The 269,752-nt window shown below is 43.8% G+C and overlaps 2 long non-coding RNA genes across 2 annotated transcripts; one reads left to right on the top strand and one right to left on the bottom strand.

Moving 5' to 3' along the window:
* Positions 1-31,963: 31,963 nt before the first annotated feature.
* LOC110361785 (uncharacterized) lies at positions 31,964-268,186 on the bottom strand. The gene is made up of 14 exons (XR_002418583.2): positions 268,042-268,186; positions 259,009-259,212; positions 254,869-254,960; positions 129,369-129,468; positions 112,504-112,577; positions 108,643-108,738; positions 107,887-108,045; positions 101,293-101,397; positions 93,265-93,388; positions 82,994-91,974; positions 55,796-55,850; positions 52,179-52,295; positions 36,061-51,146; positions 31,964-33,419 (listed from the first exon to the last, which is right to left on the bottom strand). It is a non-coding gene; the product is annotated as an uncharacterized LOC110361785 (long non-coding RNA).
* Positions 127,441-137,530, top strand: LOC135580239 (uncharacterized). The gene is made up of 2 exons (XR_010474645.1): positions 127,441-127,791; positions 134,999-137,530. It is a non-coding gene; the product is annotated as an uncharacterized LOC135580239 (long non-coding RNA).
* Positions 268,187-269,752: the final 1,566 nt, after the last annotated feature.

The raw sequence follows: 269,752 nt of genomic DNA, 5'->3' as shown, positions 1-269,752 counted from the left end.
TACCTGTAAACTGAGAGACTGGAATTGCTGCTGTGGCCGGGGCAGACAGCTCCAGCGCAGGCAGGAGGCTGCCGAGGGGCCGAGCCCTGTCTGCAGAGCGGGTCAGGACGCAAGCGGGATCCCACTCACACCTCGTGCTCCCCCAGCACAGCCCCAGCCTTGTACAATGGCACCCAGGACTCTCATGTCCCCAGGGTTCCCAGCCCTCACCAGTGCCCAGCTCACGGCTGGATGCACTCCACCCACACAGTGACATTTAGCAACGTCTGCTTGGAACCTTCTCAGTCCCTTCTGGACCATGTTTCCATGCAAACACAAGACCCATTGAGCCCGGGTTGCATCCGCAGGCAATCAGGAGTCAATGGGATCATTCACGTTCTGAAAACCACACGCACACTCGAGTTGTTCCTTCGGCAGCGCTGCTGTTGTGTGTCCAGCCCCAACCATCTCAGCATTTGCACGTACTCCACCTCCCATGAGGTCCACAAGACTGCTGTAAACATCAATAATGGCAACATTAAGGCCCCATTTCAAGTTCAAGATTGCAAATGGTATTTCTATTTACTATTGAGCACCTATTTATTCATCAAATGCATTAGAAAATCCATTAAAGAGGAAATTAAGGACCTGGGCCATCATTCGAACCCGGTGTTTCAGATACAGACATTGAATATAGCTCAGCCGTTGCATCTCATCCTGTCCTATGACTCAGTGGAGGTGGGAAGCGGCGATGAGACAGCCCCATCCACCCTGCAGGCCGGTGAGCGGCCGGCAGCAAAGGCGGCAGAGGGGCTGCGCACAGCGGCCGTGCAGGCAGGACAGGAGCGGGGGCTGCGGCCGCTCTGCTGGAAGCCGGGGGCGGCTGCAAAGGGACAGCGTGCTCTGCTGTGGCATGTGTATACACGCATATGTATATAATATGTATATTTAGAACTGCATATCTGCCTCGTTGCTATGTCTGCCCTGCGGGTACAGCAGGGACAGCGAGCTCCCCCCGGCTCTGCAGGGAGTCACAACTCGGGGCCAAGCTGACAACTTGGCTGAAAGCAGCACTTTGATGCTTAAGCCCCAGGTCTGGCTACAGCAGCTTTTCCTCCATCTTCAACAGCAGCTATGAGCCGGCGTGTCCCCAGCTCCTTCATGTTTGTCCCAGCTCCACAGCAAGGGCAGGTTTTTTGATGGGACTTCCCATCCCAAATCTCCCTCAAACAACGGACAGCAGCTGGGCTGCCCCATCTTACAATTTGCAGTGAGGTCTGTAGATTGTTTGAGTGCCAGTGTTGTTGTATATATATAAATCTATATGAGAACTGTGCCTTTGTGCTGCTCCATTTCATTAAACAAGCTGAACGATTCAGTAGCTGTTTATATGCCTCCAGGCATTTGGGTCATCTTTGATTTTTACTCGTCTTAGAGTTCATGCTTGCAATGAATGGCTTTTCTCCTTGGCAGGACAACAAGATAAAGTAAACCATAAAATGTTTCCTAGCGTAATGGCTCCCAGTAGCGAGGGCCAGGGTAGGGCTGGGGCTCCCCTGGCATCACACCTCCCTTCGCCCAGCATCCCCATCCAGGGACCCCTGCACCACCCCAGCGTCCAGACCCCAAATCTCCACCTTTTATTCGGTGTGACAGCAGAAGCCAGGCCAGAATTTCATCTCTCCAACACTGCTGCATCCTTCATTTCCTTTCCAGAAAAAATAACACAGCAAAGTCCTTCTCCTCCATGTGTACACAGCGGCAGTGGCGCTTGCTGCCTCCACACCCCAGCAAGGGAGATTTTGCAGCTTTTAAATGAACTGAAAAGATCTCAAGCCGGAGCTGGGTTCAGCAGCTAAGAGCTTGTCAAACATCGAGTCCCCATCGCTTTCAACAAGGTCTGTGGTAGTTTTGCAAGCGACTAACATAGAACTGCAAAAGATTTAAAGCTTTTTAATAAACGCTGTGTTCCCCCTTCACCGCACACAGACACACACAAACTGCATTATTCTAATTCCCTGCTAAGCTTTCTAACTCCTTCTTACATCATACAATATAATCAGCTATTCGGCCCTGAGTCAGTATTTCCATGAAGGAGAGTCAGTGTAAAAAGCTTTCAAGGCACTGGGATTGTTCTTGCTCCTGTAATGCTTTAAAAATGCTGTTTCTTGGGACCAAAGATTATTCAGTGAAAATGCAGCATTTCTGGATGCCTTTCAGCTCTCGCATCAGAAACGCTGGTGTTGAGAATAAAATTGTTCCCATATTTGAGCTTGGTACCAAAACATTAAGCTTTTGTTTGTGAAGTTTATGAAAACAAATGACCATAGACTTGAATATATTAATCACGGAAAAATGGAAACAGCTCGATAGGACTGCCCAGCACCCTTTGCACTTTATATAAACCACCATAGGTCGCTGTTTACCAGTGGCCATCCCAGATGAAAGCAGTTCACATGTGTATTCGAAGCTCAAAGCAGGATTTGTGCATGGCCACACACTGGCCAGCGCTGGCTCTGTGTGCAGACAGGGCAGTTGTTGCTGTCTATAGTACCCAGAAACACGCCCAGGTACCATATACCTACGCTGTATACGGAAGAAATCACCATATATACAAGCTATCTGGCTGAGAGCTGCTGGGTGGGGACAGAGGTGACATACTGTCCACGTTGTTTGACTGCTGATAAATGTATTTGTCACCCCTGCTTGTTGCACATTATCGCTCACCACTGTCCTGGGTTTATTTTGCTTTCCGAGGGGAAGAGCGGTGCAAAAGCCATCAGACCAGTGACAAGGAAAGCAGCACATGGGTGTTTTGGCATATTTATGTACATTCTTAGCCATCCTCTTCCTTTTTCTGTTTTTAGAAGCCATAATGAAGCAAGAGCGCAATTTTTGCATTGGTTACAAAGACTACACAACACCAGTTGTAACCGGTGACAGGTTTAAATGTCATCTGAGAAAAGCAATGGCGAGAAAGGCTGTGGTTTGAATTTTAATGGGGAGCAGGACCTGGTCAGTTATTGCTGGTTTGGGGCGCAGTTAGGGAAGGGCCAGAAGGTCTCTCTGCTCTGAAATGATGCACATAGCCAAAGGGAACAAGGTTTTTGGGAAAAATGGTGAGAAACTCCCCTTGGGGAAGTTTCCCAATCAGAACTTTCAGCTTTAAATTGAAAGTTTTTGCCCTAAAATCTTCCAAGTTTCAACTTTTCTGTATAAACTCTACTTTTTATTAATAAGTCCAGTAGAAATGACTGCTAATTATTTCCCTTTCTTCTTGGAGTAGGGGTGAGCCATGTGTCATCTCTAAAAACCCAAATACTGGCCCCCTAGTTTACATCAAAACAACCCACCTCTAAACTTTTTTGCTTGTTACTAGTAAACCATAAGTTTTATCTGCCTCTTACCATCTCAGTTCTGTGGGGGAAGTTGAAGAGTTTTCTAAGAACTTCTTAAACTGCCAGTGAAAACAAACATTAGAGATAAACTATGGTATCTGAAAATCAGAAAATAGCTTCTCTCCAGCTGTCTTATCAAGCAACAGCACAGAGCTGTGAAGTGCACTTACTGTGCAGTGACTGAAGAAAATAATTGGGGAAAACACTGGGCAGCACAAAGGTGTGTTTTAGGCAGCCACCAATGTGCAGAGTCTCCACCCGAGAAAGAAGAAACATAACATCCCTCAGATATATCAGAATTTCTCCAGATTACCAGAATCTAAAATTGGAAGAGACTGAAAAGTTTGTTTTGTTTTTCTTATTAGAAATGCCTGCTGGGGCGCACAGGAGAGCACCTGGCTGCTGCCAGTGGAGGAGCAGGGACTGCCCATGCTCCCCCCACCCCAGCAGGTCAGAGCAACCTGTCTTTTCCCTCAGCATTTCCACACTTATATCCATGTAAGAGAAAATCCAATTAGAGGCTGAGTCCTCCATCCAACACCACTGGCTTTGCGAGCAAGCCATGATGCTCGTCCGCCCTCCAGCTCCCTGCATCCAGGGCGCTTGCCCACAGGGCTACAATGGTTTCCAGCCACCATGGCCCTCTCCAGCTGGCAGCGGTCTTCTCAACCTCAGCTTGGCTGCTGGCCCGCTGCTTCCCTGGCCCTCAGCACCAATGTTCACAGCTCTCTTACCCTCCTCTTGCACTTCTCCCAAAGTCAGCCTTTCTGAGTCACTCCGCTCCACCTGTGCAGGTAAGCGCTGCACCCCCAAACTTACCCTATTCCCTAGACATTCACTGACACCACAGAGCACGTTGCTCAGATGTGACAGTACACAACCATCCTGGGTTTGGCATCCGCCTTCCAGCCCACGTGGCTGGAGACCAGTCCCATCCCATGTGTTCTTTTGCTTTTCGTGGCTGCACCTCATCACTGTGGCCATCTCCAACCAAAACCTGCTAAAAAAACCAAAAAGCTACACCCACGGGGAATCTGCCCCTCCGGGGAACACCTGGGTGACCACAGTACACAGCACAGGCTGCGCAATTTAAGAGCTGCTCTCTGCAGCAGACGTACGCACCGACACTGTAGTATTTCTGTAATGAAGCAGCAGAGTCCTCTGAATATCAACCTCAACAATTTTTGGGGGCAATGAGTTCTGAAGGGGAAATTTCTCGGGCTGCCTGACCCAGTCTATTTCGTGAGCCCAGCAGAGCCGGTGCAGCCGCGCGCGTGCTCCAGGAGGGCTGGCGAGGCTCAGCTCCGCCGCACGGCTTCGGTTCTCATCCGAGGATGAGAACAGCCCCTCACCAGGAGCACAGAGAGTCGGGCTGAGCCTGATGGTGAGAAGAAACGACCTGTGTGCACCTCCCGTGTTTCATCCCAAAACACAAGGATTTAGAACTGAAATTTCCAGTTCAACAGCTTTGACTAGCAGATGTCAACCCTACTAACAGTAACAATGCTGATTTTTTTTTGTTGTGGGTTGGTTTGTTTTTAAACCAGGCCTGCTTTTTTGCCTCTCAGTGTTTTCTTGATAGTTTTTCCCATAAGCTACTGAAAACAAGCTTGGGAAGGATAAATATTTGACGTGAGGGATAAACCCCAATTCAGCACTAACCAGGCACATGTTATGTGGGGAGACAAAGAAACTGAGGGATATCATGGACCTATAAAAGCTGTTTCGCAGCCCGGTAATCCAGGTAAACACAAAAGGCTTCCAGATTTATATTACACTGAACCTAGAGCCAGCGAATACACCGTGGAATGATAAATATAGAGAGCAATATAGAAAAATAAATCACTGTATTAAGTGAAACAAATATATCCTGGAAAAATGCTGTGTTTTTAAACTGGGCCACAGTGACTTGGGCTTTTCAGTGCCTGTTGGATCATACTCATGTCCAGGCATTTGTTTTCTGTATCTTAGTCATGTTGAGAAGCGCAGGCAGAAGAAAGAAAAAGCAATTATCTTGTTCTGAATAGAATGGCGTGTTTAAAAAAATAATAATATAAAAAAAAAGGCATGCTAGGCCAAATAAAAGCCAAAGCAAAATGAAGGGAAAAGCAGATTAAATCTGACACAACTTTCTCAGGCTTTCAGAGAGCATTTTGTCCTGCTCTGCAGACGTCCCTCCCTTAACACCTCCTTTCTCCAGTTTCCTGAGTCCACACAAAGCGAGAAGTTAGAGGTAAGCATCTGTTTCTGCTTGCTAACATTTCTTTTTTTCCTTAGGAGGCTCTTACTGCCGACAAGGGCACTGCACATATTTCACTCTGAAAGATCAAGCGAGCAGTTTCCTGCTCCTAAAAGCCACCCATGCCAGCACATAATGCTGTTTAAGCACGGCTCTCTGTCATTGCCAGCATGAATGAAAAGCCAAGGCAGCCCTGGGACACAGCGAGCAAGTTCTCTTATAAATCAGGACAGTGAGCTGACCTCCGGCCCCGACATAGCCAAGTCACCATTTTTGGCCTGTTCGTCATCACTTGGTCCCCTGGGCATCATCCCCATGAGCCACATTGCAGAGAAGGGGTGGAGGATGAAGGAATTCCCCCAGGCAGCGTCCTTGCCCCACGTGCATCAACACAGCATCTTGCCAGCCCGGCTGCATCCCCTTGCCCGGTGGCTCTGGTGATGCCCCCTCCAAGCTGCTCCCCAGGCCCCACATTGCCTGGTTATGCAACGGCAAGTAACATCTTATTTATTTTCAGAGGAGCAGAAAAGACAAGGCACAATTTTATGCTTTTCAAATGCTGTCAAGTCATACTCTTTCCACCCATATTTTTAATCTCCGGCAGCAGAGCACAGCAATAAGTACCCAGGTCCCTGCCACCTCTCCTTGCCCGTGTGGACCCTGCACCTCCACCCCAGCACCCTCCTTCCACAGCTCCAGCTGACCCGGCGCAACCCTCGCCCTCCAAAACACTGGGAGGGATGAGATCATCCCGAGCAGCTTAAGACAAACATCCTGACAGCTCTTGCTAACATTTTCCACAGGTTTCTCCTGCTCCATTAGCTCTTGCTAGACCGTATCGCAAAGCGGTCGCCGTAATTAATGTCTTGTGTACTTTTGCACACAAGAGTTCTTATAATCCCTCTGCTCTTTTCTAAACAGAGTCAAAGTTACCAGCCCAAGGCAGGCAATGTGCTCAGTAAATCCAGAGTCTTGGCAATAATTTATAACGTGTTCTTTTGACAAACTTTTCTCTGTTCCTCCCACTTATATATATTTCTTAAAAACAAAAAAAATGTGGCCATCTACCTTGTAAGGGGTGAGGCGTAAACAGGAGAGCATACACCTAAGTCACAACTCAGCTAAAATCCTTCACCTCAAAAATTTGCCCACAAGGTTTGGGGACCAAGAAAAGCAGACCTGAATTTTCATGCCGGGATCTCACCTTTAGCTAGAGCCATGATGAGAGAGAAGTGGTAGATGTGTAAAGAGAGGGGCTTCTCTACACAGACACGCCTGAAAAGGGAAAGAGAAAAACGCAAGGTGTAAATGAGCCTTTCCTAGCAGGAGAAGCTCCTTGCTGTGAGGTCTGATGGAAAGGAAAGTCTCACAAGAGGAGCAGTGGAAACCCTTTCACACCAGCACAGAGGAGAAGGCCTTCGCTATGGCTTGGCCAGGGGGGCTTCTCCTCCAGCTTTGACCTCTGGAGAGCTAAAGTCAAAGCTTCACTTCATTCAGAGTCATGGGGAGTTTCCCAGCCAAGCCCAACAGATCCATGGTTTCACGTGCCATCACAGAAGGGTTCAGGCTGGAAGAGATGCCTGGCACCCTCCAGTCCAGCCCATTCACAGCCTTGTTCTGCCAAAGGACACACAGGTTGCCCTGCAGACACAGCTCCCCAAAACATCCCTCTGGAGCCTGCAGCCCAAGGGGCTGAGCCTGTCCTACCTGGGACAAGGAGGGAGGCTTGTTCTGCTCAAACCCAGTATGCAAACTATTAAAGTCAGCTTAACAGCATGCCCACCATCTCAGCCAGCACTACTGAGAGATCTCCAGGTCCATCCTGGTCTCTGTTGTGCTCAAAGGCAGACGCAGAATCATGCATTTCCTCCATCTGTACCCCAAAACAAGCAGCACTACATTCCCAGGGAGACAACCTCTGTTCTGCAACACAGCACGCTATGGCACCTCCTTTTCATAAACAGAACTTTCGCTTTGATACTTTCAGAGGTCCCCAAGACACCTCCTTCCAAAGGGGATCACCAACAATGGTGCCACCAGACCCTTCCACTCCCACAAGCAAGGACCAGCACCTCTACCTGCCCCACAGCAGCATCTGACCACAGCCCCAGCATCTGCACATGCTTCTGTTCCTGGTGGCAATGAAACAGTCATCGTGGTGGGATGTTAATGGCCACATAAATTGTAACCACAGAGTCGGTACTACTGGCACCGCAGTTCAGACAGGCATCGCTGGTATTTACAGAGGTGTACAGTAGTGGTTTTAAGCAGCATTTGGGTTTAGAAGCCATTACATTATTTTGAAATATGCACACGGTTGGTGCATGCTTAAAGCTCTGCTACAGTGTGGCATAAACTCAGTATTAATTTTGGCTCTGTAGAGGAAATTGAAAGTGGTGCTCTTGAAATCATTATGCTGAGTGAAATTCAGCAACGGAGAAAAAGACATCCTGGAGGGAAATAAGCAAAAATTTACCTCTGTCAATCAAAAGACCCTGTTGGACCAGCTCAGCCCAGGCCCAGGGATGCAGAGGATGTCAGGGGCAGCAGGGTGGGATGCAGGGGGCTCTGGCAGAGGGTCCCCAACCAAAGTGCCATGGTCCCCCACAGCCCCACACTGCAGCCGCACCTTCCTTAGTACAGATGGCAACACTGGATGGGCCTGTTTATACATACATATATAAATATATATAAAGAAACCCACTTTAGCTGCCATGGCCCAGCCTCTCTGGAGAGAGCTCTGCCTACCCTGAATGACCGTCCCTGGTCTGTAGGCACGAAGAATTCAAAGTCTATTTGAATGAGCATCAGAAATAAGTGAGGTTTATTGAACTGAGATAAATGCCTGGATCTCATCCGTGTAGAACGGAAATACTCAGAACTCATCCAAGGCTTGACTCAGACCTGCCCTTTAAACCTCATATCCTGACATTGCAACCTACCTATATTAAAAAAAAATAAAAATAATAATCTAGAATCTCTACTGGGGTTTCAGCAAGTAGCAAAACTGAGCGCAGAGAATGAAAAACCCCAAAACCTTTGAATAGCTCCATGGGAACAACTGATGGTGTCTACTCTCCTCCTTTTTCTCTGGCTTATGAGAGCAAAACCGCGCAGCTGGAGCAGAAGCGAGGATCCATCTCTACCTGGATCCCACTGGGACCCCATGTCACAGGCATTAGCCAGGCACTGACAGCAGAAACAGCTGTTCCCTCTCCCCAAAGCCTGTGAGGAGCTGCAGGGATGGCTCCCCCGCAGCAGCAGCCCCAACCCCCCAGCCCATCCCCACAGCTGTGGGGTGATGCCATCCAGGACAGGGGCTCCCAACACCACAGAGAGGGTCTGCCTTGGAAGTCCCCACCAGCTTTTGGAGGAAAGCAGCAAGCAATCAGTGGATTTTCTTGTTCTCTACAAGGATTTGCAGGAACAGAGGTCTTGGTATGGCTCAGATTAGTTTTCATCTGTATAAAATTGTGCTGGCAACACAGCTGCCCTTTATTTAATGCAGATTGCCTGTACTCCCCACTCCCAGTCTGAGCGGAGCAAGCATTACCTCAACGACTAGATATAATTTCTCAGCTCCCTGACTTCAATAAAAATTCTAACACCTGCAAACTTTTTAAACAAATCATGCATATTACAGCAGAAAACCCCCCACACGTTCTCCTGAACTAGCAGCCATGTGTCTTGAAACCCAGTCCTACAGAAGACATCTGGTCCACGCTGGGGTGGTTATTACAAGGCTCTCCCGCGGCGCCAGCAGCAGAGAGCGCACGGACCTGCTCCACAAAGGCCACTCTGTCACCAGGACTCGCTCTGCCATACCCAGGTCCCTGGGAATCTCACGGATTGCTTTCAAGAGTGTCTTAGAGAAAAAAAAAATAGTTAAAAAATTACATTTCTGTTTGTAAACATAAAATGAAACAAGGGAAGGCAAAGGATGAAGTCTCTTCCGTGGGTGCTGATATCGAGGTGGTGTTGGAGACTGGAGCACACCTTTATGGCATATCTGTGCACAGGACAGCAGAAAAAATGTTGGGGCTGCAAAGATCATGGGGCAGGAGAGAGGGAAAGGTCTCCAGCTTACATTCCTGAGTACAATCCTCTGACAAGCTGTTTTCCCTCCCCACCCCAGCAATAAAAACAGTTTATACTTGAGCTCTTGAGTAGTTTCTAACCGGGAGCCAAGTGCTGGGTGGGTTGAAAGCAGCATGTTTTCACCAGATCCAGAATTGCTTAATTCAGGTGTGTGCACAGATTTCCTAGAGCAGGTTCCAAGAAAAGGTTCATTCATCTATAAAAAACCATGTGTGTGTATGTGTATATATATATATATATATATATATATATATCCAAAAAACACCCTTGTTTTCTTTTCTTCCAGACCTTCAGAGCACAATTCCCTTCCCAACCATCACGTGAAAGAATGAGAAAAGACGCTGCAAACCTCCAGCTCTCTCCAAAGCCCTGCGCAGCAGAAAGGCCCACGTGCAAACCTCATGAGCAACCTTTGTTCTGGTGACATTTCCAGCCCAGTCACTAGGTCAAAGAGAGCACCGACAAGTTTAATTAAACATCCAGACTGTCTGGTGTTGCTTTATTATCACCTGAACCTTCCCACTGCTTCTCAAGTGAGACCTGAGGCACATAATCGTGACAGCAAATTAACAAGTTTATCTTGGTTGATTGACCCAGACTTTGGAGCCACAGGAAAAAGAACAAGGGCTTGAAGTTCAGCAGAGCTCAGTGCCAAGTATCACCCCTCACTGACACTCCAGAGCTCAGCAGGAGCCGTTTGACTTTTCTTACCCAACGTCCTGTCACCAGCAGCTTGTGCAAATGCTGCAATTAGTATCATAGACAAACTAGATCCCTTAGTAGATGGAAAAGGGAACTCAATCTGTTTTACAAATGGAAATGAAGTAGCAGCCTCAATTACAGGATTTTTAAAAACATGCAATTTAGCAAAATGTTGATTTCCTTTTCGTTTACTTCGTTCTTTGTCTTTTAGATACTTCAGCTCAAGTAGCAAGCAGTATATTAACCGACCAGATTTTGGCAATGTATTTAATAATCAAGCTCAAATAAGTGCTCTTAGGAAATAATTTTATTTACAGTTCAGCTGGGGAAGAATACTAAAGCTTGAGTATTTCGGTAAAATTATTATCCTGCAGTAATATATTTTGAAGGCATTTTGGCTGTAGATGACTAGTACTAGTGAGTCAGAGCTCAGCATTTGACCTTTCAGAAAACTCATCATTTCTTCGGTCTGTCGAGCAGGATTTGCCCTCCAGCTTCACCCAGCCAGGGTGGGCAGACACCACCGGTGACAGTTCTGGTCCTTTGCTGACCCCTCCTGTCCCCTGGGCCCCAGCAGGAAGGATTTGGGGTTCCTGGCAAGCAGCAGAATTGCTCCTAATCCACTGCCCTCCCCCCTCCATACTGTTGCTTTACGTGTGGATATGTTTTATCATTCTGCAGCAAGACTGGAGTTTGAGAACACTGCATGAAGATACTTTAGCATGTACATGCCTGTATAATACCTTCTTTTCTTAATTGGTCCAGCCCACGTTACTGCTTAAATAGTTGAAGGTGCTCAGCATAAAACATATTTTGCCGTGCTTTCCCCATGGCACCTTTCCCACTCCAAACTGTTTGGAATCGGAACAGAGACTAAGCATTAACTAATTAAATTTCTCAAAACAAAGGTTAATTAGTGTGTTTATTTTGGATTATGTATAAGTTGAATTATTAAACACTATATGGTAGCATAAAACAAAAAAGGAAAAAAAAAAAAAGCATGATGAAAGGAGGAAACATTCCTGAGCCCAAGGAACAGCTTCTCTAGCTGCTGTGCAGCTACATTAACCATTTGTTCACAACTTCAGCAGTGTTTCTCCAGCAACCACCGTCTGGGGATGTTTGAACACTAAGAGCAACAACCCTCCCAATGCACAAGGAATGTCCAATAGCCCCAAACTGCTTCTATAGCAGATTCATGTCATTGTAGGGCAATGGGTAGGGCAGCTATAGAGATGTCCATTTTCTCCATCCAACCCTGCCTCTTTCCTTTATGGTCCTGAGGTGGAAAGTTTGCAACACACAGCCTATGTTCTGAATACTTGAGTTATACAATTATCTATAGAGCAAGCTAATGAGTCCAAGAGCCAGACCACACTAAAAGAAACAAGCTGACAAAGATTCACCCAAATTGTAGTTTTCACCCATACGTTGACCATATAACAGCAGCACCAAACCACATGGGATATGTGGATAAACCTCTTGCAACACTTAAGCGATAGGAAGATACACTCTCATACCAGTCATGTTGTAATTACCGGACAACATGCAAATGTACAGATCTGCTCTGAAAGGAGGGCACACAGGACACCATTTTAAAAGAACGAAGGGCTCTCAAAAGCTTTCCTTCTTTCTCAAGGTTATTGTGTAGAGCAATACTTTGTCTAGACTTAGCCTACAGCAATGGGAACAGTGTCAGATTTATCTACTTCAAGCATTTCCAGCATGCCTATCATGGTGGCATTTGCAATCCATTTTATCTGAAGAGTTTTACAAGTAGCTGTCAGGAGATTCTTCCTCCATTACCCAAATAAGTCTTTGTATTTCAGCTTTCAATCCATTTTCTATGCTAACTGAAGTCCCGAATCAGTTACAAAACACATATCCTCTTTTGAAGCATCCTCCATTCCTTCAGTGAACAATAACCAACTCAATAGCCCAAACAGCCAAAGAAAAGAAAACGCAACTCACAGCTACTCCTCAGACAAGGGATTATCCCCGAGTTGTGTTCATCCAGAATCCAACCAACACCTGTAGAAGTTTCTCTCTTGCTGCCCCACGTAAGCATAACAAACTTCAATATAATGTCAGAAGCCGCTGTCAGACGAGCCCTGCTGGCACTTGCAAGGGGGCTGAAAAGGACAATGCCCTGAAAATGGGTATCAGAAGGAAAAAATGGGTCAGTTCCTGCTTTATTACCTTGTGATTGTTGCAGCACCATCAGGAGGAGTAATCAGAGCTGCACCTGACACCTTCAGAGGAGGCAGAAGTAGCATCAGCTGCTTGTTCTCACCCTGATGTCCTGTTCCCATCCCTGAGGTCAGGATTCCTCCTGTCATTAATCCTGCCTAGATTGCCAATTATTTGCCATGACAGTTTTTTTGATTCATTACCTGATCAGGGGACAAAAATGGATAAATTCATTTTAAAGCTATTGTTTATAAAGGAATGCAAGTGAAACTGGACGTCTGATTTTTTTTTCCTCTACTTAATATTTCTTCAAATGCATTTTGTTATGGAAATATGCTTTCTGAAGATCTAGGAAGGCAAACCTAATTAAAGTTATTTTATTGAGGGACCTTGCACCAACACTTGCTTTAAAAAAGCAAGTTGTTAAAGCCTAAACTCCTTTTTTTAAAACTCAAATATTTTTATCCTGCTGTAGAAAATACATCTTTGAATGATGAGTATCTCAGCAATCTGTTTTTATTCCCCTTTTCTCCTTTCCTGATGGTCTTATGTTTCACATTCATACCCTTTGGGAAAATTGTCTGGGAAACTTTTCTGATGATACTTTGAAGGTCATCTACAGTAAATGTGATACCAAGTGAACCCAGATCTCAGGCTTTGCAAATGTTCATTATGTAAATTACAGGAGATGTGAAGATGGAAATGAGGCATACAGATGCTTTTCTGCACGAAAAAGCAGAGGGGAATCTTCAGATTTCCCTTCACGACAGAGGTGGTGGGTGTCTAGAGGCACTTTCCTCCCTGCTGTATTTCCAGCATGAAAAAGTCTCAGATTTTCCATGCGTGTTATTTCAGAAATGACTCCGTGGTCCTCAGGGTAGGTCAAGGATTAGGGACAGATCTTCAAATTCATCATACATGTGGGGAGAACTGAGGGCCAGATACAGCTGCAGCCTGGATGGGAGGAGTTGCGGAGGGCGTCTGTGCCGGGTGATTGCCCATCGTCATGTCATTCTGAGCATGGAGCTTCCCAGGGAACCCTCCTTCCCCTCCTCCCCGTGGGTGCCTGCCCAGCATCCTTATTTCTGGGATAATTGCTGTGGATTGCCGTTAGCCAAGGCGAGTCCCGAGGAGGAATGTATCTGCGCTGTGAATTGCCGTGCAGAGACGAGCAAGTGGAGGAGACGGAGATTCAGCACTTGATTTCACGCATCCCTGGGCATATTACTTACGGACCAGATTTTGCAAGATGTTTGTGATCAAAGGATGAAGAAAGCTAACCAGCTTTGTTTTCAGATCTATTCCTGGGCATGTATTTCCTGCACATTTAAATGGCAAATGAGTACCTTTGTGCTTTTTTTTTTTTAAACATTACTAAATGCCTTTGGGTATCTGGTTTCATTATGATGAGCCCACAGACATTTAAATGGAAGACCTTAAATGGCACTTTGTTTCAGCTTCCCACCCGAAAAGAAAGGAGTGTGAATCTGTGTTTCTTTGGTTTCTGCCAGGTCTTGCTCAGGTTTGAAGCACAGTTCTACTCTAAGCCATGAACACCATTAAGAGATTCTCTAGGCCTGATTTCAAGAAGCAGTGAGTACTCAGCAGCTCGTGGGACCTACTGGTGTTCAGCAGCATGGAAACTCAGCTGCAGTGTCTCAAGCTCAGTTCCTCAAAACTGAAGGAATCAAAAACTCGAGACTGCTTTTGGTATTTTTGGCTTAAAAACTCATTAGGGAAGCTGGATTGCAGACATACTGATGATGGGGTGGAAGGACAATGCCAAGTCAGGTGCTTTCCCGTCAGGTGACAGGCGCTGTTCAGAGCAGATCAAACGGATGGGCAGGGCTGAGCCTTCACCCACCAACCTCACTACAGATCTGCTCTGACCTGCAGAAAGAAAAAAAGAAAGAAAAAAGGAGAAGAGCATTAAGACAACACTTGAAGGGAAATTCCAACTTCCTGACCTTGGAACAACCTCACCCTTCATGTTAACAGAGCAACAAACTGAGGAAAAACAACGCATTTCCTCAAAACAAAACAAAAAAAGACAAAGATTTGTTGAGTCATCCAACAATGTTCGCATCAAGACATTTGTTAGCAACCGTGCTAAAAAAATATAACATGTTCTGGTCTGGCTCTTCCTTTAACAGAGAGATTGATTTGCATTCACACATGGAAATATGGTTTGCAACAAGGTTTTCTCCTTTCATTGTTTCCATCATGTGTCTTGGCTAGTAAATCTGTTCTCCTGAAAACAACATACAGCAGACAAACCCAGGGCAGCTCATTCCACCCCTGGCACAGGTTTTCTTTGAGAGGTGGGTGGGTTTTTTCTTTGGTTCTGTGGTTTGTTTGTTTTTCTCTGAAAGGCCATTTTGAGAAGCAGGAAGGCTTTGTCCTTGCCCCACAGAGCTCCTGCACTGGCTGCCCCAAGGAGGAACTTGTCCTCCGCCAGCCCCTGGGTTTCACAACGCGGGTAGGAAACATCTTGCAGTGGCCTTGATTTATGCAGCAATGTTCGCTAATCTCTTTTATGTAATCACCGATAGCTGTTTCTAAATGCTACGTCTCCAAAATGGAAGGAATGAATTAAAAGAGACAGATGCGGTCTGGCTGCCTCCTTGTTCTGATTACAGCCGCAGAAATAACCTGGTTAATTTGTGCCGATTTATGCTGGGGTTCAAATACATCAGGCACGCACCCAGACGAGTACACAGAGGTTATTTGCTGTTCAGCCCAGTTTCACAGTCTGATCCTGCTCACACCAAAGCCACTGGAATTGCTCCAGGTTTATTCTGCTGAAATGCGACCAAAGTCCGGTCAAAAGCCAGACTAAGGCTGGGTTTTCGTTTACCCTTCGTTTATCCCTTGCTTGGCACCAGTGCAGCTGAGGGCAACACCTTCCCCATCCAGAGCTAGTTCCCTTGGGTCAGCTAGAATGACAGAGGGAAGGCAAAATCTCCGATGGACTTTCACAGCATCTCCAGGTCTGTGCTTCTCCACAGAGCGCAAGTCAAGAGGCCAAGCAATGCCCTTGGCTGACGTGGTTACACGTCGTCCCAGTCCACATGCATAAGGGCACCCGATGAGTGACGTTCCCAGCACATCCGGACGCCTTTGATGCACAGACCAGTCAATCAAACGTACATTTTCGGGTAGACAGGATGTCAACAAGCCTCAAAGCCCTGCTCCTGAGAGAGACAAAGATATAGAGTCTGCTCAGCCATCACACTTTCCCTGCTTAGAAATAAAGATGCATCATGTGAGGGACAGACCCGATGCCTGAAGAAAGACCTCCTCTTTACTTTTTTCCCCATGGAAAAATATTGCTGAATAGGGCTGCATTTAGGTTCCCTCGCTCCATGAAAGGCTCCCCCGCCGTGACTGACTGCAGGGGTAGCTGGGGCAGTCCCACGGGCCTTCCACAATATTTTCCCATTTTGTGTAAACTGAGCACTGGCTCTGTAAAAAGGGAAAGATTTACACTTGGCAAACATTTCCAAGGAGCCAATATTTCCCTGTTACTTAGTCGTGGCTTGTGAATACAAACCTCACACAGCTGGTACCTCCGCTAATGATCCCATTACAATATGTATTGAGCTGATACTCTGCGATATCTCATTGAGGTATTCATCCATGTCGGGAAGGATTTGTCCATAAAAACATCTCCTTTCATACCACCATAGGATGCTGCGCTCATTCCTGCTTCCTCTGTCATCTGATGCTGCCTAATCCCACTCAGAGACATCAATCACAGGGGGAAAATAAGACAATTAACTGGCAATTAATTAAATTATAAACTGTAAGGAAGAGCAGAATATTTGTAAACCTTAATAGCCTTATTAACATGCACATTTCAAGCTGGTTGCACAATCTTATGGCTATGGATGTCTTTGTACATACACGGGATCACATGGACTTCAATCATGGGATGACTGTGGCTCACCTCAAAGGGCTGCACAGCGGCTGAAGGATCCTGCCCGGCCGGCCTGGAGCCATGATGGTACAACTGCTTTACACCTGCCCTCCTGCGGAAAGCTGGAGTAAGGGACCACCGGAGCACGTGCCATGATGCAGCTCCTGCAGCACCCGTGCTGTGCCCTGGCCAGGAGGGCCTGGGGATGGCGACTCTCTACAGACAAGTGTTTTCTGCCCAAAACAGGGATCTTGGGGCTCTACTTAGCCCCTGGGTAGGTCCAGGCTACGAGTATGTTGTCTTGCAACAGCTCGGGGACTGAGCACAGGACTGTGGTGACAACCACTGAGCCCAGGGCTCTCTCTGGGATGGACCAGGCACTGACCATCACACATGGTGAGCCTCGGCTCCTTCCCCTGCTCCCTGCTCAGCTAGGTGCTCTGCTGGCTTTTCTATCACAAGCACATGTGTGCTTTGGGCTGGGGCTGAACTCTGAAAACACACTGGTGACGGTAAAAACTATTATTATCACATATATTGCATATGCAGTGTGGTTTTGGTTAAATTGATTTCCTGTAGGACTAAAGGAAAGTAACTGGAAAGAAAATGACTACTCAGGTAATGCACCCTCCACAAAATTGCAGTGGCTGCTACAAGGCAACAGCAGAGACTCCATCACTGAGGAACTGGGTTCAAAAGCTTAACACACCCAGTAATGGTGCCTGACCTCTCTTTAAAAGTCAGGAGCAAGGAGGAAAAAACTCAAACCAACTAAGCCACGAGTGGGAGCATGAAGCCATAGCCAGCCTCAACTGAGGTACCAGGACCTACAGCACTGCAATGGTCACATTGCCACAGGATCACTGCATGGTCCCCAGGTGTCCTATGAATGATCTTCACACAAAAACCTCAAAGTATTCTCTCTCTTTATCATACTATTTCTATAATATTTTTGTCTTGGAAAGGTGACTGAATCAGTCTGTCTAATATACGTCAAACCCTTGACTTTTTCTTAGTATATTTGTTCCAAAAGAAGTACCCCGTGAAGTGGGAAAGTGACCTAGTAAAGCAGGGAAATTACAGTGTAGAAGATGGATTGAGCTGTAAATCAGGTTTGCCTCCAAGAGCAGATACAGCCTAGCGAGGCTTTGCCATCCACTCTCTCTCAAAATCAGCTGCATCCCAGATCTCAGCTATGTTAACTCTGGTTCCAGGCCAGTGTTATTTCTGTAACACGTGAACTGGGATGACACGCACCCAGCCAGTTAGTTTATTTGTGGAGCATGGAGACCGCTGACCGATAGCCAAGCGCTAATAAAAGCCGCGTTCTCCCTGCTGTGCCGTTCTGCACCACGTACTGGGGCAGGCTGGACCTCTGTGCTCATGGTGCTTGCTGTGGTCATCAACCAGCAGCACCTTAAGATTTTCATTCTTAACTTTGATGGAGCTGCATTGCCACATTGTTTTCTCTCCCAGATCAGCTCTGTATTTAGCCAGGGATTCTGCCCTTGGTGTATTTTTTTCCTGCAAGGTTGGTAGCTAATGCTGCTCTGCTGTCGGCACGGCTGCCTCGCCTGTCAGCGTGCAGGCTGTTCTTGGGATGCATCAGGCAGTCAGATGTGATAGAAGCTGAGAGGTTTCTTTCACAGCTAGGAAGGGAGAGGAAGGAGCCAAACACTTCCATACCCAGCACAGGAGCTCCGGTCCCCAGGGAAGGCTGGAATCTGATGCTGACTGGCGCTGGGAACACCCACACTCAGCTAACCTGACTGCAGCATTCGCTGCAGGATAATTGGCTCTGAGGAGGCATTACAGCAGGAAAAAAAAAAATCAAACAAGATGGGACAACAGACATTTTAAAAATAACCCAGGGTGAAGCTCCAAGAAACTGCGATGACCAGGGGCCAGACCCAGATTCTCTAACCTCAGCTCACATGTAGGGTAGCTCTGACCTCGGCCGACGCGCCGAGGCTGGCGCCGAGGCCAGTGAGATCAGAATCTGGCCCAAATCACTTGGCCTCCTGCTGCACCCCCGTGTTGTAACCATCCATGATGTTGACACATTCAACTTGCCACTCATTTGTGGGACTAATTACACATTCGCATTTGTCTGCACCCGCTCAGCTCCTAGCAACTGCAGTCACAGTCCTAATTAAAATAATAGACTGAGATTGGTAACATTACTGATTTAACAGGAAATTAGAAGAGTTACATTCGCAGAGCTTAGGTAATTGACACCAACAGCGCTTTTCTTGTACCGTGCATTCTGTGATTGATTTCGTTCCCCAGTCAGACCTAAAAGCTGCTTGGGAGCACATCCCACCATCAGATTACAGCACAGAGGAATTAAATGACTATTACACCACTGGCTGCTCTAGAGCTGGCAGCTGTGGGCTCGGGCATGGCTTTGAGCTTCCAAACCAAACATCAGGCCTAGAATTATAAGCCTAATGTACAATAAAACATGTTAGGCAAAACATGTTCAGTTCCCCTGTTAAGAGCATCCCTGCGAGGTGTGATCTGACCGCTCCTGCGTGGGAAGAGGGCTGCAGTCAGGACAGGCAGAGCTTGTGCCTCTTTGGCTGCCGCAAATACCAACTCCCTTAAAGCAGGGCATGGCCTAAAGGTTCCCGTAGGCCGATGGAAAGGCTGTGCACACCACTGACTGTGCAATGCACAGGGACACTCCAGTCACACAGTGGTGCAGCTGAGAGCAGACACTGATGGGGTTGCTCAAGGTGTGTAAGAAAATTTCGTCATCATGTTGCAGAGAGAAGGCTCTGCTGTGCTAAACCCATCCTGCAGCTCACTCCACCCGAGGAAGTTCTGTGTGTGGATAATATTGCAAGGCAGAAATATTTCCCTTCTTACAGAAGGCGAATCAGACCTCTGGAGATGACCCTGCTCATTTTCACGGTGGCACAAGTCAGAATGGGTCCACATTAGATCCTGACAGATCAATCAGTCTCTGTTGAGGAAGATTCTGACTTCACAGTCTTCATATATGTTATTCATGAAACAGATTCTGGCATTTTCAACAAAACAGGCTGTTTTGACTAGCTGTTTCTAAAATGAGGTGGACTGGTTCGGTGCCAGCAGCTGCAACTGGGGCCGATTTCTTGCTGCCACCCCTCTCCCCAGCTCTTGGGGCCACAAGGGTAGACGGGTTTCTAACCTGACCTCCTGAATGTCACATCTCCAATTCCCTCCAGCTACAGTGTTATAGTGTCCAGTAAATTGTTCCACTGAGCAGTCAGTTCCTTCCAGAAAGTCACGTACAACCCCATCTGAAGGCACCAAAGTGGAGAACCCATCACAGTCCTTGGCAGCTTCATTCAGCTGACGGCCGCTTCCAAAAAACATTCTGGTCAACTTACAGCCTTCTCTGCTATTTGAAGATGCTCATTACAGCATCTACAAACAGCTCTTCCTGAAGATCACCAACCTAAAAAAAGAGAAGAGTGAGAATGGAGAGTGTGGGGTGCTTGTAGGGTTTTACACAATCCCACCCCTGCAAGGAGCTGTGATGTCTTATTAGATACACACCCACAACAGGGCAACCTGCAACACATTTTGGGTGACTGGAAACCATTCACTGTGTTCAAACAGTGACCTTCTTGTGTAATGTCACACGCAACACTAATAACTTTTATATACCCAAGAAATATTTATATCTGTACATCTATAGATTGAGACACTACCTTCGGAAGCACACATAACTGCTGTCTGCTCCTGAAGAAAGGCATCACCTGTAAATTATTGTGAAAACTGTGTATGAAATGCCAGAATTGCACCGAGGTGCAAGAATATTAGTGACTTAATAGTCATATGCTCTTGCAGGCTCCTTTCTGCTTGTGGACTCAGAAAAGAGCAGGGAAGACAAAATGCACATGGCCTGGACTTTCTTGTCTGATATTAATCCCAGCACAACAGGGCTATAAAATGTTTTCATGATCATATATGTCTTCTACAGAGAGCTTCATGGAATAATGCTGCCAAGAGAGCTGCAACGTAGGAAATACCTATCCATGGTTTATAAATCCTATCCATCTCGGCATGTCAGGGCGTATTACCAGGGCCCTGGAGAGGTAGTGCAAATGCTACTCTTGCAGCTTGCATAGATAATTGTTTATAAAAGCCTTCCTTTCCTTCTGCTGTGCCTGTGAATGATTATATCCAGAAGGCATTTGTTGTGTCCATCTTGTTTGGCTCCAGCAGCTCCCAGAGGCATCGCACACAGGATGTGCCGGTGGAGCCCCTGCCTTCCCGTTGGGCATGGACAAGAGGATTCGGCTCCGCTGCAGATATTTCTCCCTGCGCTTTATCCTGTGAGAACCAGCTTCCAGGTGGTAAATGACAGTCTGGGCTTTAATCACTCTGCGTGTGCACTGAAATGAATACTGGGGCATTTGCTTTGGAAGTGTTTCCGTATCCCACAATTTAACCCTCCCTGCTATTAGGAGCTATTTGATCGCATAAATATTGCCCAAATGCTCAGCATGGATGCCTGCTGCTTGCAATGATAGCATCGAGCTAGCCTAAAAATTAAGTGCCATCATCTTCTCTCTGTGTCCCTCGTTGAACTGCACTGCCACCTGTCACACCCACCAACAGGGCAAATTGCTCTCAGGGCAGGCGACTCCAGCACCGCGAGGGCAGGCACCCCAGTGCAGCTCCGAGTGATTTCAACGGCCTGGGAAATTCATACCCTATGGGTCTGGGTTGGGGGAGAAGCCTCAGCTCCATACACCGAGATCCACCCTGACAAAGCCACAGCTCCTGCCACCAACCATGGCTTGCTGGGCAGGGAAAAATCCCTGTGCTAATGACCAAGCACTACAAGCAGAGACAGCTTCTTGCTTAATCCTTCGCTTTGATCCAAGCTGAGCAGGGAAACGTGCCCTGCACCCCGCACATGCTTTCCATGCCTCCGTCCCAATGAGAAACACAACTACTCATCTCAAGGAGCTTCCAGACCAGCTACAAGTCCAGAGGCAACACATGGGAAGAGGCAGACGGGAAAACGTGACGAGGTGAGGCTGCGGGGTAGGACACAGAGCACCCCAGCAGCCTCCCCGCTGCAATAAATTGTAACTTCATGGCAAAGCCAAGTGGGAAACACATGAGAAAGCTTAAAATGGCTTGTCTGAACACTGAAGAAGTAGGTGATAGATTCTGTTTGATCCTGAGGCAATACAGGCACAGCGCAGCTGGCCAGGACAGTGAGAACGAGACATGTATGTGTGCGTGTGCTGACGGAGCAGATGAAGCAGTGGAGGTGCACAAGAGTGACCTGGCCAAAGGGACGGGCTGAGGAAGGTGACCAGCGCAGCTGTGTTCTGGATGGAGCAGAGCAGGAACGGGGCAGGCTCAGACCTGCCAGGGCAAGAGGAAAAGGACACTGCAGTAACCAAGCTGCTGGGAAGACACCAAATGCTCGGGCAGGAGCTGGACAGGAATATAGAATCATAGAGTCATTTCTGTTGGAAGAGACCCTTAAGATCATTGCGTCAAACCATAACCTAACTCTAGCACTAAACCACGTCCCAAAGAACCTTGTCTACATGTCTTCTACACACCTCCAGCAATGGCGACTCCACCACTGCCTTGGGCAGCCTGTTCCAATGCTTTACAGCCCTTTCCATGGAGAAATGTTTCCTAATATTCAAACTAAACCTCCCCGGCACAACTTGAGGCCATTTCCTCTTGTCCTATCACTTGTTGCTTCGGAGATCAACACCCTCCATGCTACAACCTCCTTTCCGGCAGTTGTAGACAACAGTAAGGTGTCCCCTCAGCTCCTGTTCTCCAGGCTGAACCCCCAGTCCCTCACCCGCTGCCATCACCCTTGTGCTCCAGCCCTTCACCAGGCTCGGCCAGGGCCGCGCAGCCGCCATCCGGCACGGTCACACACAACCGGCGGTCTGCGAGAACACCAGGGCATTCACAGTTCGCCGATCACCGCCACGCCGGCCGAAGGTCCCACGTTGTTACCAGCAGCGGCAACAACCGGGCCGGCTCGGGATCCCGACCCCTCTGCCTTCTCCTCAGCGCTTCGCCAAGGGCCGCTGCCACCGCGGGACGGGGTGAACCCGCTTCCCGCCCGCCTGCAGCGTTTCCCGTCCCGTGTTTCCAGCGGAGGTCGGGACTGCCCACGGCCAGCAGCACGGCCCCGCAGCCCCGGGCGTCTGGGGCGGCCCCGACTCGGAGCACAGTGCAGCCGCCGCCGCCGCCATTTCGCGGCGCCTCCCGCCCGCGTCCGGGCCCTCCCCGCCCCTCCCCCGCCGCAGCCTGCGCGCCCATTTCCGCCTGGCCGGGCGCCGCGCGGCGCGGGCTCCCCGCCCCCTCCCCGGTGCTCAGTCATTCAGACCGGCAGAGTCAATAACACGCTGACATCACCAGCGGCGCGCGGGCACGGCGCGGGGCGGCCGGCGGGAGGGGGAGGGGAGGCGCGAGGCGGGGGGCGGGGCAGCGCCCCCACTGCGGGCTGAGGGGAGAGTGCGGGGGCGGGAAAATGGCTGAGGGGAGAGTGCGGGGGACACGGCTGAGGGAGACCCGGGAGGGGAGAGCCTGGGGGGAGTCGGCTGCGGGGAGACCACTGAGAGGAAATGGCCGAGGGGAGACCCCTGAGAGGAAGCGGCTGAGGAGGGGCCACTGAGGGGAAATGGCGGGGGGAGTCCTCTGAGGGGAGACCCGAGGGGAAACCGCTGGGGAGGGGTGGCTGAGGGGCAGTGGCTGCGGGGGGCAGCTGGGGCCGTCCCTGGGTGTCCCTCACCTCTTGTGCGGCCTCGGGTGTTCTCTGCCCTCTGTCAAAACCTCCTTCCACGCCACGTGAACACCACCCCAGCACCACCGGCCTTCCCACGGAACAAGCCCAGGGCAGGAGGCCACGGGGGCCGGTGGTGGTGCCATGTCACCCGCAGCCCTTGGCACAGGGATCCTGAGCCTGCCGCAGCCCCAGCAGTGCAAATACACCCGTGACATATGGTCTCCAGCTAAGGGGAAGGGCTCCGGGGCCAACATCTCTACAATATAAATAATTTTACCAAAATATACAGAGTCCATATTGCATATTCTGGTGTCTGCTCTGCCCAAGCCTGAAGGGGGAGGGGAGTGCAATATAAAGGCAACATCAGGCCTTCCCGTTCCTATACCAGTGATAGAGAATATTATAAATTTAATAGATCTTCTTCATAATTCATAGCTTGCTTGTGGAAAAAAAAATCATAATAGCTTGGTGTGATATGTCAGGCATCTATAATTCATGGCGCTGAGATCACACAACCACCATACAGCAGGAGTTTGCTCCGCAGAGTGAGATGTTTGTAATTAATCTGTGAAAAGAGAAACAAAGGCAATAAACTAGGAAGGACGACAAATGAGGGACAGATCCTGCCACCCACACTGACGTGGAATAGTGCTCGGCCAGCAAGCTTGAATAATCCTTAGCTAAAAATCAATAAAATTGGCCAAGAAGTGGGGTAAATAGTAAATTCATCACTGACTGGTTCATTACAACACACAGATGCAGATTGAACTGCCCTTTTGGGCAACAAGGTGCCGAAAGCAGCAGGACGGGCTATGCTTAAGCTAAGCCTAGATCAAAGCACGAGGAGACGAGACCACTTGAGCCAGGTCTTGCGGCCGTGGTGCGAGGGAGTTTCAAGGCTGTGCAGTGGGGACCAGGGGTCCCTCCACCCTCCCTGTGCCAGGAGGTGCCGGTTTAGGGAAGGTTGAGAAGCTTGTGATCTGCATGGAGTGTTTGCGTCAGCCTCATTGACCTCAGCAGGACTGGGGCATGTGCCGAAGTGCTTTACTGAACAGGGAAGTTTCCTTGAATCAGAGCCTGAGTGAGGATTTGAACAATTTGTGCTGCTAACGAGGAGTGGCTGCAGTGGTGGAATGAGCCAAAGTCGCTTCCTAATTGGAAACAGGGAGCTGGAGATCTCCAGAACCCCCTTCCTCTCGCTATTGTCTATTTTCATCCCGGTGAAGCTAAAGCTGGTAACTGTGATGTGTCAGCTTAAAAACTCCCTGTGGTTTCTCACAATAGACCAACCGTCTACGCCGGTTTTCAAACGGTACAGGGAAATCTTGTAAGATTGCATGGCCAACCAAGAAGTGGGGGGAGAAATTAATTTCTTTTAAAGTGGATGCTACAAGGAAAACGAAAAAAGAAATCCTCGTCCTTCTGGGAGTTTGTCTAACATATGGTTTCAAACGAAAAAAAAATGGTGACCGGCCCATCAGACAAACCTGTGTGTCACAATTAAAGAAATCGTTTTAATCCGAGATAAGGCACAGGGTAAAGGGGCGTCACGGTGAGCAGGAGGGACTCCAGAAGGAAGCGCAGGCCTCTCTCGCAGGGAGCTGTGATAGTGCCAGTGTGCGGATGCTGGTGGCCAGAGGCGTTCACGGTTTTGTTTACTCATTTGTGACTCCCTCAAGAAATAATTGGTTTGGTTTTGTTTCTTGTTTGTTTGTTTGGCTGTTTGCATTCTTTGGATTCAATTTCTCCTGCAATATGTCCTTGATTTGCGTTGTGAGGATCCATGTTTATTTATGCATTTAATTTGTTCTTTTTTTTTTTTTTTTTTTTTAATTTTAATTACTCCTAGGCTGCTGGCCCTGCAGAAGGACAATGGACACATGGTGACGAGGTGAATCAGCCCCAATCTCCACTGCCCGTACAGCTCCCATCCTAACCCAAATGCCTGCACAACCTTGATTGCTGCTGCTCTTGTGCAGCTGAGGCACAAGGGGACTTGTAGGGTGGTGCCGTTAGGCTCAGTGTAGTGTTAACAGCAAAATCCATGGAATTCCCCTCTGTATTGTCTCCATATCATCCTTGGTCACACCCAAGCTGAGTTTAGGCTCTGTGAGGCTCGAGTCTCGGTGGTGCCCTTTGGTGACATGGGCCCATGGGAGCCACTGGCAGCACACATGTGGAGCCAAGGTTGGTGGGAAAGTTGCACAGGAGGGCACTTTTCCTGCTGTCTAGCTCCTCAGGGAAACTAAGGAGAAACTGGGAATTTATGAGGTTCTCCAGCTTTGGCTCAGCCCGCTTGATCACTTTCTGCTGTGCAAGTCCCTGCAGAATCCCAGTGTTTTTCAGCATCTGGGAAATAGCTTAAGGGAGCACTTGAGCATCTGCTGCCTCACACTGAAGTTGTGGGCACTCAGGAAAAGTACCCCGCCACCCACAGATTTGGTACCCTGATGAGCTGCTCCAGTTATCATGTAGCAGAACACACTGGAATTAGTGATGTTTGACCTTAACTGGCTCTAACATAGCCATCCAAAAAGTGCGTGTGCTAATCTGCCCCAAAGGAGCACTGTGAGGCCAGATTCATTGTTGTGGGTGTGATGCTGAGAACTCTTGGCACAAAAGACATTGTGCAAGTGCAAAATATTTTTGTCTACATTTTATTGGTTTTGCTCAGGAGCCTCCTGTGGCTGAAAGGAGCAACCTTGTTACCTGACCCTTTATAACAATGGGACTGGGGCAGCGTTAAGCTTCACTCTGCTGTTATTTCTCCTGCAGTGTTTGCCTGATAGTATTGTCAGGGAAATGATACAGAAATCCCTGTTATAAAAGGAAGGGTGGACAAATGGCTAGAAGAAGAGGATGGCGTAATGATTGTCTTTTCCGTCTACAGCCCAGCAAACACCACACAAGCTTGGATTGAATTACCCCAAAACATCAGACGTGAGCTTGGCCGGGATTTGATAACTGGGATCCACAGTGCCTTTCAGCCTTAGTGGAAAGATTGATTTTGCAGCATTGGCTCTTAAACCGTGGAGAAAAGCTCAAAGGTTGGGCGGCCTGGCACCCTGCAGCCATGGTTCTCCTTCCGTCCCGTCTGCTCCTCATGATATGTCCCTTCAGGCCATGTCCCATCATTGGGGGTGCTGCCTTACAGTGGCTTTGGCATGGCCATGTGTCTCAGGGGTTTGGTGGGAATGCTGGGGGCTACAGAAGAGATTGCCCTTGGCCACATCCAGGTGAGGGGAGAGACAACAGTTTCCAAAAAGATTTTTTGAGTTTCCACAAGTCTCCTTTAAAAAAAACAAAAAAAAAGGAAATAGGCAGTGAAAGCCAATCTGAGTGTATAAATAACCAGTACATGGCAGGGTGTTCGCCCTTCCCACACTGCGGATTACCTTACGCCTCGCATTGCTCGCTGCAGCGGGACGTGGGGAGCTGCCCGCAGAGCAGCACCGTGCCCGATAACCAGAACAGCCCACAGCATTGCGAGCTGGTGAGCCTGCTCCGAAACGTAAACAAGGCAGGGGCTTCTCCTCACCGCTCCGAACACGGTCACCCTGTGTCCCTGGGGAGCTGGAACAACCCACCCCGTAAGATTATCCAGGCCAAATCAAAGAAAAGCAGGGGTGTTGGAGGGGAGTTACAGAAACATAAACAAAAATGGTCCAAGCTTGCTCATTTTCTCAGGAATCAGGCATCTATAAAGCTCAGGGATCCTGTCCCTCACGCAGCAGTCAGGGCAGCGCAGCACAGGCCGTGGCAGGGGGCTTTGAGCCCCACCTTGGCCTTCTATGGGGTCATGGGCTGCAGAGCTCACATCACCCCTCATTCCTCAGCTCCTCTGGTACACGTCTGCTCAGCGGTGGTTTTAACTCCGAGCTCAAAACCTCCCCAGGTGTCTGCCATCCCCATGGGATGGTGAATTAAGAGAGAGCCAGGAAATCGCCAAAATCAATAGTAGTGATAAGGACACCTTCCATCCAATGGTCTCAAAGTGTTTAGCAAAAATAAAGCGGCTAATACTCCCTCCTATCACCACCAGTATTATACATTGCATAGTGGGTGAGCAAGACCTGAGATGGGGGACTTCATCTGTGTGGTGACACAGTGACAGACAGTAAACAGCACAGCAACTGAAGCCTGAGCAGCATCTGCTTATAATCACGTATCATTTTGAGTTGGCCTCTGAATTCGAATCAGTTGCCAGGCTTCTTTAAATAGAAATAGAATGAAGGCAGGCACTCGTTTTTTTTTTTACCTGTCCCTTTCCTGCTCTGGACTCATATCCAAACTTCTCAGTTCAACCTTGTCTTTATGGTGTGTTGAAATCAAAACCTTCATGCGAACATCCTGAAGCGCTGGGGATTTTCAGCTCAGATCTGAACTTGAAGCTGTTCTCCCAGGCTTTGCAGTGCTTGCTATTTTTAGCTGCACGTCAAAAAGTTGAAACAGCACATGGTAAGATGTTATGACTCTTAAAATTACTGTAAAAGTGTTCCAGGGAATGGTACCAATTCATCAAAAGTAAGTTTGTTGCATGAGATTACTCCATGACCTTTGGTGTTGTATTGAATTTGTGGGTCACTGGCTATGAACGTTGCTGCAATTTCTTTAGCAATAACCCAGTGATTACGGAAAGGGAAGTAGCTATTAATAAGGTAAAAGGCACACCTAAGCGAGGATGTTTACTCATGTAGACTGAGAGGGGGAGGGCTAGACACCCTTCAAGATGTTTTTTGTAGCTCTTTTTTTTATGATACTAAAGATAAGGACCTTATTCTCCCTTCCCCCAAGAGCTGTCAGAGTATCGCATTTGGGAAACAGTGCTCTGGCATCTGAAGTGAAGGGTGCGCAGACAGACAGCAAGTGAAAAGAAGCTCCTTCATTGTTTGTGAAGCTGAAACAATCTGCTTACAACTCACACAGAGGCTGCAGGACGACCTCTTTTTAACACTCAGACATGTCAGGTCTGCTCTGTGTTCCCAAGGCCCTCCCAGGAGGGTCCTGTAAGAAGTCATAGATGGTTTCATGGCCCATGGTGGCAGTGGCTACGGGAAGCTGAGGATGAGGGACCTCTCCCTGCCTGGCATGTTGTTTCCCCTGCCAGCTATTGCCCCACACAGAGACATCTGTAACCCACTACCTGCTTGACTACAATTGCTGGAACTTTTTATCAGTCAGTTCAGCCTCATGGTTTGACGCTGGGATACCCCAGGTTAGATACCTTATGCTGTTGATATGAACAAGAAATACCGTGCACAGCAGGTATGGGGAGATTCCTGGAAAGAAGACAAAAGAGGAAATTGCCCTATGATGGATAGATGGGGAGAGGAATATAAGGCCAGAAGCATCTTCTGCAGCACCAAACAGAACCGCACATCTCTGCAGTACGATTTTCATCCTCCCAAACCTATGGACAGTGAGTAAAAGTAACCAGCCACATCCAGCATAAATTGAGGTGGACTACACTTTGCTATGCTTCATTTCGGCAGGAAAGTCTTCTGCTCTGTATTTGGTCCCCCTGTGAAAAGCTGCTGTATTTAACAAGACCAGAATTCTGCAGAATAGACTGTTCTGAGAAGCAGTGCAACAAGACAGGGACAAGATTCAGATGTCAGGGAGGAAAGCAGAGGGGCTTTACAGCCCAGCCACACCGCTGGTGGGAAGGGAAGAGCCACGGCTCTTCCTAACAGAGGAGGAGCTCAGACATTCGCTGGTGTGGTTGCCGCAAAACCCTACCGGTCTCAGGCTGGTTTGGAAAATGTAGTGCTCCATATACTCCATTATCAGCAGGGTGGGCTGATTTGTAGTCTCACATACAGTTATAGCTTAATAATAACAATAAAGAAGGTTCTCAGGCATTCCAACTCACTACAGCCCATCACCTTCTTGCCTCTGCTAAATCTGCTTCTGATTTACAGTCACATAAGCAAAATGAAAATCAGTCGCCTCAGTTTCCAGATGGTCTGGAGCTAATGAAAGGGAAAAAGAAGAGGATAATTTCCAAAAATGGCCTGGGTTTATTTCCGCCTGCTTTCAGAAGCGTCCATTTCGGAGCTCCTGTGATTAGGCTACCTATGAGTACAACTGTCCCCACTGCTTTCTTGATAAATACTGAACTCCTGACATCCTGCCTGGCAAATTTTGTGGAGTTTCATTGATGTAAAGCTCCTCAGTTTATTTTGTGCTGTGTAATCATTCAGGTTTCTGGGACTATTCCTTGCAGGAGCACCCTTCTGCTCTCACTCTCATCTCTCTCACAAGGTACTGTTTAGTTTCTTCAGTCTTCCACTCATCAGCACTTTCTTTCCAAGATGTTGAACCTCAGCCATATTCTTCACATATTTAGTTCACAGGAGAGTTCAATCCTCACGGACTGCTAACAGCCACACAGCTAATTAGCTATCCTCAGCTATATTTTTTACCCAGTTTGGATGCCTGCTCCTGAGAAACCCACAGGGTTTGAGAGCCCGTAGTCCTGAGCATTAAAGCAAACGCTGCATCTGCTTCTCCCACCCATGTACCTTGCAGGGCTTCATTCACCTGCTGGGACTGATGTGGGGAAAGCAATTAAACATTTATAGCTCTGTAATCTCCTGGCATGTGTGTGGGGCAGCCTCCTTTGTCTGACCTATACAGAGCATGACTTGGCTGCATTTTCCCTGTCCCCTTGGCATGGTCCCCAGCCTACAGACCAGCAAAGCTGTGTCTCATACCATTAAAACAAACCCCTCGAAGGCTTAGAGCAGGAGGCAGAGTCCTGCGCACACCGAGGCTCAGGCTCTCACTCTTGTCCCCGGGGTGGCTGAAGTGCACACAGGTATCATCACAGGAGACATCCCAGGCCACCACGACAGCTGCTTGTGCCCACTGGAGCTTGTGGCACTGGCATTTTTCTTGCTTTTCCTAATCAGGTTTTAATCAGTACTCAGCTGAGGCTGAGGGCATCCCTACAGCACTAAAGCGAGCGATGTGAACAGACGTTAGGTGACTTAGGGCCCTTGGCAGCCTAAAGTCAGCTCCATACCCTTCATCTTGCTGTGGGACCACAGCTTCAGATAGTCGCCAGCATCAGTTGTCCCCTGGTGTTTGGTGCCACTCCAGGCAGCCTCGGCCTTGGAGCTCCCATGAAGCCCACCCTGGGGGGATCGAGAGGCTCTCAAACCCCATAGAGGTTACGTTGGGTGGACTGCAGGGCTCTTGTGGCCCGCCTTTGGGTCACTGTTCCACCTCATGTTGTCTGTACTCTCCCCTTCTGGCATTAGCCGGGTGAGCCCTTGGCCCTCAACCAGCAACACGGCTGGAGCAGGAGTTCTAGATGCGCCAGTAAACATTTTGAAGTCTGAAAATAAATCCATCCATCTCTGTAAGAAATGCTGCCCCCAAGAGAAATTTCTGATCATAGGCAAGGCTAAGTGCATAGGCACCAGCAAATTCACCACCAGCATTGATTATTTCATTATAAATTGCTCACTTGCTTTTTTACACTTGCTTCTGAACAGAAATGAAACACCAGCTACTGAAAATAACAACAGCTAACACACAACCGAAAACCTGACTTGCATATCGAAACACTGGATTTTCCACAGGGGCTTTCCCGCTGTTTAAGCTCCTTTAAACTTTAAAGTATGAGCTCCATTAAGATTATAAAAATGTACTGCCTTAGCTGCTGGATTTTTCACTGTGCTGAAAGGCAGACAACTGCTCAGAAGCTGATTGAGAAGAGCAATCTCAGTATTAACAGCTACTGCACCGACGTTGTTGGTTGATGGCAGAGATGAGGATGTAGATGGAGGAATTGGGGACTTTCCAAATTGTAAAATGAGGAAAAGAAACCGATCTGCCCTACCAGGGCTGGAGCTACGTGAATCAGATGCTTCAGGATACCCAGCAATGTCCCCTTCGGTGACACTGAAGTCACAGATGTCATCCTCTTTGTTTTGGAGTAGTTGTTTAGCAGATAATCCTGTGAAGGATCATTTCCCGAGAGACTTTTGCACAAAGCACATGGCCCCCAACCTACACAGCAATAGCTGGTGTTCAGGCACCACTACAGATTATTTTCCTTCCTGGGGCTGAAAGGAGACTGGGGAAAGGCAGGTGAATGCTGAGTGAGAAATGTGAGTGGAGAACGAAGAGTGGAGCAGAGAAGACACATTGGTCCTTGACCCCAGGAGTTGAGGTGGCCTCAGCAGCACTGCTCCTCTTGTGTCTCTTGCCTGATGGCTTCAGCAGTGGCTGGAGGCCAGGAGAAGACTTCCAGAGCCATGGTGCAAGGCCCAGGAGCAGTCGGAGCAGGAGACAGGCCTGGTCCTGGAAGAGCTGTAGAGCTCTGTGGTTTACCGTGAGGGAGGTGTGACCTTTACCCTCCTGGAGTAGAAAGAAAGCTATTTAGTATATTTGACATTTTCTTAGTGCAGGACTAGTTGGTTTCTTGGGGTCTTCTCTGGTCTTGGAAGGAAATTTCTCCAGGACACCATAATCTGGCCCATTAGCGTTTTTCATTTTCCTGCATCCTGACCTGAAGGTAACAGGAAGAGAAAAATTGTGTAGTACTGACTGACTACCAGCAATCTTTGCACTGAAGCCGAGCCAGGAGACTCTAGTGGTACAGAAAAGAGGCTCCCACCGAGGCAGGACACTTTTCTGTTTGCTGTCCTGTGGCCTCTTCGCCATGTGATGAGCCGTGTGTAATTGCTGACAGCACATCTGGTACGGGGCTGGATTTATTCTCTGGATTCATTCTCTGTTTATGGGGGTGATTCATCTTCAGAAACACCGACTACTGGATGCCATTAGAGGAATATTGCCCTCGACGGCACGCTCCACGGTTCATTCTAACCTTTGGTTTTCTGGGTGACATCAAATGATGGGAGTGTTTTTCATGTTCACATGTATTTGTACAGGCAAGTACAAGAATGGGCATGCGAAAAAAACCCAAACAAACATGTCTCATTTGGTAGAGAGGCAGAAAACAACTCCACAACAAAAGAAAGTAGGAGATAAAAGGTAAATATTTCCTTTCTCCCTAAGGCACAGTCAAGAAAAGCCATCATCATTTTGCCCAGACGCTAGTATAACCTCATGTTTCCTGCAAAACATATTTCCTGAGATCAGTTTGCACGTATCAGGTTTTGCCCGTGAATACTCATGAGACACAAATCAGTCCTTTTAATCCATGATTAGTAAGTCACCCCACACTCAGCAGTTGCATCATGATTTGGTGTTATTGTTGAATGGATGCTGTGCTATTTAATTGTTTTTTGCTTAGTGATCTGTTTGCTCTGTTAATATTTAATTCTCTTTTTCCATGCCTCCTTCTACCCCCAAAAGGCCTAAAGAATAGGAAAACATCTTTCATTTTCTCAGGCTTCATGTGCTAGTGTAAGAAAATACCTATTCATAATCTACTGTAGATGATAATGATGATATACAGTCATAATGCTGGAATTCTTAAGTGGTTGCCACGGCTGCTTTATAGCTGAGAAACAAAACCAAACCAAACCAAAACCCCAACAACAACAACAACAACAGACCTGATTTGAAATAAAGCAGGTTAGTATGCTTTATTTGCCTTTTCCAATGGTTTGGATAATGAACAAATTGTCATCTTTACATATCCTCTGCCAGATTCTGAGCTGAGTGCTGCACATGAGCCTGAATGACAGTAAACAAAGCACTGCCTGGTGCTTTGCGTGCTTTGCAGAGGTGAATTCACGAGAACAAATTAGACCTTTGATTGATCCTTTAAACAAAAATAAAGGAAAACAGTAACATTAATTTATACGAGCTCTAGCTGCATTGCATTTTTTATAGTGATCAATATTCTGGGCATTGTAAACAGCAGCTTTACATAATAAATAGCTGCATTATGTAATGCTAGTTAAATTTAGAAATGATTATTTTATTACCTTAGTGCACATAAAATAGAGAGTGATAGAGCCAGGGCTGTCTGTGGATGCAGGGAGCAGCTGGGCCTGGCTGTGCACAGCCAAAATCGCCCCCCCAGCCTGGTGCAGCAGCTCGGCTCTGGCTGGATGCTCTGGGTCCCCGTCACGCATTTCGGTGGGGGTGGCGGGGGCAGGCCCCGAGCCGAAACACGGCGTGCTCAGGAGCAAAACATCTCTGCACAATAAAGATGGAAGATTTATTATGAAGGAATGAAATGTGCTACTTTTGTTCTCCCTGGTGTCCCCATAAAGCTTTTGTCTGACAGGCTGGTTGGGGCTCTGGGTAGCTCCAGTCTCTTCTCTGTAGCTACCGGCTGCTTTGAGACCAGTTGTGTGCAGACTATAGATCAATTATCTCCCTGCTAGGGATAAACAGTGTTTTCCTTTTTCCTCTTCAGCAGTGTTTGCTGTTATCCTGGAGCGTAGGAGCCCTTTCCTTCTCAGCCACACACACACACACACACACACACACACACACACATTTGGGTTACAGGAGGGAGAGGATGGAAGAATTCACATTTGTTGCATTAATCTTAATAGCCTGATCCTCTTGTAGCCTGCTGCTGCTAACGTAGAGTTCGGTGTGCTGCCCATTTACAACAGGCTGGAAGGGCAAATACTTTTGTTATAAATAATTGCGAGACATCTCAATCCAATAAATGCACTGAAATGAGAGCGTCTGAAAATGTGAGTTTGGAAAAATACAGCTGAAGAAGGAAAGTCCCGTTGTGAAATCTGTAGCTAAGCAGAAACGCTGTTGTTTGGGTGTTTCATAACGCACAGGGAACTCCAGTGTGGGAAATGAAGGGACTTTAATTAGGACATCAGAGCTGAGATGTTTCTTCTGCTCGCTGGGGCCGGCACCCATTTGTGGGGTCTGAAGCGCTCTCAGGGCTGTAGCTGGAGCCAAACTGCTGATGGAGTTAAGTGCTCTCTGTTGCCTGCTCTCTGTGTTGCAATTATAGGGCTCTGAATTAAAAGTTAATCTAAAGCGTCATCAAACTTGAGTAAAATCCAGGTCTAGATCATAATTTTACAAGGAGAGCCTGTTGGTTCTTAATGGACTGAAACAAAGTCCTGATTCAGAAGAGCATCCAGCTTTTTCAAAATGTGGGTTTGGACCGATATCAGGAATATCTCTAATAATTACATGTATTTGATTTTTCTCAACTACTATTCACAGCTTTAGTATGAAGAAGAATCCTGCCTAGCATCTGTTGTGCCTGGAAATTTTCAGACCATTGAGCAGCACGTAACCACTTCAGAGAAATCATTAAAAATTATTTTGCTGAGCCGGTGTGAGAGACAAAGACTTAAAGCTATATCCCTTTTGAAAGTAAACTTCGCAAAAGCAGTGAATTTTCTCAAAGGCTGACTGCTCTTGATTTACAAGGATGTTCCCAGTCCTGATTTCAATTAAAGAGAAATCCTCAGGCATTTCTGCTGTCCGGCATTGTTCTTTATTCCACATTGTTATATATTGAGTAATAAACAAAACAAACAAAGACAGTACTCTGCAATGAACTATAGACGTCCTGTGCAATCTTGGGGAAATCAATAGGTCAGAGTCTGGCCTTGGATTGCCTCTATCAGTTGTCAATAATTCCCTCAGCTTTAGGAGAGTTTACATCTATGTAAGTAAAAAATGAATGTAGAGATACAAATATGTCTGTATATTCCCCACCCCCACCCCCCCCCAAAAAAAGAGAGAGAGAAAATACTGTAGATTCCACTCCTTTATACAAAAGGAGAAATAAATAAATAGGTAGCTGGCACTGTAAATTCTGATTTATTTGCCAGGCCTCCCAAAATCATGACAGTACATTCTAAAGAAAGCATGTTAAGCCAAGCTTTGAGCTTATTTTCTTTGCTTTCTGCTTGTTGCATCTCTAGCTCCTGGTTCTCTCGTCGGGTTCTGCAATTCACAAGGACCAAGACCTTGTTTGTACATTGGTGGCTGTGTCTCCCATAACAGCACGACAGTGAGCACTGGGTCTTTAAATAGTAGTGGTGATGATGATGATAATAAAAAAGCCATTGTTGACAATTTGGTGTTCTTCGCAAGTGCTGAATTACTGATTTCTTTCACTGTCTGGGTGCTGAGCTGTTTGGATGTGGATGCAGCTTTCCAGGTTGCACACCTGGGCTTTCCATCTTGCTCACACAAGAATAGATCACATGGAGTTTCTGCTTGAAGGAGAATATGTGGATTTTTTTTTTTTTCATCTATTAATTAAAGCAAAGGAAAAGGAAGGTAAGACGGGGGCCTTTGTCTCCCTGTGAGGTCAAAGGGGCAAAACCCACATGCCGTCTCCTGCCTTGGGAGAGGAAGGAGGCAGAGAGTGGTGGTAAAACATCTCAGCAATGGCTGTGATTTCCACACAGCCGCACAGCAACTCTGTGACAGAGCAAGGAGTCGAATGAGCTCAGGGTTACAGGGCTGTGTCCCCACCCTGGCCATGTGCCATCCTCCCTGCCCCAGCACAAACAGCAGCTTCTGGCAGGGCTGGCTGCCTCTGAGCCTTGTACCTCTGGCTTAACGCTTTCCTGGAGCGATAAAATATTCAGATTGGAGACATTTTAATGTCTCCCTCAATTCCTGTTGTAACTGAGTCTTGTTTTTAAATAGATCAGATTTTCATCCCCATGTAAGACAGCATAAATCAGGAGTTAATCTAGGCAAAGTGACCTGGCTCTTCTGAAGCCCATGGAAACGCAGTCATAGGAGATCACAGTCAGGCCCTGGGCTCACACAAAACACTCACCACACTGGGAGAACAAAACTGTTCCCCAGAGCAATAAATATCATAACCTACCTTTTGACGAGGGCTCTTCAGATCTGCCATCCTCTGTTACAGCCTGGCTGGAGCTTCCCCAGTGTGCATGATGCTCCATGTGCCCTTTAATCCTCCCCACACGCTTCTTCCTAAGTCTTCATTTGTATGCACACACTTAGTAATCACTCATTCTGGCCATAAAACCTACAGGATTTTAAATTGAACTGAAGTCCCAAATGCTTTAAAAGAATTTATGTTGCATAATTGTACTGGTGTGCCTGAAAACAAACAATGATGTATGGCTAAAATATTCTCTCAGGGAGATGACTCAGATCCTTCCTTGTGGCTTAGACCTTGCTTGGCTGCTGATGGTGTAACTTGTAATCTCCCCTCTCAATGCAGGGCAAGGGAAGGCAAACAAAAGAGTAATGCATGGAACATAAGATGGGAAAACACAAGTTATCTGGAGCTTTTAGAGACACTCAACCCTTTCATTTGTTCTGAAACGAGGCAACATTGGAGATCACGGACAAGAAAACCAAGCCCCATCAGTACTGGACACCAGCCCCTCTGCAGGTGGAGGATTGTGGCTGGTTTTGTGCTGCTGGCATAGCAGCTGTGCCGAGGGGTCCCCCCACATGGACAACCTGCGGAGAGCACAGGGCACAGCCCCACGAGTGGGGCACGTGGATCTGGGGTTGGTGGGTTTCCCACCCCAGGGTACCCTGCAATGCTGAGACTTCCCAAAGTGCCACTACTTCTGCTTGGCTCCATGCATGGGCAGGCTTGAGTGTTTCGTAGTCCAAGAAGGTTGCAGGCAAGTCCCTTGTGTCTGGATGTCTCACTGCCAAGGGCTGTGCAGAAGATCCTGGCAGCTACACTGCTTCGTCTGTACCATAGAAATGTTTTTGCCACCGAGTCAGCGATTTGTGTGGTTTTCGCTGTCAATGTTCTCACTTTAAACATCTTCCCCTACTTAGTTTTCTGTAATCATGCTTTATGTCCCAAGGACATAATCTGACTATTGGTAATTAAGTTAATTTTTCAACCAAGGCTCCAAAAGGTAAATGAAAGCTTTACTTTACAGATGTGACGTTCAACCACTGCTTAAATGTCCTTCAGCAATGATGGCCACCGAGCAGGAGCCCTAAATGGGTGTGGGAAAGACCAAAGAGACCTCACTTCATGTGTTTCTAAAGATCTACGTTTCCCTGGTGCATACCTAAAGCAGTTTGCAGAGGTGGCTTTGCAGGTTTGGGGATTTTGCCATTTTTCTGCTTTATGTAGACTTGGGGATTTCTGTTCTGAGCACACACTAAAACAGTGGCTGCCGCTGTGCCTGAGCACGTGTTTTCAGGAGGTTGGCCTCACGTGGATCTGTCCATTTCTTTCTGTCATTACCAGCTGATCAGAGAACATCTGAGGGTCTGCAGCTCCTAGTTAGCGCTGGAACTGCAGTGCATGCTCTGGTGTAATTTGATGCATTCGGAGCTATGGGGCCCTGCAAGCGCCCTCCACCCTTCCTTTTTCTAAAACAAAAATATCAGGTATGAAGTTACCGTTACAGAGTGTACTAAAGCAGCATGTCTGCCTTCCATTCCAAGCAAAGCAAAGCAGAGCAGTATAATACTATCAGTGTGCAATGAAAGAATATTAAAAATAGTAAAAAAAACAAACCAAACCAAACCAAACCAAACCAAAACAAAACAAACAGGTTAACTTTGTGGCAAAGAATAAAATAGGAAACTTTTCTGTGTTTTTCTGCAGGCACTGCCAGGCATCGTCAGGGAACATATCAATTCATAGCAGCTGTGGGTAGTTATTTCTGTCTCAGACTTCAATAGTTTAATTGGAGAGGCATGGTAAAAGTTAACAGATCTGTGTCCAGCAAGGTTAATTCTGAGGTTAACAGATTATAATGCAAAGAAAATCAGCTGGTGTTTTCTCTCCCTCTCTATGAATAGCGTAATTGCATTATTGCTACCGGAAGGGTAGTCGGCGCTTCTCAATCTGTGGTCTCCCACTGTGGAGGGAGTAACCTGTAAAAAATTGGTTTCCTTTACAAACATACCCTTCTGCCTTTCTCATTCAATGCCTGTGTAACCATAATGTTGAAGAGGTAGCTGCTAATATCACGACTGCTCGTGATCACGCTTTGCAAGAGTCATTCTTTTATGTAAGTCCAATGAGTAATTTTTGGTGCTGTTTAATTTTTTTTAAAGATGTTAAAACCCAAAAAGAGTTGCTAAAATGATTTCAAACAGCGTTTCTGCAAAAACGCTTGTGATTTGTGCTTCCACCTTGTCACATCTCTGGTTCTGAAATAATTTGCATGGCTCTTCCACCCTGTAGCATTAGTGGTGATGGCAGTAGTAGGGCACTGTGCTTTTTCCAGAGGATTTCCAGTCTAAACAGACCCTGCAGCCTAAAGGAGGAGGAAAGAAAAACGTGCCATGAGGAGACTTGCAAACAGCCCCAGGGGAAGGTGGTGGCAGAGAGGAATCTCTTGATTCCTGGCACAGTGCTCTGACCGGCCTGGGGGACTGTAGCCACTTTGTGTTGCCTAATTTTGACATATGTCATGAGAAATTGTTTTGTTTCTTGACTGTACAAGTGTTGACAACAGTGATTTAGAAGTTAAATTAAAAACTTTCCAGCTCAGCTTTAGACAGACTGATCTAGAGTAGGGCTAATGATACATTTTCATAATTTGCTTTGAGAAACTCTGGTGAAGATACCTGAATAAGTGCTAAGTACTATTAATAGAGCTGATAGGATAAGACTGAAACTCTTTGCCAGTGAAATACCTACTTCCATCAAAATGCTTTCAAAATAATGCATGTTCCCCAAAAGGGTAACCAGCTGTCGCTGGTTAATCAACATCTTCCCCAGAGCAGAAGGAGAACGAGGATCCGACTCCTGACTCAGAGCCACATACCCAGACCTAACCTCGTCCAAGGGGAATGTTGCCCTTTCCTCAGGGCTGGTAAGTCCAAAGGCATTAAAATAGCAGGGGTTTAGGGTTCCTGGCCTTAAAATGGACCTTCAGAAATAGTTTCCTCAGATATTACCTCGAGTGCTTTCTATGTGTATTCTTGCCAACAAGCTCTTGTTAGAATAATTGTGGAAAATAAACTCTGGAGAGCCATGAGCAGAGCCAAACAGATTAATTTAAGACAAGCAAATATTTGTGGGAAAGTTTGTGTGTGTTTGTGTTATCCACCCAGCACCATCATACAACGTTTTCCATCCGTACATATTTTTGCCAAGGTACGTTTTGATCAGAGAGATAGATCAGTTACCATCTATTCATTTCCATGTGTTTCAGCTGTGAGGCACCAGTAGAAATTTTGGTATTTCCTGCACAAAGAATTTGGTTTTGGCTCTGAACATCATTTGAAGAGTTAACATTTCTGAAGCCATGACCTCAAAACCACAAATAGAAAGAAAAATAACGTAAGATAGATGAGCACAAAGTTCTGGAAGCCCTAAAGAGTGAAAAACAGATTTCAGTATGTTTTGTAACCATCCTTTTGAGTTAGGGAAAAAGGATATTTTAATAAAACTGCACCCTAGAGCCCACAGAGGTTTGCTCGATAAATCACAAACATGCAAATGAATGTGGGATGGAGGCTGGGTCCATAGCCCTGCAGCTCTGAAAACACCGTCTGAGCAAGAAAGCTGCCGTTGGCCTCTAGCTCAGCCTCCTGGACAGGTCATTGGACTCGACCAGCACTCATTCCCATGAGCATTCAGTAAACTCTGAAGCCCAGAGGTATTTTTCTCATTGAAAATCACCTGAAGGAAAAGGAAATTTCTGCCGAATTAACATATTTGTCTTGTGGAAAAGAAACAGCTGCAGGACTCTGACCCTGGCTCTAGGTTGACATCCCTGCCCCACCGGCCCCTCTTGCAGCACCTCCTGGGCTGCTCTCGCTGAATCAGAGCTGTGCTCCAGCCACTGCTCATGGAACATGTTCACTTTCTTTTTCTTCCCCTATTCTGGGTGAAAATTGATCTAAAGATATGGAATGTAGCTACTGGCTGGTTATGCCAGTTTGCAGCTCTCTCTTCTGCATTGAAACATGGCTTTTTTCAGGACCTAAAGATTTCATTTTCTGTGAATGAAGCCACCAAAAGATTCAAAGACCCTCATCTCCTACGTGTAGTTTGTGTCCTGCATATTTGTCTTTTACCTGTGGGCATGGACTGGTAGATTTATCATATTCTTCTGCCACAGAAGCTCAATCCACTTTACAGGGGGCAGATCTTATCAGATCCATTGATTTACAGCAGGTGACACTGCTGTGAATTTCCACAGCATGGGCACAAAAGAATTACACATTTTTTGTGCAGCATTCAACAAATACATCACATACAGGAGCCCAAGCAAGCCTCCCTTGACTCCCCTGGGTTTTATTTCATGTAGGTCCCTCTGTTTTGTAGTGAAGACATTAGGAAAATCATTCAAATGCTGAAAATACTCCCACAGCTCTTTGCAAACCCCACATGAGGTGAGCACAACAGGCAAATCCTTCCCTGGGCTGTGGGAAGATTTGGGGAGAGCTTCATTTCGGGGGTGAACTGTGGAGCCCAATGGTCCCAGTGACCCCAGTGTCAATGGGGACACAAAGGCTTACCAGAAATCCATCTTGAAGAGACCAAAATGTCACAGCCAGTATTATCCCTTCCACACATGCAACACCCTGCTGAAGGGGAAATATTCATCCCTCCTCCTCCTCCTGTCTTTCCATCCATCACTTTTCAGGCCATTTTCTCTATCCTGGCTGTTCTCCTCCTGCTCAAGAGGTTTCATTCCAGGCTGACATCCCTTTGGCATTTCCCACAAATACACTGTGGCAAGAGGCTGTTATTTGGCTGTACCCAAATAAAAGGACAGAAAAAACCCAAAATAGATCAGTAATTCCACATGTGGAAAATGCCACACAAACTATTCCAAGTTTTTTCAAGTCAGAAAAGAGAAAGGCGGGAGTTGGACTCGATGATCCTTGTGGGTCCCTTCCAACTTGGGACATTCTATGATTCTACAAAAAATCATGCAACCATGAAAATCAGGCCTGATTTTTAGAGGCTTCAGTTAAGATATCCCGGCGTGGGAAACCTGTAAACCTTTGTGAAGAGCTTTGAGTTATTAATTTGATGCTTCTTGCTACTCATCAAGGGTGCTTCCTAACTCACTGGTAGGGTGATCACTGTACTGGGTGGTGATGCTTTGTTGTAAGAAGCTATTTTAATAGTCAGGTATGTGTATGCACTGAAATTACCTTGCCACAGATCTGAACCTTATGAGTGGAAACGGGATCATGAAATGCTGTATCAGACTGGAAGGAGTGGAGTGTCGTGGAGGTTTGTGCTAAATTCAGTTTCAAGGTAACACCTTCGTTAATGGGGAACAATGCTGCATGAATGATCTCTGCAGATGTTCCCGAATTACGAGGTGTGATGAGCAATGCAACTACTTGGCAAATAAGGCTTTAAAAATTTGCTTAAGGAAAAAAAAAGAAATGAGAACCCCCCCGCCTCCTTGCCTGCAAGCGTACAGTGCTTTGCATTAGCAATGCTGTGCACTTTGCTCAGGGAGGATGGGGCTTGCGGTATCCGGTTGCAATCGGGTGAAAGCAAGGGGAGATACAAAAATAGCTCTGCAACCCACACTCCCACCCACGGAAAAGCACAAGTCACCCAGGAGCAGTTGCTGGCTGTACTGGAGGCTGCTGGAGCAGTGTTTGCTGCAGCTGCAACCTGCCAGCGTATGCCATTCCTCAGTTCCCATCCCAGAGCACTGGCAGGTTGCAGCTGTGCTTGGGGACAATTAATGTTCAAGCCTTCATGCAACAGAAGATTTGCTTTAGTCCAGGTGCAGCTGAAGCTACATTTGCTCTGGCAGCTTGTGAACTGGCCACCATTGCCCATTCTGTAGCCATCTCCTCAAGTAAGCACAGTGGATGGGATCTTTTTCCCTGTGTACTCCCAGCTTCAGCTTGGCCACATCAGCCTTGAGCAAAGAAATACGAGATTAACCACCTGCTTTTCCTGGGCCATGTGCTGCCCTTCTTCCCCCATGGTTTCTCATGGGGTTTCCGAGCAGGAGAGGTCTTTCCCAGAGACTGTCACCCCACTCCTGAGCCAAGTTTTGGGTGCATTGTCTGTCACCTCCATCACATCAGACCCTTAGGGGAAGTTTGTTAGAAAAGATGATGCTGAGACCAACCCAGCAGCAGCCATTTGCATTCCTCCATCCTGCTTACAAAACCTCAGCAAAGGCTGAAATCAGTTTGTAATATAAGGTGAGCTGCATCTCCAAAACCCCATACTTGAATCCCCAAAGGTGACACCATGCTGGCTTCAGTGTCTTGTTCAGAAATCAAATGGGGAAGCAACTCCCCTCTTCCACAAGCAGCAGGCAGAGCTGGATGCAGTTAGGAAAGGGATAGTGCCACATACACCTGACACCTGGGACCAAATTCAGTGGTCTGGCAGGATGTGCCAGGACCTGTTTGTCTTTGGGAGTGAGTCGCGTGTCCTTGGAAGTCACCCAGTTTTGTGGCTTCTCACTGTTGATGCTCAGCACCTCTGAGGATGTTGTCCCAGGGCTGTCATTCCCCCAGTGCCACAGTCCCACCATCATGCTCTTCTCCATGCTGTGGTCCTGCTTACCAAAAGGAAAAGACGTTGCTCCGATTACCCAGGCTCTGTTACTCCTTGTGTAAGCACTATGGATATTTTTGACTGTCCTTTTCGATTTCAGCTAAAGTCGGTGCCACAGGCAGCTCTCTTAGTAGATTGCTTTTGTGATTTATGCAGGTCCAGAAGAGTCCAAGGATCATTTATCTTCAAACCAGGAGAGAGATGAAAGAGTCATGGTAGTAAAATTTCCCACAGAGCTAGATCTGAGCATCAAAGAGGGGAAAATGTCATTGTTTTACTGAGACAAGATGACGTGACGCAGATTTTAATGCTGGGGGATTTTTTTAACTGAATAATTTGCCTCAAAAAAAAAAGAAGAAGTTTTGGGAAATGAAAAGAGGGCAAACAAGCTTGGTGGGTGCTGCTGGGAAGTTGTCTCTGGGGAGGGACAGAAAAAGCCAGGTAGAAGCAAAACCCGAGGGGCACGTGTTCCTCCCAGGATGGGGGGCAGGACCAGGTGGGATTGGGCTGCAGCCGGTGGGTGTCTCTGATGGGAGAGGGCAGGGGGTGCCCATGCAGCCACGACGCCCAAGAGCAGATGAGGCTGCGAAAGGTGCCAGCAGCCCTGTCCCACCACGCCTGTGCAAAGAGACATGGGGGTCTGCCCAGAATCGCGTGGTGTGATGGGTAATACCGTGGGTGCATGGGTCCCCACAGCAGCATGAGCGTGAGTAGCCTAGGGAAATAAAAGAAAGTTTCTAATCTCAGCGAGTCCAACCGCAGATGTGGGAAACACCACCTGGCCGCACTCCTCCTGCGCTGCCATGGCTTGGCATCTCCTCAGCCAGCTCCTGGCCGGGGATTTGATGGAGCATCACCCAAGGGCAGCAGCGGGTCCTGCGGGGCCGCGGAGCATCCCCAGCCCTCGCCCTGCCTCGGGGCTTGACACCAAAGCACTAACCTTGGGAAACTTGGTCATGTCAGAAGGCTGGAAGGAAACCGAAGGAAGGAGAGGGCTGGGAAAGGGTCCGTTTACATTTGCAGCAGATGCTATCTAGAGGAGAAAAATACTTTTATTTCCCCTGTGGACTGCCAGTTGATTTTCTTGCGGCAGGCACTAATGGAAAATAATAAAACCCATTTTAGTCAGGCTGTATCCAGAACACTTATAGGTCAAGCCAGTACTCAAAACAGACTGTTATGGAACATAACACATTAGTTTGTCACCAGCGCCTATGGTGGCCAGGGGATTCTTACAATTTGAAATTGAATTTTATAGGTCAAAGCCTTTCATGGGTCTTGAAAAACAGTGCATCTCTGTAAAGTTAGCATGTATGTGGAGGCAATTACTGAGTGTAAAGATATGCAAGGCTTGTGTTTTTTAACAGTGAAAAAAACCAAAGGGGACCCGAGATGGGAACTGTGATACAGCTGTAAATCCCAGAATATAACCATTAATTGTTATGGACTCAAATATTTCAGTTTTGTCTTCCTGCTGTTAAATCAAACTCAGAACATGCACAGGAGGCATCTTTCACTGAAAATTATGTTCTCTCAGTTTATAATTTAAAAATCACTGATGACTGTAAAGGAAGCTTGGTCATAGGAGCCCAAGTTTCTTAGAAATGAGTCAGAAGTAGATCATTTGTTTAGGAGAGATTAACTTATTTCAACATTCAGATAACCTCAAACATCTTCTATGTGGTTTTATATTTCACAGAATAAATAAAGCAGGGACATGAGGTGGTGCTTGAATTGCCACACGTGCACACACACACACTGGTGTCTGGTTTATTCTCCATCCCCTACCCTTGCACAGCCCCATCCCACTGACTCAGGAGGGCTGTGTAAGGGCACCCAGCATTCACACTTTGCCCAAAATAGAGCAAAGGGCCACCAAAACTGCAGCTTTGAGCTGGAGGTTGAGGACAGTTCACATCTCCTCATACCACCCCTATCCCCAGCAGCCCCAGGGATGAGGGTCTCCTGTGCCACGCTGTGCCCCAAAGCCTGGCATCCTCCGTGGCTGCCTCGCACCAATGGCTCTATTAGGATCCCAAATCCATGTACCAGGCATCCTGGGCAGCTGTCCCCGTGGGGCTGGTGGGACCGCTGGGGTGATTGATGTCCTGGGTGGGAGAAGCCGCCTCATCATTTGACGCATTTACATGACACCATCTTTTCTGCCACAGCCAGATTCCCACTGACTCATGTACTGCTTTGATTGTGAGCATAATTAATACCAGCAAAACGCTCAGATCCAGGCTGCAAACCTCCCCTCTCAGCTGAGCAGACCCTGACACAAGTGGCCGGGGGAGTGAGACTGTTTGCTCGCTCAGGGCAGACATGGTGCAGGTATCCTCCATCTGTCTCAAACACAGAGGAGCCAAGTATCATTATCCCCATCTTCCACCTAAGACATAGAAAGTGAGGCTTTGGCACCGTGCACAGGATCTCCCTACAGGTCTTGTACATGAGAACTGCATTTTATTAGTCCTTATGTGAACTGCGCTTTGCTTTGCTGTTAACTCCCTGTTGTATTTTCTCCTTTGCCTCGCTAAGAGCATCTTCCAGAAACAGGGGGCAAAGCCACAGCCCCTTGCCATGGGCCTGAACAAGACCAACCCTGCCACTTTCTTGCTGAGTCAGCAAGCGTTCCAATCAGCTACACACAAATAATCACTGTGCTTTTCTTTCCTTCCTTTATTTATTTTTAACCCAAAGCTGAGTGTGCATCTCAGGAGTGAAGTGTCTTGTGTTGCTGGTAACTGATGGTAGGTAGGAAGTCCATACGGCCACTCTTTCCCAGTAATATCCACTGAAGTCTGGAATCACTATAATTTCTGCAGATTTTTCCTGTAATTCAGCTTTGGTAAAACCCTTTCTCAGGGAGGAATTAATAGCATGCTGTGGCTGTGCTAAATATTGATTGACTTTTTGTCTTTATATGGAAAGCTGCACAGGCTGTTGGACAAGAATCCGAGAACAACAAATATTAAATCTGCTAATATTTAGATAATGACAAAGATCTCCAGTTCCTCACCCTGCTAATGTAAATGCCTCTTTTGTGCTGTGTGAGGTACTTTGATGGGCAGTAAGTGCCTCTGCAGAGGGGGTGGCAGCTGGAGCCCCTCCACAAAGGTGGAAGCAGAAGCGATGTAGAAAGAGGTCCCAGGACAGAGCAGCATCAGAGCTAGAAATAGCACTTGTACCTCCTAGTTGCCATTACGCAATGCTGCACAGTACCTGAAAAACCCATCACATTTCTTTTTCCCAATTATTTTATTACCCTAAAGCCTCCAAAACCTTCCTTGTCCATGGAGAGGAAAGATTATCAAGTAAAATTCAGTGATGTAACACTTGGAGGAAGAAAAAAAAGAGAGCAATTTAAAGAGTATATGGATATAGGAAATAATGAAGTTCATGTCTGTAGGCTGCTTTTGCTGACTCTGGCAAATGCACATCATTTCAGGGACCCGTGGTTTCTGAAGGGTCCACGGAGCGCCCTGCAGCACCACAGGATCACATTCTGCAGCTCTACCCGCAAGCAGCATTTTGGTCATCCCATTTTCAGATATCAAAAAAATCACATGGGCTATTCAGACCTGGGTCCTCAGACGGTGGAGGTGGTTTTGCTTTTCGCATTAAATCAAGCACCGAGCGCCACGTTTTGGGTGAGCTTGCTGTCGTGTCCAGCTGATCCACCCTGCTGAGCAGCAGCAAGCAAACTGCACGAGCTGCTGTCAGCATGAAGGGCTCGAGGGAAGGACCCGAACAATAAGATCCATCTGACTGCTCCTCACATTGGGCCATAGAACACTACTGAAGGAAAAAGTCCTCTGGGAGATGCAAAGGGTTGTTGTGCATTGGGGAAGAGAGATGAGCTAATGCAGGGAGGAGGGTGACTTTTATGCAGAACGGTGAACCCCCCTCCTGTAAAATGCAGTGTCTCTATGTACCAGCCCAACAACTCACAGCACATTCCAATGGGAACCACCTTCTGCACACGTTGGGTGCAACTCTCCACCTAGTTGGCAATTTCACCTGACTCCCATGGAAGTTAAACATATGCAAGTGCTTCAGGATCAGACATGTTGACTTTTCCTCTGCTGCTTCAAACCTGTTGCACAACAACATGTCTTCAGTGCGGAGCACAGACCTCCACTTTCTGCACAGCTCCTGGCCCCCGCTGGGTGTTCCTGCCTTGGCGCCGGCAACCCCATAAGGTGATTTAAATGTTAAGATGGCTGAACTGCCCCAGGGAATTGCCTCTTTCTCTCTTCCCTGACAGTTTAGGGAGTGACCGGGAGCAGCGGCAGGGTTTGAGTGCTGAAGGTGGGGTGTCAGGGTCCCGCTGGGATGGGCTGCCCGCACAGGACAGTGTGCAGAGCAGGCTGGCACACAGCACGCAGCTCCCACTCCTTTTCCCAGCTCAGGTATTTTGCACGTCTGATCCCGTTCATCATGAACTTTTTTTTTTTTAAGGACTCTGCTGTTGCTGACTCCACAAAGGTCTCTGCAACATAATGAAAGAACTTTTCTAATGACTCGGAGATTTCTAAATTAAATGTAAAATGTTTATTGCAGAGATGCACAGCCATACATTATGCATTACTGTTCCAATACAATAACATAATTCTGGTAGAAATTATCCATGTGAGCTGCAATCAGTTTTAGCTACTACTCTTTGCATGCTTGACAATCTGGTCATTCGGCTGTGGAAAAGTGCTTTTACTTGATTACTTACACTGTTGATAATTGCGGTGGCTTTTGGCAGCACCAGCACGTTATTTCACTCCCTGAAATTGCAACGCTATTTGCGGAGGGAGCGGGCGTAGCTGCCACCGCTCTGCCAAGCCCCTGTGGCTTCACCCGACACCGAGGAATGCGCAGACTGCAGCACAACCCTTGAAAACTCCTTTTAACGGTGTGGGCTTTCATGGGCTGCCACCAGCCTGCCCTGCACATCCACACAACCAGCATCATCCTCCTTCTAGCTCCCAATCACCCCTTGCAATGGCCACCCCATTTAGCAGGGAGCAATCACTGTTTTGCTGATGTGCCCCCAAATCCCATGCTCCCTTTGCTGGCTGAGCTTTAACACTTGCCTGTGTCCTGTGCGTTTTGCTTTGTCTGCAAAGTGAATGTGCCAGGACAGCGATGTGGCAGTGAAGGTGTGTGCTGAGCAGGACTAAAATAGTGAGTGTTCTTCATTTTCTGTGATAAAAAAAAATCCCAAAAAGGGAGAGATGCTGAAATAATAAGCTTGTAGTAGGGATGTGAAGAATCGGAGACATATTTTCCCTCTGCTTAGATTTGGGCGGTTATTATGCTACTATCTTTCTTCCTGGCTTTCGTTAGCCTATTTCAGTAGCAGAGAAGGACGCCTAAATTAACTGTGAGCCTAAAGGTTGAGTAACCCCATGTGCTCACAGGTTCCCACAGGCTCTGCCAAGCCAAGCGGGTCCCCTCCCTGGGCAGGACAGTGGTGCTGCTCCATCACACTCCCCACAGGAGAGCTCACTCCCACCACCACAAGCACAGGGAAACTCCAGATGGGGACTGGCAGCCTGGAGGCACCAGGTGGAGCATCAGCCTGACCAAAAGGCTTGTTTCTGCCCCTGAAAAGCTTACAGACCTCCCTGGCTATAGCCCACAGAGGAGGAAGGTCCCCAAACTGACCCCTGATGCCACCCTGCTCTCAGAGTCCCTCTGACATTAACCTGAGGTATCAACCGCATTAGTGAGAGGGGATGGTTTCTGCTGGCATTTGGCCACCACTGACTTTAGTGTAAAGTTGTGTAAAACAGAGCAAGGGCTGACGCTTGAAGCTACCGGATCTCATCTGCGTTGGGCTGATTTATTTTGTGTGGGAGCAGCAGTAGCAGTTTACACCTCCTAGTGCAGATTACAAGATAAATCTGGCCTTCAATAAGACCCACTGGTGACTGACAGTGACAGAGCTTTTAAATCACCACAGCTGCCTGGATATAGCCATGGGCCAGATTTGGCCCTGCAGGTCAGGTCTCTTTTTGGCTGGTGTAAATCAGCACAGGATTGAGATGTGGTGTCAGGTTCTAGCACTGCTCTTATTTTTATTTAAGTGTCTGTATGGTAATTCCAGCTCAGAGGCACACCTGAGGGTTGCAGCCCTTCTCTGCTTGAACTGCCAGCTTTTGCCACAGAGGATCTATTAAAGATTTCACCCTGAAAGGTATTAAGTAATGACTAAAAGTCTCCTCCTGGGTGCTACACGGATGCTCCTTTTGAGCCTCACCTCACACTGCCGAGGTCCATATGCGTAAAGATGAATATCGTCCTCAACACTAATTTCTATTATTAATATACTCCAAAGAGTTTTCCACTGATTGTGATGCTATGGACAAATTGTCAGCTGGTAGAAGCTGGCCTGGGCTCCCTGAAATTGCCAACTCTGATTGCTCCTGGAGATAATCTGGTCTTGCTTTGATAAACTCTCCAGCATTAAGGTAGTGAGAACTTCCAAAGATGAGATGAAGGTCCTCACCTTGCTCTGGCAGACACCGATCTCTTCTGACATATGTCCCACTGCCATCAGCAGGGTTGGCATTGCTGCCAGATGTGTGCTGCCCTAACAGCCACGGACTGTCCTTGTGCTCTCCTTGGTGGGGCTGGTTTCACCTCATGAATGTGCATCCAGAGCAGGACCAAGCCTGCAGAGTGGGCAGGGTCGCTCGCCTGCTCCATCCGTGGAGCTGATCCTCGGCCAAGCATTGCTTTTTGACATTGTGGGAACATAAGCGTGTGTGTATCCCCTATCAGCATCATACCCAGACCATAAGGTCATTTGTAGACAGGTTTTATCTAGACAAATTACACTGTAAATGGAATAACCTCACCAAAGTACAGTATGTCATGAAAACAACCTCATTTTGAAATTAACAGTATTTTGCTTTTCTTAGCTTTTTGCGTGGTCCAGGACATACCAGACTGTGTGGCAATGGTCCATGATCTGGTCTAGGGGAGGGAAAAGGAAAACACCAGCACATTCCCCTGCCTCTTGCAGCCGCTGCTCGTTGTGCTGAGAGCCTAATGCAGGCAGCCCCAGCTGTGTTCCCTCAGCTCACATCTCCATTTCTGCATGTTTCACACAGTCAGTTGGTTGCTGTAATTTTCAGTTGGACACAGTGATGGGTCAGTAAGAGTTATCCAGGTACGTGTTTGCTGTATTGCTCAGAAGAATGTACGCTTGGTTGTAGTGTGAACGTCCATCGTGGATGCAGTCATCACAGACGGTCAGTGATGTCATCACCACTAAAATGGATCCATAGTAAATTTGAAGACTATTGTATTTTCTATAAAAGTCCAGCAGTCCTGGAGACAACTGACAATCAGGGGCCAGAACATTCCAGTACCTCTGTGATGGGCATGGCACAAAACCCAAGGCAATTAGACAGCAAAGCAGATACTGTTTTGCAGCTTCTTTATGTCTTCATGAAATTAAAAGTTAAGCCAAAAAGTGCTATTGTTCCTCCTTCGTTCTGAGGAGTTCACTTTGCAGTACTTTAGATAAACATCCATTGAAAGCAGAGTTTTCCGCAGTTACAAATTATCTCTGTGGCATTCATTACCATCTTGATTAGACCCCTGAGGGCAGAGCATCAGCTGGTGCAACAGGACATCATGCCGCTGGTGAGCCTTATGACAATTAGCGCTATTTGCAAATTTATCTCTTCAACTAACTTAGTAGCTAGATAGCACTGAAGATATTTTGTGGTATCTACTGTCTCAGGTATGGCAAAGAGATGACTAATTTGCCTCTGAGTGGTAAATAATTGCAGAAATTAGTATTATTCATTTTTATTGCTGTTGGACCAGATTCTGACTGCTACTATAGCTGTCTCATGTAGGTGTTGTGAGTATAACAACATCTCCCTGTGATAAGCAATTCAGACCCCTCACTATCCAGCCTGTCACATCCCAGCTCCATAGGCACCCAGTGGGAGAAATGGTGCTGACACGTGCTCGTCCCCTACTGCAGATGGTCAGAAGCCGGCTGGAGATGCCACAGATACCAGAGAAAGGCAAACACAAGACGTGGAGCAATTTAAGAGAAAAGAAAAAGGCCAGGGGATGGGAAAGAAATCACCGTTTCTGGGATTGTTGATAATTTGTGACTGGCTTGGCACGGGGCTTTCATTCCTGACTGCAGAGGGGAGTTGCCAAACCTGGGAGTAGCTCTGGATTTCAGAGTCTCATGATTTCATCTCCTTGGCTGCTGGCATGAAACCGTGGTGCTCCAGGACCCTTATTTATTTTTATGATTCAGGCAGAAAGTTCTCAGTCAAAAATCACAAAATCGTTATAGCTCAAACAACGTGTTCAGTGATTCAAGACCATTTCTCACCCACATTAGTGCTTCCTGTGCTGTTCCACTGACTCCACCATGGATCTCTGCAGAGTTTCTCCGGCTTCAGAATCACCTTCTGGCACTGCTCCTGGTGAATGAAAATAGGAAGTTGAGTTGCTTCACCAATAATCTAGTTAAGCCCAGACTGAGCTTTTTTGGGGTGGTTTAGCCCCTCCATCAGCCCTGACCTGAGAGCCCACTTCCCCCTCAGACCTGTGCTCAGGTGGGCAACCAGAAAGACTGCAGTGCAAGTAGGGGACAGGGTTGCCTTTTCCCGATATCCTGCTGATTTGGAGAATGTTTCGGAGCTACCTCAGTGGATCCAGCTGCCTGACAGGAGATACTTCTGACCTACTTGACTGTATTGAGGAGTAGTACGAAGGAGAGTGTTACATTGCTGCATAAAAGGAGCCGTGCATCTGATTGACCTAATTCTGGTCTTTCTTGCACTCTTTTAACTCCACGGGCTTCAGCAAAGGACTGCTGCTTTACACCAGTAGAAGCTGACCCGGTTTCTGTGGCCTACTCTCTCTGTGCATTGGGCCATGGTGACATTGCTGTCACCCGCTGCCCTGTTTTCCCTCAGTTCAGGTTTCTGAAGGAGCACAGGATGGCTGGAGCATGTCAGGTACAAACATGGATGCAGCCATGTTGGGGTGTGGGGCAGCAGAAACTGGGTGGCCCCCATGGCCAGGCAGACACTTTGCAGATGGGTTGCTCTAAACCAAATTTTCCTTAGAAGTTCGGAGAGCCAAATCACAGTGAGAATCCCCACTGCGGGTCATCAGGGCTGTGGGTTAACACGAGGATGAGCTTGGCTGGGTGGATGGGGGATGCCTAGCCCCAGCCCACTGTGGCTTAATCACCTCCTGGCACCCTGGACCACCCCCCTGCCTGCTGGTCCTGCACGGGGATGCCGTATCTCCATGATGGTGAAGAACCTAGAGACATGAAACTCCTCATACACAGCAATTGCCATCCCCTCCCTCCTCCTGCATGGCAGCTTTGAAACCCTATGAGAGCTGCATCAGAGGATCCTCACTGTTGAAGCTTGTTAATTAACGTGCTATGGTTAACTGTGTCAAAAGCTTTCTTCAGATCAAGTAAAACGGCTCCTCACCTTTCCCTTTGATGGAAGGCAGTGGAGATGTCGCTGGTGGGTGCTGGCAGTGGGATGGTCTTTAACAAGCCAGAGTGGGCATCGCTTTCGGCAGCGGTTGGTCATCAGCTGCCCCTTCTGTAATTGCATATAAACCACGAGAGGTGAACCAGTACTGCTCTGCTGTTGCTAATATTATTGGACATCCTCTGATAAATGGGCGGGAGGGATCCAGCTAGAGCAGCTGTTAATTCTTTGGGACCATTTCCTGTTATTAATATTTTCAGGGAACAGTGGCACAAGGTGCCCGGTGAGCATCAGCAAGCAGCAGCAAAATCAGGAGTGTCTCCCTGCCTCTGCTTTTATCTAAAACCTGCCTAGTCAGATGAGTTAATTCGGGTTGGGCTTGTTAGATGGATTTGAGTGAAAACACCTGTAAAAAACATTGGAAAGAGAAACATGCTTTAATTTAGAATGTTAATAGTTTGAAACAATCAGAGGTAATCACAATAAAGCAGAAAGGAAAACAAAATCCTTGAAATAAGGTATTCTAGCTAACTGGAAAAAATATATGAGGAGCACTGAAAGCCCTTAGTTTTTCACTTCTCCATGTCAGCCCTGACTCTCCCCTTCCAGCATCTCCAGGCTCTCAGTAAACAGAAATTTTTTACCCAGTCTCAGCGTTAAACTCCTCATGCTAGTTTGACCTCGGCTGGGATGGTGACAGAGCTGGTGATGGCTGAGAAAGGACCCAGGATCTGACATTTCATGATTGAAGGGAGGTTTAGGTGACTCAAGGTCATCGAGGGCTGACCAAGATGAGCTCTCAGGGATGAGGTTTCTGGCTTAGGCAGCCTCATCTTACAGCTTTTGGTGTTGGTCTCAGCTTACAAAGCTGGTGAGCTTCACTGTCTCTATGTGGGGGGTTGGACCTCCAGCTGGAGATGCGACTACTCACCAGCTAACTCAGTGGAGATACCAAGAGCAGAATTTGGTGCCAGTCCAGTGTGCTACTGTCTGGCCGTACAACATTTCTGGGTGTCTGTGCAGGTATCATATGTGCTTGGGGACAGTCCTGCTTCCAGAACACAAATGTCCCATTTTAGAAGTTTAAGCATGGGAGAAATCTGTTCCCCCACTGCTTCAACCCCAGCCTGAAATCATCCCCATTTGCCTGTTGCAGAAGCACAGTAAAATGCAAAATGGTTGTCAGCGCTATCCAGTGCTGTTAATATTGAAGTAAAAGGTAAAATTTGGGTAAAACATGCCGTGAATGAGAAATGCCTTTGCTTTCTGAGCCCCACACCACAAGGAGGAGACCAAGCTGTCTGGTGTGGGAGGAGCAGGTGCTGCACCACTTGCAATACCAACTTGTATTGTATTTCCTGGCCACGTCTGTTTATTCTGTTTGACAGTTTTAAGTGCTTTATCTAATACAGCAATGCAATAACAACCTTGGGATCTCAAAACACCATTGTCCCCCAGAGAAACCCTGAGGAGTGCAGAAAACTGCACTCATGCTGCTCCCCTGAGGGAACTACGGTAAAATGAAGATTTAACATCAGCTCTGAATCACCGGGTTTCCACACAGACTTTGTCATTGGGAGTGAAAATAAACAAAGGGAATTTCTGCCCTCCACACCTCACTCAAATAAAACAGGAGCTAGGGCTGGGCATGCACCGAGATGCAATTGCAGGGGTTTATTATTATACTGCTGGCAACAACCTCCTCAGCCCTAGAGTCTGAAAATGCCTTAAAATATCTGCTCGGAGTTTCTGGAGCAGCTCTGCACCCTTTTTTGGGGTTGAGTGAATTTTATGGCTATAATCAGATGCCTCCATTTCTCATTTCTGCTCTTTCTCCCCAAAATGTCTGACAAGTTCAGCTGCTAAAAGCAATCTGTAAAAACCAGGGTCTGAGCTGTCAGGTCACCCAAGTGCTACCTCATCTCCTGCCTCCTCACTAATGAGAGATGGGGTTGTGCTGGCAGACGCTGCCTGGCCAGGGAAGAGAGGGAAAGGAGGGCCGAAGTGATAAACTCCTCAATTTAAAGTGGCATTTTCTGTGTTACCCGCTGCTCTGGCTCTGCCAGCCTTTGCAGAGTTAAAAGAGACACTGCGAAGGGGCGGGGGGGTGGGGAGAATCCTCCCCTCTGTCTGATTTTCAGATGTCTGGTCTGTACCATTTATTTTTGTTACTAATGTGACATGGTTTAATGTTCTGTCGATTTAATTAAGCTGCCAGAGTGATGCAGACAGAGCTTGAGCTGAATCCTCAGGTGAAAAATGATCTGCCTGTCCCAGAGGCTTTCCCAGCCATGAGCCCGCAGTGATGGACATGGTGCCAGGTCAGGAAGAATGGGGCAAGTGCAGGATGTGGCTCTTTCCCATCCCAGCATCACTCTTATTCACTCTCCCCTCACTCAGGAGAAGCACAGTGAGCAGAGTGGTCTGGGCGCTACCTCGACCTCCTGGCTCTTGGCTCATGAAGCTGGGGATGAAAATTTGCTGCATTATTGAGATGAAGTATTTGAGTTGACCCAGAGTGGTTGTGCTCTCTCGTGTGTAATTTCTCAGTGAATCTTGCAGGAATTCCCCAGGAAATTAGGGAATGAAAAGCTTCCTTCAATTGGGGGTGTGGAATTGTTTCTACAAAGGCAGAATTTTAATATTACTTTGAAAAAGCAGCACCCGGATTCTTGCAGCGCAGATGATGGCTGTTTCAGGAGGTCACGTTTTATGTAAGCACAGTGGGTTTAAACCAAAGGATGCTGTGCATGGGAGAGGTCAAAAACCCAATCCCCACAGGGCATCTCCGACCCCCTGCATGCTGCCAGCACAGCGGGGCTGGGGTGCCCAGGTCCTCGGGCACGTCCAGCGAGGGCTGTATCTGTATCGCCACTGATTAAGAAAAAACTGGTCTCCAAGGAGGCCAGACAGGCCTTTTTCATAAGCATCAAATCAACACACTGGAAACTCCTGCAGGACTGACGCTAAGGGAAAACATATAACCATCGCACAAGTAATTTTACTAATTGAATTAAAAAACCCAAACACTTTGCACAAAAAATGACAGATGATCTACAAATAAATAACCTCTCAATATAAACACAGCAAGAAAAACTCATTAAGTGCCTTTTAAAAGCATTGGATTTGACTTAGCAGATCTTTTTCAGATGTTCCTCTTAAGCAAACCTAAACATCAAATAATAATTGTGTAAAGGCAAGTACTATAATAATAATAATAAGGCTGAAAATGCATTATGCATATTTTCCTTTGATAAAGGTTCTCTGTGCTTTTATGAAATGTTCATTAGCAGTAATTTCCCCTATATCTGAAGAAGAGAAACCAGCACTTTAACATCTGAACACTTCAGCACGCATGGCAGAGAGCAGAGCCAACAGGGCACTATTTCTGATAGACTGATGTTATAAAACTATCCTTCACGCTCCCAGAAAAATCCTCTCTGTTATTTATTTGATATTAAAACCAGCTCAAAAAAAAAGAGTTCCCTTTTAATAACAGATTCCGCTAATGTTCTGCTTGCTTGTAATTTATATTAATAACGACTGCTCTAATCTTTTAATGTATTTCGACAGTTTCAGCAGGTTTATGGGTTAAGATTGCTATTATTTACCTCAGTGACTGCTTTTATGGAATAACTGCAGCTTTCTGTGCAGGTACATCAAGTGCTGAAATGAAAGAAAATAAAATATAACACCAGTTCTCAACGATCACATAAGAAGCAAAAAACTAAAGAGGGCAAAAAGGACAGGATCTGTACTTAAGACTTTAGTACTAGCAGCTTCTTGATTTAGACTGACTGGGGTGGTGCTTTTTAATGTTATTTTTAGTGGGTCTGGACAAAACACAGAGGAGGTCACGCCAGGGAGCAATCCAGCATTGGTGTCCCAAGGCAGGACCCTTCTCTCCTCTCTCCCCACATCATGATTTTGAAGATACTCTGGACTTTTTGGCTCTTATGCCACTGAATACAATTGTGTCTCATGGCTGGGGCCAGACAAAGCCTTCTCAGAGACTGGAAAACAGTACAACATTTTTTTTCTCCTATGGGACATTAATAAAATGCAAACAACTGTTATAAAGGTGTTGCAGTCGTGGATGGAGCTGTGAGTACCAGCCCTGGATCTAAACTGCTCCAGCACTGGAGCTCCAGAAAAAGTCAAGGATCCCATCCAACATCCCATGAAGTCAAGGGGCTCCTCATAGCTTCAAAGCCAGGAAATACATTCTTAAAAGCTGAAATCAGTTTTATAAACACTTAGACCTAAATCTGGAAACCTCTAAAAATGTAGGTTTTTTTTTCTTGTATGATAATTGGAAACATGTGCACCCAGCTCCCACTGCATTTTGGAAGCATCTGTCCTAAGACGAACAAGCCCGGCCGCTCGCCGGGCTGGAAACTCCCCAAATCTCCACAAACATGCAAAAGTGAAACCTAAGAGTCAGCAGGGCTAACATTGAGGGTTTCAGGAGAATCAGGCCTCTGGGTTATGACGCTAAAGATGAAAATTTCAAAATCTTTTAGATACCAAAGGATTTGGCAATGGGACTATCACAGCAGTTAATGGCACATGAAGAAATGATCAGTGGACTGTGATCTCTCCTTTCCCTGTTTGAATATTGTCTGTGGGCAAAACACGATAGCTTTAATTATCCTCTGTCAGAGAAGAATGCCATTTTTTCTTTCAATAAAAAAGTCTGCAATGATTTCTGAGATTATTTCACGTATGTGAGATGAGTCATGGAGGATCCGATACGTCACATAACACTTGTCCTTCCTGAACAGCAGAGTGGACGAGCACTGCAGAATACAGGCCACAGGAAAACACATTTGTACTTTTAAGTGTTACTGAGATTTTAAATTCAAAACCTTATATTGGGAAAATGTGGAATAAGCCAGGCAATTTTCCTCCCAAACAATGACCTTCATTTTTAAGCCAACTTCAAAGCTAGTTGAAATTATTCAAAGTGTCAATTCAGAGGAAAAAAAAAACCCAGTGCTTCCTTTGCTCCTACCAGAAATATTTGTCTTGGTACACCAAAATGCAGAAGTACAAATGGAAATCAAACACACAGAGAATTCATTGAAAAAACAAACAGTGTACTTACCCAAGAGAGTTGCAATCATTTCCTGTGCTGTCCTTGCAAAATTAAGAAATACTCAGAGCTAACCCTTCTGATGGATTGCTACAGACAGTACAAAGGAAATTTAACAGTAACTTGGAAGTTTTTTCTAGGTTTATGATGTTATTCCTCAGACACTTAAAAAAAAAAATGTTCGTCTTTTACAGAAGCACTAAGACAAAGATGGGATGCAAATAATTTTGTATTCAGATGACTGTCATTGTTTCCCCTCACACAGCTGTAAGGTTTGTGCCTTTGGCATCTATTACTCTTGATAACCAGACATTTCTGATGCTGTTTTTCAGCACTGAGCATACAGTCCTCAAAATTAGTCATTGCAGAAAAATCCATGTAGCAACAGGGATGGTAAAATAAAATCGTGATGAGCATGGATGAAAAATCTAACAGCCTGAATTCAGGTCAAGTGCAGCACTGATTATTTTGAAAAGTCCTATATTTATAGATCCTTGGTAGTGCCATCAACTCGTTTTGTATCAGACTGTCAAATTAGGATTTTCTCTTAGGTGAAACCATGGTCCTGAAGAAAAGCACAGGTCTGTGGCACACGTACGTGCAATGGGTCTGTGCATGCTTGCTGTAACTCAAGTGGCCATTTGCAAAATTGGCTTTTCCTGCCCCATTCAGCAAAACCTGGCTGCTGGTCACACTGCTGCCTGCACCGAGCCCTGCAGGACGAGTTGCTGTGATGTGATAAGAAAAACCAGAAGAACCTGGGGTGCGAGGCCAAAATGAGCCAGATCTCCCCAAAGCTTTATTTTGCCATGGGGTACATCCTCCTTGGGCTGCCCATGTGCTCTGGCCAGCCTTGGGATCATTGACACAAATTCATGGGTTTCTATCACTTCCCCTATCGGAAAGGTTTCACAACAGGTTGAAGTTCAGAGTGAGGAGATGTTCCCTGGTGCACAGCCATGCTGGCTTGTACTTTGCCCAACAGCAGCCACCTCTGTCCAAACACCTGCCCTGCTTCTCCCTTAGGCATTTCGCTCTTAAATGAAATAATAGGACCCTTGGCCCCTGTGCCCAAGCACTTCATAATTTTTCACGCTCTTGCCTAATTCTGTCTCATTTTTAGGCACCTCAGAGCTCATGAGCTGCCCAGAAACAAGGTTGGTATTTTCAAAGATGCCTGTGGGAATTGGATGCCTCCCTTCCTATTTATTTTTTTTTTTTTTTTTTTCAGCTGACTTTAAAATCTCCAGGACAACTCTGAAAGCCCAAGCCTGCAGATGTGGGGGACAGGGACACTGGTGCAGAGAGCACCCAGCCCACATGAGGAAAGGGGATGCTGTCAGTCCCAGCTCAGCTCAGCCCTCAGGGTGTTTGTGCTGGAGCACATGGGAAATGCTCCCGCAGGGCTGCACTCAGATCCCTGCGCTCTTGGGGTGAAAGCCAGAGAAAAGAGATCATCACCACACTACATCACATGCCACGGTCACATCATCCCTTCCATTATCACACTGCGTGCATGACACTTTTTGAAGTATTTGCTGGTACTAAGGACAGGCAGAAAATACACACACAAAAACCTTAAGAATTAACTTTTCTTAAAAAGATAGTGACAAATCCCATTTCTCCACACAAATCTGTGCAGAGCAAGAATTCTCCCCTGTGTAATTTCTGACTTCAATAGGCAAGGGCTGGTCGCGAGCTGTAATTAGAGCTGGCTGGGGAACAATGGGTTTGTTTCACGGCAACTTCTGAGGTTTCAAAATCTGTTTATGTTCTGTGGAGGAAACGAAATCAAAACATTTCTCATGTGAGATGGGACTGTGTCAAAACGTCCACTTTTCTGAGCAGAGAGATCCTTATTTCTCTGCGGGTCTTCCCCTGCCCTCTCCACCGCACCGGGGGCACAGGGTGTGTGTGCAGCCGGGAACAATTACTGGGTGGATATGCCTGGGTGCAAATGCATCAGTGCTCAAAGCAACCCATGTGTTTTGATAAAAATAGTTGAAGTTGAAAACACTGTGACTGCTCTTGCCTGAAACGTTCAGCTTGTTTGGGATCACATTGACCTGGTAACACATCACACCAGCATCCTGGTAGGGCAAAGGCCAACCTGAATGGACACACATGTCTTCTGCTCAGTACATCTGTCTAGAAAGACCTTAAAAATCTGATTTTTTTTCCTAAGGTCTAGGAAACACTTTAAAAATATCTACTGTGCAGAGATATTAAAGGCCTGATGGCATACTTGGCAGGAGCGGATGTCTGCCCAGGAATCGCTGGCATTTCCCCTCCTGCCCCACGTGTTGGCTGATTGTCTGCGCCTCCGCTGCTCCCTGTCCCAAAACGGCCCCACGCAGCTGCGTGTTCAGTGCGTAGCTCATAAAGTTCTTCATGATCCTTCCTGTGAAAGCTGCTAATCAATTATAGCTGGATAGTTTAGTCCTAACATCATCATGCTGAAGAAGTGTTCTTTGACACTGAAAGAAGGACTTGAGCTGGCAGATATTGGTAGTCTTTGACCTTGGAACAGTTTGAGAAATAGCACCTCTCTATCAATATGGATACAAAGAGACTTATCAAACCCCCCACAGATCAAAGGACTGGGGTTTTCCTGCTAGGGTCAGATCAACTTAAAAGCCTTTGAGATAACCATTATATTGACATAAGAGTTCACCAATGGGAATGGCCAGCCTTACCCAGCTGGACATCAACAACTCTTGAGCCCAAAATTTTCACTCTGACCTCAGCACGAACCATTGCCTTCAGTGAAGAACAAAACTGTTTCAAATCAGGTCCCACTTTAATGTACCAGCCCCTCACTTGTGCTACTGATTGATGAAGACGGCTGCAATGAGGCCGACTTCTGAGATCTCCCAGGTCCCATGAGCTGCAATAAGACAAATGCAGCAGAAAATGCAGGCAGAGAACAACTTTCCTGGCGTTGACATCTAAAACATGGGCCCTTACATTACTGCAGAGCCAGGAGAAGTGAAGATGGTGTTTGGGGATGAGACAATATTTCTGCAGTGTAATATGTGCCCCAAAAGCTCAACTTTTCTCTAAATAATGCAGCCACTTGCTTTGCAGTGGGGCAGCCAGGAAGTTTACAATAAAGAACAGAAACTGTTCTCCTCTGCCTGATTTACCATCATCACATGTTTAACCCCTTTGACATCTGAAGGAAACCCAAGGGCTGCCTTTCCCATGTGAGAACCCCATGTGAGGGTTCATTAGTATATTCCAAAATATACCAGATATAGGGAAATCAAGGTGCAGTGAGATTAAACTGCTGCTTCCATCTCTGCGGATGGCAACTGCTGCAGAGCAAGGGCTCACCCTACTCCAGAGCCCCAACTGCAGCTTCCTTCTGCACTGGGGCTGATTTAACTCAAGGAGAAGAAAAAATACCTGGCTGGTTAGATAACAGTTTGCCCATCCATGGCCCTGGTCTCCGGACCCGCATGTAGACAGTGCCAGGCCACCACAGGAGGCAACACGAGGCTCTGGGTGGCTTGGTGGCCCAGGGAGCAGGGTTGGTGGTGCCCTTGCTAAATGACGCATCCCCTCCAAAGGCCTTCCTCCAGGCAATATTTTCAAGGGGAAATATGCTAAGGTGGTGTTGAAAACGCTGCCTCCTGATTTTCCCACCCCAGCCTCACCGAGTCAGGAAAGAGCCCTGGCTGATGTCCTGGGAACCAGCCTTTTTGCTAGAGAAATCCCTGTGCTTCACAGTTGTTCAGAACCCCCTTCATCAGTGATCAAGGACCAACCCCACAAGTGGAGCCTAAAGTCTTTTTAAATAAGAAATCTTGAGTTCCTGAGCAAATTGTATCCTCTGACTCTTCAGGAAATAGGATACACAGAGCAACACCGACACGCAAAGTTCAGTGATATTAATAATATTCAAGTGCTGCTGTGAACCACATGCCATTGCAGCCTGCAAACCCGTGTGTCCTCAGAGAGCCAGAGAAAACCCTCACTGGCTGCTGGGGTGCTTCCATAAAGTAAAATCATTCCTTCCACACTTAAAATAGCACAATCTAGATAAGGAAAAGGCGAACTTTTCCAAAAAGTAATTTGTCTTATCACAGTCATTGCTTTCTCCAGGGATATACAAAAATTCCTTTTGACCACAATTAACAATTTTTATTACTAAAGGTCTTTTCTTTAACACATTTTGTACCCGAAAAGTCCGTTTAATTAATTTTCACAGAGTGGTGAGTCTGACACCAAAGCCAAGGAGGAGAATGAGGAAGAAAGGTGTAAAAGGTGTCAGTCCAGCAAAGGATGGAGCAGTTTAGGCAGGATAAGCTGCTGGGGCTGGTCCCTGCAAGGGTGGGAATGTGAGGGACAGCTGAGGGCACGATTCTCTCTGGCCACGTCACTCACTTTCAGAGCCAACAGGACCAGCACCCCCAAGGACTGTCTGAAAAACACACCTGTAAGCTCATGAAGGACGTGTGCTCCTTCTTCCCAACATGCCTCAAAATGTGGGGAAGGCAGGAGCTGCCATCAGCATGCTGCTGCATCTCAGCACAGAAAGTCTGCTCCTCTGTCCCCCTCTTGTCCCTTCTTCTCAGCAGAGTTGGTGGCTCCCAGCTCTGCCGCCTTGCTCACATCCCCAGCAGTCCCATTGACATCAGTGACACTTCTGCAGCAAAAATGCAATTCAAGATCACAAAGGAGCAAAAAACCCCATCTCTAAAGTGTCCATACTGACCATTACTGCAGGGCTAACACCAGTGGGTTAACACAACAAATAAAAAGGAACGTAGTAACTTTAACAAGGGCTTCCTAATAGCCTGAGTGCATTCCTCAGTACGCTCCAGACTTAAAAAGCCTTTGAATAGCTGTCTGCTGGTTATATCACCAACAGAAAATAGCTTCGAGGGAGGGAGATAGGTTTCTTTTGCATGCAGACACATGCGTGTCTGTGTGGCCCCGGGTTTGTCGTGCCCCAACTCTGGCTCAGCTGTCAGCCCGGCCAGCGCTGGGAGCAGCAGCTATTCCTGGGCACTTCCTGAGGCACTTGCCAAACCAGAGAGACAAGTCACAGCTCTGTGGGGTGGCAAAACAAGGAGGATGATCTGAATGACTTTGAGCCACGAGTTAGAGGAGATAGAGGAAAATGAAAGACTGAGAACAGAAAAACTTCTTCCCCTAAAATGTATGCAGTTGATGCTAGAGCCTGAAAATTTACCTAAGTTATTCACTTCTTTATTTTCCAGATAGCATATTTCAACTTTGCTACCCCTTAAAAAAGCATTACCTTAAGTAAATCCAGTCCCATAGTCTTCACTTGGGCATGAGCAGGCCATTCTCTTTGAACAGCCTGATGCTTATGGACAACTCTACCACCACAGAGAGAGGGGTCCCAGCTCTGCTTCTCCACAAGCCAGAATAAACCAGTGTGTGTAAAACTAGGGACCACCGCCCCATAACAACTATGCACTGTCAATGTGCTCCTTCCAGAGACAGGCTGAGGAACAAGATCCAGCGAGTCATGAAGGACTTGTGTTTTATGAAAGAAGATTCAAAGCGTTAGCAACATGCGATGGACACGCAGCAACCGCAGGGCAACAGCTTCTGTTGGAACCGTGGGTAAGTTGACCAGAAATGTTGTGCTCATTTCATCTGGTAGCATTTGGTCCATTTATTTTAATTGCAAATAAATGCAATGCAGAAAGAATGGGTTGCAGTTATTGTTGGAACTGGTAAAACATTTTATGCTAAGAGAGGATTGGTCTTCAGCCATCCAAGTAAAACCCACTGCCTAAGCAATAAGCTTAAAAGACAAACAAATTGCTGATTATGGGCTATTCCAGTTCCATACCACTCAGGACAAAGACAGGGTTGAATACATCAAAAAATTTGCAGCCTAACTTATTAGAAAAAATGAGCCTTGTACAGGATTTGAGCTGTTTTAAATCACTCAGAGCAAAGAGGAAAGACCAGAGCAGCCAGAGCAATATCAGTGGGAGTGTTATCGACTCAGATCTGCAAACACTGGTGCAGGCAACACATATGTGAAGGACACAGCATTAATGTAACTGCCTTGTGGTAGCCCAAAGAAATAACCCAGATAATGCTGTGTGCCAAACAGCCCACCACAGGCTGGAAAAGGGAGTGTTTCCCCATGTATATTCTGATTTCTGACCCAGCATGGGCTGGGAGGCAACTGCTTGCCACCTTTCTGTGTGCTGAGCAGCTGAACCAGATTTTACAAACTCAAGCTGGTTTGGGGAATGTGGTGCCTCGTTGGCATGCAGCTATTCAAGCTGGTGCCTATTATGTCACTCATATTAAAATGCTATGAAAACAGGCATTGTGCACTGAGAGGCTGAGCAAGTCTTGTTATACAGTAATTATGCAATCAGGATATAATCTAATTTCAGTGGCTGGGGTGTGGAAGGGAAGTTTTGGTTCCTGAATGCTCATAGGGGTCTCTGCAATGAAATATGCATATAGACATATTTACAACCAGTGGCAATAAAAATTCCAAGCAATGCTAACTATATTGAGCTTCTGCAATGTCAAGAGCAACTTACAAAAGCCCTGCACAGCTGGGTAGACTCAAAAAGACTCTTCTACTCAATAGTCAGACTTTCTGCAATTGAAATGCTCTGCAATTAACAACCCCTTCTGGAACAGGGCAGGAAAGAGCTTTAAAAACCCATGAAGGGTTATGTGGTTTTTTATTTTTTTCTAATTTTTTTTTTTTTTTTTTTAGATTTTTGCAGCTCTTCCTCTGAATTTTAGAGGAAGCCAGAGCTTTTCAAAGCATTTATAAAACAAACAAGCAAAACCATACCCCTTCTCCACCCTCCCGGCAAGAGGAACACCCCAGATGAGCAAATTGTCCTTTACCAAGATGCTTCCCCTGGGGTGAAAGTCCAAAGGCAGAGCAAGAAGTGGAATTTGAGTTCCTTGCCACCCCATTTTTTCACATCCCTGGTGCTCAGCATGATTTGAACTCAACTATTTGCTGTGGCTGGGTACAAATTTTGCTGCAGGGAGAATTTTATGGTTCAAGCCTGCTGAGAAACTGTTTCTAAAGAAAGTTCAAGCAGGATGGGTGTGTTCCTTTGAAAAGTTTAACTTTCCTTGTATCCACAATTTTTACAAAACAGTGTTTGTGAAAAAGATCCCTTAGCCTTCCTTTCTGTGGACACCCAGTCCTGTGGCTCTATGGGGCAGAAACTTACAGAGTCATAGAGGAGTCCAGGATTTCTTCTCTCTGATGGGCCACATTCTTTGCCGGTATAAATAGACTGAACTCTGCTCAGTGGGGCCATGGCCATTTATGCCAGTAGAAGACTTGGCCTGCAGTCACAGCCTGTTTCTTTTTTTAAAATCACAAGAGACACGACCCGAACCACACGGAGCCAGGTTCAGACCCCAGCTACCATCACTTTCTAGGCACACAGGGCTATTTTGGTCAGCTGTTCCGCTCACTGCTTCAGCCTGTGCCCAGGGGACAATGAGGGGCAATGGGCACAGACTGAAGCACAGGAGGTTCCATCTGAATATTATGAGAAACTTCTTTACTTAGAGGGTGGCAGAGCCCCAGAACAGGCTGCCCAGAGAGGTTGTGGAGCCTCCTCTGGAGACATTCAAAACCTGCCTGGACACATTCCTGTGCAACCTGCTCTGGTGAACCTGCTTTAGCAGGTGGGTTGGACTTGGTCTCCAGAGGTCCCTTCCAACCCCAACCATTCTGTGATTCTGAGGTGATGCAAAGAAACCCCAGGTTTGGAGAGCCTACAGACATCCCCATTTTCTGTTGGCTCTCAGAAAGGCTGTCAGATGTTGCAGCTTGGATCAGCCTAGCTAATCCTGGAAGAGATTAGAAGTAGATTTGGACAGGGTCTATACATAGGGCTGTGGGCATGTGTCCAAGCTTGGCTTTACACATCACAGACATTCACAGAAACTCCCTAGGAAAGACTTTATCAGCCACTTCTCCTGCTGCTTTTTGCAGCTCTCCATCCCTTTATCAGCCACCCCATGGCCACTCTCCTCTTCTTGCATTTGCAGAAATTGCTGCCTGCTGCCTTTTCTCCTCCTCTCCCCAAAATGCAGATCTTCTCTGGTCTCTTGGCAGAAGGGCCCTGGGGACTGAAAAACAAGGAGCTGTGACATGTCCCCTCCACACAGGCTGTGGCCAGGGGATCCAGGCTGCACCCCTCCTCATGCAGAGCTCCCACAGAGGTGGCTGAATTTCAATGGGGGAACTTTGAAGGGCTGAACACCTGTGTGGGGTGAGAACAGTGGTCATGGGTTTGGGCTGGCATCAGAGAGCCCATGGAGGCTGAGCAGGTGTTCTCTGACTCAGAAAAGTGCTTTTAAGGCTAACAGATTTACAGGTCCGTTTTGTTACAGAGCATTTTTAAATGGCAACTCTTGACCCTAAAAATAACACAACCAACACACCAAGAATTCGATAAATCACTAAAGTGCTGCATCCACAAGCACAGCCATGTCTAACCCTTCAGCTTCTGCATTTCTGGGTACATGAAAGCTCAAGGCTGCCATTGCCAACCAGCTCAATGCTGCAAACCATGGTCACCTGCAGCCAGTCCTCACCCCTTTGAACCAGCACTACAAACATTTGGTTCCTGGCTCCCACCTGCAGAAAAATTGCTTTTGCTGCTGCCCAGCAAAGGTGTGTGGAGAAACTCACCCTGGCCTCCTGCACACTCCCCAGCCTATTTTTAGGTTGGTTTTCTGGTAAAATAAAACTCCAAAAATCATGCTGGCTGCGTGGATGTATTTCTGGCTGCCTGTCCATCCCCCACAAGTGATTTGTGCTTTCCCTGGCCACATTCAGTGACACTGGCAGGATGGAGGCAGATTCCTCTTCATCCCTCCTCCCTCAGCTCAGGGCAGAACTCTCTGGGGGTTCCTTCCCGTATAGAACATGCAGCCTAACAAGGGAAGAGATTTCCACTCTCATTCTCCTCCTTTTTTCTTGTTCAACATTTTTACTTCCTACAAAATTGTTTATACCCTCTGGTCAAGCGATTAAATTAAGAGATCAACAATACATGAAGGAGTGGGATCAATTCACAGAGAAGTGGTTAAAAATGGTTTATTACATTTTTTATCCTTTTGCCTAGAAATCATTTGCCAAATTATTAAAAGAAAAAAAAAATCAAGTGAATGGGATGACCAGCAACAAAAAGTTGCCTTTTACTTCACAAATTGATGTGATGACAGTACTATTTTGAATAAAGCAATAAAAAATAGATTAGCTAAGACTCCCTTTGAAGTCAGATTCTGATCTCAGTTTTACCAATAGCTCACTAATTTACTGTAGCAATTTAAGCCATCAAATCACCAAATAAGCAGACAGGGCTCCCAAGGTGGCTCATCTGACAAGAAATTATATATGTGCACCCAGCACCTGCTTGCCAAAATACAAACCTCCAAATTTTTCTTGGCTTACACCACCAAATCAAGACTCAAAGAATATTGGCCATCAACATGCAGGCAGTGTTACAGTATTTCTTGCACCTTACATACATATCCACTTTCATCTCCTCTCACACCAGCAGAAGTCCAGAGGGCAAGTAAGAATAAACCCATTTGCAAAAAAACCCTTCCAAATAGAGAGAAGTTGCCAGGTTTTATCAAGTAATAATTTCCAGGTGCAGTGAGCTGTCAAAGCACAAGATGTGCTGAACCAGTCTGGGAATAACATTGCTGAAATCACCAAAAAAGACTGCAAATCCCAGTGAAAGAAACCCCTAGAGCTGCAGGAGGGACATCAGGCTTGATACCTTTTCCTGATTTTCTCTTGCTCTTTTTTAGCCTTATTTGAGCTGCTCATGACTGGCAAGAGCATTGTCTTCTGCTTCAATCTATCTGGATTCAGGATACACAAGCCAGAGGAAGATTCAAACCCTGTCAATTATCAGCAGACAGGAGATGATAATGCACTTGAAACAGGTCCAACATTTAAAAACCCATGCTATAAAAAGGCAAAATATTGTTCAGTCACAGAAAGCAACACTGCAATACCTATTAGAGCTGGGTCACCATGTTTTTACTGAGAGCTGTGTCTTCTGCTTTTGCTCCATCATCTGCTATTCACATGACTCCACTTAGCAACTGTATCTGATTAGGCTTGTTTGTGTGTCAGGTGCTATTATTTTTTATTTGAATTAGTGCCTTTTTTTTTTCCCCTATTTCCCAAAATACAGCTGAATTATCTCCTTTCAACCAGAGCTTGGATGCTTGGTTATTCCCCTTTTGCATGGTAAAAGCGAGCATCCTTGCTGTTGATGCTTTACAGCCAGGATGGGAGAAAAACTCATTTTCATGCAAATCCCCACTGTCTATCAGACATCATAGTTGTCAAGCAGGTCATTAGAGGCCTACTGTGTAAAATGAAGATTACTAATTAGAGCTGAAGAAATAATTTGCAACAAATAATTTATCCAATGAATTTAGATTTTTTCTCCTTGTGGAGTCTCTGTGAGCAGGTTGTTACTTTGCTAGAGTTGGCCATTATTTGAAGTGGTTTTAACTCATTATGCTCATTGTGATTTATTCTGATTTTTCAGTATTGCTTTTCTGAGCTAGACGGTTAGCTGCCATTGATCACATGATATGGGCTTTATCTCCTGGCTCAGGTGTCAAAGTATGGCTGAAATTAATAAACAGCAGTATAGGCTTAAAAAGTACGTTCCCCGAACACTAATTTGTGTTTCTGCAAACATCACAATAAAAGTAGTCTGGGAATTTTCTATTAAAATACATTTATCTAGCAAAAATATAACTGCAAAATCTGAAATTTTACCCATGTTGTATTACGCAAGTCTTGTGAATGAGTATCACACAAAACAGAAAAAATAAGGAGTTTATCCTGCAGGAAAAAGGGGAACAAATGCATCTGGCTGCTAACATCCCCAAAGGCCCTGTAGGACCCTATACACATCCATTAAATACAGAAGTAACCAAAACCAAAACCTTACGTGTCATGATTCATAGTCATAGGAAACAGGATTTAGCAAAATCTGATCAATTCACTAGGACAGAAAATGTCAAAGCATGGATTTTGGATAATTTTGATTGACCATTTCTCATCATGACACGTTCTGTTACTTTGACTCAAATGTTCATCTGATTCAGCTTGAAAAGAGAAACTGAAATTTTCTATCGATTTTCACCCTCTTGCAAAAGTCAATTTCTACAGACATTAATTCCAGTACGATGCACTCTATGAACATTCAAAGAAAGGTGAAACACGAAGAAAGGAGTGAAACTCACCCAATGAATTAATTCCAGCATGCAAGCAAATATTCACAGGAAACCATTTGTAATATTCAGCATCTTTATGAATAACGTGGGGCAAAGTCACACCTATGACTGGCACTACAAAACCCTGGATTGTGAAAGAGCAGCTTCATTTTCAGCCCTGCTAATGTAGAATATGGAGAGCAGTCTTTGGGGCACAGGGGGGGAGGGTGTGGTGTGTTAAGAGAGTTTCAATGAATTAAAAAAAAAAAAAAAAAGACAATTTGTACCAGACTCATCAATCCCATCTGCTTCATATCTGGAGCACTCAGTGTTCCCTGCGCTGAATCACTCGCCTTTGTGTTTGCAGGGGGGAGCGGCAGCATCGCAGCTGAGGAGGGATAGGAGATGGAGAGATACTCAGCAGGAAAGGGGGAGGGGAATTAAAAAAATCAGCAAACACTCAAAGCTTGCTTGTCTAGTCTAAACAGCTCCCAGGGCAAAGCAGACAAGGTTGATAAAGCTGCTGAGAGGGGACAGCTGGCTGGGGAGGAGCCGTGAAGGTTTTTTGCTTCATGGCTCCTCTATGGACCTTCTACCCTTACACCACAAACCTCAGGGAAGTCAGGGAAACCAGGACTTTTCTCCCCAAAATGAGAGGTTTTGGAGCATGACTGCTGGGGATCGAATACTGGAGCCTTCCACGGCTCCCTTGCCTACAGTCTTGGCTAAGAACAGCCAAATCTTTCTTTGCTGTCACCAAAACCAAAGATGACTTCATGAAAACCACAGGAGTCATATGGAAGGGGAGATGGTCTGGGCTAAAAGGAGGTCTGAGGTTGAGCAGCATTTATGTTGATGAAATAGCACTGGTAACAAGGGGACATAGTGGCCCCGGGGAGGGAGAAGCAAGCAGCACTAAGGGATGTGGGCTGCAGTCCCAGCTCAGCACCAGTGCTGTGTGTAACCCTGGATGAATCTCATTTCCATCTGTAAATGAGGAATAATTGCTCTTCAAGATGTGCTTTGAGTTCCCTTGATAAAGCATTTTATATAAGTCTTAATATTTTGGTACACAGATAAAAAGCATACATAGAAAGGAGCCCAGATCAACTCCCAAACCACAGAAAATATTATCCTAGGCATGCCAGCCCACCTCTGTCACCCTCACGTGCAAAACCAGAACAATCCAAGCAATATTTAGTTCACATCAGCCCAGCTGGACCCACAACATCTGGGTGGGTTTGGAGCGAGGCAAAAAGGCATTGGCCATATTTGCAGTGGAGGCCAACCTCTCTAACCACCTCCCTGTGGGAACTGAGCCTTTCACAGAGCTGCATCGCCGCTGGGGAGACAAAAGCAGTGCGGCTGCAAATGCAGCACTTCTGTGTTTAAATACATTTTCCCCCAGAGTGAGCATAGGTTTAAAAAAAAAAAAGAACACCAAAAGAAACACTGAAGAGAAAAACGACCTTATTCAAAGCTGGCTGAACTCAATGGGAAGACTCCCCCTGAATTTCAATAAGCTTCAGCAGGCCCATGGGGCCAGATTAACATAAGAGCTGGGAGGAAGATTTCCAGGTGCTCCCCACACCCAGGGCCAGGTTTTCCAAGAAGACTCGGCACCGACATGTTTTGCCTTTCAGCTCCGTAATGTGTTTACAGCCAGGCAGGCTGGCAATGGCAAGGAGAGTTTCTGCACTGTGTAGGAAACCTTGGTCGCCCGAGATATACATTTCTAAAGGTGATTATCTAACTCTCCACTCACGGCAGAAGAGATGTCGTACATCCCAGATGTGCCTGGCTGGCTGAGACACACATCCACGCTGCCAGAACAGGCACTGGCGCAGGGTTCCCCTCACCAGCCAGGCTTGTGATGTCTTCCTGTGGTCTCCCTGCCATGGTTCGAGAGCCTGGATCACACCACAACCACCAGCTGGGGATGGGAAGAGCAGCAGCTCTGGGACAGACATGCCCTCATTTGCAGAATGCAAGTGACTGGATGTGTATCAGCCCATAAAGCTGCAGCCTCTGCTTGGAGTGGGCAATTCAGCTCTTGTGCTGGGGAAAAATTACTCCCTGACCCCTGTATCCTCTCTGCAGAGTCTGGAGCAGGAGGAGGGAGCTGGTGGTGCAACCCTGAGCTGCAAAGATTTCCCGTCTCAGTAGCTTCAGTACAATATTCCCGTTTTTGTGTGAGATCCCATGAACACTAAAAAGCGAGCAGGAGTTGCTCTTAACACTGCAGTTACCCTTGTTATTACAGTGGATGGGGTTTCATCATCACATCTGGTTTCAGTCAGTAAAAAAAAAAAAAAAAAAAACAGGAGTGAACCCCATCAAAATCTCATAAAACCATTTCTGGGTCTATCAGCAGACAGGGAACATGGCTGGGAAGGCAGTGACATTTACAGGAGGTTCTATACAGCTAGGAGGTATTTAACCCTTTCTCCATGCAAGTTATTAAAAAAAAAAAGTGTATTTATGAGGGCTGAGAGAGCATAAAAACAAATCAGCCCTGACTGTGCTAATTACCAAAAGCACAATAACTCAGTTAAGGTCTCTGAAGGAAGAGGCTTCATCCTTAGCTCCCAGAGACATGCCTGTGTGTCTGCAATAGCTCTTGTTATTGTAATGGGAACCCAAATTTGAATCGCAATCCGGTTCTCCATGCTGCTTTGGATTGAATATAGCTGGTACCTCGCGGCAGCTGCTGCCATGGGAATCTCGCTCATGAGAGCAGGATCCGTCTAAAACTCCGAATCTAACACCTACCCAGGAGTCGGCCTGACCACGCAAGCCCTCGCACTGTCTATTTAAAGACCTAAATGCTGCCTTTGCAACCTCTCTCTGTGCTTTCATCCTTCAGCTGAAATTTTTAATGAATCCCTAGAATTAGTCTGTCCAAATAATTTATTTATATGTTTATTCTGATGACCTAGTAAGACTGCAGGTCGCTGCAAAGGTGCCAGTGTAACACAAGGCACAGCCAACCTAGACCCTGGTGCTGAGTCTTAAATACCTAAAGACATTCTTCCCAGCATTATTTCTGTATTTTTCTTTTTTAAATGCTGAACTGTATATTTTAGAATACACAGCTGTCTTTGTTCAGAATAAACCAAAAATAGCAGATTTTCCTCTGCTTAGCTGGGTGTTAAATTATTTACATTTCAAAACCCATAAGTAGAAACAATGACTGCATTTCCAGAGCCTGCTCCTGCTGTCAAATATCCTTTTCTCTTCTGCAACCTAATTTAGACTTCCTTTTTAGAGTTGCAGTTTATCTCCATTTTCAATTATATTAGAGGAACCGAGATTTCAGACCATTATCTCATCACTTCCATGAATAGCAACATGAGATGTTCTCTGCAAAGGCAAAGATAACCCTTGTGGTGCCCACGCAGGCAGTGGCCCATGGCTGAGGATGTTCAGGCATGGGGGAGGGGGACAAGGAGGATTTGGTCCCCACAATCCATTTGGGTTGAAAGAAGATGCTTCACTTCACCCACGCAACTCATGCGAGGATGTCCTTGTCCCCACCAAGGGCAGTGGCGGGGGATCCCTCTGGGGAGATGCGGTGGCAGAGGGTACTGCCCACAGTATCTTGTCCTCTCTGTGCACCCTTTTGGGGGCCAGTAAGGCAGGTGGCGCACCTTGGGGTGCTTGCGCTGTGAGGACACTGAGCCTGGCTGGGAGGACACAGCCACTAATGCAAACCCTGCAAAAACCACACTGCTATGGAGGGCACTGGAAATCCAAGGAGAACCTCAAAGGCATAACAGGATGCTGCATCCTGAAATGTTTCTTGTGGTCAGGGCTGTGGCGTTAAACCCAATGCCTGGAGACCAGCCCAGGTCAACAAAGCTGCTTTGATAGAGATGCAAGTTGGGACCTGAACAAGAAAAAGTCTCAAATATCACATAGTTTCACCGGGCTGCTTCTCGTACCCAGTTAAATCTCTGTGTGCATTACTGGCAACACAGGCACTGTCTATCCAAAAGGCAGTGGGAGTAAAGCAGCAACATGAATACACTGGCCAAGGAACGTAGACTTTAGTTTTCTATCTGCATCAGTTCACCCAAACTCATTATATTTGTTACTCCTATAGCAGACCAGCGTCCTTGTGGTGTGTACTCTTCTTGAACGCTTATAAAATGAATGTCCTGCATCTAACTGGAGCCTCAGCATTGCCAGCCCCAGTGATTTTATTACCAGTCTTCTGATATTTGTAATTTTTCATAAAGCTGTGGCTTTTGGATACAAGTAATTAAGTGAGACTCTCAGCTTTCACTACAAAATGAAAGGAAGTTTCTAGTCCATGTGTTTTAGAAAAGCTGGAAAATATGCCTAAAGGCACAGACTCCAAAAGGCAAATTAAAAGAACCAATATGTCTTATTTCTTTCTAAAACAATTGTCATTTAGGGATGGCAATGGGGGGCTTGGTTCATGATTTATAAATTCTGAGCTTGGCAGGTCTCCATTCTCTATTATGGCTCCATTCAGAGGGATCTTGGGGCTGTTTGAGAGCTGCTCAGTGGTTTTCACCCGATTCTACACAGCACTTTTAAACACTGCCTATCCCGCCCTCCCTTTCCCCCCCCAAATATCTGTGTAAGACATTCTACAGTAGGCACAATTTAAAACCAATACACACTATCTTATAACCTGGTTAGGTGTTTTCCAACAAAACTAATTCTATGATTCTAGGAAATCCCATGTACTCAGATTCAAAGTGAAGACACTGCCAGCCCACCGACATGATGAATGACACATTTAACCAGGGTGGGTGGCATTGAAGGTTTGAAAAAAAAAAAAAAAAAAGGGGGGGGTTTTGCTTGTATTTTGGAGATCATGAAGCTGAGACTGGCCCTTTTTAAATCTGGCTGGTATTCGCATTAACCTTGCTGTGCTACTGCTCCCTACCAGACCACAAAAAGCACCCTGTGCCCCACCACAGCTTCCCCCCAGGGGGGCTGTCCCAGGGGCTTGGCTGATCCAAGACCACCTAAAATCTGTGCGAACACTGACCCCAGCACGCTCCAGCTCCGGCTGCAGCTCTCTCCTTCGAGACATTACAGACGATGAGATGTGAATAGGCATTAACAGCTTTATTGCCCCATAATACCAAATGTACAATAAGTATCCTAATAAAAAAGTTGCTCCTCAGGAAGGCAGTGCCTTGTCAGTCTTACTGCTGTAGCCATTATACATGTGCTGCACGGGTTTGTGTTAAGAAACACCCAAGCTGCCTTTCCCACTTTATGAGCTAAAGACTGTGAAATGCTATCACATCATGCCAGCCCTGTTATAGGAGCACTAATAAGTGTCAGTAAATATTTGTGAACTACAAACACCTGTATCAGGAAGGCTGGGGGTGAGATTTGGATACCAAGTGAGCAAATTCAAGATGCTTTCTTTGCAGGGTGCAGGCTCTGGTTAGGGAGGCAGCCCCAGCTCAGCCTTCCTCCAAAACTGCAGCTGAGTTATCTTTGGAGAGGGACCCATGTGGCTTTTGGCTGAGGCACTCCAGTGTTCCCACCCTCACTGGCTGAAATAAAGCATTTCAGGTGGGCACACTCATCACCTCATGCCAAGGCATCTTATTTAAAGTCATCGAGCAGATGTCATAGCTTCAATGTCAAGGGTTGTGACAAGTCTCTGCATGGGTTGACCCACGTTGGTCCTGGTTTCTGGCACCAATCCTTCATGATGACCCATTTTCTGGGACCATGAACAAAGATCCTGCAGGGTTTGGCCCTGAATTGTGAGTTTGCGAGCAAACCCCTATGTGTGGGGATTGCTCAGCAGGAGCATCCCAACTGCATCTCCCTAGCAACAAGGCAGGACTTATTCCCTTCCCTTTCACCTAGCATTTAATTTCGTTATTTTTTTTTTAGTGAAAACCTGACAGACATGGCTGCAAGCAAAACAAAACCCCTCCGACGCTCATCTGCCAGTAAGCATCTGCCAACCAAGAGCCAGATTTTGCTCCTTAGGAGGTATAAGTGAGAGCTGAGGCATGGCTAGGATGTAACTGGTGAAAACAAGAGGACGCTGCTGCATGGTCGAACCAGGCACTGCTGGGGAAGGCAATGTAAACAGCTCCACCTTAAACTGCACAGAGCACCTTAAGCTTTCTTCTGGCCTCCTGCCACCGAAACTGCTCCAGGCTGAGCTTTAATCAGAAGAAAGCCTGTGCTTTGCACAGTGGGGGAAGGGGCAGCCAGAAGGACATTTCTCTATCGATTTTTTAATTTTACAAGTTTATTTCTTGGGTGGTGGGTTGACTTTTTTTCTTTCGTTTCCCCTTGACACAATAAATTTCAAATTGATTTTGGAACCCTCTCTCCCCCCATCCTTGTACTCTCTCAAAGGTAATTGAGCTGAGAGGGTTCATTTGTCCCCCCTGGCATTCCCTGGTCCCCCCTTGGATGCTCTTTGAAGAGGATTTCCACAGATGGGCTCTGGGCAGGGACACACTGGGGTGGGGGACAGCTCCATCTGAGGATCCCCAGGGAGGAGATGCATCCTTGAGCCCCAGATGTGCCCTACTGGGGCCCCTACTTGGCACATCTGGGGCTCAAGGATACGTCTCCTCCCTGGGGATCCTCAGATGGAGCCAGGGTGTCCTTTGCAAAGCACCTGCAGCTCTCCCAGCCCAGGGCCATGTCCCCAATCCCTGCTTCTCCCTCCAGCCCAGCCGATGACACAGTGTATTTTATACCAGGCATTTTCCGCTAATCAGACTATTAGTCCTTGTGCTGATTAACCAGCTAGTTCTCAATTTAATTAAAACATACGCCTTTTTTAAAGAGCCAGAGGTTTCTGTCATATTTTATCCTTATTACTCCAGATCTGATAGGCATTAGCCATAAATATCAGGGGGAGACAAAAGCAATTAACCCTTTCCATTGCTGAGAGACACATCAAATTTATCATTGACTATTTTCCCAGTGAGGCTGTGGATTTTTATAACATTGCTCTGCACCAGAGCCTGAAGACCTCAAAATATTTACCCTTACTTTCATAGAGCTCCTCTATTTCATTAAAATACAATGCAAAAAATATGCCAGCAAGGAAGCCTAGCACGAAACCGGCATCACAATGCACCAGAGCGGGTTCATGGGCTGCTGCAGCCTGGAAGAGGTTTTGCAGGTCACACCATGTTTTTAGGCTGTTGGAAAGCGGGAGACTTCAGCAGTCAAGCAGGAATTTAGGGTGCAGAGAGACATCATCTGTCACAATTAACCCTGAGTGGCGGGTGTCCAATGTTTTACAGTTAAAAGAGCATTTGGCTCACCTGTGGTGGCGCGGCCATGTCCAGCCATGTTCATGAGATATGGGAGGAGGATAGTGAGCACAGACCAGCCAGCAGCACCATGACCCCTGAGCCCAGCCCTGCTACACCCATGGAGCATCAGCCCTGCACACTGGAGGGGAATTTGGGACAAGGCTCTTATTTAAGTAAGGCTTTGGTATCTCATTACCAACCTCAAAAATATTTGGCTATGACTTACTTTTGAGGTTTGGGCTAAGTCCAAGAGCAAGAGAAAAGTCAAATCTAAATAAAAGAGTTCAAGTTCAAACCTCTCCAGCCGGGGCCACAGGGCGTTTCCCTGCCACCACCCGGGACGCCCGGGGTGCTGGGAGAGCCCTTCTGCAGAAAAGGATTTGGGAAGTATTTTCCACAGGCAGCTAATGGCCCAATCTTTCATCTTGGGGAAAAAAAAAATACCACACCAAAAAAAACCCAACAATCAAACAAAAAACCCCCACCAAGCTAATAATTTGCTCCTCTGCCTTTCCCCATCACGGCAAGCTGTGCCTCTTGCGATTTATTTCTTTCATTCCCACCTGACCATGTTTCCCACAGCCCACAGGGGCACAGTAACTCCTTGCCACATGTTTTATCCCCTTGCTAGCCCGGAGTAAATGGGTGCTTTGTAAAGCATCTTCCACTTTGCTGCTTCTTTGTGTTTTCTGTTGGAGGGTCACAGCGGTCTGTGCTCAGAGGTAGCCGCAGCCCTGCTCCCCTCCTCGCACCCAAGGTTAAACCTTCCCCGTGCACCACCCCAAACACAGAGATGGAACCTAAATCCTCAGTCACCCTTGTGCCTTGAGCCCAGGCAAACATTTTTTTAAACCTTGGGAGCATGGAGGCATTTGCTCTCTGCTTTGCACCCTGTGGCAAGGGCCCCCTTCAGCAGGGCTCCTCCTGCACCTGCTTCACCCTGCAACACAGCCATTTTGGTTGGAAGAGATACTCGAGATCATTGAGTCCAACTCAAACCTAAAACTAAACCATGGCCCTAAGAACCTCATCTCTGCATCTTTTAAACACCTCCAGGGATGGTGACTCAACCACTTCCATGGGCAGCCTGTTCCAACGCCTGAAGACCCTCTCTGTGAAAAAAAAAATTCCAAATATCCAATCTAAACCTCCCCTGATGCATCATGGTGCTTGTAAATGGATCCTGCAGAGTTTAGGGAATTGCACAGCTTTTTGTTTCCGATTTTGCTTCCATCAGGAATGGTTTCCTATCTATTCCCCAAACACATATGGCCAGGCAGACATAAACACAAATTCACATGCTGGAAAAGATCTGCCTGAAATCTCTTGGATGGGATCGTGTTCAGTCCTAGCAAGATGATGATTGATCCTACCCAACACAGCAGGGCTGCGCAGCCTCTCACCATGGCACTGGGGATGGCACACCCTGGCTCTCTGCTTTCATTTCAACCCTCTCCTGGGAGCTCTATTAGGATGAAGATGGTCAGGATGGTCCAGGTCTGGAAAGTTACATTTTCCGTGGATAAAATTTGCTCACCTTTTGCCTGCACACAAATTGTATTTGCACTGAAGGAATTGCACACACATGGTGTGTGCATATTTGTGTGTGCAACAGCAGAGAGCGCTCACACAGTCACACACCACTGTTTGTGCCCCCACAGCAATGTCCACTTCATAATGGGGGTTATCAAGAAGGACTGTCCCATCTCTCTCCGCATGGGGACAAGATGCTGCTGCCTGGCCTTCGGGACAATCCCCCAAACCGGCACCCGCGACCTGCCACTGGAGAGGTTAGCTCACACCAAGGTGTGCATGGATGAGGATGTGCAGAGGGCTGCATGCAAGAGGGCTGCTATCGAGCAAGTCATCTACAAGGGAGACGTTGGCTCTCTGTGCTGGTAGCACATTTTTCTGCTTGAATTGCTGTAACATCAGCCAAATAAGGAGGGATTGCAAGTGATCACAAAAGCAAGGGAACTCCCAGGGTTCAACATGCCGGGAATATCAAGCTACTGTCTGGAAAAATACAAAAAATGCTGTTGATTCATTCCTGCAGCCCCTGACATATAAATTAGGTAACTAACCTGACCTGTGACTCTTTCTCCAAGAGACTGGCTGAGACATGACAAATATGCCTTTCAACATACCAGGGCCGATTACTAAGGGCTCTATGGGAATAGCTCAGAGCCTCTTGGTTACACTATAAAAAAAACCAAGACACCACTTAAGGCAGCCCATGCCACTGTTGGAAAGCCCTGAGTCCCATCTGCCTGGCTGCAGTGGAACTGTTCCAGGAGCCCTCAGCATAGTGGGATGGGTGATATTCACAGTGTCTTTAGGGAAAATGAACTCTCATTCATAGGAAAAAGACTCAGGACTGTTTTTGGTTTGAAGGGTGCAGTTCTGGTTTGGGGGGGTGGGGTTGCCTTTGCTGGTTGTCCATGTGGACATGGGGTGCCCCTCCAGTTCTTGGGGCTGACAAAGATGATTCCCACTTCTCCAGGCCAGCAATCAAACCTTCCCACCCCTTGAAGCCATGCTGTCAGTATTGCTACTGATAAAAGCAGCTTTCTAGGCATGCCAAAAAAAATATTATATTGCCGTCATGCTGGATTTACTGCATGTTGATAGAGCTCAGAGCAGGGCGGCTCCCGCTCCCCCCAATGCTGCTGCATCACTCATGGGAAATGTTGGGTTCAGCACTCGCTGGGGAGGGGCTGGGTAGAAAATACTTGTTTGAACTCTCCTTTATTGGTGTAAAGGCCATAAAACCTGTACGTGTGTTCCACAGCCCAAGCTATAAAGCGACCAAGCCCCAGCTGAGGAGGTATTTGTGGGGTCTTGCTGGTGGGGGGGGTGACAAGAGTAGGAGCAGTACCTGATAGCCCTCTGGAAATCAGTGAGGCCTGGGCTGTGAATTAAACCTATGCTTTGACCTGAGTGCAACACCTTGGACAACACTTATTAACGGCTAAACCAAGGACAGAAGCGTGGCACCAGTGACACAGCTCAGCTGAAACCCTGCAGGAGAGCGTGGCCATGGTCAGGGCTGGGGGAGGTTTCATCTGAGTCAGCCTTGGGGCATCCCACACCAGTATCTTCCATTCTACTCAAGCATATGGGTCCAGAAAAGAAAGTGGTCCCAACACTGCATGTTGCTAGGATGAAATTTTTACCAGCAGAATTATTCAGTCTCACTTCTGGCTTCGCTAATGACTCCTATTCATCTCCCATCTGACCAAGCGATTTCAACTCTTGAGTTCCAACATGCAATTTCACAATGCATGGCTTTGTTTCAAAGGGTGACCAAACTGCAAATCAGCCCCTTCAAATCCCCAGTCATGCGCTTTACATTAAGCAATTAAACTGAGCAATAAATATCACTTTGTTGTGAACGAGCCTCCATTTCCTTTTCTATTTTAATAACAATAATGGTCAAACTTCTGTTTAAGAAGCAGTTTCTGCTTCTATTAGGAAATGTGCCAACTTATTAAAAGAGACACAAGATTTCTACGGGGAGGTAATGGCTTTTCTTAAGCCAAATTATACAATTAGTGAAAAAACAGTTAAGCTTTCAGGCACACAAGCCCTTTCTTCAGGTCTGGGGAGAGGTGGTGGCTTCTGGCAGCTGCAGAACAGCTGGATGTCAGGTAGTGCTGTAGACCAGGTCTCTTTGATCAGCACTGCTCTGCCTGGAGCACAGTGTCTGCACAGGGAACAGGCACCAGTTCCCACATTTGCCTGGACTAGGTGTAAAGGGGGGCAGCTTCGTTTTGAGCAATGTGTGTCCTCAGGTTACACTGTGCATAGTTTCAGGGTTAGGTGCATTTTTTTGCAAGTCTGAGATTATCTTGTAGCTTTCTCTAGAACCTCTGACCTGCAGCAGTCACCTCTCATTGAGTGTTGCAGTCATATGAACAAAACCCTGCAGTAAATATACACCAGCCCCAAACAGCCTGTGTCTCCTGTTGTACACAAAGAGCTCACTTTTTCTTTTTTTTTTTAAAGTAATTTTCTGAATATCCGATACGGGCACACAGGATTCCCACAACTTTTTCTGGCACAGCCTTTGCTTCATATTTCAAGACTGGAAGCCTCCTGGGGCAGGGACCATGGTTTTAATTATACGCAGCTCCCAGTTGAGCAAAACCATCAGTCCTTATTAAGAGAACAAATAATTACTTCAGTGAAGCACAACTCATTCCTGGCTCAAACCCATTACTGATGTGTTTGTAGGTCATGGCGTATTTGTAAGCACAACTTAAATAAGATATGCAGATGAGCAAAGATGTCAAATTAACCACAGGAGCACAGGACCATGTCACTGGACTCCATGTAAGGATGGCCTGATATGTTCTTTGAAGACTAGTTTATTTGTGATCAGGCCTTGGAGTAATAGAGACAAACCACCCCACTCCCACACAGACTCATGCCCTGTGAGCTAAAGGTTTTTTTCTCCTCTTTCACATCCAGCTCTAGAGAACAACCAATGCTGTCGGTACCCAGCTCCTGCTGTGGTGTTGCATGCCTGCTCGGGCTGGGTCCCAGATCATCATCTTCCATGACAACGCCTTCCACCATAACTCAGCCTCATGCTTCGCTGGCAACAGCTTTCCATCAGGCATGAGAGCTGCTGGTCCCATCCTTCTCCCACCATGATATTCCCTATTTTATATCACCCTGAAGGTTTTCAGCAGCCGTTTCAGATCACCTTCAGCCAAAGCCCAGCCACACAGGACATCACTCCACATGTTTCTGGACTACTCTGCCATCTCAGTCACACTTCCCTCTCTCAGGGTTTTGTCACCACTGTTTCCCCAGAGGTTACCTTTGTGAGCTGCAGGGCATACTTGGACACCTCTGGGGAAACAGCAAAGTCCATAATTGCTCTCATCACCCCATCAGTGACTGTTGACATCACTGTACATTGCCCATTGCCACATCACTGGGGTGGCTTCTCTCTAGTTCATCCATCTCTCTGGCACTAACCAGACTGGCAACTGCAAGATTCATAGGTATCACCTTATGGATGTTTTATCCAGGAGCTTACACAGAATATCTACTTCATACTCTCCAATGCCAGCAAATGCTGCATGATGTGTATTAGGCACAGGATTGTTCAAAGAATAAAAAAGGATAGAAATCACAAACGCTATAGATACGCAGCAGGCAGACATCACAGAAGTCTCAGGACCCACTCAGTCAGGAATCTTTTGGGGTAAAAAGGCAGAGATTATTGCAGGAAGTCTGAGAACAATGCTTGACTATTTAAGGACAGCAGCGTTTCCTTTCTGAACATCAGCATCATTTATTTGTTCTGGAGTCCAGCCAAATACCATTTGATGTCTGCTCTCCCATTAAGGTGGAAAAGTGTTTGCAAGAACTTGCTCAATGTTACCAAACCATAATTGGCCTATATCTCTGTTAATGTTCATTAATGCCTCATAAACCATCCATGATTGCAGCAAGGTGTTATGGATACCAGAAATATAAACAAATTCAAAATTACAATAAATACATAGAAGAAAGAAAGATGTCAGGGCACTCCAGTTTGCTCACAGGTTGGCACCACGACTTCCATGGGGAATAACAAGCACAACCAGCCAAGTGCTTGTGTTTCCACACTTTGATGTGGTCAGGGCACTTTTCTCCCAGATGGGAACAGGGATCTCATTCCTGTGTTTATGAGTTAAGACTGCTCCTCCCTTATTTTTGAAAAGGTCTGCAAGTCCCCACAGACTAAGGAATGAGAAATAATTTCATACCAGCAATGCAGCATTTCTTATGCTTTATCTCCAACCTTACCTGCCACGTAAAAAAACTTTCCACCACCCAATTGTAAAGACAGAGCAAAAAGCCTGAGATGGAGTTGACCAGTCATGGGCCAGTCACTAGGGTTAAGTTCCACAGACTTCCAACAATTCACGAAGGACAGGGCAAGCTCTGTTTGCATAAACAGTTAAAGATTATTTCCAAACATTAACCACAGTAGCAGAAATCATGATTGCTTCTCCAGTCACATGCAACACAAAAAAGTCCAAGCTTTTCTCTGCATATCAAATTCCAATATAATAAGCAGTTTAACCCTTTCCATTAACCAGAAGTCAAAAAGCCATAGCAATTAGGCTAGGAAGAAATCGATGAAGCCAAAGTAGCAATAGCACATTTGGACAGCACTGCAGAAATGACAAAAAACTGGCTGGATTTCAGTGTCTGGTTGCTTTGCAGCTCTAGGGCAGATCTGGCAGTACAATCTTTACAAGGGAACCAGGCTCTGCCCACTTTTACCTTCTGCTTTTTCTACAGCAGACAGCAGTAGCTGGGGGAGGGGGGCGAGGGGGGGAGTCCGTGAGCCAGATAAAGTTGCCTTGGCTCTTATTCCACTAGAGACAAGGTAATTTTCTCCATTTTTCTTTTTAACTAAAAAAAATCCCTGCCTCAACCCAAACACACAGCTCCTGCCTGTGTGCTAAATAGCTTAATTTCCCCTTCACTTATACTGCCCTGCAACTAGGTCTGTTCATTATGGCATCACCAATGACACAGTTTGCTTGAGGCCCTCAACAACGAAATGCAAAAAAGGTATTAAAAATACAGGCCACTTCTCTGGCTGGCTGAGGGTTAGTTTTAGTGCAAGGGGAGAAGGGGGATGCTTCTTTGTCCTAAATAATGAAAGAACTCCATGGGGCAGCCTGCAGCATCAGCCATAACCGCTTCCTCCAGACAGCCCCCACAACCCCCAGTCTGGGGAACTTGTTGGCTTTAGCTTTGTTTCCACTTGGCCTGATCTGAGAACAGGTATCCCACAGCTTGCTGTGCTCTGATCTTGGTTTACAAGGGCCTAAGATACCTGATTAAAAAAAAATCAGAAGTCCTGAAGCAATACTAACATTTCTTTGCAGCAGAATTTCTTAGTCACCCATTCAGGATTGCAAACAGTTAATGAGTCTCCTGCTGCTTTTCTGTACTGCTTTGTGGTAAGAGCCCTTAAATTCAGATTGAGCTTGCAACCTTGTTGGGTATCTTTCCTTATTTCTTCAAAGTTCTGATCTTTTGAGGGAGCATTTTTTTTTTTCCTTGAGACTAGTCCAAATTTAATACATTACCCTCACTGAGGACACAGTTGCATTTGAAAATGATATTTCTTCCTCAGTGCTGCAACATAGACCTTAAAAGCTTACCTGTTTGTGTGAAGAGCACATTATGTCTCTGAAGAGCATTGTATCTCTGGTGCTTCCTCCTCCATTTCACCTCCATGTTCAGCAGTTCTTCATCCAAGGGTGCAGGAAAATAACAGACTGCTCTATAGCACCAGCCCTCAATCTGCTGGAAGCTAGACCTCAACACAAAACATTGTTCTTGTGTTATTCAATACATTGCCCCTGAGGGGGGCTGGTGCCCTCACACAGACTCATCTCTTCTCCACAACCTTCCTCCCCATCCCTGGGCAGCCTCACTGCTGGTGGGATTGCTGAAGACCCCTTAGGACATTCTGGGATCCAGAAGCTCTGGCACCATGGTCTGCATCAGACTCACCCAACAAAACCCATCTGGCCACTGTGCTTTCTTGTCTTGCTAAAAATGAGGATACAGAGTGTCTTAATGTCCCTAAAAGCAAAGAGTAGTAGCACTTCCTTAAGCAAAAGCTAGAAGAGCCCTCATTCTGCTGTAAGACTAGAAGACCAGAGAAGAAAAATAGAAAAACCCTCTACTAGGGACCCTCAGTCCCTTTATAGGAGAAGGCTGAGCTGCCGTAATTCTCTCCAGCTGAGCTGCAAACCATCTGCACCTGGAAACCAAAGCCCTCTGCATGTTTACTGCTCAGGAGACCACAGTCTTCAAGTGATAGTGAAGCTTATGGTGGGATTGCTGCAAGGCTCATGTCTCTTCAGCTCTGCTGAATGACAAAGCACAAACAATGGAGTTGTTTTTTCAATTTATTCCCATTGTTTTAATGACCTGTGGTTGCATTCCTGCAGCAGTCTGCTTTTCAGATTGGCAGAATACAGGCTGGGCTTGGAATTGATTTATGGCTTGTTTTCCTAGGGTGATTAGCTACCTGACACAGAAAAGAAAAAAAAGATCTAGACAACATGCATTTTCTTGTTTCAAGACCTTTCCAAGGTTTTTGGCTCAGGGGCTAAGGGAAGGCCCCTCTTCCACGTAGGAAAAACACAAAGCAGCAAGAAAAGTGCAGTTTTGCTCCATGAGAGTTGAGGATTGGGGTTTGCAGGTATTTTGAATTATTTTGTGGGAATGTTAGAGGTTATTATACACTGAGTAGCTAATAGGCGTGTGTGTATCCTCACAACAGCCTTAAGAAATAAGGAAATACTGATTCCACCTTACACTCAGAGAACTGAGGCACCAAAGAGATGTGAGGGATTGCTAATGGGAAGTGCAGAGCACCAACCAGCCCATGGTGGGGCAGCCTGCAGGAGAACCATGAATGACCATGGTCCTCCAGGTGCCACTGCAGCACCCTGTCTGCTGTTTGGATAAAATGCAGTTTTTCTCCCAGCAACTGGCGTTTCCTAGCACGAGCCCAAATCACAGCTGTACACCAGAGCTTCAGATCTGTCCTGTGAAAGGCCAAGTATCCCTGATAAGGTGCACCAGGTTCTTCATTTCCCCCATCTTCACATGGGACAGCACACTGACTACAGAAACGCTATTTTCACGGATACTTTTGGCTAGATCCCAGGCAGCTTTGGGATCACCTACCTTCTTGTGTCATTGTCCTCTGCTCAAATAAGATGCTCAGAACTGTGTTTAGAAACATTAAAACAAAAGCAAACCTAAATGCAGGAGACATCTCCTGAGAAACACCATGACACAAGTTATAATCGTCCAGCCTCTGCTGCACTATCGAATGTGAGAATAAACAGCAGAGCAGGAGCATTCCTGTGGTGCAGAAGTTGTTGGCCTCCGTACAAAGTCTGATGGCAGCTCAGCCATCCTGGGTCTCCAAGGCTGCCCTAAGATGCTGTAAGGGCTCGAGGATGTCCATGTTCCCCCTGCAGCTCCAGGCTGGACTTGAGCACCCCCATGAGTGAGCCCACACTGGTGTTACCCCATGACGCTGCAAACAGATTGAGGTGGATCACCCTTATCTGGTGGTGATGTACAGCATGCAAAACCCGTGTGATGTCTGAACCAAACCCTCACCTTCAATGAACCTAATTTTTTCTTTAAGAAATAGGGCAATCATGCATAATCCTACCTTTTCTAGACCGGTGTGATAGAATCATCACCGCCAGAGATCTCACTTACTTAACAGCTCAGTAATAAATGAGGTGCAAAAGATCTTGGAGCAAATGAATGTATTTAACTGGGAAGTTAGAAAATGGAAGAGAGCAAAAGAAAAAAATAGGATCCTATCACATGGCTTTTCTTAGCTTTTGACTTGGCCACTCAAATGTTTCCAAAACAGCAGGAGTATGACTTGGCTGTAAGTCTATATTATGTAATAGAAATTTCTTTGTTTCCTCTCACTTTAAGATTCAGCAATGGTGAAGAAAAAAACCCCTCATATATAGAAACATGGAGGGGGGGAATGTTAAGACGATGCTGAATCCCTTTGAGCTATTAATGGAAAATTGCATAACCGCTGCCGTGGGGTTGCTAGGTTTTACCACGTCCCTGCACCGTGTTAAATATTAACAACACTTGTACTTTCAGTGGTAACGCTGCTGCCGAGCCTGGATACGGCGCCGCCAATCCCAGCAGCTGGCCGGGTTTCCATGGAGCTGATAGCTCCCCTTCTCTTCATTCACAATGAAATCCTCCCAGCACTTGGCTACATCCATCTCTGAAAATGAGGCGTGTAAAAACGAAGCAGAGTGGTTTTTCAGCATTTGCTCCATGCCTCGTGGGTGTGCGGTGGTGTTCCTACTTCATCTTAAAAAAAGCAAGGTTTAGAAATGGCACCTATTTTCTATTGCCTGGCAGCTCTGCAGGGCTGCATGGTACTTTTAACCCTTGTTTCATCAGCTCTAAATTAGCTGCCCATGCAGCTGGGTTGAATATGCAAAAAATTAACAAGATATCTCCTAAACCATGGATTTCCTTTGTTTTCCCCACAGTAACACAACTCTCATAAAAATCTTTCAGATTTACATTTAAAGCATCTTAATGGAGTTAATGGTGCAGATTTTCAACACATTGGCTTCCTGGGACCAGTTTACATCCGTGCTGAGACCAGTTTATGTCCTGCTGGATGCTGAGAGGCTTTGCTTGCTGTTGCTTTGTGGAGAAGGGCAGCACTAGATGCCAGAGATCCTCTATATTCAATATGCATGTGAGCTCAAATAGCTTTTTGTTATGTCTCTAATTAGGCTAAGTAGGGTGTTTGTTTCAAGAGCTAACTAGAAATGACCACTCTAAAATACATTAGGATATTTAGGGCTGTGCGGCTATTCAGGTTCCAACTCCTTCTGACGGGTTTGTGTGATGGGTCCATCACCTAATTCCTTTAAACTTGTGACATTATTTGTGGGGATTTTTGCCTTTTTTTTTTTTTTTTTTTTTTTTTAACAGATAACACCATGTTTAAGAAAGGGCCTTTGTAGTGATAGGAAAAAGCACACATAGGGCATGGTGTTATCCCTGGCAAAAGGGAGATGGAAGTATTTGGCAGTCAGGGCTGGTTCAGCCCTCTAAAATAATGATGTGATTATCCCTCATTTACCCAGCACTGAGGAAGGTGCCCCAGGAGAGACTTTGGGCTTGTAGGGTCACAAGGTAATCCTGAGGAGGTCTGTAGCCTCGCTTGGAGCAGGGTCATTGTAGAGGACCAGGGTTTCCCAAGCTGGGTCCTGCAAACCATTGAGGACAGGGATGGCCTGGCCTCTCTCAGTAAACACCACACTGCTCCTTCACTGCAATTTCAGATGTGCGAAACTAAGAACCTGATGCTTTCCTGGTATATACTCTCCCTTCCTATTGCAAGCATGACCTATAAGCCTACAGGCAGGCTTGGAAGGAGACACAAGTCTTTCCCACAATTGCTCTGCTTCAGTGAGGACTTCAGGTCTGATAGAAACAGGGAAAGGTAGCTCACACATTCAGTATTGATGAAGGATATTGTAAAAATCAATTGTGTCAATGGAGAGGGTCATCCTCTGAACTGGGCCGGGGGGATGCTCTCTGCTCTGCTCTTCCACTGCAGCCATCAAAATGGCAGGACAGAGACTGGCCCGTGATGTTCATAGATCAATATGAATTTCCAATGAAGTGGCTCAGTAGAAATAAATTTAACAAAAATACCTGCTCCAAGAGCTTAACTTTAGGCATATTGAGAATATGACACCTAAAGACCAGGTAAGGGTGTTGTGGGGCTCTTGGCACCTTTTGAGATGAAGCTACAAACAGAAGTGGGAATGCGTCGTGTCACCTGTGCAAATAGTGGCTGCCTGAAAAAACTGGTTAGTGGAAACAATAACAACATCTGCTTCCTAAATCTACCTTGCAGTGTACAAACAAGGGCAAGGCTGTGCCCTCACCCTTATGGCTTGGCAGCATTGGGTGAGTTTGGTCAATGCCCAGGTGTTATCTCTTTGGAAGTGTTGTAAGAGGGATCCTGCACACTGTCTGCTCGGTGACTTCTCTGGAGTTTGTCCAGAGCATCCGTCATGATCCTGTCATGCTTCATCTCAAAAAGGCCTGTTTGTGATCCTGGAGTTCAGCTGCACTCGTTATAATCTGGGTTATTCAAGGCCAATGCCTTGCATGGCTCATGATGCCCAGTGCTGGAAGGGAAAGCGTCCCTTGATCCCCCATTTCCACTGAGGACCTGTTGCTAGGAAACATATGGCCACAAGGTCTAAATCCATTCTGTCCCAGTCAGAGAAGATGCAGCTGCTCTTAGGCCTGTCCGTCAGTCACAACGAAAGCCTCTGTCTGTTCCTGATACCACCATTAAATACAAATTTACATTCATTTTCCTGTCCCCAGGAGGGGATGGCTGGGTTGGGGATGCTGTGGGTCTGAGCTGAGGAAAACTGCTTTAACAGCTGTGTTAATTAATGTGGCACTAAGCTTCACATTGGCCCTATTCTGGGCAAGGACTGTTGTGTTTCAAAATGTGTTAGCTATTACTCATGCTACGTGCCAGACCAGCCTGGGATTTACCAAAGGATTTGTGTGTGTGGCTGACCGTCCCCATGCACTGCAGGAACAAAGTCATTCTGACCCTGTTTCAGCTCCGCAGGTGTGGCACATCTCTGTACCTGTGGATGGGCATTGTCACCATGTTTCCGTAGCCTGGCCAAGGTCACTGTCCCTTTCCTTCTATCAATGGACTCATCACTCATGGATATCCACAGCCCCCTTAAATTGAGCAGGAGCGTATTATGGCAAAGCACGGCTTCAATATCCATCTGTGGGCTGATCCTACTGAGCTTGGGCTAGTTACCGTTTTACAGTGTTAAGAGTTTTCACTAAAAATTCGTAAACGTTTGGGCAGTGCTAGGTTGTGTGAAGCCAAGACTGAAACACAAACGGGCTGTGCCTTGCCTGAAGTTCCAAAGCAAAAGGCTTGTTGTAAAGCTGGTATAAACCCAAGCTGGTCTAGGTCCAATGTTGGCTTGGCTCTAGTTCAGATTCATTTCTGAAGTCAAACTGATGAACTTCCAGCCCTCAGGTACGTTTACAGGAGATCAACGTGGACGTATCTATAGCTTAAAAGAGCCATAATTTCTGCCTGAATGCTTTATTATTTGAAAATCATAAATACAGTGAAGTGAAAAGGACAAGCCCCTTTAATCAGAGTGGTGCACTAAATGATGGTGGTAAATCTCTGCTGTCTCTGTGGCAGGCATAGCTGATTTGCACTCTCAAAATGTCAGTGACTTTAACCCACAAACCACAATGAAGGTATGGATCGGCTTTTTGAGAAAAAAGGGAAACACCCTACTCTTGACCAGGCTTACATGGGGAATAGTCAGCAAGGCATTACAAGGAGACTGGGCGTATTTTGCCATTCTGATGAGGGAAATGCCCACCTTGCGCAAACCATGAACTTTGTTAGGCTCTTTTCTTATCTCCTCCTCAGCATTTCTTATTGCTCCTGATCTATTTATTGCTCCACTTTGCATGCTTTCCTAGCCCGGTAGATGAGACCGTCTCAAGGCCGGCATGTTCTGGTGTCCCTGAAAAAGCTCCCACCCCCAGCAGCATGGAGGCCATTTGTGCCAACAGCCCCATGGGCCACCTTGCTCCCCTCCAACGTGGAGATGCTTGAAAGTTGTTTTGACGAGTTTTATACAGCATTGCGCAGTCTTGAAACCCTTGTGTCTACGCAAGACAGTAATGCTGCTGTTGGAGTCATTGCTTGAAACCATCCACGTCACGTGTCTAACCAAAGGGTGGCCCACAGGCTGGTGGACACCCCCTTAGTGGTGGGGCTGTTCTTTCAATCTGGATTTTAACCACAGTCAGGATGGAATAAAAATCAATAAATGCGTGCAGGTTCAAGCATAAATTTCCTTTCTGTTTCAGCGCTTAATATTTATCATTTGGTGGAGGGCAGAATTTGCACATGGCATTTTAGTGTGTTTTATTTGCAAAGTACCTTGGGGTAGCTTTACACAAAAGGTGCTCCGTTTAATTTTCTCACGATGTTGCATTATTTTGTACAAACTGCAAATTGCTGCTGATGGCTTGTCTCTGATGTGCACATACATCCAAAGTTTAATTCATACACGGTCTGGCCCCCTGAGAGCTCCAGTGCTGGGGAAAGCAGGGGGACCCTCTGGGAACTGTCAGTCAAAAAGATTTTCTGTAAAGGTTTTTCCCCTCTGTCCATCTCTTAATGGCTCTAGCTGAGATGTCTGAGCTGATGAAAACTCCACCCCTGCAGCTTCTACTTGGAAAGAGCAGAAAAATCCAACTAAATCTCCTTAAAAAAATAAAAAAGGAATTAATGTTATTCAGAAAGAATTTCTGTCCTCCCTTCAGTCCCACTGGAGTTTTCTCTAAGGCAATCAATGAGTAATAACAAAGAAAATACTTAAAAAAAAAAAAAGTCCATTATTGCTGTCATATTTACTGCATTGTGCATTGCAACCTCAAATTGAGTGACTTCAGAAGCTAAGGAAAAAGAAAAGAATAAACCAAAACCAACTAACTCTGATGAGGATGCTTACCCACTCACCTTCACTCATGTTCCTTACAAGGGGGCTGCCGGGGTGATGCATTTATGCCGTAAAGCACCATAATCTCTCTGCTGGAAACCCCAGTCCCCAGCATGGCACAGGGACCATCAGCACTGTGGTCCCTCGCTGCCATGGGACCTGGTGGCCAGAGAGGTGTCCTTCACCACGGTACCTGATGAGGGGCACATCAGCATCCAGAGGAAAAGAACCTTTAGAGAATTGCAAGAAGTTTAATGGAAATAATAAATTTTGGGTTCTCAGCCCTTGCAATTTTTTTTTTTTTTTCTGTGAATGCAAGGGCTGGAGGATTATTTTTGAATGAGATTGGTGTTTTATCACAAAATAAGTTCTGGTCTCCCAGGAGAGACATAAAATCATCAGCTGGCGATGTTGTATTCAGCACATGGTTGCAGATCTCCTCTGTCCTGCCAGGGTTGGAGACATGTCCAGGCTCAGATAAAGGGCTGGGGGAAAAGAAACCCAAAATATGGACTTTTTGAGGTGGCCAAGGTGCACACTCCTTGCAGAGCTGAAAACACAGGTGTCCCAGTTACCCCAGGAGTGATGGTATTTTAAAGTATTTTCCAAAGCTTTAGAAAATTCAGAGTAAGCTGTTTTTTACTCCACAAATTTGCTCCCAAATTTGGGGTTTTCTGTTTCCAGCCACTTTCTGAAAAACATCTCAGTCTTGCAAGGAGCTGATGGCTCAGACATTTATTTCCACTTCATTGCTGGACAATAGGGGTGTCAAACTGGGAGCATTTGAAAGGGAAAAAATGCACTTTGTGTTTATCGAGGGCCAGAGCTCCCAGTCTCACAGAAGGAATATTTGCAGCTGTTTGTATATGACATTATTTCCTGGTTACCTGACTTGTAGGTACAATTAAGGACTTGTAAATCTGAGGAAATCTTAAATTAAGGTACCAAAATGTGCCTGCAAACATTTGTGCCAGCCATTTTTCAACTGTAATCATGGAAGTCCTGTTAAAGAGAGGATGAAAAATTGGTCCTACGTCAATAACCTGTATGAATGATGCTAGAGAAAACCGGCAAGTCATCAAAAGATCCTGTTCTCCATTTAATTCTCTTCCCAGCTTATTATGGATTATCACGTTTTGTCGAGGTAGCAGCATGATTATGGAAATAGAAAAAACATTTCTCTCTGCTTCTTATCTAAAAGATGAATGAGGCACATATAATTGGCTCAACTTATCATTTACAAGTGCACGCCGGTGATGCAGCTTCTCTTTTTTTGTTCTCAGCTTGAAGTCCTGAGACACAGTAAACTGCTGGGTTACTCCTCTGATAGTTTTCTACCCCTGACACCCACATGCTTAGCCAAAAGCAATACACCTATTAAGGGCTGAAGTACTTTTTTTCCAGAAAGATCAGTCATAAATAACCCAGCAGGCTGAGAAGATCACCCAGGTGTAAATCACCACCAGTACAAATAGCAGCTGAATAGCCCAAGCACACTGAGGGAGCCGCATCCACCCTCGCCTCAGACACAGACCCCATCCTGGACTCACACCTCCTGGGGTGTGCTGGAAAAATACAGGGGATTTTGAAATCAGCATTTTTAATTTTTTTGTTAATAATAAGTGAGAATAACAACAGCAAGAGAAGGGGAGGTGACACCACCAGAAAGAGCTTTCCCTAAATTAAACTCTGAAGTGTTGGAGATACTCTAAATCAAGGACTTTCCATGGGGATGCTGAGCCCGACTTCCAGGCCTGGCTACACCTTCATCGGCTCACAGGGACCACTCAGTTTGGATGTGTTTGGGCCCATGATACCTGTGCTCTGGTGCTTAAAAACATCCACTAGAGCCCAGCAGACGTGAAGACAGGGTCATCAGTCCCGCTTGTGCTGTCGGTGCATTTCCACAAGTCTCAGGAGACACTGGCCAATGCTTTTAATTGGAAACTATAAAAAGCTGGAAAAAGGCCCAGCATTTTTTCCCCTCCTGTAGTCTCTTATATCTTCACTCAAAGAGAAAATGGTGTCTGAGGAAAAAGGGGAAAGCGTGTTGGTTCATCCTGATTTTCACAGTGGAAAAAAAGAGCAGTGGGAAGGAAATAGGATGCTTTCTCTCTGTTTTATATTATTGGATCTTATTTCTTCTCTAAGTACGTTGTTCAAAGCTTATTTTTAAGAACTCCAAAATAATAATTGCTGTAATTCTATTTTTTTACATGCAAAGCATCACTGGCAATTTTTTTTCACAGCTTCCCTTGGCAGTCAGTCGCAGCACCAGCATTTGATGGACCTTGATGATTCAAAAGACAAAGATGGCTTGAGAGGACATAAAACTGTTTGGGCAACAACTATCTTGGCCCAAATTGCCTCTGTTGCATTCCTCTGTTGCCTGACAAGACGTTCTCAAGAAAACACAAAATGCAGTTCTCTTTGTGCAAAAGTCTTGCAAGATTTCTTGTGTAGGTTCACTAAAATAAGCAAAAGAGCCAAAAAAGAAGCAGGAAAAATAATAATAAAAAAAAAAGAACAGAGCCTTTTCCTCCAGCTTACCTCTGTGGTGAAAAATGTTACAGAAGACTTTATAATCCAAAAATATCAGCCAGCTCCATGAGATGTGACTGAATGTAGATCCAAGTGAGATCAGGATCAATCCAAATTTGCTCATAATTACATTAAATTCATAAAAATAATTTCCCATTTTTTCTGGAACCAACCCCCAAATTGTACTTTTAATATCTAGAAATGTGCCAGTGAACAATCCATTATATTGTCCTCCCACAATTATTATTTTTTGAAATGACAGGGAGATGACAGGAGCCTGTGGCTCCAGGTTGTGAATGAGCAGCAGGAACAGATGGGTTTGTGAGAAGCAGCGATCCTGCTCTCCTGCTAAAGACACTACAAACAGGAATCTCCTACTAACACACATCGAAAATATAAATCAGTGGAGTTGTCCCTAAACAGACGATTCCACAATAGTTTCCAGGAAGCATCAATATCTATGTAATAAGGAAATGGAGCTGTAAATGCTAAAGTACTTACTGCATTTTTTTAATACAAGGACAGCTTCAATTATCCCACTATCATGCGCTAAATAAGGTTGATGAATCAAGGTTTAAGATAACAGAAGGAGTTTTCAATGCTATTAATGTGTCTTGTGGGATTCACCCTTCTTTTGGATAATGGGAAGCTTCTGGTCGTGAAGCTGTAGATAATAAGGATTTATAGCACTGTAATGTGCAGGGTTTTTCATAAGGGGCACTATGAAAACACAGGAACTTGACAGCAAATACTATTTCAATTATTTAGTTGCTTACCACCACACCAGGATGGGGCTGTCGCTGGTGCTTCACCCTCACCTCTCTTTGCCTTTATTTCCCAGAAGCATTGGGGTTTCTGCTTGCAGGTGTGCATGTCCCATTCTTCTTGTCAAATAACTCTCTTGAAAAAAAGGAGAAAAGTCATATAAGGGGCTCTTTGCCATTCCCAAATTTTCCAGCGGTTTTACATGACTACAAGTGCACTTCACATGCCCCTCTGTGGGAAGGGTCCAGAGCAAAGGGTCTGCCAGTTTGAGCTACAGTGGAAAAAAAGAATGATCTAGACAATTAAGAAGTAAATGAGAATTTTCACAAAGGGTTTTTCCCACAGCCCTGCTGAGGTCTTTGAAGGAAATCTGAGCAGAAAGAGCTGGTATGAAACCTATGAGTGATTTTGGAGAAAATGTTAATGAATCAATAGTTGAGTTCTTCATCTCTTTTCTAACCAACCAAAGTCAAGAGAAGTTTCTCCATCTTTCTCCTTCTGTCTCTGCCTTCTGGGCCATTTCACAAGCAATTTGTTATCTCATACTTTGGGCTCTGCCGCTTCCTCATTCATTATGATTTTTCTATTATATCTCTCTGCTGCAATAGTGTTGTCGACCCTCAAGCATAAATGTAAGACCCTGCTTATGGTCAGCTCTGAACCCAGGGTGGTGTGAGCTGTGCCACAGGCCAGCCTGCCAGACCGTGGAAGTGTGCTTGGCAATGCCATAACCCCATCCTGTGATGTGAGACAAAATAAACACAAAAACTAACTGACAACTGGACTCGAATAAGAATAAAATATGTGTGCTGAAAAGTGCAAGGATGACTCAAGTGCCGCAGCCAGGCACTCCCCGGCGTCTGTCAGCCTCGCAGCAATGTTTTTCTCTCTCTGGCTGTAATTGCCACATCCAGGCTGATATATTGCATTTATATTTTTGACAGGTTATGATGTAAAGGAGACGACTACATCAGCTGGGGAGGGTGCACGGCCAAGAGCCTGGCTGACCTTTTAATTAGGCTCCAATCTTTCTCGTGCCTCTTCCCACACATTTCTCTCCTCCTCCGCTGTGGAGCAAGTCCTGGAGCGCTTGTCCTGGATCCTGCATACTCTTCACCCCTTCTTCACACTCATGTTTTCAGACCATGAAGGGTTGGGTGGTCAGCCCCAAGCAACAGTCACTGCACCCCCAGGCAGTCAGCAATGGCTGGGGTAGGAGTGTTGTCATCCTGTTAAATGGGAATTTTACTATTATCCTTAGTAAGAATTGAATTATTTCCTGCAGCAGGTGCAGAGTTAGATTGCTGCTCTTGAAAAATGTAGCCTGAATAAATACTGTATGCATCCCAGATTAGGTTTTCTCCTCACTATATTCTCTGTTTTCCTTCATACAGGAGAAATACTTGTATTTGTTGCTTTCCCTCATTATGCGTTTGCTACTAGGGCTTTCAAGCCCAAAGGCCTTCACTTTGAATAGAAATGCAGCTTCTGATGTTTCCTCTATTTAAGCAAGGAAAGCAGGGTGACTGGAGAATGCATTGGTTGATTTCTGACCTATTTCTATGCTCAGCATGTTTCTCTCCTGGCCCATAGACATGGGAGACTGTCCCAATGCTGGGACTGATTTCTGCTTCCCTTTCCCTCCAATGATCCTTGCAGCAGGATTGGCTTGCAGCCGGCATAGTGGACCGTTCTGGGGGTGTAGCAGCAAGGGTCAGCTCTTTCCCCCATGTTTCTTGCCTCTTTAAGCTAAGTTTTGCTCCCCATGAACTGTAACAAAAATGTCATTTGTCAAGGAAGGTGCTCCATACATATTTAACACTGAAAGGGAATCTCAGAAGTGGACACATAAGGCAATTACATGTGTATTTTTATGTCCTAATTAGACTGAACTCTTTAATTGCAGGATGCATTTCTGACCTTTTTTTTTTTTTTTTTTTTTTTTCTGCATTAAAGATATAACTCCTCTTTTAGCAGGGCTGAGCTAAACCCCAAGAGGAAAGGTGAGAAAGGAAGAATAATTAACAATGACAAGGATGCTGCCTGCCACAGGAGCACTGCTGCATAAAGTGTATGCATAAAGGGTACACTTTAACACTCCTGTTAAAGTGTACCCCTCCTGGAACCATGTCCATGATGCTCCTGGAACCGGAGACCTGGTGGCCAGGGCTGGGTTGTCCCCAGCATGTGGGGGATTAAGGGACTGAAATACCAGCAACGGTTGTCACTTCGGCACCAAGGGGTGCATTTAGTTTCGTGGACACTCGTGAACGTCACAGGGTCAAAATGGAGAAGGATTGTGTTAAAATGTACATGTGTTAAATGTCTATGGGGATGGGAATTCCTTCTTTATTATAACTCTTAATATTTATTTTTGTGATGATAGGGCCTCAGAATGGCCGAGCTGTGCTGTGCACTGAAAAAAGGGGTCTGATGACAACCAAGCTCTCCATGAAGATCGAACACACAAGAAAACCAGACGATCAATTTTGGAAGACCAGGGACAGGAAAATATCTGGGTGAAATCTCTTATGGACTTCAAACTATGTTTGTGACCATAAGGAGCAGGCACTGGTGTGGGTACAACGGGTGCTCACAGCTTTGATAGGGCTCCATTTGGGGCAATTCTGAAATCCACAACAGCAATTCATGTAGGATAATTAAATATTTAAAAGAGAATATTTACAACATTTTAAGGCAGCTCACCTTCCTCCTGCCCAGCGTTGGCACAGAGCATGCAGGAGCAGAGGGGTGGCACTGCTAATGTCATGGGTGGGCATGAGGTGCCACTGCAGCAGCGTTTGGGGTTGGCTTGTGTCCCTCTGCCCAGCCTGGCTGGGTGCAGGTGGTTTTCACCACACAACAGCATGACAAAGGCACCTCTAGGGACCTGAGACATGGGGGTGTTATTTAGGATCGGGGGATGTGGGGGAGTGAGGCAGCTTTATTATGCCTCATAAAAATAAAATCAGGAGAGATAAAGGCAACACTTACATTTGAAAAGAGGGAGGAATAAGCTAGATAAAAGATATGAATTCTTCCTCCAAGACAGGCTACTAAATAGGCTCTTCTTGTTCACTGAGGTTTGGTAATGCGAGTTGACAGGATATTAAGGTTATTTCAGGTTCTTCTGTCTCCCAGGGTCATAAGCCTTCTGCTATGCATGTTAATCCTTCTTAGCATTCCTCCGAGTAGCTACATAAGTAGGGCAATCGGTTTAGTATGTACTCTTCCCATTTACAGCCTAGTTGGGAGGAGAAACCTACTAATTAACAGAATACCCCCAGAAAATCAGGAGATATTTTAATATTACAGAGACACTGCACAACGTCCTGTGATTAAGAAAAGATAAACCTTCCTCTGAAGTATTTCAGGGATGAGAGGAGGAAATGATCCAACAGAGAAGGAACCGGGAGCCGTTTGTCCGGCAGCCTTTCCCTCTGCTCGTCTGAGGCATCCCCCCAGATGGCTGGGTGACCCCACACAGGGGTGCCTGAGCCCCATCTCTGTACAACTTAAAACAAAAGCCTGAGTCTCATTGCAAGCACAGGATTCCCTCCCAAATAGCAACTGAACAGTTACTGGCCATGCTGTGTTGGAGGATGCTCTTGCATCGTGCATGATTCTGCGGACCAAGTGTCCGACTCAACAGTGCATCCCCAGCCCTCACTGTGATACACGCCTGAAGATATTCACCTTTTTTGCAGGTCGTTTAAAATCCCACCAGCTTTCAAGCAGATGCTATGATGACATCAGTGAATAATATGAAAAATAATAACGCTCATTTTGAGCCTGATATTTTGAAAAGCCAAATAATCACCCTGAAATTCTCTGCTACATCACCTTGTTCGGCATGACTCACTCCAAGTTCCCAAGTGCCTTCCAAACTATCTAATACCACCTGCAAACCATTCCTCCGTCTTAGTAACTGCACTTATTCTGGGGAGCACCAGAAAGCATAGAAGAGGGTGAGCTGGGCTGGGGGCCCCTCTGCTCTTTTCTTAGCTACTGCTACAATGGGTCTGCTGAGATGAAATGTACCGGCATTCAATTAAAATGAATTAGTAAAAATAAGAGAAAATATCTAAATATTTTGCTTTGAGGTGGAATTTAACAAAATATTTTTTTATTTTTATTTCCTTTTAAAAAATTTCCACAAGAAACTACAAATATTTGCCCAACATACAGATTTCTTTTAAAGGCTGACACATGAAGTGAGTTAAGTATTTTCACCTTTTAGGATGGGATTTTTTTTCTGAAAGAGAGGAGGAGACATTTCATATTATTTCATAATACCTCACTCCTGGGGAAAGGAATGTTATTCAGCCAACGGAGTAAGTAAAACAATAAATGATTGCACATTTAGAACAATCAATAAGGCGGTTACACAAAATATTACGTGATCTCAGACTAATGAGAGATGACACATTCCCCAGAAGGATAAAACACAGGCCAAATATAAAATCTAAATGAGAACCAAGTTAACAACTCATGAGACGAGCTGTTAGCACTTGTTGCTCCAACATCCCATGTTGTTTCAATCAAAGATCACAGCAACAAGCTGAGCGTCTCCAAGATGGATGTGTGTATCATGCGACACATGATATAAAAATTGACGGGTGTCTGTCAGGAGGTTGAGACACAAAGAGAAAGAAAAAGAAGCAGGACCCTGCCTGGGTGACAGGGTTTTGTTCTTTCTTGTAGCAGAGCCATGTGCTGGGGTTGCGGGTCCCTGCAGCCAGCTGCCCTTGGCAGCAGCCTCAGAACCTGAACAGCACCAGGGAAAACCTCTGAGGGAAACATAGGGCACAGAGAGGTTAATTCAAGAGCCAGAAATCTTACTTTAGCATCTAAAAAAGAGGCCAGGAGGCCCCACACCCAGCCCTGCTCCTTGCTCTCGTGGGAAGGCACCCATCATGATGGCCAAAAGAGGCAGTTCCAGCCCCAAAATCTCCTCCTTACTCAGCTGGGGTGCTGGGAGCGGAACAGTCCCCAAGGCCTATGGCTTGCACTCGTCTCTCATGACACAGATACAAAGCAAAAGCTCATCTGCTTCATCCTCTCCTCCTTTACTACACACCAGCCGAGTCATTGTTACAGTGTGTGGTTTTGATCTCATCAAGAAGGGCTGAAATATTTTAGTTTAAATTGCATCCCCGGAGGTTTAACATGACTGCACAGTCTCAGCTGGCCAACAGCATCACCACAGATGTCCCACTGCCCAGCTGGCAGGAGGTGATCTGAGGGATGGCTCTGTGAACTCAGCCTGTCCTGCCTTGTAGGTGTCTGATTTCTCTAGTAACTTTTTTTTTTTTTTTAAATATTTAATATTTTAAAAAGTTTTTTTCCTTTTCTTTTTCAGCCTAGGTAGAGAAGTCACATAACTTTTCATATCAGATGTACTGGGATGTTGCTATGCAAATGGATTTGAGGTTTTGTATCCTTGGCTGCTGCTCTGAGGCATGGAGCCTAAAGTGACCTGAAATGCCAGGGCTGATTTGACGTGAAGCTCCAACTGTATCTCATTATGTCTCAACAGAGAATGAGATGCCATCATGTTGCGTACAGTAAATCACTTTAGATTAGTACGGTTTAAAGCCAAATTGTGGTGTTCTCATTTTACTGGAAGTACCACTTGCCTTTTTAGACCAACATCACCATTTCAGCCATATCATTCAAGGAATAAAGTGCATCAGCTCGACCCGGCCAGGAACCCTCCAGCACATCACTGTAGCAGCCAGTGCAGGTCCATAGCAGGTTATTCCCAGATCCTTCTTTTCCCCAAGCTTTAAATTCACATTCTCCCTTCAGCAGTGAGCGGTGCGAGCCCCCTGTCCCCCCACAGCCTCGGAGCTGCCATTCCTGACAGTTTGTCCCAGATGCAGTAACTACAACGTGGGTGGCCATGGCTTCTTGCAACAGAGAGCTGATTTAAATCATCTCAGGCTTGCATGTGAGTCTATTTATTTTAACATTGTGAAGCTTGTTCATTCTCTAGACAGTATGTAAGGGCTAAGGGCCAAAATCTGTGCTGATGTATAGCTTTTGCCATCAGATTTATAATTTAGTGCAAGGGGGCTGAGCAAGTATAAGACAGGGCAGAAGACTGTGAAGAAGCCGCTCCGTGCTCCCATCTGCACTGCACTTAGTTTACAAGATAGATTAAAATCATGGAACTTTTTTGACCTCGTTTTGTTTGGTTTGCCTGCAAGATTTAGTCTTTGTTTCATGTTTTGCTCCTGGGGACTGTGCAGCCAAAGGGAGATTCGTAACAGGAGCTGAGCCCACAGTATCTGTCCTTCCATTGAACGATGCAAAATAAGAATGAAATAATTTTCTGAGTGCAGCCAGATCAAAGTCAAATCAAAGAAGGTAACAGCTCTTCATGTTGATTTCTGCTTTGTTCTCCTTTGACCGGCAGTATGTGAAGGTTATATGTGCAAGAAAACTGGTGCACCAGAGCAGAATTTCTCAAGCCAGTGTTTTTCTTGCAGCTGGGTCCTGCAGGACACCCTCTCTGCTCAGCTTGTGCTGGAGTTCCTCACCATCTTCCCAGGGAAATGGGACTCAATGTGCAGTGTGCTGGGGGTGTGTGGCTGCAGATGCAGCCATGCCTCTGGCTGCAAACAGCCCTTCAAACGCAGGCAGAGGTGAGGGCTGCTCGCACCCTGTGCCAGCCACACACGTGTAAATCATTTATGCTGTCACAGCAATTAGCTGCCGTAACCCAGAAAAGGAGCTCAAAGTGGGACAGATCTCCTCCAGGTTTTCTGCTTACTTATTCACCAAGGACACGGCCCAGTTCCTCATCACTGCCTGGTCACACCATGACTCTACGGTCTCGTGTCTGTAGCAACAGCAGTCAGGTTTTCTTGGCACTGGGCAGAGTTTTAAGGTTATAAATTGGCGTTTCTCTTCTCCAGCCGCCATCTCCGATGTTTAAGAGACCTGGGAGGGCTGGGATATCTCTATGCTCCAGCATGTTTTTGAGGGCACAGCTGCCACCAAAATGCACATGGGATGTCACACAGCCCATGGTGGAGCACACAGACACTCCCTGAGCTCAGAGTAAAGCTGGTTGGGTCATTTTAATAATCCAACACTTTTTTTAGCATAAACCAAATGAAGAGATGCAACGCTGACCAAAGGGCACCCCAGGATGACCCTAACGCACACGCCAGCTGTGGCAGTGCTGTGCTGTGCCATCCACTGTATGTTGACATCTCCCTGAAGAGCATTAATTCTTTCTCCCACATCTCTTGATTTTTTTTCTGTCTTGGGATAAAAGTAATTGTTTAAAATAATCTTTTAAATCTGGTTCTGGTGGTTGGTGAAACATGTTTTAAAGCATTCACTACACTGGGGAGCTAAACGTGAAAGGTGCTCTCACTAGCCTCACCCCTAGGTAAGAATGTTTCCAAGTGCAGGAGTAAATTCACACACACAAAATCAGTTTCAGATACAGTAGGGAACCCATTAAGCTTTGTGTGGTTATGCAAGCTGATACAAATGCCTTATTAATCAGAAAATCAATCATGCTGTCCAGCTGATTGATGTTAATTCTACACCAAAAGGAGGAACAATAGTATAATCAAGACTAGATCATTTCTTCCCATTACAGGGAAGGGGACAAGACTGCATTTCAAAGTGATTCTGCTGTAATGAGCTACAAGAATATGCACCATGCAGTAAGGGCTCTTTTAAGATGTGGCACATTATTTTGATCAATAACACTCAAATTTATTCTGGATCCTGGATCTAAGGAAATTTCAAATGAAGATTAAAGGAAATTATAATATGATCAGAGGCGATCACAGAGGAGGAGAGCTGTAATTATCCAAGGGGCAGCACTAATAAATAGGAAAGAGCCCAAACTCTGTGAAATCAGAAGACGGTAAGAATATGCTAAAGGTGCTGAAAGTGTTCCATGGCATCCAACTAATGCCTCAAAACTCCAAAATAGTCTATTTTTTTTTAAAATGTTTACAATTCAAAAACTTAATTAATTAAAATAATTAAAGGGCCCAAGTAATTCTTACCTGTGCCACATTATTCACAGCCAGCTCTGCCAGCTTGAGGCCTGGTATCAAATAGTCCTAGCGGCCGTATTCATAACACCCCAAAGCAGTGTGTCTGGCCAAAACCTGTTGAAAAATACATGCAAGAATTACGCTAAATGACTGGAAGATGACTGGAATACAACCCTTTCAACACAAGTCAGGCTTTGAAAGAAGAAAACACCTCATTATCATGCAAACACATATTGTCTTGGTTCCAGGCTAATTATTGTATAGCATATCCTATATAAGAAAAAGCCCCAAGGCTTGTAAGCCAAGTAAAATGCAAATTGCACCATTGACAAAGCTGAAGGCTCTATGCAACTTTAATCAAGGGGAGGGTGCAATGTATTTGTGAGACAATTGACAGGGTAGTTATATCAGAAAGACAGAGCTCACTAATATGCAACCTGAATAACAGGCTAGAACGTGGGTAAGAAAATGTTCACCTTGCCCACCTAATCTAAGGATATTCATACTTGTAAAAACCACCATAAACATTCTGTGCTGATGGCATGTAGCATTTCTGTACTGGTTCATGGAAAATTTCCACACTCCGGTGGCTGTTCCCTTTCTTTCCCATCTTTATCATGGTTGCACAGAAGCACATTGAAAATCCAACAAGGATTCAGGTCCCTGTGGGCTAGAAACACAAGGGTAATTTGTCCCCTGAAGAATGACCCTTTTAAACAGACATAGTGGACAACAGGCTGATATACACCAACACCAGAGGCTGTGAGTTACTAGATCAAGGACTCATGTTAACCTGAAGTGCTGGCATCCAAATCAGGGTGCTCCTGCCCATGGTCAGTAGACGGGACCCACCTCTGGGCTGCCCAGAACAATCTGCAAAGCTTCTGACTCACTGTGCCATTTGATTTCCTGGCCTCTGTTGATGGATGGTCTTTCTGCCTAGAGATACAAGCATTCCTCCAAAACATTTTAAGGAGGTTGGAGGTGAAAAACTCACCCTCTCAGTGTGAGGAACAGGCATTGAAAGAAAGAGAAGAGGTGCGAGGTGAACCACTGAAAGAGAACAGAACTGAAAATCAGGACCAGTCAGGTTTCTGGATGATGTGAATCTGAGTGATTCATAGTCAGAAAGCCAGCTGATTTTTGGGGAAAAGGCACTGGAAATGCCTGACACATAATGTGGGAAACTGGCTGATCAAGTTGCTGTTACTTTTCCATGGTGAGTCCTGGTGAGTCCTCTGAAAGAGCTTTGCAAAGGCAAAACACAGAAGTTTTGCAATGGTTCCTGCTGGCTGCTATGGTCTTGCCTCATTTCATTCAGTTTCAATATGAGCGGGCACGTGTCCTGGGATCAAACACAGAGTCGATCTCCATGGTGTTTCATGTATTATGTACGCTGCAGCTGAGACATTTCCAATTTCACAACTCAAGAATTCAGAAATAGATATAAATTTACACATTCCGCCACAAACAGATGGTGTCTTTGGCTGGCTTTCGCTGCATTCCTCGAAGGTAGCTCTGAGTTGCAGAAGTCAATCTTTCTACAGTGATCTCTGCTTGCAGGGGTTTTTGGGTTTGTTTTGCTTTCCCACTCACATTGCACACTGTCAGGGGCTGAATGAACACGGGAGGGCTTCCCGTGCCAGGAGAGGTGACAACAGCTAGAAATGGCCACAAAACAACTTTCTGGGTCTCAGTTCTCCATGGCACCCAGAAAGACTGATGGGGGCAAAGAAGATACCGAACACCTGCCTCAAGTTTGTGGCTAACTTGACACTCTCAAGATGAGGCATCAGGACATTCCTCCAAAGTCATCTCTTTCGACAGACCTAGGGAAGAAGTGTTTGAAGAAAAGCATCTACTACCCCTGACGATGCCAAGGACATGGCTATATTCTGGCTGCAGGAATATTTGGGTGGGTTGCATGGGGGCCTTCTCAGTCCACAGGAGTCATTGGCTGTGAGGACTTATTGCCTCTGGATGGGACAGCTCAGGGAAATGGTTGTCCCAGCAGAGCACATTTAGGTCCAATTCCAGCAAAAAAAGATTATTCACTAGGAAGTAGTGTCTGGTGAAGTGCCCATGGGGACAACTTGCAGCAGTTCCCCATCTCGAGCACAGCTGCTCCAAGGGCTGGGGAGAGCTTGTCCGCTTGCTGCAAGTCTTCTCATCAGCCCTCATAAGCAACCACAGCTTCCTCATGCATTCTGTGGACAAAAAATGATTTCACACGAGTGAAATCACCCCAAACCTCACAACAAAGGACCATGCCCAGGGTCTGGGCAGGTGAGGAATTCATCTCACACTAGGGTGATGGTCTCAGACCCCAGCTCGGCTTTGTGTCACCAGTGCCACTGATGCTTCCCAAGAAACTCATCTTGATCAAAAATTGCATCTCTGCACCTCTTCTGATTCCTATCACATCCCCTCACTGTTTTTTTCTCCTGTGTGGTCTAAGCCAAGGCACAGATGCCACAGAGTGGTTGGCACCAGTGAAAGCTTTTGGAAGACAGAGTTGGCTGAGCTTTTGGGGCTGGTTACGTAAAGGCAGTACATTTCATTAGGACCACCCAGAGAAATGTTTCCCAATGGTGAGAAACTTGAGTGAGGATTACATGTTACAACTGTGGATTCCCTCAGCTTTTGAGCTAATGCTGAATTTATTGGGGAGGATATGAAGGAGAGATGGCAAGAAACAAGAAGGACGTAGCAACAAATGTGCTGGGGGAAGCAGCTCTGAGTATTTCTCAGCCAATCACTCAGAAAGGAAAGATTTGCAGCTCTTCAAGCAGCCTATTTAACACTGGCACTGTACAGTAAAGGGAAACTTGCCAGCATATTTCATTAAAATATCTTTCCATCAGTTAATAATCATTCGCTGTGCTTTAATAGCACTTCCCCTCCAAGAATTCCAAGCAAACCCATAAATGTCAGCTCAACCTTGGGAGAGAAGTATTCTTAGAGATATTTTATATGTGGGTAAATGGAGAGACAGAGAGATGTTCCCCCAGAGTCCTGTATTATTGCCCCAGTCCTGCACGACAGCAAGTCTTTATGTGTGAAGCCAGATAACCAAGTGGCTGTTTGCATAACGATGGCCTGAGTTAGCGGCCGAGCCAGGAATCAAATCCAGGACTGTTGACTCTGATTCACTACTTTACCCCTTCCAATAAAACTTTCCACAGATGCTGTGGATCAGAAGTTATATGCCAAATTCCAGGAATAAGTAAGTTGGAAACAAATGCACTGTGTGACCCAGTAAAGTGTGTTTACAAAAGAACTACTGCTACCATCACTGTAACACTGATCTAATGCATGAAGATATATGAAGTCAGATGAGCAGCACCTTGGTTGCCTGTTCCCCACACTGATGCCTTGTGCAGCTTGAAGGTGACCTCCTCACATGGGCTGGTGGGCTTCTGAATAGAAACATGGAATATATATATTTTTTTTTCCAAGGCAGAAGAATGGTGTTCTTCCTTGGTCTGTTTTTTTGTCTACAGTCCAGACAAAGAAATTTCCCATTAACTAGAAATTTTCCTAATGGTGAAACAAGTACCTGTGCACCCATGTATCACATTTCATTTAGCCTAAATTACTGAGAACAGACAGAAAAATCAGACTTATTAATCTGCTTGAGAATAGAGAAACCTTTGCTATCCAGTCCAGCAGAAATTGCTTATACTAGATATCACCATTGATATCACCTTTAAAAGGAATATGTCAAGGATTTCTCTGGTATTGTGCATGTGCCGCCCTTTGTTTTTTTCTGAGGTATAACTTTATAACAAGTCACTTCATTACAGTGTGCCACGCTCTGATCTTAAGAACTGAAGGCCCTAGAGTTCTCCAAGTGAGCACAGAAACAGATGATGGCAATAAAAACAATAATAATGGCATTGTGTTGAGGATCAAAATCTGGATCCTACAGTGTAAAGATATGAAGTATATGCAGACTTTTCAAAGGCAGCTTTCAAGGCATGCAAAGATATAGACAGTGCAGGGAAGAGCACCTCCTCCACAGAAATACTCCAATTATCCTGAAAAAAAACCCTACATTTATTCCAGGAACTTGGAACCTTCGTTCTCACATACTGCTATTGCAAAATAGCCACAAGCCCAGCTCACAGCAGTGGAAACTCCTCCTCGCATGGGAACAGAGATGTGTTTGCTGGGTCAAGGACATGGCTCAGAGAGAAGATGCTCTCCTGCCAGAGTTAATCCAGCCAAGGAGCTGGACAGCATGAGGGCCTGAAAAGATGCCACTGGCTTATAGGGTTTTCAAGGCAGGTGCTGTGGGGATCCCAGAAGTTTGGGTTCATATCTCCCATGGACATAGGCTCCAAATGACATCAGTGAGACCCAAAAGAACCTGCGCGTTCCAAGTCCACAGCATTTCACAACTACATTACACGATGTTTCTGTCCCAGTCTCTCTGGAGACACGGGTGTCCGTCTTGCACCCTCACAGGCAGATAAGTAGGAAACCACATATATTTCTGGTAAAGCTGGTCATAACTTCATATCAGAGAAAGCTTCCTATGTTTTAATATTAGCTTTTTTTGTTTGTTTGTTTGTTTTTTCCTGATTTTGAAAAAACCTCAAAGCCACAAAGTATGTTTATAGACATTTTCTCTATAAGGGATTTCCTTCCCAGGGAGCTACTTTGGTGTGCAAAAGGGAGGCCAGAGGGGATCCCAAGGCCACTGGAAGAAGCATAATTATATCATTAAGCTGCTATAAGTTGCCCAGTCTTTCCCTAATAGCAATGTGCCTGGAACAAACTGTCTCTGAGGTCATGCTTTTGGGAGAGTGTGAGCCAGGTTTTGAAGGCACCAGGTTAGAATGTCGCAGGTACATGGGTTAAGGAACAGTTTCTGTGTATCCTTGATGTGATTAGGCTGCAGCCTTAAGAGATAAGAGCAGCCAGAACAGCACAGAACATCTTATCTGTTCAGGGCCAAGCTGGCTGGAAAGGACACATTCAATGCCAGAACATTGTCCCGCGTACTCAGTGTCTGGTGGCATGCACAAAGATGGTTGTTTATCAGTACCAATTTCCAACCCATCTTTTCATCTGCCGCCCGACCTGGCTGGCAGCCCGTGGCGGGGAGTTCCCCACCACCTCCCTTCTCGCTGCCTGTGCTCCTTTTGCTCAACCAGACGGAGAAAGGACAGGAGAGGAAATGATAACGCGCTTTTCCTTCTATCGAGACTAATGACCAGAGGAAGCACCCCCTTTTAAATTAGCTGTCATTTAGAAAGCAGTCACAGGAAAGCAGAGCGACTCCCCGCCCCAGATCTCCTCCAGCATTACAAGTACAATCAAAGCCACCCAAACGCCCGACGCAATGTGATGCACAGATGTTGATAAATCCTCCCATGTGAAAAAAATATTAAGTTGTTACAAACAAAAGAGCCTCATAAACAGAGCTTTGGAAACTATGATAAATCAAGTTAGTTAGGCAGCAGAGCTGGTACAAGCCGCTGTCTCAGCTAATGCAGATTGAGTGTTCAACACGTGCTGTGTAGATCAGCATTTTAAACACATATGGTTTACTGGCCTTAATGAATACTAAAAGCCCAATAAGCAGAAGCCAGAGCCACTCAGACACAGCTTCATACCGATGTCAGCGGCATTGTCTTTCATTTTATTTACTAACGAGTTATTGATAGTGGTAATTTGCTGCTGATAATGCTGCAGGTTATAAAAGAGAAAAATTAACAAGTGCTGTTAAATGAGGAAATGAGTTCCACACCCTGCTTCATCCCAACACGTGAGCTGCTGGTGCCAGGCAGGGCTGCAGGCAGTGAAGGTGTTGGGGTCGCTGGTGGAGGCAGAGCTGGGGTGGTCACTGCGGTCAACCAGGATGCTTGGCCACAGCCCAGGCTGCTATTAACGCAGCTCTAAGTACTACAGAATGGGGCAAAAAGAAGGGAAAAGAGCAGAACAAATGATAAATAAATGTGGCATAATAGAGCCACAGGCTACGTTCACCCTGCCATGCGGTTAGGTGGGAATCCTCATCCCCAGTTACATCCTCATAACTGGGCTTCACAGAAAGCTGAGGGCAGGGTTTAAGCTGGAGACTCTGGTGACGCTGAACTCTGGTCCTCACCCAATTTCTGCCTTCTCCAGGTCTTGACTGACCTCTCAGTTGCACTGTTGTAAATCCTGAATATCATCTTCAGCCATTTGTGGGATATATATATAGATTAATATAGTTACTGACCTGCCCGGCTCCTGTAAGAATTAATTTCATACTGTTTGTAAAGATCTTTGAGGATGAAACCCCAGCCACAGGCAAAATGCTGTCATTTTTGTCTATTGCTGCCAATGGATGGTATTTTTGATGTTAAATAAGTAAATGCAGAAGGCGAAATAATTCCAGAGAGTGGCTCCTAGCCAGGGAGGGAAAGCATTAGGAAGGCAGCATGGCCTTTGCCTGGGCATGGCAGGGAGGGGACAGCTGGGGACAGGGCATGGCTTGGAGGTCAGTGCCTTCAGCAGTTCTTTCCTGAACACCCAAGCTCATGTGCACAGTGATTTTTAGCAAATCTGCATCCACTCACCAATCTCTGAGGTAGATGCTGTAAAACCCACCTTGTTCTGTAGGTCAAATGAAGTTCAGCTGTTTGCTGAGCACCTTGAACTCCTGGGATGAAAGCAGCGTTGATCAGTTCCTGAAGTGCTGGCTCAAACCGACGTGCGGCGCCGAGCTGGGCAAACCTCCAGCCACACACAAAGTCAATAGGGTGCTGCCTAAAGGAAAACACTCAGAAACCTCAGCACTGGGTGCTGGTGAAATAAAATATTATAATTACGGTTGCTAGCATTAATGAGGATCCAACACATTCAGCCTTTCAGATAAAAGGTGGTAAGTGTGTAGCATTAGCACTGACGTTCTTGTAATGTCACAGATAAGCTGTGTGTCCTTGAATGAGCATCCCTGTAGGGCACTGGAGTGTACAGCAAACACTGCTGTAATAGTCACCGTGGGGAGGTGAGAGGATGCTCAGGAACCACTGAAAAGCTTTTCCACTAAACTGGTCACTTGGGGTACTCTGAGCTCCCAACATTTTCTGTTTTATTCATTTAGATGTATGCAACCATGCAGAGCACAGTGTGGCTTTTATTTATCCTATGTTAGTGTGCTCATCCCCTCTGTGGATGCAGGTCTTATGCACTTCTTGGAAAAGCAGGAGAAACATCGTCTAGTTGTCCTATTTTCCAGTTATTTTTCTATAAAAGGCAGTCACACTGATCCACGTTTTCTCCACTGAAAGTGAACAGGCATTCCTTTCTCTCAGTTAGAAAAGCCTGAGGAAAAACAGGATCAGAGTCTTTTGCAGTTTGTACCTGATGGTATTCAAAGTCCAGTGCTTGGCTGTGACCTTGGCTGGTGGCTCCTTGGCACAAAATGGTTCACGCCTCTTCAAGGACCCAAAGGGATGACTGCAGGAAAAAAAGAAAATACAGTTGCAGATGTCATCTTGTGGGGAGAGCAGGTTGCATGAGGTTTTCCAGCCTGCCCATGCTGGCTGCCAAGCATGGCCTGTGGCTCTTTGCCCCACCAGTGCATGAGCTTCTCCTTGCCCATTTCCCTGCTTTGTTCCTTGTATATGATCTACGTCTCGGGATGGTGGATAGAGAGGCTCCCATGGTTGTGCTGGAGCCAGGGCCAACTCCACTTACCATCTTCTGCCAGCAAACCTGAGTGTGGCTGAAACACCAGCAGGTGTTACAATTTTAAATTTTCATTTAGGCTAATTAATGCATTAATGGTTATAGCTGTGGATTTATAGGTTTAGGTGCCATTAGCAAACCCCTGACATCATGGACTTCACGGAGGACCACAGCCAGGCTGCCGCTGGCTGTCTGCACATCTGCCACAACAGGCAAGTTATAGGGAGTTTGGATCGTAACCAACAGGCAAGAGACAGCTCCCAAGTACTAATTTAATTGTGAAATCTTTGATTTTTCCCTCCTCCATTTGCTGTTTGTGGTGCTTATGGAAATTAATTTAAAAGTATTGTGCAATTAAAAAAAATTAATGGTTTCCTTCCTCTGGAATTGAGAGCTTTCTTCTGAGCAGAAGGGAGGGGTTTATGAACATGTAATTCCTTTTTAGGGGGCTGAATACAAGCTTCTATCGTTTCATGTTTTAATTAATTTTTCTATAGTTGCTTCATTAATTGATATTTATGTATTGCTTGTTGTGCATAAATTCTGGAAACAACACATAAGAGGATGTTCTCATTACAGCTCTATGAGTGCTTGGCCAATACTGGAATATTAATAATTGGAGTTACATAGAAAAGTACAGTTTGTTTCCCTTTCTCTGAGGTTTCTGTCCTGCATGGTGTCTTCAGGGAATAAACAGTCGCTTCAAGAAAGACATTTATTTTGTGGACCGCAAGAATACTATGTCTGTGAAGGAAAATGGCAAACCGACAGGGATGCAGCTGAAGCACAGCCTGTGTAGCACTGAGTTGCTGAGGTGCTATACAAATAAATACGGACGGAAAGCATCTTCCTGTGTGCACCTTTCCCAGTTCTGCTGGCTGGTGGTCCAGCCTATGGGCAACTTCCCACTGGGAAGAGCAGGCAAGGATCCAGGCAAGTAATTTCTGATGAGGGGTGTCTGCTCCCGTTCAGCACTTGAGTGCCCACCAGACAGTCGTGCTGCTGCAGAAACATCTGAGGAACAGAGGACCACTTTTGTCATTGCACGTGTAAACTTCATCCCCTCTTAAATCTGCTAAGATCATGCTTTAGCTTAGCATTCATTCCACCCATAGTGGATGATTTAACCTTACCAAGGGTAATTCTCTCTGTTTAAAAAGAAAAATAAAAAAAATTGGGGGTTTATGGGAGTAGTTGTTCTGGGTCTCTGGGACCACAGTTGCAGTTTAGCCAAGCATCCTTCTGTCACCCACACCTGTGAGCATGCAACCATGCTCACACATGTCCCCCTGCCCAGATGCTGATGCCTGTCCCCCTCGATGGCTGTGGCTCAGCAAGGACAGTGTCCCGGGTGTGGGGGGACAGCAGCACCATGCCTGCCTATGGGACTCCAGCCCACGCTGAAATCACTCAGCACAGTGGGGCTTCCCTATGGCTGAAAATCAAGATCTGATGTACTTCTTGTCAATGCTAACGAGCTGTCCCTAGGTTGACATTTCTATGTTGACTCATGGCTAAAAGAATCTCCCCCACAGAGCAATCAGCCGGTGTCCTCTAAAGGCATGCGGTCTGCTCAAGAGTGGCGAGTTATGGCCTGCCCATGGAGCTATTGTTATTTGAGATTTTATTAATCATTTACTACGTTTTATGAGGTTAGTCACCTGCATCGTCTCTGTGCTGACACAATAATTTACCACTACAAGGATGAAAAAGAAAATAACAGATCATTTACTGGCAGCTCACAATGCTCCTACCAGGTTACAAAGGCAGCTAGTGGAGAGAGATTTCTGCTGGGGAATCAAAATAAAACAAAAAGGGATGATGAAACACAGCCAAAAGGGCATCACTGAAGATCAGTTTTATACTGAAGCATGTGGTAATCAATTATTCAGAAACATGGCATTGAACTATCTTTTCCCATGGGTTTATAAACCTCTCACAGGCTTAGCTCTGGTAACAGTTATCCAGGGATATGTAAGGGTATCACTGGAGGCCACAAGAAGACACTGATATTAGGCACATAATATAGATAAGAAGGATATTAGAAAGCACAGAACTAGCTCACCTCCTGCTGTAAATGTATATTACTCCATCAAGGTCAATGGTGTCTCAATGGTTGGACCCACAAGCTGTCAGAAAGTAGAGAGCCTCACCAGGCAGAGGCAGCCTGGGCTGGGTCCGTGATGCTCCTTTTCAAGCTGGGAGCAACAAACAGGGCTAATCCATGGACACACAGCAACTTTTCTCACAGCGTGGTCTTTTGTAGCAGAACACTTCTGGAAGGGCAGAACAACATCTCGTGCATGTGTGGGGAGGACATGGACACAGCTGGCCTGGCAGACCAGCAGGGAGCTGTGCCATATACCCAGGGGAGCTGAGCTGGGCAGGAGCTTCGAGTCTCCTGAAAAGCATTTTTCAAAATAAGCGATAAATTATTTATCAACTATAAATGGCCAGGATAAATCTGTTGGTAAGCAGCAGCACAGCACAGTTAGTTTTGACAACTACAACTGATAATTTACAGCTGCTGGTAGATCGCTGTTAAGGATATTACTCAGTCTCCTAATACACTACATAATACTTACAAGAATAACAAACAACCTCCCCAGCCTCTCTCCCTGCTCAGGGTCCCCACAACTCCACTCTCCAGCTTCCCCAGCAACGTGTGGCCTTGAGCCCTGCCATCACTTCTTGCCCTGGGTATTTCTCAGGCGAGGGACATTCACAGCCCCTGGCTTGTTGCTCACATGGCAATAAAGCGCAGGATTTCTCTCTGGCTGCTTCTGCTGACGTCTTGGCAGCTATGGTGGCCTCTTGAAAGAGTGATGGGGGATGTACAGTGACCATGGTGATGTGTGGTACAGATCTCTGCTCCACCAGCTGATGAAACTTTGCTGTGTGCAAGAAGAAGTGTCAATTTATTTTACAGACCTACTCCTGGGGCTCCTCCTGCAAAGAGGACAGAGCAGCTCAGCTGCTGATCGTGAAGGAGATGTCTGTCTTGACCATGGGCAAGTGGTAAAACTGGGTGTTGGAGGGACAGAAACATGCTAGAACAGACGAACAGCCTTTCCCCCACTTAAGGCACCGATATAACAAATATGCAAAAAGTCATATATTTTGCAAGTGTAGAGCCTTCCTAGAAATAATTAGCTTCTAAACATTCCCCTGTCCTGTATAATAAATGAAGAGCATAGTAAATGTTATGAGAATAATTCATTATTCATCACGAATAACAAATGAAGGGAGTAATTTACTATCCGCTAATCTCTAAAAGGGCTCCACTTCTTTTTAACCACATTGGGATGCTGAGTGCTGAGAACGAGTTCCATGTTTGGTCACCCATGGCTGTTGCTGGGAGGGTGTGGTGACCCCAGGGCCAGCACAGTGCTGCTGTTTGCCAGTCGTGCCATCACGCAACCTATGCAGATGTCACTTTCTGTCTGGATAAGGACGGTGGTGCATCTCTGATGTCCCTTCTACCCCCACACTCCTTCCCGAGCCCGCCCACGTCCACATGTGACAGTCACATACCTGCGCACGTTCCATTCCTGCAGCCCTGGTGAAGCCTCTAGGATGCTGTTGTACTTTGACCACAACAAAGAGTCCTGAGGTGTCAAAACAGAATTAAAAGGCATCATGTAACAGGTAAAAAGGAAGGATTATTTTTTACTTCATCAGCCTGTGGCATATACAACACCTGTCCCACCTGCCTGCTTGGGCAGGGGGATGTAATTCTCCCATCATATTCAGCACCAGAGCCCAAATCCAGCCTTGTTCCCCTCCACCCCTCTCTTCCAGGTTTTCTCCTCTTTACCTCCCTATGATCAGCTCTCCTCTTCCTATTTCCCAATATCAAATTTCTTTTTGCTTGTCCGCAGCTGATCTGTTCTGGCCTTGTTCTCATCTCTCAAACATCATCCTGCTGGACTGATCCTCCACAGGATTTAACCTCTTGCCAAAGAGCCCCCAGCCCCTTTCCTTGGGAGCTTAATAATGCTGCCTGCTTGGGGGTAGCATTTGTGGACTTATTTCTGATTTATCTCTGCTGATCATTATTTGTTTATTGCTCTTCCTTCTCATGTTCCCCCAGTGCTCCAGATGACAGACAGCACATAAATCACTGTAATAGAGCACAGCGAGCAGAGACAAAGTTATACAAATTGTGTGTGTGTGAAGTGGTAGATAAAGAGCATTGGTGGATCCTCTTTGGTGTCTTTCACAAGGAAACTGTGCTCCCAGCCCAGACATCTCCTGCATCGCTGACCGCTAAGGATGACTAAGATAATACCCTTGGGAAGAGGGTCCCTGAATAAAAAACCCTCTGTATGCCACGCTTGCCAGCTGGCCTGGGACACCAACAACCCCTCTTCAGACTGTTTTCGTGCATGATTTGTTTGAAAAACCCCTAAATGCACATGTGCAGCTGATGGATCTGAATATAAAAAACTAAAATTCTGCACTTTGATTTTAGGAAGTTATTATTTTTTATTCTAACCTTTCACCTGTATTATTGCTTCTGGATGTGAGTAAGCACTAAAACATAAAGGGTAGTAAAAAGCATCTGCCTGTTACACAGTAACTGCCCTCATGTGAATTTAACTTGATGAGTATCTTTAGTGTTTTCCAATGATTTCAGCTCTAAGTTTTGCTAAACTTGCATTTTTGGAGACTATTTCTGAGTAAAGACTTCCATAGGAAAATCAAGATAATGCTGGCAAACTGACTTATGACCTCCAACATCTCAAAATATTCACAAACCTGCTGACTAACCGGGTACAATTTTATCTCTGTGGACTTTCCATCCCTGAATGGAGTGATTAGTGACAAAGAGGGGTTTTATATTTAAATCAGTGTTAGCTAATGAACACTGGTGTGTGCTGACAGCGGCCTCAGAACAACATGCCATGGTGCTGTGACGAGGAGCGTTTGAGAAGAGGACAGCAAGGGTGAGGTTCTCACCCCTTCACCTCGCTGGCTGCCGCTCTCCATAAAACCCACCACCCCAGCAAAGTCTGGGCTGCTCTGACCCACCCAGCTACCAGGAATTGGACCATCAAAAGTAAGAAACACCTACAGACTAATAACATTTAACTAGGTAGCTGAGATGATCAGACCCCCAGAAGAAGTCTACAAGACACTTTCTGAAGACAAGTGAGGCAGGAAGAGTTACACCAAGCACTGCAGCTAGCTACCAGCCTTTTTGGGCTGCTCTTTTCCTCAGGGCAGTGCGGAAGGATGTTTCAGTCTCATCATTCTTTACACACACCTTCTGACTCCGGAGGACTGCCAGATTTTCATGTGTATGCATGATTCTACAGCTACAACCCACACAACCTTCCTCCCAGAAACCTGCAAAGAGCCTCCTTAGATACCCACACAGACCTGCAGGTCAACAGGGTCCGATAAGATGATCCATAAAATCATGCATTTCCCAGGAAGACCTGATTTAGACAGACTGTTTTAATAAGAATTAAGGTGCTAATTTGAACACATGCATAGAGGGCATGAGCTATGGTTTGGCCTTCCACATATGTGCTCTTCAGAGACAGCGAGACGACCCATGTAATCCTGGCTCATACCGCTGACCTGCAGAGTGGGACCTTGGTGCAGGTTAAAGGAAAGTTTAGTAACATTTTGACACTTTTGATTGGCATTATGCCTTCTCAGGCTTTATCGGTCAGCTTTGAAGTCTAACCAGCTCCCTTATGTGGAATTCGTATTTGGCACGGTTGCATGCGACATAATGTGGTAATAGAGGTAGCTCTATATCTATGGTAATTTTTTGAGCTGAGTGACATTTTTCAAATGGATAAGTTCACTGAAAAATGCAGGAACCAACGGTATTTGTGAAAAAAATTAGAAAGTGTACAAATGTTTCATTTTGACATGTCAAAAGAAGTGGTTTGGAGATAGGGAGTCGTTTCAATGTCGTCAAAACAAAATATTTTGACTTTCTGTTTTGAAACAAGTTTTGTTGTTTAGAAACTGACCTAAATTTTAGGAAAGGATTTTTTAAACCAGAATTATGTAACAAAAAAAAAGAACATTTTTTTTCCTGTTGAGGAAAATTCTTGGTTTTACTGATTTCCCCTGGTTTTGGATTTGACAACCAAACTGAAAAATCCATATTCATCTCCCTCTCTCACTGTTAACACTCATGTCGCATCTCCAGCTGCTAAAAAAAGCAATGCATCATGGCTGCTACTCAACATCTCTGCTTTCACCGTGCAAAAACGGGGTTGCTAAAATGGAGCTTTGTCCATGCCCAAATGCACAGTGGCATCCTGGGTACATGTGACCACAAGTGACTCAGTGGCTCTGGACATGAAGGTGTCTGCCCACCCCACAGCTGCCCTTGGGCCCCAATGCACCTGGGCTTGTCCCCTGCCAGGCTCTTTACCCTTATCACAGCTTTATTTAGCCAAGCAGGTTAATGAATAACTCCGCATTTCGCTGGTGAAATGAACCTTCACCAGTGTCTTATCTCCCGATCAGGCACAGCGAGAGAGCAGAAAAACAAAGACAGATTTGTCATGTCCTCTGTTACTCACCACCTGAAATGGCTGATAGGGCTCAACAATGCAGCTGCACTGCTTTTTAAGGGCTAATTTATCTGCTTTCTGCTTCCCTTCCCACCTGTGAGTTTCAGTTCCAAAAATAGCTTTGATCAAACAGTGGCTGTGGAGCTGACTCTGTTTTTGGCCAGCTTGGTTTCTGCGCTGGTTCTGGTGGTCTCAGACACTTGGTTTGCTGATATTTAAGGTCACCATCCTCCCCAGCAGCTCTGGCTGCAGAGCATGTACCCTTTGAAATCACTGGGGACTTCGTTACGTTTAGGGTGCTGCAGACAGTGAGCCCCAGTATCCTGTGGAGCCAAAGAACCACATGGACATCTTGTGGTGGGGAAGGTCCTCAGATGCTGCAACTCCCCAAGATGCTCAAAACCACCCAAACCCTTGAGCGTATCCTCACACACTGTAAAAGTCTGTTCATTAACAGCAGGTGAGTTTTGGGGTTTGATGTGCCCCTAGACAGGATAGTTCACCTGTGTGTGAGAAAGGGCTGTGAGCTACCTCCAATACTCATGCATCCCAGCTGTGGCAGTGTCTGAGCATCAGTCCAACCTGTCGCTGGATGCGGCAGAGCCAGATTTCATCCCCTGCTCCATCAACCCCTGACACACCTGCTCTTCAATCTCACTGATTTACGGGCCTCAGCCTCCTCAACTGATCTGATCTCTTTTGCCTAGGGTCTATCTAGAAACTGGCCATTATAGCGTTTTCTTTTCTATTGCCACAGAAGCACATCCAGTACTTTTTCCCTTCCTCTCTGCATTGCTTTGGGAGTTTGCTGCAAGATTCAGGATTGTGACGAATTCCTAAGAAACAGTAATTTCCTATAGGTTGTTCTCATGCTCTTTGTGACACAAGAACCTTCAGACATCTATTTCTAGGCTCTGCAGAAGAAAAGGGAGACTTTAGTTACGCTGGTGAGCAGGAAATCGAACTGCATTTCACTGCCTTGCCCAGCACTGCAGTTAGCAACTTCTAGTTCATTCATAGTGCATTGCTAGTGCCATTTGCTCCTGTTTATTTTATTCCCTTTTCCTCCTACCCCTCTCTGTTTCCTATAAAAACCCTGGGTGCAGATTGATGCTCAATGGCCGGGATGGAGCACTGACATATCTGCGGTGTGGGGCTCAGTGGCCACAGCCACGGTGACTCAGAGCACACGTAGCTGCTTTAAAAAAAATCTTTCTCCAGGACATCACAATTCAAAAATCATTTCCAGTTCTATTATTATTCTCAGCCCAGGGCAATCATACTGTGGTCTCCAGTGCAGCCAGCTCTGCCAGTCAATCCTGTTAAATACACTGAGTTTTCCTTCTAGTTTAGGGTTAACAAAAATTAAATTTGTGTGGCCAAATATAGGCAGAGATTTCATTCCCATGAGACTCTGTCTGCATTATTGAATCCCAGTCTTTTTCATGTGAAACAAAAATACTCTAGTCATAGCTTCTTTATAAAATAATATCCCATTGACTTATGTTTCAGGGAAAAAGGGTGAGTTTGGGTTTTCTGCTGTGATCACAGTAGTGAGGAAGGAATATTATTCAGGCTCCAGCAAGGGAAAGGAAAATAAATGCAGAAGATATGTACACAGCAGTGTTGCCACTGCTCATAGCCAAGTCAGGATGGGTTTGGAGAGTGGCATGCGCTGGATAAATACTCAAAATGTTCAGAACTTTGCAAACCACACTGAAGTGACCCTTCATTTTCTAAATATGTAGTAATAAATTCCTCCAAAGGTATTCTCTGTCCTTGTTATTTGTTTTCCACAAACATCTGCTCCTATACAGGGATGCTAATGAAAAACTTCTTTACTATGAGGGTGCCAGAGCACTGGAACAGGCTGCCCAGAGCAGCTGTAGAGTCTCCTTCTCTGGAGACATTCCAGACCCACCTGGACACATTCCTGTGCGACCTGCTCTGGTGAACCTGCTTTAGCAGGTGGGTTGGACTGGATGATCTCCAGAGGTCCCTTCCAACCCCAACCATTCTGTGATTCTGTAATGAAGAGTGAGAGGTTTTCAATTTGATTTGTGGGATTTTTCACTTTCTCCTTCCCACGTCAGTCTCAAAATCATCCACTTGTAGACAATCCTTAGATTCAAAAAAGGATGCAGAAAAAGAGTCAAATAACTCACTCTCTCCTGACACTTCTCCCAGCGCTAATCCATGATGCTGAGACACTGGACCATGGCCGCATGTGCTGCAGTGGGGTCAGCCTGGCAGGATGGAGCTGCAAACCACCCACACAGTGACTGCAGAAGAGAAAAACCTGGAAAATCTGCTTTTAACACAGCAAGGTCTTTAGGAACAGGCAGAAAAACACCTGTCGTCACAGCCTGGGTATGCCAGTGCTGCTGTGTTTATTGTGGCCACGTTAATAATTACAATCAATAGTAACAATGAACAATAATAACACAATCATCATTACATTAATAGTAATGATTATAAATTCTGAACTTTTTAGATTTTTATAAAGTATTTGGGTGCTGGACCTCCTGTTAGGCAAATGTGCCTTCACATTTGAGGTTATAAAAAGAAGTAGCAGTAGGGATTGCCAGTCGCCTGGTTCTATATTATCTCCATTAAATGTGACAGTAGAAAACATTAAATAGAGATCTGAAAACCAATGATAACCAGTAAGTTCAAATAACTTTCAGGAAAACTAAAACATAGTTAGCTCAAAAATACTGATGAATAGTTTTAAATGTGACTCTTTTACTGTTTGTTTTTGTTTTGTTTTGTTAAGAAGAAAAATCACATAAGATTCCTAGGAAAGTTATGGCTATGGAGGGAGGGAGCTACCTGAAATATAAGCTTTCTGCCTTATCAGACTTCTTTTAAAAGCTTTTGTTCAAAATTAGACAGTTCTGGAATTTCCCTTCCAAATTCTCTATCTGCACTTCTGGCACTTGCTGTACCTATGCGGTTTCATCCCAGAAGGGTGCTGCACACAAGTGTTGAATCTGCACAAATGTTTCCAAATCAAAACAGTCAAAGTGCTACTCTATTTCCCTGGTTCTCTGATGTTTAGAAATAAACATTGGCAATGCTTATTTGGGGCTTTTTGGAGCATTTCTGAACATGTCAGCAGCATAGTCTCTCCCAAACTGATGGAGCTTGCAATTTTGTTTGGTGACTAAGAAGTACAGGCTTGGAAACACTATTTTAAAAAGAGGAAAAAGAGGGAACTGAAGTCCAGCGCAGAACACCTGCAGCCGCCGTTATTTCAGGCACCGATGGCCCCTGGGGACAGCCGGGGGCAGAGCTGCTGTCACCTGGTGCTGGACGTGGTGCAGCATCACCCAGATCTCAGCCAGCTAAGAACTACTTGTACACATCCCCTCAGCTCTCTCCATTTCTTTTCCCAGCTTTCCTGAATCTCCATCACCTTCCTCACACATCTTCTTGTCTCCTACATCCCACACTGGAAGATGTTTTTTCCACACCTCACCCAATCCTATGCGTAAAAACTCCTTATCTTCTCACTCTTCGATGGCATGTTTTGCTCTCACGCAGAGAACAAATTCTAATATCCAAATTTCCAAAATTATTTTGTTTAATCATTTTCTACTTCTTATCTTGCCTGTCTTGACTTCTTCCTTATAAGTCTTGATTTGCTGCTTTTAAGATTTACCGCAACATACAAATTGCTTCTATTTGTATCTGCATGTGAAGTCAGTTGTGAGGTGTCTTGGGAAAATTTGCTTTAGAAACATGATATGTAAATAAACAGCATCAGGGAAAGCTAAACTGGCTTATTGTCAATACATTTTAGTACATTTTCCACCTTAGGAGGTTTTTTTTTTATTATTTTCCTTTCTTATCTGTACATCATTTACATTATTGCTTTTTTCTGGGAATCACTCCAATGGCAGGGTCATAATTTGATGGAATACAGTGATGGTGATGCTGGATAAAATGTGCACACTCTGTTCCTTTCAGTTAATATTACCAAGATAGCACGATGTTGGAGAAAATGGATGACCTACTTTTATCCTCTGCATTAGAGATATATTTTACAAGGTGGTAAGACTGCTTTGAAAATGTATGCAAAACCCAGAGAGGGTTGTACCAGTATCCACCCTGTGACTTCCATTTCTACTAGTGTAAATAAAATCAGAATTACAGAGTAAAGATACGGGGAAAAGTACAAATATTTTTATGTCTGCAACATCGCTCCATCCCACTATTCTTGGGAAACTTCATGTCCAGTTCTGCTCTGAAAGTGCATTCAGTCAACCTCAACTGCTTTTAATTATATTAGCAGTCTTATTGTAGTTCTTATTGTCTAAGCATATGACTGAAGCAGTATTTATACAGAGAAGTAATATCATTTGTTGGACCAGCTGATACACTGACAAACTTTTTGGCATATAAGCCTGAAAAAGTGTTTCTGTGCCTGAAAACATATCTGTTTTTTTTTTTTTTTTTTTTTTTTTTTTTTCCCCCTAAAAGATCAGTTAGTTCTAATAAAAGGTATTACCTTTCCCTGTAGACTTTGTCTCATTTAATTATATTAACATTGAAAATAGGCGAACTAAATTGCATAAGATAATTTGTTTTGTCCCCAAACCACACTGCTAGCTCCAGCTGGGGCCCTTTGGTTCCAAACTGCTTGTAAAGATCTCGAGCATCAGGTTGCAATTATTACTGTATGCGTATTAACTAAATTTAATGAAAAATATCAGAAAAAGCATAAAGCATCAGACTTTGGGCTTTGAAATAACCGTTACCTTTAAGAGATAGGGCTGAGGCTCACAAGAGTTGTGTCTACATGTACTTGTGCAGGGGCTGCCCTTGCTTGAGGTGTGCAAAGTATCTGCTGGTGATGCCAGCACCAGGTCTGGATAGGTCTCAGATCCAGTCCCATGTGGCAGCTTCTGTATCTCCACCTTGCCGTATAATTACTTTCATGCTGACCCATTTCTCTGTCTGTAAGAAACCCAAAGCAGAAGCCCCAAAACACTTGAACTCATTGTATTTCAGCTCAACACAAGCGAGAAGCATCCAAAATCTTTAGCCAAAATAATTTCTTACCAAGTTTCCAGCCAAATTTGCAGGCTCAAGAGAGTCCATGAATCACAGATAAGCAGCCAGCCATTTGCTGCATAACTTCACCTCTAATTACAAATGGGCAAACATAATAAATGCAGTCATTAATTCATTAAAAATAACGCTGGGAATTTGATGTAATGGGATCAATGCTTAGATATGATGATGAGAAATAAAAGTATTCATTGCATGGGCAAAATGTAAGCTGCTTGGCTAGCAAAATGAAAACCATTTTTATTGCTGCCTTGTACCTTGACTATGGTGTTTATGTTTGACTTTGAACATTACAGAATGGCTCTGTTTTGGTCACATGCACAGTGGTTTCCTCTTAACATTTATTCCTCAGGACTAAGGATTTTATTTAATGCAGAATTTGCAGACTGAAGGGATTAATCTTTTGTATGTCTTCTTCCTTGGAAAGTTATTTTAGAAAGAATATATTTGTTTCATAGTTATCTGGGCATGTCTTTTTTTTTTTTTTTTTTTGGTATAAGTGCCTGCTCCCTATCTCCCCTTCTCCTCAGCTTGTTTACTCAGGAAATAAAATCTTGACCTTGACTTTAAGGTCTTTGGTGTTTCAGACTGTACAGTCAGCAGAGAGCAAGGGGAAAAATCGATGTGAACTGTATTAGACAAGTAGAAGAGTAATGCATAAGTGCTGGGAATTTATCCTGGAAATTGAAACAACTGAGGTAATTCTTAAAGGAGAGCACGTCCCACTGATGCATCTCTTGTGGTTAAAACCCCACACCCCACCTTCCCCCTTCAGCACCCTTTTTCTCCCCAGATGTCTGACACATCCTTGGGGCCATAAGAAGATGGGGACGCACCAGAGGCCTCCCAAGGTGCCGCCTCATCCAGGTTGGAGTCAGGGCACTAAGTGGTGGCCCATGTCTACACCTCCTACCAGCTCTGCCTCTGCAACTCTAGGTATTACAGGGGTCATGTTAGTATCTCCAATAAAAATATATGTCGAAAGAATCAACAAGACAGGTAAGAAAGGACAGCTCAGCAGATAAGAGACACGTTAATGAGGGTCTCAGCAATTGATAAGATTACATGTATCACCAGAGGACTCAAAAAATACACTGTCTGTACAGTGTTTTGGGAGAAACTACTGTTTCCTTGCCATTTCTCAATTAATGGAGTGAAATCCTGGCCGAGCTACCTCAGCATACTGTCGGGACATCGAGGTCAGGGAGGCAAAGTCAGACTTCATCTACCAGACGTGCCTTTCCAGGAAGCCGTGCGGATCATTGCCGTTAAAATGCAAATCATGTTTGGTTCAATATATTTAAATACTAGCGAAATGTCCTCAGCAATAATAGCAGGCTGTTAATACATATGTGTATGAAATTTTTAATTAATTAGATGGCATTAGAGTACCAGTTGTGTTCTCAAAACAGCTCAAAAGTTCTCTTTTAAAGGGAATTAATATCTAATAAGAAAAAAATGCAATAGCTTCCTGAAGGCTTAATTAAATGCTTATGCCTTTATGGCTTTTGCAAGCATTTTACTCATAACTTAGTCTGCCAGGGAATTGCACCACTGGTGTTTTCTGCAACAGGGGGAGTGCCCTGGGAAGTGCATCATCCATCAGGCTTTTTTTCTTCAGAGCCATATTTTCCTGTTTCAACAAGGGATTGCTGAAAATCTTTGGGAAAAATGTCTGTCTTTCCCTTGCAAACACCCTGCTGGGGGCAGGAGGGGATGGAGGAGCTGCAGCACCAGCCCGCGCAGGCAGAGGCTCCATGTGAGCTGCAGGCAGCGCTGGGGACCAGCAACACACACGCAGCCAGGTTTTGCCTCCCTGGTGGGATACAAATGCCACATTTGCACATTTAATAGGATTATCAAGTTACTATTCCCACAGATGGAACATTTGGGGTCTTCTCCCAAATCCTCCAAATGATGGTTCTGACCAGAGAATGGTTCCATGCAGGATTAATGTCCTGCATGTGAAAATAGCTGACTTGTAGTAGCAGGAATGGCTGTTCCTCCCATAAATTAGACCCACATAAGTACATCCTTGTTTGCAAATAATCCATAGGTCTCATCAAATAATTTCCATTTTCCTTTTATGCAATGTGAAATGAAACAGAAGACAGCTAAAGCGAACTTCAAGCTGAAGCCCTCTAAAAAAAGCTGCTGTTGTGAAAAATATTATTTAGGGTAACTTGAGAAGCCAGCTGCTAAAATTCAGTCACTTTTTCCAGAGCAGGAGAATTTATAGGGCATATCTTCAGCACAAATAATCTCTATTAGCTTCCCCTGCTTTTAAAATTGGGTTCCACTAACCTTTATTTATTATGCTTTCTCAGGACCACACAAATTAGACAAAAATAGCATGGTAGTCTATTTTCTGTTTAAGCATGTAAAGCAAGTATGTACAACATCTAGCACTAAGAGTTTCAGTCATGGTTTTATTTCCATAATATTTTCAGGGCCCCAGATGTTATTGCTTAAAGCCGTCCTCTATACCAGCAGATCTTCAGTACTACTGCGTTATAAATAACACTAATAGTAGTAACAATGGCAACTAGTTCTTAAGTTATCTCATATCTTTCTTCAATTTTGTTTCTTGCAGCGCCACGTCAGGATATTTTGTCTGAGCTGATGGGAAGAAGGGGCATTGATTTTCTCGATTGCTGACTTCTCATCCCGTTTAGTGCCAAGGGTTGTTATAAATTGCACTGGGGCACAACGTGGCCTGGCCGCGCTGTGCTGGGGTTGGGGCTGCAGCACTGCCTGCTTGCTCAGGCTCTTCTCAGCAGGGGCCTTGCCTGAGAACTCGGTGTATTTTTAGTTGAGCTATGTGAGGGATAAAAGTAGGGCACTGGCGCTCAGCAGAACCGTACAGACAGGTTTTGCATACAGAGCAAAACTGGAGAATGTGGAGAGGGGGGTTGGGCTTTTTCTTCCTTTTCTTTCGTTCCGCTGACTTGGCGCAAAAGTTGAAAATCAGGTTTTACCCAGTGAACTTCGATGAGTTTTTAAAGTAGATGTATGAGAGAAAAACAGCCTGTTCAGAGCCAGAGAGGAGCGAGCGCTCCCCCACCAGCCAGGTCTGCATTGCCACTGGTGTTGGCAGGACCGATGGTCCCATCAGGGGAGAAGGAGAGATCTGAGATGCGAAGAGGTTTCGGCAGCTTCCTCGAGGTATCCTCAGTGTTCATGGCTGGGAAACCGAGCAGGGAAATTGACATCACTTGAGGCACTTTTCTCTAGTATTATTCTGTGGTTTGGAAAGCAATTTGAATGGAAAATGAAGAGAGTTGGAGGACAAATCAGAGAAGGATAATGGGACCAATTCAACAAGAGGAAAAGAAATGAAAAGAAAAAAAAAGAGCGGAGTCTGGGCTTGAAAACCTCTTCAGTATCAGCATTTCTCCCCACCAAAAGGAAGCATTTTATTTTCCCTGGAAGGAGACAAAATGAGCAGCAGGGACTATTGTTGTGGCAAGAACACCTGGAGATGTGCTAGCTGCAGTGAGGGCTCGCTGGCAGGGATAGCAATGGCATAATTTGCAGCAACATCTGCAATCATCCCAGCAACCATCTCTGCTCATTAATTAGCAGAGGCAGTAGGTTTGCCAGACAGTCCTGTTGGCTTTTGCCTTATTACTGTACCCCTTAGCTAATGAGCCATCCTCTTTCCTTCCTGCTGAGTGAGGTATATCAGTCTGGCCACAGAAATCCAATGTGCATCAAAGGGGGTGACAGCGCTCCCCATCATTTTGTGTATATACCCTATGGGTCATATTTAACACAAACACATGATGCAACAGCAGTGGGCTGTAGGCCTATGGAGATAATAGTAGAGGTTCATCAGTGACGTCCCTGTCTCTCCCTGTGCATCTAATTTTACGCTGCAAGGCGTGCAACCATGTATGTATGATTTTAGCTCCCTGAAATTCTTTTGGGTTACATGTAGTTTATTCACAATTCTGCCTTGGTCCTCCAAGCTGACAAGCATGTCTTTTCATCTTGCCTCATTTTCTCTGCCTGAAGAAAAGAACCATGACACTGTCCTTCAGAAGTGATTTGGTTTCCACCAGTGAGACAATATCATAATCCAGCTCTGCTTAACCCCCATTTCCAGCTATGCAAGAAAGCAGCATGCGGATCAGTACACAGGGACCCCTGGGCATCTTTGTCTGGCCATCACATTCCATCTCTATTGAGCACCGTCCTGCTGGTGAATTACTGTGACGATGGAGAAAATAATACAAGACAGAGGAAGGCAGCAACATTTAGCAATTCTCTGGCAAGCTCAGATTTTTTTTCCAGGGTTGCTCTTATGATCAGATGTCAAGTCCTGGATGTGACTAAGGGACTGAAGGCTATTGCCTGGGGATCTCCAGATCTCAGTGCAAGACAGTTTCTACCAAGCCGCGGCTGCCCAGCCCTGTAGGTCGTGCAGGCAGGATCCCGTTTGCCTGTGCACAGTGCTGAGCCTCAGGCAGCCTTGCTCAAGTCATTTCATGCACAGTTTAATTCTTTCCGTAACGGGGAGGGGGGCTTATTCCAAGAAAACCTGATCCAAAATGATCAAGGTGGCTTAACGACACAAGGCAAACAGCAGTGCTACGGCCCTGCTAGACAATAGCAAAACACATTCGGATACGCAGCTCAGACCTTGCTGCATTACACATGTAATTAGGTTGTTTCCATGGTAATGATCTAATTATGGTCTTCTTGGCTTTGTGTAATCACATTTGCTGCATTTTGGCAGAGCTGTTTTCCTTATTTTTGAACTGCAACACTTGGCAAGATGTTCTTTCTAAAGCCGAGTAATAACTTTGCCTGATGGAAACCGACAAGTCTGTGAGTTTTTATTTAAAGCAGGGTTGAAGATACAAGACAAGACAAAACTATATATATATATAGTATATATAATATATATGCATATATAAAGAATGATTTTTATCCCTGTAATTTCTATTCTCCCTTCCTACTTTTTTTTTTTTCAAGTGCTTAAAATAATGAATTGTAGCAGTGGCTCTCATGTGGGAGGGGAAACTCCAGAGACCTTTCTTCTGTTCCCAGGGTTAGTGATGGGCTGACCTTAGGGCATGAGATTTTTTGCCATCTGGCGATAACGATACTGATTTCAGATGAGATGTATATGCAAAACGTATATTATTTCTACTAAGCTACTTCAGCTGCTGGTAAGCATGATACCTTAGAGACAGCTGGTGAAATCCTGGCCCTGTAGAAGGCCAAGGGCAAAACTCTTACTGATTTCCATAGTGCTGCAACTTCCCATGTGTCTGTTCAAACACCTTAGAAAAAATCAGATGGAAAAAGCTAAGTCTAACAGCCTTGACTGACGTGGATTCTCCACCCAGCTGCCCCAGAGCTGAGCGAGCAAGGTGGTGGTAGATTTTGGTGATACATGTGGTATCTGGCTGTGGGATTTGTTGTTCACAAGTGGGATCCTCTTTACTAAGGGCCCACCTCTCTCTACAGCTCCGCTTATTGATCCGTGTTACAAGGCAGTTTTGGGGAGGTGCAGAGTTCAAGGCTCTGCAAGAGCTGATGCTCATAGGAATTTATCATGGCCCATGCTCTGCTGTGCAAAAGCGCTTATTACAGCCTGTAATCTCTCCTAAAGCAACTCTCTCCTTGAAGTCAGCTGCAAGATCTGGCTGTTAGTTATCACTTATAGAGATTTTTAAAGCTATCTTGCAAAACAAAAGATATATTTCTAGCTTGAGCAATAAGGGATCTGGGGAAAGATAGGAGATGAAAGGTCAAGTAAGAGAAGCTTGTGAAATCACACTGGAGCAGAACTGTGGGCTGTAGTCAGCCAGGAGCTCGTATTGCAATTGACAGGGCTATTCATGGAAAGGATTTTGATCGGAGTTGCCATGACAATAGGAAACACCTAAAAAAGATCTATGAAATGCTATATCGGCATCAAACCAAGAAGTTAAGCCAAATCCTACACTCTAGTTATCCCTGTGAGTCAGTAGCTTTCATAGTAGTATTGCTAAAGGAAGGATTTGGTCCTCTGACTTCGAAGATTTGGGAAAATAGGTATGAAATGCAAATTATGATAGAAAATATTTGTGCCGTAGAGTTCACTGCAGAAGGATGTTGTAAACCTTGCAGATATTGTTTACCACTCTTCCTTAGTGTACTGAATATACACACAAGACAACCGAGTCCTTTGGTTTTGATGGCTGCTTTCTGAATGGATACAATACAGCACCCACTCTGAACACCCTCTAGGGTCTAGGGATTGAAATTTCCATCTCTAAGCCTTTACAGAGAAATTTCAAATCGAAAATGAGTGGCACTGAATTTCAAGGGCCCAGCAAAAATAGTTGACTCTTGAAAGCAGTGTTTTCTCAAAATATCAGGTGAGAAGGAAACCTGGTGTTGCCATTTTTTGAAGGAATAATGATGTGAGGTTTTGCTTTTTTTTTCTTCATTTGTTGCATCTCTGAGTACAGGATCCCTGGACCTTACAGCAATGAGCAGAGACTCTGTCCTCTGCTGTTACCCAAAGAAGGTAAGCTACGCTATTGAGCCACATGATTTTATGTTATGATTGGCAGAGAATAAAACTAACTGTGGTTAGCTATTGCCACTTAAATTTTAGCAGATTGACACCTCTCAAATGCCAAGATATACTTCAATAAGCCCACAAGAAATGCTTGTGAATGGACAAGTAACTGCGTAGCGGTCACAGTGAAAGTCAAACAACAGCAGTGGAGCGGGGTGGGATTTCAGGTCTGCTCTGTCACTGCTCCTAGTGAAGTGAATGATTTTTCTGAGGAGCTTTCAGCAGGTCACAGATAACTGACTTCCTCATCTTCCCTGCAGAGTAGGTAGGTATGAAACCTGTACCCTGCTGGAATGTCATTCTCCATTGATATACAGTCACCTCCTGGATGGGATGATATAGCAGCTGGCAAACAGGGCAATGTCTTAGTAGGACATTTTGTGCCTCAGGTGCCCCCCTCTTCCTCCTCCCCTGTTTTTTCAGCCAGCCAGAGAGAGGAAGAGGAGGGTGACAATCAGCCAGAGGTCCGTGGCCCAAAAACTGAAAAAGGAGAGCAAGCACTGGGGCTGGTGGGGACCAAGGTGCAGCAACGCTGCTTGCTGGAGCTTCCCAGAAACATCTCACTACGAGGCCCTCACTGGAAACCCTGCAGAAAAGCCTTCAGCTGAGGAGCAGCCACTGGTGAGTGCCTGGGGGTGAGGTGTGAGCTGCCTGAAGGGGATGGGTTGGGTCTTCTCTGAATTTTGCCCATGCAGCACAGCAGTGTTCTTATGGGATAGACAACAACCATGAGGGGTATCATGTCCTGCTTCTCTTTCTGTCTCCTCCTTATGTAAGAGCTCAGCAGGGACAGGCTTGCTTCCAGAAAGAATAATGTTTTGTTGCCAAGACCCCTGTTCACTGAAACTGCTGGTTTTTGCAGTTTGGCTCTGGTTGTGGTCTTGGAGGGCATGGAACAGGACATGTTACTGTGCAGGCTGCGTAGATGCCCTGGCTGTACAAAGCCTCACATGTGAACTGCAGTAATCACCATCTCCTGCCTTCAAGGTATTGCATACTTGTAGGACTAAAGTCAGAGCTGAGGAGCCTGTGCTCCTTTCCACAAGTCTGTGAATTTCATTAATGCCACCAAAGGGTTTATGTCTGCCTGCAGAAGAGACCAGAGCCCCCAATTTATTCTGCCCTTGTTTCCTTCTTTCGTAACCCAGATATTTGCATAATACAGAGCAGCAATGCCAAGCACCAGGTGCCTCCTTTCCTGCTGCTCGGGCTCCATATGCTGCCTCTCTGTGTCAACCCCAGGGAGCTCTGCAGTTGCAGGAGGACAGTTTTCAAATTGTATGTGTGTAAATTAGAGCCGACACTCAACAGCTTTAACTCATGGACTGAACCTGATTCTTGCTCACACCCTACTCATCAGATAACGTTAACACCAGGATCAATACAGCCAGATAATTACAACTAGTAGAAAAGCTAAGTGTATGTTTCCAGTTTTTTTCATCAAAACAGAGTCCTAGTCATATGTTCCTGCCAAGGCTTATACAATCCTCCTTTATTACACTGGGAGTTCACACAAGCCTAATACTGTATAAGACTTTTAAAATGAATACTCTCAACCACAAATTCCCCCTCATCCAGATCTAGGTCATCTATCTTGGTATGAATCCCTAATTTTGCATGTGTAGGGGGGAAACTGTCCCTCTCTTTCCCTTTTTTTTGATCTACTCCCAAATCCACTGAGGTCAACAGCCACAACAAGAACAATTGAGAAAATCAAAGACAGGTCTGTAAAACTTCAGAGATTTTACCTTTGGGTTTTACTAGCTAAAGCCTGTTGATATAATTTCCCACTTTCTCCTGGTCACCCCAGATCTTGTTTCGCAAACTTATGTTGCCCTTTTGTTCTTTACATATTTGCTTTGCTAATAGTCAAGAGAAGCTTGTCCTTCACAGACATTGCCTTAGGAAATGATACTGGCAAGCAGAAAGCCATTTTACACCTCCCTAGAAAGCATAAGTCAGTTTAGAGACATCCTGATTTTCTGTGTCACATGGAACACCGAGGAGGACACTGCTTCTGACCACAAAACATTGACTCCCAAGCCAAAAGGATAAGGGACCACTCAAAGCATGGTGTCGAGTGAAACATAAGCATTTTTCCCATTTTCACTTTAAATTATACAGAATCAACAAGGTCCACAAGGTCAGTGTACCTTGATCAGGACCTAAGCAACAGCTCAGTGATAGATAAATCTCACCTCTAAACCAGAACAACACAAGCAGGTGAACCCTTTTCTTCTGAAGCCTAATATTCAACTCTGACTTCTAGGACATCTGGAGTTAAACAGCAGCATAATCCTGTAGTGGCAAGGAAACAAAATGACCGTGATCATTAATTGTACTGCTATAAATTCTCTGGTATAACAAAATTTCATCTGTGCACACAGTTGTGAAGAAGCCATCACGAACATGGGCTGTAGCCCATACACACACACAGCATATGTACACACAGAGAGATCAATAGCTTGCATATGGTGCACGTGGCATAATTCATGACTTTTCTTGAAGGCTGTCACAAATCTGAGATCTATTGGGTGAGAAGAGTACTGGGGTAGTCTTTTAATTAGTCCACAGCTCAGCTGTGTTGTAAAATTCATTCTCTGATATTGTATCCAAAATTTATAACCTTTTAAATCAAAGGAACATCTTAGACTGAGCTTTTGCTAATCGGAGGTGTTAATGATAAAAGCACAAGCCTGAAAAAGGGACGCGTTAGACAATTATTCACAATATTCAGAACTGTTTCTCAGGCCAATGTGCTAGCCGATAAAAATTAATCTGGAAAATATACGGGGCTCCCAGCTGTCTCACTCATATCTGTATATAATCTGCTTGGTGCTGCTGAAGGTGGTGTGATGGAGAAGGTGCAATTTGCCCATCTGTGGTGCAATGAGAAGGGTACGGATGCTATAGGACCTTCAGCTCAAGCATATCCATACTGGAGAGGAACACGTCTTGGTGAACACACTCAGGGCTTGGCAGCCTTAGTGAGTCCTAGACCCAGACACTAGGAGGACAGGTATGGTCCTGGCTTGAGAGGATTTGGGGTGGTATAGTAGATGACTGTGGCTCTCGGCCTCATGGACATTTTGCTTCAATAAGACACACATGACCATCTCTTGGCTTCTTGGCAGCAGTTGCGAGGTGCAAGCTACCTTTTGCTAGGACAGAGAGGAAAAAGGCATTATCTCCAACAGTGTTTTGAAGAGATACTAGAGTGTTTTCTGTAGAAACCACTGTTCTCTGCAAAAGTTGATATTGTGCAGTTGTTCCTTACCGCAGGGCAGTTATAGTGTACTGCTTTTTCATACATCGAAATATTAATACTACTGAAGTTCATGGCAAAAGCACAGCTTGACAATCCCATGTCACTGTCAGGAGCACGGGCCATCACGGGGGTGGTGTAGCAAGTGTCACTGCTACCTGAAAAGTCATTTATGCAAAAAGAGGGCCAGTGTGATATTGACTGGCAGGCAGTTGTTAGAAAACATTTATAAGAATTTAACCTTCCTTCATGCCTCAAATCAATTTGTTTTCAGTTATTTTGAAAAGTTTATTTTCAGTTTTGTCCAATTACAGGCTCTCTTGCAACAAGCTTTCCTTTCAAACCATGCGGGTCTTTCATATTGAAATTTTTCATTTTTAAAATGTCTAAAGGCACATTCCAATCATTGAAAACCCTTTTCCTTCAAAAATATTGAAAAATATTGCTGAAAACAGCCACCAAATGTTTCGATGTCTGTTATTCAATGATTACTATGCACAACTGTTGATACCACTACAGCAAACTAAAACAGAAAATCCTTTGCTCTTTAGGGTAGGGTCCGGGATAAATGTTCAAAAAGAAGGGCATGAACATAAGAGATGGACTTTTGACACCAAATATACTCTTTTTTGTACTTATTACATCTGTATCCATACTCTAAATAGTAGATTAGTGTTTCCCAAATTAGATAGGCCCCAAGTAGTTTACGGGGATTATGTGGCCAGTATGCTTGCTTTGTCCATTTGCATTTTAATTAGCCCCAGATGGAAAGGCTACTTCCCACCATGTTGATGGATCTGAGGCAACTGCACTTCAGATTGTGGCCATCCTAGGCAAATATAGCTTTTTTTGCAAGAAGCAGTAGAACTCATATCTTACATTTGGTGGGTTTTTTGTGTGTGTTTGTTTTGTTTTGTTTTTAATGATTAAAAGACCTTTCAGTATTACCAAAGAGAAGGAAAACAATGATGTTTGGTAGATACCTATCCATACTTCCAGTAACCCTTTCTAATTTTCAGAAAACAGATGTAAGAAAAACACATATAGTGCTTCGATATTCCAAGGTACAGGCTAAAAAGGTCACTTTGATCCTGCTCCTGCAGGTCTAAATGTCTGGGAAATTCCACATGCCTCCAGCGCAATTCCATCCTGGAGGATGGGAATGGTTGCAGGCTCCCAAGATCACAGCCCATCCTGAGAGCCCAATCTGGATCCCTGACACCCCCCTGACCAGGAAGGATTTTGCATCCCTGGGCAGGGAGCAGCAGAGGTGTGCGATTTGGACACTGCTGGCCATGGGTAAAAGCCTGGCAGCAGCGGAGGGGCTGGGGGAAGCCCATTAGTTAAGAACTAAGGCACCTGATGCTGTTATGGCTAATGCCTTCAGGACAGGGCTGCAATCAATTTCATAATAAATCAGCCCCATTTTATAATATGAACCAATTTATCTGCCAGGCTGACTTGCCAAACATTATTAGAGGCTGAGGTCAAACTGAAATAGACATATCATGTTTTCAGTTTCTACTCCTAACTTCACACCTCAGAGGCACATTCTGCAGTCACTGGTTTGCAGCTCCTTACCCTCCCTGGAGACTTCTCCTTCAGGAAACTTTCATTTATAGACAGTGCAGACACAGCAGGAATTATATATTTAATGCCAGCCACTAACACGACAGCTTTAAGTCTGAAACTAGCACCTGTCTTCTGTCACCACTGTACAGTATTTATATATACTGAATAAAAAGATTATTTTAAAGGTTTGATTTGCAGCAGAACCAAGGAAATGTTGGTTTACTACAATGAAGCCTATGTTATGATTTTATCTGTGGTCATTTAGGCTACAGCTCTGGTGGAGACACCCAACTTAACGAATTAGCTATGGTAAATAAGATAAGAGGGAGATCTGAGATTCTTATTTACAGAAGGAATCACGCAGAGATTACCATAAAAATGATTCATACATAACAAACACAGATAGCATTACTTTAAAGTTACACAGAAGAAACAAAGGAATCTCTGCCTTGAATGGTCATTGTACAGCACAGGCTTGTGAAAAATTCATGTATACGTGAGCAAGGAGCTGCTGGCAGCTGGGAACCTTGAACTGCGCCAGAAGAAAACACACCGATATTTAACTATTCGTCTGACTTTACAGAGCGGCACAGGCAGCCATTACCATTCCCAGACGAGCAAAGAATATTGATTACCCATTCAGAAGAGTTAAGGTGTTGCTGAAGGCAAGATTAATAATAATTGCATCAGCAGTTAGAATCCTGGGTGGGTATGGACATGAGCCTGCAAGTAAACAGAAGGTGAGAGATGTCTTTTAGGGGAGGAGCACTGGAAGATGGAATAAATGGGCTTAGTCTAAAGAAAAGTTTTGGGACAGAATAACATAATCAAAACTGTAGGACAAAAAGGCACGGAATTAACTTGCAGCAAGGGAGATACAAATCAGATACAAGTCAGGCATGAGGAATAAATTCTCTGACAACACAATGACTACCATGGCAGCAACAAAAATGCTGCCAGCACTCACTCCGAATGAAATGGCATCCCTGGCAGCAGCAACACTTGCTCAGCTTTTTCCATACTCATTTCCTTGTAACTCCATACTTGCACCACTATTTCCATTAAACTAATGGAAATAAATTCCAGATTGTAGCAGGAGTCTAAGGAAGGGCTTTACAATTTATGATTATGCCAACCAAGCAGTCAGAACAATTTTTTATCAAAAAAACTGTAACACAAGGGCCAGTAATTCTTAAAGAAAAGACAGAGCATGACAAATGCAAATCTGGGTGAAGCACAGCTGAACAAGAAGGCCACTCAGTAGAAATTTCAATAACACGGGTAGTTACTGGAGACGCCAAGGCAGGGGACTGGTTCGACTCTTCCTCACAAAGGGAGTTCCCTCTGGTGCCTTTAGTTGAATTCTTTTTGGTTTTGCACTTACAGCACTTACCAAGTGGAAGATAACACAGTGTATTAACAAGCTCAAACTCTTATTATTCCTCGTAACTCACTTGAAACAAATATCTCTTAATATTCTTCCCTAATGCTATTCTTAAAAATGTATTCCAGGCAGAAAACAAATGGTCAAATCTGCAATAAAAAAAGATTACTTATGCGGGGCTTTTAAAAAATTATGCACAAAAAGGCATAAAAGGAAGGATGTACGCTCTTAACCTTTCCATTCCAAAGAAGCTGAACATTTTATATCCTAGATTTTATTTAGCTGATGTACATCTTCAGATGCAAATACGATTTGATACAAAGCCTGCTTTGCTCAGTGGAAGGATTTCCACTGGCATTTATCAGTGCCAAGTCCATACTACTAATGGAATTTCTTAGATAGTAATAATAAACAACATTATGAATGGTGTCGCTTTTGTTATAAATCCAGGGATACTAATATTACATTTGGCACTATCTTGGTATTCCTGAAACTCTGGTTCAGAGGACTGTCCATACCTAGTAATGGAGCAAACTGCAATGAGAAAAAAGCAGTAGGAAAGTGGGCAAAAAGGTATATTACCCACATGTTGAATGGGAGTGCAATGAAAGAAATAGGTTCCACAAAGCAACCACAAAATAATTCATGGTGACCTCACAGATCGTAAGTGGTTTGTGCCAACGACTTGGGTATCAACAGCTAAGAATATGTAATATTATTATTCAGAAATTTGATCCATGTGATTTTTGCATAAAGTTAAAATTGAAGCAAAATATTTCAGGCTGTCATTAAGGTTTTGTTTGGTGTTGTGTTTTTTTGTTTTGTTTTTTTTGGGGGGTCAGCCCTGCTGACCCTTCAGCTGTGTTTACCCCATCTCAGCCTGGCAGGGGTGTAGGGGTTGGGGCACCCATCACACAGCTGGACCGACACAGTGACCTGCTGTCCCACTGACTTCCACATGATCCATGTTTGGAAAGTCGCTCCTTATGAATAAGCGCACCAGGAAACTCTACAATAACAGTAAAATACTTGCTATGAAGCGAGTGGTAATTTCTTTCCCGATATAAACCTTTCTGTAGAAAATGATCCCACAGCCACTTACATGAAACTGTCAGTGAGCACATCCCTTAAAAGCTTCTAATTCTGTTTTTAATTTATAACATTTGACAAGGAAGAAAATTGAATATCTCTGGTGCCGATTCCAGCGCAGCTCAGCCGATTTGCTCTGGCTGAGTGCTGGGCCAAGTGCCCAACGGACCAAGCCATATATTCTGTTTTTTCATTAACAGATATTGTCACTCCACCACCTCTGCACGTGTTTTATCCAGCTACTGAGCTCTGGAAACCATTAGATGTCTTTGTCCATTAGACATTAAGGTGTACATGCATTTTCCCCAAATGTTGTCATTTATCCCATAATGTTTTAGACACTTTGGGCTGGACAGTGGCTACAGTTCTCTGGCCATGGTGGCGGGAAGGACACGATCCCAACAGGGACCACATTCCACTCTCACCCATGGCAGCTCACAGCCCGCGACCTCTTGTGGATATTAGGTGCTTTGGGGACATTTCTAAAAAGATAACTATGACAAAAATCTTTCTTTCAGGTGGCTTCAATTTACTGCATCTGTAGCTACAGCTTCACTGGAAATTGGTGGCTGAAATCAATAAATCTCAGAACCTAGAATCACCTCTAATTTTAAGGAGAAAAAGCCCCAAAATTGTGCTACTTCAGAGGTGAGCCTGTGAGCAGCTGCTGACAAATCATTAATTTTGCAGAAGAAAATATCCGCATGTTTTTGAGAGCACGGGCCCTGCTTTTGCTTGGCACGGGGTCAAACAAACAGCACCTCCTTGGGGACCCAGATCTTCTCTGTTATATTATCACTGCTGCATCAGACACTTCAATGTCACAGCATCAGCTCCTTACAGAGGGGAAGGAGCTTCCCTTGATTAGTGTGACTTTCTGCTCAGGAGTTATTTAAGGAAGCAGTTTCTGAGTGTTGTCTTTTGCGGTATGTGCTGGGACAGCCGAAGGTTTCTGTCCCAGGTGGTACAGACGCAAATGGGGTGTGGGACAGTGAATCTCGGCTGTGTCTCCTGAGCTTGGTCCAGAAGCAAACACCCAGCATTCATTTCAGTGCTGTCAAAAGACGGCAGAAGACAAACAAGGACATCCTCCTGCTCTAGGCAGCCTGGGAAGGTAAAGGACACCACCCTGGCCTGCTTGCTAAGGAAAGGACACGTGAAAGCTCCTCTCCTGCAGGCATACCCACCAGCCGTGGTGTGCTGAACACCAGAACCTGTGTGCCAATGGAGGGTTGTTGGAGCTGAAAGCTTCAAACAATTTAGTAGAACAGTCTTTTGGTGCCTCCCTTAGCACCCCTTCATTCGGTGTCAGGAGAGACTCTGGCTGGGCTGGTTTTATTTATAAACCCGCAGTGAGGATTGTGTGTGTTGCAATCAACTCCCTGTGCTAAATGTGGCTTTGGCAGATCCTCTCAAGCTTCACTAAATCCCCCTCATTTAGGGAAGGAGAGCGTCTTGGACTGTCTGCCACCCCATTTGCTCTGGCCAACCTCGGTACATGGTGGTGCCCGCTGTCCCCAAAGGCTTTTGGCAGGGCTGTATCATGGGCAGCAACGCTGTGAGGAAGGGAGGAGAAAGCTAGAAACAATATTACCATGGGAAGAGCAGCTCAAGAAATAGGAAGTCAATCCCTGGTAAAACCACTTGACCTTTATTACCTTTTATTTATGGCCCAGGGGTGCCAGCCTGGTCTTTGCTTACAGCTTTGGGTATCTCCTTTGGCTGATGTGACCAGGGCAGCACTTGCTGGGCTGCCTGGTCTGGACATGGCATCCAGAAGACGGTGGTCTTCAAAAAGCAGGCAGAGGTGTTGGGAAATACAGAGGGAAAACCTGAGAGGAGCAACAAGGCTGGACTTAGAGACCTGGAAAACCTGTGAGGTCCCGAAGACAGCAGTGAAACCATCGTTCCCATGGTACATATTTGACCCTCTGCCAGGGGAAAACTTCTGAGGTTAAACTAACAAATGGAGGCATTTTTCTGCCACAAAGAAGCTCTTTTTTGGGTCTGGGCAACCTAATCCACTTGCAGCACTGACGGCAGCTCATGGAAATGTTTGGCGGATGGAAGGGGAGGGAGGCAGAGGAGAGTGCCAGGGATGGAACAGAGTGGAGGTGCCCCACCTGGAGAATCATATTTCCACCTCAATTTAGGCTCCTTTCAATAGAGGCACAAGGGCCTACCAATGCAGATGCACCTTGTTGGATGCTCACAGGGAATTTTAAGAAGCCTTATGGGGATTTCTCGAGAGTGTCAACACCCAGTATACAAAAAATTGCATCTTCTCCCCACAAGCCTCTCTGAAGACCTGATGCTGTCTCCCTGTGACTGAGTTCCCTCTGCAGGTCATGGTCAAATGTCTTATCTCCCAGATGTGCTATAAGAATAAATACATTTAAAAATTGCAAGATACTCAGGAACACAGTCATTTATGTCAGATACATCCTACAAACAGGAGGGAAAGAAGTCTCTAAAGCAAAACTCAGTGTATTTGCAGATTCACATGAGCTCAGTAACCGATTGCCTCACAGCAGATGCCCAGCACACTCATTTCTGCAAAAGCAGGGAACACCAGCATCTCTGTGCTGACAGCTCTTCATTTGTAGTGAAGGGGTTCAACATTTGGGGCTTCCCAGCAGATTTGGGAGTGAGTTGACACTGATGCCCCAGGTTCTGCAGGTTATTCTCATAGCAGCACAGTGCTCTGCTGCCCAAGATCACCAGCATGGGGTGCTACCAGTGCCTCCGATGCCAACTGCTGCTGGATAACCATCTCCGTTAGCCAACAGAGACAAGCCAAGGCTGCCTCTGGGCACTGGGAAGCCATGAGAGGCTTTGAGAGACATCTACGTGCTCTTGGTAACAAATCTAATTCAAAGTCTATGCAGCAGCACACCTATATGAGACATGTCATAGTTAGCAGAATTACTTCATTATTTCCTGAGTATCCAGCAGAGCTAAAATCAAGAAGAATTTTCCCATCTTTGTAATTTTCCCTGCCTATATGTGAATTAGCAATGGAAATACATTAATTCTTTCATCAGCAAAAAGGAGGAACCTGTCATCCTCAATATTTGTTGGCTTCCAACCACACCCTGCCATTCCTATTCCTTTTTACTGCTCTCTCTTGAAAATATCGCATGTTAACAGCTTTTTAACATAGGCAAGAAAACATGGAACTTCCCACAGACTGTGTGGCTTTCAGAATAAACTCTCATCCTCCTCTGTCCTGAAATGAAGCCTGGGATGAAGGACAATGCTGAGATGCCCACCTGGGAATGGTGGGGTAGAGCCACGCTGCTCAGGGACAAGCACACCAAACCGATGGGCTACCAACTGTTCCACTGGGAAATGATTGATTAGCTTTGCCTTTGCCATCTGTAAATTAGCTAAGGGAATGGGTTTGCAGATTCATAGAGCTGCCTGAGGGCAGAAAAGCAGCTGAAGATGTTGGTACCCTCAGGTCAGTGCCAACAACACATGGCATCACTTGAAGCTTCTGGCAACCCAGCCATTGGAAGGACCAGCTCATGGGTCATGTATTCTCCAGCAGGAGCCACTTGCTGCCCATGCCCTGCTTCCTTCATGCCAAGAAAGGGAAAGAAGAGATCCTGCACCAGTGCTTGAGTGAGTTTAAAATTAAAATTACTGAATTCATAAATGCCTGCATGTTTACATTGCTATTACCAGAGGGGAGGAAGGACTGCAGGATCACCTTTGGGTTGAAATCCAGCCCTCAGCTGCACCCAGGCCTTAATATCCACCAAAATGCACAGGCAAGCAAAGGGCAGGGTCTGGTGCCAGAACTGGATATAATTTCATGTGTTATGTCCACTTGATTGCCTACTTAGAAATTATGAAAGTGTACTGTACTTTAAAACTGCAGTCATAAGACAGCAGTTTCTGTCTGAATGATAATGAAACACACTACAAGGTTATGCTGGGACTTCGCTGGCGCTATAAGAGATCAGTTCAAAGATAGAGAAGAAAAAATATATTGCACTAATAAGTGTTCCTCATTTATAAGTTCCCCTCAAGGAGTAATTAAATGCGACTTCTATTTTTTTCCCTTTAGATGGCTGATTTGTGGGATACCTGTCATGTTTTTGTCTGAGGCTTGAAAAAGAGGACTTGAAGATCTGAGATATTTGAAGTAACAGCACAACCCAGGGAGAATTCCCACCTGGCCTGGCAGGAATTGTGCTGCCAGGTCCAGGTCCCAGGGGTGAGCTTAAATATGCCACAGGGAAACAGTGCAGGGGTCTGACCCTGCTGCCTCGTCCCCCCAGAGCACAGCTCAAGGTCTTCTTCAGCTCGTGTTTTGGCACCTCCCTGGGAAGCGCTGCCAGAAATGGGAGGCAGAACCTTTCGAGGTCTTGGGAATTTTCCGAATTGCTGGGAGGCAGCACGCTGTGCTCTTGCATGGCTGTGCGGATGAACTCAGTTGTGTACCCAGGGGATGCACCCAGGAATGGACCTAGGGGTGCACTGGAGGTGCACCCAGGGGATGTATCCACCAGATGTCCTGCCTCTTTTTTTCACAGAATCATAGAGTCATTCCAGTTGGAAGAGACTCTCATGATCATTAAGTCCAACCATTAACCTAACACCGGCATTAAACCATGTCCCTAAGTCTATGCACCTTTTAAAGACCTCCAGGGATGGTGACTCAACCACTTCCCTGTTCTACTGCTTCACAACCCTCTCCATGAAGACTTTTTCCTAATGTCCAATCTGAACTTTCCTTGTTGCAATTTGGGGCCATTTCCTCTTGTCCTATCACTTGTTACTTGGGAGAAGAGACCAACACCCTCCATTCTACAACCTCGTTGGTTGAACAGATGCTTTTTAATCTAACAACATGAAGCCTGACATAAACATTAAGTATCACTACGGGTGATTTTTCGAATGTGATAAATTACAAAACAACTGCATGAAACACATTATAATCACAGCTTTGTGGCTCAGCAAACTACATCCAGCCTCTCTAACTCCCCAACAGCCATTCTCCATCAATGAAAACTGTATGTGCTAGCAAGGGAAAACTCATCATCAGCAATATGTGATTGTCACCACCTGCTCTACCCAGATCAGGAAGTGAGTGCTGCTGCAGACATCTGCACTTGAAGTTAGGTAAGAACTGGGAGAAGAGCTCAGGACTGAGGGACTGATCCTGTGGGTCTCCTATGCAGACAGGACTTGACCTCCTGGCTGCTGGCACTGTTAGGCAGGAGATGGAGGGATCAGATGGGGCTCCTGAGCCTTTTATGCCACTGAGGCCAAGGGAATTAGTGTGGGAGCTGGGAGGGAAAAGCTTGATTCTGGCTTTCACAGACATAAACCGACACAATTAAGGTCAGGGGCTTATTTTTTTTTGTTTGTTTGTTTGTTTGTTTTTTGTTTTTTGTTTTTTGTTTTTTTTTCCTATTTGTTTATTTATTTGTTTTCTTAACAGCTTGGCTTTGGAGACTGGATGGCTGCATTTAAGCCCCATAAGCTGCTGATTTTGCAATCTTCTCTCTCTAGTGCAAGTGTTTCGTTTATGTTTCCAGGCACGTGTTGTTTAAATTTTTGTTTATCTCCTGCATCAATCAGAGAAATAGTCTCAAGAAACAAGGCCAGGCCAATGAGAAACATGCAGGTTTTGTTTGGATCGAGATACAGCATTCCTGAAAGTTGGCTGCACCTCAAAAAGACTCTGCGAATGATGGTATTTACTGCTCTCCACCTTACAAACAGAGCTGAAATCCAGGCTTCTCCCACAGGTCTGGGGAGAGTAGAGGTGATTAACCCCTGCCTTCCCTCACTTTACTAGCTCTCTAGATGGTAAAAAAACTCATTTTCTGAGCCAGCGTAAAAATGAACTTGGGTGACCAACCAGCCTTTTACACTCGTGCTGCGGGCTGGTGCTTGGTACCCTGCTAACAGGTCAGGAGCATCCATGGATGACACCAGGTCTTTGCTGTGAAGAGATCTGTGCACATCTGTTTTTTCACCCTCTCCCTCTCTACCATGTGAAAAAACCCCAGTCTGCTCAATCTCATTTCCAGGTGCCCTGCACAAGCAATGGGATCATACTGCCTGAGTCTTAGCTCAGCTCCAGCATCCAAATTCTGAACTGATGCTCAACATCAGGATGGAGGGGCTGACAAGTCTGGGCTTTGTACCCTCAGCTGTGCTGGGCTGCTGCCGAAGAGCACAGAGTTAATTTTCCATGTGTGCCATTCTGACTGGCAGGGCTGGTAACAGACCTCTGCACTTGCAGCCTTTGTACAATCTCTCCCTGCTGCTGAGGTGGGGTTTGATCTGCAGGCAGCGAGGGGGAGGCAGGAGCAGGACCACGGCGCTGGTGCTCAGCAAGTGGGAGAGGAACCAAGCTGTATTTTCTCATTGGACTTAAGGATTTTGTCTCCTTGAATTAAAACAAGAGGTCTTCCAAAAAATCAAGATGGAGAGGGGGAAAAAAGTGCTGTTCTACAATTGCTGGAGGGGTGACAGGAATGGGTTTCCTAATGTGAATATGACAGCTCAAGGATTTACAGCTGAAAGCTTAGGGACACGTGCAAATTGGTGTTTGAGATGAATGTGAAAGAACATAAATACCAGTTAAAATGCACTCTAAGAAAAAAACCCATGCATACTCAAATCATTACAATTCAAACAAAGCAATCGTCAATTCCCAGGCAATTTACATTTAAATGCATAATATAATTCTCATGCTAAATTGTCTGTTTCCAGTGTAGTCTCTACTCAGAATGTCTGGGGGAGGAGGGGAAGGAGGAGGCTGTAGTTCAGCTCCTGGATACCCACTGGTCTGGAGAGCTGTGCTGCACGGTCAGGCTGGGTGACCTATATTTTGGAGTTCCCTCAATCAAACCGAGACAGTCATGCTTTCAGCAGAGAAACCCAGAAACATTTTCACCTCCACAGCCCAAAGGAGATTGGTCAGATCTGGAAAACGAGTGTCAAGATCTAAATGCCCATGGGTGGGGTATAATAACATGGCATTTTTAGACACAGGCAGGTCCCTCATCAGATAGAAAGGACTTTTCATATTCCATGCTCAAAACCAACCCCTCTCCCAGAACTCTGCTTATTGCAACACATTTCTGCTAACAAGATAAGACTTGCTGTAACATCAGCCCTCCCTACACGTCATCCACTGCCTGCTTCCCATCTGTTAGTCTCGATATTTCCTTAATCTCCTTCTCTCACACAGCTCCGTGAATAGTTCCCCTCTGTAGCACAGGGAGTGAAATTGGAGAACGCAACATTGCTCTCTGGGAAAGGCATATATTGGTTTGAAACCAGAAGCTTAAAGGCCAGGCAGGATGGCTGTTCCCTGAGGCAGCACAGAGAAATGCAGTGAGAAAATGGAGGGAGAGTTGAATTTGAAGTGTCTATTCTTTAATTATAGATGTTCTTCCTCCAAACAGCTTTTCTTAACAGCTGGTCATCAATTACATGGATTTACTGAGGTTTTCAGACAGGAGATCAATAAATGGGATTTTTTTTTCTTGGCCAGGAGAAGCCATTACATAATGGCTGTGTTTCTTCCCTCTGCTTGCTGAGCTATCAAAAACTGGCAACCGTTCAAGACAGCGAGACTATTCTTAGATGAGGGGCACAGCATCAATCTCAACAGCCGCAGGATCATCTCTAATACCCCAACCCTGGGAGGGCAGCCAGAGAGGGATGGTGGGGTACAGGGCACCTCAGCCCCCCTGGGAAGGGCACGGAGCTGGATGCAGCTTCGGGAGGCTGTATGTTAATGAAACAACAGCCTCAGTGCAGTGGTATGGCAGAGTGGCATTTAAAAATGTGCCAGATCTAAATAAAAACAAACCAGACAGTGACAGGGAAAGATGAGCAGAGCAGCTTTCCAGAGCTACCTCGTGCTCCACTTAGGAAACCTCACAGTGCAAGAGGGAATAAATGCCTGTAGTGTAACAACATGAGAACTGTACACCTTTGTTGTCTGATTTGAATGGATTATTTTCAGTGAAATCAAAGCTATCTGCACAAAAAAGGAAGAGCCACATTTTCGCATAGTGCAACCTTTGCCGTGTGTTCCATATAAATCAGGCTGCTGCTGCTGTATGTTTTAAATGGAGAATCACATCTGCATCTTTGCAGATGACCTGTCTCACACAGACATGACACATAAGTGCTTCTAGAGACATTTTGGTGACCCACTATCATGCCATAAGCCATCTGGCTACCGCTATAGCAGCTCAGCTTAGAAAAAAGCCACTCCCTTCATGCTCTGCGGATTACCGAAAAAATAAAATTCTGCAGATGGGTTGTGCTGCCACAACCCTGAGCCACCACGTTCCAGCCTGGAGCCACAGCGGTGTGTTCCTGTCGCAGCCAGTGCCACGGGGGATAACGGATTTGTCATCTCCTTGTGACACAGAGCTGCCATACGGGACGATGTGCTCTCACCCACGCACGTCTATCAGCCCGTCATTGGGTGAGAGCAGGATAAGGCTCACTAGGTTATGTTCGGTAGAAACACGAACCTAAGAAAAAGCCAGTTTCCCCAGACAGGTGCTGAGCTGGGGAAATGCACCTATTCCACTTTGGCCAGTCGTCAGCAGCATCGAGCAAGAGAGGGCAGGACCAGGGGGCTGAGAACCCAGCCTAAAACCACTCCTGTGCCCATTACGAGTGAGATCCCAGGCAGGGTGATCCTCAAAGACATCCAGAAAAGCAATGCAAAAAAAACAGGGGAAAAAAAAGAGAGATTGTCATGGCCTGAACACTACAGGAGACAGAGTTCAAGCTGCCAGGAAGGCCGAGTGCTCCAGAGAGAAATGAAAAGACGAATTTCAAAGCACAGCAATAAAAGCACATTACAGCACCTGAGCTGAAACGTGCTCTCAGTTCACCTTCCAGTGTAAGATCCAGAGCAATGCTTGGACAATGTCCACACGTATAAAGGTTTGATTTCAGAAATGTGGACTTTTAAGGCTCTTTCCCAGTACAAGAAGCTAGGGCACAAAGGCATTTGTGGTGTTGTCTTTCCCCAGGCCCCAGGGGTCTTGCTGTGATAGTCCCAGGTATTACATAGTCAGCAATTTTCTTTTCTGACCGATGAACAAAGCTAGTATACTTCAGCTGTCTTGTATCTGACAGCTATTCTGCCTGCCTGTGCAGCTGATTTTCCTTAAAATAACTATGGTATCCTACTGCTGGGTAGTCAGTGAATCTTGTTTGCAAGCAAGATAACTAACAACACAACCCTTTGAAAAAAAAATAGTCAAATGTTAGAAATAGCCCCTCAAGCAAATGCTTCACAAAGCAAGTGTGCACTGCAAGAATGTCAGTGGCCTCTGATAACATTTCCAAGATTAATTCATACTGAATAAACTGCACAATAAACCAGGTTGATAGTAATGTTTTTCTCCAGGCCACAGTAATAATGCTTATTGCCATTATCGTAGCTAGTACGTACGCAGAAGGGAAGACACAACGGTGTTGGTTTGAATAGGCGAATTACACCTTGTAGGTGAGATTAAAGGAAAAGAGAGAAACATTTAGAGAAGGGGGAACACATAAACCTGAAGTGGTCCTGAGATCACGCCAGACCTGTTTTTTGGGGAAGCTCAAGAAAAGTATTTTTCATAAAGGGGAAGAGTTAGATCCTGCCAGGGGCAGCATCCCACAGCCTGCAGCAGCTCATCCTGGCCTGGGGGGGTCCCAGCAGCCCCCAGGACCCTCCAGAGCCAGCCTCACCACAGACCCACACCCCTTTAGGCCAGCAGCAGAAGCAGCTGACCTGCACCCATCACACGCTTCTCAGGCTCCTTCCCAGCCTGCAACACACACGCATTTTTCAGTCTGGTCTGGGTCACCCATGTTTACTTTTCCCCCAGAGAGGAGGAAAAATAAATTAATGAAACAGTGCAGCATGCAAGACACTCTCCCCCTCGCCACCTGGCTTCTCCTGTGAAGACTGCCAGTGCTTCACCTCCTATTTGATGTATATTCAGCAGAAGATAGGGAGGTGCGGTAGTTTCTGTGGGCAGCAGAAATGAAAGGGAATGGCACAGAGGCAGGAAAAAAAAAGGGAAAAAAAAAGATCTTACAGCTCTTTGATTGTGCTGCCTCTTTGTTTGAGGTATACAAAAAAAAGGAGCCCAACCTGCTGAAGGATTTGTCTGCTCGAGATAATAACCTTTTCAGGAGACTTGTCTCACCTTTCAAGCATGAAATTCTTCAGAAGGGATCCCACCTCTCATACGGCGCCTAAACAGTGGGGTTATTTTTGGTCAAGGCTGCGCTTCTCTTCTGAATACCTCTTCCCCCAGTTCTAACCCATGGCCACCGCTCGCCTGCAGGGAATCGGCCACCCTGGTCGTGGTGCTGGGCTGGACAAGGGACCTTCTGCTCCAAGCGTGGCTGGAGGCGTCTGTGGGAAGGAACCGTGGGAGGGCGGGATGGGTCTGTCCCCACTGCAGAGCCCCAATGTCTGTGTGCAAAAGAGACACCAAGCAAGCAGGTGAGCAGATGGACAGGTTACGGGCCAGACACTCATGGGGTGTAGATCAGCACACCGTCCCCAGACTTACACCCTGCAAGGCCACGAATGTGGGCTGCCTCTCGGGCTGCTGAGAAAACTTAAATTCAGTGATTCAGCAGAGATCTGTCCGTCTCCCAGGAAAGCTCCTTTGCTCAGAAGATTTGTAACAGCCTTGACAGAGGGGGACCAGACCGAACTAAAGCAAATCAACACTGTTTTGGGAAAATATCTTCTTTTCCCTGAACTTGTGAGAATTTCCTCATTATATCTGCTATACATTTTTTTAAATTATTATTGTGACACAATCCTGCAAACTTCTAGTTCTTGGGAGTAACTGCAAAACATTTAAATCATTCTCTCTTCAACATCTGGATGTTAAAGTACTTTACAAGAGGTCATGGGTGTAGGCCAAGATTTTTGAAAGCAACTATTGATTCTAGGTGCCTACATTTCTGGATGCCTCCGTTCATGTCAAATTTCTGTAACAGGTCTTCATTTTTAGAGATGCTGGAGTACCCAACCTCCATAGGCTAAGTCAGAGAAACAAAACGACTCATAACTTTTGAAAGCCTGGCCTTTAATCTGGCAATACCTTTGCAGAGCTTTATTACTGGAGAAGTGAATTGTTGGGAGTTGGGTGACAGAACCAAGGTCACACAGTCATGGAGTAAACTTTGTCCAAAAGCACCTTAATTGCAAGATCCTTCTTCTTCTTGTATTAGCTCCAGTGGAAATTAAATACATTCTTTGTGAAAACGATAATTATTTTCATGACCAAAAGGTTTTTAAAGAGATAAAAAGGCACTGTTGGTACCTAAAAAAAAAATCTACTAGCTTTTGATTCTTCTCTGGTTTTGTTTCAGCTTTTTAGGAAGACAATAAAAATATTGAGACAAAAGCTGAAAACAAAATTGGGATCAAACTGCATTTTGCCTGAAGGGCAAGCCCTGAGTCCTGACAGAGTTTGAAAAATAAAGACAATTTGGCTGGTACAAATGGCCAAGCAAATGAAGCAAGTGAAGAAAAATTGTAGTAATCAAAAGTTCCCTCATGTATGTATTTTTTTAGCATATGACAATGACAGAAAGGTAAAAAGAAGATATGACATTTAAGCTTTAAAAATAATCAATACTGTCCTGGAAAGGGACTGATTGATGAACTGGGTTAATTAACTATCCATTACTGGTATGTCTGGCACAGCACACACCAGATCAGCTGCTGGCTGATGCCACACGCAGTGCTGGAAGGATTTCATACAAAGAGGCTTGGAACAGAAGAGTGGTTCCTGCTCAAATAACTCTTAATGGAGGACTGTGTTTGAACAGTGATGAGAGGCTTTTATGTGCCTTCAGTGCAGTGAAAGAGCTTAAAATGTGAACTCTCAGCTCTCTCCTGGCCAGAAGAGATGAATGAAGGTTGTCATTGTTCAAGGCGTCATCACCATCAGAAGAAATTTTAGACTCTGCCAGGAAGGGGAAGCAGTTTTTCATCTGAGAGCCCTTATCTATTGTGCAGAACTCTATTCACAATAAAGATTTTCTTATAGAGACAGAGAGTGAGGCTCATTCTTGCCCCGCTCGTGCTCTGTATGGCTGCTCTGGTGGCACAGGTGTGCTCTGAAGGACACCTGAAAGACGTGGTGGCAACATCTCTGTGGTGGGGAAGCAGAGCCAGCACTGGTGGTCCTGGGCTACCCCACCGAGCTGTGGGCTGCAGGGTGGTGCAAGGACAGGAGAAAGTCACAGACCATCTGCGCACGGGGCTGTGCAGCCTCCCAGCAGCCCTGGGAACGCTGCTGTGAGTTAGAGCAGCTGCAAAGGTTGCACTGACACGCATCATGTGTCCCTTTGGATTTCCCATAAACCAGGATCTAGGAAGAGCGAAGTTATTTTAATGTTACTTTTGCTTTTCCCTTCCTTGACTGCAATTTCTGTGCCACATCCCTTAGGGAATACAGCATGAAGTAGGATACAAAGGCAGGATTTAGCTCATTGCAGTGCAGTGGTCGAGAAGAACAGATTTAGGGACTAGTGATACTGCTTTGGTTCCATTTGTCTTTCAGTGTTTGTTTTACATGTCTACTTCTAAGGTGAACTGTTGATATGAAAAGAAACACGACATGAACACAGACTAGTTTTGAGGACTTCTGCAGTCCTGACTGCTCAGGGAACTCTTTCCTTGTCCATTCATGCTCATATTAATCACAGCTTTGTCACTTAGTTTCCCCACAGAGTATGATGGCCTAACTTGGACCTCTGTACCTGAGTGTCAGATAATGTAGTTGTCCATCTTCCCTGGTGAAAGAGATTTCCCAGGCAAGGGATGTCAGTGTCATCATCAGTCATCTTTCTGTACAAATTAACTGTAACAAGATTTGATCACAGATGTATCTTTGGTAGATCAAGAGCCACACTTTCAGATCCAGATACCTTTGTGTGTGCGGTTCAATTGTAGGCTCAGACCAAGGTATTTTGTAGCCATTTCTCAGACACAGATTCCGTATCCCTCATAAAAAAAAAAGGATTAACACTGGCCACATACAGAAAAATAGTGGAATGAATGAAAGGGGCTGATGGGCTCTGAATTTCTCATCTGCTGGCTGTCAGTTTGTGACAGGATGGTCTGAAATTTGTTCCAAGGGAGGAGTGCACAGCACAGAGCATTTCCAAGAATACAGCCTTGCTTCCAGGAATGAATTTTAATTTTTGACCATTTCAAATGAACCTGACATGAGGCGTCCACAGTGTGCACGACTGCGTTCACAAACAGGAAGCTCTTCATGCATGGGAAGAAACACAGCTTTTGAATTCTGCATTTGACTGGGAGATCTGAAATCTATAATTCTTCTGCTAAGCTTAGGAATACGTGGCATCAGCACAGGAGACCAGCAGAAGCTGAGAAACCTTTTGCTGGCAGCAGACACAGCAGAAACAAACTAGACAGCTTGAAAATTAACCAAAACAGTGCACGTTTCTCAGCAAACCACACAATTATTCATATAATGAGAATACATTTGGTAGTGGATGAACGAATAGTTTTGCATAGCTAATAAGCATGAAAATTGCAAAGGCAAAAGCACAGAGAAACTGTTTTTTTGTGTTATATTTTGTTCAGCACTGGTGTGGGCCCTTGCAAAGTGACTTGCTTTGATCTCTCCAACCACAGAGGCCCAAGAAGCAGCAGCACATGAGCCCTGGCCCTCCAGCAAAGCCTGAGATACACCAGGGACTGACAACGCTAAAGTTATTGGTATCTTCACTCCCACAAGGAAGAAGCCCCAGCAGGGAGGGTACCACTCGAGGAGCCTGTACTGCTCCGGATCAAGCCTTCCTCACCAGAATTGCCAAGGAGCATTTTCACATCTATCAGCCCACACATCCCTCAGGTTGGCCAATAAAACCAAAGGAAAGATGAAACATTAGGAACAGGATGCATGTTATACCAGCTCTCAATGAGAGATTGTCTCGGTGATGTCAGGCATGTGAGAGAGGGAGACAGAGGACCAGCTGCTCTCCCAAACCCATCTCCATCTCACATGGTGATGGAACACAACAAGTTTGCCTCGGTGGCACCCTGGTCCAACCCCTGTACCCAGCTGCATGGTGCTGTGACGTGGGCTCCCAGGAGATACGGTGGATCTAGCCTTGCTATTTTTACAGAGGAGACTAAAGGTAACTGAACAAAATCTGTTTCTGATTAAAGAGACTATATCTTGTAGAGTGTTTTTTTTTTTTTTAAGTTGCACTAAAATGGCTTTTATGTAGCTCGTTATTTTGCAATAAGATTAACACCAACATGGATTGAATTACCTGTTAATTCAACACGTAATTTGCTGGTACCTCCACGTGCTGTCAAGGATATATTTAAAGGCATCTTGACAACGGATCCATAGAGCACACAATAAGGACATCATTACTTAAGACGACGCATCCCCAAAGAGATGTATGACATTAACCCCATCTGTAGATGAGTAATCAGTGCTAAATCAGGAATGTTCCCTTTCAATCCAAAAGAAATGATGCCGTATAAATTCCACATAAAAAAAATCCTAGTAATTTACCACATGATTAAACCACAGTGACTTTTTTATACAGCAGTTTTGCTGCAATATTTTATCTTGGGATCCTAACAAAAAGATTTACAGCTCTGAATGCAACACTCCTGATTGGAATAATCAATACTGATTTAAATATACTTTTAAAAAAGATTTATTTCCTTGTTGTGGAAAAGATTTAAATTGAAGGATGACAACAACTGATGAATTATGATTTAGGGCCAATTTTTTTTAATTTGGAAGAATGGTGATTTTAAATTCAATGAAGTTTCTCTGATGAGTAGAACAAGGAAATTTTGGCCCATAATTTGTTGAAAACCCACCAATAAAATAATTATCTTGTCACACTGACAGTCATGTGTATTTATGGCTGGAAAGCATCACACCCTGAAGACACATGACAAACACGCACTTTCTCTGCAGCTTTTCTCCAAATGCTACTTTGTGCTTTGACTGAGCAAGGGTGGAAGAAGGATGCTGGAATGTGGCCATCAGGTCACAACAAGTGAGCATATAGCTCTGTAGCCTAAGCGTGTTTACTTTACACAACTCAAGAATATTTGTTAAGATTTTGATTTTAAACTCCCTGTAATGGGGAATATGTTGGCACTTTCCTTGCTGCCATGCTCAGGCACCCACAAGGAGATCGGGCGAGATTCGAGCCTGGGGACACCAGCAACTCCTCACTTCAGTGCCCTGCTCTTACCCAAGCAATTAATACTCTATATCCACAGAACGATAGGTGGATAAAAAACTCGTATTTAATCTTGTCCATCCCCGAGCAGTTCATGATTGCTCCCAAGAGTCTATTCATGAGTGCTTTGTTCAGTCGAGTTTTAAATGACTCGAGAGCTGATAGGGACTCTACCACCTCCCCATAGGAGATAAATCAGTACACTTAAATAAAAGACAAGATAGTATCTAGCATGCTGTTTCTACAAGATTTGCCATTAGTTCTTACCCCAAGGCAAGCATGAAATAAACATTCCCTGCTCCCAGGTTAACTGCCTGCATTTCGTTTGGTACAGTGTGGTGTGGATTATGCTATCATCAACATACAGAATTAACTTCTACTGAACGCTGACAGAGACACATCCAATGTACATGGTTTGGCACCACATCCAGCATTAATTTTCCAGTCCCAGACACAAGGAATGGAAAAGCTTTATTAGATCACTCAGACCTGCTTACTGTTAGGCAAATGATTTGCTCCTTAGTGACAGCTTCTGGAGTTTTCTCCAGCCCAATTTGCAAAATCCTGCAGCATGAGGATCACCTCCTTGCAGACTGCACATTTTTCTTCATATTTACATTTGTATTTTCTGCATCTTTCTTAAAATCACCCTTATTTTTCCTAGCTGCACTTGTAGGATTCTTTCTCATTAATTCCTCCCCCGCTCTTTTTTCTGTCCTGCTATACAATTTTCCACAAGTTAACCCATTCAAGTCACTATAATGACTGTGAGCTGCTCTGAATTTATTTCAGCTACTTATATCTTTCTCATGCAGAGGCCTGAAGGCTGAAGGTGGCATCTCTAGCAGGTTCTCCATGGCCACTGGGGCAGGAGACCTGCCTCCATGATAATGCCTTTGTATTGTCCTTCCTCCATTGCGGCCAGATCCCAAAGGTACGACGAGCTCTCTGTTTCCACCAGCTCTCTTCTAGCCCCCCTGCTTCTTTCTGTGATGAGACAAAGTATTTCTCTTCACATGGATTAACTGCAATTTCCCTATTTTTAACGTTAATGTTATTTTGCTCTAACCACATTTTCCTTCATATCTAGGCAATTACAAGACAATCCATAGCAAATTTTCATGGGGATAGTTCATTACGTACTAGAAAATGTACAATAATGAAGCATGAAAAACATGGCAGTTTGCAATGGCGTTTGCTTTTCAGACTGTGAATAAAAGTGGGAAAATAGTGTTCTGTAGAGCCTGGAAAGTATTGAATTAGGAGAAAGCAAGATTATATAGAAGAATAAAATAGGGCAGAGACTTCCCAAATAAATTATGGTGTGACTAATAATGCATCAATCTTATTTTTTAATTCTTCCTAAAGCACTTAAATTACCTTTTAATTTTCAGGACTGTGCAGTCACCAAAAAATGAGATTCTAGCATGTGGCTGGAAATCCATGGCTCCACGGTGCATGTATTTTAAGTATTTGCTTAGTGAAAGGAAAAACAAAATTCAGTACCTCAAGTGTTAAATCAAATTCATAAAGACTTGCTTTGCTATCTGAATAAGCACCTTGTGCCAAAATTGTCCTTCCTCTTAGTAAATGATCAAACACTGTGGTGACAAACTGGTTTATCTCAGACCAGGTGCTCAAGTCAAAAGACACTTTCAGAAGGACAAATCTCAGGGAGGAAAGGAATGCCTCTAATCACATTGGGCTCTCCTCCATGAGCGAGCTCTTCAGCACATGCAGACAGAGCAGACACTGTTACACAAAACTGTGCAGCAAGCTTGCCTCAAGCATTCCTCTCTCCCACAGCCTGTATAACAAATGCAAGAAATGATTCAAAAGGGCCATTCTTGCTTCCCTCAGACATATTTTGCTAAACCAGAGCAATAAAGATCAATTCTACCAAACAGTTTCTTTTCCTCCTGCCTCATGTCTTGCTGCATCTGTCAACTAAAGAGTGGGCTGCGTATTTTAAAGCTCTTTATGACGAGGCAGGCGAGTGATGGATCTTGCACCAGGCACAGACTTCCTGGGGGCTGAGAAGCTGTGTGGGAAAAGGGTGTCCTAAAGGTCTTGGAGAGCAGACTTGCTCATTGCTAGCACTTGATGCAGACGTGTGCATGCATCGCATGGAGTATTTCATTACATCAAGTCTGCATTTGCTCCTCCCTCCACTGGAAGGAATTTGAACCATTTTCTGGTTGCTGCCCTTTTGCTATCAAAGCCAGCGCTTGGAACAAAATATGTAATGGTTTCAGAATAACCTGCTTTTCATAGATTGCTAAAAATGGAAACAATTTTAGTAGTAGTGTCTGTGGATGAGGTGGACTAAGGATTTTATCGAACAGGGCATTTGAGGAGCCTGCAGAATGCTCACAATGTTTGCTTTTAATACCAGAGTTTATCTCCAGAAACCTGAGGATAAGAAAAGAAATTCTTGAGAGGTAACTGGTTAAATGTACCAGGCTTTCAAGGATAAAGACCAAGACCCACAAAAAGTCAAAGTATTTCTGCAGGCTCTCCAGGAACATGCTAACTGTGACGCAAGGAGCTACCCATTGCTGGGGCATGGCTTCGCACATACTCACTTCTCCAGGGAGACAGTAACACTACCTCCTGGCAAAAGGTGTCCTCCAGGACCTGGCACTTGACCTCTACGATCCCAAAGCTCATTCTTTGAGCTTTTCAGGAAACAATGCCCTGTTCCCTGCATCGCCCCAGATCTGCCTTTGAACGGAGGCTCCCTGAGGATCTGCCTGCAGTGCTGCTCTTTGCTTTTCTCACAGACCCTCTGGGGAGTGAAGCCATGAGAGATGTCAGATTTACCTCTGCACACCATCGCCAGCTAGGAAAGGAAGACAGGCTGTTTTTTTCAGTGGAGCAAAGGGTTAAGTTCTCAATTATAAAACTGAGAGCAGAGTTCCTACGAAGCAAAATGAAGTAATAAAATATAACTACACATGATAGTTAACCAGATTCTTTCTCAGCTGTTTCAGAGCCTCAGCTGAAGAAGAGGTTGAGCTTCAGACCAAGGCTGGCTGCTCTGTGGGTCTTCCCCCCAGCCAGGGCTCCTGCTGTGTCCCTCCCCTGGGTAGTCCTTCCAGCTTAAAATAGCCTCTTACTGATCACAATATTTTTAAAGACTTTCACAAATGTTCTCTGAATCACTGATCACAAGAAGTATTCTCTGTATGCATCTCCTATTAAATGAACAGCATTTGCTTTGAATTCTTCGTAAAAACCAAACCTATATTCTTACCCAGGAAATACATGTTTGGCATTTGGGTGTCTTCAACAACCTTGCTACCTTCTTTTCCTCCCAGGCACACACCTAGTGCTGATTTGGGGTGTCTGGGTGAGAATATGGCCGCATACAAACTGATGAAAACAGAAAGGATATGGGCTATCATAGAGAAAAGGATGAATAAGGGCTGGAGAAGACTTCAACAGCACATGGAGGGGCTGAAGTAGGTTGAGGGACCCCAATGAAGTAAATAGGTATAGAGAAGAGAGAACTCAGATATTTGTAAGTTATTAATGTGCAGCATCATTTTAGCTAATTCTTCACTGACTAGAGGCAATGGTTTCACTTAACCCTAAAAATTTATCATCCTGTATGCAACATCCTAGTATTGAACTCAAGATCTTTTTGAGGTGAGTGAGCATTGACTGGCAGAAAATGAGTGCACTAGCAGGCATGCAGATAGACCTTATTTCCAAGAGGCTCCTAACGTGAGTTTCAGAAGTGCAGAGAACTAGAGCTGACCAGAGATGCAGCTCAAGTCAACAAGACACTGAATGGCAAGGTGAGAGAGAAGTCAGGAGTTTCTAGCTCCATCTCTCCAGTTATCATTGGCAGATTCCCCTTTCCTACCTTCTCACTATCAATGTTTTTTGGTGAAAGTTAACATCTTTTGCTGGCCACTACCTGGCTCAGGGGCCCTGCCAGCTCACGGCACTGACTGCTCAGCCTGTGTCTCTGAGATTGCAGCTCAGCTGAATTCCTGCAGCAGCAGCAAGATGTTTTGACATTTTCATTTCTCCTCAAAGTGTGTGTCCGGGGATACCCAGGGAGTCTTATTTAGCAGAGCATTGAAACACAAGCCCATTACTTTGCCTGTCAAGTTACTTATATGGTTCTCCATCACTGCAGTGCCTACTGTCTTTATATTGTTGCAGATGAAAGGAGTTTATCCCCCAAGGTAAGGAAATGTTAGCCTGAGCATATGAACCATGAGCTAGAGGGTAAGACCACACAGGGTAGTTTGTGGCTCATTGGGGAAATTCACTGTTCTCTAAACCAACTTCCAAATCCTGCTTTCCTCATCAGCTCTTCTCCATTTCATTACAGCACACCCCTTGCCATCAAATGAGGTTTTTGCATCTATTTTTCTTTTATGCTTCAAAAACAAACTTCTGGCAGATTTTCTTAAATGTAATATTTTCCTGAAAAACAATATTTTCACAATGATCTCTAATGGGATTCCACAGTCAACCCCCAAATACATGCTGTATTTCCAATTCTTGCATAAAGCAAGGAAGCGGAAGCAAGAAATCATATCATTTATTTTCCCAAGGATGGAAAAACACAGCTAAAACAATCTTCTTATAACCTTGTAAGATCACAGCTCCATTTGGTCACAACAAACCCTCCTCAGCTGAATACTCTGCCAGAAAAACTTAATACTGTCTCTGAAAATGAACCCATTGAAATGTAAGATTTTTCAATGTGCTCATCAGAGGGGCAAAATTAGTTCTGGTGTGGAGTGATGCTGCAAATACTCCCCTACAAGTGTTTTCTGCTGGAGCATTATTATGTAGCAAAGACCACGCAGACAGTGGGGGGTTTCCTCTCATGGAGAATTTTAGGTAAAATTGCTTAATTTCATGAGATCTGGTCCATGCCCAAAGCCAAACATCTGCTTCTCAGGGATGTTCCTTCACTCCCTCCAGATCAATCATCCTGGCAGGAATGACTTAGCAGGGGTCAAATTTCATCAGTGCCCAGGATATCACCTCACCCCTCCTTTCAGCATCACAGGTTTTTAATCAGGGACTCTTTCTGATTACTCCCAAGTGCCATAAATGGCCATGAATTGCTATCATACTTTTGGATTATTACCAAATCTTAGTGATACAATACACACCATGCAAAAAATTATTATGGCTGCATGCAGATAAAATGTTTGCAATTAAAGAGCACTAACTTCCATGCTGGCTGCTTTAAACAACTCCCACTATTATCATCTTCGATAATAATTAATCCCTATTGTTTTACACAATTCAGAGATGCTTCGGCAGTTTTTACCACGTTCCATCTGGGTTTATTTATTTATTTATTCTAAGTATTGTCATCAAGAAACCTGGAAGACCCAAGAAAGAGTTGATTGATCACAAGGCCCTATCAAATGTCAAAGCTGGCCCTTGCTGACCTCCCATCTATTCAGAACTGCTTTGATTTAATCTACAAACTGGCTGCTTCTCCTGCCTGTGAGTTCTGTCTGTAACCCATGTGTCAGTGTTTTGAGATATGACCTGCTTCATGCTCCATTCATCTCATCTGAAGGACGGAAATTAAACTGGAGGGTCAGCAAGGGGCACAGCTCAAAATACACACACATTAAACTGGAGTCTTTTGTTTGGGCCCATAAGAAGAGTTAGAGCAACCATCAAAAACGATATTCAAGTGGAATTGATTTTCTTTTTCCTATTGAAATTTGTAGTACTAATATATGTGGAAGGGTGACAAGCCTTGCCATAGCAGAAAGAAAAATAATCATGGTGCCTTCCCAGAGAAGTGCTTGTAATGGCTTTTAATGCTATGAGTATATGAGTGTGTTGACACCTTCAGGTATAGTAGTGTGCACAAGGCAGTATTTCTATTGTAAATCCAGTATTTCAAGCCTTTTTATGCTGGTCATAATGTTACACCTTGAACTGAACCACAGTGGGAAGTTCATAACACAGATGACGATGTTTTAAAACTCATCTGTCTTGCTTGGGTTTTATTACAATTTAGAAAATTCTTAGCTCCAGTTCTTGCCCTGTGCAATGCAGCCAGCAGCTCAGATGGATGACTCTCAAGGGTGACCACCGCTTTGCAGAGCAATTTGCATATTGGCTTTTACTTGTTGAGGAGATGAGTACGAAGCATCAACCCTCCATGGTGATGCCGGCTTTCACGCACTCCTACAGCTCTGGTGTGAGCTGCACTGGCTCACACTTCTTGCATGAGCTGCATGGCAAGCCAAGGTTCCTGCAGGCTGGCTGCAGGTGGACGTGCCACATTTTGGTTGACTCAGCCTGGAGATTCCCTGTGAATTAGCCATGCTGCTACACCCTTTACACAAACTTTCATATGCCAGGTGGCTATAAACCAGATTTTACTTTGTAAAGGCAAAGTAGAAGACCTGGATTCAGCTAGGAATCCTTTACTACCTCCATCCCACCAAGTGTGGGTTTGATGTGAGAGCCACTATGATCACTCTGAGACACCAAGAAAGCATATTTACTGATGACCAAATACCTTGTTTTCCCATTCCCCTATTTCTACCACCCCTTAAGTCCTCTCAGCTTGGCGCACTCACAGGTAGCAGGATGCACCTTGAGACTCTCAGATATCAAACCATGCACACCCCAGGCACACCGTGGGACACTCAGCTGAGACAACACAAGCTCTTCCCCGCGGCCTCTTCTTTCTCACACATCTGTAAAAATTCCCAGGCTGTGTCTGCTCATATTTGATAAAAGTCTAATGCGCTAACCTATTGGGTACCTGGATTACTACTAAGCGATGACATTTAATGCAAGTAGCACCATCTCCACTAACAAAAAGAGCAAATAAAGGGGTTTGCACTCAGGGATCCCATGAGAACATTATTGATCATGACCATTTTTGTAAATCACCTTGTCAATTCTGTAATATGAAAAAGCCCAAATCCCATTGTTCTGTATCTTTCTTCAGCCTAGTATCCTTAATAAATTAATTAAAATAAAAACCCTAACAGTTTAAATTCAAAAGCTAGAGGAGACATTGCTGCTGATGGTATGCTGCTGTTTGCAAATCTGTCTGCCAATCAACAGCAGAAAAAAAAATGTAGTGATTTGTAAAGCGGTTTCTTTTTTTGAAGAAAAAAACCAGAATGATATTTATCAAAGGCACATTTGCCCTTGAGTCTAAAAACAGAAAGCATGAAAATGCCTTCAAATTCTTTTTAGTTCTAAAGCATGTCTTTTTGTTCATGCTTAACCGAAGAAGAAAAATTAGGAACAAGTGTGTGCATATCAGTGCATGTGTTAGCATAGGCTTTAATTGGTTGGGAGTAAATTAATGGCTTCTTGTAATATTTCTGGCAATCTGTTATAAGCTATGTAAATTTTTAAAAGAGGTTTCTTGAAAAGGCTGGCTGAAATCCTGTAATTCATATTCTGCTAGGGGAACTGATTTGAAAAATAATAATGAAATGTTTTACCTCAGTGATGAATCTCGGTTCTGTAGCACTGCAATTTTTTAGAGATTCTTGTAAATAATGCTATGAGTGTTTCTAAGAATAATCTACTTGAAATAAATATATCTGTCTCTGAATTAACAGCATTTTTTTACTGTTCTTTTTTACCTCTTCCTTATTGCACCATTCCAGGGGTTCATTGCAAAGCCAGCTTACCTTTGATATTATTTACAATCAATTAAAATCCCACTTTTGATACCATGTGGTCTGCTCCTGTAGGTTTTAATAGCGGTTTTGCTATTGAATTCAGTGGGAACGTTATCAAATCCTCAAGAGGCAGGTCCAGTTTTATAAAGAAGAGCTGAAAATGCCCCAACACACCACTGACTCTTCAAGGTGAGCCTGCTTCAGTTATTTCAGTGGTAGCCATTAAACACTGATCGGGACAAAGGAAAAATATCTAACTTAGCTGCCCAGAGCACTCATTAAGAATTAAAGCCTCACATGCAGTAGATGAAGAACACGGACCTTCCACAATCACTTCTCCTTCAACACACCCAGAGACAGGGAAAAGCTGCCATGGCAATGAACCATGTCTCCTCACTCCACTTTTCATTTCAGTAGCCACCTATTATTCACACAGACCACCCATGCTCCCTAGATGGTTGGTGACCAACTCTCACGACAAAAACATAGGTCATTAAAAGGCTCAAAATCCAGTACACCGGGTTTTCCTCTCGTTTTCAGGGAACTTGCAGTGACTGCACTTCAGTTGCACATACACCATCTGCCCAAGTAATTTTATTTGCTGTTGTCTCGGGGGACACAGGGACAGAAGGAGACACTTCCACTTGTCTAAGGCACAACCCCAGCAGTAGGAAACTCGAGCAAAAAGACTCACTCCAGAAATGAAAGAAAATTGGAAAGTTTTATTGCTTGTCCTAGGCAGGCAATACTGCATGTCTGTGGAGGAAAGCCCCAAGACAGGAACTGACTAAAAGCAAATTACTGGTATAGCTTTTATTATGCCTGTATGTATAGTTCCTGCAATGTCCCTAGCTGCTTTAGCTCTACTTTTTTTCTTATCTTGTATATCTGACACTTTCTTTTTTCATGTTTAGCAGTATATAGAATGTATCTTGCACTGTCAATAATGCAGTTATCCTGTAATAAAAAAATAGAAGCTACCGAAAAAAAAAGAGAGAGAGAGGGAACGAAAAAAAAGGCTGTAAAAGACCATGGCTCAATGCCTAGAAAACTTCAATAACTTGTAAAAGGAAAAGACTGCTAATTAGGCTCTTGCATAGTCTATTCTCGTCACCTCTGTGCTGCAAGAAATTTAGCCCAGCTCACTTGGCTGATGGCTGGAGAAGTGGGAATAGAGTGTGGGAGCTATGGAATCAGATTATTGAAATGATCTATGAAGTAATGAGGCAGTGAAATGCAGCTGGATGCAGGGATTTCACTGCTGAGCTTAAAATGTAGGGAAAATGTTCTTAAATTAAACAGAAGGCTGGTCCACCCCATGGCTCGTCATTACACTTGGCTGTACTAAAGCCTCCCACCAAACCAGCCCCACATTGCTTGTGTGCTGAGTGATGCAAGGCAGAGAAAACAGGCTCTGGAAAAGCTGACTGCTACTCCAGATGCTCTGAGAGATCAGTTCTGCTGGACTGTTTTGGAAGAGAGGAGGAAAATGATGCAGGAAGCACCATGACAGCTCTGCAGGCCATGAGAAGACCCTATGGATATACTCCTTGAGCTCCCAGTTTTTAACATCTGCAGCCAAACTCCACCTCAGAAATGTGGTGCAAGCAAAGTGCAGACCCATGTGGAGTGGTGGAGTGAAGAATATGATCTGGACTTTGGGAAAGACAAATGGGTTGGAAATGCACCTGTCAGAGCAGTAATCCCTGCAGGTCTCAGCTCTACCAGCTGTACCTCCCACCATACAGGAGGGTCCCTGGGAGCTGCTGGCTGGGCCTGGGCCCTGGGAAACCACAAGGAAAGCAGCTCTCGTGCAGGACCTCCAGCACAGCTGATGTCATCCCCACTGTTATCCATCAACCTGCTGATTCAGGAACAGCTGCTCCCAAGTCATTTTAGGTTTGCCAACACTGGGTTTTCTTTCCTGAACTTACAAATGGTCTGCCTGCAGTTTCTGCTGCTGTGTCGTTATAATGACCTGGGTAAAATTTGTCATGTCTCAGAGATTTTGGTCACCCAAACACAGCAAATGATGTCCCACTAGTGATTTCAGCTGGAAAAAGTGATATTCTGAAGTCTAATTATATGACCTTAGCTGGAGATGAGCTGCTCAGTTACAAACATTTACGGGCATGAAAAATTATTTTGAAAAATATGGAAGCTCCTTTAAACTCTCAGTGTTGTATCTTTGGGCAAAAGCAGAAGAAATAATGTGCACATCAGAGAGAGCTTCACTGCTACCATGGAGTTATAAGGACGTCTTCATAAGCAAGCGTGCAAGTTACCCGCTGTCCTGTCCAGGCAGTAGGCTTGGAAAGATATATGTATATGCAAATAACACATGAGTTAATTTGCATACTAATTAATCTGTTATATCTTATTTGCATCTAGATTAATCTGAAGGTGCTATATAAAATACTCTTATGAAGTCCTAGTGCATACTCGACAGACAGTCATGATAATCCTCATTTTAGGTTAAAAAAAGGAATTAATAATGGCTTTGGTTAGTATTAAGGGGCAATTCCAAAAAGATAAATGGAAAACATCTGCAACCTCAAAGTCATTAGGGTAAACTCCATTAAGACCAAAGAATTTATTCAGCCTTCGCAGTTCAGCGAGATGACTCAGAGCTTTCTCCTGCTGAGGCAGACGGGCTCATCATGGCCCCGTCTTCCCCTGGGCAGGTTGCTCGTGCCTTCAGACACTTAAGTATGCCATGAATATGAGTAATTCACCATCAATTCAGTGTTGTCTTTCCTCCTGCAACTGCAGCAGTCATCCCAGAGTGAGCCGCAAACCAACAATGCAGGGGGAGATGTTACCTCAGCTCAGTTGAGGCCAGGAAGAGGGGATGTGAAAATCTGAGGTGTTTCTGCACAGTTCACAGCCTGCATGAGGCTCAGGGTGGGCAAGGTAAAAGTGTGAGGAGGCTACGGACCATTGTCCTAACCCGGCCAAGTGTTTGCACTGAAATAACACAAACCAAATATGCGGCTCCATCAGAAATGCAACATTTTCTGGAGTTACAGCTAGTCCAAGGGCAGTTTTTTCAGGAAAGCTTTGGGGACCCTAGTCTTCCCAGGCACTTTGGACCACATGTGAAGCCAGACATAAACTTTCATATTTCTGACTCATGTGCCTGGGGTTGGGGTTTCATTATGGGCTCAGAGGGAACTCTCAGCTGGAAGGTCTTAAAAAAATGCCTAAACCCTTAAAAAAAAATCGATTTAGTGGCACTGGTTCACTAAATCTATGACCTTAGACATAGCAACTTATGCCCATGGTACTGTGGGGTGTGGGTGAGCATCTGCTGCTTGTCTCAGGCAGCCCATATGGGATGAGGGGAGGGCTCCACAAAGAGCATGGTGGTTTGAGAGAGGTCACAGCTGGGAGGACTGTCATTGCCTTGACTTTCGTGCAGCATTTCTATTCACAGAAAAGAGTTTGCTAAGCAGAAGCAATATGATTTTAAGATAACTATTATTTACTGCACAAGCTGCCATTACAAACTGTGATTAAAGGTGCTCTTTTTGCTAAGACGCAGCTCTTTTTTACTGCAAGCTCTGTCTTTAAATTCTGCTGATATTTTGAAAAGGACAGGTGCAGGGGGAGAGCAATGGGAGCAGGAAAGCATCTCCAGGCAGGTCAGGTTTTACTGGATGCAAGCACAGTGTGCCTGTCTCCCTGGGACGAAGGTGAGGACTGTGGTGGCCAAAGGGACTCATACTGACATCAGGTCCCATTAGGCTCATGTTACCATACCATGGTACATCAACCCCACATGATTCCTGTCCTACTTGGTGGGGCAACCAAATGGACTCAGGTTATGAGAACTGGCAGCTGGTGGTCACTTTTGGGAACCCTAATCTGTATCACACACCAAGAGGATGGGAAAAGAGATGATGCTCTGTTTAATGCTCTTGCTCTGGATCTTGTCCTGGGGGAAAACCTTGCAAACCCTGCAGCTTGCAGAGCCAAGCCAGTGTCCTGCACATGAGTGGGCTCACGTGGAGGCAGCTGCCTTCCTCAGTCCTGTCTGGCTGCAGCTGTGCTGGCAGTTCAGCCAGGGTCAGGGGAATCCTCAGCACGAAGGACTGCATCCTTCTCTCCACAGCTGGTCCCTCCAACTGCCATCTGGAAATACCTTCCCTCCCGCTTTGGTGCCAAGGAACAGCTTGCTTACACCTTGCTTCTGCGCTACCCTCTATAGCTCTCCCTCTTGCCAAATTCCTCCCTGTGGTCCCCAGTGATCAGCACAACTCCTTCTTCAATTATTTGTTTTTACTGCCTGTCTACAAGCTTTCCAAAGAGTGCTTCATCCTTAGAAAAATATTCTTCCCTTTAGCACTTTGGATGTTGTTAGCCCAGCAAAAGCCTTTAAGGGATACAAATTCTAGACCGTCACATTTTTAAAGGGGGTCTGGAGAGATCATAGTGCTAATTTTAAACAGATGGGCCTTGACACTAAAGGATACCTTGATTAAATTAAATCTGTGCTCAGCAAAGCTCTGACATAACTACAGTGACCCTATTTATAAGAGAAGCCATGGTACTGATAATCTGTAACATACATACTCTGCTTGGGTTCAGTTTGGTATCGCCTGAAGGAAACAAACAGCACTATGAAAATGTAAGGGTAAGGTAAGGGTTTCTCTGCAAGGGAAGAATTACACCCACATAGCAAATGCCATGGGAACGGCTGTGCTCCGAGCACCCATTCCTGGCTGCCTCCGCAGGAGCTCCCTGGAGAGGCCCGGCTGCACCGGCTCCTGCGCCTCGGAAAGTGCTGGAACACTGGAGAGAGCTGAGAGCAAAAATGCAAAATATGCATTTAAAGTTTAAAAATTAATGTTGACATTTGTTTAAAAATGTGAGTTGGCAGCTCTCCAATGGTTCACTGAGTACATTAACTTAGTCAAACGCCCATTACTTCCTCCCCTTCCTACCAACAAGAATGTTTTGAAAAGGCGAGCTGTGCAAGCTTTGCAAGCTCTGCAGCAAAGCGAATACCCCTTCCTTTTTTTTTTTTCTTTTCCTCATCCAAGCTGCGGAACACAAAGACTATTTATAGAGAGTGGATCAGAGACAGGCTTGAAGAAAATCTAGATCAGGGTGCTCTAAAATTTAGAAGCAAGAAAATATTGTCTGAGGGCCAAGATTTAAAAAAAATAGATATATGGGCTCAGTCTTGACTTTCCTCTGCCTCGGTGCATCTGAGCGTCACCCAGTGTCCCTGGGCTGCTTCCCACCAGCCCTCCCCACCAGGCTGGAAAGCCCCAGTACAATTCTCCCTTCAGTGGGCTCTGATCTTCAATAAGATCTGATAGAGCCACAGTAATATAAATAATTTCCCAGGGAAGTTCACACCTGGCATTGTCCCTAGATGCCATCCTGACACAGCACTGACCCTTGGGTCTCCAGCCAGGGCTGTCCCTCCCCTGCATGAACCCCAGGTCCACCAAGCCCCAAGTTTTTGCAGTACCATCTGTGGTATTTGGGGTGCAGTAGTTCTTTGAACACAACTGTATAATAACACGCACATTTTGCAGCTGTCTTTTGGACATGGGAGATGTAACTACAGAGCTGCTTGGGGAATTTCTAGTGCATCCGCTGTTATAATATCACAGCATTCAGACATATGAGCTGACAAATTTTGTGGCTGTAAACAGCAGAGGCTTACTGAGAATCTGAACACTAGTGTATAAGATGGGAATACTTTCCTAATGTGAAGACAAGTGAAATCCATATGGTCTTTCCAGGCAGTCTCTCAGCCCACTGGAAAGCCTGAAGCTGCTATATGGGAATAGTGTCATTCCAATAATGCCAGCTCCCATAAGGGCGTAGCACTGCATAGCGCATTAAATACTGGTTTCAGAAGGCTACACTGCTGCCGTAATGAAATGAGAAAGGAATACCCTTAAATAAATCTTTTAGGATTACAGGTATGTCATCTATAGACCTCCCATTTTCAGATATGCTCCGAGCAAAGAAGCCAATTAATCTCCAGAAAGAGAGAACAAAACCACCTCTAGTGGTATATTTCCCAGTAGACAACAGGCCAGGTTCCATGCTCCTTTACTACCAAAGAAAGGCAGAATAACTGGAGTCCTTGGCTTTAGTCCCACAAAGTTACTTCAGGCTCATACCAAATTAACAGAGATCAGATTTTGATCCAATGACAGCTGTTAATTATTTTCCCTCTAGATACATGTTTTGTAAAGATTCTTTTTTTTTTAAAAAAAAAAAAGAATGAGGAAATTGTGTTGAAGTGCATAATGAGCCGAATCCTCATGTGGTGATGATAAACCAGCGGGAGCCACAGGGGCTCCAGAAGGAGGAAGGGATAGAGAGGGGAGGCTGTATGCGCCATGCGTCCAGCCCACCACTGCTGTAAGCGCTACGTACAGCCAGCAAATACAAAATCCATTGATAATGCATCCTTCTACACATTGCTACTTCTCCCGTAGGTTATATTCGTATTACTACACTAATTAAGCCCAAGAGGGGAAAGCCCAGCACATTCCGCACGATGCTCGGCATGAGGAGACGATCTGCGTAGTGAGGTTTATCCCATTCTTCCCCCGCACCAACCACAGCAGCAACCTCAGGGCTCATTTGACATAAGACTCCTGCTTTACTGACCCTGGGCACTCCTCCTACACAAAAAACCTTTACATTGCTTTGGAGAGAATGAGATGGATTTTACCCAGATGGCAGGAAAATAACATTGCAGATAACTGCTATTGAAAGCCCTGTTAGACTCTCTTGCTGTGCAATCTCTGCTATATATTTTAGCAAAATACTCACCCTCCACTCCAAAATCTCATTAAAAAACAAAATTAAAATGGAAACATTCACCCTTCCTATCTCATAAGCTTATTGCATGTGTTACATGTGGGTGGTGAGCATGTTAGGTACAATTTAGAGCATAATTTCCTGAGAATTGAAATGCCACCGAGAAAATGATTGTAAATAATGAAACTTTGAAAGGAATCTGTGATCTTCATAACAGATAATCATATTTTAATTCTGACTTATGGCTCATCCAATTGCCTACATTTAGGGAAAAACAATTATTTTTCTTATTATATGGAAATCAGATGAATCAGATGAAATGAAAAGCCATCAACATCACAGCTTGGCAAACGTATACCAATGTTCAGTGATGTGAGCAAAACCCATGAATCTGCTTCAGTTTGTGGCCCTTTTTATTGTTTTTCCTCAAATATTCATAAGACATCTATGTTCATAAAAATGTTGGTTTAAAAGTTTTCTAGAGATACCATAGATGACAGAATTGTTGAAGTTGGAAAAGCAAGTTCATGGAACAGCTCCCACTGAGCTAAGCTGGTAGGAGAAGCTAGAAATCTCTTCCTCTCTGTAGGTTTTTCGGAGAACCAGCCAAGTACCAAAATTAGTATTAAATCACATAGATGCTCACTCACTGAGTTGGAAGTGTGACTATTGAATGGCAAACAGTCAGAGAGAATAGTTTATCCATAGCCCCAACAGGCAGGAATATGCTGGCATAATGCTTCGGATGTGATTTGAATATCAAAAGAAATACAGAGAAATCAAACATTACTGTAGTACAATTAGGAAGAGTAAAAATGGACAAAATGTATCAAATAAATTATTGCAAATGCTTTGCTTAATGACTGATACCACAAAGACATGCTACACTGTCCAACAAAAACAAGGCCAGAGGATTTCAATGCTTAGACATGTTCTGATTTTGGATTAAGCCCATCTGTCTTCCCTGTTGTTTCCAAAAGCCTTGAAGATTTATACTAAGGAACTGCCAATAGCTGGGGCATTTTGCAGGTAGAGGGCCAGATCAGAGAGAATATCTGATGTGAGCATGCTTTCAGCCCATCACCAACAAGCCAACAAGGTAAGACAAGCCACAAGGGTGAGATTTGGTATAAAGTTCATCACCACTGCAAACCAAAGCTGTATCCCAGAATGTCCATCAGCACATGGGCAGCGAAGAAGGGAGGCCCTCAGGATGCATTTGTCTCCCCTACTATCTTCTTGCATTTTGTCACAGCTTTTTGAATTTCGCAATTCCCCTTGCCAATGGCTGCTAGATTATACATGCACTGATGCACATACACACGCATCATTCAAAGGAGAAAAAAACGTAGCTGCAGAACAACTTCCAAATAATTAATTTCATTCATTATGTTCTCCAGGACTCTTATTTCTGGTCCTCCACCATCCTGCTTTTTGCTAAACAAAATCAAGATGATTTATTTATAATTCTCTTCCTAAAAGGTACTGTTGAACAGTATGGCAAGAGCCTTACGTTATTGACACGAGAACACTCTACAAACATGGATGGTACTACAGGAATACAAGTCTTCATCCCTTCTGAAGGCTGCAGCCCAGTTTCCCTTGGCCTTGCACAGGTTCCCCCGTTTGCCTGACGGCAGCTCTGCAAACCCCACTGGCTGAGCCCGTGCATCCCCAGGCACACCTGGGGAGACACACCACAGCCCTGCAAGTAACTGATTTTCCTGTTCAGTGGATAACCCAAAAGTTAGTGAGAGGGAAAAAAAAAATAACCACTGTGTATTGATGCAAAGCAGCATTTTTCCATGTTTTCTTGGCAAGAAATAGTTATGCTAACAAACCAAAAATAAAAAACTATCTGTTTAAGATCTGAGCAAACAGTCCATTTGTGTATTTGCTAACCCTTCTCCTGGTCAAAACTGGCTACTCTGTACCTAAGAATACCATTTAAAAATTTTAAAAAAAGGATCTATTTTCCCCCTCTTCTACACCAGCCACACTCCTCAACAGTTCACTGCCAGCCACCCTTTGCATCCCCATGACCTCCCTTCCCACCCACCTCTTCTTTTTTCCAAGCTTTCCTTACGGCCGAGAACCCAACTGTTTGGGAGGGGTGGTTTCACCATAAAGACACAATTGTTCGAGATTTCAGTATTGGCCTTGTTCAGCATTTGACGTCATTCCTTCAGTTATGGACACTGAGTTGCCTTTGTGTTACACAGGACAAAAAGAGGGAAACAACAACAAAAAAAAATCCATCTATGCCGATACGAGACCTGATCAGAAACCAACCGACATATGAGCTTCATTCCATATCCTCCAGAAAAAGCAACCTTTCCACAAATTTAGGTCCCTGATGGTGACCACAGACTCCCCCAGGTAAACACAAGGAGCCAGAGCAAAGCGTTGCTTTGGGACTGTCCCGGGATGCGTTGTGCCAGCACATGAGACAGTTTCACTGTCCAAAAAGGCAAGAGTCTATGTGAAAATGGAACATTTCCAAAAAAGAGATGAGGTGAACATCTTACACACTGCAAAACTGACTGGTAATTTTTTAAAAATAACTACATATATTTTGTTATCTTGGACTTTTTAATGCCTCACATCTCTCATTGTAGTAGTAATTATTAGCTCAGTTAATGAAAGCTTTGGAAACAAGACTGTGTGGGAGTATTTCAAGTCATGAGTTAACTTTTAACTCAGTATTTGCCAATGATTAATTCATTTTTCCATTTAAGTGCTCAAAAGCTGAAATATTATTTCCTTGAACCATATTTTTGCTTGGTTCTGAGTTAATTAGTACACTGTGAGCACCTTTAAATCAAATTCAGAGGTTTCCAGGTATACATATCAGGAGGTCCTGGTAAATCCTTCAACATCTGCTTGGAAAAGGGTTACTGAACTTGACTGATGATGCTGTTCTTCTGAAGGTCTATCCATTACATAGCTAGGGCTATTAAAGGCACTGCAAGTGCAATGGCAGTAAAGAGTTTAGGCTTATGGAAGTTCTCACATAAATAAGGATTATACTCATGAGTGTCTGGTTTGGAAATCATCCACTTTAATTTTGCTGGATGGAGACAAGCTCTTGGTCAAAGCCCTGGAAAAATACAAGTATGTGCATAAATCACTGGTTCCCAGGCTCCGGCTGGTGGAAAAAGGAACTGTAACAACTGCAGTTCACTGGTGAGCTGACCTAGCCTGGGGCTCAGGCTGATTTGTCACATTCCTGTAATTTTAGCTCCAGATGTGGTTCTATCACCTGAGCAGTGGCACCTGGAACAGTGCACAGAGGGACATGTGGGACACAGGAAGGACCAAGGTGGTGCAAAAGACACCTGGCACCACTGGAGCTCTGTCTTCCTGCGCATCCTTGGTGCCATGGGTATGGGGGCTCAGGGCAGCCCCAGAGACAAGAACACTTCAGCTGCTCCCCTAGATCCTGCCTTTCCCACAGGACTCCCCAGTCCCCTGTTAGGACCATATGGGAGCATCTTCTCTCTCAAAGACAGAAGGACTGAGGACAGGAAAGAAACCCAAAGAACTTTTTTTTTTTTTTTTCAGTGGCAAGGAAAAATTTTTTCAAAGCAAGAGAGAGTATCTCTATCAGAGTGCTAATCCTCCAGCTACGCCTCAGTGTGGCTCTTTATCTGTCTCCAGCAGCAGATTTCCTTTTCCTTAAGGAGGCTCCCAAGCATTAACACGTCCTTAGGCTGCTTCCTGGCCCAGCTAGACTTTGTTTTCCTGGTTCAGGGCTTGGGAACCTGCTAACCTGGTATCCTCCTTTCCCCCAGGGGCACAGCAGTGCTTGCCAGTGCAGCACTGTGCCACCATGCTGCAGCCAAGGAGGAGGAGAACCACCATGGGGGGAAAGAAGCAGCTGTGTCAGTAAAGGAACTGACCTATGCTCTACGCCTCAAACAACGGATTTTACAATCTCTGTAGCCCACTCCTGGGTCCTGATCCTTGCTTCCAGCACAGTTTCTGTATTTTCTCCACTGAACCTCAAATATAAGACTTTTTAAAGCCCTACCACCAAGCAAAAGTGAACGACCTCAATCTTATCCTGACAGCTTGCTCAATTTCCTAACACTAATCCATTTCCACAGCTTGCAAATCTGACGCAGATGCCTGCATGGCAAGAAAATATCCAAGGCGCAGTCCTGTACTAGGTATCTCCTGTGGCTCACTCTAAGTTGGGGACGTTGCCTCAATCTCCACTCCACACTGGGCCGTGGAGAAGCCAGCCAATCTTGGTCCTTGAAGTCACCCTGGGTCTTACCTGGATGGTAGAAATGGTGGCAGCTACCTTGAAAATGCCCAAATCGCTGAGCTTAATTAAGTTCTGTTAACCAGAGACATTAATCTCACCCAGACTTTGGAAGTTCTTGGGTATAAATTATCTTAAACTGCAAAATAAAAAAAATGTTAGTCTACTAAATATTGTTGACCGTTTTCTTCAGTGGTTATTAAACTGAAAATTATTTCCTTTTCCTCATCTAGCATAAGCACAGCTCCCTGCTTCTGTTCAAAAACAGCACAGAAAATTTTAATCAAACTTGTTTGGTTTTCCTCTGCATCACCACACTAAATTAAATCAATAGATTTCAGGTAGGAGGGAGAAACCCATGATTTTCTTCTTAGCTCTTCGTGCAATCATCTTTCTTCATTAGAGACACCTGAGATCCATGTCAGACTATATGTTAATATATAGGCCAACTTTTAAACTGATTTCTTTATTATTCATGGTTTTTGAGAGCTGTTGTTAACTGTCACATCAGAGGACTGGTGGGTTATAAGTGAAATAATTAAAAATACCTCATTTTAGTAATAACACAACACTACTCGTATTTTATTCAGTATTTAACAGGCCACAGGAGACTCTCATGCTTTTTTATTTGCCAGACTGTCTCTTCTAAATGTCACTGTCAGCCATTCACATCCAGTTCATCCTCCTGAGCAAACTGTGTTTCATAAAGCCTTCCATAACTAGAAGCTAAACAGATGGTACACTGCATCCATGCTATTTCCTCAGGCTTGAGTTTCATCCCTTTAAAATAATAGCTCCCCTTTAAGAAAGCATGTTCCTTTATATTAAAACATGAAATATAGTAATTACAGAGACTATAGAACAATTCATTCAGTCCTTGAATGAGCAAGATATATAAAAGCAGGAGCAGGTAACTAGAATGAAGAGAGGTTTGCAGGTTTTCTGCCAGCATGTGTAGTGTCAGTTTGTTAGAAGAGCATGAAGGGTCTCAGCATTGCAAGCTGCCCTTCAAAGTACCAGCTCTGAGAGACAAGCTCACAGCTCCAGCTGCGGAGCTTTCCCAGCTTAGTGTCCCCAGCTGCCTCATCCTCATCATGCAGAAAAGTGATGTTCCAGTCCCCCTGTCCTACCTCATAGTCCCAGCAGAACAGCCAAAGGACTCAAAAGGTTCTGCGCATGGGAGCCTGTCCACTACCTCTCCAGGGAGATTCAACTCAATCAACATACCACTGCTGGTCTTTGGGAAGCCTCAACCATGTAAGCTGCCCGAGGGTATTTTGCAAGCTGGTTACCTGAAGCCCGGATTACAGAGGGGAAATAAAGACATTGGTCCCTGCAACCATAGCTTCTAGTTTGGGGTGACCAGTTCTTTTATTTTCATCTCCTTGCCCATCCTATTATTTGGATTATAAACGGCAACACCCACTACAGTTTATACAGTTCTTAGTGTAATGAGATGCTATTGTCTGTGTGAGTAACTGTAATATACATGAGAGTAAATCAATATCACAATAATACATTAAGCTGCTTCTTCCAGGTAGGTTAAGAGAAGAAGACTATACTGGTATCAAACTTTTAAAAGTTTAATAAATGCAATCTACTTGCTTGTTTCTTTTTCCAGAGACACGATTTTGTTGCAGGTTTATAGTGTTCTTGCAATGAGCCTCAAAGCTCTTCCAAAGGATCCCCCTTCTCTGACACAGCCACCTCTGGGGCTGGCTCACGACAGCTGTTCAGCATCACACTGGGACACTAGTAATAATAGTACTTGCAGCACTTACATAGCATTTTATACTTTCAAAGCTCTTAAATTAATTAGTTGCAGGGCTACAGTATGGATTCAGGATGTGAAAAAGAAAATTGTATCCAGTGGTAACTACAGTGGGAATTTGGGGAAATGCAATGTAATTACCCAATTTGGAACCTGGCCAGAGCACGGCTGTTAGAAACGCCACGGGATCTCTAATGACCACACGCGGTCAGGACCTCGGCTTCGCATCTGCTCCAAAGGATGAGGAAAGCCCTAACAAAATGTGCTCAGTCATCAGGTACAGGAAAGGGATGATGATATGAAATCCGATTTCCCCTCTAGACACCTCGCAGCCACGGGGCTGGGCTGGGCTTGGCGGTGCCACAGGAGGTCGTGTCGACTCAGACCTCAGGAAATCCAAAACTCTTTCCGATTAAACAATTCCAACTTTTGGTGACATTTACAAATGATCCAACTCGTAAGTCCATTAACTGGTCTTAATTGGGTTAAAATCCCCAAGCAATTACTCATCTCAGCTGTTCCCCTCTGAACCCCCTGAGCACACATGCATGTACCTCATTTTAGCTAAAACAAGCACATCAGGTGGTTGTATTGCTGAGCTACAGCGTTGTTCCGTGCCAATTTGGAAACGTTAATGCCACATAGACATGCAAATGTCACAAGGGGCCAATTTTAGGATGCACAAAAGAGGGACCACTAATTGGGAGAGAAAATTATTACAATTCCCACTCATCTCAGTGGTGCCACAGGAGAGAAAGTAAAATTCTGACAAAACCAACAGTGTTTGATGTATGCCACATATTGGTATGGTGGGGAACGGGACATTTCAGCTTCACAAAATGTGTAGGGCAGTAAGCCCTGTGTTCTGGTTTGGGGCAGAACACCCAGAGTTCGATGCTTTTTCACACACCTGGATTTCTGCAAGGTTTAATTTCTCAGCAACACCTGAGTGTGTATGCCAAAGGATCTTTGGCCAATTTTGAAACACAACACGCCGGGAGGGGCTCTTGGCAGCTGCTTGCCTGAGTTGCCTGGGAGCTCAGCTTAGTCCAGAGAGCCCTGGAGCAGCTCAGCAATGATCTGGGGAAAAAAAGAGGGAGCCGGGCCGCGTGCCTGGTGGACTGCAGACCAAGGAGCCTCTTGTGCCTGTCAAGGAGCTTGGACTGTCAGACTTCATCATCAGCTTTCATGCTAACTACTGAATGCTGAAGCTGCAGGGAGTAAGGAGCTACTTTGTTACAAACACTGAAAAAATAATAATAATATTGGCAAAATTTATTTATTTCTCTCAAAAAATGTTACATTTTGTAAACAGTTTTCCAGCATGCTGGCAGAGAATTTCTCACCAGCTCTTCACACAAGTTGCTACATCCCTCAGCTCACCAAGCGCTACTCAGTCCTCCATGGCCACAGAATGGGTCACGGCACAACTCACCACTCGGCTACGCGTGGATCCAGAGCTGGACGCAACTTATGGCACCCAAGGTGCCACCAGCCCCTGCCACGCACAGCCCGCTGCAGAACAGCCTGGTTAGCTTGTGGTGGAGCCACTCATTGCTGGTAACTGCATTGTGCCACAGCCCTACTGCTGGGCTCAGCCACCTCATTGCTGTACCCAACACATCTGCTCCTTCCTTCTCCTTGTCACCACAGCACCTGAGAGCCTTCCAGAAAAGCCTCAATGGGCTCAGCAAAACACATGTATTTTCTCCTGCCCTGCCTCTTCCTTAGGGGAAAATTTATGAAGTTCACTATTCCCATACATGGATACTTCTTCCAGTGCACTACCACAGACTATCAATTACATTCCCAGTCTTCACATCCTGCTTCAATGATGCAGATCAAGATGCAGAGGAGCTTTATTTTTTGCAATGAACGTTGGTAGACAAGCGATAGAAAGCACTTCAAGAACAGCTCTCGATAATGTCACACTCTCCTCTGACAGACTACGAGGACTGACTCCTCTCATTTACACCTCTGTCACACAAGCGTCACTCCACCAGCTCCCACAGATTTATTCTTGATTCATGCCAGTATAAGTAAAACCAAGCTCAGATTTTTTCCTCTATTTTCATCTCTGGAGGACTCTCGTCTCTTGCAGTCCTTTTCAATCCACAGCTGAGCATGTCTGGGGTTTATTTACCGAATATATTAATTCTGGTTGTGTTTACAAAACACTGTCGCTGTGGGGAAATCTTCTTCTTGCTCAAACCATGGCATTTGCCATGCAAACGAGTCCCAAGTGCAGATTGCCCTGCGCACACATTTTTTGCTCTGCACCACTGACACAGGCCCTTTTTAAAAAACAATCCCCTGCTCACTAGTCTGTTCAACCAGCTATAATTATGTTGTTCACTCAGTACTCAGCTTTGACGTGCCTTTGGCAATCATCGTGTTGGCATTTCTCTGCTGTGGTTTTCCATGCCTTGCTTAAGCAATAGGGGTGCAGCGGGTACCTCGTTACTGCCAGCACTACTGTACCCACAATAGCATCCTCCACCCAAAACAACCACAACACAGGAACCAGTGTTTGAATGTGGGACCTCCAAAGGATCTTCTGTGAAATTAGGATGTGGCAACTGGTTTTGTATAGTTTAGAGAACCTTTTTGTTTCATTAAAATCCATTGTTCCTTGGACTGTAACTCATAAATGACTATGCAGCAGAGAGCTGGAGGAAAAAAAGAGACCTTTTCTCATTAGAGGTTGCTGCTTGTTGGGTGTAAATAGCAAGTCTGAACCTAAACAACTGTGGGTGACACAACGGGACACAGTGAGGACATGGGATCCAATGTCAGCATGATGGATGTATTCAGCTCTGCAGTACCTACTCTGTAACGAGCTGCCAGGTCACAAGAGCAGCAGCAGCACTGCTGGTTTGTTTTTCCTGTAAAGGGCTCAGTGTTCTGGGTTGGGTAATGAGCTCCCTTATACTCACAGAAGGAAACACAAAAAACTGAAGTGTGTGTGTCTTCAGCAGCACAGGCTACTGCAAACACAGCACATCTGACCTCCTGTCACTTCACCAGCCTTTTGCAAAATGTTGAGTCTCTGCAACACCAAATTTTCTGTTTGAGGCAGCTGGAGGTGGTAGGGTAGACAAATGGAAGAAAGAAGCAGTGCAACACTTCCAACACAAGACTCATCTTCCAGAATTAACTATGGCCATTGTAAAAAAGTACACATATATTGCTAAAACTTCCAAAACCAAGACATTACTGAACACTTTCTCTCCCAAAAGCAGTTACAGAAGGACCGAGGCACAGGCAGACACACTGCGGGAGCTGCACAGTCACTGCCAAGAGGAACAGGGCACAGCAGCCCAAAAGGAAAATCATTTCACAGCAAAAACTCCAGGAGAATAATCTGAGGGAATTTGGCTCAGTCATTTCTGTGGCTTTGTCTGGGTTCCTTTTAATGAGGCTGAACAGTTCACCACTGCCCTACCTCTCTCCTTACAGAGAAGCTTTGTAATGCCATGTATCTCTCCTGATCCTCTGATTTTCCTCTTGCAGGAGACAAAGTCTCACTCCAGCAGGAGGCTGGAGGGGAAAGAATGCTGTAGTGAGTGCTGGGTTCTTCAGAAGGGGTGAGAACATAAGAAAATGGGTTGTAGCATACAATGAAGGAAAATGCAAACCAAGTACAAAAGCTAACAACATCCATGACATGTCTCGGGGAGTGTCAGATGCTAACATGAGGGACAGAGAATTCACGGTGCCTGTTAATAGGGCGCACAGAGTCATACACAGTCCATCTCTACAGCCAGCCTTTGCCCCCAGGGATGCTGCCCTCAACTCTCTGCAGCTGTGCTGGTGACACAGGGCATGAACCAGTGGCTTTTGACTCTGTCAGATGGCACAAAAACTGAGATGCATCTTCTATGACTGTTTCACGTTTTTTGCACTTCTAAGAGCACAGATACATTTAATATTGTTTTCTTGTAAGTAAATACTTGAAGGACAGTCTTTATGTTATGCCCAGTTTGGCAGTGACTGCAAAAGAAATTAGGGCATGGTGCTGGTGTACTGACTTCAGTAGATCTCACAGCAAATTCAGTGGGAGTTGTGCTTCAGATAGAACTTGTTCTCAGGTTAGCAGGGCAAGAGAAAGGGCTGTGTGTGCATAGCCTGCCCTTGAAAGGGGCCAGGGCACCATGAGTCTGTTCCTAGCCCTGCTTTACCCCCTTTCTGGCTGCATATAGCAGTAAATAGTGACAACCTTAAAAATGGTGAAACTTATTCCCATGGCCTTCTACATTTCCTAGAGAAATAAGGCAGTTCCTGCACTTAGGCCAGCTCAAGGCAGGCCAAGGCCGGCATAGGTCTGACTTCCCAGATCAGCAGACAACAATACAGTACCTGGATTTGTTTCAGCACTGGTTTTCTAAGTACCCAAATCTCTGTTGTAGCACTGAAGCTTGGGCAGAAAACACGTTGTCACCCCCCGGGCTGTCAGCTCCCAAGGAGGTGTCACAATCAGCAGTACTGGGGAGCAGTGAACCTCTCTCCTCAGCATACAACCTGCTCCACACTCCCACATGACCTTCTGTTACGTCAACCCATTTCACTTTGCTAGATAAGTTATCTTTTAGTGAAAGGAAGGGAATTAGGTTTCGTCAAGGAGCTTTTCAACAAGTTGTCACCATCTCAATGATTTAGGGCAGGCAGAACACCTCATATTCCCAGTTGCCCTGATGCCACTGCAAGCTGCCAGTCAGTGGCAAAGCACAGCCCACTATAGCATCTGGGAAGGTCAGAGTTGAAGTGTTTTCAGGGAAAGATAATCAAGCCATAAGATAAATGCCTCATCAGGAGAAAATGTCAGCTCCTGAATGAGGACAGTTATTGTATAAGACACTTCTTTACCTAAAGGAAGCAGGTTAATACACCTCCAAATTACTATTTATCACACCATATGATGTTCAATTTCCATTGTCATTTCCACTGTGCTTTCTATAGTATGTAGAAATCAATTCAGAGATCAGTGAATCCTTACTTTTGAATTTTTACAGCAGCAGGTCAAACTAATTAAGAAAAGTTACAACAAAGCAAGAGACCACGTAACAAGGCAAAATAATATTTTGAGTTAGGCATTTAAAGAAACATCTCTCCTATGCAAAACCTCATCTGTTCAAATTTAACATTTCACTTTAACATATCTTTTGCAGCTTGAATGGGAGAGACTGGAGAGGGAGCGTGCTTTGGGTTGCAGCAGGGAAGGCAGAGGGTGACAGCAGAGAGTGGATTAGAGCAAAGAGCTTGCTAGAAACAGAAAAGACATTTTAAAAAATGTCTTCAAGGAATTATCAGCAGATGCCAGGTATAAAAGAGTTCATACAGGAGCTCTGGGAACAGAGTCAGAGAGGCAGCTTGTTGTGAAGGAGACCAACAGCAGTAGAAGAACTGGAGAGGGCTGGAAAATAACCACACCAAACACAAAAGCACTGGGAGAAAAGAGCGCGATGTCACTCAGAAAAGCTGAAAAGTTAGAGCCAAGTGCATTTAAGAGTGCCACACATTAGAGAAGTGATGGGCTAACAGAGAATTTGAGACTCAGAATGAGGAGTAATTTCCTTTCAGGAAATACGCAACTTTAAAAAATAAATTACGACCACTTTCCAATGGGGTCTAGAAAACAAGGAACTCTTTTGAAGCTTTTTAAATGACTTGAAAAGCAGCCCAGATTATTTTTACTGCAATGCCCTTCTTCTTCCTCTCCTGGACTGAAAATCCTTCTCAGGTCCTGCTGCCGGAGGTGACAGGAGCTGCTCACAGCGTCTGCTGAGACCGGGCACCTCCCTGCGCAGCCTCTGCCCTGGGATGCATGGGAACAACCTCTCACCAGCTCAACCACTCCTTCAGTAGTTAAAGAGAAAATAAAATATGCTCAAAGAGGCTGCAGAACTAACACTGTAATGTTGCGGAGCTCTCTCTTGTTTTCACTCCAATTTTTACAGCCTGGCCCTGCAGTTTTACATTTTGAAAAGTTATTTTGTGATCAGCTCCCGGACATCTCACATCTGATCAGGAGATTAAATCCAGCTATATTTTCCCCCCTTAGAAACTCTTGGGTCATTCAAGGTATATATTTTAGCCTTGCTGACAAGATCTACTTTGGGTCATATTGTTTCTCACCCACCACCTTGCTCTAATAACAGCTACATTTCACAATTTTCAAAAGCTGTCAACATCATCGATCTTCCAGACTGAATGTACTTGTCTTCTATTATGTGTGTTGAATTACTTATGCCACAATTAAGTCTTTATTTAGCTGAAGGCAGCTTACCTCCATGGCAGTATGTCATTTGCTCCCTAGCAGAGTAGTAATCTAATCAAATAATGGTGTAGGTCTAAAAAAAAATACATATGTACACTTAAAAAAAAAAAAAATAAATCCCAGCAGTGTCTTGTAAGATGGACACACTCCACATGGTAACTAACACTCTGGTAGGATAATTGGTTTGGTTTGATCAAAACTGCATGCTCTTACAGAACTGAGCGTCTGGCAGTACTCACAGCTCAGCATTAAAAGAGAAGATTGTCTTTGTCAGATCTGTCATGAAAACTGAAAAAGACCGGACTGTACTGAGCAAAAATGTAGGGATGTCCTCTAAACCCAGAGGACTATGTGCCTTATTTATCCTGGTGCTACATATTTAGCCTCAATTGTAGCTTTCTATGACCTCTTTTGATGTCTTCTATTAAAGAGAAGGAAAGCTGCTAGCAAAGACATACCGCAGAAGTCCTACCCATTTCTTCTTGCCTCTTTAGAAAGGCCGTGATGACTCAAGCACTGCTACATCACACAGGCAATGAAAAATGAAATAATGCTACGTGCATCATTAATTGGAGAATGCATATCAATTTACTGCCACCTAATAAAATGACTCTTGAGGTCTACAGCTAACACACTCCAGGCTTGCAGGTAGGAAAGGGGGCAGAGACCATGGCAATTAGCTGCCCTGATGACGTCATCTCCCAACCACAGCCCTTCCAAGCACGGGGTCCTGCTTGAGCTGCAGCATCTCTTCCAGAAAAACACACCATTTGGTGGAAATCCTGGAAACATGCAGCTTGCCACTGCCCTTTGCTGGATGGTTCTAGAGCCAGCTGTACCCCCTCCCCACAATCACTGTGCCTTGCAGCAAGTTTTTACTGATCATTCTTCAGGTTTCCCAGACTAAGAGTCTGGGATCCTTTGTGGCGGTACTCGAACACTCCTGCCATTTAAGATGATCCATGTCTCACTTGACAGACATTTGTAAAAGATGCTCTGTTTTGATTCGCAGAACAAAAACAAATTTGGTCTAGAATCCTGGCATCTGGTGACTCCAAATAATTCTTGCATATGGTTACAAAAGCTTGCATCTTTGCTTGGCTGTTAGCTTACTCACTTGTCACTTATCTGCCCTCCCACAGCCCTCTACTCTGTATATTACAAAGCTCTTTGAATAAAAAACATCCTCTCAGCTGAACACTGCACTTTGTCTCTGTTTTACTAGCAAAAAATAAGACGACACAGAAGGGCAAGAGACTTGGCCCAAATCACTTCGCAGGCCAGAAAAAGAGAGTCACGAGCCACCTCTCTGAGTCTTCTGCATCCACCTTGAGACAACACTACTGCCAGCCCACTAACAGGCATTTGCGATGTTTCTCTGCTACAGATACCAGCCCAGCACCTGCTTCCCTCTTGCAAGGGCTACAAAAGCCCCAGTTTGCAAACACAGAAGTCTGGGTGACTAAGGGGATACCCAGAAAAAACTCCAGTTCAAGCCTGCTATGCTCCCCAGCACAGCCTCAGGTGCACAGCCTGGACGTCTTTTCTGACCTTACAAGAGGGGTATGTAAACAAATGTTCTTCCTCAAAAGGACTCTGAGAATACCTGCTTTTAAAAGAAAAATGAGATTTCCATGCAGTCAGAACCAGATTTTCTGGTAAAACAGCCAACACAACAGCTGACCTGCAGGTATCGAAAGGGGGGCTCCGCTCTGCCCCACACCCTGAGGCTGTGGCTGGAGCCTGCCCAAGCACCTGACTGCAGCACTGCAGGGGGAGCAGGACCCAAACCCAGCTCTGACAGGGGACAGCCCTTGCTCCAAGCCATTCTGCTCTCTCCAGCATGTGTCAGATGAAGAGAACCAGCTTGCTGTTCCAGCCCACCTGAACACAGCACACCTCCTAATTTCAGCCCTGGAAACAAGAGGAAAATCCAGCCTAGAGGCTGAACCAGAATTGTTGAGTGATGCAAATAAGATTTTATTAAGATTCAGATCACATAATTCATGCTGCATGTGCTCTTCTGCAGCTAGAGCAAGTGTCAGCTCCACAACTAGCAGTTTGTCCCTCTGCCTTCAGGGTAACTAAGTTAGCTACACCTCCTGAGCATAAATGCCGTGATTTTCTTATTTGCAAAGTTCAGCATGTGCGACACTGACACTGTTCCCCATGCGCTGCAGGGCATGGGATGCTCTCTGCAGCAGGGATGTCAAATAGTCGTGGGCCTTCTCACAAACAGAGGAAAAGACCATGCTGGAGAGTGCCAACCACTTCAAAAGCAACCCAAACCATTCCCTGCCTCTTCCATCATCTGTCCAGTGGGTAGGAAGACAGAAGGAAAGGACACGGTAACAACTCGCCAGGGCACATGAAACTGTGTGCTCTTCTTCTCTTCTCCTGCTGCTTGGAAGTGTCATGGAGCATGACTAGCTCCCAGAGGTGCAAACATCTATGGTATCCAGCCTGTTATCCTGCAAGGAGACTCCTGTTTTTAGCAAAGAGACAGTTAAACAACAAAACCACCTCTTGCAAGCTGCCTTTCATGCTCAGCTAAATTTGCTAATATTTTCATTCCTAGACTGCTGCTGATGGAGAGGGAGGAAAACCGAGATAAACTGCACTTTCTGCTGCTGTCACTAAGAGCCAAAAACCAAAAGCAGAGTAAAAATAACAGGCTGGCCTCAATGTACTATCCTTAAGATTCTTGGATGAAAAAAATAAGTATTATCATCATCATTATTACCTTCCCGTTAATTCCTTATAAAGCTGAAGCACCCAGCACCTGAATGCCACCAGCTCCCCTGAGGTCAGGGCCCCAAACCCTGAAGTCCCAACTGAGATCTGCCCCAGGTCCTTTTCAGCTATTCTTCATCTTCCAGATGCTCTGCTGGGATCCAGCCCCAGCACCGCAGAGACGGATAGTGGGCAGCACTCTGCATCTCACAGCATGTATCCACTAAAAGGCAAAGAGCTTGTGTGCTCAGACACCCCAGCTTCTCCAGGCTGCCCAGCTCCAGACAGCCCATATGTTGCAACAAGGCTGGAGAATGGGTGGGAAGCCTGAGCTCCAACAGATGCACATACAACCATCCTGAAGAATGGAAAGTCTGTGGCTCCGAGGTTTTGGTCCCAGTCCCATACTGGGTGTAGCTGTGAAAGCAAAACAATGTTCCCTAAAGCAAGCATGATTAGGCTTTCTCCATAAATGTTATTTATGGAGGGCAGGGCTGTGTGAGTGAAAAGCTGAGGAGAATTTCCATTCTGTTTGAACAACTCGCAAACCGTAGATTAAGTGATGAAGTTTAGTGACTGGGAATCTTTCCCAGACTCAGTCTTAGTGAAGGAATTAGCAGACTAGTTTAACAGATCAATCTTTCAACTCCACTCTACTACGCAACAGCAGAGATGTGAAGTTTGGAGGTGGCTACATACATCTCAGAGATTTTCTACAGATTTGTGTCCAGCTTGTGCACTCCCATGTGAAATTGAACTGCCTTCTCCTGCCCACAGCAACCTGGCAGAATATCATAAATGAGGAATTCAACATGTGAAAAATAATCCATCCTGCTTCCTAAATGTCTACCATTTTCTTACTCGTAGAAGTATGTTTTTGTAATTATCACACTGCTATGCTGAGCAGCTAAACAAGGATGTGAGTTCCATTTTGTCTCAGTTCACTGCTTAATAGCTGTAGCAATTTATATATATATATATATATATAAAAAGTATATATATATATATATATATATATAAAAAGTATATATATATATATATATACATATTACATTGTTTCCAAATGATTTCTCCTGAGGGGGCAGACAATAGCTGGTACATACTCTACTTTAGATGGATTTTTTTTTCACTATTTGCAGAAAACAGTAAGAGAGAACACAGACAAAATAAATGCAATAGAGGTAATAGGGAAAAATAGCAATCATTCTGGAGGGGATGAAAGCAAGCCATTGATCTAATACGCTCTGCCATTTGATACCTAAAATGCTCACCTCTGAGTGCCCTGAGACCTCTCAGCACAGCTGTGACACACTGGTGCACTGGGTGATGACCCAAAACTCCTCTAAGTCTGTGGGAACGGATCTACCAACCATACTGGCTTTGGTTCAGCCTTCAGTCATGCATGTAGGTGACTGAAAACTTGAAAAAAAAAATATTGACAGAAAAAATAAAAGGTGCGAAAGGCGTGAGGGGGAGGAATGTTTCTTGCATTAACATTTCTGAAAAAACATTTCTCCTGCAGCGCCCAATAAAGCTGAGGCAGCAAGGGCTGGCTTAGGGAAGCCAGTCCTTGGGGCAGCACTGAAATACGTTTGTTCCATTGTAATTGAGCATGTCCTTAAATATGTCCATTAATTGGGGACAAAACAGTTAAAGCAGTTTGGATCCTACAGTCACCCAGGGTGTTGTGCAGAGAGGGAGTGAAAACTTCAGACAAGTCCACACGCAGCTGAGCTCGATCTTATCGAAAAACTGGGAGAAAACATGAACAGCAACTGAGACAAAGTGCTTTAGATGCTCTCGGAGAGCAGCAGAACACACAGCAGCTGTGGCTGTCACCTGCTGCAGCCAGCTCCCACCAACAGCTGTGGGGAAGCCAACACTGGTATCACCTATGTCACTCTGGAGATCTGTGGTCATAAATTTACTGCTACAGGGTGCCTGCACTTCTGACACCAACTCTGTGGTCACCATAGTGTAAAAAACAGGACACAAGAAGGCAGGCACCAAAACTACCACTTAGGCACCACACTCTACCAGCAGCAAAACCCCTGAAAAATTCTTTTAAGAGCCATAGAGGTGGCCATTAGGTACTATGCGACCTCTGCACTGAGCATCTTGCTCATGATGCTCTACCACAGGGCTCCAGAGAAGCTGGGCCCCGTGACCCCAGCTCCCACACGCATTGCTGTAGCTGCCCCAAGGCACAGAGCATCCCACTGATGTATCCACCAAAAATATCTGATTTTGAAAATGAGCTCTGTAGTGATGTATTTAACACAGGAGTGATATCCAGGGACAGACCGCCTGAGAACAGCTGTGGAGGTGAAAGGAAATCATAGTCCTTCATTTACACAATTTTCTTGCAATTGAGTAGCGCAGGGACAGAGGAAAGCAAAGACAGATGCTCTCACCCTCTCCCTCATGCACCCACCCTGGTCACCCTGGCTCATTTTGAACTGCATCCTCGCAAGCGCTACTGGAGCAAAACCCTGTTCCCATGGTTACGGCAGGGATTTTCTGCTTGCACGTGATGTGAGCAGCGAGAGTGACTCGGCTGATACGCTAAACACGACACGGGGTCCCCTTCCAGACCCACAGACTCAGTGGCTGCGTGCTGGCTGCACACCCCTGGGAGCAAACCTCTCCCGTGCCCTCAGGGTGGTGAATCGATACACTGGCCAGGCAGAGCTTGTATATTTTCAGTGACCATCTCCATGGTGTGGACAAAGGCGTATCTTCCCCTGCACCCTCACAGGCTTCACCTGCAGTTGCTCTTGCCATGGCACCAAGCACCACTGCTCACTCCTTCCAGGGTGACTGCAGCCCTGATTTTAAACTGAGACACAGTGAGATAAGACAGAAAATATTTTCCTAAAAAAAACCCAAACCAAAACCAACAACAAAAACCCAACACACACCCCCCAGTAAAGTAGCCAGAGTTTACACTGTGGGTTATGGTACATACCAAGCACCCCAATGTGCCTAGCAAATTCAATAACATGAGAAATGCAAGCAGAGCAGGCATCTTGCTGAATGACAGAGATGCTGCATGCTATGAAACACGAGCAGGAACCCAAGTTGACACTGAGCAGGATATTGCTCATTCATATCACAGCTGCTGGCAGGTGGGAGGAATTTCAAGTCCCACATGAAAAGCGGTTCCTTGGCGCGGCAGGGCAGCACACAACACTGCCCACCAACACCCAGAGAGGGAACAACACAGCCACTGTGATTCCCGGCTCCTAAAGCCAGGATGTGTCCACATGGAATATATTCTGCATGTTGAACTACTTAAAAAATTATTATTTCCTTATAAAAGAAGAGGGAATAACATGTTTATATAAAAATAATTCGGAAGTTTGCTCTTCCTAGATATCTTTGGCAAGAATCATATTAATATTTACTCCATCCTTCTTTCCAAAGAAGACCCAGCCTTATGTCCATACTTCTTGTCAAATGTCCTCACAGGCTTTTAAGGGTCTATCGTGGTGGATACGCGTGATAGCGTACAGAAAAACTATTTCATTATTTTTTTATATTCATCTTTTTTGAAAGTTTTTTGTCTCACATTGGTGACCAAACCATAATTACACACAGTAGAAGTTCTACTGCTCCTGGAACATTAAAACCTTCTCCAATGTCATCTGGCAGCAGGCAGTGTGGGAAACAGCTCATGTTTCCTGCATACTAAATCTCATTTCTCAGCCTTCACTCTTCCTGACATAAATGTAACTGAGACTCTGCTCCGGGAATTGTAATTAGTTTGTTGATTAATCATCAATGCTCAATGATATGGTGTCATTCTTTGTGCTACCGGGTTTGCGGAGAGCTGTCGCCCTCAGCAGAAGGAAACTTGGGACAGTGTTACACCACCCCAGCACCGGGAGAACAGCTCCAGACACAGGCAGGTCTGCAGGTGAGACCATCGCCCACCCGTGCTGGGTCCCACCAAAACCAGGGCAGAACCACCAGCCAGCTGCTCTGTTTGAGGAGCTCACAGTCCTCTCTTGGCTCTGCCCTTCACGCCAAAAAAACATTTTAACATTTCCAAGGCAAATTTGTTCATTTCCACTCCCTTGCAAACACAGTCTTTGTTAATACAAGTTGTGAATTTATTTCATTTTCTCTAGGAGCTCCCACACCATCAAGATTAAATTTAAGGTTTTAATTAAATGGAATCTGTAACACTTTACAGCCCAACAGACAACAATCTAGGTTAATGGCAGTGGCCAGGGATGGGTTACAGCCACTGGCAAGGAAGGCTCCCGTTGCCCTGTTGGCCTCCCACTAACCAATATTCCTGTTTTACTATACATTCTCCCACTCCCTGGATTTCAATAATTATTTGACAACACCTCACTGACAGCACACATTCCATTTAAAGGTGTTGGTTGTCAGCTTATACATACTTATCTGCAAAAATAATTCTCCATGTTCACAGTTTTCAGCTCCTCAGCCTCCCAGCTGTCTTAAAGTTCAACTTTATTTTGCCATCAACTTCATTCAATAGCTGCAGAGGAAACAGGAACTTCCAGGTTAACTAGTTGATGGGTTTTAGCTGAAGATGATAATGATTTCATTGTCAACTATAAACTCATTCAAGAAGACAGTGAGTGCAGCAGGTCAGAGACTCTGCATGACAACAACCTGTCTGCAGCAAAGTACAACTGCAAATGCCAATCAGAAAAATCCCAGAGTACCCCAGAAGTGTCCCTGCACTGCCCTGCTCTGTACACCTTGAATGGCAACATAATAATTTTAAAATGATTTTGTGTTCAGGATTTCTCATGTAACAGTAGATAACAGTTTTCCTAAGCTTTTCTATAAGCTTGTACTAAACGTTGAGCTGATTGATTGGCTGGAATAAGACCTCTTCTAGGTATGAAGTGTACGTAACAGCATCAGAGCTTCCAAGCTGAATTACCATCACCCTGAATATTTTTCATTACACTTGGAGCAGTTCATAAGGAATTTGGTATCTGATAGTGGAAATACAGACCTTGCTGATTAATTTGAGCAAGATGTATTGATGGTGGCATCCTCTTTTGGCCACTGTTACTGAAAAAGTTTCCAGTGTCTATATTTATACTTAAAAGTTCAAAATGTTTTTCTATGCACTATATTTGCCACCTACCTCTAACTCTCTGCTTATGCAAAACTCTTTGCAAACAAATTAATCTGTTACAAACTCCTCAGTAAAAATACAAGATGGGTGAAACACCAGCAAAGCAAATCCAAGCTTTGATTTACTTCTTTACAGTTAATTTGTTGAGGGATTCTCCCTACTTCAGTTAACAGTTGCTTTGCTTTTACTGAAAAAAGTTTGTCAATCCACCTCAGTTTCCGTCATGGTGGAATGGAAAACCCCGCAGCAAAATGGGGGATAAAGTCAAGTAAATGCATTAAAGAACTGCACACTGTTCGCTGCCTACAGCTAAACAGTCCAGCCCATATTTCAAATCAACATTCAATTTTAATTCTGTTTATGAGTGTGAACAGTTATACTGCTCTACTAGGATAAAATACTAAATATTGAAATAACTTCCATCAGCCTGCAGACCCAGCACCTTTTTATCCTTAAAGTCCCTCACCATGTCATCACACTCCTGTGACCACCAGCATCCCACACAGGACAGAACAGGTTAATTTTTCTAAGGCTGAATCCTCACAGAATTCGTCTGTGATAGTCCATGCAGAATAAAAAGCCAGAGTTGCATTTAAATAGCCCCAAAGTAATCGGGCTAGTCAATGAACCACAGTGTCTTCTCCCCACTCACTGGTTCATTTGGCATCCATCATTTTTATTTTGTATCAGATACCCATTGTCTGGAGTGATAACAGATACATGATCCAAAGAAAACAGCATCCCAATGAATTTCTGGCACACAGCATAACACTGTCATTATGCAGCACTGTGGTGCAAGCCAAGATACCTGGTTTTAATGTGTTCTCTGCAAAGAAGTGATGGCAACCACAACTTCACTATATAATCTCAGCAAGTTATTAAAACTGGTAATACTCTTGATTTGGTTTCATCCTGAGTGAGCTAACATGGGTTGGTCTTTTAAACACCTAATTCCACAGATATAGATTGTGCTGACACTTTTTTTCCTCTTGCAGAACAACATTTTTTAAGTTGAAATCAAGTTTTCAGAGTTTCACAGCACAGGAGCTGTGAGCACAGTTCGTACTCCTGAAAATGCATACTGTAAAGCTGATAATTTAAAAAGAGGTGAAAATTGGATAAATTACTACAAAAGAGGGCACAAATGTAACAGAACACCTTCTCACTTGCAGCCATGGGTAGAAATGTACCCAGTGAACTCTGTTTCCTCTGCTGCCATGGCCGTAGCTCTTTCTTGCAGCTTCAGCTGACTTACATTCAACCCCCATCTCCCTCCAGCAGCTGCCTCCCTCCCTCCCTCATCCCCACCCTGAGCCTGTTTTACTTTTGAGGTATTTCATGCATCGCACAGCAAGAATGTAGCACAGCATAATGGTTAAATATCTATTAATACAAATATTTCTATCACATTTTTCTTAGCAAAACCGTGAAGTCTACCTGACACTCCGAGGTGTGACTCTCCTACCACCGTGTCCCTTCTGGCACCTGCCATCCTGGGAGCCCCAGTGGAGGGGAATTAATTTTATTCCACCATATACTCCAGGAACACAGGTGGTTGGAAGAATTCAAAGCAATTCAGCACCAAAACTTTGTTCAAAGAGAATTACCTGTTTCTGAACAAAGGCTGAAGTCACACAGTATTAGAGTTTGCTTAATTCCATCCACCCAGAAAATCTTTAAATCCAGCATTGCTGTGCCAAGCCTGTCACTGAGGAGTTAAATGCTGCTCACAGGTAGCTCTAGGCAGTTTAAGCTGTTGTGCAGAGTCATGGTCCCTGCACCTCATTTTATGTTTATATACAAATAAACATATATACACATACACATATATATACATGTGTATATGTGTGTGTGTGTATATATATAATTTCTCCTTTGCTTAAGTGTTTTTGTAACCAACTGGTCATAGTGAGTCCTGCAGAAGGATTCAAATGATGCTTCTGTGCTGAAGCACAGGGAGACCATGGTGAATCTCCAGACAAACCACTTTGAGAGGGGTAGGGCAAGAGGCTGCAACAGCAAAGTTGCTTTTGGGGGCTATTGCACTTGCAACACAGTGGGGAGGGCCACTAAGGTGAAATTAGTCCTTGGCATTGGGGTCCTGTAGGATGTGTGGAAGGTGACCTTTGCTTCTTTCAGTAACTCTAGCACTATCAGGTAAAAGGGAAAAAACAGCAAGATCACAGCTTATTTCTCCAACATAAAGAAAATATATATTAAAAAAAGAGATGACTTTGCACAAAATGCTCATACAAATCATCAGTGGGGCTGCCCTGGGATCCTGCAGCAGCCCGGTGTCTCAGCTGGCTCACCAAGTGCTGATCTCATGCTGCAAACCTCCAAGCACCAAAACCAGCTGGTGCTCCAGTAAAATACACATATATCAAAGCTGAAGTTACGGAGTTTGGCTTTTATTCAGACACATACAAACTGTTTGGGGTTACCGATTCCTGGCTTAACCTTTAAACTTTACCTGTTGGGTAAGTGATACAGCAACAAAAAAAAAATTCAAAGCCAAGGAGGATTCTCATTGATTTTTGAAAAGATTGAGGGAGCACTGGTTTGCACCAGCTCCCTGGAAAGAGAATAATCATAAATGAACAGCCTCCACACCTTCCTCCCACACATGCAAGAGAACACACTCTAAGCTGCTATCTCATTTTATTCAGCTCCAACAGCTCCCAGTATTAAAGATAATTAACCCTTTTTATTATTATTTTCAATGTATGGCACACTTACATTTTGCTCTTATATCCCTATACCCTGAGGCTTCCCACTCAAGCCAATTAACCACGTAGGATGGGGGAGGAAGCAGGGAAGAAGAGCTCTCATTACAGAACTCGACTGGGTCAGCCCAGCACACGGGGACACGTGAGCTAAACTGGAACCCAATGCTGCCCCTTCAATGTGTGCAGAACCAGCACCGCCATGGTGTCCTCCTGCAGAGAGCAGCCAACCCACCTCCTACAGACTCAGGCACCATCATATTTATGCCTACTGAACACTAAATGCTTCTGCTAATTCAATATTCATTTGAACCCCAAAATCCCCACTCCTGACAACCAGCATTTCCTATTTAGGTTATTTTAGCCCAAAATAAGCCCTATGGCAATGATCACTTCATAACTGTTTTCCACCTAAGCTCAGCAGAACCTGTATCTCTGCATTTTATCTCTTTCTTCATCACTAGTATTGTTCAGAGAGCTGGGAACACATAGTCAATGCAGATCTAGGAAATATCAAGGGGATTTAAAGATATAAAAGCCTGACATAGGCTCAGAGATTTTCCTTACAGAACTATTATTCAGGCTCCCAAAATAAGATATATATGTTTGTATATACATATATTCATGCACATATATATGTATGTATACACATATACACATACCAGGGGCATGGTACATGGACACTACTGCACAGGAAAAATATGTTATCCCAGCAGTCCTGAGGAAGGCTCAAGAGGGCTCCAGCTTTGCAGAGCTGGCAGCTGGGTTTGGGCTCACAGCAGCTCCTCCGGCTGCGGCAGAGGGCATGAGAGGGGACTGCATCCAGCTCCCACAACCCTCCCCCCCTGCCATACAAGAGAGGACAGCTGCAAACCTCTGGAAAACTATCCTCCAAGGCCATGGGTGCACCCTGGAGCCTGCAAATCCTCAGTCATCCAGGCTAGTGCTCCTGCAGAAACAGCATCACCGGCTGACAGGCCACAATTTCCCCTGCACCATGCAGTTATCCTCTTGCAGCAGAGAATTTCAGTTTCTCTCTTGCTTTTTAATATTTTTTTTTTTACCTCTGCAGCTGCAGCAAGGATGCTGACTTAGCTACAGTGCATGTGTGAGCGTGGCTGGGAGCTGAGATGGGGCTGGGGAGCAGAAATTGCTGAGCCAGGGTTTCACCCCCTTGCTGCAGCACACTGCTGGGGCCAGGCTCTCCACAGGGCAGGGGGAACGCTCGGCTGCTGTTATGAAACAGCATCTGAAAGCGGGTTTGTTCCACAGTGAAATTATGACAGCCTTGACCTGCTTTGCAGGCATTCTGGCTCTCTGCCAGGCTGGTGAATCAAGCGATGGTGAACTGCCAAATCCACCAAACATCAAAGGAAATGAAGCTGTTCCCATGGGATTCGTTTGCTCTCTGGCCACAAAAATGTTGCATCAGAGCTTCCCTTTGAAGAGCCGGGCAGCGAGGTGCAGCGGGATCCCCAGCAGCCCCTCCGCAGGGCCAGCTGCCTCAGCCAAACAAGGCTTGATCTTCTCTGCAGTACAAACCACTATGTCTCAAAGTGACTGTGAAAAATCCCTCACAAACATAATAGGAATGAATAAAAGGAGAGGTAAAAATAGCTAAGAAAAAGAAAAGGGTAGTAAAAGAATTAGGGCCATTTGCAAATGGTTTGTATTCCCAAAAGAAATTCCTTACTGGTTGCCAGCTGTCTGAGCCCTGAAACTTGGCATAACTACAACAGACACCGAATTTGATACAGACATTTGTTTCCCCGTATTAATCACACAGAGTAGAAATGGAATACATCGTTTACGTGTTTGCCTCATCAGCTAAGGCTTTATACTGATTAGACTTAATGGAAACCTTGCCTTGACTTTACTTATGGCCAAGATTTCAGCTCCAGGAGACACCATTGGGGGGAATCCCCCATGCACCTGCATTCCACCCTCCAGAGAAATTCAGATGAATACAGGCTTATCTCCTGCATCATCGGGACTAAAGTAGAGTGCTCTTTGATCCTTTACAGAGGACAGAAACTCCTAATGACTAAGGGAAAAGAACATCAGAATCAATCAGCTCCTTGTGGCAGAGGGGAGAGCAAGCAGCTGGTACAAGAGCTGGGGAGCTGAGGGACAGCTGGTGCACCTTGGGCAGTCAGGACACCCCTGGACTGGATTATGTCAAGTGAAGGAAAATGGTTCAATGTAACATTAAAAGGTCCGTGCACATCTTCGTGGTACAGCAAGAAAGCTCTGAAGTACCACCAGCCTTGCCCATGGTGCAAAGGCCAGGAGGGGGAGAAGAGGTGATTCATTGCAGTATCTCTCCTTTTTCCTTCAAACACCAAACACCCACATAATTACTCTAAAACCATGCCACATCAGGGGGGTAAGTAGTATAATATGGGTCTTACGCAAGTATTGTTCTAGAAATGTCTTTTTTCTTTCTTTCAGCTACTCCCACAGGGCAATAAGCACAATACATGTGCATGCATCTGGTGTGCCATGGACATCACCAAATGAGTCAGGTCCTCAGCTGGTACTATTCAGCTTGGCTGTTCTGGTGGTTCTCATTTTTTACCTTTTTTTTTTTTTTTTTTTTTTTTTTTTATTTCTGTACCTCCTTCCAAACATTCCTCTCACATTCTCTATGCAACAATAGCACCATAATACGTAATTGTATCATCAGCATCTCTGCAGTCCCCCACAAAAGAAAAATAGATGTGTAGATGTTCCTGACAAACCAGCTGTGTCTATTTGGCATTTTGCTTAACAATTCCTGACATCACATTCCAAATCCTACCTTCACTTTCCTATATAAAAAGAGCTTCTCCTTCAATTCCGGTTATGTAATATACTGATCCTGAAAATATGCTTTTTAATATCTTTATGTTGGGAGCGGATGTAAGGACCTTCCTCTGCACTCACAAGTTTCCACATCACATCTTTACCCCTGCACCACTGATCATTCTGTCTTGTTAGTGTTCCTAGAGTTCACTTGCCTGCTGGATAGAAACCCTCTTCTGATTTCCAAAAATGTAAAGTTTTTGCTAGAATTATTAATTCCACATAAAAACGAGGATATTTTGCTTAAAACTTTTGTCATCATTCTGGGGAGGAAAAGCAGTTACGTTTTTTTCTTCTGCTTATTTAAATGATCTACTGATGAGCTGGTTTCACGCATTGTGTTTCCACAGATGTTACCTTTTTTCTGACTTGGAGAACTGCATACAACTACGCTACTGCAAAACCCTTGTGTGATTTCCAAGTCTGTATCAATCATACTGAACAAAACCACATGATTCTTACAAAATGTTATGCTTTGTTCCATTATAATGCATCCCAACACAAGAACTATCATACCAAGTCAGACCAAAGGTCATTCAAATCCAGTTTCTTAACTGCAGCCCAGGAGCAAAGAGTACAGAGAAAGCTTGTTCGCCTCAACAAATCATCCTCTCTTCCAGACATCTGCAACACAAGGACTTTCTGGATGTTATATGTGAAGTGTTAGCATCACAAACACCCTGTACGAGGATTGCCACAGTTCAACTGCATGGAAAGCATTTCACTTGACGTTCTCCAGTTCCTGCATTAGGGGAAACAGTAAATGATTGTTTACTGCTAACCTTCTTCAAACAGCTCCACAGCTTCCCTGCTACCAGAGTCTACAAAGGAGTGCCAGAAGAGCACTGATAAGAAACAGTTTTATGACAAAGTTGCCATATAGCTTTATGACAACATCTTATGATAGTGTGTCATGACAAAGTTGTGATAACAACTTTCAGTGTGGCCATTTGTCACCCTCTAGAGGTGGCTGAGCAATAAACGGACTGATGCAGCCCAGCCGTCATGCTGCTCCCAGCCAAAGATGCCACCACGTTCAGTCTCCCGCTCCTGCCACCCGTGTCATTGCAGGACATTGCACACAGGGATCTGCCTTCCAGACTCCACTCAACAAACGCCTGAGAAACTTGAAACATGCTATTCTTGAAACTCCTGTGAAACACATCTGCTCTTACAACCACCCATATATTTGAAGGGTTATCCATAAACAAATACCGCTGTGCACGCTCAAATTTTACACACACAACTGAGCTCTCATGGTAATCCTCAGATCGTTACATGGCTGCCTGTTAATCTGGAATGACAGATCCAATCTCTGTAAACAAATACTGATTACGTGGGGAAAAAAGCCAAGTTATGAACTTTTTGCTATGAATTGACCTACCAGCAGTGTGACAAACAGAAACAGAGCTGAAAAGCTGTCAATATGGCTCATCGTACATATAACTCTATAAAAATAGACCAAACTCTTGCAGGAGAAGAAGGAAAGAAAATACTCGGTAACCCATTTCTTACTTGTGCTATGGCGGTTTCTGAAACCATACTCTATTGTGCTACGTTCTCTATGAGCACAGAAGGAAAAGGCATGTGCTAGCACACGTCCCTGAGCTATAAACTGGGATGCAACTTGCTGTGAATGGGCACAGCCCTCCCACTTGCTATGCAGCCACCTCCGTTTGTACTGGCAAAATACCTTTACCCTATTTCTTGTATTTAATATAAAATGAAAAATGTAGACAAACCCAAAGATGCTCCCATTCTTTTGCATCCCTTAGTCTTGGTGCAACAAAGCCCTCTGCCTCCAAGGAAATCACCAGGTGAAGTGGGCAGACTCAGCAGAGCTCCCAGCTTCTGTCTCCACAGGCCAATCCTGCTAGTGCCAACGTGTGAAGTGGTGTTGGTCCATGACCTGGACCTGCAAAGCTCACACCACCAAGATCCAACTTACCAAGGAGTAAAGCTTCCACAAAAGCTGTTTCTCTTGTTGGTACGTGTGTTATAGAATGAAGTGCTTTCCATAGTAATGCTTACAACCCTGTAAGAAGTGCCACCATGAGTTAGGGCATGTTTCTTCTTTGCCTGTGACCAAATACAGCTGTGCGGGGGAAAGATGCTGGTGGCCAGGTGACAGCAGAGTCACTCTCTTTGCACCACTTGGCTTTGTATCACAGAAACCTGTGTGTGGGAGGAGAACTGAAAAGCAACTTAGCAGACAGGCACAAGGAAGCAGTGGGAGTGTTGCCAGAGCAGTTTGCATAAGGTGACCATTGCATTTACACAAGTTGAGCTGAAATCCTGGTCAGAGGCCAAACTCTCCTTTGCTAATATTTCATCACAAGCTTTACTCTGCTAGAGAAGGCAGCCATGCAAACAGTTAGGAGAGCCTTTGGAGTTGAGCAGAATTGCACAACTCCGGTTATCTCACACATATCTGTGCCTGTTTACACAAGAGTGAAGCCTGGTCCTATGGTTTCAAAAAAGCAATAGGATCATAGGAGCGTTTTAGTTGTAAAAGTCCTTAAAGATCATTGAGTGCAATCACTAACCTAGCACTGTCAAGTCCATCCCTAAACCGTGTCCCTAAGAACCTCATCTACATGTCTTCTAAACACCTCCAGGGGTGATGACTCAATTGGCATCTGCTTCTGAGAAGACTATTGCTTTATTTTCATCACTCTGCATGATCAAGTGGAAAAAAAAAATGGAAACCAGGTTAATGTGTCCTCTGCAAAACCTGCAACAGCAAAAAATGAAAGACACAGTTCCAGATCTCCCTTTCCCTGAGTCACCGAGAGATAGTAACTTTGTTAAATTCATCTACAGTAATTCCCACCAGTGAAGAACCTGGGCGCTATTATTCTCATTTAAAGGCCCAGTAAAAGAAACCTGCATTCCCAGTAAAGGTTGCACCACTAGTCCATCAAAAGCACAGAACAAAAAGAAACTCAAACTTTCACATTTGAGCTTTGAAGACAAATATTAAAAAGGCACCAAATAGCTCTTCTTTTAGCTAACCTACAAATTAGTAAGGCGATAACTCCTGAACATTAACTGTTTTCCAAGGTGCTTCCACCTGGCTCATTTAAGTCCTCAACCCTTCTGAATTGACAGGATCTGCCTGTTCCTTCTGAAAGGACGCTCTGAAGGGCTTGAAGTGTGCATTAGCTCCTCAGCTTTACAGGAATAAGCTTAATATTTCAGTTACATATACTCCTTCTTTGTCTACACTCTTATTTCAGACTTGCTTCTGAAGCCCAGAAACAGAGAACACAACTTCAGACAAACTCCTCTGGAAGGATGCACGCCATCCACGTTGGCTGTCTATGCAGAAGCCCGTTTTGGCATCTGCAGATCTGTCATAGAAAGCTCTTACAAAACTGTGTCTGTGCTGGTAGGAGCAGACTGGGCTGTGTTAGGGAGTTAAATACTTCCATTATTATGCTGTCTAATGGCTCTTTTAGACTAAGCATGTCAAACATTTCTGACATCATGTAGTTCTCTCATACTGGCAATGCTTTGGATCTCTTGAATCTTGTCAAACCATCAAGTTTGTATTAAAAAATGAACTGTACACATAGGTCTTTCCCCATCCAGGCAGCCCTGCTGCTCACCAAGCCCCACTCACTCCTCAACGCGGCTTTCCTCTGTTCTGCTTCTCCACACGTTTGCACTTATTTTATACTCACAATAATCAAAATGCCACAATAAGAATCTCAATTAGTAACATGATGAAAAAGTCAGAAAGAGAAGATATGGTAAAAACAGCACCTGTCACAGAGGGTTATAGGACATGGCCTCCATAATGAACTGCTGTCCAAGATTTGCTTGGGATGATTAATGAGACATAATGACAGATGATGAATATCTTAAGAGCAACTCCATTCCTCCTACTTACTCTGTGGGCCTAACAGAGCTGACCTTTTCATAATAACTAATAATTTTCATATTACCTAGCAATTTTCATATTACATCCTGAAAATGCACCTAAAACGAGCATGCAGAATCGCAATACGGGACCACAAAGGACACACCAAACAGAGGAAAGGTGTTTGCAAAACGTGACAAATTACTCATCAGCAACTTCACAGACTGAGGTTCAAGTCCAATTTGAGATTCTGAGTGATATATGTTTGATGGATTCAGCTTAGCTACATCAGACAGACTGGCCTATAATCCACTTTATAACTGTCACACATTAGTTGATAATGCTTAGGAGAGGATTGGCAGGACAGAATGACAGGATAACAGAATTACCTCCATCGCCTACCTTACCCATACTGCTTACTGAACTCAGATCAGAACTAGTGAGTCAGTATTCAGGACCTCATCACAACACAGTCTGTTCAGAAACCACATCTCTCAAACAAATGTTGCACAACTGGGTTTTTTTTCCTCTCCTTTTGGCCTGCCCGGCATTTAGAAAAGGTTGAAAATAAAAACTGTTTGGGGATGAAAAATAACATATGATTCACTTTGTGTTTTTTGGAAAAAGGAGGAGGAAGGGTATACATTTCAAAACCCAAAATGTTCCTGTCAAATTAAAAATTCAAAACTTATTGTTTGACAAATATTGAAATGAAACATTTCAGTCATTCTGTCTTTTTTTTTTGTGACAGGTTGCTTGGTGCTTTTCTTTCTTACTGAAATATTAGCTGAAGGTTATATTAATTTGCAAAATATATTAGTTAAGGCAATTTTTCATTTTTCATCCAAAATTATCTTAAAATTACAACTGTATTTCATGTTCTTTTACTCCATAGACATCCTATCTTTCCAGGAAAGACACAGGATTCTCAGTGTTGAATGTAGATTGGCAACGACAGGCCAAAGACACATAGATTTTTTCGTCAGCTTCTGTAGCCCCCAGGTTTATGAGGAGAGAGTCATAACTCCTTTCCTTGCACCCACAAAGAGAAGCTCTTTCTATAGGCAACTTCAGTTTGCAAATAGCATTGCCCATGTCCAACACGGACAACCCATCCTACTTGCAAAGACTCATAGCTGTAGCTAAGTGATACTGTGACCAAGAGCAATCAGTTGATGAGGTCTCTTTCCTTCAGCTTTGGGTTGCTGGATCTCTTCCTTCTCACATCACTGCTCAAGATCTCTGTGTGCATCTTCTCCTCCATGCTAACACCCTTGACTCTCTTTGGGCACACAGTCAGGTTAAATGGGCAGGCTGCCTCCGGAGAGGTTACCCTTCATCAGCTGCATGGTGAGGATAGGACATAAGTAGGAATGTTGGCAAAATGCACAGCATTATGGGCAGTTGTCTTTAGGGAGCAAAAATAGCCTTCTGGGACTCGTGATGTTCCTTAATCACAGTGTTAATCACAGCCACAGGGCTCATTTCTTCCCCCATTGCTCTCCTGGACTTTGCCTATTTAGAGTGAGAGTTTGTCAGTGGATCATCTTTGTTCTGGGTTTGGCAGGTGTAAATGCAGAGTAGCTGTAGTAAAGCAGTGCCACAGCAGCGCTCCTCACGTACTTTGTGCACATCTGTGAAGTGCCAAGAACACTTTTTGGTGTCATACAAAAATAATAAAGATAGATGTAGTTAATAAATAGGTAAGTACATTTTCAGCCCTCCGAGCTCCTCATTTTCTTTCAGTATAAGCCCATTTTTTACAGCTGACTGCTGTGATCTTCCAGGGGATGTGCTGATGTGGCTTGAACCAAGTTAATTTGCTTCCTTTCTTTTTTTTTCTTTCAGGATTGCAGATGTCATCAAAAACAAACAGTACAAAGAAAGGGGAGAAAGAATAGGCAAAGCAGAAACTGACTCAGAAACTAATTAAAATAAAGCATAGTTCTCAAAACCTCTTTAAATTATTCAGATGTCACAATCCAAGGAAAAGCTGTTCTTTTATAAGCAGCCTGCTTTTTTTCCTTCCTCCTCCCTGCCAAAATAACAAGTCTAATTAAATGTTGAAGATATCTCCAAGTGAATTCAGGTTATGACAGACAACAGTTTTGGAGGAATCCGAGAATCTCCAAGATATGGTTGTTTTGAAGAGCTGAATGCATGTCTTTTGCTAGAAGTGGTGAAATTCAGGACTCGAGGTGGGGGATCTGGTACAGCTGCCAATAGCCCCTGTCCTTGGACAAGGTTTTAACTGGGCACTGTACAATGAAGGGAGCAGCTCCAGAACATTTAGAGAGTTGAGAATGAGTTATGGTTCAAGGATCCACAGCCCTTTCTCTCCGTTCGCTGTGAGCGCAGAGAGGCAGTGAATGGTTTCTGCTGCGGTGCCACTCCAGCCTCTCTTTGTCTATTTGCTTAGGACAAAGAGCATCAGATTAAATGTGCAAGCACTGCTACCATCATCTTACAATGAAGGTAGCAAGCAGAGGAATGCTTGCTCCGCTTCAAACAACAACATTTAAATGGTTCTGCTGCCTCATTTGCAACAAATAACACAAATTCCAAATACAAACTACCAAAAAAAAAATTTCAAATAGATAAAATACAGTAGATGAGCAACTCTTTAGAGTGGTTTTTTAATGCGATGAGTGTTTCCACCAAGAAGGCAACTTTTCAAAGGCTCCTCTTCATTTCACATCTCTCCATTAAGAAATGGAGCAACCCCAGGTGCAGCAGGACAGCTCAGCATTTACCCACCACAGCAGGAGTCATCCTCCTGCCACACTCTGAGCTGAGCTCTGAGTCCTTTCTAGCCCTAAGTGGGAACATGATATCCAGTTATGGGTGGTGAGAAGACAAAAATTCTTCTAGCACGACCTTTTCTCCCCCTGTGAATTTTTCAGGGAAACACCCAAGGAAATAGCTATTTCATGCTGGTTGTGGGGAACATCTGCGCTGGCTGAACATGCTACCAGTGCTTTAGAGGGCCACAACAGATCATAACTGTCTCTTAACCTATTTAATATCCCCGACAACTATCACTGCTGCTGGCACGCACCTTCCCTAACCTATAGGAAATACTTAAGTTACTTTGCTGTTCCTGCAGTGGCAAGGTGTAACCTCCACTGCAGGGCTTCCCCCGCCCTAGGAACCACTTCTCACATCCGTAAGTGCTTTTCTTGATTTGTTCTGTGTGTTACCAATGTGCAGCCTTGCGTAAATCCTCCACCCACTTTTACCTCCAAACTCAGCCCCTGCCCACAGGCCTTCAGTTCCGCTTGCTCAAGAGCGATTCTCAGAGCAATCGTCTCTCCTGCAGCTGTTAATCTGTCATTCGCATGCCATAAGTCAACCAGATATACTGCACCATTACAAAACCTCAGAGTGGAAAAAATCATTTGCTTTACTGTCAACATAAAAACTTTTTATCTTCATTGACGGTTTTATTTAGAAAAATCTCAGCTATATTTTAATTTGGCTCTAATGATAGCTCTCAGAAAGTAGTATCTGTATGCTAAAGTTTAGTGCAATAGCAGCTACTAATTTTCTCTTTCCACTTTTGGTTTTGTTTAACAGATAGTTCTAAACAAAGAATGTTTCTTGTTTTTTGTTGTTGTTGCAAAAAAAAAAAAAAAAAAAAGCACGTATTTCTGATAACATTGCAAACTGGCTAATTACTAATGGCTGATCAGCTAACTTCCTCTGTGTTACCATCAGCACTGAAAGGAAAACGGACACCTTTACATCTTCATCTAGCAGGACACCTACAATTTACTTCCCAGAGAGCATGTTACACATTTTAGTGCAATAGCATCCTGTCTTTGCTCTGTGAATATGTATCTCGTTCTTCAATAACAAAACCAATGACTTGGAACGGGGTCAAAGTGCAGGGGCTACTGAAATATTTGTAAATCTCTAATTTCAGTGAGTGCGCTTGGTGTTGAGAAAGGAGGTAGCACTCATGGTCTGAGGTCCTGTTTTCTGCAAAATAAGTAAAAGAAATGAGGGCGTCATTGCTCTATCTGTATTTTTGAGCTCATTGTGTCTTACACTGTGGCACCATTAGCGAGGTTTTCCTGGTTCAAGCCCACAGTTAATTCAGGCATGGGGAGAGTACATAAAACAGCAGCTGAGGTTCTCTACTTGGTCAAAACCTACCAGTCTTCTATAAAATATTTCCTTTGGAACTGACAACACTTCCACAGAGCTTGCTGTGATTCTGTGAATCAAAGTTCCTAAAAATCTATAGGGCACATCTTCAGTGATAGAAAATGTCTTGCAACAGGCAAAGGCTTTGGTTCTTTGTCCTGCCAGCAGCACCAAACAGCACTAAACACAGTGCAAACACCCTGGGAAAGCCAGTATGGGGACAGGAACATGGGGACATTCAGCAGTTTGGGGCTAGTCCCCACCACACCAAGATCCATGTAAGACCCTAAAGGGTGCAAAACCAAGCCCACCACACTATTCATTTAAAAGTTAAACATGGCACAGGTTTCTTGGTAACATTTGACCAAAAAAAAACCAACAAACACCAGAGGCAGACTGTCATAAATAACGTTTGTAAAAGAGATTCCAGAGGGATGGTGCTGGCTTTGACTAGACACAGACAGCAAGAATGACAGTGGGTTTGAACTTCTGCAGAATCTGGGTTTGTTTGTATTATTTTAAATTGCAACAATATGAAACTGATCTTCCAAAACACTTTCTTTTTTATTTCTAAAAGATAAAACCCCAGAGCAAGAATATTTGTGCTGAAAAAGAAGTCTCTCAGATGAATAGCTTTGTACATACGAGGACAGATTTGCCTGAAATAGCTTTGTTTTGAAACAATGCATTGTCTCGCAGGAATTTTAGGCATTCTTTAGGAAGGCAGCACTTGGCATTATATTTCATGCCTTTCAAAGTATCTGTTTTCTTAGGAAATGAAGGAAGGGACTGGGAGAGAGATGTTTTTAATCAAACTGACTTTGCAGTTGTAAGGATCTCAAGCAGGAAAATGTATAAGAAGGGACAGAACAGAAAATATTATATCCTGTTCATCTCAGATGGCAACAGGAGAAATAAAGGAATACTTCTCCCAGATCATGTACATAAAGAGAGGCTTTCTTTGAAAACAGTCTCTTTATTGCTAAAAACCTGTTTCAGCTTGACTGATGAATGCTGCAGAATTGCATAGGTGAATTCAGGAGATCACAACTGACAAATATCACATCGGGATAGATCATTCCATAAGCTCAAACATAGTCTCCGTGTTTTCCTGGCAGTTTATTTTGTTTCATGTATCCAGGCATATTAAACCTTTTTTTGATAGAGCAAATATAATGTGGTAATGTTTAGATATGAGCCCTATTTACAAAGTCTCCAAAATCTGTAAGGTCTGATCTGGTGGTTCTGGTTCATATCCATCTATCTCTGAGGTCCAAGGCACAAACTCCGATCCCATTCTCACAGCCCTGTGGGTACAGTATTCTGGTCTGGATTCATCTTAGAAAGGCCCCAGGACTCAGATATCAGGTCTGGAGCATCATATCACTTTTAGTTTCCTGGTGGTTCCATTAATTCTGGGAAACAACACAGAGGAAACAAAGTAAAAAACCCAGCAGGTACACAGAAACTTTCTCTTTCCAAGTTCCAAGTCACACAACTTGCTCCCCCACAAACACCTTCCAACACATACACAGTGTTATTTCAGTTTGTGGTTTGCGTCTGTTTGCTACCATATCTTGCCAGAGGGTTGGCTTACACCTCAGCTTCCTGGCTTCATTTTTAGTTGGTAGTTAAATCCATCAGTCAAATCATTTTTCATTTGCATACTTTTTCTGAAGAAAGGTCCGTGGTGGGCACGTTATTACTCACTCCCTATTTCCGGTATAAATTTCAAGTCACCTCTCTGTCCCTTGTGCAGCCCACACACTGACGCAGCATCTTCTCACACTTCTCTCCCACACAGGCAGCTCATAAAATTACACTGCTAAGCCATACGGGGGATGATGGATGGCTGGTATTTATCTATTCTCTGCTGGACTGGCTTACTCAGAGGCTGGCAATGGGGAAGAGAAGTTTTCGCTGGCCCAAGTGCTGTGCAAGATGCTCTGGCTGCCTACATATAGATCCTTAATTGCTAAAAGAGTTGACTTCACAAAAAATATTCCCATGATTGACAGGTCTTCAGGCAGCCGCAGGCAAGAGGTCAAGAAGCAGAAGCAGCTGATTGCCAGCCAGAGCTGAACACCACCAATTCATCAATCGGTGACAGAGCTGCCCCAGAGGAGCATTGACTGGGGGTGTTACATGCAAAACCATCAGAAGGTTGCTAGAGGACGCAGCTGCTGGGGGAATCACTGAGAAGGTGGGGGAGAGGTTTGGCTAAGGAATGGGAAAGGTGGAGCTGAATATGGTATTTGTGCCCTTGTTGGATAATACTACCACACAAGAGTAAAAAAACAACTGCAAAAATATGTTTCTCTGCTTTACCCCTCACATCAGTAACTAGCTGCAGGAAATCACCCCACTGCAAACACACTGGTACAATACACACAACCTCTCTCACTTTCATGTTGGGACTTTTTTTTCTCTTGCTGAGTTGTTGAACACTAGGCTAATAAATTTGCTTCAGGAAAAAAAACACACACAAAAAAAACCCCACCAAACTAGACTGGAGGAGCTGCTTCATCATCTTCCTTCTGCTTTTCTCTAACAGCCAGTGTGGCAATATCCGTTTAAGGTTAGACAGCACATTGTTACAGGATGTGTGGGAACCACAAGCACTAGCTGAGGCCAAGTTACAGTAAATCCTATTCTTGGTGTCATTAATGGAAGTGCTTCCTTCTCATCACAAAAGCAAATGAAAGAAGGTCCATTAATTTGTCACTCGTGGAGCAGTAAGAAGGCACTTCTAGCAAAGGGAAGGAAGGACTCCAGTAGGGAATGCGAGTGACTTCAGACCTTGTTGTGCTGCTGAGCCCAGAGGTTGAGAACCATTTCTGTCTGTGAATGGTCACTACTCGAGTTCTGCTTGTTGCTTTTTTTACTATCTTAAATATAAGCTCATTTTGAATCTGTAATTACGTTTGTGTTAGCGTGATATTAGTCATTAAGGCCAAACACTGCAATAAAAATTTATTACTACTTCTGTTCCTGGCCACTGTCTCACTGTCTACATTACAGTAGAATAAATCAGAAGAAACGCATTTTCTGCAACTTTGAATGTGATAAGACATGACACAGAAAATGTTTCACTTGGTCTTTGAGTTTACATTCCTTGGACTTGGTATTCCCCTGACTTATACTAAAGTAAAGTACAAGCAAATCCATCAAAGTCAATGGAGTTAAACTAGGGTAAATTGAGCCCTTTATTACCAAAAATCAATTTTCCATTTGTTTTAATAATGTTAATTTAAATGAACTCACTTGATATTCTCATACCTCTGATATGTGCATATACTTATTGCAGAGGTAATCTTGAGCAAACCTCATTGCTTACGGCTTCTCAACCCACTCAAATTTGAATGACTAGTTTCAATAAAACACTAATAGGATTTATTTTTTTTACCTTGTGTACTGAAGTCAAGTGCAGAGTATCCAGTTAACTTAAAAACATGTAGCTAACTTCAACCAGCCATGCATGCAGTTATTGCCCATCATATTGCCCTTTATTTTGGAGTCTGTTTAATGTTTTCATTTTTAGCTGCACAGCTATTTGTATCATGGGCATGAAGGTTGGGAGAACTATCAATTAAAAGTGTCCACTAGCACTGTTTGAGCACAAAACATACACCTTGGCAATGCCACTGTACAAAGTATACAAAAGCATCAGAGGAAGAGACAAGGCTAAACCACATCCACCTACAGATAACAAGCAAGAAGAAACCTCCAGAGAAAAAGAAAATGTTCTAAGGATAAGATGCTTTTTTTGGATATATATTTTTTAAACCATGAGTTGCAAGTGGGAAAAACAGCAATTGGCTCTAGGGTTATAAATTCTTTATTCAGGGATGGAATAGAAGCAAACCAAATGCTAAATCTGGTTATAAAGCAATTGCTCGCTATTGGGGGGAGAGAGAGAAAGGTGGTGGGAAAGATCATTTTTGTCTCAAGGACTGGGGTGTGGAGCAAGCCAAAAGACCTAAATCAACCTGGATTAACCCCCCAGAAATTTGGAAATTTAGTCCCCAAACTCATCTCTGAGACACACTCCATTGAGCATCAGGCCTGAGGGAAAGACTCTTTTGTGAATATTGTTCCTCCACTGGCCTCAGGCAACTCTGTTTGTCCAGCTGTGCTTGGCCCTATAGCTCCTATAAGGACATCAGTCACTGGATAACTCATTCACTGATGCATGGGTATAGGATCAAATGCAGTCTCCTCTGGAAAAATGACAAAATCTTGCACCTAAAGCCTGTAGGAAAACTGTGTTGCCCACTTGAGTTTCTTCAAAAAAGGTCACCCAGTGCTGTGGACAGGGCTCTAACAGATAACATGGGGCACTGTCTTTAATAAATATGACATCTAGTTCCTGGAAAAGTCCATTCCTTGCTGCTTCATAATATTGTATTGAAGACAGTCATAATAACAAAAGTCTTACAATGTCTTCATTTTCTTACATATATTAGGTAAACTAGCAGGATATTTCCAGCAGAAGTGCTGTACACAGGAATAAATTATGGTTTATGGATCTTGTGAGCTGCTAGTATCAAAAGTCTAAATATTTTAATCAGACACATACATCTCCACATTTCTTCTCCTCAGCTGGCAAGACAAGAGAGTAGTCAACAAGAACTTAAAACCGAAGACCCTTCTCTGATAGAGAAAGGAACAATCTCTAAAAGGCCGCGAGACCACTCCAAGACCTGAAAAGTCTGGCCAGGATTGGGTCACGTTAGTGCATCACTGCAAGGACAAAGACATGAGAACAGTGAACATAACAAGGTAAGAAGGGGACAGCGAAGTGAGTTGTGAGAGACAAGGGAAAATGGAAGAATAAGAAAATAAAAGTAAATGGGAAGGAGGGGAGGGGAGTGAAAGGCAAGGACAGGAAAGCTGCTGAAAAAGGACCAAGGAAATCATCCTCACATGACAGAGTATTAATTTCCATCATTGTTCTGCTCTCAAGTCTTAGTTTCCAGATTCTGCATCACTTGTGACTGACCAGAAACCCAGCCCTGGGAGAAACAATGCAGCTGCTGGGCCAGCAGCCAGGATGCTGCCTGCCTAGGAACATTTTTATTCATCTTGAGGTTACAATCCTTTGTTTCTGAAAATGTAGTATTTAATATCAACTCAGCGTGCTGACCTATTCCTTTTGAAGACGTAGAAGTAATTTGGGTTTTAGCTCCAGCTTTTGATTAAAAAGCTTTTAAGGGAAAAATCTCAAAACAATTAAAAAAATCCTATGAAAATTCCATGCCAAACCCATTTTCTGACCTTTAATTTCCAATTACCAGGGAGAAAACAACTGCAAGTGGAGAGAACTAAGACACGTATAAGTAACTTCAAGAAGATTATCCATTTTCCTGAATAAAGGTCTTTAAGAGCATGATGACTCAGGCAATATAGATAAGCAGAAACAAATAAAAGGAAGTTAAATAAAAATCGAAAACAAACGGTAAACTCAGAAGAGAAAGCATTTAGTAATAAACTCAGGAAAGGGAATGAACTAGTTCCCCACCTTCTTTTTCCTTTTTTGACAGGAAAAGACTTCTGGAGTTGGTAGAGATTCCTCTCTTCTTTCAGTGATGGAGTTGGTACAACAAGGAGACCCAGCCCTTCCCATGTCTCCTTCCAGCACCCAGCTCTCCCAGGAGCTTTCCCAGGTCCAAGTCTCCTTTCAGCGCCAAACTACAGACCCCTTTATCACTCAGCTGGTTGCTGTCTTAGAAGCAAAAATCCTGGTAGGAAATGGCAAAGTGATACAGAATAAGGACCATCTTCTGCTATAAATATACTACAGAGATGGGAGAGAGATCATAGTAGAGAATAGTTGGTTCTGTTGCAGATTTAAATCTGTATTTCAGCTCTTGGTTAAAGAGCTCTCAACATGGACAAGCATCTGTATTTTTGGATTTTATGGTGCTCAATCTTGGCAGATCTGTGCAGTGGCACATTCAGGTTTGCAATAAGAGATGGTGTGATGTGTACCATTAAATCAAGCGCACCTTACAGTGTTTCTACTTGTTGTCTCATTTGCATTTAACACCATTATTTTAGAATTTTGAAAATGTTCAGAGCCAGGTGATACACTCAAAATGAACAATGGCTTAAAGTACCACCTTTCTTTTGTCTTTCAACCTGAGAAAATGCTTGCACTCTTTAATACCCCTCATTCCAGTGATTGCTGATGCTTAGTCTTAATGATGACAATGTGTTGCAGCTCAGACACAGAACTCACATTTTCCCCCCAGACACCCAGTCATTTGTTTCTTTGTGTGTGCGCTTTATTTTTTATGGGGCCAGCTGCTTTGTGATCAACAAAATGTCAGAAAAATCATCTTACCATAACAAAGCTGAAATTAAATATTCAAGGAAGCAAACTCCCGTGGAAATCTCTAAAGCCTTAACAAGGCAGAATTCTCATCTCTGTGCACACGGGTGACTCACTGAAGTAAATGGAAATTACGTGACTGCATCAAAGATTTCAATATGAAGAACACAGATTTTGTCACAGTTTTGGCCTTTTGGAATGAACTCAGAAATAAATTTTGTTGAAGAATCTAGACAGAGATAATCTTGCTCAGGGATATCAGCCATGACAAGAACACCAGAATGGTTTGAGGAAGTTACAGTATATTCCTGTCAAGATTGTGTGCTTAACATAATATATCCTTAAATGCTTTTTATAAATCAAGCACTCATATTTAACTGTCTAATTGACAAATTGAATGAATGATACTTAAAGGTCGATACAGATGTGCCTTTACAAATTTAGAGGTTAACTGACATAAAACTTGTTACAACTTGCAATATGGAAAAAAGCTGCTTCTATGAATATTGTAATCAAACAGAATGTTGTTTTTCTAATTGTTAGAAAAGAAAGACCTAAATTACCAGGAGGAAAGAAATTAGAGCAAAGAGATCTGCAGGAAAATATTCTCATTATAAGTATCAGCTAAAATATAAACTGCCTATGAAAAATTCACAAATATATACTCATGATGCACAAAATTATCCTCTCGGGTTTCATAATTCTGCAAGTCAGTGCAATTAGTTAGTGGTGGTGTTGTTATAAAACTACATACTGTGGCTGGCGGGTTTTGAAACTACTCCAGAAACCAAAGTCTGACGCTAAACAACTATTGTGTTTGGTTATTAGGCAACAGGAAATCTGCCTGATGATAACTGAGTTACACCAAGCCCTGCAGCAGCCACTGAGACACTATGTCCATTTAATCTGCAGATGGCAAGGGAGATATGCCATTCACAGCTGCATGCATGAGGATATGACATTTTTGTCTATATTAATCTCATGGCTGGCTTCACATGACTCATTCAACCTTTTTTTTTTTTCTATTACATGAAAGGGAAGTTAACTAGCAAGACCTCTAGTGATTTTTAAACAGGTCCAGCCCTGCTGCAATGTGCACTTCGAGCAACAGAATACAGAGCTACTCTCCATGTTCCTACAGCTCTCATGCCACACAGTTGTGTAAGTCCCACTGTATCTATGCAAATCCCCCACATGTGTCATTAGGTCATTTACAAAGAAGCTTGTTAAAACACACAGGGTCTGACACCAAGAATATGCCAAGTGGGTCAAATGTATTAAAGTATATATTGAGAGAGACAATGCCGGCAGGTTTTGTTATACCAGTTACCCGTAGGGAGACAGAAGGCTTCAATAAATGAACAACCTTAATTTAAAGAAAAAAAACACACACCGACCTGCAGTATCTCTGTTCCACAAAGATAAGCTGACAGCTAAGGCAAAACATGGCTGTGCCCAGAGGCAGCAGGAGAGTAACAGGCTCCCTGATTCACTGCATCCTCTGTGGCAAGGTTAATAAAAACACCATGGGTTTAGCTCCGAGTGGTTCACAGGAGCTTTGCTCTTCAGAGTAGCTTGATTTTGAGATCTTATGCTCTGCTTTTCAATCAATATTCAGATAAATACATCTTCAAAGTAGAATATCACCAGAGGAAAAATATCAAGCTTTTCATCATCTTTTCCTGAAAAAAATGTAAAGAGCCCTTTCAGGCTTAAGGACATCCACACAATAGTACTATTTTCAGTTATAGTAGCTCCTTCAAGCCTCAGAGGAGTTTTACTCTTTTGAAGAGTAAGAGACATTCTCCTCCCTAAAGAAGTAATTCCTAGACTTAGGCAAGATACTGAAAGTGAGGAAGAAACAGAAACACGGAGCTGTCATGGTTGGCAGTGGTCATATAGACCACTTCGGGCTGGGGTTAGCTGAGGATGCAAAAGGAAACTGAAAAGATGCAGAAAAACAAAACAGAACACAAAAACTTTCTTAGGGCTTTTTTATGAGGAACAGCAAACGTTTTCAAGTGAAGTTCCCATCATGAAGTTTAGAGTCTATATTTTTCCATAATGATCTCGTTCAACCTTATACAAGTAAAAATAATCAAACGAGTGGAATATTTTGCCCATAAATACTTGTCCCATGTGTACAGGAAGCTCCAGTTGCTTGGAGAAAACTGAAGGTGAAGAAACAGGCTTCAGCCCTACTGGCAGCATTTTCAAGGTCTTCTTTCTGCATCCCTCTCCTCCATGAACAGTGAGCTGCCTCCTGAAAACTAAGCCAAGTATACTCAGAGAATAGCAAGTAGAATCCGTAGAAAATCTGTGGAGAGGACACCTGACCAAGAGAAGTAGAACCAGACCCTGGTGAACCTCCCAGATAAGTATTAAAAAGCATGAGCTTCCATAAAATACATACCATCCACACTTTTTCTGTATGCAGAAATCCCACAACTAAATATAAGTTGAAGTATTTGAAGCTGTCCAGATTCTTTAGAAAGGCTAAATTAAGCTTTTCAGAGGCTTTTTGATGATCAAGAGCTGGATCAACAGTATGCTTGAAGCAAGCTCACTAACCATGCTTGAGAAGAGTTTTAACTTCAAAGAGTGATGTGCTTAAGGGGCAGGGAAAGCAATAATTTGTTAAAAAAAAAAATCTAAACACAATAAGAAGGACTTTGATACATATCTGTTCTGACCTGGGAGATGAATCACAGAAGCCACGTTTGTCGGTTATAACATATTTAGAATAGAATGGAGTAACCAATTTCTTGTAGAACTGGGAAATAGGAATCCAGTGGATATCCTTGAACTTTGCATAGCATATCCACAGCTGTGTCAGACCTTGGTAGGTCAAAACCACACAGCTTCCCAACACAGATTGCATGTAGAGAACATATGTGTGTATACATTAGTATTTTTTTTTATTTTCTTATACAGGAAGAACAGAGATGTTATTGAGTGTTTCTAAAACACTCTAGTCACAGAGTTTCAGTACTGTCACTGGGCACTGTGGTTACAAACTTCTTTACCTCTTCCAAAGCCCCAGCGTGTTGAGCTAAGAGAACATTTCCTTTTTCTTTAACAGATTGATGCTTATGACACCCAGATGAGCAGTTCTCCTTATTTCTTAAGCCTACTGCGCCAATATGTTTTGTGTACATGAAATATAAAGTAAGAAATTGATACCAGATTTGGAAACCATAAAAAAGTAATGGGGCTTAAGTACACCAGTAGAGACCATAGCAATAGAAAAAGATCTCACTCTTCCATAAGTTACCACAATGTCTCTGGATACTGAGACAGACATTCATATTTCTGCTAAGCAATCTGCAGGGACAAAGGTATTTCAGTCAAGCCTAAATGCAATGTCCAGCATGAAGGTAGCCCTGGATTAAATTCACCACTTGCAGTTCTGACTAAAATTGTCATGTTACCACAAGATAAAGCAGTAATATTGCCACAAGATAACCATGCAGTTATTCTTGTTTGCAAGGAGCTGCTGAGTTGTTACCATACATCCATTGTAAATTACTGTGCAGTGTTTCTGAAGTAATATTTTGGTAAATAACCTGTGAAAACTGCAGCAAGCCCTTCACCACACAGGTGTATCCCTCTTTCAGCAACAGAATACTGCTGAAATCTTGGAACTGCTGTGAGAAAAGAAAAAACACAAAATTGATTTTCATCCTTGTACAATCCTGTTCTTAACTCTTCACCCCACTGGTAGGAAAGGACATTTGTAGCCACTATCTCTCAACCGTCAAACCTGACAACAGAATTAACAACTCTAGTAATTAGCAGGAAAAGCACCTTGCCAGGCACAAGCCTCAGACTGCAAAGTGATCTACAGACTTCACACCCCCTCCCAAGGTCAAGGTAGGAGTAAAATCATAAGAAAGGGTCAAATGCTTATGATATGAAAAGAAAAGAGACAGCTGAGCCACAAATTTTAGCTCAGCAGATTGTAGTCAGACACTCTATAAAGACATCGGTTAACCTATACCTCAAAGCTTGTTAAAACCAAAGCAACTATCTTGGAAACCCAGCAAATTAGATCTACTGCTGACGGTTAACAGGAATAAAAGAGATTAAGTGGCCACTAGTCATGCTTTCAAAACCAGGGAAGAATTTAATACTCATCTGAACTGCTTCAGAGACAAAGCACTCTCTTCCCAGTAATAGAGAAAATAAAACACCTCACATATTGCTTGAGATGAAAAAGTATTGAAAACTATCTGAGAAATTGATACTCATCCTTCCCTGCATGATATTTCGAAGCAGAGTGATTCCAGGCGACCCAGAGCTCTGTCTGTACTAACAGCACTATGGATACGTGACAAAAACAATCATAGATGTGCAACGTGTTCACTGTTACAGAAATAGTCATATTGTCTTCCTGAAGCAAAATTACTTTTTTAGCAAAGCAGACATTTACACATACACAGAGATAAGAGAATGTTTAAGTTGGAAAGCCTGCAGTTTCAAATGACCAATACCTGTTCAGAATATAAATATTCACTCTTCCTCCTTCCCACCCCCCTCCAGGAGGAAATACAGTCTTCCAAACAGCTGTTCTCACTGTTTAGAAATAAATGTCAAAGCAAAACAGAAACATGACCAGTATGGAAATATTCTCAAGGAAAGCCAGACTAACTACCCTTTTTCCCTGAAAAGAAGACCTACCCTAAACATAAGCCCTAACATGATTTTTCAGGATGCTTGAAATGTAAGCCCTATTGCAAAAATAAACCTTAGTTACCATTCATTAAGAAGTCAATTTAAAGAGTGTCCAGGCAGCTATACACATAAAGAAAAGTAATAAGTTTTGGAGCAAAAATTAATATAAGATCCTATCTTAGTTCCAGGGAAACAGGGTAGTGGCCTAGTCTGCAACTAGTAACAGTGAAACCCCCCTTTTAAACAGCCAACAAACATATAGGTATATATATTTAAAAGGTGTGCTGACAAACCAGAAAGTTCTTGTTCATTTGCAGCCTTGAGGGCTACCCAGCACTGCACCGTATCAGGAGCAGCCCAGGAAAAACCTCTTTGAGTAGGTGCACGACTATGCAGTGACTTAACACCAGGATTAACATGACACAGCACAATGATTCAAACACCACAAAGGAAGAGCTGCCCTCATTTGTTACTAATTAGACTTAGGAAAATACTGAAAATCAATATCAGTTCAAATTTTAAACTAGTTTTCCTTTGTATTTGAAAACATTATTTTAATGTATATTAATAATAACCAAAATAAGCAATTCTGTGTGTTAGCAGCAACCCTAGAACATAATCAAACAGCCATTGTCCCCTTTGTGCTTCTAATCTAAATATACAGAGAAAGCATTAGGGAATGGAAATGTTATTATTCCTGCCTTAGAGCCAGAGAACTGAGACAGATAAGAATTGAGCAATTTTCCATCCTTAGAAGGAAAGTCTGTGTCAGAAACTGGGACAGAATGCAAATTTATACGGATATTCTCAAAAACAGGTTTGTTGACATAATTGTTTTTCAACTGCACAGGTTGCCAGAGAATCCTGAGAAACATTTATGGAAAGTGAACCTTAAATATGAGATATTCAGCTAAGAGCCCTTTCATGTTAAGAAGGTGGATGGAAAGAGATTCTGTGCAGCTGACTTCAGGAAATCATAAAGAGGAAAAAGTGACAAAAGGAAATAGAAGTGAAGTACACATGATCCAAGCAAAGTGAGATGCCAACACATCAGATGCTGTAAGCACAACTGCTGGGCCAGCTATGTCACTTTTCCTTCCCCTCAGTGTGGAAGATGATAGCAGCATAGCTGGGTGGTCTGTAAGCAAAATATCAACTCAAGTCACTGTGACTTCAGCGATGTTACTGCAGCCAGATAAAAATCACTGCAATGCACAGATTAATGAGGTGAGATCTAGACAGAGGGGAAAAATGACACATGAATATGTGGGGCTTTTGCTGATAAAGAACTCCTGTAAATTCTCAGGGTTGTGTGCCAATACAAAGACAAATGCAAAAACCACCACATATGTACTGACAAGCCTGTTGGTACCTCACTAAAATCAATGGGGTACCCTCTGGTAAGGGTACGATTTTAAGACTGGCTGTGCAGAAGCCCAAATACATTGAGATTTTACCAAGGAAGACAAAATTGCAGGCTGACTGTGCTGCAGACCACAGCTACAGTATTGATATAGTTTGATTTTTTTTTTATCAAAACCCTCTCCAGAAACAAACAAACAAACAAACAATACACATAAAACCCACCCCCAACACACGCTGTGATTGATTCCAACCTTCAGATTTGGGACAAATAAATCTATTTTGTTAGGAGCAACTGGATTAAGTATAGCACTTAAAGATATGTCTCAAAGGAGAGACTAGGAGAGGAGCACTGCTGGATCTCATCCTCACTAACAAGGAGGGTCTGGTCAAAGCAGTAAAAGTTGAGGGCTGCCTTGGCTACAGCCATCATGTGGTGGTGGAGTTCAGGATCTCACGTGGTGGGAACAGAATACCAAGCAGAATCGCAACCCTGGACTTCAGTAGGGCCACCTTTGGCCTTTTCAAGCAATTGCTAAGGGAAATCCCGTGGGCAAGGGTACTTAAAGGTAAAGGGGCCCAAAACCGTTGGTTAGTATTCAGGGACTACTTCTTCCAAGCTCAAGATCAGAGCATCCCAACACGTAGGAAGCCAAGGAAGGAAGGCAGGAGATGTGCTTGGTTAAACAAGGAACTGCTGGGCAAACTCAAGTGGAAGAGGAGAGTTTACAGATCTGGGAAGAAGGGGCTGGCCACTTGGGAAAAATATAAGGCTGTTGTCAGAGAATGTAGTAAGGCAACTAGGAAAGCTAAGGCCTCCTCAGAATTAAACCATGTGAGAGGGGTCAAGGACAACAGAAAGAGGTTCTTCAAACACATGGCAGATAAAACTAACACAAGAGGCAATGTAGGCCCACTGATAAATGAGGTGGGTGCCCTGACGACAGAAGATACAGAGAAGGCAGAGTTACTGAATGCCGTCTTTATCTACTGTGCCAGAAGCTGTCCTGAGGAGCCCCGTACTGCTGAGGCCCCAGAGGAAGTCAGGACAATGGAGGAGTTTGCCTTGGTTGCTTAATTGCTCCCTAACCCAGTTCTCATCAATCTGGACATCCATGAATCCATGGGCCCAGATGGGATGGACCCACAGGTGCTGAGTGAGCTGGCTGAGGTCATTGCTAGACAACTCTCCATCATCTTTGCTAAGTCATGGGAAAAGGGAGAGGTGTCTGAGGACTGGAGGAAAGCAAATGTCACTCCAGTCTTCAAAAAGGGCAAGAAGGAGGACCTGGGTAATTATAGACCCATCAGCCTCACCTCCATCCCTGGAAAGGTGATAGAACAGCTTATCCTTGGTGCCATCTCAAGGCATTTCAAGGATAAGAGGGTCATGAGGGGCAGTCAACATGGCTTCACCAAGGGGAAATCATGCTTAACCAACCTAATAGCCTTTTATGAGGACATAACCAGGTGGATAGATGATGGCAAAGCAGTGGATGTGGTCTATCTTGATTTCAGTAAAGCATTTGACACAGTCTCCCACAGCATCCTTGCTGCTAAACTGAGGAAGTGTGGTCTGGATGATCAGGTAGTGAGGTGCACTGTGAACTGGCTGAAGGGAAGAAGCCATAGAGATGTAGTCAATGGGCCAGAGTCTAGTTGGAGGCCTGTATCTAGTGGAGTGCCTCAGGGGTCGGTACTGGGATCAGTACTATTCAGTATATTCATCAATGACTTGGATGAGGGAATAGAGTGTACTATCAGCAAGTTTGTTGATGACACCAAGCTGGGAGGAGTGTCTGACACACAAGAAGGCTGTGCTGCCATCCAGTGAGACTTGGACAGGCTGGGGAGTTGGGCAGGGAAAAATTCAATGAAATATAAGAAGGGAAAATGTAGAGTCTTGCATCTGGGCAGGAACAACCCCAGGTTCCAGTATAAGTTGGGGAATGACCTATTAGAGAGCAGTGTAGGGGAAAGGGGCCTGGGGGTCCAGGTAGACAGCAGGATGACCGTGATCCAGCACTGTGCCCTTGTGGCCAGGGAGGCCAATGGCATCCTGAGGTGTATTAGAAGGGGGATGGTTAGTAGGTCGAGAGAGGTTCTCCTGCCCCTCTACTCTGCTCTGATGAGATCACACCTGGAATATTGTGTCCAGTTCTGGGCCCCTCAGTTCAAGAAGGACAGGGAACTGCTGGAGAGAGTCCAGCACAGGGCAAAGATGATGAAGGAAGTGGAGTATCTCCCTTATGAGGAAAGGCTGAGGGAGCTGGGTCTCTTTAGTTTGAAGAAGAGGAGGCTGAGGGGTGACCTCATTAGTGTTTATAAATACATAAAGGATGAGTGTCACAAGGATGGACCCAGGCTCTTCTCAGTGAGAACTGATGATAGGAGAAGGGGCAATGAGTACAAACTGGAACACAGAAGGTTCCACTTAAATATGAGAAGAAACTTCTCAGTGAGGGTGACAGACACTGGAACAGGCTGCCCAAGAGGGTTGTGGAGTCTCCGACTCTGGAGACATTCAAAACACATTCCTGTGTAACCTCATGTAAGTGCTCCTGCTCCAGCTGGGGGATTGGACTAGATAATCTTTCAAGGTCCTTTCCAATACCTAACATTCTGTGATCGTCCAACCACAGTTCTTTTGTGTTTATGGGATACTACTAGTGGGTAGATTTGCAATTAAGGTTGCATTTTCCCAAGATTTTAAACAAAACACTAAAATTTATATGCAAACACACACAGCTCTTTCTTTTGGCAACAGTAATTCTGCCTTCATAAAACAGCTGAGTTTCTCCCATCCTCAGCATAATTGGTCCTATTTAACAATCTAGACTGGGGTGGCAAACTCATTTTCACCAGGGGCCACATCAGCCTCATGGATGCTTTCAAAGGGCTGAATGTAATTTTAGCACTGTGTAAATATAACTACTACTTGACGCACCTGAGCTTTAAGATGTAACCATCACTAGTTTATATTTTTCTACTAATTTTCAGACTGTTTTTTCAAAGTAACAGCTTTTCTGCTTTTAAAAGCAAGGAAGGGCTGTCTGGTTTGTGTGAAAGTCTTTATCAGTACCTGCACATCTGCAGAGAAGCAGCATCCTCGTTTCCCATGGCTACAACCATAATAACATGGGGTAAGAGTGAGGGCTGGTCCTGCCCTGCAGCGCAATGCTGCATGGTCTGGAGATCAGAAGATCGAATCATAGAGTCATTTTGGTTGGAAGAGACCCTTAAGATCCTTGAATCCAACCATAACATAACTCTAGCACTAAACTATGTCTCTAAGAATTTCATCAGCCTGAGACACCTCTGTACAATGCCAACACCACCAAAGGGATGAAAGATGTGCTCGCAAGAGAGAGTTCTGCAAGGATGAAGAAAAATGAACCTGAAGCAGCAATGATGTGGAATATCACTAGACAAACTGTTTCACTCCTCTTTAGCTGGGCTTTTCCCTGAATGCTTCTTATTTTTCATCCCGTTAAACAAAAGGATTGAGACCAAGTGTAGTATACCTGGTGTCTGTGTGCATATTTGTAGTGGCTGAGTTGTATATGAGGGTAACGAGTGGTTTTGCTCACTGCTATGCCTTGTCAGATCTTCCTTGTGTTGATTTTGCCAGCCTGAGAGACTCAGCAGATATGCTCTCCGGATTTATCAGCACAAGAACTGCCAGAATAAGACCCTGTGCACTTCTGCTACAGCCTGTGGCAAAACCATGATTTCCTGTTTGGGAGTTCCTAATCTATCACACATTGATTAATCGTATAGACTGTAGATAGAGCATGGTTGAACAAACTCAGCAGAGAGAGGAATCTGAAGGCACTCCAATATCCCGAGGGCTTCTCATAGCTTTGCCCTCCATACTAGGAAATGTCATTCGCTAAAGTAGGTCTTACATCTTTAGAATATGAGCATGGGGAAGAGCTCTCATCTGGGATACAGAAACAGTTTCAGGCAAAATAGCAAGAGTAGTTGCTCTAGTTTGATGAGGGTTTCTCATTATGTTCTGTGCATTTCAAATGTGAGAGTTTGGTTTCTAATGATATTGCACATCATCCCTGAGCCTCTGAGGGCTGGGTATAGGATTTCAGAAATAAATATATTAGCAGGAACAACTGCAGCTTAGAAGCGGAAAAAAAAGAGTTATCCTTTTCCTGATTGATAGCTTCTGTGTGCCACCTACAAAGGCTTGTGTTTCTCTGCTCTGGAGTTTTCCAGGCTCTAAGGTACTTCAATTAGTTGCCATTTGTATAACCAATGCAGCCCTTTCTCAGGGGCAATGAAAGCTCTGACTCAGGAGAAAGTCATCTGAACCCTTTCATTGCTCAGGAGCAGGACCAGTGACTAAAAAGTGTAATATTTCATTTGGGTTTAGTCTCATCTCTGCAGCACACTGTAACAGGCAGTTCTCTTTGCTGCCTAGTTTTTGTTTGCTGACTTCAGGAGTGTACTTCAAAAGCTCCCTGTCCTCCTAATGAAAGTGCTAAGCCTGTCTTTTATCATATCCTTTGTTCTGAGCTTTAGCCCACATTCCTAAATGGAAGATGAAGAGCAGGAAAACTTATTCAGCATGACAAAACAGTCATTGTGTTCAAAGAAAATAGCATGTATCTAAGTGAAAGTCCCAATAAAGAGAGCAGACCAACTGAGACATGTTTTTCTCCTAACACAGTACCCCTACCCTAAAATAGAGAAAAGGGAAACAGAAGAGCCATATAGAAAGGCCCATCTGAGTCCAGCTTGAAAGAATCCAGTTAAATGGAATTAGAGGTATGTGACAGGACATGTGGTTCATCTTCTGCTTGGGAACACTCTGCCCTTTGGGCTCTAGAAACTTCATGCCCCAAGGTCTTTGAGATCAGAGGAAGACGGGAGCTAAAACAACTTTTAAAGGAAAAAAATACTTTGAAAGTGTTGTACCAAAAAAATTCTGATTTTGTAAGGTGCTTTATCAAAAAATAAGAAAAAAAAAAAAAGGCAAGCTTTTCCTTGGTTGATTTCTATCTAATCCAAGAAATTATTTCTGAAGTTTAATAGTGGTTTGTAGTTGTGTTTTCAGGATATATTTTGAGTTTGAAAAGGTTTTAATAAAAAGGCTGTAGTATCAGGGTTATTTATGCCTCCCTATGATAAAAAAATTAGTATTTCTGTCTAGCAAGCTCAGTCTAGTTTTAAACTTCTTCCTGGTGAAACACACACAATACTCATACTTTGGTTGTAGGTCTGATTCCATTCACAATACTTTGGACTGGATTTTTCATCAGCTAATTAGCCATTCCAGAGCAGCACAGCAAAGTACCTTTCAATCCTAATCTCTTTTAGTGTAACTTGTAATGGCATTTAGTTAGAACAGAGCTTTCTCAGCTTTCTATGAAACTTCGAAGATCTATTCAAGCTCCATGTGGCATTTGTGTCTTAAAAGCCTGATTTACCTGGCTTCTGAGCTGCAGAGTCTTGGCGGGAGCAGAGTGCATGCCACATCAGTCCTCCTGAGAAAGTATAGTTGGTAACTCATAGCTGTATGTCAGATGTAAAAAAAACAAGCGGCATCATTTCAGAAGCATCAGTAGACCTCAACTCTGGTGAAAGGGCAGAGCACAGCTAATGCGTTCTCTCTGCCTTACAGGTTGTTCTCTCACTTAAGTCATCTAGTGAGCCAAAACCACTTTTTGTATGAATTACATACCTATTTGCACACCAAGAATAAGAGTAACGTGGCAGCCACTTTGCAGAAGGCCAGGCCAAGGCAACATACCCACTATTACACCTGCAAGTGAGAGCACTCTGTGCTAATCCTCCGCTAGCCTTCAAGAGACTCCTTGCTCCCTGCAGGCTCCAGCAGCACCTTCACAGCACCTACACCAAGCTGTGACCGACTCTGACATCCAGAAGTTCCCCATCACTGGTGAGGATCTGTCGCCTTTTTTAAATATAGCTGATGGTGCAAAGCACCGTATTAGTGCCACTGCATGTCTGCATTCCCCGATTGCATCTGTTTGCGTTGCTGCACTGGTTAATTAATGACATCACTCTCTTGCAGCATCACCTTCTGCACAGACCCTCCGTAATTCTCTTGTCTGTGAACCTGTTTTACCTTTTTTCTCCTTCTTCACAGCTGGCAATATAAACCAGTCTCTAGCCTCAAAAAATCCTATTATTTATAATCTGGTTAGCCTTAATCTAGTAAATCAAGCTCACACTGAATTATTTGTAAAAGACAGAAAACAAATTTTAAACTCCTACAAGGAACATGAGCCATTTTGTTTCAGTTTGTTAATTTATCTGTATCAAGACCACAGATCTCTGCAGGTCTGAGCAGGTTACAGATCCCTAGCATGCACACACTTTTTTTAACCTGAAGTGCCTCCAGCTTAAAGAAATTTATCTCTCTCACTTGTTCATTTTACTACTTGACTTCAATCAAAACTATCTCCACTGAACTCATTCCACAGATTTCATTTCTCTACTTAAACACACCATCTATCCTTACTCGTACCACCTCCCTCCTCCTACTCATTTAAATGGGCTGTTATACCAAGGTAGATTAATGTCAGAGTCGTCTCCCTTGATTTAAACTGTGTTTGATTATATCTGTCAGGATATACTTCTCTCTAAGTATGTGTTCTTGCCTGATGTGTTAATCTGATGGAGTAAATGGGCCTGGAGACATGGCCTAATCATTGCACAACATTAAATAGCTAAGGTAAGTTTCAGGCCTCTGGGTTCAGGCTTGCTGTATTGGGAATCCCCACAGGCAGTGGAAAATATGCCAGACTTTGATGATATAATGGCCAAAATACAAAAGGAAAGTAGCATTCTCCAAGCATGAAATCATGAAATAGTCAGCAAATAACACATTTTCTACATTTTTACATCTCTCTCTCTCTTTTTTTTTTTTTTTTTAAAAAAAAAAAAAAAAAAAAAATTCAGCAATAGGAAAAGCTGCCTTGTCTCCAGCACAATTTTACAGCTGGGACATCAACCACAAAATCTGCTTTTGCTGGACCTAATAAGGAAAATTAGATTTTCACCCTGGGGTAAGGAGAGCTGGGTGGACCATGTCACGTCCTCCAGCATAGATATTAATATCTTCAAGATGAAGTGAAAAAGAAGAGTAAGACAGCAGGGATGGGAAAAACCCATGGAAACACACCACAATCTCATACTTTTTGGGGTTTTTTTGGCCAGACGTTACTGGAGGGGATCTGGACCCTCCTTCAGTGTTGCACCTTCTTTTTTGTGTACAGTATATACCCCTTAAGACCTTACCAGTCTTTGACCACATTTGGATATCTTTTTCACAGCAATTTCACCAGCAAGGTTGGCCAGCTGAAGAGTACATTTCCTATGGGAGAAACTCTGAAGAGGTGGTATCATTCCCTCGTGTGCTGAAAACTCCATAAATTTGCAAGTTCATTTCAATTCCAAAATGGAAAACATAACTTCAATTAGCAGGGAAATGAAACTTTATTATTTAAGAAAAAAATAAAGTGGAATGTTAAAAAATATTAACTGAAATATGCTTTTGAGATGATCACTTTCAGATAAAAAAATAAAATATTGAAACAGACTAATGATATTTTTCTCCTGTCTAGCATTTTAATCAATGTTGAACTAAAGGAGTTTTGATCTAGTTAAAAGATAATCGTAGCAAGAAAATTTTAGAAAACTAATTGAGAAAGTGTTCTGGGGGCATAAGTGGGGACTCAATGTCATTAAAAACCACCAGTTTTAAAGAAAAGCCCAAAATCAAACTGAAGTCAAAGCAACATCACCTGTACTCATTTTAGATCTCTTGGCACAAGTGTCTTATATTTCTAGGAAAAACTCTCTTTTCCACAATGCTCTCTGCCTATCAGAGATGTGCCACTCATGCAGCTCTGTTACACGCTTCCACATCTATCCCCAACCTTCAAGTTCCTGCAGCCCTTACCTTCACACAAGAATTTTTGAGATCACTAGTATTGACCTCAGCTTTCTGCATCTCAGCTCAGAGTCAAATATGTTATAAATTCCCCTACTCAAAAGGGCTGTAACACAGTCAGATTCATGCTTTACGTGGAAAAAGCAGGAAATAACATGGGGAACAGACTTGAATGAAAGAAATTAATACATCAGATAAGGACAAAAATCTTTGCCAAAGAAATCTTTCCTCAGCAACTTAGATTTGTGATAGGTCACAAACGAGGAATCAAAGGAAACACCGAACAGACAGATGATGACGTTATAGAGGCTTCCTAATAATATTAGATGCACTAATTTTTTTCTTAGCTGCAACTTTATGACTAAGCATAACACTTCTTATGAGTGATAGTAGAAAAGAACCATAAAGCTGACAGAATAAAGTATGATTGTGGTCCAAAATACTGGAAGATAAATGCACTAGGAAAGAGCAAAGCTAGTCTAGGGAGAAATTGTTCTAGAGCTCTGCGATAAGGGACTTGTTAAAGAGTTTTGTTGCAGTTACACCCAATATTGGGTGTACATACCATGGGAGTAACCATGATAACAGCTTCATATTTCTCTAGCACCTTCCTTCTAGATGGATCATTATTTATATAGCACTAGAATGTGGGCTAGATGTCTCCTATAGGAATTTACAATCTCATTTTATTCATGATGTTCAGTTACTTTGGTGAAAAGAGTCATTTATATCTAGAGACAGACAAGCAGAGTAGCAGACAGGGAGGAAACACAGAGCAAGAAAGAAAACCCAAAAGTCAGGATCCCAGAGGGTTTATTGACTGAGAAGTTTGGGTTGACTTTCTCCAGCTACAAAGAACAGTTTATTCGGGGTGATAGTATATGACATCATACTTGATGTCAGTACAAATCCTTCTAATGAAAATCCATTATGTTCACACTCATTCCTCACAATCATATGCATTAACTCAAGCAGGAGACAGCAGTTTTCACAGCAATGCAGGACCATGGTTATCCATACACCAAATCAAAGGACACTGACAACACCAGACAACAGAACTCTCCATCTCCACTCCAACCCTGGAGAACAAGACAGTTCAGCAGAAGTGGGAGAACTAGTGGACCTGTTGACCTGTTGTGGAGTTCACACTGCAGCTGAGTAAATGTCATCAAGAAGACAAGATGCACTGAGGACAGGAAAGGAGGTAGCCCCAAACCACAGCTGGCTAGTTCTGTCATCTATCTGTAGCCCCTCTGGCTGACCCTGGGGCCCTTGGTAGCTCCTTTGTGAGAAGAGTATGCAGATCAGGGGAGAGCCCAACAACAAACTCTCCACCACCATTCATGAATTGTACAAGGGAAGAGGAACAAGCAATATTGCACGTAACATGCAGCATTGTTATTCCCAGTCCTTGACCTCTTGTTTTGTTTCATTAGCCACAACATCACAGAATCAAGACTTCCCAAAGCCATATACAACAGAGTACAAGTAAGATGTTTTCTCTGTCTCCTGAAATGAGTTATTTCTTAACCAAGAAGGATTACTTATAGTATAAGCACGAGAGAAAAAGCTACTCCTAATTACATCCCTATAAGCAAAGGAGGTTTGGAGCAAGCAGGAAAAACACATGGAATTAGAATGGATAGAAAGGTTTGAGAAGGATTCTCCTCTCAAAGAGAAGCTTAATGGTAATAGGAAAAGTACTGAAAGATAATATCCTCTAGAAAGAAAAGTGACTCACCACTCACTCTGCATATGTTAAATTTGACAATGGTGTGCAAGAGCCCACCCATCCATCAACTCTTTTTCATCATCATCAGTCCATCAAGGTAATGGGTTAGTGGCATTTGCAAGGCTGATACACAGTAATGATTTTTGGTCAACAAATCAGACACAGCATTAATTACTTTGTTATCTTCACAGAATGCCGCTACAGAGATTTTATTATCCCTTCTGTCAAATCACCATCCTGCTCCCTTCAACCCTCACTCCTTCCATACACTGGCTAGGCAACTACCACCCATGTAGCCAGTTCTACATCATTAATGCACACATATAATGACCTGCTCATAGGCACAGTGCTACTCATTATATGGCCTATATTTATTTTAACACAATCCACAAAGAAAAAAAAAGGAGATTGTAGTTACAATGCAGACAAAAAAACTTTCAACAAAAATGAGATTGCATGACTTCAATCACATCAGCCAAAATACTTTTTCCTGAACTATGTTCTGAAGTTGTTCTTTACATAAGCATTGATTGCATACACAAGATAATAAATGTTGAGAGAAAGTTTTTATAATTGTTCATTTAGAATGAAAGGTGGATTTTTCCTAAGCGAAATAACTGTGCATAGAGAAACAAATGAAAACAAACCCAGCCATTATACACACTCAGCTCCATGAACAAAGTGTTAGGCTGAGCCAAGCACTGGTATCAATTTTCCTTGCTTAATGAAAAGGTTTTCCGAGATGTAGTCCTTTCTGCTTCACTGTGGATTGACAATACATTCTGACCTAATGGATGCTGATTACTGTTTCCATTATGCAAGGCTGACAGAAGCAATATTTCTTTGAACCACAACCTGTTGTTGAGCACAGAGCTATTGTAGTGTGACTCTGTACTACAAAGGCCTTTTCATATCACATGTTCCTCATCTGCTTTGAGCCTTCAGACCTCCTCTCACGTGGCAATAGGAAGACCTATGAAGCTGTCATGCCATCACAGCTAGGATATCATCACTCAGGAATAAAACTGGCAATATCTGGAAGTCTTGGTTCAACATGAAAACCAGATGAGACACATACTACACTCTCTAAATACAGCAAAAACTAAGAAAGATTGACAAGTGGGAGATTAACTTAGTGGGAAGTCCTTAGCTCCTCCTCATTTCCCCGAGGCTTCAGCTGAGCACTGCGAGAACCAGCACAAGAAACCACATCCTTCTTACAAAAGAGAAAAGAATAAATTAAACAGTGTTCCACTGCGTGTCTTGTATCAACATCACAACTATCTCTATTTGAAGAATCTGGGAATTTAACCAAGCAGGGGCAGGGCCTGGTCTGCTCAAACCAGGCCTGTGCTCTGAGGCATTACATTTAGCCCTGCCACCAACTCCTCTCAAAGCAACTTAGAAACTTGGTGCTTTGTTTGTATTTGTTGATCACGTGCATCAGTGATCTTTTCACCATTTACATTTCATAACTTAACAGCTACGACAAATTCTTCCAAGCTCTGATATCACACTAGACACTCATCTTGCTAGGCACAGCATGGGCTGCATTTCCTGACATGAGCTTCAGATGTCTCTTCCTGCCACAACAAATGAGCCTGATCAATGCAGGGTGCAGTTAATCTCACAAGGTAGGTGACCAACGGACTGGTGTCTGACATGATCCACCATTAGCGAGTGCTAAATCGCACCGTGTCCTGGGCACCAGGAGAAATGGAAAATAAGGAAAAAGTGGATGGTCAATGCTAAAATTACAAGTGTGGCATGGCTTTGAAGAAATTGGGGTGAATAAGGGAGATTAAAGGTAGAAAGTTTAATATGAGAGGCAGAAGAAATAGTATTCACTGGACAGTGTGGTATTCACCACCTCCCATGTCTGAGCCACCACAGCAGGAGCTGCTCTGAGGTTGCTCAATGCTTTACCTCCCTCTGTTTTTGGCATCACTGTGCCAGACAGCTGCTTCAGGAGAGACCCCCCGAGTGCTTTGCTTTGCCAATGTGATCAGCGTCACTGCGGTTTGTGGAAACCCTCAGTGCCTTCTAAATTAGATGCATCCTTGCTAAAAACACTGGTGCCTGCAAAGCCTCAGGAGAGAGGGCAGGGAGGAAAAACACCAAACAAAACATCACCACACAAAAACCAAACCAAACAAACAAAAAAACCCAACAACACCCAAAAAAAAAAAAAAAAGGCAGCATTTTCCAAAGCATAAAAATGAAGAATTAACACAGTTTTCACATGCTGGGCAGAGAGGCCTGAGTCAGTGCGAGGCAGCGGTTGCCTCTCTCTACCACCTCAAACGCCTGTGAGCTGTACTGAGCCTCTGACTGAATCTTCTCCCAGAGAAAACAAATCAATTGCTAAAATATTTTCCTAAGTTTTGGGTGCATGTATTTCCTTCTTGTTTGTCTTACATTCACTCCAACTATCTGCTATCAGAAAAATGTTGCAGCAAGTGCCAGGGCACAACTGGCACTGAGAGCATTGCCTGGACCTCATTCCCACGTGCCAGGCAGTAGATCCCTCACCCATCAGCCACCAGTTCTCTCCAATCTCTGCTGACCCTGAGACAAGCAAAGCTTCTGTGTCTGCTTGGAAGTCTTCTCCCTGCACTTCTGTTGTGTCCAGCACTTCACTTGCCAAATGTCAGGTTGCTGGGTGACTGGGATTTTGTTAAACCGCACCAAGAGAAAAAACCATTTGTTGTTTTAAAACAACTACAAGGATAGAAAAAACATTGCTGGATGTGATTGATTGTCCAGGAACCTAATCACTGGCATGATGCCACCAAAGGCACAGCAGCTGAAAGTAGGACAGAAGCATTTGAAAAATCACACAGCAATCAGTTGCCAGCAAAAAGTCATTACTTGCTCATGTTTTTATTTTTCTGGAAACCAAAGGGAACATGGGGCCCTATAGCTCCATGAAGTAAAAGTTTTCACATCCGGTTGATATTGCAAGTAATCTACGTCTACACCAGTGAAAATACACTGCTGTCCTAAACTTGCCCAACACAAGCAACTCATGATTTTTTACAACTCCACACAGTGAGCAGCTACAAAGAGGACAGTACTCAGCCTGTCTCACTCAACATGAGACATTCCCATTGCCCTACTTCCCTCTTGACTTTCTCTGAAGGCACCTGGTGCATCTTCGCCACTGGCCACTCAGCATCGCCACTGATGTCTGCAGCCAGGCAGAGTGACTCCTGCCCAGGACCCAGCTCTGGCGCTCAGGAATTGAGCTTTGCTTGTCAGTCAAGCCTGAAATGGAGGGGTTGGCCTAAATGGTACCATACCCATCACCTGAAGACTTACTTAATGGTGCTAATGATCAGCAGGACAAAGTCCAGTCTATGGAGGTTTCCTATTTAAACAACAAAAGGTGGAAAAGGAAACAGATGAGGTGACCTCTTTAAAATCAAGCAGAGGCACCAGTAAAACCATAGCTCTCCCAAGCTCCATGCCACAGATTTATTCTTGGAGCCACAGACCACAGCACTAAGAATCTGCTTGACTTCAAAAGGCTGTGTGGGTGAATGAGAAGAGCAATTCTTTCTGCTTCCCTTTCGCTATGCAAGATAATCCTGGTATATCTCACACATCCTTGATGCATCCTGTCACCTGGCTGGCTTTCCTGAATAGGATATTTCTGATTATCTGTTTACCATCTCACTCGATGTGCAAGGCAAATAGTTTGGACTGTGAATTATTCAGACTGCTGTACGTGGAGAATATGAATTTTGTTTGCTATTCTTGAGCTCCTGAGATCCTGTATCAATGCCATGTTGGAAATAGCTATGGACATATGCCTAGTGCATAAGTATGCCTTGACATCACTCTGCAAAACCATACAATCTTCTAAAACTAATTGATTGTGGCTCATGTAATGTGGACGCCTTTGCCAATGGAAACTGTGCTCACAAAACAACTCCATAAGACATGCAGTTGCACTAGTATTTACATATTTGTATGCTTCATTTAAAAGGGTCTTCTATGTGTTGTGGCTTATTTTCCAGGAAAGGGCAAGTCATATTTTCCTAGCTCTTAAATTTGTAGCAGCTTCACACTCCTTTAATTCCAGCCAGTTTGTTGTGAGCGCTGCCGCTGCAATACTTTTCCATTTAGATGAACAAATAAGTTGCACAGCCCCTTGGAAAGTGTTACCACAGGTATTCAGGAAATAGCTGGCAAGAAGAATGCTACAGTTCACATTCCCTCTGGGCAAGCACAAGATTGGCACTGTGCAGAACAAAGTCAAAAAATTCATAAATACAGATGAAAAGAAAATTCAGCATAATCCTTTTCCAAAGCTGATCCTTAGTGAATCTCTGAGATGACAGGCTCAGTACATGCCTGGCTTTCTGCTGACATTATAATGGCTGATAAGACTTTGGCAAATGAGTAGGGAATGATCAAGCAAAACAGTTTTTTGTCTCCTTAGCTGTGCCCAAAATCGATCTCCAGTTGCATCTCATGTAACTTTAGCAGGAAACTTCACCACCTGAAAGCAGCACTGGAGAAACCAGAAACAGAGCTGGGGAGACCATTGTACCAACAGAGAACACTGGTTCATTGAAACAAAAGTGCCCTGCAGAAAGATGTTGATTACGATAACAAGGCAAACCAGGAAAGTGTACAGTGGAAACAAAGAGAGCATCTTGTCTGCTAAATGCCAGCAACCCACCTGCCAGAATGACTGCCTAGCAAACTTGGAGCCCTACTTTACAAAATCCTATTTTCTTTCATTTGTTTGCAAATTAGGCTGTAGCTCCTGTGCACTGAACACTGCCTAGACTCTGGTTATGCAGAGAAGTTTCCCCAACACTTCACGGCAGTCTGTTTTCTGTCTTCTTTTCTGCATGCTGGTTTTGAACAGGAATTTCAGCTTCTAGCCAGGTTTATTATGAGCCAGACCTTCATTTGCTGTAGGTGTCTAAATCTCCATCAAAAATAAGGTTAACATGTGACTAAAGGTATAGCAGGTTGGGCTTCAGGGAGCAATGTGATCTGACTTCCTCTTCAGCTCCAGCCAGGCCAGGATTTAGTGGTCTTGGGGTAGAAACTATATATTTAAGTTCCCTTTCATATAGTGTGTGATGTTTAGCCATAGCCTTCTGTGAAAATCCAAGCGCTCTTAGACTGCATGATCTTTTATCACATATTACTTTCAATATCTACTGCTAGTCATTTCCTCTCTTGCATTTGTGTAGAAACATTTCTAGTGATGCTACCCAAAAAGCAAATTAGTACAAATCTATACAAGCCTATTAGCCCTTAAGTGGTCACACTGTCTTAAATGAAGTACTCCAGCTGCCTTCATGGGAAGCTGAACTAGGGCAGCAATGAAAGTTGCAAATTCAGGTTTGGTTCAGTCACACAGAAATTCAGAGACCTGTCGAGATCTTTTGAATATGTGAAATCACCCAGACTTTTGCACTTCACAAGAGCAAACATTACCGTAAGAGTCTTGAAAATGAGGATACTGAAAGAATAAACCTTCACATGGCACTGCTGCTACACTGAGAATTGAAACAGGAAAGGTAAAACAGGGAACATTTGGTATAGAAGGGAGTACAATCCTAAAATGCAGAATTTTTTTCCTTCCTGAATGTTCATCTTTATTTTGTCTCCTTTATGGCTTTGGCTTTTTCTCATCCAGAGAAGCAGTATGCTCCTCGCTGTTTTATCAGGTACTAGTCTTGGTCCAAATTACAAACTTAACCACATACACTATTTGTTATGTGTCTACTGCAATCAGATCCTCTCCTCAACAATAGGCTTCTCCCTTATTAATGATATTTCATTTCTGCATAGACAGACGTAGAGTGACAAAAGCATCTGAAATAATGAACAATGCAATGAAAGCCCTTTGGATTTCCCTGTTCTACCAATAGTACAGGACAAGAATAAGATGTTTCATGAAATTAGAAAGGCTGATACAGATTAAAGGAAAGGCTTTTCCTCTTTGAACATAGTTTATAACCAGCCTATGAAATTAGCTGCTGCCTACTCGGAGCTGAGGAAGAACGAGATCATATATTCTTTGTTCCTCTTTTCACATGGGATCTAGAGATAGCCATATCCTCAAAGCGTATTCTGAAATACAGTAATAAAGGGAACATCTTAGTCAAAAGATAAGGTGGAACAGGAGGTATTATTCTGCACAAGGTCCTTACAGGAGCTGTTGGTTGTTGTCTGGCAGGACTAGCCTTAACACTGCTCTTAAAAGAAGGAGGTTTAGAATAAGATGTTTGAAAAGCAGATGGGGGCAAGAAACCTAATGAAGAAAAGGGAGAGGCCAAGGAAGGAACAGCAAGATGCACAGTCAACAAGCTGAAGCCCTTCAGAAATCTGTGTGGACTTCTGGGGCAGGATGGACAGTTCTATCTATCCCACAGCAGGAATGATGTTTGGGGCAAGTCAGCAATGCCTCGCTGAACTGGGGCTCATGGGAGCAATAGGCACAGGGGCCACCAGCGTACTGCCCACCCCAGGATGGGGTGAAAGGAGCAGCGAAGGCGGGTGCTGAGCCCCCACCTGCCAGCACACAAAAGCCGGGGGAATCTGGAAGCAGGGCAACCTTCTGCACAGCACACAGCCCCAGCTCTGCACTGCTCTGTGGGTTGCAGTTTGCCATACAAACTCATCCATGCAGCCTCTGGTACTCAGAAAACCGCACTGTGCTACATGTCATGATGTCAAGCATCTTTAAATAAGAAAATCAAAGATGATCTAATCCTCTCTCATAGTAAGCATAATAGTTATGTTCAACTCCTCTTGTAAGCTTATTTCTGAGCCTATAAATCCCTGATGCTAACTTTTGATTTCTCTGGAGCTACTCCTGGCAGCACTGCTGGGCACAGTCCTTGCCCTCCACTGGCACGAGCAACCATCCTGGCCGGGCTGTTTGCAGAAATGGCAGCAGAACAGTACAAAGACCATGCTGGACTTTACCACCAGCTCCTTCTTGTAAGATGAATAGCACATGGTATATTACTCAAAGATTAAAAAGCTCATTGCAGTAGCTTAAGATCCACTGACAAAATTAAAAGTGATATAGGATGTTAATCTTCATGCTCCAGGGTATAAACTAATTACCATCTGGAGTCAAGAGGAAGCTTTCCTTTTTATATTGCTACAATCTTTTACTGTTGCCTGGGAAAATGATGAGTTTGGAAGAGGTTGTTCCTCTCTCTGATGAATTGACCTTTGTCAGAGACTGGATTCTCAGCTAGTGGATCAATGGCCTATTTTAGGATGACATTCCTGCATTGATATATCACCTTCCATTCAAATACATCCGTTTGATTTAACATCCATTAGCAAGGTAATGCCTCGGAGTCTTGTATTTGTCGAACTGTTTGTTTACTCTTTTTATTCCAGAGATTAGTGCAATCTTACATGCAAAGTGCCAGTGAACACATTCATTGCTCCATAACTTGCCTCTCATCTGAAAGGTTGGTGTTTCCCCCATGCCTTTTGGAGGCAGCAGTGCTGGTGACACTGGCACAGACCTAAGCTTTTTATCAATGAGCAGCATGGCAGGTCTATTTGTTTGAGCCCTTGCTGACACCCAGAGTCTCTGTAATTCAGTCTGACAGATTGAGGTCATGTTCCAGATCTCACAAAAGCAGCAGAGACTGGTATTGATTTTTCTGTTATTGTTGGTGATTTGCTGCTTCATTCTTTTAACAAATGTTAAAAAAAATAAAATACAGTAAACAAGAAGGTCACAGCTGCAGGTTGGCAGAGCACACCGTGCTGTTTTCCCTGTTATTCTCTTCTGTCTCTATCTTTCTGATTCAACAGGCATGTTCCACAGACCCTGAGGAACAACCCTGGCTAAATATGAAAAAATAGCCATGCTGCTGCTAACGAACCACAGGGACAGCAGGAACAATCTGGTTCTGAGCATCTTTCACACTGCAACTTTGAGTAATGCTCCCAAAACACAGTTCAGAGTAACACTGTGTTTACAGCTCCTCCTACACTAACTCTGGCATGGAGATAACCCTCATGCTCATATGGAAACCAGCCCCCTCAGCATACTGTACTCAGGCTTAACTCTTACTCACCTGAGGTGTCAAATCAATTGTCCAGCCCAGAAACAGTGCAGGTCCTACCACAGATGCAGTGAATGCTGCTGGCCATGTCCCCTCACCTCTCCAGGTACCACATGGACACCTCAGATCAGGTACCCACCTGCCCTGTGCATCTGCTGGATTTGTTTGGAAAGGGGGACATCTCATAGCACCTTAGTCCTGATGTACAAAGATGACAAGGTAACAACCTCCGGTGAAAACCAAGAGAACTTAAACACCTAAATCCCTTCCCTAACCCACAATATTAGTTCCTGCACTTTTGGGAACTTTCTAGTCTCTAACCGTACTAAAGTAAATGAAAGATAAGCCTTTATGCATCTGTTGCTTCTGTTAGACCATCATCTCAATTCTCAGGCTTTCCCTTTTTACAGCTAATTCAGTATAGAAGATGTGTAGATTCAGGTCTTGACAGAGCATACTTCCACATGTGGAAATAAGTCTTTTGTAGTAATTCTCAGATATTAAAAGATTTTGAGTTTATTACCAGATTATCAGATTCAGATTTCTCTTAAAAAATACTGAACATTGCTTTGTGTTCAGTGCTGTGCTAGGAGAAAAATCCAAACTAAACCACAGTTGCAGATGCTCAGGCTTGGGATTTTTTGTTTGTTTGTTTCTAGGGGGAGCGGGTGGCGGGGAAGGGCTGGACTGCTCCCACATATCCTTAGCAGAGCACTAAATACAGAACTTCGAGCACTTCAATGGTATTCCAAGGCCTCTAATGTAAATACAAAATATATAAGGGATTTTTTTTTTTAGCAGCCTTTCAGACCTTAGGAAATGCAAGTAATATCTTCATACTGCAAACGAAGCCATTTTCTCTATCAGAGGGCTTTGACAACTAGCTTCCTACACAGTTTGTCATCCCGAATGTCACTAATACTGTCTGAACACTGATATTGTTCACGACTTTTTGTTATGTCTCATGTAAAGATTTTATGTATTTAATTTAGCAAAAGCATTGATAAACAGATATAAATCTTTGGAGAGGCTACTGATAACAAACTTAATATCACACTGATGCCTGTGCCGTGTTAGGCTTCAGTAATATTTACATTTTATCTTTTTTTATGAGCTCAGTAGCATTGCAGTGATCGTTCTTAAAGATGATTGAAAAACACAGTAATCTCCTGGGAACATTGACATAAATCTGGAGTAACCTTGTTGCTTCTAGTGGAGATACTTATGCTTTATCGGGAGTGCTATTTGGCCCAGCGATCGTGTCATACTGCAGTTACCAGTAAGGAGAAATATAGCCACTGAGCTTGCTACATGTCCTTGTGCTTTCTCTTTGAAATCCTTGGCTTGTTTGCCAAAACAAGTATTTTCCTTTCTTCAGCCACAATGCTGGTAAGGTAAACACCCTCTTCTGGCACTGGCTCGTGAGGAGTATTTTCTGCTCTCCCAAAGGGTGGGCCAGCAAAGAAGAAACCTGCTCCTGTACAGAGGGAAGTAAGAGCACCAAATTCAGCAGAACTCTTTGTTGCTCTTGTTCCTGGCAATGCAGCCTTGCTCCCATCAACTCACTTCATGTGAGCTGGAGGGGACATTCCTAATGGCCATTCTCCAGCAGGGTGGCTGCAGGATGGACTACACAGGGTAGCTGCAGGCTGAGCAAACATACACTTCACCTACCAGTGGTTTTGATTTTACCAGCTACAGCCCTATCTATTCTACTGTCTTCTTATTTTTTTTTCCATTTTTAAAAATAAAAGGGATGCTTTCAAGGAGGTAAATCACTACTTGCTCTGCCTCTCAGGAGCTGATCTGTGCTCCTGCAGCAGGACAGGCTCCTCTTTGAAAGGTGTGAGGTCTAATTCCATTTCTGGTTTACACACCCTAGCCTGGAGGTGGTAACAACACTAGGTGCACGCCACTTTGCATCTCACGCATACTGGCTTACATCTCCCAGGGATGCTGACGTGAGGATGGATGCTGCTTATTAGCAGTCCTGCAGCCCCATGGAAAGGGAAGGTGTGACTTTTCACTGTTTCCACTAGCACCATGCCGAGAGGTCAAAGCTAAGGCTGAAGAGCTAGGATCACACTGTGGGTGTAAACACAAGCAGGTAGTCCCAGCACTGATGTGTCTCACGAAAACAGCAAAGCAGAGAGAGGTAGGAGTAGAAACGAAGGCAGAGAGAGGTGAATTGATTGATCCAAGGTCAAAAAAAGCTCTTTGCCAGAGCTGGAAACACAGCTCTGATGGTTCCATCTACAGAGCTCTGCTGATCCTCCAAGTTGCTTTCCCATAAGTGGAATACGTGTATTTTTTGACAGTATTTTATTTTTGTACAACTATACTTGTGAACCTGTCATGTTAAACTGCTGTGTGAAACTTGGTCCTATTTGGAATATTGCTTCTTCACAATACACAAGAAGTCTGGTGGGAATGTCTTACAAATCTTATTCATCTTACACCTCCGGGGCAAGATAACTAATATATAAATAGAACAGACACCCAAGCACATTAATGGGAAATGCTATGCAACTTCGACTACCCTATGAACTTTTCCATTTTCCTCTCAGAAATGGTTTCTGTCAATATTTTTATTTAAATTGAGCTGAAAAAGAGGAAGGAGGAAAGTTTAATCAGAAGGTTGTCAAGAAACTGGGATCACTTAAGAATTTGTGGACAGTTCCACTATTTGCAGTTTTGTATACTGTATCTCCTTCCTACAGACAAATTGTCGAGGGCCAGCTGGAGGGTGGGAATACACAAAAAATTCACTTTTTTCTTACTTCATTTTGGTCATTTCTAGCATATTTTTGCAAGAAGCAAAATCCTTAAACTGGTACAAAATAGTATTTACTGTAGCATTACTAGTAATTATCACACAATTTTCCTCAGTGTTGGGAAACTTATGGTTGCGTGTTAGAAAAAAGTTACTCTGACCAAAATAAGGAAAACTGCATGAACACCTTCTGCTGTAATAAATACAAATCACTGCCACCCTGTCAATTCAGCAGCTGAAGAGCTGTCAGCTTTGCCTTTGGGCTCCACTATCCTCAGCAGCTCCCACCCTCAGTCCTGTCACGACCCCTGTTACTTCACTCCCTCTGTACGTCACTTTTTACATCACTCTGCAGAGTGAGGACTCACCTCTTTGTTTAGCTCCTGTAACATCTCCTATTCCTGATGGAAGCAATTAACAGTAACACCATAGCAATGTAAAATGCTGCCCAGCTTGGTGGCAAAGTAAACATTCACCATTATTTTCACAGTCTACTGAGATTTCAGAGTTTGAATTAGAAGAGACCATTATGTCACCTAGCTTCAAAGGCTGACTTTAATCCAAAAGGTTCACATCCACCCTCCAGAGTAGCTTCTCCTCCCATCAGGTGCAGGAGAGCAGCAGTACCACTTCACAAGGTCCTTTCCTCTTTTTAATCCAGATGCCCCTGTATCAAACTCAACAGCCTGTGATCTATGGTGTTCATTGATAGCCCATTTTTATGGTGGATAAAAACCATTAACTCTTCACTGAGGTACTTCCTGAATCTTGCCTTTATCTCATTTTTCAGCAACAGAATCCAGACAGGGACGGAAGAAACTATTGCTTGTCTTCGTTTAGTATAAATTGTCGACCTAAGGAGAGCTTTCTTTCCCAGAGGAGGGTAGTAACTCTTGTGAAGACACAAGAAAGGAGGCAGGAAGGCAAGGAGAGTTGATCAGGTAACACAAAGCAAATTCCACTTGCTTATCACCACTGCTTTCTCCCTGACCACATTGATTGACCTGATAACAGCATTTACAACAGGACATAAGTCTAGTCCAGGAGTGATAACAGCTTGGTAAAAGGAATGTTAGGCTAGGTTTGGGTAAGTAAGTGATCTTCAACAGCATTCCTGCACTTGTAGTTGTATTTCTGGCAAGGCCAGCAGAAGCCCCAGGAACTTGGAGAAGTTTGGAGGCAGAAGATGGCAAAAAGATTCATATCTGAACCAGTCACATACTTCATTGTAGAATGATATAAAGAAAACAAAGGTTCTTTTCATCAAAAATTAGGGAAGCTGTTTGTTATTTTGGTGGCTTTTGTTTGTTTTAAACTTTGATTCAAGGTCAGTAGTAAATACCTACAATATTACAAGTGGCAGGACAGAGGGAGAAAGCTGTCTCAGAATACAAAAAGCATTAGAACGGGAAGCAAATTAAGAAGTGCTTATAAATTGATGGTGTTAAAGCCTGGGGAACAGTAAATGAGGAACATTCTAGTCAGTTATGAAAAGACTTAGATCATTTAGACGCTAATGGCAAAGACAGTTCAAAGCTGACAAACACAGAATAATGAGGACTTTTAAATATCTTATACTCTCTGTGAATCTTAAAATGCACAGATTAAAATGGTAAGGAGCTCCAAAGAGACAATCTAAGGGTTGTTTTGTTTGTTCTGGAAATGAAGAGCAAAATGCAAAAATCTTTCCTGGGAACAAGTATGTTAAGGAAATGCTCTTACACTGTGAAGAAATTTAACAAAATAGTAGAATTATTTAGTAGGTAGCATAAAATCTAAGGAGAACAGCAAGGATAATTTAGAAGGACATAATTTTAAATCAACAGAAGTAGGCACCCTGGCTAGTAATATATTCTTGAAAATCATAAACTGTGTAGATCTGGTAATCAAGAAATTAGAAGTCAGGTTTCATTTAGAAGTCCACATATGTGAGAGTTCATTTGCTTAAACCATCCTTTACAGCAAGACTAAGGCTCCTGAGTCACTGAAGTGCTTTGGAAAATACCACTTTGTGCCCAAACACACCATTATACCAAGCCCATACTGGTCACACTCTTCTGTTCATTCTGCCAGGCCACAAATCAAATTTAAACAGAGTCTATATGAATGTTCAGAGTGTTACCTTCAAAGCCTGCAAGAACCTACTGCTCATAACAGAGCAAAGCAGATTGAACATTACCTTCCTGGTGCTTAATCAGGCGATCTAATCTAATCACGTTTCTTCCAAAATGATACAGTGAACATGTAGCTCCCAGCATATCCTCTCTATTACATGTCTCTTCAAAGAACAAAAAGACCAGGGACACTTTCTCAACAGCAGAGCTATTTAACAAAATTTTAAAAGTACCATTTTCACAGGATCTTTTGCACTGTGAAGTCCCAGTCTGGAGCCAACTCACACCTCTCCAGCTGACCAGCCTACTCCCACCTTGCAGACAGGCATCCAGTGACATCTCTGGACACTTTCTATGGATCTATGATTTCCAACGCCTCATTAAAACACTGAACTGTGAATGCCACATTTCTAGTCTCACAGCCCTTGCTGGCCTCTAAGCTGTGGAAAACCTAGCAGTCTGACACAACTAAAACAATGGTTGTTTACCATATATTAAATAAAATTCACAAAAACTTTACTGAGCTGCTACAGAATAATGTACAAATTACTTGACCAACAAACATCGTTAGCTTTGCTTAATAATCTTGTAGTATCTGGCAAACATACTGTTCAATAAGTGCCTTACTAAGTTCAGTTTTAAGTCTGTCTTTGAGATATGCAGTTCTAAGGGTGAACATGTATTTTATTATAAGATTTGAAAACAACAAACAAAAACTCCCACACTAAACAGAGTAAGTGATTAAAAGACCTCAAAACCTCAGAAGCATAAAGAAAAAACACACCAAAACAAAACGAAAACATACAAAACACACACACACAAAAGGTCAAGCAGACCTTCTTGAACACTCCAGGAAATGGTACTGAAAGTTGTCTGGATATGGAGCTTACAGCCATTTTAAGGACTGGACAGGTTCAGGATGTCATCTGTAGGTGTTACATGACCAGTAAGTCTGTGCTGCCATGGAAAAAAACATAAATACCTCCAAATTACAGACATGAAACAAAGCTTCTATCAGTAAGGGCAGTTCCTGCAGGATTTCACAGTCCTTTATTTCTAGCCTTGCAGATACTGAAGGGAAAAAGGGTGTTGAGGTCATGAAGGCAACTATTGTCCATGTGCTGGTCAGCTTGTCTAGATTGCATGAATGAGAAAACTTGAACTGAAAGAAGGATAACTGAGTAAATTACCTTGTATTCAGGACAAATTAATGAAAAATGGATTGCAGTAACAGATGTAAAGAATGACTGACTAAGCCATACTACGATAGATTAAAGATAGGAGGAAAACAGTCTATAATTTTTAGAAGCATAAAATATAATTGTTGCTGAGACTCCAAAAGTCAAAGGAATGAAATAAATAGACACAATGTCTTGTTCCGCTTTTGAAGCGAGTCATTGGAGAAAAGGTTAAAAGTAAAAATCACATATTGAAATGGAGAAAAAGAATAATTAGATTTTTACGGCTGTGTTCAGGAAGCAATAATTATACTAAAAATACAAGACTAAATAGGCTGCAGCTACTGCTGTAACAGCAGTTAGAAACCTCATTGAATTAAACAGTTTAAATAACACAAACAAACAAGAGAGATCATGTGGTTCAGGACTATTTTATCAAGTTCCTAGTTACTAGATACTGGCCTTAATGTCACTCGTTTTACTCTAACCAGTCAGCCCCACACACAGTATACAAGATTAAGTACAACACAGAGCATCCTAAATGCTTTGTTTATCTTTTTGCCATTTATATCCAGTCACTTCTCAGAAAGCATGAAGATGCCATGCAAAGATCCTGTGCTCAAAGGAGCATGCCAGAAAACCAACATCTTTTGCATAAGGAAAATTCAATAAGAATTGTGGACTTGGCAGTGTTAGTTTAATGATTGTAATGCGATCTTAAAGATCTTTTCCAACCAAAGTGATTCTATGTTTCTATAAAATCCTCATTTATATGTTTAAAGTGAGAAAAAATGATTTTCCCTCCCCTTCAATCAGGAGAATGAAGCTGTTCAGAGACTTTTCAACATGACCAGTTCTGTTCTAAAAGAAACACAAATGAAAACTGAGACAAGGATAACAACTGATGGCCTATATTGCCCCAGGTATTAGACACCTAACCCAGGATCTGACTTTACCTCATGAAATATGTTATGTATTAAGAAACATCCACCCAAAGGACTTTCACTTGCAATATCTTGTCCAGGTAACCCACACCTGGCAGCCTTACAATATTTCAATTTATAGGCCTCAGAAAGCTGAAGGAATGCCTTTTAAATATATCTGAACTGGTGTAAGTCTCTCTGAAATCAATAGGCAGCATTCATTTAGCAGGAGTTTGTACTCAAGCCACTTCTGACTAAACTAGAAGGTCAAATAAATATAGATGTTTCAATATTACGGCTTCAGAAAATTAATTGACCTTTCATATGCTTCTCTAAAATTACATCTTTAGTTCTGGGAGCCAATAACAGGAGCTGGAGCTCTACAGTGACTACATCACACTGGTGACATGTGAGATTACTGTCCACGGCTTTAATTTAATAAACAATGCCATCAGTGGCTAAGCCCAAATGTAACAGGCTCTACAGTTTCATCACATTCATATTTTCCAACCAGTGCAATGGTTTTTAGAGGAAAGAAATAAAGATGCTATGTCCTGCATTGGATTTGCAAGCTGTTGGTGTATGTCCCTGTGCATGAAACCAAGTTTCACACCTCCGCTACACCAGTAAGGAAAAGTCCAGGGCATCTGAACACACCATTTACGGTGGAAAAGGAGCAAAGGCACCATGCTCATCCTGTCCTTGGCAGACTGCCCCTCTTCCCCTCCTACTTTCAGACAACACTCACTATTACTGGCTCTGCTGTGGAGCCATCCCTGCATGAAGACACTGAGCAAACATTTTTTTCTCTCCTTTCAGTACCTTCTCACCATCAACCATAAATAAATGGCCACCATTGACAAAGCTCTGGCTGCTGCTGCATTTCCATCTTGCACTACTGCTTGCACATGGGAGGTGGCAGTCCTTGCCCATAGGGTTGACCAACTACACAGCAAGGAATAGGGAGGAAAAAGCATAAATACCCTGCACCCCATCCCAGCCATGGGCCCACATGGAGGTCAAACTTGTCCATGAAAGCCATGACTGGTCTCCAAGTCCACAATGTGCACCTTCTTCTCAGCACAGAGGGGAAAAGGTGACCTCTCCCTTCAAAGAAAAGTCATCTCCAATTATGATAACCTGAAATTCCTCAGTGAAGAGGCACTTTTTGAAGCTGAGCCAGGTATGGAAAACTAAAGGAAACTGACATATGCAGTAACTGTTCCAAGAACATTGCTTCAAAGTTCCTCCAAATGATCCAATTTTTATGCTATTTATCTGTGAAAGAAGGAAAACACCACTCACCTGAGTAGATTATAGTGTTGCTGATGGATTAAGACTTAAAGCAAGTCTTGTCATCTTTTATTAGGCATAACATTAGAACACATTGCTAAGGCATAAACTGCATCATTGCTAGGTAACATCAGATTTTTCAATTATTATTATTCCAGTCATCATCATGCTGGAACATGTAGAGATTTAGAAGCCAAACACCATAATTATAACCACAGAAGGGGTGTGTGGAGGGGAGTCCTTGCTGAGTTCATAGTTACACTCTCTTGACAGGCTTTGTTGATTTTATTTCATTTTTTATTTTTTTTTAAGAAAGTGAAGCAATGATTCAGACTTCCATTAAATTTTATCCCTTGTAGATATTCAGAGCAATACATTCAAGCACAGATTATCTTCTCCCATCTCATTTATTTTGGAAATCCTAACAACAATACACTTTGATAGTAACTTACTAAGACTCAAGTCTGGGGTGATAAAGGGAGAAACTCTTTTTTCCTATCAACAGCCAAGTACCACTGGTTACAGTTCAGCAGATATATTTGGATGAAATTCAGGTCAAGAAGTTGGAGGACATCAGTGAAACTCTGTTTCACTGAATTCCTGAAATTTTGGATAAGGTTGCATTTGTGCAGAGTTAAGCTCGAAGGTGCTAAAGGCATAGGATATATCTAAGATACAAAAGCAGGTAAATAATCTCTTCTCATCTTCTACAGCCAATGGGTCTTACCAAATCCCCATCCCAGCACTTAGTTACTTTTAGACATAAGAAAATATCTTTTAATAGGTTGCAATGCTTTCTGCTTCCTCCTCTCACTTAATTTTAAAGTGGCATTTTATTGATGTTTATCACAATTCAATGGTACAACCATTTGCTTAATATTTTGTTACCTGAAAATAATTATTTCACCACCAAAGTCAGTATGTTCTGCTTAAAAACTACTGCAGTACTATTTCTGTTTCAATGAAGATTCGCTACAGTGAAAATTCCTGTTATATTGCTTTTCTCCTCTATAGCTTTGACACATTTCAGTAATAAAAAGCAGAGTAAAAATACAAAATTTTTAAAACTGTGTTTTAAGTGTCTCACAAAGCTTAACTATCTAACAGAACTGTGCTTCAGTTGTTTTTCAAAAACATTAATTAAGGTAAGAATTATTCCATGTTTTATTTACTCATAGCACGACAGTTCTGGCCCATGTTCTTGATACTGAAGCAATTTCACATTGTGAGTAAGTATAAGAAAAAAAAAAAGTCCTATTGAGAACATCCTGGCTCATGTACTAACTTCAATTACACCCAAAGAATTAGCTGGTAGCTGCAATGTCATTATATACAATTTAAACAAATATAAATGAAAGCAGAATCTAACCCAATGTTACAGGGTCTCAGAACCTGTGAGGACACATCTTGGTTCAAATGTCAGGGTTGTCTTATACTTTGCTTAGTCAGTGCAAAAGAGCCTAGATTGAACATGCCCACAACCTTCAAGGCTTAAAAACCATCCCCAAAATTTTCAGGTGGAATTATCAGAAACCCACTGCTTGTGGATGTCTTACGCACCAGTTCAGCTTTCCATTGCTCTGTGGCAGGGAGACATGTTCTGAAGAAAGAAAAACGTCATCTGATTCCAGCAGGTAAATGACTTCAGGCATAAAGTGATGTCTTCCTGGCTCCTAGAAAAAGGGTCCTCCCACTTGGGGAACCATGCTCTCCGAGGAGCAGGAACACTGTACAGTGAGAAATCTGTGATGAGCCACTGACTGAAGTAACAGAATGGCTCCTATTTCGTAATTTGGAAACACAGCATGGAAAATGGAAATCAATAAGGCTGGATATTTTGGAATGCTGAAGAAAAAAGTTTGGAGTTTCATGGAGCCTGAATTACACAAGGGCATGTTCATTTCTCTTAGTACTGCCTGTGCTTCCCACCTCTCCCCTGCATCAGTTTTGCTATTTAACAAGTTAGAGAAGGCCCTACATACCACACACTGATAGCCTGATCCAAAGCCCCTCAAGGAAAGTAAGGCTTCCTCTGACATCGTCGTCTTCGAATGCAGTTGAAAGGAAGTGTTTGTTTGGGGTTTTTTATTTTTGTTTTCCCCCCCCCAAAAAAAACAGGCTGATGTACTTGGCATATTTATAGCATGACATCCAGTAGAATGGTAAAGGACATGATAAATGTACCAGACTAGAGGCTGCAGGACAAAGAAGGTCACAGAATGGCATGTCTGGCCTTTTGTTCCCAGTTGGCTATGCCAACAGTACTATTTCTGTACTAGCGGTGGGTACGGCTGCTTGAGCAAACCCCTGCCAGATACCTGCTCACTTGCCTGTCTCCTTCCTTCCCAGGCAGGGCAAGGGGGCTGGGTTTGGTCCTGGGGCTTTCTGAGAAATAGTGCCACATCCCAGACTGAAGTGGAAGAACAACTGAGCTGTCTGGATGGGATCTGCTCCTGCAAGTCAAACAAGTCATTCTGGCCATCCCTATTACTGCAGTTGTGTTTCCCTACAGCTATCAGACAGTTTCAGTCAATATAACTTTTTTTTTCCTTTAATCCATCACTCAATTGACCTTTGAACAACCCCAGCTGAAAAGGTATGGGAACCACTTAATGCTTTGAACAACACAACCACCTAGACGAACTTCTACTAAGAAGCCAAGAAGAAGGGAAAGGGTTTTAAACATTTCAGCACTTAACACCAGGGAATATTATAAGACTCAAACAGTACAAATCCCACTTTTGAGCCATAAACATTGGATATTTGACATGTTCACAAGAACCCTAAAAATAAATTAACTTGAATATTAAAAGCCTTTCTATCCCAGAGGGCCAGCTCACCACCACCAGTAGAGTTTGTTATCTCAGCAGTTAACAACCAGTGGGAGCCAAACAGCCTGGAACGGTCACGTACGTGTCTGTGGCTGTTCTGCTACCACAGGAGGGGAATTGGGGATAATTACAGGCTGAATGAGTTGCATAATACAGCGTGCATCCTCAGCAGTACATTGTGTCCTGATTACCAGCACAGAAGCTAGAGCTGCATTGAAATTATAGTTTTAAATTCAGCCGTCTTTATTCTAAGAGACAGAATGCGAGAGGCAGGAACAACCAATTCCAGAGACGAACAAAAAAATTGGTCAGGGGCTCAGAAAGAATTGTATTGTCTCCTGGCTGGCAGTCTGACAGCTGCTGATTTCTGTGTAGTGCTGTGTCTAATAAATAGGTGGAAAGGCCTTTGAACAGGCTAAATTCCCCTCCTAAGCTCTTCATTAGAAGGTTTAATTTCAGAACACAACTCTCCACCAGTTGTTACAAGGGATCAGGAAACCTATTTCCAGTGACTGCTGCCGGAGAGATAAATAATGCCAGGGCCTGGGAAAAAAAACAGGAGAAGGAGAAGTAGTCACTTGGTCTGATGTTCAAGTGCTGCAGAAGGATGGATTTTAAAATTAGTGAAACCTCCTATCTGTTAAAGGATCCAAATAGGCTTTGGGTTCCATTCCAGAACTTCAAGAGGAATATTCTCAATCATATGTTTGCAGGATCTTAGAACTTATTAGCCCATTCTCTTAATGGTTTCTTTATTCTCACCATCAAGAGACGCTTGCCCCTCGTTGAACATCCCATGCTCCATCTCTTCTGGTGCTATCCCCACCATCAATCTGGATAGTTTGTCATAGACATTTTCTTTTGGTTTCCAGGTAATCTCTCACTGTATTACATTGCAAATGGATTAAACTAATTTACACTCCTCTTATGTTAACAAACATTTTTTAGTGAAGTCATGGCTTCATTCAAAGACACTATTTCTTTTCATATTCTGCTGTACATGAAATGCCCACAGAGTCTCTTCCAGAATTCATTATTTATCACTTCTGATGCAAAGATCAAAGGCATACAGGACTGATAAAGTCGAATTTTTCTCAGAAGTAGACATCAAGATGTCCTATCGACGGTTCTGGCACAGGCATTCAAGTATGTGTATATATTCATATTCAGGTGCATATATATTCTTTCATATCAGTATTCACCTTTTGTTTCTGCTCTTTATAGTCATTCTTCTAAGTGAAAAAAAAAAAAAAATAGATACAATTTCAAAGGAATTTCACTGGAGGAAGGTACCAGTGTATTTCCACAGTGTCTGAGTGCCTCTTGGTCACCATAGGCACCCAAAGGCTGCAGAAATGTCGCACAAGCCTAATTCTGGCCAAATACTTTCACTGGGCAGGCCAGGCAAGGGGTCACAGTCAAAACCACACATTGTTGAATCTGTTGTCCTCATGTAAAGGGGAGAATCCCTTGATACTCTCGCCCACCATGCCCCATAAGCATTGAAGTCCTTGCTTGGATCCAGCTGTGTCAGTGCAAGAGGGTACAATATCAAACTGACCCTCTGTAAATTTTCTGCAAAATTAGGTTATTCTGGCTTCTTTCACAGCCACAGCTGGAACAAAAGACAAGCATAGGACCACATTCAAGGGTTATCTCTAGAAGCCCATGGGACCCATAACACAGGATTTATTGTGTCATGAAAAAAAGGTGAATATCACCCCCAAAAACTTTAATTCAGCTCCCTAGGAATTGTTGAGGGAAACATCTACTTGGAGAATGATAGACAACCTCATCTCCTTTGATTAGGACAAACAGAAAACAAAGACTGTTAAATATTCTTAACATAGATAAAAATTAGGAGATCAGTCACACTGGTATGATCATAAGCTCATATTCAATGGTTAAAATGTAAAATATTCCTAGAAGCTGAGCTTCATCATGCAGTATAAATATAAACAAAGCCTTACTATAATATTATAATACATTAGCATGTATATGACAATAAACCCAATATTTATATTAGTAAATGATTTGTCTTTTACTAATATTTTAAAGGATTGTGGTTTTTTGTATGTTTGGTTTTGGTGGGGTCTTTTTGTTTGCTTGGTTGTTTTTTTTAATCATGTAGTATTAACTGATATTCTTTTCAAAATAAATGACCTGACTGTATGTGTTCTGTGTAGTATTCAGGTTGATATATACAGTATAGAAGTTTAATTTTCATTCTGAATTAATTAAGCATTAATGACTACTTAGAGTGTTAGTCATGCCTTAAAATGCTATTTTTCTCAAAGGAAGGCACTGGCAGAATTAGTCAACTCTGAGTAGTACAATTAGATGCAGCTTCATGAAAAGCATGAAGAGTTCAGCACATTAAAGGATATTATTTTACTGAGCATGTTATGTGCAGCGAATGAACCTTTTGTATGTCTGCAAACCATTTAAAATTATTTTTCATTCAGTCTTATGTATTGTATTAGAACTTTAGCTATCCAAGTATCCTTCATTTTTTCAGTCATTAAAACTAATATATTAGCATACTCTGAAGTAAGTCTGGACCTATGGTTTCAATAGCTTCCATCACAGCACAGCAGAAGTGTTCATAAGGGATGTAGGACCCTGTGGTCATCATTTCTCCAATTTACTACCAACTGCTACATCATTTTCCCCTCTCCTCTCTATGGGAGGGTCATAAGCAAGAAGGAGGCAGTAAGGAATGTTAAGAGAAGCCTGGTTCAGCAAAGAGCATGCTTATTGCTCAGCTGATGGTAGCCTGAGGTTTGAAGATCATTTCTGCTGCTCAGCGCTTCTTTGCAGATGCAGTTTGTGGGCTGGGAGCTGGAGAGCCTGAAAAGGAACTTTCAGCTACAAGAGAAATCTGCACCTGGAAATTGCCCACAAGACAACCCACCTTCCTCGGGTAAGCAGCCATCACAGGGAAGTATAAAATCAGCTGAGATCCCAAGAACATTATTCCTGACACATTCTCCACTGAGGATTGTTAAGCACTGACAGTATGCTTGTCACCTGGGGTTAAACGCATCCCATGGAGAGGAATTACACCTGCCAATGTGCCATGTTACTGGAGCCAAGCAAATATTTTTCAGGCAAATATTTAATTCAGAAAAAGAATTTAAACTGAAAAAAGTTGCAAATGCAAATCAAATTCACTGAATTACCTCAGAGATTTAATAAAAGAAGGGAAAACAAGCTTCTAAAACTAATCTGTACATCTTTTAACCTGGTCGTTTGAAACAAGTCTCATCTTTGTATTTTGTTTCAAAATAATTTCTTTTGAATTTGGCATAAGAAGGTATTCCAACAGAAGATCTCCATAAGTTGAACTCTTCCCTTGCTGCATTTTAAGCCAAACTTTAACTTCACACAAAATTAACTTCAGCCTACATTGAAAAAGGCAGTTGCTCTGTTATACAGTTATAATACCCCAATGTTTTGGGATCTGATCCTAATTTAGGTAAGTGTAAAAAAAGATTTGTTCAAGTAAAAACTGCAAGGCTAGACCAATTTTTATGAACTATGAAACCAAGGTGCTAAGCAATGAACTGTGTGTCTTGGGCAGATGAGAACATGAGAAGAGCAGAAAGTGCAAGAACATCTACTGAGGTCCTGCAAGAAAGAAGATCACTGCTTTGCAAAAGCTCAAAAATTTCCAAGTCAGCAAGAGAATTCCCATATTAAAAATTGGGAGTGTTCTTCCTCATATTGAGGCTTAAACATGCTAAGGCTAAGGATTGCCGTTGAGCTAATCTAAGACAATAGGAATATAGAAATTGTGCACAGAAAACAAGGGCAGCAAGTGACAGTCATAATAATTAAGTTCCAAAGCCTCCAGAAGATGAACAGATGACACCAGTCATCAGCGGAACAAACGAAAAAAGAAGATGAAATTTGAAGGGAACAAGCAGCTTTGTAGCTCCAGCTAAATAAAATCTGTAACTCTCCTACAGTGCATTGATGTTTATTGAACAACAGAAATACAATGAAAAATGAGACAACGACATGATAGCCACCCACAGCCTTCCTCAGGTTATGCTTATAGGGATAAAAGATGTAGTGGTTTAATACTTTCTAATAAGACTGAATCATACCACCTCTTCTCATCTGTGGCCTTCACATCAGCACAATCGGAACGTCCTCACTTGAACAGGCTCAAGGATACCTACAATGTCACAACTCTCCATTGTGTGACAAGAATATTCGAGAGGGAAATAAAATTAAAATATTTCAGCATCAGACAGGCAATGTATCTGAGAACTCACCTCCTGAGCATCCTAAATCACTGCTTTTATTAAATGGATGATGTGCTGCAGGAGCCTGGGAGAGCACAGAAACAAGCCTGCCAAAGGAGTGGAGCTCTTCCTACCCCACAGACCCACTGTAGGGTCACTGGGAAGCCAAAATGGTCACGTTGCAACCGTCGTGCTCTCCCAAGACTGGGGAAAGGTCCCATACACAGTCCGCAAATACAGACTCAGACACAAGCAGGGACATAGCCACAAGCAGGCTGTTACAAAGCGGAGTCTATGACAGTCACCTCTACTAGCAAGTGGGCACCCCCAAACCACTAATACCTATTTCATGGTACCATTTCATCCAGGCCAGTCCTGGGGTGCGAAGCCAGCAGGAAAGATGTCTGCAGACCTCATTTTAATTACCACTCAGAAAGTCCAGAAACACTGAAGATATCACTACTTTAATTCAATCCTGCTATGCATGGGAATCTAAATTTTTATACTCTCTGATGTACTGTCTTTCTTCAAGATCTCCTGCTTATTCAGTGAAAAGGGTGGGAATCATTTTCAGAAAGAGCAACTACTCAGTGCTTTCCTTATATATCCTCACTTGTAAAAAAAATACCACTCAACCTTTTCCCTCCCACCTCTGTCAAAGCTGAGCTCTGACAATAACATTGCTTGCTTCCTTGTACGCTTTGCTAAAATATGGGACATCACACAGCGTTTGCATGATTCATGAGGAACACAACACACATTTTCACTTTTATGAGCAGCAGTATATTCATTTCATTTTACAGATGCAAAACTGAGATGCAAAGGGGATTAAAAGGGGAAAAAAAACCACACCTTTTGTTCCTTCACATTTTTAGGATAATTGCTTTCCACACATATGAAATTGTGACAGGACCTTGAAAATGGAGCCCTTTGGTGACTAGTGGCAAAAGGCTCAGCACCTTAATGGCCTTTGACCTCAGCAGCCCAAATTCTGCTGAAACCTGCCAGACATCAGCGAAGCTGCCTGGGCAGCACAGAGGTGATACTGAGTGCCAGGAGTATGAGGGACCAGCCTCCATGGGGCTCGGGTTCACACAGGAGGTGCTGGCACATCCTCAGTTTGGATGCCAGGCAGACTGGAAGAGCATGTCCAGAAGGTACCCTCATGGTCTTCATTCAGCATGAAGTATATGAATGAGAGATTTGGTGTTCCTAAAGCAGGCAGACCCTCCTTTCATGGAGAAGACAGGAGACGCCATTGTTTCTCTGCATTCTGCCACACGAATTATTTGTGTAAATCTGTCAGCTCATTGTTATCAGCTACCAACATAGCAAATCCAGTCTTTCCCTTATTGGTGATAGGTAACCTGTAAGGAATGTCCCTAAGATCTTTGCTGTCTGAGGTCTTGAATGTATCTTCTAATTTCAGCCCAAATGATTAAGATGCGGTATCATTAAAAAGAGTAAAAGCTGTAAACAACTGCAGACAGCCTCTCCTCTAACAGAAAGCCAGTAAATACTGAAAAATGGATGTTCCAGGTTGGGTTCTAAAATAAAGAACAGCATAAGGCTTGTTATTTAAAAGGCTCTGCGCTTATCTCTAAGCAGGAACCTCATTCAAAGTCTCACTACTCAGACTTACTCACTGGTAAGCGGCAGGGGCAACTACTCTGAAAATGTATCCAGAAAAAGAGCCAGAAGCAGCCATATAAGCAAGTAGGAAATTTACTGCCAGATTTTGGTGTGAACAATACTTGTCTTTCTCATCCATGACAGAGAAGGTCATCTACTGAGAACAGTAGAAGGAAACAAAAATATGAAGTAGGGGATGATGCTTTGTACTGTGTTTGCTTTTCCTTCCTCTCCTTGCTCCCTGCCTTCACACAGAAACTATGACATGCATGTAGAAGATTAGTTTGGTATCTCTAGCCTCACAAACCCTGGCACATATCAGCAGAGCTCCTTTGCTTTCAGCACAGTGAGGGCCAGTTTCTATCAGCTGAAGTGTCTTAATTCACAAATACAATCTTTCATAGCACATCAAGAAACATCCTAGCTATAGCAGCAATTATCTGACAAGACTCCTGTAAAAGCATCAATGTTCAGTGGAAAAAAAAAAGGCAAATGAGACCAAACATTTCTGAATTTTTAAGCGTATCCATATTCAATTCAGCTGTTTTCAGAAATATGGTTATCAGTAAATTAACACAAGCTGCAGGTGAAAAAGTCTAACTAAATATGTCCAGAAAAGGATACAATTCCCTTTGGATTCACTCAACATGGAATGTAATGAAGACCTTGCTGGGACAGATGGCCAGGTGATGTCAATTTTTGATTGCTTTCTTTCCTGGAATGGGATTTTACCAATATATGCAAGCATGTTGTCCCACCACATGGCCACCTTCTTCATTTTAAAACAGCTTTTACAGTGTAATGACTTGAAACTCCTGTTGGCATGATGTTATTAAGGGAAATCCTAAGTCTCCATATTTGAAGAAAGAGTATTTTTTTTTTCGGTTAAGACTGGACACAAAAACATGAGAACATGACCTCTAAGTTACTGAAATAGAATCCAGCTTCACTGAGAGCTTTTAATTTACACAGCCTTCAAGCCAGTCCCCTGTTTTTCTGCCCAATCTTTATTCCCAGTACACTGCATTTTTTCCGTCAGGGTACTGCCAAATAAATTGCATCCCCAAACTGAAATTTTGGTAGAACAACTCATTAAAAAAAAAAAAAAAGGCAATTTTAATAATACCTCATATTCTTTAACTGCAATGGAAACAGTTGTGGCAAAACAGTTTCCAGCCATGGCTGCGATTCAAACACTAAACTGTGGCAAGGCTAATGTGAAAAAGATTATAGGAAATATTAATATGTAAATAGTGATAACATGAATAGTGAATTACACTGTCCACATTGGGACAAATGTAAACAATAAGTTATTTGTATTTTTAGAATTTTTTTAGCTTTGTTAACTTAATGTTTTATTATCAGAGAAAGGATATTTGTCAACCGTGATGTGGGAATTTTAATCAACTAATGTCCCATTATAAACCATGTGGTCTTGAATAGACCCTTTTTAATAATTGTTAACTGATCAATATATACAGATTAACATAACAATCCTTTATTGCTGAGTATATTGATGTCTGTACTACAGGACTCCAGGTTTATAACCCTGAATTGCTCACACTGTTCTAAACTGCTTGATTATGGAATTCTGTAGAACTACAAACATGCAGGAAAGTTGTCATTAATTTGTAATCTGGAACCCAACTCTTTCAGACAATTTATTCCTCAGAAATAAGTCTCACGGCTGCAAATATCTAAGAACTTCAGTGTTGTTCCATTCCCTGAGCAAGCTCATTTGAAGTCTGTCTTTTAAACCAATATATATTGGTCTTAGGTGCTCTGAAATCAGTTTAAATTAGGTCAGAAATAAACCTATTGCCTATAAACAAATCTTATCTTCTATTGATCAGTTGTTAGCTCATGGCTATTGGAAAATAATTCCCCCCACACTTTAATCCTGCTCTGTTTGCTTTACTTTAAAAAAAAGTACTATGTAAACAGTAAATAGTTACTTTGGTCTACTCCTTTTGAAAATAAATACATCATGGAAAAGTAGAAATAAGAGACAAGTAAACTTCTCCACCCCTCTAATTTTGCATCACCGCAGACTTCAGATACCATGACCCAATTCCCTTGTGCCTCAGATCCAGGAGTAAGAGAATTCTTTCAACATAGGTCAAAATCTATAAAAACAACTGCTGGAAATGACTACAGCAATGGAAAAAAATCCAGCTAAGAGGAAATATTAAGGGTCAGATTTGTGAATTCTTCTGAATTTAAGGTAGGTGAGAATGAACAACAAATCATTTGTTAATTTTCTTTCAAATAAAAATCACAACATCTCACAGGTTAAATCCGATTCATTTTACTCTTACTAAAAAGCTATTTTAAGTCATCTTACTCAATGTATTTCCAGTTCCAAGTGGGTTTCACCAGCCTCTGAAAAATCTGATACCTTTCAATTTCTTTGGATTCAGGAAGCTGAATACGCCCTTGGCTCAGAGCATCCAGCCTGAGATTACCCGTTACCAGCATGTGATGTGGACTCAAGTTTCATCCAGCCGCCCTGAACAGTGACAATGTGGATAAATGCATTACTTTAACGTTGTCTTCTTAGCAGTCTTGTATTGGTTATTATTTTTTCAGACACACAATACCTGGAAATATGCTGGATTTTCCTGATAATACATTAAAATAAATCTGCCTGTAAAAGTAACACTGAAGTTTCCATTCCAAGCTGATAACTATCACATAATCTAGGCCAGAGTTTACATCTGGGGTAGACCAGCTGAGTGCTATTTAAATCTAAAAATATATGACAATTATATCAGTTGAGATTCAGACCAGCTGTTTCTAATGGGGTTCATTTGAAGCAATTAGAAAATGTAAAGTTGGAAACCCTATCATCTCACTAGTTTTCCAAGGCCTATTATCTAGTCTGTGTATTGCTTCTAGAGGAGTGGGGATTTTCTCCAATTACTCATTCTTAATTTATATGCCAGCTTCTCCCTCCACGTCTTCCCAAGACACAAAGACAAGCTGCTGCATCATCTAGTGGCTAAAGCAAAACCTTCAGAGGAGCAAGGACACTTGTGAGAAAGGGCTGCTTCTCCCAACACTTCAGTCTCACACATTTACAATGCACAGAACTAACCACACACAATATGCAGAAATGTCACTGTGTATGTTTTATTTAGAGTACTGTTTGAGTATGTAAATATACGACAAGAGCTCCTCAATGGGGATTACCTTCTCTTCCCAGGTGGAAAGCAGAGGAGCCACCATGCGGAAGTAGAGAGAAGCAGGTCATCCACAGAACTGCAACTAAAGACTTTGCCTCCCTTGGGCACAGCTTAAACCACCAGAACAGAAACATTTCTTCTGTCAAGCCCAACACAAGTACTATGAAGTCTCACATGTTACTTACCTAGATCACAAAACTTGTGACACTTCACTGCATACGCATTACCCTCAAATCTGCAGTCTAAAGCAACCTCAGTAGAAGTCACTACATAATGGAGATGAAGAATTATTTTGAATGCGGTTAAAGGACAGTCTTTTTTTCCCCTAACACCGTAGAACTGAAGAGATCGTTACAGTACAGATAGAAAGAGAACTTACCATACCATAACTCTGAGTACAACTATTAAATCAGAGGTTGAGAGTACCACTCAAATAATATTAGTCTTTTACACCACAGGTTTTCCTCACAGATTTTTTTACATTTCAGTACTTTCAGGATAACAGGACAAGCATTGGAAATTTGCAGATAATTATGCTCTTTCAGTATGTTAATTTAACAGGAACCCAGAGCATTGTTACCAAAGTGAGAAACACTCCTCCTATGTGAAAAGCTACAAACTATCCAATATAAGTGGTTGGGTCCTTGTCACTATTTTTCTCCCTCAAACCAACTGGGAAAAGCAAAGAAAAACTCTAGAAACTGCATAACTTAGAGCAAAATGGAAATTCTTCCTTAAACAAGCCACAGCATAAAATCCTCTGAGTACCAAAAATGCTGCCAAGAGAAGTTTTATATACACATATGCGGGCTGTTAATACTTGTGGTATTTTCCAGCTTGACACCCGGAGCTCTGTGACACACGTCAGGCTCCCAGGAAAGCTGCCTGCACAGCGAGGGCTTTGTCAGGCGCTTCCTCTGATTCATGTTCTCTATGACATGTGCTTATATCACTGTTACGCTGGTTAATAACCTGACCCTGAAAACTGGATCTATACCACAAATCACCATCATGGAGGAGTTTACGTCTCAACTTCCTGACTGGATTCAAAGTTCAAATGATAAACTCATCAGTGGGTGTACTGCTTTCTGGGTAGTGGAAAATCTGCTACTAGCAGACAACTATTAATCTTTCAAAAAGAACTGAAATGCCTTACTTCAGATGATAGCTTTGTGGTGGGGAAAGCAAGAAAAATTGTATGGCAATCATTACTGACCCTTGCCATTAAAATGCCATTTACCAGCTCTTGAAAACAGGGACTCAAATCCAGTGGGCAACTTGCCAACAAGATCAAAGTCAGCAGGAGCTTTGCCCGACTAAGTATTACTAAGTGTCCAAACACAGCACTTATCCAGAATGCAAATAGTTCTTCCTTATTCAGCATGTGGAATTCCCATTGATGGAAATAAAACTACCATGTGTGCAGAAAATGCAAAAGATATCTACAGCATGGATCAAGGGAAACAATTTTGCCTGCAGTGTTTCAAAAACTTAGTCATTCATACAGCTCAAGAACCCCAGGCTGAGGTAAAAAAAAGTTGCACATATTCTGTGTGAAAATCACACCATACATCATTTCAAAACCTTCAGGACTGGAATAGTGTTGTTTTTCACTGCCAAGCTGAAGGAACTGAAGAAACTCAATGAGTTTGGCATCGAAACAGAGATTGAGGTTTATAAAAAAAAAAAAAAAAAACAGACTAATTTGTATACTCCAATAAAAGTAACAGGATATCTATCTAATTTAGTGTTCAGAGTTGCAGCTTTTCTAATGCTTATGTACAGGTAAGCTAACTTTAGCACCACATTTGTAAGTCTTTGAACAAGAATATGGTACCCACCTCTGTATCACAGTCCTGATGAGCAGAAGAATGCTATTTTAATTCATCATTCTGATATGAATATCAGAGAATTTGCTCCCCTGTGACCAAGTTTCAAAATGAGACTTCATTTATGAGTAATTCAAGGCTTGAATTGACTGCAAGAGGCATCATTCATAGGTAATGATTTTGCTTGCAAACTTAACAGAGCTGGACAAATGACAAACTGACTTCAATACATCTGTAACTAAATGGCTGAGACGTGAATCATTATCATTCATAGAGGTCAGACTACCCAGGCTTCAGAAGTGTTCTTCTGATTGTTAATACTCTTGAAACTGTTTGCAAATGCCCCAAGTTGCATGCTGTTTACTAGTTGTCATTCACCATTTGCTATTCCCTGTCAAAATGTTTCAGTCATTAAACTAGAGAGCAGAAAATATACCACATGCCCAATCACACACTGTGAATAATAAAAGTAGACAATTTGTGAATGGTTTGCGAACAAACCCAGAACCAGAATAGAATTCATGCAAACCATTTAGCAGACATCTGAATTACAGATCTCTTTCCAGAGAACAGCAATGATTTGCAGGTTGCTTCCCAATTAAAAAAGGAAACAGTGAAATCCATCAAGCTTTGTGTTTTGAAAAGTGCTATTAGTGTAGTCCTAACATTTCATCTCTATTTCTGCTTTCAAAGTGGCTATCGGGGACTACTTCCATTTACCTCGTCTGTTCTGACCAAATAACATATGTTAGGATTTCAAGACAAAAATGCTTATCAGGAACATATGTCAAAACACATTACATGGGAATATTGATTGTCTCAGAACTAAGAATCCTAAGTTTAGGAAATACAAAGAGAAAGTTAAATATTACAAGAAATCCAAGCATGTAAAGATAAGGAAGACTTCAATGGGTTCAGCTTTTATTCTGCCCACCATACTTTTTTAAAAACATTCTGAAAAGTGGCTGAAAAACTAAGCGTTCAATATTCACTATGCTAAGTGGTTTGCCAGCTTGATCTCTCTCAGTGGCTGTACAGAGCTCTTTCTCTTCTCTTACTGAACCAGCATGCAATGATTTCGTAGCAAAGACACATGTGACCATTCAGTTCTAATTTCTCTTCTGTAGTCACAAAAAGCTGACAATTTACTTTGGTAAGCATTCATACCACCGAGACTGAATATTTGAAGCAAGCAAGCCCAAAAGTACAATAAATGCCCCCAAAGCACTTGTAAGAGGGATCGCTTCTAGTGTTATCAGCCACATAGCTCACACACAAATGGAATAGTTTACCACAAAGCCTGGGGTGTGCTCATTACTCAGTTTTTCCCATTTGTTTAAAGATCAATATTCTCATGGCATGTCTTTGGACCAACATCAGTGCATCCTATGGCAAAACACAGCATTAGGCCTCTATGGTATACGTGCTACAACATAAATCTACATTGCCCACATCTGTTTGCAGTACAGAACACCCTTCCCCAAAGCAGGAGTTTTACAGCTGATCAGATTGCATTTTCCGTGTTCTGCTCATGGTGCTCATTCTAGATGGAATTCATTTCTGCACAGAAGATGAGCACAAGGCCTGTGTGATATTTAAGCCACAATTAAGCCATCAGAAATAGGTCTTAAGTGATGCATAGGCTGCCATCAGCTCTCTAAATTTCACCCTATGTAATTTCTTCCATCACCCACTCACATTATGTTATTGTCTATGGCTTCAGAAAATTACTACTAGTGCATTCATAACTTCCATTCAACAAAGAGGCTCAATGATTGTTTTCTTTTAACACCCTCTGAGCTCCCCATATTGGCTGTTGTGCTTTTACAAGTACATTTCCCCAGTATGATATTTCTCTTCCATCTTACACAAGAAGGAGTATAATTTAGAGTTCACCCTGGAACAGCTCATCAGGGAAAAAGAATTGGCTATGCACCATTTCCATTATTAACATTATACTGACCTCTAGAGTAAGAAGTGCTGCACACCTGATAAATCAGCTGGATAACTAAGGAGGAAGAAGAAAGTAAGAGGACTGAGTTCCAGGAGCTGCCTGCTCTCAGGAAAGGTCCCGGGAACAAGGCTCTGGGGCAGCACAGAGCCCTCAAGGCTGAGAGGGATCTGGGTCAGCTGACAACTTAGAATAAGGATCTGGCCACACCACAGCCTTCAGGAGTTGTCCTGAGTCTCACAACAAACCCATGCAGCATCTTGCATTTTGATTTGCCTCCTGAGGACTAGAAAGCTTAAGGATCATATAGATTAGCAACATTTCGACAGAGCATCAGATATTTTCTCTCATTTTCACTTTTCCAAATAAAAGTATTTTAAGATCCAAACACATCCTGATCTATGTATCCTCTGCTGAAAGCATTCATGTATAATATACACTATGTTCATTTTTTTTTTTTTAGTGGTGTCAATTTCCTTAGTTTTCTCTTTTCCTTAGCCTGAACACTTAACTAAAATATTGATTAAAATACTACCATAGTAAGATGGGAAATTTTTTAAGAAAACTTTTCAAGGTTTCAAAAGCACATCCTAAAAAGATTCAGCTTGAAAGTAGACTTCACTTGTCACCACCTAGATTTCTCTAGGAAACCCTATGGCCTCTTACCAGTGAATTACTAAAGTACAGCCTCCCTCTCAGAATGAGAGCAGAAAACAACTGCTTTACACCATGTAGACTGGACTGCCTCTTAGGTATAGTCAAGAAATAATACCTTAAAACATGTTACTAAGGGCAAGAGAATCCATTAGGAGATGCTTCGCTCCCATTCAGGCCCTGAACAGCCTACAAAAGCAATACAGACAACACCTGCCAGTTTCAAGAACCACCCACAGAAGCAGTTCAGTTACACTGCCAGCCAAGTGCCTAAAAGTTTCATTTTACACACCAAATACAAAGTTACCTGGACCTTTGAAGCTCTCTTACAATCAAAGACATTTGAGGGTGATGGTTTTGTTTGCACAGTGGTTTCCTTTACCAACATATCGTAGCTTCTCATATCCAACAAGGTTTTTTCTCTTCGCTCTTTCCCTCATGTGAAATCAGACCAATCTGTAGCAAACAGGTACAGTCACAGGGAACACCTGGGTAATTCTGCTGACTAGAAGGCAGTTAGTCACTTTCTTTGATCTTCTGTGTTACTTCAACACAGCTCACAGTAAATTTAAGAACAATATTGGTAAGTTTTTCAGTACAAAAAGGTTTCTTTAAGAATTGCATTGATACTTAAAAAGCCTTCCCAAGATGTACATTGCACTACAAAAAGTGTTTCTATGGTTTTTAAAAATAGCAACCTCCAATAAGACGTTAAGTGAAAAGAAAGCCACATGCCTAAGGTTTTGAAAGGTAGACAACTTGTGATTTTCTGCATTAATTCCCTTCATGATCAGAAACAACATGTACTTTTCCACAAAACCACAAAAAGCTCCATTGTCAATAAACACAGGTCAGCATTAAGGTTTTTCAAGCAATCGGGAGCTGAGTACAAACAGCAAGTGAAATGGCAGGGGCCACAACCACCTTAGTATTAAAACACATAAAACACGGAGTGCAGAGTCAGAGCAATAAAGGGCACAACAGATTTCTGCAGAAACGAGCTTTTTTTTTTCTCCAGAATAGCTTGTATACCAATTACGTGAATGGAAGCACATGGCAGCCAGCAAGCAGAAGGCAGGAAGGCGTTCACCTAGCACAGCCTGAACCCATTCTGCACTGGGGGGCCAGACAAACACAGCACCCCCCGAGCACAAACCACAGTCACTCCCGATAGAAGCAAATGCCCAAGTACTCACCCCTCTGCAGCTCCACTGCCCTCAGAGGCAGAAAAAGAAGAGCTCAGCAAGAGGAATCTGATCTCGCAAGGACAATTCCACTGACTAAAATATTCTCCTTAGCACCCACCACATGCCCATGAAGACCCCAGAGCTGTAAATCATCATCCCTTTGCAGATCTCAACGAGCAGAAAAATGTAACACAGGCCTTTGTGCTAACAGGGGGAAACTGAGCTGAAAGTCAATACAAAACTCTAGGGGAGGCTGCAGGTGCTTTGGGTTAAGGACATTTGGAGGAAACCAATGGGTCACCAGCCCGGCAGCTGTGAGGAATCTCTGGCTAATGGGCCTTAAACTGCATCTTCTTTTTTTAAAGGGACCATCTTTCAGAAGCAGAACATACATCTCTTCTTTGATTGCTCTACAGCACTGTGTGAGCCCTCTGGCAGTCCCATGGTGTTACCATGCCTGGGTGCTGGGATTTCCTGTCCCCGAGCCATAGGACACATTCAGGTACAGGAACGTTAGCTGAATATGGCAGGCACACCTGCCTGGAGCACAGAGTCACCCTCACTGTGTGCATTCAAAGAGGACTTTGACAGTGACATGGTATGTTGTCTGTAAAGCCGCGTAAGGCAGGAGACACTCTAGAGTTTAAGGTCTGGTTCAGACATGGAAGGCAGGAGGTATGTCATTGTACCACTGTGGAGTTACAAACACACACACACAGGGGGCTGTGATGTAAATCACCCAGCAGGAATTGAACCTCCTGAGAAAGTCTGCAGCTGGGTCAGTGTGGAGAGTTGAGTTGGACAATCAGTGAACGTTGCTGTGATCAGGTATCAGTGATGGAGAGGGTGCAGCCTGACCTAGCAGTAAGCCCCTGAACTCTGCATTTTATTTATGTGTTTTACATGTTAACTCCTGAAATAAAAATCAATATGTGTCAGACTGGTTACGTTTAAATGCATAATTCCCTTTCTAGTAAACTAATGCTTCCCCTTACCTGCATGACAAGCAGTTCTGGGAACATGAGTTAGGAAGAGACCTTGGAGAGAAGATGAGAGGGCCTCAAGAGACTTGAGGTTACTGGAGACACTGGAGGAGAAGAAAGAAAAATCAAACTCACAAATGAACTGCTGAAGGTCAAAAAACAACATGCATTGTTGAGATGTGCTTATTTGTTTCTTAATCCCAGAGTGAAGAGAAATAAAAGACCAGGCACATTGTGTGCACTCTCCAGAGCAGGACTGGGAGGGGGACGAGTAGGTAGGTAACCAAACGTCAACAATCCATGAGACAATGAGAAAAGCAAAAGGTAGAGTGAGAAGACGAGGCATGTCAAGAAGCGAAGCCCAGCTCTTCTAGCAGCTGAGCTGTGCCTGCAAATGAGCCAGACTGGGGCCCTGTTTCATCAGGAGCTGAAGGAAACACTCTGTATGGGGCAAATACACAGGTCAAGGGTTAATCTTCATTCTCACTGTCATGTGAAATGTGGGGATGCATTTATCTGTTTTAAGAGCACCTTGGCTGATTAGCAGTCATTTGCCAAAGTTCTTCCTCTTTGAGCATTGTAGTAATTTGCACTACACTGAGATTTCTCTGTTTTCCCTCCAAACACCATGCTGTTTCTAAGTTTGTATTTTTTGTTTGTTTGTGGGGGTTTGGGTTTTTTGTTTTGTTGGCGTTTTTTTGTTGTTGTTTGTGTTTTACATCTCTGATTGTGCTTCAGCCTATTCCTGACCCAGAAATTAGAAGAATTAACCCTGTTGTTGTTATCCATTATCTACTCTCTTTGTCATCTAATAAGTGCTTGGCTCTTGAGTGAGGAGCAGAGAGCAATAACTGAAGTCCTGTGGGCCAAGGAGCGGGAAACTGCCAGCAAGCCTTTGTAAATAGAAGTAGAAAGGGTGACACATTGGACATTGTGCTTTGTTACAATTTGTAAGAGCCTCAAAGTCTGCTGGGTTTGTAACTATGCTCTGTCATGCTGCTCCTTATCCCATAATTTGCATTTTAAATACCAGTGGTGCTCCTCTCCTTGCAGTGGCATACACTTGGCTGCCAGCCTGTGCCATTAGGCGGGGCTGTGAATGTATGAGGAAATGCAGCAGGTGACAGCACCATGGACACAGGGGTGCAGCAGAAGGAAGTCATCTCATGGGCACGGATACCCCAACTTGGACTGGACAGAAAGCTTAGTATGATATAGAGTAATTATTTTATTAATTTAAATCTTTTTTCTGTTACTGAAACAAGTCAAACTTTTCCAATGGGGACAGAGAACCACTGGTTAGTGTCTTTATATGAGGTGACACTCTCAATCCCACCTGAAAATTTAGCATATGGTGCTGTGGTGAGGACTGCTGGTGCCACAGGCCTGACAGGGTGACCTAGGAGGTCACTGCACTCTTGCAAGAGAAAGCATTCACATGTGGGAGAAGTGAAAACATGTTTGCCATTGACAAACTTGTTGCTTTGGCTACACACCAGTTCCTACTCAGGAACAGGTAATAGCCATTTTCATTGTCATTTCTCAATCAGTTTCATCCAGTTTATGCAGGCAACCAGAAAACAAAGTCAAGTTCTCTTCCAGAAACTCAAGAGAACTCCCTGTGCTGTCATGTCCCTCATGCACCAACACGGACGCTTTTCTGGCCAAGTTTTTCCATTGTAGTGCTAGTTTTAACCTAGATCAGTTTCTTGGCCTCCTTCTTTGAACGAGCAAGTGAATTCTTGTGCTGGAAGAATGGACTGTGTAGGACGAGGGACATGAATGGGCAGGCAGCAGCACCATCTTCCAGAAACAGTGACAGCTTTACATGACTTTATGTGATTACAAAATTATGGCACAAGTTGCATGGTATCATTCTTGGATGACTGGATAACTAGAACTTACTAAATAAAGATTACAAGTGATAAAAAATTAATGAAATAATGGATAATACATGACATGCAGTTAATACTCTTTCTGGGAGCAAACATCCAACTATTCAGTTCCTCTGAAAGACAGTTATTCGTTAAACATGCATGCAAGCAAAAGTAGTCTAGTGTGAATGTCTGAGATTAGTTAATAATGAGGAACATGAATGTGGTCAAAATGCACAGTCATTCAGAACCGAAATAACGTCATTTGGACGTGAGTAATGTTTTTGTGGCACTCAACCAGTTCCCTGAGGATTTTATGAAGTTCTAAAGCTTTGTAGTGTCAGGCTCATTTCTGACATTTGGAAGTCAGGCATCTTAAAAAGTTTAAAGGGGAAAAAAAAGAAAGAAGGCAGTGAAGAGAAGAAAATGTCATGGAAGGGACACTTCTTTCCAGCTTAAAAGAATCCATTGAGGAAAAAATGGCAATTTTCTCAGCACACCCTGAGGCCTTGCTGCCTGAGATGCAAGCTCTGAATCCAAGACCTTTCTAGAACAATGCTATGCAGAACCAAGCAGAGGATGGTATGTGCTTAAGGTGACAGCCGTGGGAGGAAATTTCCAAGAATACTTTGAAACATTACTGTTTACTCCTCACTGTATGAACAGAGAGTCTGTGAACCGAACTTCCACAGAGACATGCTTTGAAATGGCAGACTTCAGAATATATATTTATTTTAACTCATGCTTATTGTCCTCACTTAACTTCTACTCGAAGTAGAACTTTATTTGTAAATGAAACTAGTTTGGGCCAAATTCAAGGCCCATGAGATGAAAATGAAAGTGGTCTCTCTGTTTCACTGCATCATCTCAGGGTTTAGCCTTGAGAGCAGATTTTCAAAAGATTTCACAAGGAAGTTGATTAAGGGAGTGGAGCATCTCCCTTATGAGGAAAGGCTGAGGGAGCTGGGTCTCTTTAGCTTGGAGAAGAGGAGGCTGAGGGGTGACCTTATTAGTGTTTACAAATATATAAAAGGTGAGTGTCACGAGGATGGAGCCAGGCTGTTCTCGGTGACAACCAAGCGTAGGACAAGGGGTAATGGGTTCAAACTGGAACACAAGAGGTTTCACTTAAATTTGAGAAGAAACTTCTTCTCAGTGAGGGTAACAGAGCACTGGAACAGGCTGCCCAGGGGAGTTGTGGAGTCTCCTACTCTGGAGACATTCAAATCCCACCTGGACACATTCCTGTGTAACCTCATCTAAGTGTTCCTGCTCTGGCAGGGGGCTTGGACTAGATGATCTTTCGAGGTCCCTTCCAATCCCTAACATTCTGTGATTCAAGGAAAATTTTAAGTGTTCACTATGCCTATACAGGACCGTATTACCAGAAATGCATAAGCACCTAACTAGAGGACAAGTGACACCCAACTTCTGATCACTTCTGATCATTTCTTTGAATGCCCAAATAGAAATGAGCTTCTCTGCAAACCTTGCCTGGGGCAAGCAGTGTTATGTGCAGCCTCGGAGAACAGGATTTACCAGCTTCCAGATTTGTCTGAGTTCCAAAGGCATCGTTCATGAAAAATTCAAAGAAAGGAAAAACAAGCAAATGGTAAACTAAAATAAAAATGCAAAAATATTCATACTAGATTCAAACCTGACTCAAACCGCTAAATTAACAAGCCTGCCATAGTTACCTGCTGATTTGTCAAGGCGCACCAAGTCAGTATACAGGCAGAATTGTGTGTGTGTGATGTAAATATAAAAGGGTATCCCAGACAACTGCAGCATTCCCCATAGCAACAAGTCATGTGAACTCTTCAGAAAATGTAAATAAAACCATAAAGTCTTGTCATTGTGCACAAAAAAAATCCTGCACCTGCAGAGTAGATGCCCTACAGATATGAACTGTGTAATAATCTATCCTCTTGGAAGCCTGGGTGATTTATTTTCCCACAGCTTTATGTGTGTGTGTGTCTGAAAGGAGTTTCCTTTATTTAATGGCTCACATTCTGTTCTGGGGCTTGTTAGTGCAAAGGAGACAAGTCTAATTTTGCTAATCCATGCTGTGAAGGGAGTCAAACAGCATTTCCTATATTCTCTGCCAGTACGAAACAAAATCACACTTCTATCAGGTGCTTAAGACTATCTCACAAGACAAATTTCTGTTGCTAATAATACCTGACACTTCTATGTATGAAAGCACAGAAAAAACTTCAGAACAAATTGATCCCTGGTGTAACCATATTGAATTTACTGGAATTAAACTAGTACTAACCTGGCATGTTTATGGGGTCAAAGTAATAAGTTGCAGAGCCTCTTCTTCCTGCGGGCTCACCCTGATGGTCGAGGTTAATGGTGACAAGCAGAGCTCCTGCCACTTTTCTAGAGCAACCAAAGGCTTGAATTGGATTACGCAGCAGTGACAGAGAGCTCTTGTAAGGCTCCTGTTTTTCCTTCTTCCTCTTCAGTTGGCAGAAAGCTGGGCAAGAATGGAGAGCTCAAGTCAGGGTAGTTCACTGATTCTTTATGACAGTCTGTGCCAACATCTAGGAAGTCAATGGGAATACCTCAAAATCACCAGCATAGCAGATTTTAGGAGAGCAGTAGAAGAAGAACTAAACTATTAATACAAAACCTGCAATTTTGCAAAGGAAACTAGGAAGAATGTGTAAATCCCAGAGGGAACCTTGATACCAAAGTTCTGTACCAGAGTTCAGAATTTTGCAATTTGGGCCTTTCTGATTGCTTTAAACCACAAAATGGAGCAGATTATCTTTTCTTACCTTCTAATCCCTTAGAAGTAAGCAATTGCCAAAATAATTACACTTTTTTCATAAGGTCGAAGCCTAATAACATTTTCCAAATTCTACTTTTGTTGGTTTTGGTGGTTTTCCAGAGGGAGTGGGAGCAAGGGTGGAAGTGTTGCCCTTTGAAAGACTTTGATCTTTCTAGCTTTCTTTTTTGTGGCCTTAACAATATGTTTCTTTTCACTTAGGAGACATTTATGAATACTGTTCAAGAAGTATAAGCTTTTCTATCCATCAATAATTTCAAGTCTGCAAGATCTATAATCCGATCAATGCCTATGTGTGATCCTGCCTTGTTTGGGCAAGATCTGTCTTTCACAATTGATCTGGACAGCCCCAAGACCAGACTCAGCAGAGCCCTCCAGAACCTGCTTCAACATCGGTATCAATAATGCCAGCAACCAGCCCTGGCAAGGGCAGCAAAGCACACTCACCTCCAAGAGCTTGATGACCCTGCTTAAATACAGCTCAAATCCAAAGAAGGAGTAGGCAGGGGAGAATCTTGACTTAGGGAATACAGTCAGACTTGTGTGAAAGCATAAAATTTGAATTTAATTGTAAATCTATATTTGTACATTGTGTTAAAGCAAGAAGGCTCCCAGCAGCCATGGATTTAAGACAGCTGAGTAAATACGTGCACACAGAGAGGGGCGTATCAATCCAACACAAGAGTTTTCTGACTGCCATGGCAAATGAAAGGCTCACAGAGGCTAAGGCTTCACGCTCACGGGGCATATGGACACCAGTGAGAAACACAAGCCTCTGTTCTCTCTTTTAGGTACAAACCCCTTTGTACCTCAGGATTTTTGCATTACACTGATATTTCCCAGACAGGCTGGGGTACCTGCGTGGTGTATGTGTCTTTCTCTTGCCTTAATAATTAATATGCAAGCTCCTCCAATGGAGAAAATGCTCTCCAGAATGCCAAGTGAGCCTGTGTTCACTTTATCACCAAACAAGCGAGGCAGAAAATTGTTGGAAAAGCTCAGAAGTTAGGAGCAATGTTTTATAAATATAGTTTGCTCATCTGGTTTCTGAGCAAGGACATAAAAGTAAATGAAATTTCCTCAGGACTGGTTCACCTCTGTGTGATGGGGAATCTCTTGCCTGGCAGTAACTGTGACCTGCACACACCAGGTCTTTGTGTGGCGGTAAGAGCAGAAAGACCACATCAGTCTACTGAGGTATGCATCTATCTGAGATATCATAGGGTGCTTTGGGGAATATATTTGTCAGCAGTTTACAGCATTGCCATGCAAGGGTTCACACAGCATTTCATCCTAAATGGCCCATTAATAGAAGACAAACCAAAGAAGTGCTAACTTTTTGGCAAAGTATTTTACAGTACAAAGTGAGTTCAATGGATTGGAAATTATAATTGCTTATAACAATGTTCAAGGCTGCTCTGACACAAAAACAAACCTTGTATTTTACACATCTCCTAACTACAAGGGCACCAATTTACAGAACGCGCCTGCAAGTTCTGCGGACAGCACCGTGACTTGGAGCAAATTATATTTACAGGACCTAAGGGAGAAGGAAAGACCCAGTGGCCTGGAGCCTGTGTTCTGTAGCCCAGCAAAGGTATGATCCATGGTCAGGAGACTCTGCACCCATACAGCCAGAAATCACAAGGGATTTTGATGTCTGACAAGCAGCAGCACAGCTGAGCCTGGGCTCCACTGGCCACAATGTGAAACAGTGTCTTGAGAGAAACCCTGATCCTACGTAGTGGTTTATGTGATTATATCCGAGTACAAAACCACCAGATCCACGTATAATAGATAAATATATAAATAAAAATAGGTGAATCAAGTTTTTTTTCTGATGCATTTCCCATGGAAACATTAACAACCTGACCTCAACATAACAGAATCCCTGAATCCTGTACGAACAGATCATACACACACCTGTAAGAAGAGAAAGGCACATAGAGGCTTCAGATAGCTGTAGCGGGGGTGGCCGTTAATGACCATACATCTGAAATTCAAAGGGGTGGCTACTTTGATGTGGCACATGTGACCCATGCTGTCCACCTTTGGGCCTGTTTCCTGCTGGGTCTGAGCCCCGAGTCTGTGAAGGGGACCACCACTGACCAACACGTCTGCCGGGATCCCATGGACATAGACCCCTTGCAGCAAGTGAAGCACTTTGCAGGATTAAGCCCTTGTCTGGCTATTTTACAGTTTGTCTACACTGATAACCTTCAGTGACTGTGGGCTCTAAGACGTGCACATGCAGTAATATTTGCTCATTTATTGTTATATTTATTTGGCAATACGTGGCAAGAATATGACCATTATAAATGAATAATACTTCAATAAAATGGCTCTCTACTAAAGTAATGACTCTGGAAACGGATACTGTACTGTGTATAATGACAAGAAAATATCTATCTATTGTTGAAATAACCTTTCTAAAAAGTACACTGCAGGCTGAGGTGTCCTCTATAGATGTTAAAGCAAATCTCTCATCATCATCACCCCAAAGAAATAAGCGCAGTGAGAGAATTATTATCTTGGATAAGTGCCCATGTCCTGAACATACCATACAGTAGCTATGTCTTCTCAATGACTTAGTTGTATTAGAATGTTTATGGCATTTGCATGAGCTATGCTTTCAGTGCCATTTTCAGTCCCAGAAATGGACAATTCTGGAAGATATCAAACACAAGCCATTGAAACTGCCATTCTGCAGTGACCAAGGGGCTGCACAAACTCAGAGCACAAACTATTAACGTGCCCTGTTCACCTGAGCCCTCTGGCTGCCCTCCATGATCTACCTCACACATCTGTGCATTGCACAGATATTCTAGGCCACAGATGGAGCCTTTATACAAAGCACTTCCTTGGAGCAAATGAGCAGAATCTGTGAGAACAAGGCTTAGAGGCAGCAAGATCATAGGAAAATAGGATACAGATAACATTAAGAAAAGAACCAAGAAGCAGCTCCCAAAAAATCCATTGCAGAAGGTGTGACTAACCCTTGGTATGCTGCAGATCTTCAGTTCCTAAGACAAGATGCCAACAGAGGGCACATTCAATGAAAGTGCCCTTGGCAAGAGCTACCAGGAGGCTGACGGCAGAGCCCAGCAGGGAAATTAATTCCTGGCAACAGAACCAAAGACAAGAACTTTTCTGTGTGAATAAAGGACGCAAGCTGAGGTCATGCTGAGTGTAGAGCCCCAAGGCGAAACACACGTGGATTTTTCAAGGGATTAATGGGTCTTTTGTTTCCTTTCCAAACTGTTACACTGGCAGCAGTCACCTACCTATTTGCATCTGTGCTGAGAAACCTCAAGGAACTGGGCAATAATGTACAGTTAATTCAAATGGATTTAGGTCACATCTGGTCAGGTTTTTCTAAGCAAGCAGCAAGAAAAGAATCTTAAACCCTGTACTGTTTGACTGGGCAGGTAAATATCAAGTTTGTTTGTTTGTTCTATTGGAGCTGGTGTCATGTCTCATGTTTTCCCATAGTTTACTCATTCACATCACACACACCTTTGGTTACAGGATTCAGTTTCCTCCCTATTAAAATGCAGCCCTTCTAGGGTGGAAATTGCAAGGAGAGACCTTTGCAAAGCAACACTGATCTAAAGTTTGCAAGAGAAGGTGTAAAAGTTACCTGAGTAGGCATTGACCAAGCTAGCATTGCATAAACGAGGTGAGTACAACCCATCAGGTTACTGGGTTTACTTTTCACCTCAGCAGCATCATCCACACGAGCTCATTACCAGAGCTCACCTTCTGGTCTGGCATTGCTGTAATTTGTAATAACAGACATCATCCAATATTGCCTCCCTCCCATTCTCACACTGCTGCTATTTCCTTCCCGTGTTACCAAATCAAATGAAAATACTGTGAACAGATGAGAGCAGGGCAGAAATTCCCAGGATTGCCCAAGGAGGAGGTTGTACTGCAAAGAAGCACATCCCCCCACCCTGGGCATTGGTAGGAGAAAGGCTGAGACATTTTACTCCATGTCAAATTAGGTATGTTGAATAGGTGGAGTTAAGAGGGAATCAGCAAGGATCCTACTTCAGTTATCCACATTTGGGCATAAAATCCCAGGGTGAGCTTGAATCATCATAGGGAATTTTATCAAAATACTGGCTGGGTTTGGGAATGTGCCTTCTCCTTTAATTTCCAGTATGTACACCTGTAATCCGACAGCGTGGGCACTTAAGTGTGCTTTTTATCCAGAGGAAGTGAGATTGCATCTTGTGCCCACTAAACATTGCTCACAACCTCCCAGGGAATTTGGCTACATGAAGAATCATCCAATATCTTGGAATGACCTATGGGCCAGGATCATGTTTTAAATCTCAGACATTCTAAATATTATTTCCATGAGACACATTGCTCCTTTTTTTGCACCTATTACACGGAATTGGTTTTTTGGCTGCTTTTTCTGGTCTTATAGAAATAAATGGTATTTTTAGAGTTCTGGTTATGGTTCCTTTTGTTACAAGAGATGTTTGGCAAACCTAGCAGAACCACACTAAATTACAGGAGTTTTAGGTAGACCACATGTAAATTCCCAAGGATGGATGGCCACCAAAGCCTCCAAAGAATTGTTCTGACAGCAAATTATCCTGTTAGGATTTTGCAATTTATTGTAAATCTATATTTGACTAGCCTCATCTATCTGCTTACATTTATTTTAGTAAATTGAAGATTGCTTTACCATCGAATTTATATTCTTTCTATAGGGCATCTGAGATTCTGATCAAATCTTCCTTAAATTCATAAGGCTACCCTGAAATTCACCCCTGCAGGTAAGGTTTTCCAAGGTGTTCAGTGTTTTAATGGCTCTTCACTACCAAATTTCCAACATAGCTTTGGAGCAACTGTCAAGTACACTACTATCCCACTATTATGGAGAGGTAATGCAACCTCTCCTACCCCGTGCAGCATCCCCACCTGTATTCAGCATTGCATCAGCCCTTTCCACTTTCCACCTCCATGTTTTTAATATTGCTGTCTCAACTAGACTCCCCTTTTGAAAAATCATAAAACAGGGATGGAGAAACTCCAGGGAAGGGCAAGAACAGCTATTGACATGCAAAAGACATCCATAAGGGTACAGATCAAAAAAAATTTAGTGGAAGGAGGAAGAGAATTAGAACTGACATTAACAGATGTTTATGAAAAATAAATGGAAAAGAGACTGTAAATGTTTACTGTGTCTCACACTATATCAACAAGACATGCACCAATGAAATTAAGTGGCAACAACCAGTAGAAGGGATGTTTCCCAGAACAGATAATTAATTTGTAACGCATTTGCCATGAATTACTATGAGGTCAAATTAGCAGGACTCTAAAAAACATTCAGCTGTTCTTATCCATAAAAGTATCTAGATATTTTTAACTGTTAATAAAATGTAGGAGGAACAATACCCTTCAAGAAATCTGTAAGTGCTGAAAAAAAACAACTTCTGTGAAGAAATATGTATCAACCACTGAAGTACCTGACACAATCACAATATTTTGTGGGAAGCAAGAAAGTGAATTTGATGCTGCATTTATATGGGTGACCTGTATGTCCCTACACATCTGACTCCGGATTTTCTGTCAAGGCCACAAAAATATCCAATTTTCCCTCAAAAGTGCAGTTGTGCCCACTGTTCAGCTGTTTTCAAGTTCATATTTGCTTTCCCTTCATAGGGCCAACAGATAATAAACTGAAAAACCTTTTTTTCTCCCACGTTATTCTTTCAAAGACATTTTTTTGTGTAATCCTTTCCACATTGCTGGCCACACTATTAACACTTGTTTGTTTGTTTTCAAAGTGTATTTAGCGTAATCTAGAAAGTCCACACAAAGCTTTTGCACTGATACAGCTGCTTTTCAGCAAATTGTCCTGAGTAACATCGGGGGGGACAGAATAGGACTTGCACCTGGCCAAGCTGTGACCGAGGATGAACCAAAGCCAATTTGTGCTCGTTTATTACTGCTAAAGGAGCCAAGTGCCTGTGAGGACGATGGCTGGGCAGCTTGACCTGTCCCGTTGCAGAGCAGGGAGGCTGCGGCTGTGTTCAGGTCGTCAGGGAACTGGGGGTGATGGGGCTCAGACACCATCCCAGGATGGTCAGACACAGGCCACGGTGACGAGAAGTGACACTAAACCAAAGAAATTCACCTTCCTGAGGCTCCCCCGGCCCGGGCTGGAACAGGCGGCGCAGGCCACTCATTGCCATGGCGACGCCGCCATCTGGCGGCGGTTTATGGTAGAATCACAGCATCATTTTGATTGGAAAAGACCTTTAAGATCATTGAGTCCAACCGTTAGCCTAAGACTGACAAGTCCACCTCTAAACCATGTCCCTAAGCTTCAATCTACATGCCTACAACTACACATCTACACCACATCTTTTAAACATCCAGGCCCTCCACCTCCAGGGATGGTGACTCCACCACTGCCCTGGGCAGCCTGTTCCAATGCCAGACAAACTTTTTGGTGATGAATTTTTTCCTAATATCCAATCCAAACCTCCCCTGGTGCAACTTGAGGCCATTTCCTCTTGTCCTATCACTTGCTACTTGGGAGACGAGACTAACACTCTCCATTCTACAACCTCCTTTCAAGTAGTTGCAGACAGGGAAAAGGTCTCCCCTCAGCCCCCTTTTCTCCAGGCTGAATCCCCAGCTCCCTCAGCCGCTCCTCATCAGACTTGTGCTCCAGACCCCTCACCAGCTTTGTTGTCCTTCTCTGAACTTGCTCCAGTGTTCACCCCCCTGGGCTGTGACCGTCCCTTTCAGCACACTTCAGAGGTCCCAAACTGGGGGAAGCTCCACCTGATACATGGGAAGCGAGTGCACAACACCGAGGCAGCCAAAATCATCCTGTACAATGGCAGCTTTGGTCAATTATAAATAACCCCCTGACTCCTGGGTGGAGAAACACATTCTTGTGTCTCCATCTGAGGAATCCCAGTTGCTCAACCCCGATCACATCTCACTCCCCTGACTCACTGTGCTGCTGTAAACAGTTGCCCCAAGAAGGCTGTGAGATGGCCACCTTGGACAACGTGGTCCCTGGGAGATGAACTTTTCGAACAAATTTGTTCAGAAAAAAACAATGGTATAGGCAAACATCACAAAACCATGGAGCGCATGGGATTTTCTTCTAGAAAATGTGAAATGGAGGCTGTTCTGGGTCTCTCCTTTTTATTTTTTTTTTTTTTTTTAAAAGGAAGAAAATAAGAAGTACAAAAACAAACAAATAAATAAATAAAGACCAGAGAGGAAAACAATGTAAAGAGGCTTTAATATTTTAATGAACAGGAGGGAAAATTTCAACCCGTCCCTTCACTGACTCACTGTTCACTCTTATCACATAATTGCACTTAATTAACTTCACTATCTTCTGCTGACTCAAGCCCTATAGCTACCTAGCAGTCCCATGGGACAGCTGAGATCCATCATTCCCAATCCCCAATCCTGTCTGCAAAGCAGAGGACAGTATATTCTGCCTCTTTAAAAGGAACTGCACAGATGCCCTCCACCATTTTCTGCAACATTAAGATTCCAGCGCAGCAGTTACAATTCAGGTATATGGGCTTGACCCATTGAGGAAAAAATATTGTTGATATCAATGAATTTACAATCCAGCCCTGTCTAACTACAAATTGATTTCTCTGTTTCTATTTTCCTCTTCTGCTTCCCAAGAGTAAATTTTCCTGCTTCAAAATATTACCAAGTAGCCTCCAGGCTTTTCATAGTTACTGGTATTTTATGTCATCCTTTAATCTTCCGTAAATCACTTTGTAATATCTTTTCTAAAATGCCGTTTTCCAGTTCCTCTCTGCTTTCCCAGGGATCCTGCTGCTATTGTGAGAACAAATTTAATTCTTATTGATCTCTGTTCCCAAATGAAGCTGAGTACAATGAGCTCCACAGTTCTATGCAGTTCATTAGTATTTCATTGTGAGAGACGTCACCTCACTTCACTTGCATTTATGCTATATAAAACAGGGTGTATAGACATATATGTTGTCTGTGGCCCAAGCCCGTAGAGTGCTTTCAAAGCCAAAAGACTAACAGGCAAACTCTGAGGGCTTTAATCCAGAAATTAGATGTGAAAAGTGCCTCCTCAGCTGTCATGTAACCCACAGCCTTAACTCTGGAGAAACCTGGGTTTGTGCACTGAAGTCTACAATGCTGGAGTGCGGTGCTGAATGTGTAACACTGTGCAAGGCATCGACTCTCTCTTCAAGTTAGCAGGTTTGCTCTGACAGTCGCAGACTTGTTCACCAATGTCTCTGAGCAAATTACTTGAGGCCAAAGTTGTGCAAATCCTCAAATCTACCTTGTTGGGCTCTTTCAAATATTTGTCTGTTAAGGGAGAATTGCCTGTGCTGAGAACTGCAAGTTGTGCCCCCTCGTCTGCACATCTTCCTGCATCATCAGGAGCAGTGATAATGAGACTTAGCCACGAAACACCACCACTGTGGAAATGCCTTCCAACACTCATTCAAAGAGAAAAGTACTTACATTAACGCTTTCAGGCTGGCAGAAGCATGCACGGGAACCAAGACAGTCATCAAACTGCAGTCTGCAAGTCACTGATGCTCCACGGAGGCAAGGATGGAGATCACAGAGTCATGTCAAACAGCCAAGCCTACAACATTTCAGCTGCAAAGCTGTGTTTCAATTAAAAGGTAAAGAAAAAGATGAAATTATAGGGTCTGTCAGTAGGAGGCATGAAAAACAGTAGAAAAAATAATTTTACTGGACTTGGTCAACATTTATTCAAAGCTGATTTTGAAAGGGGAAGTGTCAATACTGCACAGATGAATGGGGTGGCACAATGGCATTATAGTTACCAGGAGAGCAGTGAGACAACGGCCATCACAAACCTCCTTTGAAGAGAAAGAGGTCTATTAAACTAAAAAAATATTCTATGCAAAGTATTAGAAGCAATACATCAACTGGAACATTAACTCTAGAACATATATAATAGTGCCTCATCTTGTATTTGACCTCCTGGATAGATTAGAAGGACTAAAATGATTTCCCCCTTCTCCAGCCTCTGAGATGCTCTAATTCAAGGATCAACACATACAGATGGAAGAAAAACATGTTGACATGTCAGCACAGAGCTTCTTCCAAACAAACAAAAAAGAGAAAACTAATCTTATTTAAAGCTGCATCTGTTTCCCACTGTCACAGTTCCCTAGTGCGCAAAGGACAACACTCAGTGAATAAGCTGATCAGTAAAACACATCAGTGAGGGAAGCACAGCAAATCAGTAATGATTTTGTCTTGAAGAATTTAAGACTGAACCGCCCTGGGGCAAGGCCAGCAGCCATAAAAATACACCTGTGTAGCCAGTGTACTAGGAATTATGCCTGGATTTCTACCACAGCCAGCCGGGCCAGTGGTTGGGTGCTCTACACCTACATTGTTAAGTCTCCAGATGGGAATCCTTCTAGTTCCCCTTGGTGTAAAATAGCAATGATGGCATCATCACGCAGCAATGGAGTAAACAGTTCATTTTTGGTTTGATGGCAATGTGCCCATCCACCTGCAGTCCCTGCACCCCCCACTGTCGGGGCATTTCCAGGAGAGCAAATCCATTGCCTTGACAGTCAGCTACAGGGCCTATCTAATTCTTCCTATGATTTGTTTGAGATCGTGTGGAGTTAGCAGAGTTCAGCCTAGGCACAAATACTCAAGAATAGTTAAACTTCCATTTCCATCAATTTTCAGCACCCGTTAATCCCCAAGCCTTTCAGGTTATGCCAATCTAGCACAGTTAGACAATTTTACAGTCAAATGAGATAATCTGGCTCCTGTACAAAATGTTCTGAACCACCCATTCTGACCATTTGCCTTGTGCTGTCACAGTTGCTATCAACCTTCATAGAGATGTGGTTTAGGGAGTTAAATGGAGAGAAAACAGTTCATTTCCTATATGTAGAGTTACTTTACTGCTCATTTATCTCCCTGAATCAGCTCACCAAGTGTGCAGGCAAGCAGCAATGAAAAAGAGGGTATGTACAGAATATTATATAATTACGTAATTAATTACAACAGCTGAATATATATTATGCTCAAGTATCAATAAAATTAATATACAGAATGATGCAGAGAGAGGAGAACAGAAAAATTTCACTGGTTTTGGTAGTATTGACAATAAACCATGTTTTTGCTTGCATGTGTAGCAGGGTTTGGTAATCCTCATAGTTACCTATGCTGCTGG

Source organism: Columba livia, chromosome 9, assembly GCF_036013475.1.
Source record: "Columba livia isolate bColLiv1 breed racing homer chromosome 9, bColLiv1.pat.W.v2, whole genome shotgun sequence".
In the NCBI taxonomy this organism is placed as follows: Eukaryota; Metazoa; Chordata; class Aves; order Columbiformes; family Columbidae; genus Columba; species Columba livia.
The sequence above is the reverse complement of the archived record's forward strand: the minus strand, read 5'-3'. Positions and strand labels throughout refer to the sequence as shown.